Source organism: Poeciliopsis prolifica, unplaced genomic scaffold (assembly GCF_027474105.1).
Source record: "Poeciliopsis prolifica strain line A6 unplaced genomic scaffold, Auburn_PproV2 SCAFFOLD008, whole genome shotgun sequence".
NCBI classification, from domain to species: Eukaryota; Metazoa; Chordata; class Actinopteri; order Cyprinodontiformes; family Poeciliidae; genus Poeciliopsis; species Poeciliopsis prolifica.
The window spans coordinates 12,373,882-12,631,756 of NW_026562383.1; the positions used below are offsets into that span (position 1 = coordinate 12,373,882).

At 38.2% G+C, this 257,875-nt stretch overlaps 4 protein-coding genes and 1 long non-coding RNA gene across 24 annotated transcripts; 4 read left to right on the plus strand and 1 right to left on the minus strand.

Annotated features, from left to right (window-relative positions):
- The first annotated feature begins 354 nt into the window (after positions 1-354).
- On the plus strand, positions 355-33,821 carry arhgap21b (Rho GTPase activating protein 21b). 3 transcript variants are annotated; one of them, XM_055033004.1, is made up of 24 exons: positions 355-576; positions 2,176-2,367; positions 9,440-9,622; positions 9,737-9,758; positions 12,360-12,452; positions 12,704-12,782; positions 12,863-12,917; positions 17,129-18,689; positions 22,196-22,342; positions 22,529-22,631; positions 22,718-22,760; positions 23,020-23,145; positions 23,236-23,535; positions 24,825-24,886; positions 25,008-25,153; positions 25,234-25,373; positions 25,472-25,630; positions 25,715-25,793; positions 25,871-25,944; positions 26,048-26,137; positions 26,224-26,391; positions 26,922-27,027; positions 30,451-30,482; positions 30,940-33,821. In XM_055033004.1, the coding sequence occupies exons 2-24, from the start codon at positions 2,296-2,298 to the stop codon at positions 32,446-32,448; spliced, it is 5,349 nt and encodes a 1,782-aa protein (XP_054888979.1). In that variant the 5' UTR covers positions 355-576; positions 2,176-2,295; the 3' UTR covers positions 32,449-33,821. The 3 variants fall into 3 exon arrangements, with proteins under 3 accessions (XP_054888979.1, XP_054888982.1, XP_054888980.1); XM_055033007.1 differs by lacking the exons at positions 355-576; positions 2,176-2,367; positions 9,440-9,622; ... (2 more) ...; positions 12,704-12,782; positions 12,863-12,917 and adding an exon at positions 15,100-16,000; XM_055033005.1 differs by lacking the exons at positions 355-576; positions 2,176-2,367; positions 9,440-9,622; ... (2 more) ...; positions 12,704-12,782; positions 12,863-12,917 and adding an exon at positions 16,457-16,655.
- A 386-nt stretch (positions 33,822-34,207) lies between these two features.
- LOC129362024 (dipeptidyl aminopeptidase-like protein 6) lies at positions 34,208-130,943 on the minus strand. 5 transcript variants are annotated; one of them, XM_055033326.1, is made up of 27 exons: positions 130,912-130,943; positions 130,654-130,730; positions 70,613-70,727; positions 67,425-67,523; positions 61,383-61,477; positions 54,879-54,953; positions 54,728-54,780; positions 54,295-54,376; positions 48,767-48,887; positions 43,503-43,657; positions 42,458-42,555; positions 42,236-42,362; positions 40,936-40,974; positions 40,687-40,794; positions 40,518-40,609; positions 40,394-40,441; positions 40,194-40,306; positions 39,800-39,847; positions 39,086-39,184; positions 38,940-39,009; positions 37,201-37,395; positions 37,049-37,103; positions 36,829-36,931; positions 36,393-36,448; positions 36,212-36,284; positions 36,020-36,093; positions 34,208-35,333 (listed from the first exon to the last, which is right to left on the minus strand). In XM_055033326.1, exons 2-27 carry the CDS (start codon positions 130,708-130,710, stop codon positions 35,187-35,189), a joined length of 2,397 nt encoding a protein of 798 aa, XP_054889301.1. In that variant the 5' UTR covers positions 130,711-130,730; positions 130,912-130,943; the 3' UTR covers positions 34,208-35,186. The 5 variants fall into 5 exon arrangements, with proteins under 5 accessions (XP_054889301.1, XP_054889302.1, XP_054889299.1 ...); XM_055033327.1 differs by lacking the exons at positions 130,654-130,730; positions 130,912-130,943 and adding an exon at positions 121,614-121,685; XM_055033324.1 differs by lacking the exons at positions 130,654-130,730; positions 130,912-130,943 and adding an exon at positions 114,642-115,610.
- Positions 57,543-59,691, plus strand: LOC129362026 (uncharacterized). Of its 2 annotated transcripts, XR_008606185.1 has the most exons (4): positions 57,543-57,716; positions 58,682-58,765; positions 59,342-59,432; positions 59,596-59,691. It is a non-coding gene; the product is annotated as an uncharacterized LOC129362026 (long non-coding RNA). The 2 variants fall into 2 exon arrangements; XR_008606186.1 differs by lacking the exon at positions 58,682-58,765.
- Positions 130,944-150,585: 19,642 nt separating the features above from the next.
- Positions 150,586-225,023, plus strand: kmt2cb (lysine (K)-specific methyltransferase 2Cb). Of its 9 annotated transcripts, none has more exons than XM_055033177.1 (61): positions 150,586-151,315; positions 161,896-162,090; positions 168,022-168,110; positions 170,609-170,756; positions 171,230-171,433; positions 174,389-174,498; positions 174,604-174,713; positions 175,280-175,442; positions 175,526-175,697; positions 176,729-176,843; positions 178,151-178,326; positions 178,404-178,756; positions 183,678-183,758; positions 183,913-184,634; positions 185,949-186,068; positions 189,451-189,567; positions 189,776-189,880; positions 190,145-190,249; positions 190,749-190,930; positions 191,203-191,367; positions 191,457-191,563; positions 191,690-191,761; positions 191,839-192,051; positions 193,424-193,543; positions 193,809-193,934; positions 194,025-194,155; positions 196,648-196,840; positions 198,513-198,605; positions 198,850-198,897; positions 199,646-199,786; positions 200,393-200,425; positions 200,650-200,796; positions 200,877-201,018; positions 201,111-201,346; positions 201,480-201,553; positions 203,350-203,547; positions 203,782-205,785; positions 207,319-207,632; positions 207,718-209,282; positions 209,366-209,477; positions 209,942-210,008; positions 210,088-210,148; positions 210,341-210,573; positions 211,978-213,603; positions 214,082-214,270; positions 214,799-214,963; positions 215,059-215,188; positions 215,652-215,799; positions 215,883-216,067; positions 216,259-216,395; positions 216,654-216,927; positions 218,059-218,198; positions 218,697-218,810; positions 218,894-220,013; positions 220,091-220,227; positions 220,324-220,466; positions 221,783-221,957; positions 222,535-222,651; positions 222,740-222,813; positions 224,214-224,322; positions 224,396-225,023. In XM_055033177.1, exons 2-61 carry the CDS (start codon positions 161,897-161,899, stop codon positions 224,486-224,488), a joined length of 14,937 nt encoding a protein of 4,978 aa, XP_054889152.1. In that variant the 5' UTR covers positions 150,586-151,315; position 161,896; the 3' UTR covers positions 224,489-225,023. The 9 variants fall into 9 exon arrangements, with proteins under 9 accessions (XP_054889152.1, XP_054889157.1, XP_054889155.1 ...); XM_055033182.1 differs by having other exon boundaries at positions 215,661-215,799; XM_055033180.1 differs by having other exon boundaries at positions 215,062-215,188.
- Positions 225,024-225,150: 127 nt separating this feature from the next.
- Positions 225,151-256,836, plus strand: LOC129361938 (5'-AMP-activated protein kinase subunit gamma-2-like). 5 transcript variants are annotated; one of them, XM_055033188.1, is made up of 17 exons: positions 225,151-226,299; positions 227,921-228,007; positions 229,611-229,676; positions 233,203-233,452; positions 245,262-245,491; positions 247,860-247,911; positions 249,551-249,657; positions 250,359-250,440; positions 252,078-252,136; positions 252,222-252,267; positions 252,365-252,419; positions 252,517-252,643; positions 252,938-253,103; positions 253,210-253,247; positions 253,321-253,467; positions 253,546-253,639; positions 255,597-256,836. In XM_055033188.1, exons 2-17 carry the CDS (start codon positions 227,924-227,926, stop codon positions 255,626-255,628), a joined length of 1,635 nt encoding a protein of 544 aa, XP_054889163.1. In that variant the 5' UTR covers positions 225,151-226,299; positions 227,921-227,923; the 3' UTR covers positions 255,629-256,836. The 5 variants fall into 5 exon arrangements, 4 of the variants coding, with proteins under 4 accessions (XP_054889163.1, XP_054889162.1, XP_054889164.1 ...); XR_008606178.1 differs by lacking the exon at positions 225,151-226,299 and having other exon boundaries at positions 227,675-228,007; positions 253,546-253,738; XM_055033187.1 differs by lacking the exon at positions 225,151-226,299 and having other exon boundaries at positions 227,676-228,007.
- Positions 256,837-257,875: the final 1,039 nt, after the last annotated feature.

A 257,875-nucleotide genomic window follows, 5' to 3' on the forward strand; every position in this document is an offset into this window, starting at 1 on the left:
GCATCAAAATACTCAACTCGACCTCACACTGAACCACACAGCATGTGATTTCTTCTTCAACCTTGTGTGTAGAAACTACAGCGGTTTGTGGTTACAAAGCATATTCGCAGTAAGTACAGAACTTTTAAACAGCACGCCAATGTTTATTGGCATTCATAGTTTCGTTTTGTTTTTCTTTTTTTATTATCTATTTATTATTATTTTTGAAGGAACGATTAAAAACACAAAGTTTTGAAGAGAAACCACTACATTCCGTAAGCCCCTACCTGATTGGGTCGCTCAAATGAAACGCCGCCTGTGATTGGTGGAGAGTGCCCTATTCACTGAAGGTGGACTCCCAGGGAGTCGGGAAAGCTGGAAAGAAAAAAAAACTCCAGCCACAAAACTACACCATGCGCCTCCACTCATTGGGTTTGGATTAATCACCGGGAAGTCGATAATACTGACGTATGGATTCTTTGGACAGTTTCTGAAAAAATACAAACTCACACAGGATGTGTTTAGCTTTTTTACCCGCTTTTAAGGACAACCGCTGCCTCAATTGGACTCCTGTTATGACGCTTCTCAACTACACAGGTAACTTTGTTAACTCCAACCATGTTAGCATAGATGCTAACCGCTAGCAGCCTGTTGCCGCAGCTGTATTATTTGTTTATTTTCTCAATTCACAGACACGTAGTTGTATACTAAATCTCTAAATGGTTGTGTGGTGTCTCCTCTGTACTTTCCTTGAAGGTAATTTTTGAGTAGTAACAAATCCAAGGCGTCTTTTGTTGAGCGCTGGAGAACAACAGCTCGACACGCTACGTTCGTACTCTATCGATCTCATAGTGACAAAAAAAACGATACGGCTTCTCTAAACACAGAACTCGTTTTGTTATTGAAGACAGCATAACTACCAAAATGAACTTCTACTTTATACACACTTACTATGTAAAGTAGTTTTAAAGTCATCCACAGTTTTTTTTTCCGCCCTGCCTCGCGTCTGGTAGTCCACTTGTTGCTGGCCATTCATTAGCCTGACCTGGTCATCCATGTTTTGTTCTCCCGTAAGGTTTTTATTCAGCTTTTGGGTTAAATATGGCTGTAAATGTTGCCCAGTTCATGCTCAATGGTGTGTGTGGTTGTGTTGGGTTGGATTACTTAGAGCTGAGATCAGTATCGTAATGCATATTTTATAGAAAGGCTTCCGATACTTCCCGTAATGTACGTAAATAATAACAACTGCTATGAATACAGAGATTGAATACGTATTTAATACGTTTTGATGCTAACCAATGTAGAGTTGTTCTGTTTATTTATTTTAATCACAGTTAAAATAACCTGGTTAATATTGGTCTTTACGTTTGAATAGGTTACTGGATCTTTGTTTATTTGTACATATGAAATAATGAAATTGGTTAGTGACAATGTACTAACTAATTTGCAACCTTCTGGGGAAAAAAAAAACAAACAACAGAAAAACATTTTTGGGACATGAAAAATGTCAAAATGTTCAGACTCCACATTCAAGCAAATCTTCCCTACTGTTGTCGCAAAGATACTTTTAAACAAGCGGAAAAACATAAAATGAAATTGTTCTGTTGGTGTGCTAGTTCATTGTTAGACTCGCTGTTTAATCAAGATCTGGTGTAATTACAGGAACAGTTTTTGTAATTTGATTATCTAATCCATATACCATGTCATTGACTATTTACTCATTTTGTCCAGTGGAGCAGTTATTTTCTTTCACTTTCTTACATTCATAGAAAAACTGATCAGACTTTTTCTGGATGATACTAATTGCCTTTTTTTAGGTCCAAATTTTACGTGTTAAATAAAAATCCATCATTTTACTTTCTGAACAACAATCAAAGCTGATAAAATTCTTCAACTTATCAATCAATTGCTGGTGCATCTCTTGTCAAGTTGTTTACTTATTTCTTCATACAATGGCACAGAGAGTTTTTTTTAATTTCCTTTTTCCTAAAAGCTAAACTAACACTTAATAAATTTCAATCTCAAACAGAGATGTTCTGCTTTATGAATACCCAGATTCCCAGTGTCTCTCACTGGGAGCCAGTCCATTCCAGGTCTCAGATAGTGTGGCTTGTCAGGATTGCACATTCGATTTTTAAGTTTAAAGTTTAATAAATTAAACAAAATACTTAACTTTGTAATTTATTTCTTCAACAGATGGACCAGGAGAGCTAGCCGCCATGGAGGTGTAAATCCAAACAGGACATCTTTTCTTGGATTTTTCAGGAGCTTTTCAATGTGGGCGTTTAAGGACAGCAACATTTCCATTGAAGTTGAATGATGGCATCACGTTGGGCTCCCACTTTTGAAGAAGATGAGCAGCAACAAGCAAGGTCTTCATTTTGTGAGGTGAGAGCCAATATATTGTTCCTAACATCAGTATTGATAGTTTGATTTTCCTGGATGCAAGTTTTGCTTCTAATTATTTTTGATTCTGCAAGATGTTTTTGCTGTTTATCTCAAAAACATAACTTTGGGACTAAAGACCTTTTGGAAAACTGAAAAGTTATAATAATAAAAAAGACATTTTGAGACATGACAGCCAAAATTAAAACTACCCCTTAAAGCCCTGATGCAGCGCAATCACTTAAATAATTCAAATATATGATCAATACAATATATTTGTGTGCAATATTTATTTCTCAAAGGACAGATTGGAGTGCAATAATTGTTGCCTAATAGATTCAAAGCATTTTTATGCTAGCATAATACTTAATCACAGTTGGACAGAGTTTCACAGCAGCAGATGTTCATGCCGGACACAAATAACATTATCCAAAATGCTAAAGGTCACAGAGCGTAGGAAGCACAAATGAGAAAGAAGGGAAAGAAGATAATAGACATAAATCATAACTGCCTTCATCATCGCAGTAATTACAAGATTTACCCATATCATGTAGCCCTACAAAGCACTCCTAAAAAACTAGACATGATTACAAGTTTGTATCTGAATTAGTCTGCAGCGTAGATTAACACATTGAAAAGAAGTACTATAATTAGATAAAAAATTTATTTAAGCTTATGATTTATGAAGTTAGGCGGACAAACCGACAGTGGAGCTGCTTGTTTAAGCCTCAGATTTTTAAGATGTAGCCCGTGTAATACCAGACAGGGACACCATCTGCTCCTCTGAAAGTGTCACCTGTTTCAGATTTTCATATTGTCGTGAATATCCAGGTCACTGGTCCAGGAATTAAGTCACAGATTTTTGAGAGACTTGGTTCTTATACCCAATTGCAGACAGAATACTACTGTCCGTGAATTGAAAATGTTAAGTTTCATAATAGCAGACCCCATCACACAAATTCACCAGGCATAAATAAGCATCTTTCAGAATGCTGGGGTTTGCTCTGTAATTGCGTAAAGACAAACCCTTAGTTCAGTCTGAGAAAATCCTCCTTTCAGTCGTTTCTCTAATCAAACTATGGCCTTAACCCGCTCATGCTAATTTTGATCTGGAAAATCCCCTGGAGCTTTCGGTTCAGGGGGAGTTTTGAAAATTAAAATTGTGGATGAAATAATAACTAGAATTTTCCAAGGAGTAGACAAATTTACAAATATGTCTTGGAAATGAAATGTGATAGAAATCAGTCAGAATAAGTTCTGACATGCCCTCCCCCCCCTCTGTAGAAAGCATGTTTTTGCCTGAGCTGTAAACAAGGAGTAAGAGACGTGATGTCTCCAACAAAACAACGCTCGGTTTGGCAGTTCTCAGGAGCTAACTTTGTTAACATGATGAAGGTCTTAAAAAATCACAGCTTCGCTATGGCTCACAGAAAAATATTTGACTGCTTTTTCATACCAGCTGAGTTTGGTCGACTTTCTAAAGTTGAGAGTTTTCATGCTCTCATTTAATTTTGAATAAGATTTGAAAATTATTGTCTTTGATTTGTATCAGAAACATTTGTTAAGGAATTTGTCTTGTTTTCCTCTTTTCTTTTTCTCTGGGAAAAAAAACAACTGACACTAACATATCTGTCTGGCTTATCAGCTGAATAGTGCTTGGTATTTAAACAAAGACCACAGATCTTCAGATTAGGTGCTGATAAAACTGCTACTGTTTGGATATCTCTGTTTTTTTATGCTGCTTTATTATATTTACTGTATCAAGCTGACTTTTAGGATTCAACTGGAACTTTTAATTGTTCATAATCAGCTTTTTGATATTGAGTAATACCTTCTTTTCCTTTTCCAGTAGAACAATAGAAATGCACAGCGACTTAAATTGATTCTTGCAGATTAGGAAGTCCAAATCCATATTTAGAACTGTAGGAGGGATATTGACCTCCCCCTGCCCTCAATCTCGTCCCAGCAATCTTAGCTTCATTAAATCTCATTGTTTGTCTCATTTAGGATGGCTGTCTTTTACAGAAGCCTCTGTGCAGGCAATGCATGACTAACTGATGGCAATCGGAAGGGCAAATTTACCCTCAATTGGATAGAAGAAGTCTGTTACTTCCTGTTGTGTTAAGGTTGTGTGTGCAGTGTCTCTGGAGAAAACAGAAGAGATGCCCTGCGTGATTCAGTTTTTCCTCGTTGTGCCAACTCTTTGAAGTGAAACACTTGCCTGTGATGTTTTTTCCCTCCTGGTATAGATAACTCATGAAATCTTGGAATGGCGAATCATTAGTGACAAACTAAGCAGAAAGAGCTGATGCAGCAAGTCACTAATCAACAGTCACAGTCAATTTGGTTGGTTGCAATTACATTTTTTTTTACCAACCAAGGTTTCAGGTCAAGATATAAGTTGGTCATTTACAATATTTTTGTAAATGTTGTGATGCTATGGAATAGCATAAGATCCAATTTAGAATTACACTTAGTAATTTATTACTTTTGCAAAAACCATTGTAGGCAGATGTTAGTTAAGGTAATCTTTGGACCAAAAGTCGACGTTTTTTTTAGTACCCATGTGTCTAATATAATATTCTAATTTTAATCTAATTACTTATCAACATTATAAAATATATGGAAAGCCAGAGCTCCACCTTACATTGTTTACATTATAGTGTCAGCATTTGTGTTTTGTTTGGTCTACAGTGATAACTTTTGTTTAGTTATCACTATGTTTAGCCTCCATGACAAATTAAAAAAAAAACAAAAATGGAAGAATATCCAGATTTTGCAATAAATGTGTGATTTTCCCAGCTCTGCAAGAGGCCAGGAACAAGTAGCCCAAAGATGAAACATGTAATTTCCAAGCTGGTGTTCCAACAACAAGAACTAACATGTCTTCAGCTTTATCTACCCTCACCAGCACCTTGTTCAAAATCTAATCAAAATTGTTGCCTATTCATACGTGACTCAACTTAGGATGCAACTCCTACCATGGGAATGGTTGATCAACTATTCATGGTAATTCTGAGCATAAAACTCTTGTTTCAGACCTGGGTAGTTTATAGTAGATATGGACAGAGAAGCTAATATGAAACCAAAGCTGTGTGCTGGAACAAACAGATGACACTTTCATGTTGATATGAATCAAATCCGTCTGCAAATGTTACTGAGAGATGCGGGAGCGGGTGGCCTTGAACAGATAAGGCGAGCACGGCGTGCTCCTCAGGTCATTTGACAGAAGTTGGTGTTTTTAGCACAGTGTCTGTGCTTTTTACTGCCCTGTCACACTACTGCTTACATTTTCTGAATAGTTTTAACCTTTATGGGTCGAAACAGATTTTGGCTGCTTTTGGATAGTTTTAATTTTGCCTAGAAAAATGTTTAGCATCTGTGTTTGGTATTCGTTTATTCAAAACATCTCCAACATAGTGATTTTTTTCCCCCCTTAAATTACTTAAAACAAAATACCATTTAGTAACTTTTTTTGTAATGTAGTGGTCTTTAAAACAAACTATCCAGGACTATGTGGAGAGCTCCTCTACTGCTTGTAAAGAGTGAAAATGTTACAAAAATCATTCTTAAAACTGAATTTAATAATTCTGTATAAAATATAATTGTTATATTTTATACAGTATTAAAAAATATATAGTTTATATTATCCCTGCTTTGCCCTCTGTACCATTATCCCCGGCTTTTCACAGCATGGTGCTCGGTTTAACTGGGATGTGGCGTAGAATTTAGCAACTAACAGAGAACTAAGTTTCCTCACAATTTCAGGTTGTGGCATTATCAGGTCTGATGTCATGTGACGTGATGATGTGTAATTGAATAACATCAACAGAACTTTTGTGTGCAAAAGGATTGTAGGGCTTTAAATTAAGGGTAAAATGGAAATTGTGTTTTTGTCAGTGTACCCTGTATTTGGGTACTAAAATGTGTGGCATATAAACAACTGTGTTTGTTCAGTAAATCATCCAATTCTTAGAAGTGGCTTTGATGTGGTTGGTTTCCCTTAATCTCAGCCTTTACAGTCTTTCTTTAAATGGCTGCATGTGGTGAGGAATTAGCTTGGAACATTTCGCATTTGACGAAGATTAACTTCTGTAAAGTTCTTTTAAATGTAAGCATAAAGTACAGTACCGCAAACATTTAACCCATCATTCCTTCATTATTGTTCAGGCAAGCTATGAAAACAGCCCAGTCTATTAACATGTAGCCCTTAAGACTTTACAATATGTATTTAAAACAGGAGCTCTAATATCCTCCGTTTTAACCAAGGGGATGTGTAATGTTTTTAAAAATTGTCAAACTAACAAAGATGTCTGTTTGACCAGCCCACCAGGTTGTTTTAATCTCAGCATTCATGCTCTTAAAAAATGTCATACAGAGACAAAAATGCATGTTATAAATTTTTATGATTAAGTTACCACTGCTAACCATGCGAATCCTGCTAAACATCAATCTAGGAGACTAAAGGAAGTTTAAATGTGTAACTCCTGTTATAATTTTACCTTATTCTGTCCAGTTATTGCTCTGTTATACACGTCCTGGTGGTGTTGCCTCTGCTTTTAATAAAAAGATTTAACTACCAACATGAGAAGCTAGAAAATGTTATTTTAGACACTTGTTGTTCTACTTGTAATTACCAAAGAGAAATTGAAAGTCACAGCTTTACAAGAACTGGAGGTCTGTAATTGTTGCACTCTAATTCAAACATGACAACATGTTTTTAGAGAATCACCTAAAATTGAGAGATCCATGTGAAGTTTTTTACTGAAAGTATAAAGAATGGTTTCACTAGAAGGTGTGTTTATTGTGAAGTGGCATCGACTCTGACATAGAGCAGATCACTTTTCATTTTCAAGAGACATCCAGCTGAGGGACAAATGTTCTCCCAGCTGCCTCACCCAGCACAAATATCATTCTGGTATTCTAGTGATTCATGAATGACTGAGAGGCATTCACTTGTGGACAGGAAAGGAGAGGCGTGTCCTTTTGATGTTTGAGTTCCTTTTATTCCTTTCTGTAGCAAGTCAGCTTTTTCCTTTTTGTCAAATTTTTCTTTGACCTCTTCCCACGCCGTCTCAGCCTGCTCTTTCAGGTTGTCCCAGGGGACCAATCTGTTCTCTAACTATAGCCGTGGTACTTTACTTCGGTTGAACACAAGAGGAAACCACGGGAGAAATGCAGTTCTGGAATTTATTGACCTGGAATGTCACAACAGTATTAACTTTGCAAGTGGCAATGCCAACACCGCAAGGCATGTGTCTGCGAGGAGGCCCACTGCCCCTGTCTGTCCGCATCTAAAGATCAGAGGAGTGGAAATTACCCTTTGCACTCCCTTCTAAATCTGATCCAGTATTGTAGGTCCGGCGTACCCTGGAGACGTGTTGGGCATCGGTGCAGGCATTTCTGACATCCTGCTGATGTATAGCCCTCACCACAAGTACTAGTTTAAGGATGGATTTCAGTGTTTGCTCTGTCTTAAAGACACTCGGGGATCCAACAGGCACAAGCTTAAATCTGAAAGTGCCAGAGTTGCCGAATAGACGAAGCTTGTTTATACACAGTAAAACCTGTTTTGCGAGTTTCATCAAAACACACTAATGGCAGCTGCACCTGCAGGACGTTTTTCCCAGCCCGCTTAGCAGAACAATTGGTTCTTATTCAGAGGCATGCACATTCGAGCTTCTTCATATATACTTTATAGCAAAACTTGTCACTTCTGGTGTAAAGGGTTTGTTCCTTTCAGAAGTTTGCTGCTGAAAAGCAGAAATACTGCAAGATCCGAGTTAGGCTGCGATGAGTTTATTAAAACCTGCTTTGACACGGCACACACCTCCAGGCGCAGACTATATTTGCATTAACTCAGTAAGTGTGAGAACTACTGTTCTCTTTTTATTAAGTTTCTGCACGCCAACTGTTCCTGTTCAATGTGCTTGACTTATTTTTTGCTTCCTGTTAGATCTGGAACAGGTGGGAAACATATTTAGTCTTGCTTGCTTGAAACATGTTTGTGCAGATTTGATATGTTCATAAGCAGGTAAACCTCTAATGAAATCTTTGGTTGTGATCTACTCAGTTATTGCAGCATGTTGCACATTTTTTGGGTTTGACATTTCACTCAAATATCTCAGCCACAGACAGAGATACAATTAATGCAAGCTCAGCAAATTCCTCATCACATTGTGGGGAAAGGTCTGTCCCTCTGGGGGGTTGGGAGAAATAGTTGAGACTGGTTGGGGGTTGAGGAGGGAATCTGCTTATTTTTGGTTTAACATCTAAAATATACCTGAACAAATCCTGTTGTGGGAAAATTTGAGTGAATTTGTTTCTGCTCCTACTCATGAAACAACAAAGATGTGAGGCTATAAATAGACTGTAAACACAGGAGTGTGTGTCCTTAAAACCTGAGGGCTGGGAACTTACTGTAAACATTAGTAAGACAAAGGAGTGGACATCACTTCTTTGTGAGTGAAACTGGCAAGTGAAATACATGTCTGTTCCACTTGATTGTGTTTCAATTATTTTCTTCAATGTTGTGTGATCTTGTATACTCCTTTAATCCTTTTTTCTGCAGTCATTCATAATCAAGAATGAACATTTGATGGAGCAGTTAAAATAAAAACAAAACATATACTGATTAAGAGGAGGAGGGAGGGGGGGAAAAACAAGATGAATAATATAATTGGATTTACCAAAAATTATTCTAAGAAGTTGCCTTATGGCTAATATGGTTCACCAGAGCATAATGTAGCTTGTTTTTTTAAAGGATAGTTCTATTTTGATTAAATAACAACTACAACTTCAGCAAGTCAAATAGAAAAACTGACAGTGACATGTTCTATTGGTGTAAAAGTATTTAAACAGAGTTTGTTTGATTTCACAAAAAAGTGTTTCTAGCAGCTTTAGCTTGCAACAAATTACCAAGAAAAATCATGTTCATCCTGAAACATATATTTACGGTAGTTTTGCTATCAGCTTTTAATCTTTTTAAGAGCTCTTGTTTACAAAATAAAGTTGTCTTAAAAAAATCAGAAAGATTTTATGCTCAATAATTCCTTCATCTTTCTTTTCTGTCCAGAATGACTCTGCAGAGAGGCGAAGTTTGGCTGATTGTCCTGCAGTGCAGTACGCCACAGAGGAGGAGCCGTTTGCTTGGCCGAGGCCCAAAACTGTGCGCTTACGCCGCACATCCCTGGGGTTTGGGTTCACTTTGCGGCATTTCATCGTGTACCCACCAGAGTCGAGCCTGCACTGCTTCCCGGTAAATGCCAAGGTTTTCTTTGATTTATTACTGTGAGTCAACAAAAATCCAGATGAACAAAATTATGTGGCCATAAGCACAAAAGTCATGCTGAGTATCTTTGTGCATTTACAGGAAGAAGATTGTGGGCGCAGAGGTAAGCAGAAAAACTCTTTGAACTTTCTGCCCCGATTTACAACCAAGTCAGTGCGTTGACTTCTAATGACGCCACAACCATCCACTCTGTAGCTGTTTCTGTGCTACAGTGCCCAACTTCACATTGTTTCAGTTTATTTTATTTTGTAACACATACAGAAAAAGTACTGAAAAAAAGAGCGGCTCTGAATTTTTCATGAATTTCTTCTGTTTGACAGTTTTTCATCGTTTTTATCTTAATCTAATCACTGCTGGTGATCTTGCTGTATGTATCTTTTTTAGTCACAAAAAAGATACATTTGGTAATTTGGAAGTAATTTGTCACAAAAATCCAGGGCATATACTGTCTGGAAACTCAAGGAACACTCCTAGCATAACAACTTTTAAGGTGACTCTTTTTTAAAACATAGTTCAAAAGCTAAAACCAGATTGTCTTTTGAGCAGCAATTTAGAGACCAGGTCCCAAAGCTGACAGCCCTTCTGATCAGACACCTTATATAACCTTGTTTTGGGTACAGCAAAATGCAAGAATAGACGTAATCATTTTAAATGTTTAGGTCTATACATTCGCATCAAGATAACCGCCGCAGCCAAGATACCTCAGATGAAAAATGTTTGGAAACAGTTGGACTAAATAGTTGTTTATTTTTTGTTATAGATAAAAGCAGATCAACTTATAATGATTTTTGTTGTATGTTGTTTTATTTTTTGTAGTATTTCTACACAACGTTATACTATGAGAGTCTCATCCCAGTTTATGCTGACAGTCAGCACGGGGTACTCAGTTGAAATCACGTGTTGTAATTCACCATCTGACATGAAATATAAATAAAAAGCATTAGTATTAAGCGAAGTATATCATATACTTGATGATGACGCACCATAGCAAGAATTTGGATTTTTCCCATTCCAAGATACAAGTTGGTATGATTTTAATTTAAATTTGGGATAGAGACAGAGGACATGAGGATGAAAATTCCTGCTTTGAGCCAATTTGTCCTTTGGAAATCTAAACGGTTCACTTGATGTCATGTTTGTTAGGCAGGCTTAACACAGTGACACAGTCATGAGTATTTTGGTTTTAGTTTATATTCCTTTTCCTGGTAGAAGTGTGTTTCAATATTAGTGTCCTGTAACTGTAAAGTCAGCCTTTCGTTTTTGCACAGATAGCAGATTCTAATTAAGGAAGACAGTTTCTTCCTTCTTTCACAATATATATTTTTTTATTTTAACAACGTGGAAATGAGTTAAGTCTTTTTTAGTCTGTTTAACATTTTCCTACTGGTAACTTCCTGATTTAACTTTTAACATAGCAAAACATTGTAGACAAAGTAGACAAGAATGATCAATTTCCATGCTGAAAGTATACTTTCAACTAATTTTCTTTTTTTTTTTTTAAAGGCAGTTATGTCTCAAAAACTAATTACATCTCTACTAATAAGTCCTTTTAAAGTGTCAGAGAAAGTGTTGTTTCTCTGGACAGCTGGACTTTTCGAGGGGGCAATTATACTTCTGTTTGGATTTCTTTGTGAAAAAATCCATAATAATAGTATTTCATTATTTATATTTTTTCAGAATGAAGAAATAACATAAGAAGTTTGTCTTTTTCTGAATTATTTCTCCTTCGTGTGATTTGTAGTGGCAAAGAGTCCACACATTAGTTGAAGATGGCTTCCTAGAATAAATTTAGCTGCCGCTCCAAAGCACACCACCAGAGGGTGTGTGTTTCTTCCAGCTTTAGTTAATAGGAGACTTTTCTGTTTATTATGTAATGGGAATTCCCATGATATGATTCTTTGTGATTAATTTGTTGTGTTCAAAGTGTCCAAAATAAGGTCACAAGTTTGTGTGGTTTGGAGCTTAAATAGGCTGTGGGATCATTTGGTTCATCATTAAGAGTCAACTAATGTGCCTCTTTTAATAAGGTGACTGGTTTATAAGTTTGTTCTCTTTATTTAAGTTATTGACTATCGTATAAATGTTAAATGGCACATACAGTCACGAACAATCTTGTGATCTCATGCTCGAGTTCACGTCTGCTGGACTTAGCGAGGTAGTGTGTGCTGACTCACCACCAGAATGTTAACTACTAGGGAAGTATTTTAGCCACTCTCTGGCTGTGCCCACAGCTATTTCTCAGTTTACAAGGAAAGAGTGGGAGGTGTGCAGCTGAGCACTCTGTCACTCTTCCTCCTTAGTTTCTTTTGCCCCACTCCTCCTTTCTTTCTTTTCTCCTCTTATTTCCGTGGCCATGCAGCTGCTAGGAGACACGGGCAGCATGAGCAAACAGGTTTTTCTGTGTTTGGTCATTCTGAGCCGTGTCCGTAAAACCCCACAGATTGACTATATTAATGACTCATTGTCTGTCTTAGCAGTAGACAAGAATTATCCCGAACAAATACCCAGAGCACCATCTTATTTTAGGTTGTAGTTTTCAACTAAACTGTGTTTGTTTTTGTTTTTATTTCTTGCACATAAGGCATGTTTTTTTTTTACATTTTGTTTTGGGTTTGTTTATATTTTTCTATGATATAATATAAAAATAATTTGTCAACATTTTAAGAAACTGGAATAATTAATTTTTATTTTTCTGTTTCCACAGGGAGGCAGAGAAATAGGTTAGAACCAATGGACACTATTTTTGTGAAACAAGTCAAGGAAGGGGGTCCTGCTCATGAAGCTGGCCTTTGTACAGGTAACACTCAGTCAGCATTAACTATTTTCAGATTGTTTTTAAAAGTTTGTACATTTCCAGTCAAAGGCAGAAAGACCGTAAGTAGAGGCGTATTTATCCAGGTACTGTAGCTGATCTGCCAATCAGTCAGCAGGTGGATAGTTTCTGCTGATTTTTCTGCTCCTTTTTGATTTCCTGTTCATCTATCAAATGCTTTATCTGCTTATCACACTGCTTGCAAACCTTTGAATGAGACCTTGGTTGTTAAATAGGTGATCGAATAGTGAAGGTGAATGGAGCCAGCATAATCGGAAAAGCCTATTCTGAGGTGATAACTTTGATCCAAGACAGGTAAGATGATGAGAGTTTGATTTATTTTTGTTTATTTGGCGTAGTTTTTCTGTTTAAAAAGGCCCCTTTCCTTTTTTCAGTGGTGACGTTCTTGAGCTTTGTGTGATGCCAAAAGATGAGGACATTTTGCAACTGGTGAGATTGATCTTTTCATCATATCCTAAAAGACTATGAAGAAAAAACTGTTTTTTAAACTTGTAATAACTTCTGGTCCATCCTGAAGTTGCTCTAGTTTTAAAGTGTTTATGTTGCGGCAGTAGTCATGAGATCCAGACATCCAGCCTGTCCCATCAGTACTTTCTATCTGGGCCTCCTAATCAGGCCATAAGAGGCTTTCTGTCCTCCAGAACTGCAGCTGACACCACTGCGGAAATGCCCTAAATTCACTCCTGGATGATGCATTACAAAAATACACTTGCTGACATTAATATGAAACAAAATGTACACTCCAGCATTGTAGGTCTTAGGTTTTATGTTAAAGGTTTTATATATTTAATAAATGTCTTCAGAAAAGCACCAGAAATTTGGCAAGCTGCCTGACTTCTAGTATTGTCCAAACTTTCCCCCTTCATTTTACTTTTACCCTAGTTAATAAACTGTAGCATGTTGACAGATTTTTTTATTTTTAAAGAAACCAGGAATCAGTCAGACCAGCATTTGATTTGCTTTAGACAGATCAGAGTTCGTGTCCCTTGTTGATCTGGACCTTCTGTGCAGACGTGAATACACTCTAGCAAACTTTTGTGCGGACCAAACAATTAGACCGAGAGCCCAAACTAAAATCAAAATATTTCTGTTCCTCTAAGATGCCATTTTTAGTTAGTTGCTAAAACCTTTGAAGCATTAATATGCGGGCATAATCTATGTTTAATTGTTTGATTGTTGCAATTGAAATGGTTTTGCTTTCAGCTGGTGATTTTGTTGATTATTAATAAAATGTGTTTCAAATTGTTATTTTAACTCCATCAGAAATTACCAGCTAATTATGGCAGCATGAATATTACAATTTATTCACATTTAATCTGGTGCTTTTAGTAGTTAGGCTAATCTTAATGTTCATGGCAAACACTTAATGTTCATGGCAAACACTTTTCTTCATCAGTTTTAAATGAACCTTAAAAATACAATGCCATGAACACTGCATGTGTCCCGTAAGAGTCACAGAGGGAAACCCTCTTACCTTAGCAGGCTTGAAATTTCATCATTAATATTTTATGCATGCTGCAGGGAGCAGGTAGCTACTATTGATTCTGCTAAATCAAGATATTCTCATCTGTTCCATATCCAGAGTACATCCATTGTGGAATCTTTTTGCACAGAAATAAATTTCTAAGAGCCTTTTATAGTCTAGTGGGTTTTTGATTTGAACTCTACAATAAAAGTGGGAAGATATTTGCTTGACAGGTATATGACCCTGGGGATTTTTAAGGGCGACATTTAGTACTTATTACTAACTGAACACTCATCTGTTTAGCACATGTAATGTGTTAATGATAAATATTTATTTATGTATGAATTATTTTCTATTCCTTATTCTAAAATATTAGATATATATTGGAAATATTGTTACTTTATTTAATTCATTATCCAAATCTTTTAAATTTAAATGATTGAATTTCTGAACACTAATTCCTAAGGGAAGTTGGGGGTTGTTTCTTCAAATAGTCATAATACATTGTAATATTATTTTGTTGTTGATCAATAAAATAAAGAATAAAATAGAAAAACAATAATGATGACATTAATTCAGGGAAAAAGCTATCCAAACCAACAAACCTTGGAGTTCTTTTTGGTCAGCTACGTTTTTCACCTTGTAACTTTGTCTTTCATGTTACTGAATCATGAACTCTGACCTACACTCAGTTAAGCGACTTCTTCAGAGGTTTAGGTTTTGTTGTGATTCTTTCACAATCTCCTGAATGAGTCCATGCATTCTTGGAGTACATTTGGTTGATCATCCGCTCCTTTAAAGATTTACCTCTGTTCCATGTTTTCTCTGTTTGTAAATAGTAATTGATAACATTTCCCTTAATAAATGAAATAATATAAAAACCACCATTTATATTTACTCAGGTTGTATTTGTCAGGTGTTTGAATTTGTTTTATGATATGAAACATCTAAGCGACAAAAAGCAAAAAAAAAAAAAAAGGGACATTTGCAGGGCTGCAAGTATTTTTTCACAGCAGTTTATATGAAAATTTCATTTTTAGTAAGTTCATTTTGTCCTCTGTCATATCTAGTTCACTGCTACTCCACCCTCTTCTCTGAGAGTCCTCCTCCTGACTTCTTTTTCTGTCTGTAGTCATTTATGCAATTCACTCTCCTACGCTGTGTGCTGTGATACCTCTCACCACATTGTTTCTCAGCCAATGAAAAACAGCAACTCAAAAATATCTGTAGTGTACACAAGCAAACGTATGATCTTTCTGCAAAAATCAGAGGATTATCGCAGATGCTAGCGGACAGACACGACACTGTAGGCGGCAGGAAGCACTGAGAGCTTGGAGACAGGCAGCAGTTGCTTAGCAAAGAGAGAGACTAGAACATTTATGGAGCCGAAAAGGGAGGGAATAGTTCACTATAAAGCAGAGGAAATAGTGAGCAGAGAAAACAGAGGGGAAAGCGTGAATGATGAGCTTAAACCAGAGGATGAAATCAGCTGACTGCTCTGTGTTTCAAACAGGTTGACGCTTAGTAGAAAGGAGGGAGGAGGCAGAAGTGGGAGGGGGAGCGGTACCATCACAGCTGAATGTATAATCAGCAGCTGCTGCTTCTGTCATGTGAGCAGTAGCAGGGAGGGAAAAAGAGAGAGAGGGCGACACAGACTGGAGACACCTTGTTCAGTTAGCGTAATATTCTGTTTAAAGATGGATGAAGCCATGGAGACCTAACATCAGTATGGAAACCATGCTTCAGCTTCTGCCACCTCGACCAGGACAGAGTGTCACAGGCAGGTTGTAACGTGGCAACCCTTGATACATCTTTGCTTTCTCATCCTTGTGTGCCGCCGCTGCAACTCCAGTGTATTTTTAGCACGTCAAGCCCAGGCTTTGCTATGGCTGATTCATCTTCTATGCTCTTGGAACCAGTTATTTTTATTTTTTTTTTACAATATGTGCTTTCTCCTCTGCTGTCATCTTTTTCTCCCGTGATTCCTCAATGCTCTCGTGTTCGTTTGCTGTAATGGCAGCCTTTCTCTAAAGAAACAACTAATCTGGTAAGAAAAGGGTACAATTGGTACCTGCCACATGTCGTACCTGCTGTATCATTTTGCATGTGTCATGCATGTCATCAGCGTCCCAGGATTTCTTTTGAGTGGTTGTAAATTACTACCACACAGCTGTCTTGGACTTATGTTTATGATCAAATATGTGGCAATGGCTCATGTTTAGACTGCAGACATGGCCGATGCACTGTGCCTGCAGTACCTGTTAGATTAAAAGCTCGAGTTGACATCCAGATGAAATCTCAGTGAAGCCTCGCCCTCTTCTTCATCTTTTTATGTCGGATGTCATCAGTTTCATAAAGGCTGCTGACCTCTGAACTGGTTACAGTCATACTTAAAAAGGGAGGAACTTAGCTTAGCACTGATTGTCGTGGCTCACACGGTTTTATTGTAAGGTTGTACTGTAACAGGGCCAAAGTCCTTATACCTTTCCTTAGTGCTTGTTGTAAGTATGCTGTGAGTAGCAAAAATAGATTTTGTTAGCCTTTACATTTTAAGTTCCTACTTTGTATTTTTTGCTGGGCTCATTAAAGAAATAGTTTAGACTTTGTACTCATCCATGATACCTAGGGGAGATAATTATAGCACATTCTGTGTGAGATCTCGGCATCCTGCTGCCTGTATGAGATTAGCCTGTCAGTCGGAGGTATGTAACTATGATCTATGCGTCTGTCCATTTTGTGATTGTATTTTGACTTTTTTTTTCCCCCACAAAATATGATGTTGTTCATAGTATTTATAATTGAATGTATTTCTGTGTCTTTGCTAAAAGTGACAGAGAATATTCTGACCAGTAATTTTTAATTTTTAAAAATGATAATAAATGAGCAGCTGTTAGAAATAAATGTTTTTTTTTTCTTTAGTATAAAGTGTGCCATCTACTAGTATTACCAAATCAATTCTAAATAAGGAGCAGATGAAGAGCTTTGACACTGCTCAGCTGTTTGAAACGCCTCCACTCACTCACTGAAGCAGGCACTGCCTACACATGCATCCAGTAACATTTTCAATATCACACTTGACTTGTCTTTAAGCATCTAGCGCCACACTGTTTAATCTTGCACCCACTTTCTGTTTGTACGCCTCTCTTGTAACATCGCTTTCTTGCTCTGTCTTCAGGCCTATTCCCAGGATGCCTACCTGCGTGGCTACAATAGCTACAGTGGAAATGCTAGTCACATCCCTGACCCACCAGTGGTATGCTACCCCAGAGTAGACTGTAAGCCCACGGGCATGGCCCAGGCGACAGACTCATCGGGCCAGGTCTGCCGGGGTCCAGCAGCATCTCTTGATTATGGGTATCGTAAGGAAATCACCGTGCCCCCATCTCCTCCTCGCCAATATTCCAAAAGCCAAACAGCGGTGTGCATGCGCAATGATAGCGTTAGGACTGTGGTGGTTCCTCCCAACTCTGCACACATGGGACGGGTGGTTTCGGCACAGAGGGTTGATTTCATGGACTCTGCCTATGTTAGGGGAAGACCGGGGTCACTGGCCCAGTATCCTTTCCCTCGAAAGGCCGATGTCTATCCCAGCGGTCCAGGAATGGTACCCTTTGCAGGTCAAGCACCTAACTATCCAGGCAACCATCAGAACATCGATTGGCGCACTTACCAGACATACAGGGAGTACATTGACAACAAAGGTATCCATTCCCATGGTAGTCGGACAATTCAGGAGAGGTTGGACAATTTACGAACTGCAGGTCAGCCTTCCTTTGCAGCTGCTTCTCACATTCCCAGAGGAGACTGGGTTCCTAAAGGGATACGGCGCAGGAGTACCTCCCATGAACGGTCATACCACGGACCTCCACCCCATTTTCAGGTTGCTCCACGCAGTGCTTCACAGGACCGGATGAGGAATTCAGAGAAAATAAGCAATCCAAGGAACTGGCCCCCTCGAAGTATGTCCCAAGATGCCCTGGCTCTGAAAGCTCGTTCTCATTCCATAGACTATGTTGAACCTATTGAGCTGGCTCGGCCCAGTGAGAGGAGAGCAGGGTATCCAAGGGCAGACCAAGGTACAAGGCCCAGTCGGCAAGCGATGCCCAGAAACGCTGTGCCCTTCAGGCCTTCGGCTGGATACAGTGGCGGTATGAGAGGAGCACCGAACCCTTCTTTTTTCTCTAAAGGTCCAGATTCCCTTCAGACTCGCTCCTCACCAATGCTGTCTGCCATGCTTTTTGGGAAAAGCACTGAACATTCTTTCACCGACCAAAGAGTTTCGGTCCCAGCACACCATCTAGGCCACATTAGCCAACCAGGCCAGAACAGGATGCGGTCAGAAACTATACAGATCTCTGAGGCAGCCAGAGACACAAAAGTAGTTGGAACCCGGTCTTCATCATGCTCTGCTACAAGAGAGATCCCTCAGAGGCCTGGCATCCTCAAAACAGCCCACCAAGATTCTCAAAGTCAGGTAAACGGTCAACAAAGCCCCTCAGAACCTGCAGTGGTTCTGAGGGAGAAACCTCAAGGTGGAAAGAACCCCAGCCCACTGCGGCACCCCTCCTACATCCTGGCTGTGAATGATGAAGGAGCAGACTCTACGGCAGACGTTGCGGCTTGCTGGCTTCCAAATGATACACGGCGAGAGATACACATGCGCCGCCTTGAGGAGCAACGTCACAACTCCTGCTCCAGCAACCTGGATGAGTCCCTGGACGCCATTCCATTCATTGGTAAGACTGGAGTTAGTTTATTGCCTTACTGACCATGTTGGCGTGGCAACTGGGACTGTAGCTACATGTTATAGAATGACACTGTAAGCGCTCTTATAAAAGTTTCAGTAGACGTACGATGAACAACTTAAATTTAACAGTTTTATTTGATGTGCTTAGGAGATTCAGAGGCAAACTAGTCTCCAGAGGGAGATGTTTTTGATCAGCCTTAGACCTTTCAGAGTAGGTTTGAGATGCTTTTGAATTAACCATGACAGAGTAAAGTGGTGTTTGTAATGCAGTGATGTCCCCCCCGTTAATGTATTGTTTTCCTGGATGTTGTCTCTTGACAGTGAACTCATAGTGGTCGAACAGCAGAGTAATGGATGCTGCGGTGATTAAATTGTTGGCATTTCAGAAACTGCGGTCAGTTGTAGGGATTCAGAGCACACATTCAAATATCGGCAAAATTTTACTGGTGGTTTTTGTTTTACACTGTATAAAAAAAATAAAAATACCTCTGTATTTGCCTGGGTGTGAGCGAAGTATTACTGTAATGTTAAAAAAACATAAATTAACATCTTTACAAAAATGATCTTTCAAAATATCCTACATATTTCTGTTAATTGCTTCCTCCTTCAACCCTTGTCTGATATCCATTATGTATAATGAATATTTGTCTATCTTTCTGTTTGGCCAGAAAGAGCCGTGTTTTAGTTTTATCCTGAATTCAGCAGTAAGTCGGAGTCAGCCTCTCTCTAGACATACCATGTTTCATGCCTTTTAGCTTTCTCAGTGAGAGCTTGTCCATCGTACAGAACAAGCCATCCAGCATCTCATGCACATCATTGCAGGCCACACTTGTCTCTTAAAAACCAAGAAGAACTCTTAGTACATGTCATATTCGGCTAAACTGTTGCCGTCTTAAAGCACATAGTGAGCACCTTCCTTTTCAACAGATATTTTACATAAATATTTCTTGATTTTTGTTCCTCTTAAATTTTTCTGTAATTGCAAATCTGAGAAGTAAAAATACACAGACTGGACTTGTCAGTCTGTGTATTTTTGTCAGCATTACCATCTGAAAATTTCTGGTGAGATTTGAAAAAGGTGGTCGCAACATGCTAACCCAAAAATGTAAATAAACAGGATGCCTCTGTTTGGGGGGAGATTCCTCAGATATCTTGTGCCAGAAACTGATGTCTAGCTATGAATCAGCTTTGTATCAGATTAACGGGGCTCTACTAAATGCTAAAGATGCTTGTCATGAAGTTGTTGAATCCATTTGAGACTGCAGTACTAACCTAGTATTTTGTCTAATTTGGATAAAGGTTGTTAGGTCTTTTCTGCTGTTGGTTTGGTTTGGATCAAGTAGACTTTAGTCAAAAGTCCAGGTGTGGACAAAGCAGACATCATCGATGATTTTTTTATTTATTTATTTATTTATATTTTATTTTTTTGCGTTCATTTATTTCACCAGATGACTTATTTAGAACAAATTCTCATTTACAATAACAACACTGTGGGATTTGTATCTCAGTTGAGGAGAATAGCGTTTTAAATGAGTAAAATTGCATGTCTCCATGACCGGTACTTAAAAATCAGTTCGTTAAATGAAATACTCTTTTTACTAAGAGTAAATTAAATGCTCTTAGTTCAGTGAGATTAGTATCAGATTTTATGTGCATCGTTTTCTTGAGTGAGCTTTGAATTATATTTTATATATTTCTTAAAAAACAAAAAATTTAAATTAAAATCAGTTTTGAGGAAATTTTAATCGTACACCTAAATTTTTTCCAACACCCATTGCATTTTAGGTTTTTCTATCCTCAATATGAAAATTGTTCAAACCCCTGAATAGTGTATGATCTCTTGTGAATAAAAGCTATCGTTGCCTAAAATAAACAAGGACAAAATTAAGAAAAAAAACATGACAAAGGAGGATCTGAATGTTCTCTGAGACCGCCTTAGAAGCACAGATTCTGTTTTAAAGTTAAAGGAACAGCAGCTATAGCTCCTGGACATGGCAGAAAAGGGTAAGCTGTCAATGACTTTCATTACATTCCTGAGGAGGCAGGTGGTCAAAAACCCTCAACAAAGACCTGCGGCAGTCTTAGGGGCAGAAACCACTGAAATTTCAGTCTCTACTAAACTAAATGCCGAAGAGCTCCTTGTCTGTTGCGAAGATTTTCACCACTGCTGACAAAAAAGTATCTGAAAAAAACAACTCCTCTTTGCTCACAAATATATCAATATGGCAAAGACATTTGAGAATTCTGTTCTCAAAATTTTAATGTTTTGGGCTTAAGAATCAACAGTTTGTCTAGAGGACAAATAATACATTGAAAAGAACATTGTGGCAGTGAAGCATGGCAGTGTTTGATTGAACCTTAAAGTCCATAAGTGCTTCATTTCCAAAGCCCTGGAAGATACTGGGCCATCATAATCATCTGAAAATCTGTGGTGGGATTTGAAAGAAGTTGTTACAAAATTTAAAGTTCACGAGAGTTGGGGGTTTGGGGCACCTTGTCAAAAGCTGGTGTCTATCTATGAAAAAGCTTTATTTCAGCTAACAGGGCTCTACTAAATGCTAAAGATGCTAGTCATGAAGGGGGTGCAGAACACAATTCGTAATTCTGGATGCAACTGTATTCTTCCAGTCAGAAACAGTCTCACACACAATTGTTTACAAAGATTTTTTTGCATAAGGAGAGATTGAAAAAATGATAAAATCCCTTTATCCCTAAACATTGACATGGCCCAAAGAACCAAATTTTTTGTTTTTCTGTTCTGTCAGTCTTAAAGTCTCTCTTCTTCTATCTGGTTCATATTTTTTGGGATGATTTCATGAACACCCAACATCTCTGTTAAGTCTTTAACTCTGAATCACACTTAAACTTCCCTGCCTGGTAGTTCATGACGCAGTAAAACTTAGCTTCTGTTCTGCAAAGGCAACTTTCTACTGAATCATGTTGTAAGCACTGCTTCATCGCACATTGCTATTAACTACTCTTGGTTGCTTTCTTAGGAGAAAATACAAGACTGTTACCCCCTAGAGTTTATCAATGATGGATATAAGTTTTAAAAATAGCCTTGGTAGAAGCCTTGTTAGAGAGATGCTGGCATCCTTATTTCTGTGCCCACTTTCAAAGTTGGGTTCAGTCAGGAACTAGGACAGTTGCTTTTAAATTTAGCTCCAAAAGCCCCTTGGCTGCAGAGAACAGCTTTGCACTTTGAGCTGTTTCAGGCCAAAAGAGCCCAACAACAGTTGTCGATAGATATATTTAAAATTAATTAAAAAGTGCATTGTAAAGCTATATGTTCTGCTGTTTTTCTCCTACCTTGAGAAATTCCCTCAGATAATTGCTAAAGTGACAATCGTTTCAGTAAAACCCAGTGAGTCTCAGAGCCAGTGGGAGGCAATGCAGGCATATACAGTATATAGAAATGCATTGTACCTGAGAACAGAACGATTCAAAGTTAATTTGGTTCTCTATGTTCACACTGAATATTTTATTGATCCATAGATGAGCCAGTCAGCCCCAGTGTTGACCGAGAGGCTGCTCCTATCCCTCCCTCTGCTGTGATATCTGTTGCACCATCCATAGCGACAGCACCCTCCAGTCAAGGCTCACCATGTCCAACTATTCATCGACAGCTGTCACATGACCAAGGTAAATGGCATTGGTTTGGCTATTGCCATTATGGTTAATGGTAGTGCATTTCTTCTTTTTTTTCTGTAATATCACATCATTGTTTTGTCTTGATAGATGACATTGATCCTTAATTTAAATAAACTTTTTATGACATTTGGGTTGAAAAATAAACTGGAATTTCATATTTGTACCGTGTATGTTCAGAGTCCATGCGAAGTGCTTTGTTGGACTCAGACTCTGCTAGTAAAACAGAGCGATCAAAGTCTTATGACGAGGGTCTGGATAACTATCAAGAGGAGAGAAGAGGGTAAGTGCATACTGAGATTTTTTTCTTTTGTCTTTGACAATTCATATTAGTCTGACTTTGCCTTTTTCTTTACCACTGTGCAAAAGATCTACAAGCAAGCATATGGCCAGTTTCAGAGGCCTGAGAAAGGTAAGGAACTAAAGAACCATTTGAATCATGTCTCAAAGATATGAACTTTAATGCACTCCATTGTATTTCAAAAAGCCATCATTTTCTAATATTAGATCTTTGTTGTGCTTACTTGGTTAACATTTTTTTTAGGTTTGGATAAGTCTATTTCTATCTGCAAATCTTTGTTGTATGTCATCTCCCCTTTGACTCAGTTTCATGTCATGTTCTGCTGTCATGTAGTAATGCCAGAAAATGTCTTTATTTTTCCCTCTTCCAGACACTGGACGGGCATAAACCCACTGGGGACTCTGGATCTCGTCGAGAGTCTTCTTTAGATGTATTTGCAGATTCTTCCAAAGAAGGGCTTCTTAACTTCAGGCAACTTAGCACAGAAAAGAATAAGGTACTCTGTCATGCCCAAGCACTCCTTCATGAGTCCTGTTCATTACTCAAAATGTGACATTTAAGGATTTCTTTGTCTTTCAATATGCAGCGTGTTGGTGGAGGCATGAGATCCTGGAAACAAATGTATGCTATTTTACAAGGCCACACCCTGACCCTCTACAAAGATAAGAAGGATGCCCTGTCTCACGCCGCATCCCAGTCTGATGAGGACCCGCTCCGAATTAGCATCAAGGCCTGTCTGATTGACATCTCCTATAGTGAAACCAGACGCAAGAATGTGCTGCGGTTAACCACGTCAGACTGCGAGTATCTGTTCCAGGCAGAGGGGAGAGAAGACATGCTCTCATGGATCAAGGTCATCCAGGAAAACAGTAACCCGGATGAGGAGGTGTGTGTGTGTGGTTAGACAGATTCTTGTGTGTGTTTTGCCAAGTCAGATCATTAATTGCCATCTGATGAGTTGACCCTCATGTTGTCATTATTTCCTCTATTGATATTATCTGTGTGGAGTGCAGTAGCTGTTTAATGGAGGACAAAAACAAGCTATCTGATAAGATTTCACAGCACAGTGACACAAGTATGTCTGTAACCGAAACAAAGATCAGTGATGAAATACGATCAAAAGCATTATTTATAAAATGGTCAACAATGACTTGAATAAAAGCTGGTTTCAAACCTGTTTTACCGGAGTGGAGAAAAAAAAAGGACGGGTGTGAAGGGGAAACATGACAATAGCCTCAGTTGATCGCAAAGACTTCTTTCAGCTAGGTACTTGGAGTGGTCTTTGTTCATCATAGGCCAAAAAGGATGTTCGTTCACCCACCCATTCATTCATTCAATCATTGCACAAGGAAAAGACTGTAGTCACATAGAGTTTCAGACTAAGGGCTTCCGACTACCAGACTTTTAAAAATTATTTCAAAGTTTCTAGAAAGATCGAAAAAGTATTTTGAAAGTCTTAAATGTCCAGATATTGACCAGATTTTCTACTTTATCTAATATTAGTTGTGTTAATTTTTAATTACCTTATTAAATTAACTTATCCAAGTTGTTTTTGTAATTCTTGTATGTCGCAAATTTAAATAATGAATATCTTAAAGCTCTCAAAAAGTGGCAAATTTACCAAATACTTGCATAAACCCTCATTGCTCTTTAAATACCTTTAAGTTTTAAATACTGACTTGTAGTGGTAATTTTTTGTTTGGTTTTTTTGTTTTTTTTTACTTGAACCTGGCAAAATCATCTGTGCCCAGTCTTGATTTAAAAAATTAAAATTGGAAATGTTCAACACCCACTAAAGTCCAATTCTGTTCTCGCAACTTGAATGAGTGGTTGATGGGATCTTCCCAAAACATTTTTCTTTTACAGCTTTTGTGCTTCCTTTGACTTTTAAGTTATTTCCAAAGATAACTTTGAAAATACTTCAATTGACAATAGCTTTTACACCAGAAGTCTATCTGGGTTATTGCAGCCTGATATACCTTAGAGATGTTCACGTATCAGAAAAATATCCAAATTTTTGTTTCCTAGTGGATAGCAGAAAATTCACAGATTCTTGGCATGAGACTTATTTTTTTGTGTGTTTCTTCTCTTTTTATGTGAATTTGCATGATTTTTTTTTCTTTTTTGCATCTTATATTATCTGAGTCATTACTTGATTTTCTCTTGTTTTTACAGAATGGTTCTGTTACCAGCCAGGATTTGATCAGTAGAAAGATAAAAGAATACAACATGATGAGGTATACAGGGCACAGCATTGCCCCCTAGTGGTTACCTAGAGCAAGAAAAAACTGTTTAAATAAAATGCCAAACAAAAAGAAAATCTTTGTTTTAATCTTTCTAACTTTGTATGTTGATCAGTGCTCCCAGCAGCAGATCAGAGCCCTCCCCTAAGTCCTCTCGGCAGTCGCTCAGCATCAAGCAAGCATTCCTGGGAGGTAAAGCAGAAGTCCGGAGCCACAGCTCCCATTCGCCCAGAACGGGAGAGGATCGAAGGACGCTGAAAGGTAACGTCACCAGGATCATTTACGGTGGTCCGGTGGTCTGTCATCTCAGGTGGGTCATTTACTTCTGGGGCCATTTACAGATGAATCAAGTCCACCTCGAGACAGGGGAGCTTGGAAAATCGGCATACCTGGGATAATGAAGAAACCGTTTGAAAAGAAGCAGGCCGGCATCACTTTCGGTGTTCGTCTTGAAGATTGTCCACCTGCTCAAACTAACAGGGTGGGTTTTAAATGTTTGTCTGGTGTTACTGTTCAACCATGTGTCTTTTTGCATTGTTGTCGAAGTATGCGAGTTATGTCCCACTGATTGTTGTTCAGTTTGTTCCGCTGCTCGTGGAAGTGTGCTGTCAAGTCGTAGAGGAGCGAGGACTGGAGTACACTGGAATCTACAGAGTTCCTGGAAACAACGCTGCCATCTCCAACATGCAGGAGGAACTCAACACCAAAGGCATGGCTGACATTGACATCCAGGAAGATGTGAGTGACTGACAGCTTGCTTGTCTCATAAGACCTCTGAGACCTGCTGCCATGCAACTCTGTTTATTTTCTCAATCTCTGCAGAAATGGAGGGACATTAACGTGATTAGCAGTTTGTTAAAGTCATTCTTCCGAAAACTTCCAGAACCTCTGTTTACAAATGGTAAGATTTTAAAGTCAAAATATAGTAATAGTTTTGTACTTGTCCCAAATTATGTTTTTTTTCTGTCCTATTTTCAGAAAAGTATGATAAATTTATTGAAGCCAGCAGAACAGAAGACTCCGTAGAGCGTTTAAAGGAGCTCAAGAGGCTGGTTAGTATATTCTTACATAAGGGACATTTAATTAGCAATAACACTAAGTGTTGAGTGATACCGAGACTATTTTTTTTTTATTTTTACTTTTTTTTTTTTACAGGTCTATGAATTGCCCACTCATCACCTTGAAACTCTCAAATTCCTTTGTGCTCACCTAAAAAACGTTTCTGATAACTGTGAACAGAATAAGGTCGGACTTGTCGCCATCAGATCCTGAGTTTACCCTTTTAAGGATTTTGTCAAATTACCTGACTCGTCTTTATCTGGTGTCTTTAGATGGAGCCTCGCAACCTGGCAATCGTATTCGGTCCGACGCTGGTCAGAACGTCAGAGGACAACATGACCGACATGGTCAATCACATGCCAGACCAGTGCAAGATTGTTGAGAACCTTGTCCAGCAGTTTGACTGGTTCTTTATGGAAGATGGCAGTGAAGATCCAGTTGTAAGTGGTACTTTGTTTTCATTATGCCGCAAAGCAGTGTCGCGCGGTGTGGTGCAAAGCTGGTGAGGCACTGACTTGATCATAATCAGATGTAACATGCGGACAACGCTGGAGGGCAAAGAGACAATTCTTTTACATGCCATGCATAGCCGAGCTGCCGCCCCAGAATGATTCCATTAACTCAACGAAACTTGGAAATGTTGGTATTTTGTGCTGTGGAGCAAAGGTTTTTCTCTTTGCTCCAGAGCAAAGCGAAAAAACGTTCAAGTACAACTCAAAACCATGTCTTTTCCCGGCCAGGCTACACCATGGCAAATGAAACAAGATCCTTTGAACCGTTTTCACTTTTTACTACATTACAGCAAGAGTTTCCACACCAACTGTAGTCTTCTAGCCACCAATTTGGATTTTTGGTGATACTGATTCTTTTTGTCTGAAATGTTAGCTCTTACTGGACTGCATACTTTCAAATAAAACGCAGTTGAATATAATTTTCCTCTGTTCTTCTGTTTCCCTTGCTGATGCTGTAGGCTGTCGTTGAGCAGGAGAGCACAGTGCAGTCTCAGCCTGTGCCCAATATAGGCCACCTGCTCACTAACATCAGCCGGGTTCCTGCCTCTTCTGGGGAAGTCTCAGGTAACTCAGAAGCAGCTTTTCCCCTCAGCAGCCATATTCTGTATGCATTGCAATAGCAGATAGAAATGTATCAAATAAGAGATTATAGTTTGAATTCTGAATGTTATAAAACATCTTTTAATTGTTTTAAATACTTTTAGTGAGAACAAAAACATCAGCTTTGTTTTTGTGAGTATTTTTACAGCAAGTTTTTTCAGTCATTTTTCAGTGTATACCATCAAGTAGCTTAACCACTGAACAATTGCTGAGAAACATCTTGCAGCAAAGCTTTTTTTTTTATTGATTTATTTTCTAATTTAAAATCTGTTTTGTTTTGTCACCATTTGTTTCTTGTTTAGTTTTTTTATTCTTATTATTACTTCTGCCCAAATATAAATTTGTCCAAGTTTTATTTCTGTTCATTTCTTTGCTTTACTCTTTTATTTTCTGTGCTTAAGTCATTTTTTTTTCTCCCCGTGCTTTTTCTATGTTGAATGAACGACTCCTTTTCTTTCAGTTCTTTTCTTCCCCTCCTCATCATCTCTTGCATAATCCCGGCATGTTCTTTCCCAAATAAAATCTTGAACGAGACAAAAAAACTAAACATAAACAATGGAAGTTGTAACCCTTTCTGACCTGTGCCCTTCTGTGTATAGTGTGTTCTTTCTCCTCCCTTATCCTTGTCCAGCACTCACGCATTACCCACTCTTGACACAGGCCAAGTGGGCGGCGTCTATCACTCGATGGTGTCCCTGATGGACTCTGTTTTGTCAGTGATGGACAGCTGGGACTGTAGGAAGAAGGACGAGTGTTGTGCCCAGTGTAGCTGCCTAGTCTGCAGTAACCCGCAGCTCTTTTAAATTTGGCCGAAAGGAGGAAAAAAAGATAAAGAAAGAAAGAGAAGTCGATGTTTGTCATTGTTCCTGTGCTGTGCACATCTCATATTTAAACCAGTACCCTAAACTGAGGGGATACAGAGCCACGCTGCTGCACTTTCTCTGAAAGCCCTTCTGCTGTCTCTTGTTGTCTTTTAAGCTGATCGCAAGGACAAGTAGCATGGTACGGACAACCTCAGGTTCTCTTCCGGTTATGTGGCATAATCTGTCATGATGTCTGAGGGCGGGGTCGTGGGGTTGGGCCTGAGCTGGATGTTCCCCAGCACACACAAACAATCCACTCATACAGTCACATGCCAGCCCAGTTCGAACTAACTGATGGATGGAGAGGTGTGCAGGTGTTCAGGTTGCACATGAAGTGACTGTGAGCATGTAGATGGAGGCTAAATTGTTTCTACATGTAGATTCTTTTTTTTTTTTTACTTTTTTTTTTTCAGGTGCTGCCTTTTTTATTTTCTTTGTCTGTGGTATTTTTATTTGAACATTTTTGTCTCTGTTTTACATTTCCCAACTTCACACCATTGACTACAGATACACTTAGCTGTACAGTACCTCCTCCTCTTGTGTTACGTAACTCTTGAGAACCATGTCACTCATTTATTGTGTTCCTAAAACCACAAAGAGGAAAAAAAAAAGCATATTTTTTAAAATATATATAGTTAGGTTGTTGTTTTGAGACTCCTACACAAAGTTTGATAGGAAGAACAAATGATTAATGAACCAGTCAGTTTTTGAGGCTCAGTCCATGTCGTTCATTGCTGTTTGTTCAACCTGCAGCTTATTTAGCTGAACTTTGGAATTTTTTTTTTCTGATTAAAATAAGTCCAGCATCCCACTCCCTTCTTCCTCTCTAAATATATTCTCATTTCCTTTCTTCCTTCTGTTTTTTCTTCTCTAATTCTCAGTAACTCATTTCTTCCTACCTTCCTTCCTCATATCCAGCGTCTTTTCTTGTCTCACCGCCTCTTTGTCCTTCTCCTTCCATCTGTCTCGCCCCCTTTGCTTCCTTTCTTTGGTTGTTCTTCTCTTCTTTCCTTGTCCCCTTCTTCCTCGCTCTATTGAAATAACTACCATAAATACATCCCGAAGTTTTACGTTTTCTATCTTAAAATAGCGATAAAGGACTGAGTGTTCTGAAAACTCGAGTTTGGAAAAAGTCCTGGAAGCAGCAGTTGTAATTTGTCTGTAGTGATTAGCAACAGACTGGAGTTTTGATTTTAAAATCTGCTTGTCGGGGAAAGTCAAACTGGAAATTGTCAGACTTATTGGTGCGTGTCTCGCTGTAAACCACAGAAGTTCATTTCAGAGATTTTTAATTCAGCAATAAAAATGAAAGCACATTGATCAGACAAAGAGAAAAGAAAACAATGCTGCAGGTTTCTAGGTTGAGAGAATTTTATTGAATCTAACCGAAGGTTAATAGATTGCAAGATCATCTGTACTAATGCATCCCGCGGCATGTTGTTTTTACTAATTGTACCTTTTAAAACCTAAAAACAACGTGCCTCATAGAACATGTTGATGACTACATGGACAGAAAGAAGTGGGAGTTTTCAGTTTGCAAACATTTAATTAAAAGTATTTACTAGTCAACCTGCTGATTGCCTGTTGGAACCAATCAAGAAAAACAAATTGATTGATTTTGACTCCTGGCCAATCATTACATATAACTTTACATTTTCTGCATATTAGGAGTTTCTTATTATATTTTGTTTTTTTATCTTGTGGCTTTTTAGTGCAAACATTTTTTTTTACATGCTATTAAGTAAAACGTAGCCCTTTAAAGTGTTTTGTTAAGTTATTAGACTTTATTTGAATCCCTCTTTTGTTGCTTTTTGGAGTCATGAGCAGGAGTTGCTATAGTTTCTGTGCCGCCCAAAGCTTCTGTAAGTACTTGTTTAGACAGGCGTGTTAGTCTGCTTCTCGTCGTTAGCTGCAGCTAAAGTTTTTGCTGCACATTATCGTTTTGCCTTTTATGTTGTTTTTAGTGACAGACTACATGTTTAAGCTCACTGCAGGAGTTCTCTGAGTGAGACAAATCCGTCACATGGAAAGCTTGCCTGCACCAGCTCAGCCGTATCGCTCACAACACACTCACCGATCCGATACACTCAGGGCCACCTGAAATTTCCCAGTTAGAGCAAACTCATTGACTCCCCCTCCTCTGTGACGTCTTGAGTTGGGAAAGAATGCCTTCGGCTGGTCGGTGGCTACGTGTGATGCTCTGTGACTGCCGTGTTTGTCCCCGATGTGCCGTCGTTCCATCGATACATGGGCATGAGCTGCTTTGTGTGTCGTTTACTGCCGGGTTCTCACCTCCTCTCCTTCATCTCAGGCACCTTCTGCTGCTCTGTTCACTTTTTTGCATTTAGTGCTGACTTCTTGATTCTATTCCTGTGTCGTCTTCTTCAATCAGAAATGTGTCATCTGCTTTTGTCCAGCTGCTCTCATTATGTCCACCCTGTCTCTTTTAATCTCTGCTTCAAGTGTCTTGTTTTTGTCATTTAAAACTCCTTCATTTACTGATGAGTGTCTTGTTTTTGTGCAGACACGGCATGTCCTGACTCCAATAAATCCAAGGTAAAGAAACATTTTAATGCCTCAATACCTTTCATTTAAAAAGTCAGACTTGTACATTTCAGGTTTTTGTTGTTGCGTGGTTTGATAATTGGTTTGTCAGAAAAATAAAAATGAAATTTGACCAGGGATTTTTCTTTTTAGCATAAAAGTATATCTCATGTTTTGTATGTCTGCTTAACCTGTTATTGACAGAAAGGTCATTATTAGGCAACATAGCTTTTCAGAGAGATGTATTCAAACGTATGAAAAACATTGAGTGAAAGTAAAAACCGACAGAGAGAAACTGTGGCAAGGAGATTATTATTCAAGAGTTTGGGGTATATTCTCATGCTCCCAAAATGCAGATGAAGTGTTTACTCACACTACTGTCTAAATAATTTTCATTGTTTCTCCCTTGTGTGTGAATTAATACACACTGCGAGAAAACTATAATAATGTTTTTGTTTTCCATCGCCAGGGCTTGTGGATTTCAGGGAATCAGTGTAGCAAAGAAATGCTGCGCTCCTCAATCTTCGCCAACCGGAAACGCAAAAAGAATAAAGAAAAATCTCAGCTCAGCAGTTCAGACGATGACCTGGACTCTGGTTTCAACAAAAAGGAGCTCCCGGGGGAGGGTCAGCGGCCTCTGTGGTCCCAGGTTAGCCAGGCGGAGGACAGCGGCCAGACGGACGAAGACTGCGAAAAAGACAAGCACAGGAACAGCTCAGAGGAAACCATCAGGAAAGAATCTGAGTCGGTTGCCTCCCTCCCTGGAGAGCACGTTCCCTCCGGCCATCAGATGCCTCCATATGCCTCTCCTTCCAGTTCCCCAAACCTCAACTACCATATGGCGGTAACTCATCAGTCGTCTCTGTCAGACCCGCCCTCCAACTACGACGACACCGTGTCGGACCTCGGTACGATGAACAGCACCAGTTCTCAGGCCTCGGTGCCCAGAGTGAGGAGGAACAAAAACGCGGTCCTGGGTGCGGACGCGTGCCCCGGCGGACTAGGAGCCGAGGTCTGCTCCATCACCTCGGATTACTCCACCACGTCCTCCATGACGTTCCTGACCGGAGCTGAGACTTGCACGCTCAGTCCCGAAGTGCAGTCTGTGTCCGAGAGCAGAGGGGGAGAAGACGCCGATGACGAGAGGAGCGAGCTCATCAGCGAGGGCCGGCCCGTGGAGACGGACAGCGAGAGCGACCTGTCGGTGTTCACCGTTGGGAAAGCGGAGAAGAGCGAACTTCCCGAGTCCACCCGGCCACTCCCATCGCACAGACTCATCGAGTGTGACACACTGTCCAGGAAAAAATCCAGCAAGCAGAAAACACAAAGCGAGACTTCCCTGGACGACAAAGACCCCAACAGGTCGTCACAGGCTGTGAGTTCGCCAAAAGGTCGATCCAGTGGGAGTCTGAGCTCGTCATCGCGGAGCGAGCTGGATAAAATGGAGCCGGCGTGGAAGTTGAAGATAACCGACCGACTCAAGGTCCGCCTGCGAATGTCCGTTGACGACATGTTCGGCGTGGGCAGCCAGAGGAGCCGATCTCCCGAGGGCCGCACTAAGAAAAAGAACATCAGGCGCAGACACACGATGGGCGGGCAGAGAGACTTCGCAGAGCTGTCCATTCTGGGGGACTGGTCGCAGCCGGTCAGCTCGCGCTCAGAGCTGTCAGCCGTAGATCGGCTTAAACCAAAGTGCAGCTCTCAAGACTTTTCCATCGGGGATTGGATTGCCCGCGAGCGCCACCGCACCAGCAACCCAGAGGTCAGCCTGGACCTGTCAGAACAGCTTGGGGCGCGATGCGGCTCAAACTCCCAGAACTCCGGTGCCTCGTCCTCCTCTGAGCTGGCGCACGGTCCCGCTGAGGCGTTAAACGGAGAAATCTCACAGAGCAAAAATCTGAGCCTGTCAGCCACCGCTCACCCACATAAACTCACCAGTTCCCAGGTGGTCCATTCGCGCTTCTACCAGTACCTGTGACAGGTGTGTGTGTGCGTGTGTGTGTGTGCGCGAAACGTATTCCTGTCTCTATATTCTCTGTCACGTGACCAATGTTGGTGAATGAGCATGTTTACAGTCGTTGTCTGGAATGCGTCTTTCACCAGGTGTGAGTGCGGTTATAAAAACAGATGAATCGTTTATCTAACCTCTGAACAAGGCATGGAACAAATGTTTATATCTTTTTAATTGTCTCATTTTTTTAATGACAAAATAAGTCAAAAAAGGACCTGTTGCTAATGAAAGATGAGCTAGTGAAGTATGTTGAAGGATGAGTGAACGCTGTAAGGTGTAGTCGAAAGGCTATGAGGAGAATCCGACTTAGAATAATAGGAAGTAGTTTAAAAAAAAAAAGTACAGATTTTTAGTATCGCAGAGGAACTATTTTTGTGTTAAGAAAGTTACAATGTTTAAAGTCAGCGAGGCTGTCGGTAACCAAATGAAGAATGTACAGACATGCTTGCTGTAATACTGACTAAAAGCTTTACATGCTTGTTTTCATTCTAAAGTGTACATATTCTTATTTTTCTGTGTACTTGAAGTTTGTTTTTGGTACAGCCTGTGTGAGAATGACTGCCTACAAGCTCTCTACTGTCAAAGGGGCCTTTCCAAGGGTGTAAAGATGACCAGAGACACTGGACTTATGCAAATAGTTGATACGGTTCAAGTTCATTCCTGCTGTGTGTTTGAAAAAAGCAGTAAACATCCCTTCGATCCATGTGTTAAGCTGTGCTTTTAGACTTGATGGATTTAATGGTTCCTGCGTCTCTCAATGAGCGGCAGTGGAATGAAATGAAAAGTTCTGGGGATAAATCAGTAAAAGAAACGTTAAATTACAAAAAGGAAGTGCCTCACATTGAAATGTTAAGGGTGCCATACTGTCTTTCTTAAAGATGTTGCTGTGAACGACGTTTTCTTTTTTGTTGTTTTTTTTTTTTTTTTTTATCATCGACTCAGTCATTCTGCTGGTAACGAAAAAATGCCGAGCTTCCATTCTTTAGGCATTCCACTCTGGTCTTAAAAAGTTTTGTACATCCTCTCGTTTTTCATCTCTTGGTTTTAACGGAACTTGAATTTTAAATGTTCATAGTGAAAATTAAGAAAGAGTAATTTAAGTGTACAATGATGCCATGTTTTAGCTGCTTTACGTTGCATCTCCATCAGATCACAGGATTCAAGTACAGTATTGTAAAACGAAGATGATGCTGGTACTTCTCTGTGGAGAGAGGTTCACCATGGGGAGACGGAGGAGGGATATTTCATGAGGTTATTTGTATGGATATGATGTTCCTCTGATTGTGAAGAATGTGCAGACTCCTGAAACACTGGAAATAAATTTTATGGTAGAAATTCAAGTGTGCAGTATTTTTTTTCTTTTTTTTTTTTGTCCTTTCTTGGTATAAAAATATACATGGAAACCTAATTAATGCTATCTGAATATTTGATATAAAAATAATGAATTTTTATTTTATTTGGGTTAGCTCACAGGGCCGAAAGTTGTGATGCTGCACAAGTTAAGAGACTTGATATATAAATATGTAATATGGTTATATGTAATCTAACGCCACGACAAACATCAACTTTGCTTTTACGTGAAATTTGGCCATTTTCAAACTAGAAGTTTGTTTTTAATCAGAAATGTAATAGAAATGAAGTTTTTATCTGTCAGGTAAGACGCATTATTTGTTGCTGTATGCTTTAGTCTGTTGGTTTAGATTTAGGAAACAAATTTAAGACAAAATACATTTCAAAATGCTTTATGTACAAGTTGAACATATAACATGGAGACTTTGTCAGTTTTATACACTTTATACAGCAGCTGACTGGAAACCACAGATAATACGAACAGAAATGAAGTGAGGAGGAAAGACTTGGTAGAACATACAGCAGAGAACTTTCTAAATGCTGAAAATTCCGTTTAACGTTGGGGAAACTGCAAACTAATGGTTACATATGTGGGATTGTAATATACCGTTGTCTATTTTATATGGCGCTCTTTCCAATGTATTGTGAGAAAACAAAAACAAAAACAAAAAAAAAACTAAAATCCATAAACGTCTCTTGCTCTGTTTGGACCATGTTTCCTCATTTCATAGCGTCGTGGGCTCCTAACAAGAACATCTTCTCCACAGTAAGGCACAGTGACAAAAACAAGAGCTCTATAGAGAAATGTGGGCACAAAGAAAGTGTTAAAACTTCATTATTTATACAATCTTTGAGTGTAACAGCAATAACGTTGTGCCTTCATCTTCTAAAGCCACTATGGACTGATGCATCCACTTACACACAATAAGACACTAAACAGAGAATCTGAAAAACAACTCTGAATAACCAGGAACACAATAATTTTAGTTAGTTGGCAAGATTATCACAAACTGGCAGCCATCAAAAAGTTACATCTTCTCATGGGAATAATCTGCAAAGCACTTTGTTTTAGCCTGCCTGTTTGGGTTGTCGATCCTCTGCTTGTCCACCAGAGGGAGCACTGGTCCAGCTTTTCGGAGTTTTATTCAGCCTCTGTCTGGCGGGTTTCTTCCGCAGTAGCCAGCGTGAGTTGAGCATGGGGGGGATCGGGACCGACGCCCTGTTTGCACATGCAGGTGCTTCAAATAGAGCTAAAGTCAGATTGGAGGGCAGGGGGCGTAGACTTTAGGTTAGAAAGATTTGTTGCATATTGTGCTGTGATAGGAGGTGGCCACGGCTGCCTAGCCGGCCCAGGTTTAACTGTCTTCCTCGACCTCATCCTGGTCGTCACCCTTGGGCGTCTCTGGCTCCCGGAAACACTCCTCAAAGAAGTTGACAAGGGACTGACTCAGGTGCTGCTGTGTGCCTTCGCTGTGCAGGAAGTGGCCTTCGTCTGGGTAGATCTGTGAAATGGGAACCGATAAACTATTTAAACTTAAGCAGTGATTCAGTCTCCAGTAGAAAAACAAGAATTTATAATCTATACATCAAGAAAAATTGTTGGGAGTCAAATTTGGAGATTTCAAAATCAGTAAATATTTACAAACAAGTAATTTTAATGTATTCCCATTTTGTTCATCTCCGCAAGAAATCCAAGTGTCTCCAGAAATACATTTTTCAATAGGTTCAGAAATAATAATACACAAGTCTGCCACCAAAAACAGTTTTAAGTCAGCAAGGACCAAAAAGGTCCAGATAAAACAATCACAGCTGCATTTTCTTCAGGCTACATTGTTGGTGCCAAGAAAATGTGGCACTCCATCAGGAAATGCTCATAAAAAACTTTAAAACTAATCTTTTAGCTAACTGAGAGATTCACATCACCTTTTTGTCACCAAATATTCAAGATCAAAACTTTTGATTCACCTACAAATTCAATGAAACCAACTTATATCCATCCAGTAGAATAATGTAGCCAAAGAAAACAAACGTCTCATACACACCAAAACAATGAGTATAAAGTGCAGCATAATTACAAGTAGGTGATATTTAACGAGAAAATAATTATCTTTAAATTCCTTTTGGCTGATAGACACTGTTAAATTGTCTCAAAAAAAGTTTGAATACAAACAAATAGTTAGAAGCTCACCTGTAGAGTGTAATTGGCCTTCTCGCTGATTAAATGGTTGATGAATTTTGCTGTGTGCTGGAAGTGAACCTTTTCTGTGTTGGTGGAGAGAACGAGAGCCAAGACACACATGAGGCTGAGCAACACTGAGTCTTATCACTTGTCATGTTGAAATGTTAAATCCTAAACAAATAATAATTATGAATATAATACCATCAGCTGTCGGGTGAATTATTAAGAACTGTTTCTCCAGCAACTGACCCGCTCTGTGAGCTAAATTAGCCATCTAGAGGAGAGAAAAAGAAAAATTGATCTGAAGTTCAATCAGTATTAACCATTCACTTGCATATATAAGAGTGGTAAAATTTGGGTAGTAAGTATTAAAACACTTCACCGTATAAACTCTGGAATCTGTCTTTGGGCCAAGGTATCGCTCTGAAAATGCAGATGCTGCAATGTTGGGTGGGGGGAAAAAAAGTAATTAGATGAAAAACATTTACGCTTTAGAAAAATAATAACACCCTGGAACTTTTTCACATTCTGATACTTTATCAGAATGATATTTATTTATTTTATACAGCATTTATTGGTCCGAGTCCTTGAGGATTTTTCAGGTAAATCAAATGCGTTTTTCACTTTAAATTCATTTCTTTCCCCATATTTATAGAGCCTTGCAAAATGGTAAAATCAAACTCTACTACTACTCTGCTGCTTGTTGGACTATGGAGTACAGATACAATACAGACAGGATGTGAATTTGTTCAGCAAGTATCAAAGCTCTTGTGAGGTTATGTTAACTCTGCTCTTAAAAAAACCCTGGAAAATTATACCATAAAGCTCAAAATCTGTGATAGGTGAGACGGCCGCGCCGCATTTCAGCTGAGTGAACTCTTCAGAGCTCAGAAGCATTGTGGCTAAGTATCCGCCGTAGGCCTGAAAAGAGAAGGACAAACAGAAACACAGATCCACTGAGCAAGCTTTTAGTTGAATGAATGCAGAGGCCAATTGGAGTGAAGATCCCATTTAACATGAATGCCATTCCTCTTTTACCTTTCCATAAACTCCCATTCGATTCTTATCAATGTAAAGTTCTTTGGATATGAACCTGAAATGAAAACAAGGAAAATAAAGATAATAAGGAGAGCTTGAAGATAGCCAGGCCCCTGAGTTACAGCCACTCACACTTGTAGTAAAGGTTTCACCTGAGTGCCTCCAGCTGATCCCGCTCCTCCAGCTTCCCCAGCCTCCTGCGGACCTTGTGGAGCAGGTTGGTGCCCTGGAAACCGCTGCCATGGCCATCAAAGCGGATGACGATGGTGCTGAAACTGCTGACGAGAACCGTGGCCCAGTCCACCCGGAACTGCTCCGTCACCATCTGCCCACCAGGTGTCCCATCACTGTGAGGGAAGAAATGGATTTTACTGGCGGATTGCACGAGTTGCATAGAACATCCATGTCTTTTTATATTATTTTTCTAGGTTTAAATTATTACATTATTTGACTACATTATGAAGTCTAATAAATATTAGCCAAATTAACCAAACCATTTGATCAAGCCAGCATGCAATGTGGAAAATCTTCTTTAGAGCAGACAGCAAAGTATAGGGTGAGATCAAGTAATAATATTGGGAAATTATTGATAAGATTTTTCAGTTTCAGTGGCACATCAGACTGACTGTTAATCTGAGGATTACAAAATATAATCTACGGTGTCAGATGTGAAGGATGCTGATGCCATAGGATCATTTTCCGTTCGTATTGTGTCTTTCTGTGTCGTTGAAATGAATGAGGCTGGAGACTGCAGCTCCAAGAAGGAGCTTTGGGTAAATAAGGACATTACATGAGAGAATCAAAGCAACTCCAGGTATGGTTTTGATGATGACATGAAGCTCAAAAAAGTCAATTTTGCATAAGAATTTTGCCATGAAGATTTTGAGATAGGAGTTATTTTAGGACCTGTTTTGGACTTTGTCTCTCTTGAACTAGCTGTAAAGATAAGCCTCTAGAATCAACTAATTTAGTTTTATGCTAAATGAAAATGCTATAAGAGTAACCTGCTGCAGGTAACATGTTAACTGCTTTTAACAGAACAAAGGAGGCTGGAGAAACCCTAATATCTCCCTTTAATGTTTTGTAAGGGCCCTGAAACTGACAGACAGCATTTGGTTATTTTTGAAACCCATGTTTTCACTTGCCTCTATATAAATTTCAGCTTGTCAGGCTATTTTTCTCTAAATGTATTCTTCCACAAATATTCAATTAAATAATCATAGTAATTCTAATATCCTAGATTGTCTTTATCTGTAATTTTGTATGTATTTTGGAAATCCAGAATTATATCTTCTTCATATTTCCTTTTTTAAGTTCTGCAGAAATTTCATAACATCTATCTTAGATTGTATCTAAGATTGTTTATTATAGTTCTCATCTCTGTAAAGCCCTCAAGCTTTTAAAAATAATTTTCTCTAAGTGACAACTTGAACTTCAGTGAAATTTGAGTCACTCGTAATTTGTTTGAGATGTTCCAATTAAACTGGCATATTTCTATGTCCACTTTCAAGGGAGACTTTCTTCATTAAGAGAAAGAGGATAACCTTGTACAAGAAGCAAAATATTTTACACAGACTAGATTATTTGGCACTGCAACACCTTTTACGTGGATTGATGGAACAGGAAAATGTACAAAGCATTCCTTTTTTGGAGCTCAGATATGTCACAAACTGTCAGAAGCATGAAAAGTGCATTTACAACACAGATCTGTTCTAGCAATAAAATAAAGGACTGTGTTATGTCAAGTGTGTTCTCTAAATATAGTTAAGACTAAATTAATCCTTCAGTAATGGCCCCTCGAATTGCCAACATTAGTTAAGTTTATGTGTCATTTTAAGTTAGTGCTGAGGGGTTCGATCCTCAAGAATCAAGCCGATGAAGTCAGACTCACACTATCAGCAGAAGAGGGTAGTGGGCTGTGTCTGTAAAACCTGCTGGCTTTAGAATCTGCATCGTCAGAGCTACAAAAGAAAGGACACAGTCAGTGGGCGACCCGTGAAATGACCACACACACATATTGTGTTCAGGGTCACATACTGTAATCATCGATGGTGATGGTCTTATTCTCCACTTTCGGCATCTGCATGTTGTTGTACGTGTCGTTTACTCTCTTGTTCGTCTCCACATCAAACACCTCTGCAGATCAAGACAACAATCAGTCAGTGTGGAGCTTATGTGGATTCTGCATGTTCCGCTGAAACAGGATGACTGCTCAACGAATTTTGCCCCAAATGGTTCTTTATCGGATCAGCCAAATGAAACCATGAGGCGAGGCATCCTACAGTACCTCGTAACTTGCAGCCCTAACATTCTTCCTATTTTGTGACATCAACGCTTGTAAAGACATTCTCACAAAGAACTCAGCAATCATGCAAGACTTTGTGAATCTCATTCACATAAAGTTCTAATAAAATCTATTAAGATTTGTGGCTGTAATGTCACAAAATGCAAAAGACTTCAAGTGCTATGAATCTTTTTGCAAGGTACTATTTGTGAGTCTTAACTGGATCTGACATGGGTGAATCAGTTCAAAATGGGCAACAAATCTAGGATCCATTATGACACCATTTTTACACAGAGCTGTCATCAGCCCTTTAGAGGTAATTAGCTACTAATTATTATGCAAACTGTGAAAAATTTCATCTGGAGTCAATTTTTCAGCTGGTTTCTTACAAACAGAAGCACTAATATGTAAATGTTGTCTGGGAATTAAATCAGTTGAGCTATTGTCTCCGAAAATCAAAAACTTACTCTCTTTGTCTCTTGTTCTGTAAACAGCCACACTTGGTATATCTGGACCTGAACAATAAGTGAGACGATTGGTTAACAACGTATATAAATTAATTTATTATAAAAAGCAACATACTTTGACACTTATCATCCTGTCTATCAAGAAACACCCACATAGTAAATGTCATCAGCTATGCTAATGTAAGAGTTGTCGCAGAATTAGATAATTCACTCTTTTCAGTCAGTAAGAATCGGGCTTAACGATATATTTTTCCAACCAGTTTGATTTTAATCGACAGTCTGACACTAATAAAAATAAAATATATTGAGCTTTCCACTGAATACAGATTTAATCCTGTGGATTTTCTCTACCAGAAATACTCCAGGGTGAAGGTTGAATGTAGATGTCTCCCACCTTTGCAGTTGAGCAAGAAGTACTCCATGTTATGGCTGAATGAAACGTCCACATAACCACACTTGAATTCACAGGACAGGCAGCAGCGGTTGAAAGGAGCAATCGTGTCAGAGCTGTGGGTTAACACTGTGTCAATACGCTCCTCCAAAGCTCTCCGCAAACTCCAAAAAGCAGCCAGCCGACTTTTATGAGAATACTACCTGTACAAGTGCCGTCGCTTTGGGTCGTCTTCTGTGCTCAGAAAATATCTGCAAATCATCAAGATGTCAAGTGACTGTGAGTTTGAAGAGCGAGCGCCCTTACATGTGCAGAGGTATCACTTACATTAGGTTCTTTTCATGACTGTAGGCCAAGATGCTTGTGACGTCCCAATTTCCAGATGTTAGAGAATGAAGGATGTCTGTGCTGGTGTTAGGCTAAAAGATAACACACTGAAAATGTTTTCTTGAACCTCACTTATTTTTATAAATGAGCATCATGCCTGCACTTTTACCAAAGAGGTGGACACAGAGATGTGAAAAAATTTCCCTCTCCCTCCCTGAGGGATTGCCCTGGTGAAGAAAAACTTGTGTCCATCTTTAGAAAACAGTGGAGGTTCATTCTGTGTAGACGAGAGAAGTAATATGAGAAAAAAAACGCTTGCTCTGAATTTAATATCAATGTACTTCAGAGAAACAGAGGGAGCATTTTCTAACCAACTACTTTGGCACAAAGCAGGATGGGGGTTTTGTCCTTCGCATACCTGTCGATGCAGCCAGCTGTTACTCTCATCTTCATGTTTCTGGAAAGAACAACAGTGACAGAACATAAAACTACACCACAAAAACCCATCCAACCCTGCTAGGAAAAACTAAGAGTGAAAATAAAATCTCCAGCTATCGTTCCGGGCGAGAGGCGGGTTTCACCCTGGACAGATCTGTCGCAGGGCAACACAGAGACTGACAGGGCAAACATCCATGCACACACACTCACCTAGGGTGAATTTAGAGAGACCAATTAACCTGACAGTCATGTTTTTGAACTCTGGGAGGAAGCCGGAGAACCTGGAGAGAACCCACGGATTCACAGGGAGAACATGCAAACTTAGTGCTGAAAGACCCCGGGCCCAGGACCTCCTTGCTGCAAGGCGACAGTTCTACTAACTGTACAACATTTTTTCATAAATATCTGCTAGAGTAATAGTCTCATCTTTAAAGAACTTCCAGGGCGGTGCTGTGGTGGCACAGGGGTTAAGCACAACTCCTCTTAGTCCTCGAGAGGCTGTCGCAGGTTGAATTCCCACCCTGGCGACCCTTGCCACGTCTTCCCCGGCTCTCATTACCCTCTTTTCTGTCAATTAACTGTCAAATAAAGTCCACTAGAGTCAATCAAACCTTAAAAAAATAAACTTCCAATAGACTTGTATTTCTGGGTTTTAAATAAAAGAAAAACATTTTTCTATGGGATGGTGATTTTACTGAAAAACCCCCCAGTAACTTAATGATAGGAAAAACAAGGGTATATTAATGTTATATCCGTTACTGTCACTCTGTTGTAAAAAATAGTCTACAAACAGAATATTTATAGCAATTGCTAACTTTGTCAAAAGAAGCATCTATGTATAGAAGAAAATATCTCAAGATTTGAACATTTGATATGTAATCTTTACATTATTTGCAGTAAGGATTTAATGTTTAGGTTTCCAAGACATTGTCTTGACTGTTAAATATTTCAAACATTTTCAGACTTTACTTTTCATTTTGTATCAGGGTTTGAGAAAATGATATATTTTGCCACAAAATCTCATCCTGACTTTGGTGTCTTTTTAGAGAGGTCTTTTGTGTTGGTAGTGTTTCATTCATGTCATTCATTTCTAGGCCAAATTACTGAATAAAAACCTCAAGTGGATGACTGTTTCTAAACAAAATAGTGTGTGAGGTTTTTTATTTAAAACGGCACTAAAAGAGAAGAAGACATGGAGAAGAAATAAATTGCCAGGGCAAGCAGTGAAATATGATAACGGAACATAAGTGGCAGCGGAAATGTGTCACAGTTTGTGTCACCTTGATGCAGACTCCAGTGGTGGTCTCACACAACGTGAGGATGGAGTTGTTCTGGGCTCTGTTGAGCCAGTTAACAGCCAACTTGGTGTTGGTGGCCCACTTCACCATGGTGATATAATATTCCCTCCTGGAAAAGAATATGTCACACCTTTGACAGCCTCTGTCCCTTCTAACAAATGACTTCGATGACTGTCACTCGTGTCACAAACACAGAGGCGTTACCCTATCCGAGGGTCGTCGGGTTTCTTCATCACCACTGTGTGCAGAGGACCATGGAGGCTCACCACAGACAGGTGCACTACAGGATTCTCTTCTCCAGCCTGAGAAGAAAACCAGAACCTGAAGGTTAGCCTTGGCTTGTTATCTGAGATCTGAGTTCCGGGCAAGATGCGGGGTAGACCCCAGACAGGGCACCAGCCTGTCACAGTATTAAATAATATATTTATGTTTTAATATTATGGACAAAATGATGACAGAAACAGTTAAGGTTGGAAAATGGTTGGAATAATGAGAAAAATGTGTCAAAATTTATTAACAATAAGGTGAAATGACACCTTTGGAAAGACATTTCTCACATTAGCAGTATACAGTATAAAGTTTTAAGCTCACATGACCTGGAAATTTCCTACTATAAGATTTAACAACAGAGAAAGTCCATCTCTTTTAGCAAAAAAAAAAAAAAAACTTCTTCAAGATATGATTTTTGTTTTGTTTTTAATATTTTTGATTCTAAATCACAAATTTAACAGGGAAAATAAAAATTTTCCATCATGCCGATCATTTACATAAAGAGCTACAATAAATATTGGTAAACTGAAAATAGAGGAGACAGTTTGTTCCTAAGACATTTAATTGTTCCCTCTTGCGAAGTTTTACTCACAGACTGAGGAATTTAGTTTACACATTCAACCTGAGCACTCAACAGAGAGCGTTTCATGAGGTGTCAGACATCAAACATTTTTCCAACAAAAAAAAGATGGGTACGACTTTCACTTCCGGAACCCAGGGGATTCAAAATAACACCTTTTATCACACTGTGAAAGCCCCTTTCAGTTGCATCAGTCTCTAGTCTGAGACAGCATGTTTGTTTGTTGTTTGTGAAAGTCATGCTGCAGGTTTACATCTGTGGACAATCCTCACTACAGCTACAAGTTGCCCCCTTTGACTTCCCTTTCATCTCATGCATTTATTCAAAGCAAATCAATTAAATCCACCCAGAGTTTGCTGATTTGTATAACAGTCGTGATGGTTTGTGCTCCAGTCTGACCTTTGGGTAATGATAGTCCTGGCTGCCAGGATATGGTGTGCCAGTGAAATATGGAACTTCCATTTTTGGCACCAGCGTATCATTGATGGTCATAAAGGCCAAACGGAGTCCGTCTGGAGACCACCAGTGGGCAATGTGAGTCTGCAGGATTTCCTCTGTTAAAACAAGAATAGAGATACGGCAGAAGTTTTGGAAAAGTTGAGAAAAAGCAAACATCTACATGTGATGCTCTTATTTAGAAAAATTCTATTCATCAAAAGTGACAACGAAAAAATTCTTGCAGAATTAATAAGTTCTGATAAATTGACGTAGCTTTATACATAAATTTTAAAGCATATTTCTTACATTTAGACATCAGGAGACGTAACCGTCTCATAAGAATAAATGCTGAAACAAGCAAGAACTGCACAAAACTTAGTGATATTAATTGCATTGATATTGCAGGCCAGCAGTTCAATAAAGCATTTGCATCATGTGAAAAAGTTCTTTTAAAACACCTTCAGCAAAGGGACCATGTTGGTTTAATTTAAATGCCAGTGGAAACAGTACCTATTTGAAAAATATATATGCTACTAGATAAATGTGATAAATCTAATTTTCAACCATTCTTTAAATTACAAATAGACTTTCAACAAAAATGCTAAACAAAATTTTTCCTCTACAAAGCCAATAAGCAAATTACAGTTTTAAAATATTTTCCTATTTTATGATTATTATTATTTTTAGAAAAAAAGCATAAATAACATGAAATTAACTAAATCCCTTTACATAATGCTATATTATTCCCTGATGTGAAGCAGTTTCTCCAGCAGGGGGCAGAAGAACTCTTTTAAAAGCACTTTGACTACAGAACAGACTACTGCACTTAGATGTGGTGCTCCAAACAACAACCTTCTCTCAGTAAAAATGATTGGATCAGCCTTGGTGAGCAATGTGGTCATGTTTGTCAGCTGTCTATAATTATTTCTGACACTGCTCCAAATGTGAGGTCAGAGAGGACTCAGGAAAACATTGAACACTGAGTATGTTTAATAGATTTTTAACTCTAAGGTTGAGTGGAGCTTGTTGGAGTGCGGAAGGAATTTCAAGGCTAGTGGCTGAAATAAGCTCTTTCTACTCCATCTGAACACAAAACAGTGCATGAATAATGTGATTAATGTTAGTCATTATTCTTTGGCGGTCGTTGAATAAAACTGTATGTTTTGAGCCTGTAATATGCTCCCTCAAGGTGTTTGCTGTGTATCTGATGGTGTTGCTCTTCCTCCTTTACATGACAGCCTGAGACAGCAGAGAAGAAAACAGCTTTTCAAACTTTTCTTTTTTTTTTTTTAAATTAGCAGCTGAAGTGTTCAGATCTTTAAAGGATATGAGTGGAGATGCAGACACACTACATCCTAATAACGCCATCTTCTCTTCAATCTCAGAGGCATCACAAACGGCTTTTCAGCTTCCATTCTCTGAATTTAGTGGTCTTCATCTGTCAGTCATGAGTGTAAGTCGTGTTTAGTTGATATGATTTCTGTTCTGACAACTGAGGACTAATTACTAACACTAATCACATCAAAGGTTTACAGATTATAGTTGGCTGAGCACTGTTCCCAAGAGATCACTTGTAAATTCTTTGCTTGAAGGCAGGTGTTTAAACAGAAAAATGGAGCCGACACGACAAAGATGTCAAACATCAAAGAGCAATTCCAAGCATGTAAATTGCATTTTCTCGTTAAATATCAGCAGGATATTCTGTAACTTCAAAACTGCTTTTCACCTTTTTTGGCTGTTCCCAGTACACAGAAAAGTGCCTTTGGGAGAATGGATTAGGAGGAGGGATGTGCAAAGCAAAGCTTTTAAAGATGATCCATCTCAGAGTCCCAGACTGAACTCAACTCTGGATATAAGTTAATGAAGACTGATAGGAATGGCATGTCAACCTCATTCATAGCGGGGCTTTTTGCACATTTGTGAGCATGACCGGTCATTGCAAAGCATTTTCCCAAGTGGGTTTCCTCAAACAAAGTGTTTACAATGAAAGAGAATATATTGGCTGCTGCAGATCTCTGCCTGTTTTTATGATGTGAGTGGTTCTGTTCTATGGGCTTAGATATTTTCTGCCAGGTATTTCTGCAGGGGAGAGCAGCACAAAGAGCAGCTGAAACACCAGTTATTATGTTTTATGATGTTCAAAGCAAAGTGCTAAGCTTGAGAAGCAGAAGAACATTTTCTGTGTTTTGCTCTCAAACAATAACCTAGAATTCAACTGAAACAAACAACAAGACAAGCCATTGTGAGACCATTTCCAACTTAGGCAATGCTGGGTTGGAAAAGCTGAAACTGGTGAAAAAAATCACAGTAACTTAAAATAAAAGAAAAGTGAAAGATGCATTTAGAGGGTGAAATAGGTGGCACATATTGTGTTTTTTAAGGTGTCAAACATTACACTGAACTGCACTTGGTACTGAGACTTGGTATCTGAAAATAGCTCAGGTGACTCAAATTCTTATCTGGAATAAAGGAATTGATCACGACATCCATAACCACTATTTTTATCAAAAGAGAAGTAATGAAACTTGACACTTATTATGCAGTAATTAATAAAAGCATGCCTTTTGGACATATATGTTTGAAGATTATCTCTCAGTTTAGTACTTTTTTTTGGCTACTGTTAGCCGCCGGCAATTTCTTTCACAGTTTTTTGTAATTTTTGGGTCATTTTTATGTTTCTTCATTAGCCACTGTTGTAAATTTGTGTCACATATGTTTTTATAAGTGCCATGAGATTGCTTCTATTCTATGTTATGGTATTTATTAAGACCTTCTTGGTTGTTAATAAGCCTTCCATGTGTGTATTCAAGGTAGCTTCACCCTAAATCTGTCAGAGCTTTTTCAAGGTATTGACTAACATAAGCAAAGGTATACAGAAAAAGTGTAAAAATAAGAGTAAATTAGCTGTTTTCCAGTTAAAAATCCTTGTGATAAAAAGCAGCAGGAACATGAAAAAAACCAAATCCTTCTTTAGCTCAGAATATAGATTATATCTGTCATGTTGTGTTGTCTGAAGAGACATAATTTTATGAAAGACATTTCTTTCATTAGAAACAAATTAGATTTCTTTCTAATGAAAAAAATCTTCCTCCAAACTCATGCACTGTAACAAGTTCATGCACTGTCTTCCTCCAAGTTTATGCACTGTAACAAAGTTCTTTTAAAAATAACTGCAATTTACAATCACATTATCCTTACAGTCATCATCCCAAATTGCTTTGAAATCAACTACAAGTTAATAATTCTGGATTGAGAACTCGGAACAAAAGGCACATGAACTTCATTAGAAATGAATTAAATGGAATTACTATTCTCAGTGCATTTGTAAAGAAAGCGCCATCAAAGGGGTTTGTAATTAGAACGTCTGTCCCACATATGCTGTAATCAGAAAATGTCTCACATTAAATTACAAGTTTGCTGGCTTTTTAACATCTGTTGGATGAGATTGCAGCACTGTGCACATGAATTAATTAAAAGTACTTGAACACAAAGACAAGTGATGGGAGGTAAAGGGAAGGAGGCGCACTGAAATGTAGCCAGCTGTGCAACTTCAGATCAAACCATGCACACATAACACACCGTTCACCTCAGGGAGAGGCTGCTGCTGTGGGTGGAGGCACAAATCCAAAGACTCAATTAAAAATTTGTTTCAAATGTTGTTGGGTAAATACAGCACATGTCAACAAGGATGCAAGGATGCAGATTATGGACAAACAAGTTTCTGTTTCCACTGGAACTGCCCCAGATCATAATCATTCAGCACTCAAGGCAGATGAAGAAAGAGGTGGTTGCTGTGCATGCAGCGAGTCGAATTTGTATGGAAGCAGCTCCAAATGCTACATTTTTCAATTTTCTCAAAGTTTGCCCACTTTGTTGAGCTGAAATGGATGGTAATATTTTGACAGCAGACTAGCTCACACATAAATTATGGAACAGGAACAAGAGCAAAGGTTTCACAAATACTGTGAGAGGAATTTTTAAAAAACTCAATAAGCTGAATAAACTTGTTACACAACTTGGGGTGTTTCTATGCGAAGTTAAATTAATACTCAAATGAAGGAACACATAGCTAATTCTACTACCGCTCTTCTAAAAGGACTGAATGCTATGTAGTGACAGGAGCACTTTTAAAAAATATGCAAAATATAGATTCTTATTATATGTAAAACATCAGAAGAACTTTCTTTTTACTTCAGTATAAGCGTTTGGTGTTTTTTCAAAATATTTATAGTTGTATTCTTTTACATTTCTATTTTATGCCTTTAATTTGTGTTCTCAATAATTAATTAATAGTTCAGTATAGAAATCTTATGATAATTACTTTCTGTAATTATGGAGCCACGTCTATTAATAAAGTTTTGAACTGAAAATTAAATAAATCTCATCAACATACATTTCAGTTTTATTGTTATTTTCTGATAAAATCATAAAGTGTGAATGAATACTTTAGCATGGTACTGCCTTTAATAACTCATAACGTAATTTTAAATACCTACATTTAAGCAAACTGAGAGTGAAAACAGATGCTGCATTTAAAGTATAATGCTAGTGTAACAGGTTAATTACATTACTTTAAGTTAAGCTTTGAATTCCACCAAAATAGTCATTATTTGCTATGTAAAATTGTTGGGGTTTTTATTAGTACTATGTATTTGATGTGAGCAGTGAGTATTTCCTACTGCACTTGAATGCACCTCTGACAGCATAGTTAGTCCTGCTGCATGTAGGAGGAAGGCAAATGATGGTAGGATGTAAAGATGTAAAACATTTTTCCTGGTTAACTCACCTTTCATAAGTTATACCTGTGTTTGAAAGGAAATGTCTTTTCTTTGACCGTGGAATGTCATGGCAAACATGAGCATAACTTCATCTGATTTTTTTTTTTTTCCCGTAAAATCGGACAAATTTTGGTATTGTCAAGCAACACTGAAACTGCCTTTACTCCTAAGACATAATTAACTTCTAGTGAATTTTTTAAAATCATTGTTCTTACTGTATGTGTGTTCAACTGTATGTGTGTGCAAGTAATGATGTCTGTGAACCCACAAATCTGAAAGACACGTATGTTTTCTTGTCATGCCCATTTTGAGAAGTGACATCTTTACAAGTGTTGAGGCAACAATATATATTTTGAAAAATTACAAACTTGTGACTAAGATGTCAAATAACAAATTGCATATTTTTAAATCTCAAAAACCTCCAAATTTTTGACAGTGATACCTTACCTTCATACAGCCAGTCAGTCAGACCATTAAAGATGACTCCATCTTTACCAGTTGAAACCAGTCGGATTGATCGGGTATCCAACGTTGCCCTGTAGTAGATGTTGCTTTCAAAAATGAAGATCTGAAAAAAGAAGAAAAAAATGTTTCTATGTCAAGTAAACTGTCTTAAATTACAGTGATGTAAAAGAGCTGAAAGATTTATGAGCCATTGATTGGCTCAACATCACAATATGAAGTTAATCTTAATATTTATGGAAATGCAGCCTTCCTCTATACTTCCTACGTGCTCTTCACTGCAATAAATTTACCAAAACTTTAAAGAGATTTTATGTAAATGGATTATTTCTACGGACAAAACAGACTGTGAGGCTGATTAAATTAGGACACGCTGTTGGAAGATGGGCACCTTATTCCTCAGTCAATCTGCTTTACTATTTTCTATGGTATTGCCAGCTTATTAATGATATTAATGAAGACACAAATTAAAACAAAACCAGCCTGCGTTAATATGGGATTATAGCCTGAAGGTTAAAAAAAAGAACAAATCTTGGGAAATTAGAGAAACATAGAGAAGTTGCGTGTTGACCAGAATCAGATAATTTTCACTGCTGAGTCTTTATGATACTTCGGAGGAAAAAACACCAAATGTTAATTATTATCAGTATCTTTAAGTACTTTTGAATTTGAAGTCAGAGGAAACACAAAGCTGAAGGAAGCTATTAAACATGATACTGCATTTTCTATGTCAAGACAAATTTGCAGTTCATTAAGACTATTAGAGACAGCCAGGGAAAGCAAAACTATCAATTGATAACAGGAAGGCTAACTGGTGCACAGCAAAGTTTCTCTGTTTCACGTATTTGAGCACTCGTGTTGATAGGTTTTGGAAATCTGAATTAAACATCATGGAGATACACACAGAAGCTGCTGTTTTTTAATGTTAACCATGCTAAATGTTAACTTTAATATGTCAACTCTAGCAAAAGCTTGTTTTCCAATGTTTGCACTGCTGCATTTGATGTTGCTTCTCATGGTTGAAGCAGGAAGGCTTTTACATTGTGGCTCACAGAAAAACTGTGACAGGCCAAAATCTATGTCGAAGCTATAAAAAAAAAGAAAATCAGAGTTGGAAGTCATCAACATTCTCATCAGTGCATCTCTAATCAATACAGAACCTGGCAAAAAGAGAAAAGCTGCTGGGTTGCTTGTGTTGCAAAACAGCTCCAGGTCAAGATTCGTGATCTAAAGCAGTCTCAAAGCTCAAAATATCAACCTACATTCGCTGAACTAAAACCAAATGACTGAACAAGAGCAAGAAGCTTCCTGCAGTTAAGAAGCTATCAAAATCTGAAGTAAATTTGGAAAAACTGTGTTATTGCCTCAGTTTGTATTCACCTTTTCAAAGACTTAAGTTTTATAAGAACAAAAGAGAACAAAAGATGAATTAAAGATTTGAATAGACTCAATTCTTAAACGCACAGAAATTAAAGTAGCAACAGATCAGAGATAGCCGTGGAACTCAAATTTAAGACTGATGTTTATGTACCTGGAATTCAGGTGTGAAATGCTCAATTTTCATGGGACTCTTTTCAATTTTATTTAATAAAAGCCAGGTTGTTGTGCCAGGATGACCTCTTTTTTACTAGCTTTTCTGATTACAGTGTCATGGTAGAATAAAAGCTAGACGTTTAATGAAGAGAACACTGTAGGATCCATCTCCATGTACATTTGATTCTTCACCATGCACCGCTGCACACAAACACACACCTCGCTTTTATATACTGATGTAACACTTGGTGATGAATTGCTCCAATTCTGATAAACTTAATGGGAAATCATTACATTCCCAAACTGTGATGGGAGGAAAAAAGCAAACATGTCTGACATCTCCGGGTCAGATGGAGACAAAAAAACAAGAGCTCATCTCTGTTTTCCTGCACAGCTTCAGAGGCTCATTAAATCAAGAGCAGAGCTGCAGCTACAGCTCTCTGAAAGAAACAATCAGGTGTACCATTACCGTATGTAAATGAATCTACTGTCTTTCCCAGCAGACAGAGTCTCATCACACACTCAAAATGTTAATGTTTTCTCAGAGAAATGCATCTGTAATCTCAGCCATTATCCAATAAGAGCAATTATGATAGAAGAGAATTCTTTAAAGTGGAGCTGAGGAAACACAGTAGTGTGATAAAGTTAAAAACAAATTTAAAGACAGCAGAAAAAGGAATACAGGAGTGAAGAATAATAAAAAAGATTGTAGATGCTTCAATTTATTGCTATTTTTGAATCTTATTAGGGGGGGAGACTTCTTTTTACAGAACTGAAAACATGCAATTTTTCTGATGTTGTTTTCTCTGATTGTTTTTTTTTTTTTTTGTCTAAATGCATCTGAAATAAGACAAAATAGATTTTTTTTTCCAATTGCATAGTAGTACCAGACCAATGTAGAGCTAAACACAATGTAGTGAGTGTAGGAATAAACTCAAAGTGGACCACAGAGGCCTTGTTATAAATAACAAAAGATAATCTGAGTTTGTCTTGTGGCTTTTTTGCAAATATATTCTCAAATGGGCTATGTAAAGCTTTAAAACAGCACAGAGACACAAAACACAGAAGAAAGATTTGGCTCCAGAGAGGCAGTTTGTGGCCTAAAAGGATAGACAATTTCCTGACAATAGCAAAGTAATGAATAATAAACTCTACTAAATATGCAGATAAGTAATCCGCAGGTTTAAGTCGAACAAATGCTCAAAATATAATATAAATGTTTAAATGTATTCTAAAACAAACTATTTTGCGTTAAACATTTTGCTCCTTCTCAGTAAGTAAAACTATAAAATGCAAAGCCTGTGATCTGGTCTACACTCAGATAGACAAAATTAAAGACGTAAATGTGTTTAGGTCTTCATAACAGCAGAGTATTTGATAGAACATGAAAGGACGGCACGCTGGCATATTTGTAGCACTGTTGCCCAGGATTAACGGGGTTTGAATTGTCAAGGACCTTTCTGCTTGAAGTTTGCATGTTCTCCCCATGCATACACAAGTTCTCTCTGGGTACTCTTTTAATTAAAGCTCAAGTGTCTGAAAACATACTACATATTCCACTCTGTCATTAAAACTATTTGAATGCAAAACAGAAAAGCTGTCTGTCAAAAAGTAAAAGATGATTCAGTAGCTTGCCACATTAAGACTAGCTGTTTCAATATGCCTTTTCATATTGTTGCTTATTAATATTGAACGATTTCATCGCAGCATAGCTTTGGCTCATTCATATTTTCAGGCAAATGTTCTATCTGATGGGAAATTGATGCTCGCTGCATGAATGACTTCACAATGCCAAAACTGATGGTGCTGCTGTGTTGGGTGGGACGTTCTGCTCCTGCACTTCCCTGTCTTTATGAGGCTAAAGGTTTAAATCGATGTGCTTCTGAAATGTCAGTATGATCATGCTATAGTATGTCTGTAACTTGGCTGGTCCATTGTCACAAAGACTTTCATTATTTCACCTGTTGTGTCGTAAAATTCCTGTTGCATGACCAAGTTCTTCAGTTGTCAGACTGGCATCCTTTAAATTTGACTCAAGAATATTTTGGTATGAGTTAATTGTTGAATCTAAGATAGTCAGATAAGACTATGGCTGCATAACAAATATTAAGCATTTGTGCAGATTCACTTTTTTTTTTCCCATACATGTACATAATGGCAAAGTATCTCTGATCGAAGTGACATAGTCCAGTGATGCATTTAGATTCAGTTCTGCAAAACTAAAATACAGAGAGGAGTCTTTCTCCTGGCAATCCTTCCAAACACCCACACAAATACACGATTGATAATCTTATGTCCCAGCAAAAACCCTAAAATTCAAACAGGGCGGCTGTTTTTACAAATATAGCAGTTTGAACCGATAGTTGTTGTAATTTTCATAAAAGGAGGAATGGCACATTTGACCAGTAATATGTAGCTGACCATTAAAGACTCTGAAAGCTCTTTTCAGTCATCCAGTGTTTAAATGTTTTCAGAGCCACTTTTTTGCTGCTGTTAAATTTAAAATAACTGAATTTTATTTTTAAGAATATGTAGTACTTTTTCTTCACTGAATTAATTCAGTTAAGGGCAATTCACAATGACACCTTTTCCTGTCTAGTGTATTAAAAAAAAAAATTGAGATCAGAATATAAGCCGCCCACTAATAAGAAGCTTCAGTTCAGCTTCCTACTGTACCAACATTAAATCCAAAGCTGCTCTAAATGGCAGGCAAGCATTTTATATTAGAGCCCCTCAGCTTCAATTTAGTGTGTAATTTATTTGTGGTACATAGCCAAGAGCAGGCAATTTACCATTTCTCTGGCTCCACATTTTGGTTGTACAACATTTTCAAAGTGTTTTTCAAATGTTAATTTAAAAGGAATTTGCTGCTAACGGATCATTCGTGGTTTAGGACTCTTAGACTATGTTAGAGTTATATATAGGGTTATAGAGTGAATTATTCAGAAACATGGAAATCATGTAGATAAACATAGATTCCCCCCCCCCCCAATTCATATAATGTTGATTGAAGTGCTTGAGACATTGTGAGCTTTATATATTTGGCATATGTTGCATTATTGGAGATTAACAAGAAAACCAAAGGAACCTTAAATCAAACTACACCAAAGGGCAACAATTGACTGTGGCCACCACATGTATAACAAAAACAAAATATCAGCAAAAATCATGAACCCTGGGAGTAAATATTCACACATTTTAAATTTATCACACATAAAGCAGATTCTGCTGAGAATAACAACTACCCACCATAGTGACAGTGCAAAGCATAGAGGTGGAAACATACATCAATGAGAATACTTTCTTTCAGCAGGAACAACAAGATTATATAAGAATAGATGGGAAGTTGGATGGAGCCAAGAATGGTACAATCCTGTGAGAAACCTGTTAGAGGCAGTAATAGACTTCAGTATATCAACTTTGAATATACAACCAGAGCTTCAGTGGAATGGTCTGGATATCGACTTAGAACTGAAAGATCATTCCAAATCTTGTAATGTATTTATTTATTTTTTTGGGTACAAAAAAAACAAAAAACAAATTACACTTTATTGCTTCTTCTCTTCACAATCATGCACACTTTAATTGATTCATCAAATATAACCTTTTTAAAACACATTGTAGTTTGTGGTTGAAAAGTGAATATCTAAGCAGCAATCTGCATAAGGTTCTACTGCTAACATTTGGCAGTACACCATAAAGTCCTGAGCCCTCTGTTTGAGTCAGCCACTGGTTGTGCCACATCTGCCTCTGTGGCTCCACCAGCTCATGGGTGGTGTAAAAATAAAACTGCCTGACATTGATGGAGGTCAGAACAGATAAGAGTTTCAACTTTTATCGCTCATAATATTTTCGCTGCACAACCCAAAGGGTTAATTATTTTCACAACATTTGTCAATTCAATTGAGACACATCACAAATATCTACTATTCAATATTCTGACCTCTACATTCCAGCAAGCAGCAGGTGTGGGTGCTTACCAGCTGCTGGCCTTGGGGTCCCCATCCAGCATACTGCAGGACAGCCTCATTCACCTCAGGAGGATTTAAAGGCCAAGACTCCCTGTGAAGAGTACAGTTTATGGAACCTGCACTTACACATACACTTAATCACATCATCAGTGCACATCAATTGTCTTTGTTCCCTTCTTCTAGAGTCCAGACAATCATCCACAACATTGTTTCTAAACACAAGCTCTTCTTAGTCAGACACAGATGAGTCCAGGGTTAAAAACAAGCAATAAACAACACAGCCCACCACACTAAACTGAACTGAAAGCAGTTCCGCTAAGATAGCAATGGGAGCAGGTAAATGTGGCTGACGTCAGTGAACTGACGACAGAAGGTCAGATTGAGGGCAGAGATCTGTGAGGGAAAGAAAGAGGAGAGAAAGCACAACAGAGGAAACTCTTACTGTGTCACGAGACTGTAAATGATGTACTTGGCCAAATACGAGTATTGGTAGATCTGTTGAAACAAACCCAATCAGTTCAAAGGGCAAAACCTCACAATCCGAATATCATAAGATGCATCAATAATATTCATTATCATGGATGTTTATTTACCGGTTTTACATCAAAGGCAAACAACACATGCTTCAAGTCTGGAGACAGCTGATATCTGGCAGCTTTTGACCTCTCCTGAAAAAGATTTAAAAAAATAAAATAAAACATCAGTAATACAACTAATGTAGTGAGGCTTGATTAATCTTATTTTCAGAACTGTTGTCATAATAAAACTATGGATTTTTCTTGTGTGTAATTTTCACCGATTTGAAGAACTTTGTTGATATGTCTTTTATTACAAATTTCAGAAAACAAATTATCCTTTTTTTTTTTTTCCGGAACTGTCAGAGCCAGCTTGTCTGCATGAGTGCACTTCATAGATTTCACAGACAGTTCTTGAACTGAGGCTGACTGGAGCTCATTTAAAACATGAGGACTACGTGCCCAGATATTTGATGGCCGAACTTCAATAAATTGAACGTCTGGGACAGGGAGGGAAACCTGAATGTTTAGAGAACATACATTGCAAAACTATTCCTACCCCTGAAATAATTCAGCCTTTTCCTCTTTACAGTCACAAACTGTAATGTGTTTTATTGAGATTTTATAACAGACCTATTCAGAAAAGTCAAACAAATCTGAGTTACATATGAGTATCTACTTTATGCAATCTATATTCTGCAATCATAGCAACAAGACTTTGAGGCCATATTTCTACTGTCTGAAAGTCTTCTCCAAAATAACTCAGACTCAGTCACAATTGATTGATACAAAGTGTTCAATTGCTCTGATTGTATATTTTGGGTAGTTGTGAACTTCCACCATAGTCTTATACCCTTTCCAGCCATGAGCAATTTTTCTTTTAGCTTCATTTTTTGTTTTTTCATCCTTCGCCAGCTTCCTTGTCCATGCTGGAGGAAAACGTAGTGCTGCCAACATAATTTTGTCTAAATGGCGAATATAATGCATCATACAGCATGTCAGTGTGGGAAAAAAGTTGAGTTCATGTCTTATTTGCTCAGAGCCCCTTCTTCCAAATTTTAAAATGTACTTAAAGCAAAAATAAAACAAATAGAATTTGTTGGCTTAGATTTCTTCTTTAAACTCTAATATAAATTTGTACAATGCACAAGATCCTCTTACTAATCTGTGAACCTATCCACCAACTCCACAGCAACCATGGGCCGTAATGACTTCCTGCTCATCCTGTGGAGATAAGTTTAGATGGACAAACTTGTATTGGTAGGTTTGAAGTTAGGTCATGCCTTTTATTTTCCCATGATGGGCAGAACGAGATGTTCAGCAGGGAGCACTGCTCTATAACCTAACTCTACTTTAAACTTCTTCACAACTTCCTCCATGAGCTGCCTCCTCTGTCTCTCAGTCTTCATGATGCTGTTTGATTACTAATGTTCTTAGTAAAAGTTGGGCATTCACAAGATAGCTGGTGTTTTACTGAAATCAAATGAATGACAAGTGGTCTCTGCAAACCCTCAGATCCTATTGATAAAAAATGTTGTAAACAATGGAAAATCACATGAATGCCCATTACATTTTATTGATCTATTACAAAAAGTCCCTAATGAAATGTATTAAATTTTGTGGTTGTAAAAAGAAAAAAAAAACAAGTCAAAAGGTGCACTTTGCAGAGTGGAGTAGTATGAGCTCAAGGAGGAATCAGCACTAAGATGTAACTTGACAGAGATGAAGAATATGCACTCCTATCTTCTTGTGTAATTTAGCACTTAATGCGTCATCTCTCTCAATATATATATACATACAGTTTATATATATTGTTATCTTTCACTGTAAAAAAGGAACCTCAGGGGTTATCACATTAACAAAAGAATATCATGTACTGTTAACTAAATAATTGCATGTTTGAGCCAAAAACATGATACAATCATGTTGCATAAACAAGATATTCCACAACTTCAACGTTTATAAAATTGAATCATGTTGAGCGAACATGATTCATTATAGTCAGACCGATCCTATGCTGAAGACCACGAGTGAGATCACGCGATATCACGCAAGTTCACGCAATATTACGGGAAATCACGGGATATCACGCGAGAATACGCAAGACAATCGGTTTTCTCTCGCAAATGGAATAAATGTATTCAAGGTGAGATAACGTGATTCAATTACGTCAGCTAGATCTTCCGCCAAAAAAAAAAAGAACGTCGGGGCGTATTACATTAACAAAAAAATATCATGTACCTTTCACACAATAATGTTGGGTTTGAAGCGAAAACGTGATAAAATCATGTTGGATAAACAAGATATTCCACGACTTCACATTTATAAATTGAATCATGTTGAGCTAACATGATTCATTATAGTTAGACTGATATTGTGCTGACGACAACGAGTGATCACGGGATATCACGCGAGAACACGCGAGACAATCGGTTTTTTCTCTCAACTGAACTAACGTGATTGAATGACGTTATCTCAACTTGAATACATCTAATTCCTCAAGCTCCCAGGCCTCTACCAGAGGCCTGGGAGCTTGAGGGTCCTGCGCAGTATCTTGGCTGTGCCAAGATATATATATATATATATATATATATATATATATATATATATATATATAATATATATATATATATATATATATATATATATATTTTTTTTTTTTTTTTTTTTTTTTTAAAAATTTTTTTTATTTTATTTTATTCAATATCAATATTTGTCAAAGTTAATCTAATAAAAAAAAAACACAGTGACGTCAGTTCCAAAGCGCTATTGTGTCAGACTCATCTCCCGCTGAAGAGGATCCAGCGACATCAAGAGATTACGGAAAATCACGCGAGATAACTGGCTCGCACCTTGTTGGGTTTTTTCAAGGGCAGAGGGGAGATTCCTGGCGTGCATCTACTTAATTTGAAGAAGGTAAGAGTCAAACTATTTTCATCTAAATCCATATAAAAATATGTAACTTAAAATTTCTCTACCATTTGCACCATTTTCTACTTGTTCCATACTTGTGTCACATTATTTCATGTTCTGTAGATTAAGTCGGTTAGGTTAAGGCAGATAGCTTTTTGTTTACATTTATCGCCGCACCATGTTAGGTACATTCTGTGCGAAAAAGTCTGCAGAGCCATATGTAGTGTAAGGGTCACAAAGCTGCTGCCAGAGACACAAATGGACCCCGGAAATGTCACAGTTTTGCTCCTCCTGAGCTCCCTGGAGGTTTAGTGGATTTTTAACACACTGATCTAACATCAGTCTATTTCTAACTATTTTAATTCTATTTCAGTAATGTTACTATGGAGGTAAATGTAGGTACACACACACACACTTTGGTACCTTTCTATCATCATCGAGATTCTTAATTAATTATGGTAATAAAAAGTCCTACATTTCAGTCGATGAAACCTGCAGAAAGCATTGCTTTCTGAGCTTTGTTAAATGTTCCTAAAATACCTGTTAGTTATGGATTTCTTGTATATTTTGTCAGGCTAAAACTCTCAATGGATTATCCATTATTACAGACTTGAGCTTTCTATTTTTTTTCTTTAAAATACATATTCCTCTGCTGTAAAGATGTGGGGTTTTTTGGACTCTTCTTTGTTGTCCCCAAATAATTGTAGCTCAGAAACAATATTGAAGTTCATTGGTTTAATTTTGAAATGTTGATGTTTTTTGTGTTGATTGTTTGTGCTCATTTTGACCTTTGTTACTATTGCTTTCTACCATGTTCAATTCACCATTGTTCTGCACATATGTGCTTGCTTACAAGTGTCCAGTGGTTATATTCATGAGGCATTCAAGGGACTTGTACTAAAAGATACAACTCAGTTCAGTATGAATTGCATATTTTAATGGCTGAAAATATATCTGATCTCTTTCAGAACATCACCTGTCTGTAATCCACCTGCTTAAGTTCTGGTCAAGGGGCTCATCGGCTATCAAATTATAGATTTCAGTGGCTAATAGTAAGTTTTGCCAGATCTAAAGTGACTGAATGTAGTGTTAGAGAGCTTATAGAGCTAGAGTTCAGCTAAACATTTATTTGGCCAGTCTGTTTTTTTTTGTCTTTATTTGCGTGGGGATGTGGAAATGTAAGGAGTGTAGTCTCTCTCTGTCTCGTAGATATGACCTGTTAAAACATTTTAGACTTAAACACCGGCATATGCGACGTTATCCATGCCCACACATAGACTGTCCATGTACTTGTAAGACATGGAATGCTTTGCATATTCATTAAAGTAGAAGGATATAGACTGTGTTGACCATTCTGTACTTTTCACATATTTCTTTGGTGATATATTCATGTCTTTATTTAAACCTCTAACAGCTTCAGTTAGATGTTTAAATGAGATGTTAAACTCCATTTTAGTCATGGCATAATGAAGGGATACTAACAATTTTAAATATCTTTCAAATAGACTGCAAGCCACTGATCACTTTTGTTGTGACTTCCTTTGAATGTAGCTATGTTTTCAAGTGTGTGAACCTATACTGCTGGAGTTTTGAGATTGTTCTCATTGTTTTTTGATCTGCATATTTAGGAAGACACTGCTGAGGTCAGACGAGAGTGCATCCTCAAATGTCTGTGTGTACCTAAATGAAGATCCAGAGAAGCTGGTGAGGGAGTACATGGTATGTTAAATTCTCTTTGTGTTTACAATAGAACTCCTAAGAGTTGTTAAAATACTTTCACCAACTAAGGTCCATGAGTGACTCAATCAATGTCAGTCTTAATTTATTTATTTAATTACATGTGAATTGTCTCTCCCCCAATACCCTTCCATAACTCCCTTAGGACGTTGATGAATGCGCAGAAATGGCCAAAGCCGAGGCTGTCCTCGGAATCGTCATTTGAGCAGAGGGTGCAGAGGCTGCCGATGCACATCTGGATGTTGGATTGTCCTGGAGGAGGTGGAAGTTATGAACAGCTTGGGCAGTGTATCTTCTGCAATAGTGATGCTGCTGGGACTAATCTATGCACTAAACTTGAGCTACCCTCAAGTTTAGTGCGTTCAGCACTCAACTTGCTCAGTAACTCAAGCATACCTTTGAAGTAATACAGAAAATATAATGAAATTGGATGGAAAGAACTTATCAAAGAAAGCACAAGTTCTCAATATGAAACTCGCTGCTAAGTTGAGCAAAGTTTTCACATGGAAAATGAGTGTTTAAAGTCTGCAGTAGAAAAGATTTATATTGTTACAGTTCTCTAAGTTGAGCAACTATACTGACATTTTATGTTGTAAAGAATTGGCTGGGAAATGAAACTGTAACCTTTTTGTAGTTGTTTTTTTATTTCAATGTCCAACTCAGCTGTGTTTTGTGCTGTGTAAAAAAACGATGTATAACATTCTGAAAATACAATTGTGTTGTACCTTTTCTAATTGTTGAGTGTTCTTCCTACACTTTCACCTAGTGCTATCTTAAAATGCTTGATTAACGCTTGAAAATATGTCTTTGAACTAACATCATGAAATAATGGAAAGGATTTCCACACGATTAACTAGCTGTCTTTTAGCATGAAGCATATTTGTTGAGCTAACTTGCTTTTAGTGAGTTGGACCTACTGAATCAGGTAGTGTGAAGGTACCACTGTAAAATAAGGTGGTTTCAACTAGATTTACATTCATCTTAATGAAGTTACATCAATGATTTGGTCCTAAACATTGCAGATTAGTTGGGCGGGCTGTATTGCACTACACTGGGTCATGCTATAGTAACTGAGTTAAAGGAACCTTTAAAACATATGTTGAGCCAACACATTTCATTTGAATTTGAATAACCTTAATGAATGGAGTTGAGCCAACTCATTTGATTTACAATCATCCATTGCATTACCATAATTCTGGTTAAGCCAACATATTGGTTTAAATTAGAACAACCTTAATGAATTATGTTTTGCCAACTCATTTTATTTATATAAGAATAACCACAATATATTACGTTGAGCCAACATGTTTGATTTAGAATCACCCATTGAATCACCATTGTAACAAGTGGAGCCAACACATTTGCTTTACATTGGAATAATCTTAATAAATTAGGTTGACCTAACACATTTGCTTTAAATAGGAGTAACACAAGTACATGGTGCTGAAATAAAGCAAGTAATCAGGTGGAAATCCTTTCCATAATTTTTTTATGTTCATCCAATGACTTATTTTTTTCAGTGTTCCTCTCTAGTTGATAGCTCGGTCATTATAAAACATCAAGTCGCTGTTTTCACTGTGTCGTATGACTGATATCATACAAACTGACCCGGTTATATTTGTTACTGTTTAACACCCCAGAGTTGAAAACATAATTTCTGGTCACTAATATGCGGCAACATGTCTTTTTTTATCATGTGAATACCATGTTAACAATTTGAAGCCTTGGTAAAAAAAAAACCATAGCCTCTGTCAATATCTAATTTAAATGGTCTAACTTTAAATTCACAAAAGCTATACTGCAGCTACTCCATAACTTACACCTAAAAGCCCTGGACTTTCTTTCTTTCTCATACATTTTTTTATATCTATTTTTTCTAAAGAAGACAAGTTCTTGCAACATATTCCACCAGTATCAGTCAGGTATACTCACAAATAGTTGACTTGGCACAACAATATCCTCTTTCTGCGTTTCAACATTAAGCCGGAGAACATTTCCATCCCTTGATCGATACAGCAGGTCTTTGTCTGCCAATTTAGAAATCAGACATTACAGTTTGAGACTTACATCACATGACTCCACTAGTAATTTCTATAGCAGTTTATTTAACTTTGTTAAATAAAAGTTCTGAATGAACCAAGAAAAACTACAATGAACAAGTCTTTGCTGTTTACTAAGATTAATAGTTAAAGGCAATCCTTTACTTTCCAAAGTTGTTGGGTTACATAGATAATCACAGTATTTTATTAAGGCTGAAGTCTTAAAAGAAATAATTACATATCATTCTTTATTATCACAAGGACACACTCAAGGACTCATTTGTAATTTAATTGTCTCTTTATCGATAGAATAAATCGTTTTGATTGCTGAACAATAAACAAAGATAATTAAAGTAATAAAAATCCAATAAATATAACCAGAGAGAGAGAATACATGACTCAGTCAACACCGTATGAGTAAAGCAGAGGTAAAGTGACCCTTTTCAGTCCCATCAACAATGGCTGCCAAACTATATGGGAATAAACAGAACATTTAGAAATGCAGACACGGTGCAACACAATCCTCAATCCGTTTTGGGTGAGGCATTGAACTCGGTTGCAAAATGGCTTACAGCAAGTTTTTATGAAGCCTAGTGTAATTGTTGTTCTTTTTCTGTAATTCAGGTTATTTCTGAAAACTGCTACAGTTCATATTGTTAGTGTTACTGGCAAATAGGATAGAAGATTTTCTTTTTTTTCCCCCAATTGATGAATGCTCCAATCACTGACATCTCCAATCAGTATCTTTTTAAGATAACTTTGGGTCAGTCACTATGTTGGCTCACTGAAGCTGGACACTTAACATGCTCTGGAGCTAGTTAGGTTTTCTGAGTAATTACTGCCTCACAGCCAGGCAGTGCAGTTAAAACACACTGTTTACACTCCATTTTTTCTCCCATAACATCTTAATTTCACTGGGAAATCTCTGGGATATGTCTCAGCTGAGTTGATCCTTTTATACCTAAAACAGAGACTCATTATTCTGAAGTGTTTTCCTGTTAGACATTAAAGATTACAAACTAGCATTAATTGCATCTCTTAATTAAAATGCCTGCTTGTGAAAAGATATTCTCATTATTTATCAAGTCTGTGTGTGAGTGGCTCATACTCTACAAACTGTGTTTATGCTCAAATTAGTGGTAGCTTATATACTTTATTTAAAGGCTTTAAAATATCCTTGCTAGAGCATGCTCTCTATAATATTCTATGCAATGTTCTATATAATGGATGGCAGAAAATGAAGGTAGATATTTACAATATCTAAGAATGCTTGACTGAAAAGAATTTATCTTTCTAGATAAACCACAGATAGAACAGTATTTCAAGTACTTGGATTGTAGCAGAAATTAAAACTGAAACAAAATATTAGTTTTATTCATGTCTTAATAATTTAGCTGTATAATTGATAAGCATTTTCATTTGCACAGCTGCCACTTTTTTTCTATGACCAGGTTTCTTCCTGCAGAAAGAAAACAGAACAGTGCGATCTTAACATTGAATCATGACGTACACATTGAATGATAATGTCGAGTATGAACTGTGCTGGGTAAGGCATTAATTTTCCAACACAAACTCTGCTGAAAAAAAAAAAGTCAGAGCCAACCATGCTCCAAATCTCTAATGCCTTTGATGTTTTTAAAACAGCAACCACAAAGCTATGTCTGCAGGAATCCTGTGTCTTGAATTATTCCAACAAGCTATATTACCTTGCACAAAAAGCAAAAACAAATAGTAATTAGTAGTGAAATGTTTGCAGTTTTCATATTTTTTGTACTTTATCTGGAAGAATTATTTTTATTTTATTTTTTTTTTACCATATTTTAATAAAATAGATGGGAGCTGAAACCACTGCAGGCCCCATTCTTTTTTATACATTCCATCATATCTCAAAAACATGAATGCCAGAAAGACAGACGGCAGCACCTCTTTGTTTTAGAGATCAATGTGAAGGTTGAATCATTGTGTTTGGAGCCAGGAGTATGTGAGAAACTCAGAGGTGAGTAAGAGACTTCAGAGGCGGAAAGTGATCAAAGAGCAACAGGGATCAATTACACACGGCTGTGAATGAAGTCCACAAAATATTGATGAGAGCCGCCCGAGTGAGAGGCTGTCCCCTTGGATTTCTTATCAGAAGGTCATTAGCAACAAATGAATGCTGATTGCATTAACTTAAATGACAAGTGCAATGTCGCACAATTGATTGCAGGAGTTTCGTCAGGTGCTGAAGGCGCTTTCATCACCGTTGCAAATGAAGGGCGCAGACACGTGAGAATGTAAGCAATTATATGTTAATAAGGAGGTAATGTAAGTAATCACAGGATAATCTGCTCGGCAGAAAACGGGGACAGATGGTTCTGTTCATTACATCCCATCTCTCATCTGCAATCAGATGTACACATGCAAGTAGATTTTAAGCAACTTGCTTAAAATCAAGTTAAAGCTTAAGTTAAGCTATAAGGGCTTCAACAAAGTAATGACAACAAATAACATATTTGAAATGTTTGCATTTGGTTTATGAAAATAAAGCAAAAATAAACATTCATGAGACTTCAATGAAAGAAGCACATTGGAAATGCACAATAGAGCAATGGGATTAATTTAATACAAAACAAGAACATGTGTTGATCTTTTCTTTGTTTTTGCATTACAGATTTGTGTAAATTAACAAACAATTTGTGAGTTGCTCCTTGACAATAGCTTTTTATCCACTAGATGTGTTGTATTGTTTTGTGCACTGCTAGTGCAAAAAAAAATGTCTGTTTTCAAAAATCAATTAGACAAAGTAATTCTTTATACTCATGTTAAGTATCGTGTTTTTGTGTTTTTCTGATAGTGTTAATTCATTGGCGTGTTCAAGATATTTAAAGAATGCCCCATGTGGGTGTCAGTTCAATTCAGTTACAAAACATAATTAATCTCACAGGGAAATGAGAACTCTCATCTCTGTTTCTTCAAAGAATCCTTCGAACCTGATTGATGTGTTTCAGCGTCTGTGTTTCAGATATGGTGTTGTTTTAAACCTGAACACATGCAGAGCATTTAAATCAGAATCAAAATCAGCTTTATTTTTCCAAGCATGTGGACACATACAAGCAACTTGACTTCGAGTTTGATTTTTCTCTCAATGAAGATATAAAAAATTTGTAAAAAAGGAAAAATCCAAAATAAAATGTTGTAATTAAAGGATGTAGAAGCTAAGCACATAATTATATGCTACACCACAAAACTGAATAATTTAAATTTCAAAACTCCAAAGTGACTTGATATTTTAGTCAGTCTTATTTAGGCATTATTGAACAACAACACAGCTATTTTCAAATGTTGTTGTACACTGATTTCATTAATTTACAAACTAAATCTCTAGTAGGTTCTGAACGACATACTTTTTGAAATACTGGAAAATGTTGATGAAAATTACATAACTGTCATAAAGTGTAAACATTCCCTCTTCACAGTTACACAAAGTAAAAACCTACCTTAATATACAACATATGTCAACAAGAAGCAGTCTGATGTGCACTTAATTCAGCAAATACAAATGTGCAGCAGCTGCAACATTCCCTGCCAAACACACACACACACACACACATGCACACGCACACACACACGCACACACTATTGTGGAGCAAAATCTGCTAAAGACTCTGCAAGACAACCAGACCAACTATACCATTTGCCTTAGTTTTCATGGCATGAACAAAACAAAAGCAAAAGAAATCTAACAAAACAAAAGCAAAATATAACAAAAGACTTTTCATTTGTTTTCTGTCAGAGCGTTGTGCCTTACTGCATTAGTTAAAGTATACATGTATTCTGTTTAGGTTATCATCTTTACTTGTTATAATCCTCAAACTTGAACAGAACTCAGTGTTAAATGGAAAACATAAACCAATCACAAATGAGTTAAAGCTATTTCCTTTGGAGTTGCAAACAACTCCACAGGAACTTGACCTGGTAACATAGGAAAGCCATTCACCAATAGAAGCTTTGCTAAATGATTATTGTGCCTTTTCAAAGGTTTGATTACAAATGTTTTTAAGTTCAAACATCTAGTTAAAAGCTGGAAACGTTACACTCAGCTTTGATTAATTTCAGGTAATTTCAGGTAAAACTGATGCAGTCTGGACTAAAAATTACTGCAAAAGTCTGGAGAAGCTTGAGGAATTTTTATATGCCAAACTGAACTGTTCAATAAAAATAAAACAAAGAAGGAAATTATCACCATGGAACATACAGATAAATTAACTTGACTTCTAAGCGGATATTATTGTTTAGTGAATCTACTTTATGGCTTGATTTCCTGCAGTGGTTTTAACCACAATGCTATAGCTGGTCTCATTAAATGCTGTTGCTCCCACTCTTCCCCATACGCAAACACACTTGCTGCTAAAGGCTTGTTTTCAGCCTGCTGTGTGTGTTGATTCTACAATCTTGGCGTTGTCTGCCCTAAACTAGTAGAGGATTAGAGTTGTTTATGTGACATTTATTTAAATCGGAGAAATGTTAAGGGGTTTCATTGTGTTTCGAGGTATCTAAATAAAAAGACAAAGACGTTTGTACCGTCAAATAAAGACAGAACCAGGGCTCAATAATGATTACTCTTTTACTTTGTGAACCTTTAGGTGTTCTTTTAGTGAGAGCATAAAACAATGTTCTTTTCCTTATTTGACTGCAATCCATTTCTTCTATGAACTCCACCCAAGGAGGAAGGACCAAAATATCAAAATGAAATAGAAATCATTGAAGAAAACTCAGTCGATTGTTTCACCATCTTGAAAATTAACTGCTATTCTTTACAAGTAACAAAAAATCACGTACTTGTTTTTTTCCCAGTGTGTCTGAAGATGATTGCAGTCTTTTGTCTTTAGAGAATTGGCTGTGATGGAAAAGTGGCAGAAAGTCTTTAGAGTGCAAGAGAAAGGCTAAATCCCATTCACTACTTTTGGGACGTGGGCTGAATTTAATGGACCTTAAACATAGATATGAGTTTACCAGAAAAATATAACTGAAGGAGTATTGAAAGCATTGTGTCAGTATTTTATCCTGCTAAACTGAAATAAGTTTCTGGTTTTTAAATGAAATTAAGCAAGGATAATCTTAATCTTTTTATTAAAACAACATTGTTTGTTGCTGACTGTAGAAAATGTAAGAAAGAAGAAGCGCCATGTTGTGGTTTAAAATAATAAGGAGCAATCTTCCTGGTGAAACCAGGGGGCGCTAAATTTTCTGATCCAACATGGAGGAGCCGCATAGACATTTTTAATTGCTGCTGTTACTTCAGAAAAACAACAAGAAAACTAAAGTGCTAAGCATCTTTTGCACTTTATGATGATCAATTTTAAAATCTTTAAACTTGCAGTTGAAATTAGACTGCATTATGTCAGAATTTATTTGCTGTCTGAAAGCCTATAGTCACAGATATGTTACTGAGAAACAGTATTAGAGACAATAAATCTTCAATTATGCTTGTTCTTAAATTAATGAGACTGAACACAAAGAAAGTTCAGTTTTTCGTTTTCATTCACAAAGCTAAACTGTTGCGCCTTTTTAAATGAATTAGTTCTCATCTGTGGTTCACATCCTATAGATACAATTTGAAAAAAAAAACATTTAATTGTCAACACACTTAACCTGAACTACTTTAAATTTATCTAGATGCAAATGAGTTTATCTGATCTCTGATCTCTTCTTAAATGATTAAAATAACCTGTCTGAGTCTTAAATTTGTGCTAACGACAATCTCACTACTTGTGCGCTCTTATCAGTGCTGGTTTCACATCACGTCAGAAAGCTGCACCTCTGGAAAAAATATGTCAGATTTTAATACCAACGGTACATTGTGAGTCAAAAAGGAAAATGTCAAACTGTCTGAGTATGTGTTGTGATTTGACAAAGAAGTCAGTTTTTAAATGTCAAAGCTGAACTGTAAACGCACCACTGAGCCATTTAGCATCTGGGTCATGGATTCGAAGGTCCGCACCGAAGATGTCTTCAACTGTTACTTTCTTCTTATGAGCGAGGCTGTCATCTTCACCTGTCAAAGCATCAGAGTTAGATAAATAAGCATGGATCTATTAAATTCTTTACAAAATCTTCTGCCGCAAAAATCAAATATACAGATTGGCTTAATTAAGACACATAACCATTGTTTTGTTTTTTGTTTTTTCTCCTTATATGTGGTTTATCAAAGTAAAAACAACCAAGATTTTGGCTACAATTTATAAAAGCTCCAGGAATTTATAGGTCAACTTCTAAATGCTTTCCTTCAGCAACCATATCTACAATTTGTAAAGAAAACAAAACATAAGAAGAGCAAGCTGCTATGAGATTTTCATCATTTTAGCATTATCGGCTATTTTGAAAACATCACGTTAGTTCTAACATCTGTTCCATGCCTTAAAATTAGAAAGTAAAGCAAAATGCAAAGAGAAAAAGAAATCCCTGACGTTGTCCAATTGGTCTCTGAGTAGTTTTTATCTAGCAGAAGGTTGGCAGCGCCTTGTTAACCCAAAGGTCAAAACAAGACCTGAAGCTGGCAGATGACGGGGGAGCCAGGCCAGGAGTAAGGAAACAAGTCCAATATGTAAAGTCTTTCAGAGTTTTCCGTTGCATCTTTGTTTAGAAACAACAGCTATCACAAAGACTGACAGCCTGGTATTATATTGCAAATGGATAATTAAAATTTTTTGACAGGCTTCAAGTTGTTTGCGAGCAATAAATATGTGAAGCCACGTCAAACATTGTAAAGTGTTTATCAGCATAAAAGAAATCAGACAAATTCAAGCCAGGGGAGCATGAGAAGGATGATTTGCAGAGGAAAATTGGATCTGACATCAGGCTGGAGCTGTTACTGCATTATCATCCCAATTAATACAGGCATGAATGGCATTGCACATTAAAAGACCTTTTATCCAGTGAAATGATGAGCCTGTCTCTGTGCATAAACAAGCACAGAATCACCATCCAGAGATATGGTGTTGTCTGTAAAAACGCGCCCCGCTGGAAGAGGGTCATCAAATTAAAATAGCTGCCTGAGCTACAGAAGCCTGCAGAATGTTGCTGCTGTGACAAATCATATGAAGTTAGTTTGCAGGCTGCAGGGCTGGGTGTAAAGTCAGCCATGGGTGCAGGAAAACATGTGTATTCATGCTCCTGAACAGGTGTCTCATCTTGTCCCCATTGTTAAATGGCAATTATGAGTGTTTCACAAATGTAACAGATTTTCATTAATCTAGAGTAGCAAAATAGTGGACATGTATTAAAAAATAAACCTCCCTCCCTTTTTTACAGGTAAATGGTGTTTTTTTAATATATATATGATGATTCATTTTCTTACCACAGTTCCAAAAAACACTCTGCTTTCTGGCTGATTTCACAATTTTTAACCTTCAGTAACTATATTAGATAATTCTCTTACACTTTAATCAAATAATTTCATTTGGTACACTTTAAATGTTTAATCCCACAATGCTATTTTTTTTGTGTGTGTAATTCACATTACATTTAAAGAAACTATTAATTCATAAGGTCTAAAGCATAACTACCATTTGAATTATAATTACAGTGCAGCTACATTTATTGGCTCAACTAGATGTGCTTGAAGCCCTAAAATAAATATTTTACTCCGTTGTTGCTTTGACTTCTAACATGCTTAATACAATCAGGATTTTATTAAAGAGTAACATTGTGGTAATTCAACTCCCTCATTAGTCACTTGAATTTATTCAGATTTTATGGCTGCAGAATTATCAAAGATGTGCAATTAGCATATGCTGCTGCCGTTTTTTTGACCTTTCAGTATGTGACAGTTCTTCAATGTACCTGTATGTTTTTGACAGTAAAATAACAGTTTAAAGGGGACTCATGTCAAATCCTGTCACTCCTTACTTGAGTGAACGCACTTACAAACACAAAATTTCAGTAAGTAAAATATGGAACAGTTTCAATAAGCAAATACACCATGGAATATGATGGATTCCAGGCAACGATGTAATCAATATGCTAATTTGCGATTTATGTTATGACCTATATACATATACCCTTAAGCTCCATTGCAGACAAAACATAATGAATCAACAATTAGTTCAATTTGGAGCCATGAACATTGCCCAAACTGTTATTAATTAATCTTGACTTGGCCGTGCTGAATCTAGAATCTTGTTCTAGGAGTGATTTGTTCTCCAGAGAAACAGAAAGTCATAGTCAGCATTAGCTCAAAGAAAATTGGATGATTTAATTATTTTTATATCATATATAAAATACAAAATTCACAAAAGAAATATATTAATTAAAACTAAAAGTTTGATATTTCTAAAAAAAAAAAGAAAATTCAGAAAGAAAATACGAAACGCAATTAATGTTAAAGGTTTGCAGACATTAATGCAGAAAATGAGGCCAACACTGCATATTCTGAAAAAAAATTTAAAGCTTGGTGCAACATTTTTTAAGTATCTTAGGTGTTTAACATTTTTTAGCAGTTTTAATAAATTTTTTTTTCACAAAATCTCCAGACTACACATATTTTGTCACTTAATGCAAATCAGTACATTTGAACCTGTATCATTATGCCGATTAGAAAAATTCAATTAGAACACACGCAGTATAGAAACTAATTGTATAAATGTCAGCAATAGATTTATGGCAATATCCTGAGTTAAAAATTTGACCCAGTTCATTGGTAGTGGTGGGAAGAATTGGAGCAGATATAATGACATATTTTAATGCAAATCACACCAGCTGACACAAGCACGTCTCAGGAGGCAAAAGTTTATAGTCTGCTTCCTTTATTTTCCTTTTATTCATGTTTTCTCACATGCAGTTCTGTGAAAAGATGAAACTCTGATGCCCGGTGTGATAAAATAGTGCAGTTAAAAGATGTCGAATAATCATGTCTGGTTGAAGAGTGAGAATATTTTTCTGCAGTTTGTGCAAACCCACAAGATTGGTTGTCATTTAAAAAGCAGGAAAGTGCCTCCAAAAAGCTTGAAATGCAAGTAAATGACATGTAAAAATACACTATTTATATGCATCACTAGGAGGCCATGTTGTCTTGCATTATGAAACAGAGTACTATTTTTAAGAAAGTGTTGACTGAATGTTAGAATTTTTTTGTGTGATACATACTTGGGGTTAATAAGATAACAGAGGTGACAATCAGGGAGCATATGATCAGGATGACCAGGAGGGCGATCGCTATCCCCTTCCAGTTCCTCTGAGGCGGCGCGCTACCCACAAGGTCCTAAAATGACAAAAATAGGAAATGTTACAAACTCATACCAAGTTAATCGACATTTTAAATCTCACAAAATTCTTTGTTCTCCTTATCTCTGAAGCTGGTCAGCTGAGTTTAATGAATCAGTCAAAATAAGTCCTTGGCTGAGCCAAAATAAAACACCTATCTTGTAAAAAAACTTTAAAAAAAAGAAACAGAACATGTGATTCAGGTTAGTTTCACCCTCCCTGTTGAAGCAGTTTAGAAAAATATTGCAAGGTTCAGTAGTCACACAGATATGAGCACATAAGACCACCTGATAGTGTGGTAAAATACTACTTTGTCTACTTAAATTAGTGCTTTTCAACTTTTGCATATGACTATTTTTTTTTTAAATCAACCTTACCAATCTTTGCACCCTTCCCTTCCTACTGTAGGCAATAAGTATTAATCATTCTTTTTTTTTTTTTTTTGCATTATTCACTATTTTAACTTGTCTATTTTGAATAATAGACAAATATAAATGTCTATTAATTTGCAGACCATTCTAATTTTTTTAGAATGGTCTGCAAGACACCATTATAATGTTTTCCATCCATTTTTTGTAGTGCATCTCTTTCTTCAAAAACTTTTCTGGTACACTCTCTTTGGAATCACAACCTGAGTCTGAATCCACAGTGAAGAATTTCCACAAACCCAAACCCATACCATCACAGTCGCATCATAACGAGACCATAAACCAAACAATAGTATCAATGCTTTCCTCTGTGGCTAGAGAAATATGTCCAATGTGGATATAAAAATATTATGAGCATGATTTTATTTTTGATAAATACAAAGACTAGACAGGTCATTGGACAATAAAGTCATTCAAAATAGCCATGAGTTGCTTCACATAAAGTAAAATGTAGCCCTTTCACAAACACAACATTTTCACGAGACACGAGATCAATCCCACCTAATGTCTCAGGATGACCTTGGATGCACTTGATGTTTTAAAATTCGTCTCATCACACGTAAGACACAAGCATATTGTGCCGCCGCAGCTGGAAAGCAAAGATTGGCCGCAGAACAGCCCATTCTCTGACAGACACATGCTTACAATTCAACCACTTTTTGTGCACTACAACTCTGCAATCATTGAGCCGCTCCCTGCTGCTCGCGTACGAGGAGTCCCTGCAGCTTTGCCTGATAGCTGGAGTGGAGCGACGGCTTCAGAGCAGGCGCAACGGGCAGAATAATGAGCCGCTCCCCTCGCGCAGCCCAGCAGATGGTAGATAGCTAATCAGCACTGTTTGAGGCGCATCTACTGGAAAAATCCACAGGACACAGAAAACATTTTAAGAGCAGACATGTGGGAGGCGGTGGACTAGTAGCCAAAGATGACTGGCCCAAACCCAAAAGCATATGTCTTCAACTTTTTTGGTTATGGGGGCAATCTGAGTGCTGATATTGTGCGATTCCACTGGCACAAACACACACCACCAACCACTTGTAAACATATTGTGTCCATTTGAAACAGATGGTCTACTAAGTAGCAATGGATGAGAGCTAAACGCCAATTTACTCAATGTTCAGGCTCGTGGCTTTGTTGAATGATTACTCTGCTATTTGTGGTACCAGTCTGCAGATAAATCATAAAAGCCTGAAGAATACATTTCTGATAAATGATAAATAGACCAGTTCTGTTTTATCCAACAAGTCCTGCTTTTGTTCTTACAGCGTTGATACCATAGAAAATGTGATTGAATAACTGTTCTTTTAAGAATGTAACAAATAAACAAAGTATGCCAAATTACCGTAAATTGAATGTGTTTTTTCTTAAATGCATGCGCTTAAACTCATCCTCCTACAATTGAAGCCCTAAATAAAAATCTGATGCTTCATTCACCTTTCAAGGTCATCTAATTTAAAATACAAAAACAAAGCATGACTGCCCCAGTAGGGAATCTAAATGTCACAAGGTATAATTAGATTTACACCTATCATTATGTGAGGGGGGGAGAGGAAATCAATCAAGCAGCAAAAAGAAGATGAAGAATTTCTTAATGCAAGTCAAAGCCAAAGACCTGAAGAGTAAATACGTGGAATGGGTTATGGAAAGACATGGAACATCTCTGTGGAAAAATAGAGATCAAAACAGAATGGATATTCGAAATTATCTTTGTGAGATGTTTGACTGGCCTTAAATGAATAAAGATATCATAGTAAAAACCAAAAGTTACTTTAACCAAAGTCTTCAAGATCAAAATAAAATTCTCAAAAATTGCAGTGATATGGTGATGGCAGTGTCATCCTATGGAAATGATATAAATTGACAGTAAGCATACAACTAAGGCATCGTTAAAGTGATTTAGAGTGACATTTAAGTTTCTCTGAGTGGCCTAGTCAAAGCTAAGATATCGTCTAATAAGTTTATATGGATGCAGTGAACAGCACATTCAAATGTCCTGAATCCACTCATTGTTTTGTCACATTTGCACAGATTAACAAGACATTTAAGTTACTGTTAACTTTAACAAAAAAGGGTTATCTGAGTTTTTTCTCTCTTGCCCTTCTCCTTTATGTTAACATATGTTTGCAGTTAAAGGGATAAATGTCATTTGTATTTTTTTGCATCAGTGCTTTCATTCATTATCCTCAATAACCTATAATAATTGACATAATTTTAGAAGAAAGATATTTTCTAACTTCTCCAACAACCTAAAAGTACAGCTATTCACATCGACATTTAACAATTTGTAGCAGTCTTACGTTTTAATGAGGCTGTGTTCTTCCTAAAAGCAGGTCTGGTTTTAGTAGGGATTTTAGTAGGGATCCAGGTCGGGCTGATGCTTGTGGCGGAGAGGCTGCCAGTGGGAAATAAAAAGGTGACTACTAATCAACACTGATAGGAGCTCCCGTGTCTAACTCAGCAACCTGGGTGTGCTGGGTACCAGATTTGAGATTCTAATGAACAGTTCAGACAATAACTACTCCATATTTTTGCCTAAACCTCATTTCATCAGGTTAATCCTGACTAGGTGTTTTCACTGCTTCAGCTACATATTCATTCAGTAGACCAGTGGTCTGATCAGGAGCAACATGTTACCTCCAAAGTGGATCCAGTAAATTTTTCCCAAAATGCCACAGTTTAGGGAGAAGGGTGACCGGAAAATGGATGGATGGATGGATGCCACAGTTTAGTGCTGTTATTTTAAAAATAAAAGGTAATAAAAAAGGTTATTTGCTGCAGGATTCTTATGCATTTTCATTCAATATTTCCATACAAATTTTGTAACGGAATAACAAGAAGAAGATGAGGAATTGTGTTGTTTAGTCATTAGGATTTAAATGTCTTGTAGTTCCAATGTTGAATATTCTTTAAAAATTAGTATCTACAGAAACTAATTTCTTTAGAATGGTCTAAGAATATAGATTGTACCTACATTCTTAGACTATGCTATTAGTTAACAATAGCCTCAAAACACCTTTTATGGCAGTAACTTCTGGGACAACTTATCGTCCAGCAAAATGTGTTATTGTACCAGGCCTAATCATAATTCTCCCATCCAAAGGTAAGCTTATCCACATGTTCTTAGTATTCAAACTTCAGTTCTTTGAGAGACTTGACCTAAAGTTCCTACAGAGTTTTGCTGGACCTTGTTTTGGGTGATGCTGCTGCAGATGAGCTACTTGAATTTGATAACATTAATTGTTCAGGATATATATCTTTTTGGAAGATGATATTTTGAAGGTATATAGTATGGAGACATGAGGCAAGATTTGACATGTATAAGTAAACTATTGAGTTTATAGTTAGGCCAAATAATAAGACAAAAATTAGAATGTTAAGATAAGGCAAATCAAAAAATATCCAAATAGGCAAGAGGTCACCCTACTCTCCATAAACAGGCCATTAAAAATGAGTGCATCATACCTGAGATAAATATTGAATCATAAATTGTTTATTCTGCTTATGAGCAAGTTTGGAATGATTGTCCCTATATCCACTCAATAGTTTAATAAATACCCTTTTAGAATAAATGTAAAGTTTAACTAGAGGGCTTCTGTCCAGAGATTTTAAATTAGAGGTCACGATCTGTGTGTACAAACAGCAACTTTCCACATTAATCTTCCTGCTTTATATATACTGAGGAGACTGAGGAGCTCCAGCCACCCATATCGGTCCAGCTGTTCATAACCATGTTACCAATTAGGCCTGGTCTCCGGCTGCCTGTCGTGGCGAGAGTGCTTATGGGGAAGCTCAGCGAACCGTCCACAAGTTAACGAGGGGTCCATGTACACGTGAAAATGAGACAGCTCGACTGTTCGGCAGAGACCGTTCGCTGCAAGCATCTCTGAAGCCTCCAAAATGCAACGTTGCCAGTTACTTTCAATTAAATGCTAAAAAAGATCATGCTTTTTCTTTGCTTTTGTACCTCTTGTCTCTGCAGTTTGCCTAACAGCAAAGCAAGTCAATACTGGAACCAGTGAGTACACATAGAAAACCAACACTTGCATCAATAAGCTGATCCTTTGCTGCAGAGGAAAAATGTGTTCAGGATAAGGTGGACATCCTAGATTTAAATGATCCTTTTTCCCATACTGTATCATACTTTAATGGGTAAGACATACCGATGCTGACCTCTCCCTGAGCTAGAAATAACATTTTCCAATGCTTTGGCAGGTTTGCAGATAATGGTGCTGTTCCTGCTTCTGCTGCCTTGTGATCTAAAAGTGACAGAGTTGAAGCGCACGCTCAGAGAGGTATCCAGTTCACTACGCCTATGTATTATAAAGATCCATAGATATATGTTAATCTACTTGCTACTCTGTTTCCAAAGACGTTCAGACATATGATGGGAATGTAAATGTGGATGCGGAAATGGTAAGTACCTTACTGTCAAAACATGTGAGGTAAAATCACTTTGCATGAAAAACTTTCAGTTATGCTCTGGACATTGTTATTTTGTTTTTAATGTATCTAACGTTGACATAACCAGGTGAATGCCAGATAGTAAGTGTTGTTTTTTTTGAATCCCTGAGAGAAAGATTCAAAAACAGAAGAAAAATACATCTTTAAACAAATTCCAGGTAAATGTAGCTGGTGATTACACCTCAAAATTAATAAAGCATGCACATTTTCAATATATATAATAAAAACACTTGCTAGTCATTTCACTCCTCCATCATGTTGTACTTTTGCACTGCTGGTTGTGTCTCAAACAACTTTTTGGACATAAAGATGAGCTGCTTTTAAAGGAAGCTGAAGTTAATAAGTAATTATTATGTGTTTATGTCTATTAGCATAGATAAAGTTAGTTTTGATTTTAATAGGGGTTCCTAATCTGTCCTGAACATAATTGTTATTAAAGGCACAATAATGAAATAAGCTGCAATATAACGTGTTAAATATCCAATTGAAAAAAAAAAAAATTAATTGAACATTTTAGTATTTATTTACATCCATGCATAGCCAAACACATGCATCATTGTAAAGTGAATGGATTTCTTTTAATAAATTGTGAAAGGAAAGTAGACGAGGAAGAAATGGCAATGCGTGGGCACAAAATTGGAGTATTAATATGGAACAGGGTGAACTAAAGCCCATTAAGAAAGTTACTGAGTTTAAGATACAAAGAGAATGACAAAGACGTGCCGAAGTATGCACTTACACCACAGAACAAAAAACCCAACTTGCTATATAAATAGAGCCTACATTTGAAAAAAAAAATGTACAGAATTTCAGCAAGAAATCCTTTCCTATCTTGGAATGATTGCAGGAAGAAAGTTGTGAATCTCTTGCTTTCTTTTTCAGAAAATATTTGCTTGCAAATTAAGAGGGTGGTTTTATTTTTGATGGTGCAAAAGACAGACTAGTTTTTGATACATATATTTATAATCCCCATGTGTGCCGCTGGCATTTACAATGTTACAAAGTGGAATAATAAAGTAGCTAAACGGATGTGTTTGATAAGTGAAGAGGTGACCCAGTTTTCTGACAGTGACCACTTTCTGCACTTTTGATCAACTGTCCTGGTGAAATCTCCCTCAGAGTGTGGATATGAATCTGATATGTCATCAATGTTCTCTGAAAACACCATCGCTGTCAGAAAACACAGAAAAAAGCTGCACAACATGCTCTCACTTACAGCTATGATCTAAAAAAAAATATGTAGACAAATGTGTCTCTTTATGATTCACCCAATTTCTGTCTTTCTACTTCAAATTCTGAAAAAGGAGTTTGTAAGAGTCAGACTAGAAAGTAGCGGAGCGTGTTTTAAAACTGCACTTTACTCTCAAACAGTCTGCTGTTATTAAGTACATACACTCTGATTGCTTTGCCTGTGCAGAGGGGTTTATCTCTGTGTGAAATACAGAGCGTTTTACCCACCTACTCAGGCACTGAAACAAAGCTCCAAACTCAGGCTGAAGTCACTTACATAAAAATGTATAAAAAAAGATTAGCATTGTTTCCAGAATAATCCCACACAGGCACACAGAATCCATCTTTGCGTTCTCAGATGTGTTTAAGCAGCTTTCACTGCCTTGAAAGATTACTTGCCGTCTTACAAAGTTCTTCCGTTTTTACTTTTTTAACAATTGTAGTTTTCAAATGAAAGTAAAAAAAGCTGGCGCTATGTGAAAAAGTAATATTAAACCAAACACTTAGGGGTGACGCTGTTGGTGCAACATCTGTGTTGCACCAACTTCAATTTCTTCAATTTCCTCATCATGAGTTGCTTTTTTGAGTCTTGTTACTTATGCCGCTTTGTCATCCATCCTAAATTGATTTCTTGGCTGAACAGGTCAGGTGGTAATCTTGGCTGTGGCTCATGAAAGTGAGGCAAAGTGATTGGGTTAATCTTTTCATTCTTGATTTAAAAAGAGGACATGTATAGTTTCACAAAGGGCAATCTTGGTTTGCATAGCATTGAAAACAGCTTTTGTATCATGTTTGGCTTGTACGAAAATTAGTTTGATGACCTGACATATTTAAGTTTAAAATCCGTGGGAAATGTTTTCAATTATTTTCATTTTGGCCATCGTCTTCTAGGAGCATGCATCGCTGCTTTTCAACTACAGGAGGCACATCAATATATGAGAACAGCAATTTTCACCTCCTCTCTGCAAACGCTTCTAAATAAATCCAGGCCATTTCAGCATTGACAGCTACAAAGGACAGACAAATCCCACGAGGAGAGTCAACAACATTTCTCTCCGTCTATTTGTTGATATTTTCATTCTGTTTTGGGGGGAAAAAAAGCTCAAACTATGGAACATCTTTTAAGGTCAAGCTTCCTTTACCCCCCACCTCTCACTGTCTAATCCTCTCTCCCTCTTACCTCCCCTTTGTCTACCCATCTCTTTGTCTCTCTGCTGAAGTGTGAAATGGATCTTTCCTGATCTCTGAGCACCTGGTTTCCAAGGGAACCGAGAGAGTTGTTTGAGTCAAATTTGCAGCAAAGATGGAGTCCGCTGGTGAACAGTTCAGCAAGAACTAATATTGCTGTTAAGTGTGGAAGGAAGCATGGGGTCTGAAGAGATAAAGTCTTGACAAAGACTCCAGAAAGACAATAGAGAAGAGGCACACTGGAAACAAAGGCAAAACGCTGCTGTCTAAAGATACAGGACACTTGACACATGATATATAACTCTGCTGTAATGTAGTCACTGTCTAGGAGCAGCAAACCCGCGAGCAAAGCAGGAGTCTGCAGACTTGGGGCTAAACTTTTTCTCTGGAACGGCATCAATAAATTATGTGCATTCATGAGTGAGATTAAGAATTCATGCAGCCTGCCTTTTGCTTCGTGAATAGCCGGGCTATCAGCCTGTCTGTAGATTTAGCTGTCCGGTCTTTGAACACTTTTTTTTTTAAAAGTCGGACTCAGAGGGACAAACTCAATAGAAGCTAAATAAAGGCACATAAAATGCGTCTCAGGTGGTGAAGATCAGCTTTCAGAAGGACAGTCAGAAAAATCTGTAATGAAGCAAGTGAGAGAGAGAAAGAGAGAGAGAGAGAAAAAATTCTATATAAAGACGAAAAACTGTTTGATAAATACAAGCAATTTAGAAGTTTACTGATTCTATATGCATTAGGGGAAAGGGAATTTATGTGTTTATTAAGAAATCGTTCTTCATATGTTTCTCTTTTGCCTTCTCAGATCTCTTACAAAATTTTGGAAGCTTTTTACCAAGACAAAATTAAACTGCATTTATTCCTACTGGCCACCTATAAAATTTTCAATTAACTTTAAAATATTACTGCCCTTAAAATAATACATTAAAGCTATTGACCTGGTTTGTAGCCTCTCAGCTATGAGTGCCATGTTATTATAATAATGTTCCAAGTCATAGTTTGTGACAAAGGCAAAAAGGCCTTCTGTTTGTAGCTTTTATGTCACTCTCCTCTATTGCTTTCAGGAACATAATGTCACCTTTAAAATCCTTCATGTAATCTGTTCACTTTGTGAAAGCTTTTGGCAAAACTGAGAATGTTCATCATCTACTCCCTGCTCATTGGAAGCAATTTCTTAACATTATTAGGACAAGTACCATACAGTTAATACTCATTATTATCAAAGACAACTGGAAATTTAAAGATGGATGGTTGAACTTAGCTGAACATAACACTGGAAAAACTAGCCAGAGCAGCAGAACTGGGCAAAAGCAGAGTTCATAATTTGAGATTATGTAAATTCTGGATTAGTAACTGCTCCTGGACTTGGTTTGATATTTGGCATTTGTGAATTTAAATGTGATGTTCATTCCATCACATTTAGATGACAAAAATCTGTAGTGATCTTTGCAAGAAAATTCTTTGGCCTGACCTTTGTTAAGCTTCCCAAACCCAGACTCTGCTATTTTTAGACATTCACTGGCCTTTATTATGGCACTGACCTACTGAGGTCACCTGGACGTCAGCGCTCATATATTTTTTTTGATCTCCCGGTAATGGAATGGTGTTTGCACTGTTGTATAAAATACTGAAATCTCAGAGTCAAAATATGACTTTGTTAAAAGTCCAAGTCACTGACTGAAATGTTACTTGAGTTAAAGTCTTAAAGTATCTGAAATGTTTTGTACTTAAGCATGAAAATTACTGTAAAAATGGATGTACTTAAGTAATGTAATGAAAAGTATAAGTAAAAAGTAAAACAAGGCAAATGCAGTTTGAATGACATTTTTTATATTTTGGTAAACTTGTTAAATACACTTAAAATAGCAGGCAAAATTAAACCCGCTAATAGACATACCTGCAGGCATAATTTAGTTAAGAAAATTAGGTGCTTTACTTAAACCACAAGATTAACTTAACCTGCTTTACAACTGAACCAGTTTCTTAGTATACTCTCCAAGTCAGAAAAATACAAAGTTTCTGTAAGTCTTAAGTTTTCCCTTTAAGTAAGGTCAGTGCTGAAAATGAGAAAAATAAATAGTCAGTACAGAAAATGCAGCAAACATGAAGAAAAAAAGCTGTTACGATTACTCTACCACACAAACTATAGTTGCACACAACTGGTTATTATGCAAAATAAAAAAAGAATTGGGAGGGAAATGCAGCTTATTTGACGTCTGAAGAGGGAGAGCTTTTTTGTTAACTTGGTGTTTAATGGGAGAAGCAAAACAGGTGGTGATGTCGAGTCGGCTACCGACTTTGTTGCAGTCAATCAGTAGGTGGGGTCAAAACACTTGCGTTTCTCTCTTTCGCTTTTTTGTAACTGTGACGGAGTTCTCTTATGACTTGCGCAACCCACAAAAAAAAAAAAGACTTCCCAAGGCCGGAGATCACTTCAGTGAATTTTATCATCCATTCAGTGAACAAAGATGCCACAGGCAAAGTATATACAAAAGACATCCATGGCAGGTTTTAAAGCCAGAGGCTCCACCCGCAGAATGTCAAATCAAGAAAACAAAACAAAAACTAAGCAATTACTCCTAACTCAAATAAATTCTTGAAGTATGCAAAATAATTAACAAGAGAAAAAAATAAATAAACTTGTAATCCAAAAAATACAATAATCAATTTAACCGCCAACACTCAGTACGTTCTGATGACGTCACAACATCACACGACTCTCTCCAGGTGCGGTACAATCCAGAAACAAGCCAATTGAAAATAACGCCTGGAAAATGTTTGAAAATGACAGATAAGGATTAATATTAACTGAAGCGGGAACACCGCGTGTGACCCGTGATGAACCGCGCCAGTCCAAGCTGCAACAAAACGTAAGTTAGCGATTGTGTGTGTTTGTGTGTGTTAACGCGACTCTTTAATTAGGTCGTTAGTAACGAGTAACTAAACCACACATTGAAAAAGTATGCAATTAAGTTCGGAAATATAGTGAAGTAAAAGTGAAAGTTATCAAAAATTTTCAAGGAAAGTATGAAGTACTCCAAAATATACTTAAGTAGTGAAGTATTTTTACTTCTTTACTATACAACACTGGGTGTTTGCTAGTGACACAAATGCAGTGCAGTAAGTAAGGAGATGCATTGCAAGTGCACGGGGTAAATCTTTCACAACATGTCGAAAATATTTTTAAATCATTTAGACCTCTGGCTTTTATGCCATTATCTGAGCCCATATGGAAATAAATGATTTAATAAGCGATGAGATGTGTTTCTCCTCTGTGGTCCAGACACTTAAATCCTTCCAGTCAACTATGCTACTCCCTAAATTGACAATCCTGAATCAAATTAAACCCAGCCAGTGCGTCTCAGTTAAAAATACCGTAAGCGCCGCAATCTTATTATGGATGGCCTCAAAGGAGCAAAGTTGTGCCTATGAAACTTTACCAAGTGTGTGGGAAGGAAAACTCAAGGGATCACCGAAGTTGGTACTGATAATAAGACAAGCAGACACACACTGTAGGAAGCTTTGACGAAAAGATGTCTTTATGAAGACACACTAACAGTGAGGTTGGAAAATGATTCAAAATGATTCTCCATCTGAGTTCAAGAGGAAAAAGTCCAAAGTTATTGAAAAAGAAATGTTAGTTATATGTACAAAGTAATTGAACAACAACATCTCTTTCCACTTTTCTGTTTTTCATGAGAACTAAATGTTTTCTAAAGTGTGTCGTTCATTTGTGCGGCAGTTCTCGGCTCCACTGGTTAGCAGCAGGTGGTGGTGACAGTAGAGTTTTCGAAGCTTGAATCCATGCAGTGAAATGACAGTGAAGCCAAGTGAAGTGAAACACTGGCATCAAATAATAACCCCCAAGGGACAGGAGGGACTATATTCTTATGCACATCTAAAAGATGACAAATAGCTGTTTTAAATATTGTTCTTTTCCTCTGAGATGTTACACAATCAACTTCTCAGTGATTTCCATTTTACAAGTGAAACCACAGCTAAGGGTGACTTCACTGGCTTTACATGGTGTGAAAGTACACCGATTCACTGGCTCATCTTTGCTGAAGTTAATTATTGAAAAGAATCCTCAAAGCAGATGGGCAAGAAAATCCATCCCAGTCTATGTGGAATAAATAAGCAGGAAAATGTTTGGAAACGAATTTAACAGGTTTTGTTTTGTTTTGTTTTCCTCTCTTGTTGTGGAGTTCTTGCTGTATCCCTAGAGATACACTGTCACAATACAAACTTCACCTCTGTACCACCACTTAAATAGTCATATAAATATTTTACCCAAACCTAGAATGTTTAAATTATTGTTTTCTCTGTCCTGTGAAGGACCTCAAGTAACGACAATGATCGAGCGAGGTTCTCCTTACTGCCAGCTTGTGACAACAGCTGGTAGTTTGTTCACAAAGCCTTGGCACAAATCCCACATTGAAATGTGCAATGCACAGAATCACAGAAAAGTGAAAGTACAAGTGCACCAACAAGAGTAATACATCCAAAACAGAGTATTCCACAATATGGTTCACATCATCTAAAATTGAGAACCAACAAAGCCAAAGCCTTTATGCACAGGACTTGAAACAGCAAAATGAGGTTTACGATGCCATGGACTGCCAACCATTCATCCAACAAAGAAGCAGTCGCATATTCAAATGTATTTTACTTTATTGCCTAGAAAGTAGCAGACAGAAGCCTGTGATAGCATCTCATGGCTCCAGCTTCACTTTATAAATCTTTTTTTTCCCCAACAGATCTCTTTTTCCTTTATACTTGAGAAACATCTCTTTCTTCACATGTGTGATATTGCAGTCAATGAATTGTTTCAAGCACAATAAGCCAGAATGGGCACATGCCAAAGATCTCCAATCCACCTTTATCATTTGGCAAAATTACAATTCTGTAATTTTTCTCGACAAAATATTCTAAACCTCAGATGTAAGTTAAAACTTCACTTGCCCAGTTTTGTCTAAGCAGAGCAGGCACACTCTTCCAAGCATCGTCTCCTTTATCTGCCACCAAAAGAAAGTTAAATGTGAAGTTTGAAATAGAATTAGAAAAACTGAATAAATCGCATGGAATAATGAAGAAATACAAATACTGTAGTATTCTTCCCATAGCCTGGAAACATCAGTGGGATAAAAGTGGACATGAAAACATAAGAGACAATGCAGACACAATGAAAAAGTTAATAATGAAACATTTAAAATGAGTCTTTCTTCAAGATTTAGATCCATTACATGAAGGCAACAGATAAAATACTGATTCAGCCAAAGGAACAAATAAACATATTCAATAAGAAACTTGAACCTGGTCAAGGTTTTGATTCAAACAAGAAAATTTCATTTAAATTTTCAGTTTGCACCAAATTGCCTCGCTCTTAAGATAAAATGGAAGACATGCAGTCATTTTAAGAGGAAATAAACCACAGCGAGCCCAATATTGCTGACATTCAAATCTGCAAATAAATGACAATTTCAGATGGCCACTCACATTTTGCTCCTGTTTTGTTGCTTTTAATTAGTCTATGAATGAGACAAAGAAAGAATGAAGGGGGGGAAGTGTTTTCTCAGAGCATATGAATTACCGCCTGCGTCTGGACAAAACTGCCGCCGTATCTTTTAATCATCAGAAGAACCGCAGTGCACAACAACACGACTGAAGCTGAATCACTGAAGAGTAGATCAGTTCAAAATACATTTCTCGCTATTCCTCCACCTTTCTAGTTTTTTTTTTTATTTCCACAGCTGAATGTATTCCTGAAAAATATGTGGCTGAAAATTAAATCCGCTCTGAGTTACAGGAAAGATAAGAGCTCTATTATGCTCTCAGAATAATTGTGCACAGATATAGCTTGATGAAAGTTTGAAGAAGACAAAAATTGAACTAAAAAGTGGATTTAATGATGGCATATTTGTGTTGAAGTGAGGTGAATTGTTCTATTACCAAAGCTCAGCCAACAGGTTTGTTTTGATGCTACCTTGAACAAAACAATCAGTGTGCTTTGTACAGCATTCTGTACAGTAATTAAGGAGATGCGTTTTCATACAACAAACTCAACATGAGCGCAACAGCATACTGCTTAGGACAGCTGTAGCAACAAAAAAGTAAAATCCTTCACTTCATGTGTTCTTTAGATTAAAACTGAATGGACTGATCTGTCGTTTAATCCCCACTGACAGCAGGCGGATTCTGAGAGGAGGAACTTTGACTCACAAATGTACCACTGCCTTCCTTTCTCTGCATTGATAGCTTCACCTTTCTCTATCTCTCCATCCTTGCATAATTGAAGAGCATATGTACAGGAAGGTATCTGAAACTGATATTGCCAAAGAGCACATCTGTTTTTCAGGCAAAAGTACAAACTGTCCATCCTGGAAGAAAACAAGAGAGGACTAAGGTCAGTCAGATATAAAATTAATATATGGTTCCTTTTTGGCAGAGGTGAAATGATTGCTGCCTGTGCCAAACAACAACTGAGGATCATGTGTTGCCGCCCTGATGCGCAGACGAGCCTGTGTGCATCTCACTTTCTGCTTCCATTTTCTTTCAAGGTTCAAAAGGAGCTCCTGCTCCCTTATTTTTGATCAAAATTTGGTTCGGGATCAGTCACGCTGCTGTTGACTCTGCAGTTCTGCTTTCATAAATGTGCAAGTGGGATGCAAAAATAAACATTTTAGGCTTGAATTATTTAGAAATAATAGCAAAAACATCATCCAATACATTAGACAACAACAAAATATCACACAATGTCACACAATGAAACACTGGAGAGGCAGATAAGGCTTCTCAATTGATGCCCATTCAGTTGCTGTAATGAAAAGCTCTCACTTCAGCCTTTGTAAATGCATTTTAGAGGCAGATACTCCAGAATTATCAGCTGTTACACAATTAAACCAATAGTCAAGAGCTTCCCTCCACATTTGAGCAAACATGGATTTATTAGAACACCTTTCAACCTAAATTGTGATACGAGTGTTAGAAGCATGATTACGTAAACCCAGAAGTGGTCTGGGTGTCTACACGCAGCTTTGTCCTTTTTTTTGTTCCTCTGTTCCCTCACACAAAGTGCAATTAGGTATGGAGCCGTATGGAATTTTCCTGGTCAGATAACCTTGAGAAGAAACATCATGGCTGCCATGTTTTTTCCACAAAAAAATTAAAAGAAATACACAACATCTAACTGCTTTCACTTATATCAAAAAAGTGAAAGAAAGAGCTCAACAAAATCCACAGCTTGATCAAAACATCTTTAATAATGTTTTCTGTAATATTTATTTTGAGTTTTTTTTTTTTTTTACTTTGATGCAAGCACTTACAAAGTGTAGACCAAACTATTGCAAAATTTTGCTAACATTTTATTTTATTTTTTATGTTGCGCTTTATATAGTAACACTGGAAGTATAAAGTTGATATTAGCAGTTTTTTCGCCTGGATACCTGCTAGAGTAGCTAACCTTAACACATGCTGCTGGGGCCTTATTGGTGAATGTTACCAAGAAGCACCTCCAAAAAAGATTCTCCCCACAAGCTTTTTTTTTTATTTTTCGTGGATAAATATTTTAAATAAAAACTCTAACTCTGTCAATAATATGATAGAGTTAAGTCTAGAAGTAAAGCTATCACATATGATATCAGTTTAAGTTATTTCAAACAAATTAGTTGTGACTACTTTATAAAAATGATGCTATTAGACAATGCTTTTTTTTTTCTTTGTAATTTCAGCACCACAACTGTCAGGAAACATCTCTAATATTAAGTTAAGCCTCTCATGTCAACAGGAAATAGGAGTTTTTGTTCAGGCAGCTGACCAGCACTGCGCAGCAACAGATGGGAGAGCCAATCCTGCCAGACTCCAGGGTTCATAAATCAGGAGAAAGCATCCCTGCAGTTCCTCTGGCATAAAAAAAATACTTTAATCCATTAGAAAGGAAAGACTTAGATGAAAACGCATTTTAAGTTTTAATCTACGTCTGCGCAAATTAATCTATGAATAGGTTGCGTATTTGATACCACTAACAGTCAAAACAAAACAGCACAAAAATATAACAAGTTTCTCCTGCAATTGAGTTTTGGACATTTTTATTTTCACGTGTCGTTCATATAAGCAAACGTCAAACAACAGACTGTTTTATAGGGACCACTGTGGCTGGCGGAGCGGGGAAACATATTGACGCGGAAGTTTAACAGTCTTCCATCCACCCAAACTGCAGCAGGTCTGAACGTCATAAAAGTGGAAACGTGTGAGGGGAAAGTGATGAAACGGGAACAAACCCTCACCATCTGAATATGTGCAACTTATTTGGACTGCGATGTGTCGTTAATGAGCGATAACGAGCGATGAACGCGTAATTAGGCGAACAAACAGCGCGAGCGACTTCGCCTCGGGACTCACCTGCTCGTGCTGCTGCTGCTGCTGCTGCTGAGCCACTTTTCCCGACCCGTTCGCGTCTTTCGTGGAAGTCATGGCGGTGAATAAAAGACGTTTAGGGACAGGGGGAACGAGGGGAATACGTCTGCTGCCTGCAGGAGCAGAATAATGAAGCGATAGAGACTGAGAGAGAGAGAGAGAGCGGAGACTGACAGACCGACACGAGAAGAGGCAGGAGGAGGGAGAGACAGCCGCTCGAAGTGCTGAAGGAGAGATCCAGTGATTTGGTAAAATAATGAAGAGACCGTGGGCGCAGAGTTCAGCAGCAGATATGGCTGAAAGGCTGCGAGGCGCTGAGATGTGGGAGGTTCATTGTGTACCTACCTTTTTCAGAGTGTCATCGCCGAAACTGCAAACTGTTTTCAGCCGGTTTGTTGATGGAAACGTGTGGCATTGAATCAGATGCAATTATTTTAAAAAAATAATAAAATCGTAAATTTGAGCGTAAATCAGGTTCAGTGGAGGCGTGTAAAATCCCTTCAGAGGCAAAATAATAAAATAAAATAAAAGCTGCTGAAAATTGAAAAATTGGTTCTATTTTCTACAGGTTTTTAAATTTTACATTGCGTGCACAATTATTAGGCAAGTGAGTATTTTGACCCAGTCATTTCCAGCTGGGTAAACGTGATTGCTTGATGAATTTAAGCATGGCAGGTGTTGTGTAGCTGCTTTCTGAGGTAGAATGCCAGGTAGAAAATTTGTGTTCAACACGTTGCATCAAGATGTGAATAACTGTGAGGCACGAAATGAACCAGAATGAGGTTTTGAAACTGACTGACTCTGAAAATTCATCAATTATCAACAGTCTCTCAGAGGGATGCAGCACTCAGAACCCCCTAAAGTTGTGCTGTAAATAATCAACAGGGTCTCAAGAAACCTGTTGAGAGAAGACCCTGCAAATTAACTGCCAATGATTTCAGAGAAATCAAGCATGAAATCACCAGGAGCCTGCCGCCTTCTAGTTCTGTTATATCGCAGAACTGCAACCTACCTGGAGTTTCTAGAAGTACAAGATGTTCAGAGCTCAGAGACGTTACCAAGTTGTTTGTTTATAATTCTTACTGAAACAGAAAATAAAATGACAAATTCTGTTTTTTTATTTAGTCGTATAATTTCTCAGACTGCGTAGATCAAACAAAGTAAAACTCAGGTGTATATTGTATGGTAGATTACTACTGAGTGCAACAAGTTTTAATCTGCAGATGGGATGTTTCATTGGCATTATTTCATTTTTGGCAAGTCCTTCCTTATGGGACTGAAACATATTTCATGTTCCAAATTAACACTATGTACTAATCTATATCTATTCATTAAAAGTGAGTGAAACACTGTGTATAAACATTTTTATGTCATTAGCCTTTTGTTGTGTATGGACAGTGCTTACTCTATAGCAGAACCACATATATTTATGAGTCATTTTTACTAGTTCTTCACTCCTAAGTCAAGTCTCAAGTGCTTGATGGGTTTAAATCAAGACTGAAGTTGTGAAGATTTTGCCTCCAGTCCGAGTCAAGATATTTATTTTATTTTGCTCTGTCTAATGGCTGAAATGAAGAATGTTCCATTAGATACTAGATGTATGTCCTGTTAAGACGCAGAATTTCTCTTAGTTATAAATAAAAGTAATTAATCCTGTCAGAGCTGCAGTTGGTGGCATTTTAGCTGTGAAGGCTTCCTGTGCAAAGCATTAAATTAGCTTTGGTTAACTCCTGAGAACACACGCACAGAAAACAGAAAACCCATTTGGAATTCAACTTACCAAAAATGTCCCTTTTTTAAAATATGTTTATCTACCCCATGATAAAATGACACCCTGTGTGGTGAGCCACATTACTCACATCAAATTGAACCACTACCTTGAGTATGGAGAGCCCAAGGTTTTGTCCTTCTACTTGGGCTTTTATTAAATTATACCAGTGTTCATTTGCAACTGCTCATCTCTGAGCCAGAGCAACTGATAATACGGAGACTTGTCAGCTTGTATCAGATCATTATAGGCACTCATTACTGGCAAGACCATTACGCAGGAAATGGAAACGGGAATCAATGCAAGAAAAAGAAAATGCCTTTGTGTATTTGATGTGGTTTGTTTCATGTGGGATTTGTAGAGTTGCTGAAGTCAGAACGCATTTGTGATTAGAAAAATTTTCTCCATGCCATATAGTTGATGAAGTTGGGGAGATAAAGATTTGCATATATTGTGCCCATACCTGCAAAAACTCATTTCCAACCACAGCTTTCTGACAGGTTTGCTGTATTGTCTGCCAGTAAAACAAAGCATTGCCGCTGGCCTGGCTCTGGAGAAGCACAGTTACCGTCCTCCCACATCCAGCAGAAATAGTTCCAGTTCTAAAACACTGTTTGTGCTGTAAGAATGTGTCACATCTATGCATGCACGATCCACATCCCTGTTAGCACAGCTTGTCTGCTTATTTGAGCTATGCACACAACAACTCACACACACGCACACACACACGAAGTGTTCTCCTGCTAGTGAAAGTATTTCCTCAGAAGTCATGCACAGCCTCTGCAGCGCTCCTAGCCTTTTGAACCAGTCATCTGTTAGAGGAAAAGGAACAAACAATCTCAGATACGGAAAAAAAGAGAGTCCATGATGTGAAACAGTGGCACAGGAAAATGCTGGGTATCAATCTGACGGGAATATTTTCTCTACATGTGCAAAGCAGTGCATTTTGTAGAAGATTATCACCTTTGCAGAGAATAAGCTTGGCTCCTCTCCCTATTATCCTAAACAATGTCAACTTCCACAGGCAAATAGACCTCAGACCTAGTGTATATCTGCAGAATTATAATGAACTAAAAGTAAAAACAGCCACCAGAACCTCTATGTACTGTGGGGGGAATTTAGTTAGAAACTCCTCATGAACTGCAACTCTTTGTTCTGCCATCCAAAGTATCTACTCAGCTGAACATCCCACTGATTAACACACTCCGGTCCCTTGGGTTGTTCTAGAAAGCGTTTCTAGCACAAACCCAGATCCAGCCGGAGGCATAAGTAGACTAAGTGGTTGCTTGTGGTCCCTGAGCTAAGCGGGGGGCCACTGAGAGTCCTTAAATGTTCACTGTATTTGCCATTTTTATTTTTTGGGGGCTACAAACACTATAGACCAACACAAACTAGCACACAGTGGTGAAGTAAAAGAAAAATTATGTAGATCTTGCAAATATTAATAATAATAATCTATAAAAGTGAACATTTTAAGAATGAGCCATGTTTTAAATTTACTAAATTCAGTCAAACACTAAAAATAAAAGTATTATTAATTAATGACAAAAAGTATAATATTTGGCAAACAAATATTATACCATTGTTCATTTGCAACTGACCAGTGGTCACAAGTAGTGCTTTAAGGAATGTAATTTGGGTCCCACTTGTTAAAGCTTAAGATGCTGTTTTAAATGCAAACTGCTTAAACAGTTAAGCAGTGGTGGTTGGTATGAGATGTGCTGATTTATTTAAATAACCACTTTCCTGTCTAAATGTGACTCATTGCTTTGAACAGAAACCACAAATACCAGGTCAGTCAAAATAAGCAACAAAAAAAAAGAACCCCCAAAAAACTAATTATTTCTTTAGAAAAAAACAAACAAAATTATTTTAAATACAGTTAAATAATTTAAATAATTATGTGAAAATGTCTTATATGACAGATTAAAACTGATGTACAATAAGAAAATTAAGAGCTAAGATGAACTGCTATGTTATAAGCTTTTTAACCGTAGAGACCATGAGTGAACTAACTTGGAGGTGGCTCCCAAATCAAACTATGTTGAGGGGCCCACTCAGCCTTGAGCTGGCCTTGAACTCACTTTGCTTTCTCCTTGTTTTCACACCTCATTGAGTTACAGAAAGCTAAATTTTTCATAGCACAGATGCATAAAAGACGAAACACAATGGAAAAGCACGCCAGCATCACAAAGCTTCATGGCCTAAGTTTACCCTGCGGCTATGTATAGACATAGTTTCAAAATGCAACAGATTAACCATGTTTTGGCAGCAACACTTTTAAACTTGACTGCACAAAACCCAACACTGGTTGCACAGTTCATCTCAAGGCCTGCAGGGAAGTCCATGAACAGCTCCCTGCCAAGACTAAGTTCAGCACCACTGCTGTGAACAGCTCCACTGCCTCCTGAGCTTGAAAGCCTGTTTAATCCTTTATGTGTGACGGTCACTTCTCTCCCTTTATCATCGGTTTAAGCTCAAAGCAACATGTTCCCAAAAGTTATTTAGTGAGAGATTAAATCTCGCCTCACAATCTGCAGATCTCAAAGAGGTGAAAACTCTAAACAAAAAGCAGCAATGGAGATAAACCTGGCATTAAGAAAAGGAAGGCAAGCAACCAAAGAGCGGAAAAAAGGAGGCAGGCTCCAGAAAACAAAAAGAAGGAGGGGAAAAATGAGGGATTGTCACGACATGCTGGATCGGAGTGAATTTTAACTTGAAAATGTTCATTATTGATTTAATCTGTTTTGAGGAAAAACTGACCAGCTCAAAATCTACAGGGAAATATGAGCATCACTTCTGTATCACCTTTTTACAACGACTTAGCACTCATTCAGTACTGTCATATATTTTTTGAGTATGTCTGCCATTATGAAGCCTTTTCAGGCAGACCTTGTTAAATAAATATATTCTATTGAAGCTTAAAAACTGCTCTGAGCTTTGAATGTATTTTTATTAAAGTTTTTTTTTTCTTTATGTAACTGCCAACAGACCTGACAGTCTTCTACTGCATGCTAGCTCCCCCCAGTGATCACTACTTATCTGACATCTTTATGCTGCTCCAGATTAAAATAAAACAAGAACATGAGGTACAAAAGAGTGCATTTTGTGCATAGTTCCTTTTAATTTATCACAGAAACTTGAATATGTCAGCTGTAAGAAGGTTTCTGAAAGGGGAATGAAACCCTCTGAGTCCCTGTTTAGGTTTACCTGCAGCCAAAGTCACTAGTCTGAATAAGGAGAGGAAAAATTGAGGCAGCACGTCTAAACAAAAGCTGGCACAAATTTCCTGGAAAAGTGATGCTTATCAGCTGCCCTCTGAAAAACTATTATCCTTCCATATTTGCATAATATCACAGAGGAGTTTTGTTTTCATTATAAAGACAGGGCAATGCTGCTACTGTGATGAAGGACATCAATACATGGGCAATCTAATGCAACATAAACCAATGCTGCAGTGAATATTAGATTTGCTGATCTTTCAGGGTAGTTAAAGTCAGTGGAATATCGAAAGAATTTTCAACTTTGGGATTAAAAAATCATTCCAGCATGTATGACATTTATAAAGTCAGTGTAAAAACTTGACTAGTTTATAAATTGATCATTTGACCAGAAGACTTGTGTTTATTGCAGACTTTGTCATAAAAATCACGGTGAGCACTTTACACTGTGCTCCTATCTAATGGCATTGAAATAAATGAAAGGGAATAAAAAATAGAAGAAGCTAGCTGTATTATGATTATGAAAGGCTGTTGTCAAAGAAAAGTATTTTCGTACTGTTGAAACTTATGTCAACATGTATAAAACTGCAAGTCTGTTTCTGAAAATGCAGATACTTTAAAAATGTTGTTAAAAGAGAAGGCATTGGTTTAACTTTTTAAACCAATGTGCCAGTCTCCTGTGTAAAAGCTTTTGAATGTTTTTTTCTTATTATTATTCTTTGAATTTCAAAATGTGGTTGTGCTATCTCTTCTTTTTAACACTAACAATTTAGAGCTGAATCAACTACTGCTGTATTTACATGTAAAATTTTCTCCTTCCTTTATGTTTTCGTGACATGATAAGCAAAGTGAATTTTGTTTCCTGTGCTTTTCAATTAGTACAAAATTCTTACGTTTTGAAGACGCTAAAAATGTTTTAATGACATTCAATCTTTTAGATAAGAAAATAAACTGACTAGATAAATAGATCAAATTACGGATTTTAAACATGTAAGCATTTAAATGCACCAAGAGAATAACAGACATGTTAAGATTTTGGAAAATAATTTCTTCTCAAATTTGTGAAAAAGAACTTAAAGAAAATCCAGATTTGACCTAAGAGATGTCCATTGAAAGAGTTCACTTATCTCATATAATCCAGGAGTGCTTAAATATTAGAGGAGACAAGTACTCAAAGATCAGGCCCCACTGTGGCTTATATACTGATGCTGCACTTCAGCAATTTAACTGCAGCAGTCCTATAATAATGCAAAGCCAAGCATGCAAGATCAATATTAAAACTATGCAAGAGTCAGTGTCAAGATGAACAAATGGGAGTGGGTGTGATCCAGCACTTCCTAACTGCATTGAGACAGTCTGAGTTGAAGCTGTGCAGGTTTACACACAAGACTGGAGCAAACTAATGACTGGTCCAGCACATAAGTGTTTACCACGAGATATATTTCAAAGAATCCCCCCACAGCAGAAATTAATTGCATTAAAGTGATGGCCATCATTATTTTCTATAAAGAGTGACTTTTGTGCTGCACTCATGGACGTTGAAGATCTTGGTTCTATCACAGCTTGTTAGACTTTGTTTGGACTTCAGTGAAACCGGGAAAGGACAGGGTGACCCTTTACCGGCAGGAAAATTGACTTTAAAACGCGCAAAGAAAGGAAATAAAAGTAAATCAGTGTGAGTGACGTTTTAACTGCTCATAATGTATTCTGATTTTAGAGGCCCATCAATCCGTGACGGCTGTTGATTTAGGAACAATCTGTTCCCCCTCTGCCACTCTGCCGGCTGTTAGTGCAGCCAAATCAGCCATCAGTCATGTCGCCTTCGCCCTCTGGCCCGCCGTGACTCCTTCAGCTGTCCAACTGGACTGGCAGAACACCTGTCTCACTCTGAGTAAAGTGCAGCTGCCATGTAACTCTCTCTCTCTCTTTTTGTCTCTCTCTCTTGTCACTGCAAATCACAGCTGAAGCATTGAAACGTAGAGTGGACCCGGCCTCATACTTCATCGCAGATCGTTACTGTACCCTCAGGTCATCAATCTGACTGAAAACAAAACAAAAACTAAAATAACAAATACACACACTTCTGTGCATCGCAAAGTGATTCAATGCAGAGAAGTTCCCAGACTGAAAGCAGAGCTACTTTCTCACTGTCTGGACATTACAGATGGGTAATTAACAAGAGCTGGAGTCTTTAATCAGGCTGATTATTGGTCTTTTACCAAGAGAGGACATTCCAGGGGAAACAATTAATCTAGCATTGTCTTGTCTAAAATTGTTTGGACACACATCCATGCACACGGGCTTACAATAGAAAATAAATTAACTTTGCGTAACTCTGCCCTCTTAAAGTCCCTTCTTAATCCCCACTGATACTTCTGAGAAGGAAAGCCTGCTCAGTTTCAATGGAGCACTTAGGAAAAGGTATAACATTTACAGACAAACTACTTTTAAAGATAAAACCTTAAACATATAATACTTTTTTTTATTTACACAAGACTATTTTACATTATGCTTTTCTATCTTTAAGCACATAAAGCTCTTTTTTTTAACTTAATTCAGGGCTTGTATTTTAGAAGGCTTGCCAACATGTTCCTTGCAGAGGCAGACTCATTTCCCAATAATGTGTTGTTATTCCTATATTATGGAGTAAGGAAGCAGGTAATCTCAAGCTCCTCTGCAAACGGAGGAGGGTGGCATCTTGCCAAGTTGACCATGAGCAGAAAACAAGGAGAAATGAGAAAATAAATCATTTGGATTTTATTGAATTGTGCTTACTCACTAATACTGGTGTTGCCTCCAGGGGGAGCACCAGTACTGGCTACGCATAGTGTTGGTAGAAAATGGATTGTTAGCTGGATTAAAGCTGCTCACACCAAAATGGACATTTGCCTACCATCTTGTAACACCAGACATGGACATAAAATTGAAGATGAATGACTCTGGTGAGAGTAAAGCCAAGATTTGCTTGATGTTTGAAAGAAACGGCTCTCCAAACTATCACTGCATTAGAACTGGCATCTAACTTCTGTTTATGCAACAACTAGAACTGCTTAATCACAATCAGCATTTAGTATTAATGTCTTTATATCAAAACTGCTTGGATATATAGGCTTAAGGTGTGACGCATCAATAAATGTTGTCAGAAAATAACTTGAAACTGTAATACAGTCGAGATCCTTCTTAATGCAAATTCAACCACACACATATTAAAATATTTAATCCAGGTTGTAATTCAGTTTCAAAGCCCAGTTTAGCAATAAAGGCACCAACAAAACGAAATCTATGTATGAGAGAAAATCTCTATCTACTTAGCTATCTATTTTCTAAAAGAGAAAACAGAAATCAATTCACATGATTGATTATGATTAATCATATTTTCATAATAACATCCAAATCGTGCACCAACTAAAATAAGCCCAAAAAGTCTCAAGAAGGATGTCTATAATTAGCAACAGCATGTGCTGAATTAGATTTTCCAAACTGATCATCCTTACTGGTGAACTGAACAAGTACAGAAGCACAGAACACATGATTCAGGCAGAATGAATGCTGCTTGACAGCTGCACCAACTCTTGTGCCAGAGACCTGTGGAGTGGAGAGTCCAGTATGATGCATCACGTCGATGTGTGCAAAGCAAATTGAGGATGACATGAAATCCTGATGTACTGATTGAATCAGAAGAAGGCCTCTGCCCTGCCCACAAGCTAAACAAATAAACTGAACCTAATGTGCAATAAGAGACCATGGCAACAAACAACTTATATGTATATATATGTAATTATAAAATTCTAATAACCAAGAGAGAAAAATGGCACCTTAAAGCTAGGGCTCCCAAACAAATTTGGATTTTTATTTAGGTTTTTTTTTTATTTGTTCTGCTTTTAATTTCAAAATGTCATGTATTACAACATAAACATTTTCTTCACATAAAAAAAACATCTCTATTTGTACGACTGATGTATGAAACGCAAAAAACGATAAGCAGGAAAGTAATCAAAAATCTTGTATTACACTAAAATTTAAGATATGAACATCACATTCACATGACATAGCATCAGCTTTAATCAAATTCTACAGAAACATTTGGGTCTCTAGAAAAGTTTTATTTAAATAGACAGAGGCATTAATAGCTTTAGATTGAACAGGTTGCAGACCCTCGCTTAGGGAATGAAGACTAGGTGTGTACAATTGTAACTGAAAAGAACACAGCGACACTATACTATACATTTTAAGAAAAACATGCCCCAAAGCTTGAATGAACTGACCATCAAACAGTGGTTTTTCGCTGATGCTCCACTTCACAAGTTTTTCCTGCAGTTGTTTTTTTTTTAGTCATTTCTTGTTTGTGAGTCCTTAAAGCTTTAACTTCAAAGCATTTCTTCCTTCTTTACTTTCAAAGACTCCAGTGTTGCGTTCACAGTATGCTTTTCAGGTCACATTAGGTCATACTGACTCCATCCTATCTATCAACTCTGAATGCATCTGAAAACATTTTATTTTCTCACAGTTGTGAGATTTTGCTGCTCAGCAATAACCTGCAACGCACCTACACTGAGAGAACCTCTGACCACACAGTGTGGATTCACAGAAGGCGCTTCTACACACAAATGTTAACTACAAGCCTTATGGTCTCAATTTATGCACTGACAATGACAGAATAGCCCATGAATGCATATCAAATCAGATTTTGACAAATTTGAACCTTATCAAACTGTGACATCTTGATATTGGATGTAATTAACCTGACATCACAGCTAATAGTTTAGTCCATAAAAACATGTGTGTGTGTCTGTGTGTGTGTCAAGATAAATCAGTACTGAACTTAAGGTTTCTGTGAATAGTGGTTTGCTTTGTAGCCTCTTTTTCTTATTTACTTATGACTGTCTCAGACTGAGAACAGTAGCTTTCACAGCAGTACAATGTAGTATGCTGCTAATTGTCTCTTCAAATAAATTTCGATATCTTTCATATACAATAATAAAAAAATTACCCTGTAAATTTTACACAACAATCCCAAAGCCCCCCACAGGCCCAAAGCTGAGTCAATGCAACATTTGTCTCTGAGGTAAAACTTGATTTAATCAACAAAACACACCACAAAGCAGAACAATATACAGATAAATGAATGCCAAAGGTGCAAGTGACTCCTACAAGGACAAACTGTGTCATTGAGAAAAACAGTTATAAGAGAAACTTTCTAAAGTAGTCTGTCAATATCCACATAGGAGAGATTATTCAACTTTTGCACACATTCCCTGCAGTCCATTTATAGCATGTCAAGACCCTTATTCCTTTCTGGTTTTAGATAAGGTTGAACTTTTAATCTTACCTCAAAGCAGCTTATGTCTTTATTATAAATTCAGAATCTCAGTTGCCTCCAAATGAAACCCAAAGACACACCCTGGGGTTGCCAGGATAATGCATCCTGCAGTAAAAAAGTCTTGGAAGATACCATCCTAAAGCTCTCAGAGCTCACCGGATAAAAGCTGCACAGGAAACTGGAAGAGTGAGGGTATGTTGTGCAGCAAAAAGCACAGATATCTTCATGTGGAGGTTAAAGAAAGAAGCTGTCAGTTATTTGAACTTGTTTCTGTAGCGCCTTGCAAAAGTATCTACCTTTCAAAGTTATTTAGACATGATGTCGCATTGGAACCACAGCATAAAGTTTTTATGTTTTCATTGTTTCGTACAGAAATATAAATGGTGTGACATGTAATTGAATACAGTATAACCCCATTTATGTTTATATCCATTTTCTTTATTGATAAACAGCACTGATGAACAAACAGCACCATAAACAATGGGGAATACAACAGCTGGCTTGGGATGTTGAATTGAAAACTTAAGTTAAGTCAAAAAACAATGTACCAAGCTTTGATTTAACAGAACCTACACAGGTTTAACTGACAGGCTAATTTTGCTAACTTTGGAGGAGCTGCAGACAGCTCATCTGAGGCAATGTAACAACAAGACAACAATAAGGTGTGCACTCCACAAAACAACCTCTTTGGAAAACTATCTAGAAGAAAACCATTGGAAGTCTCATTTATAGTTTGCCATGTGGAAGGGGACACCGCAACTTGAAAAGTGCTCTGGTATTGTTGAGTCACAAGCTCAGATTTTTACTGAGGCAAGCTCAGCATGCAGCACTTTTGATGTTGGAGTATCATGACGCAGTAACTATTCCCAGACTGACGCGTCTTTGTGACTTTGTCATCTGTTCTTTAAACTTTTAAGATACGGCTATAAAGGGGTTTGAGCTCTTTCAGCATTCTTAATGTTGTCAAACAAGTCTTATTTAAGTTATTAAAAGTGTGTCTCTAAATCATCAATTCATGAGCAATTAAGGAAAGCAATTATATTTTCACACAAGGCTAGATTCATTTGACTAGCTCTTTTACCGTAACAAATTTAATCATCGTTTTGAGTTCACGTTACTTGTTTAACAAAGTTTTTCAGTGTCACAAAAAAAGTCAAATTAAAATGAGACGGTAAAAGGGCAACTGCCTTTTCAACAACACTATAATAGTCACTTCAATTGCAATGAGTTAGGGTACAAAAAATAAGAAAACATAAACAAACATTCTGTCAGGAAAGTTTTCTGTTCAACTGACAGAGACATAAACAAAATATGTAACATGTTACAAATAGTCAATTAAAACTATTTGTTTAGTGAATAGTCTATATGAAATCTTGAAATAACAGATTTATTTTATTTCAAAATAAAGGAAGTCTTTAAAGGGCTCACTGGGTTTCGTTTCAACTCAGTGTGTTTAACTAAATATCTCCATATCTGTCCTGACTTCATTCTTTAAAAAGTACCTTTGATGTTGGCAGTTATTATCTCACAATCCCATGTGATCTCCCTGAGAGAAAACACAATCAGAAGACAGTAAACGATCATAAGGGGCACAACTTAAAGACATTCGATGGTGAAAGTGAAATAATTCAAAAGAAAAGTGCGAAAATACAGTCACCATAAATTTGTTCATTCAGGATGCCACACAGGCAGCTGATGCATATTAAAAAGAGACAAGCAGAGTGAGTCAGAATGAGTTTACAGAGCATCATTTGCAGATCCAGTCCTCGTAAGCTGGGCTTACAAGCCTCATAAACCTTCTATGTGGGCATCAATAGCTTACAAGAGGGTCGTAAGATGGAAGCAGGAAAAGAAAGTTTCAAGTTGTGGGTACATTTTTGCAGCTGTTTAAGGATTTAGTTGGAAACCAGGCAGAATGGTAAAAAGCAATAAAGTGAAATTAGAAGCAGTTTAAAACTGGGAGCTACAAAAGACTAAAAAGCAAAGGTCATAACTGCAGAAACTCAGTTTGCTAGAAGGAAAATAAAAGTTTAATTATTATATCAGAATTCTTCTATTCCTTTAAAGAGCTATCAATAGAGATACACTGGTTTAATAGCAATTGGAAGCTTATGCATAAATAAAGCTTGATTCATTTATTGTGGTCTCCATAGATATCCTGTCTAACAAAGAGATCCAATCTAATTTAGGCTTAATTATTCCCTCCGTTTCTTTATTAGTTCTAGAAAGACACATAGATATTTTTAAAATTTTAATTCATAGCGTATGTTCATCACATGTTTTTCATTTTGTTGTGAGTTGTGGTTTGTTGTTAGTGAGGATGACGCGGTAGACCCAGGTTATGGCGAAAATTATGGAAGAGAACAAAAATCCAGGCAGCACAATTGAGAAAAAGGCAAGCAGCTCTGACACTGGTAGCAACTGGGAAACTCATACAACTGGACAGCAATAACATGAGACACAACTACGACCCAACAGGGAAACACAGACACACGTGGGATTAAATACAGAGGAGTTGTCAGGATAATGAGGGACAGCAGGAGACATTTAGGGGCAAAACGCAACACAGAGTCTCAATTGACTAGGAACATACAAAAGAAAAAAAAATCCATACACATTTCTCTTCCAGCCACACATTTAATGACAATTAAAAGTTTGGGCCTGCAGGGAAGGATAAATTTGTCATGTTCAAAGATTTTTAAGTTTTATTGTGCAATTTGGAAGAAATAAGACTCTAATGAACCAGAACATCAACTGGTTGTAATAAGAGACTCTTGAAGATATGTAAATTATTGTTCAAGTTTTGAAAAATGAGAAAGTAAAAACAGCCATCAGCTTCAAACAATAATGTGGTTTAACAAATAGAGCAGCTACTTTTATTTTATTTTATTTTTTTTTACATAGGGTAAAAAAATAAAATGCCAATAATTAAAATATGCTCATGTAAGTAACTTCTCAAAGCCACCAAACATTTTAGCTTAAAAATCGTCAACCAGTAGGAATCCTAATTTAAAGAACTGCTATGTAAAACAATGAAATAAAAGGTTCGTGAGAAATAAAAATCTTATAATTTTCCCACAGTTGATTTTCTTTAAAGAAAACGGATTCAAAATAAGCTGATGAGCAGCACTGATGAACAGTGGAAAAGTTGCAGCTACTGCTGCATCAGCCAATCCTCCATGTAATATACATTGCATTAAATATTTATCTAATACTTACAGCACAGAATTTAATATATGTACCACTTAGAGCTGATGGATCTCAAAGCAAGTCTCAAGATATATTGTTGTTTAAATATATATACAATACTCCACAATGTTTAAAATAAAATCAACATATGGAAAGCAAGTTTTCTCTGCAAATATTTGAAAATGTCTCTTATTTGGAGAGATTCATACAGCATGAATCTTTGTCAACTAGCATAAATTTTATGAGATGCCCAGAATCAATGTTTAAAAATACAGACAAGATCTCAAGTTTGGTAAAATGTCCAACACAATCTTGCGGACGATATTTAATGTGAATAATTTTTTGAAAAGCTGAGTAAATTTGGGGAACTTGGAAGCGCTACTTGAAATTAACATCAAATAATACTGATGCAGCCTGAACGCTACCAGTTCTATGGGGATTTATGTGTTTCTTTCCTCAACTCAAGTTCATGTCAAAGCAGATGTGTATCTCTGGCCCGGGCTGCCTGATGGAATCAACATCAGCTCATGATGGTTTATTGAAATCAGACACAGACACAGTTGTCACCCTTGAGCTCTCTGAGGATCCTGCCAGGATTTGGTAAAATATCCGTCCCTGCAGATTTCCAAAGTGTCTCTACCAACACCTGATACCAGGAATACTGCACCTATAATCGGATAGCAAGGGCAAGCTCAAAATCAGAAGTACTCAGAAATACTGGACTTGTTTAAAACAGAAATTTCTATAATAGTCTCAGTTTTAAAAAATGATTTGAGATGTTTATTCCATAGTAATACACTATATTACATATTTTATAGTTATGCTTAATGTGAATTCTCAGATTTTTCTTATAAATTTTTATTTTCATGTATATTCAAAACAGAATGCTTTTTTGCTAAATTAACATTTTTCTGTCACTTTTTATTCTCATTGTATGAACATAAAAAGGCTGTTTTAGTACTTTTTGGCATATACATATTTTTTGTCATAAAAGTCCTTGTTTTCTTTCCTTGTGTGACATCATGGGGAAATCAAAAAAAATCAGCCAAAGTACCTTGAAACAAGTTATGATTTTAAATATTAAACAAATAAAATCAAACTACTTTTGTACAGTTGGGAAGAACACAGGAGCAAAATATCTGCAGATTGTGGCAAAATCCTACCACAAGCTGTACTTTTTATGTTTCTGTAAAGCGGAATATTTAGAAAAATAAGAACAAAACGTGAAGATTGTGTGCCATCTAACATCTGCAATATAAATGACATAAATGGCTTTTAGATATGTAGGTGTCTTCAGACATTTGGGTCACCAAGGTGTCTTCACCTAATTCAAGGTGAAGACACTTTAGATAAGAAAGAGGATTTAAATAACTTTGGTAGCTTCCAGGAAAAATTGCAAAGTGGTTCAAGGTGAAAGAAAGGCAACAGTGGCTCAAATAACCACGATTTAAAGGTAATGTACACGTATATAATTTCAGAATATGTCAAACCTTGAAAAACATAGCTTACAGGAACTGAAAACAATATCAAGTGCCACTATTGTCAGCTAAAAACTATTGTTCCCACAGGTTTACCATGATGGAAACAGACGATTACAAAAGTTTTCCCTGTGTCAGGGCGTCCAGATTTCAATTGACACATTCAGATGGTAGGGACAGAATTTGGTGTAAAGGACATGAAAACATGGATCCTTCAGTCATTCAAAAGCATAGACTGGTGGAGGTAGTGCAATTGTATACTTTAGGGCAACATTAGCTGAGCGTGCTTTAAATGCCCAGCTGGAGTTGGGCATTTCATTTCTTTAAAGACACTGAATATTTATCTTCTGATGCTTACTTCCAGCAGGATGATGCAACATACTACATTTTCAAAAGAATCTTGAACATGATACTGAGTTCACTGCAGTTCCAGTGTCTCCACAGTTAGCAGATCCAAATCCAACACAGTCCTTTCGGGTTATGGTGGAATAAGAGATTGGTTTCATGCATACGCAGACAGCAAATATAATCTCAATATGAACCAAAATGTCTGAGAGAGGCTTCCTACAGCTTGACAAATTGATGTCACAAATTAAGACTGTCCTGAAGACAAAACAAAGTCCGAACCTGTGATAACGAGGTAGGTACACTTCGTTAATACTGGATTGTTAAAACTTGTCCTACAATACATAATCAGAAAAACCTAAACTTAACATTTGACAAGTTTAACAAACAGCCTATAATTTGGTGCCCACCAGTGACAATGATTACAATGGGAGCTGTCATCAAAGTGCTCATTATATCATCAGAGTTCTTTTAAAGCTGAATATTTAAATAAACAGCCGTGCCACATTCTCAAGACCTCCTACAACATTTTTTTTGTTAAGTTTCAACTAAACATGTCCCTCAATGCAAAATTGCAAAGATATATAATTAAAAAGAGGCTCAAATGACAAACACGTACCTGAAAGGAATCGACACTTACCTTCCAGAGTTTCTCCACCCGTGACAACTTGTGTGTCTTCATTTTGCCAGAGAGGCAACGAAGTGTGATGTGGAAGCAGCAAGATACGGTTAAAAAGTAACAAAAGAGACACTCCTCAGGAGACCACAAAAGAGTAACCCCAGCATCAGCATCCACACTCCGCGCAATTAGACAAAGTGTGTTTGCGTGTTCATGCGTGTCTTGTCCTTGCGGCCTGTTTCTAACTGCAACATTGCCCCGGTTCTCCCCAGAAAAGAGCATAAAACCCGACACCTCTGCAGTCACAGCGGAGGAGGTCGGATCACTGAGGGAATATCAGACGTATCGGGGCTGCTGCCGCTCGTACGCGTTCCTGCAACACAACGCTGAAAGGAGAGTGAGGAGTGCTGCCAGAGCGCTCAGGCCCTCCACAACAATCAGCACTGAACCACTTACCTGGGCCATTAGCTGCATCTTGCCTTCAGCACAGATCAGCATTACACACCACACACAGAGCTTCTGCCAATTTATGGAGCATTTCAAACAGTCACAAGTCTCTCCTCAATTTTCCCTGCCAGCAATGTTTTCCACCACAATACCACAATATAGCAGCCTTATAGCAGCTCGTCTTATGGGGCTGGAATGCATGCAGGGCTTTCAACGTGCTGATGGAGGCAGTCTGTGTGTCCCTGAGGAGCTGATACCTGTAAGGTGTCACAGAACTGTACACACGATCTTCACCCACAATGCTTTGCAAGAATGATAAATACACTGTGTGATGTGACAACTCCATGTTAAGCTTCTTTGGCTTATAAATTATTAAAAATCAAAGTCGGCAGAACATTTCTCCTAAGAGAAAAAAAAAATCACTGAGAAACTTTTAATAAAATATTGTTGCTGTCGGGCAAAAAAAAAAGAAAAGAAAAGCTTTATGTGGAGATTATACCATCCGGACCCTCTGGCAAGGGAACAGAGGTCTTAGTAAGTCTTGGACATCTTATATGACTTTGTATAACTTACAACTGACAATGTCACAGCTGCAGAACACCGTCACAAACAAATGGGCGAATTTAGAAAATATACTCCAACATTGCAAAAGTGAACCTGGTGAGCAGAGAAACATCAATCCAGGCAGTTCGTCTCTCCAGTTTTTAGGTGGCTATACCATTTGACATCCTGTCAGCTCTCAGAATACTGAATCACTCAACAGTGCTCCCCACCAAACAGTCATTATTTCCCACATCTCTGCTCAGCTCCATGCGTGCCATACGCTGAACACTTCGGCTGCCAGCTCAGAGAGAGGTGACCCACCCCTGAATGAGCTCTGAGTCTCATTCAGGCTCTTGGGCCTGGATTCAAGGAATCCATGAGAGAAATATCGACTGGAGATGATTATTTTCCTGCTGCAAAAGTGATGAAATACAAATGGTGTCTTCAAAGAAAGTAGTTCAAGCTGACATGTACTCATATCGAAAGCCCACAGGTGAAAGCAGATACATGCAACGCGCTACTGCTAAAGTAGATAGCGAGAACAGCTTGGAGATAAAGTAGAATACCACAGCCAGAAACCCACCTTCATGGCAAGAGGGACAAATGGTTCCGTTCCTGTCACTCCTCTGAAGAGCAGGACGCACACATGGGTCCAACAAGGACGCAGCGTGAAAACCTATCTCATGTGTTATTCATCACAAGACTAAAACAAGAGCCTCGAGGCAGGGGAGGGCCCTCTGTGCCATCATTTAAACCAACAGCCAGACCTGAAGCACAGTACCAAAATGAAAGGATCCAAAAAGTAGATAATAGAGAAATTCCAGGGTGCTGAGTTCATATTACAGATCCAGGAAAACTTTGGCTGTAGATAGATAATTAGACAGACAGATCTGACAACTGATGTCTTTTAACATATTTCCTCTTTTGTTTAACAATACAAAACCAACAGCAGTTTCAGCCCAGTCTCAATCGGTGGACATAAACTGTTTCTACTTTAAGTACCAGTTAAAACCCTTGTCATGAACTGGGATTAACCAAACTCCCATTTCACATTCTAACTAGATTAAGGCCACAGTTTTCTCATCAGCACACAACTTTATTATGTAGTATGTAGCTGATTGAGTGTTATTATCCTTCTCATCAAGAACTACAAATATTTTCTAAAACACTTGAATTCAAATTTCTGCCAGGTTTTAAAGTCTTGCAAAGATGAAGCCAAGCAAACCTTCAAAAATACATCCCTGACCATCTTTAATGTCGTTGAATGCCGATGAATGTGTCTACATCTCAGTTCGATCATATGCTTGTGCGCATATGATTCTCCTTGGGAGGGAATATTATGCCAGGGGCAATAAGCGAATCTGTCTCTGTGACACAACGCATTACTGCTGCCTGGTCTCAGCCCAGAAGAGGGAAAAGAAAGTACGAAAAGACTCAAGAGATGGTGTAGCTACAGCCGCTGATGTAATTCCAGCCAACAGAAATGTTAACAAAAAATGTACTGTTATGCAAAAAAAAAAAAAAATTCTTCCACTTTTATTCAAAAAACAAAGATTAGTAAGCATGATGGGCTGTGGCACCTCCTGCTTTCTGGTTTCTTGTCACACTCATTGCAACCGATATGGTGGCTTGCCCTCTCACCTGCTTGAATTAAATGTCACAGTTGAGCACAGTATTGGTGACTCGGGCAGATACAGAAAAGATTGTTTTCTGTATCCTCAGGTCAAAGCATGTTTAATGCGTCTTCATGATTGTATAATTGTTTTCAATCCCTATGAGATGTGACACTATCACTTTTCTCCTGACGCAATATTGGCTCCTTTAATTACATGACTTTATTTACAGAAGCTATCTGGGACAGCGACACTCTTTATGTGTTGGAGTAAGAGAGGTGACATAAAGATAACAGGGAGGAATATTCCCACTGCTGGTGCTGTACAATGTGTACTGTCCTCCATCGACTGTAACACAACAGTCTCTAGTGGCAAAGTGGAAACAATGCATGTAGCTCTGGAAAAATTGCTTCCTGTATCTAAAACATCCTCGGAGACAACATGTACATGGAATAAATCTGTTACTGTGGTTGATGTGCAAAACTCCTGAAACACTCGAAACTCACTAGATGTTACAATTTATGTGGCTTTATCGCAAAAATGAAAGCAACCTGAGGTTATAACATAAAAACCTGACATGGACACAATAGGTGAAGACGATGACACGAAGCAAGTTGGGTTATATTTAGCTAAATAAAAGTGTTTAAAAGCAGCAGAAATCTTTATGGTCCTCTAAGAAGTGAACTACAAAAGAAAGAACAGCAGAGCTGACTGGTGTCATCAAGATGACGCAAATGAGTTTGGACTAAAAAAGACTTTTTTTTTTTCTTTTCAACCAGCTCAAACTAGTTGAAGCATAAATGAAACATAATAACAGCCATTTGGAGTAATGCGAATGAAATTGATCTAAAACTCTCCCATGGAGGCTTAATGACACCTCGCAATGTTATTTCACCTGATTTTAAGAGCAGGAAATGTACCACAGGAGAATAAAACTCACCATCATTAGTGGATAAAGAGACTTTCACTGCATTGAAACACTGAATGATTGTACCTCTCTGCCTGCGTAATCTTACAGTAAATCATAAAGAAATAGAGAGACATTAAACGGAGAGACAGACAGCCTGTTGAGATGCTGCTGACAGGTCTGCTGAGGGGCTGGTGGGGAGCAGGAAGAGAGAGGGATGATCGATGGCGCGTCACCAGAGCACAGAGGTGCTGGGCAGGGGGATGGACAACCTGTTGAGATGCTTTCTGGAACCGAAAAGCAAAGATCGATAGTGAATAAGTCTGTCAGCGGGGTCTAAAACACATGAAAAGAAGAGAGAACATATATCAGCAAATACTTATTTAGGAATTAATTACAAAAAAACCCCACATGTGATCATCTCTGGGGATTTTATTTGCCGTGACACGAGCAGGGAAAAACTGTGTCATCTCCAGATGGCAATCTGAGCCACCAACAAACTGCAGCGTGTGTTTGAACGGTCTGGTATTTGATAAATTGCAAGGACCATTTCCCTAACACATACTACGCTGTGGGGACCGATTGTACAGTTTGGGGATCAAAGAGGAGAAGTGCTGTTTTAGGGTTAGGAATTAGGTTTAGGACTAAGGTGTGATATGTGTTGGATATAGCAGTAGGCATGCACTGGTGACGGCTAGGTAAGGATAAGCTTCAGGCTATAGAAATTAAGAAAGAATGAACAGAAGTCGATGCAAAGTCCTTGTGAAGATAGAAAGACATACTGAGTGTGTGTTTGCGAGTCCACAGGGCTCACAGCCTCGCCCTCCCCACCTTTGCAACCATGGCAACATTGAGCAGGAAGTCCTGCTGCGGATGCTTTGTTGTCCTGCGGGGAGCAGCTGCACTGGGTGACAGCATGTCTGCCTGCAGTGGCCTTTACCGAATACTGGCTGAAATGTTCAGCAAACGCTAATGTTTTGATTTCCCATTTGGATTCGTACTTGTCACTCTTTCCAGAGCACAATACTCTGTCTTTGATAAGATTTCTGATGGTGATCCTTTATTTTTCACTGCCTATTATCAATCAACATGATAACTTCACTCTGTCTTGTTCACATCAGCTTATCTTATCAATTCTTCTGTGAGGTCCTATCAAGAAAAGTACCTTTTGAGTAATTTTTTTTTTTGTATTTTGGAAGGATTGTATTTAAGCAACATAGAAGAGCAACTGATGCACTGTTTTCAAAATAAATTGACATGACATATATGAGTTCAAGCATTTATATCTTTATTTTTTTGCAACCTCAAGTAGGTTTTCTTCTGTCCAGTTCCCATCTGCTTTAACCAACGTCTGTGTTCATTATGTGTTCAGTATGTGTGGTGTTTATAAAACAGAATATAAAAATATGCAGCACTTCAATTATGTTTTGTACATAAAAATCTCAAAACATTCTTCCTTTTTCTTTCATTTCACTGAGATGTGCCACCTTGTGTCGATAGTCGTAAAATACACTTTGCATTGCGGATGTATAACAGCAAATTCTAAATGGTTCCAGGGGTGTGAATGCTTTAGCCACGCGACATATTTTACTTTTGTAGGTGTAAACCTAAGTCTATTATTTATCAATCAGACTGTCTAATGCTGAAAACTATAATCATCTTGTTTAATGGCTATGTTTAGGTTTCTTTGTGGGTTTTTTTTCTTCTTTTATGATAAGCTGCCCAATATGAAATGTTTTGTTTTTGTTGACAGCAGGAACTTTTTTTAAAAAACATCCCTCTGGCTTGTTGTGCCTTCATCAAACTTCACTTGAGCAGAACACTTATTTTTAGACGGCGTTGGCTTTGCCCTTCCACATCTGTCACTCAACAGCACTGTTCTTCAGCGTTTGTCTGACGGCGGATTAACTCACACGATTATTGGAAAATGTGAGAAGTTGTTTTTATCTGCTTAGATTAGAGATTTTATCTGATGGATAGCAATAAGAGCAAGCACAGTTTCTAGTGTTCTCATACATAATACTTCCAATATTCTTACATTGTGAGTAATAGACTTGAAGAAATGTTCGTGCACAAATGTTTTTGGACTAAGGGAGGAAGTCAGAGTACCTGGAGAAAACCCATGTGTAGCTCCATGCAGAAATGTTTCAGCCAAAATTAAAACTTAGAACATGCAAGGGAGGCAACAGCTCTCACAAGTGTTATTACTCTATGTTTTCTTCTTTGTATTGACTTGTTAAATAATCCAGTGCCATTTTAAATTAATTGTAGAATAAATATGTTTCAGATTTTATTGTGTATACATTATTAAACCAGGAAGGGCTGTGGAGATTTAAAATATAGTTCATAATATAATCCTGCCAGGTTGACAGCAACTCAAAGCAGCACTAAAATAAACACTGCTGAGCTTCATAGTTTAGCGCACAGGAACACACAGATTTGACCTGTCACATAAGACACCTGCTGTCCTCCAGATTGCTCAAAAATGTCCTTGTGAACTTTTCAGAGTTAGCCAGAGGAATCTCTTATCCCTCCCAGGTAGTGTCTCCGAGTTTCCACAATGTGAATGCATATATGCTCAAAAGAGTCTTTTCTGAATGTCTGTCAGTATGTGTTAAAGTTTTCTTTTATGAACTATATTAAATTGCTGGTTTAGAAATAACAATTTGAAATAATGTATACCTACATGTAATTAGTTTTAAATTAAAGAGGCACAATTCATTAAATCTTTAAATTGTGATTGCGATTAATTTTTTGCATCATCACTGCAAAGCTTTTCTTGAATGTATTATTTAGCAGATTTGACACCACAAGGGTCCCTAATTCATCATCTGCACAGTTAAAATATGTCTGAATATTTAAATTGACTTTAACTGCCCTTGATAATCAAACCAGGAGTATTTTTTTGGTTTGTGATGCTGGAGCTCATGGAGAATGCTGGGAACACAATGTCATAGTGAGGAAAGAAAATGAGCATTCTTCAAAATCAATTCCACAATTTTCAGCAACAGTATTAAAATATGTTACTGAAATCAAGCAGCCTTGCTTTATATAATAAATAATTTGTGAAACTCTAAGTTTTGGACCAGTATATTTTTGTGAACTTAATTATTATTTACCTGGCATGAACAATTAGTGTAAAATCACAAAGATGCTGTTCAGATGAAAAAAAACAGAAGTTTTACTAAATTATTGATAATATCCGCTAACATTATTTTTAACATCTTCACAGAACCTAAACCAAATCTTTATTGAAATTACTTGTGAGTAGCTCTTTGATTAATAATGAATACGTTCTTGATTTTGGACTTTTCAATAATTTTCCTATGTCAATCAAATTTTAAATATGGTGTAAATAACTAAATAAATATAAATCTTCAGAAATATATGGTCATTTGTTTGCTTCTTTAATTTGCTATCGAGATTGCTGGATGGCAAAATTTGCCTTGTAATCTTTCTTTTTGAAAGGTAACGAGGCTGACTTATTTATGATAATTAGTATTTTGTAGCATAGCAACACTATATATGTAGAATTAGTATTACTTTAGAGAATAACTTTTCAATTGAAACTGTATTCATTCAATCATGCACAACATAATCCACCATCACTCCCAGTTTCGCATCCATCTCACATAGTTAAAATGCACAACCATCCCTGCCCTGCTGAGAGAGTTTTGGCATCTCCGGACAGCTGATCATTCTGGATTACTGCAGCCTTCAGTGAGCAGTCATCACCTGAAGAAAACTTTTAACCTCAACGCAGAGATAATAAGGACAGCCGAATGCTTTCCGCTGCCTTCGTTTCTTTTATCTGGCTGCTCTTGTTGAGCTCTGTCTGCCTGACTTATCTCGGTTGCACATCTGAAAGGAAGCACAGACCTGAGCCGAGACTGGAACTGGGCCAAAGTCTCTCGCTCAAATCTGGAATATCTCTGAGCAGAAGGCGTGTGAGGATAGGCAGAGTGTGCGTCTGAGATAGAGCGTGTGTGTGTGTTAGCCCTGGGCGATCTCATGCAATGTGATTAAATTTCACTTTTAAGCCTAACAGTCTTTACAGTTGTGGCTTGCTTCTTCTACTCATAATTTCCAACTCGCAGTGCCTTATTTTACAAATATTATGTTATTTCCTTTCTATGATCCAAACATGCAACTTACTGGGATTGACTAGAAAATGGCAGACACTTCCAAAGAGTAAGAAATGCATTACTACTGATAACATTTTAAAAACACATTGGGGCTACATAGAACTAAAAGAAAACACTAGTTTCTGTATCCAAATTTGTGAACTGTCTGTCTATCCATCCATCTATCCACCTGTGATTGGATCACGGGGGTGACATCAGGCATTCCTCTGTTCACCAACCCTGTCTAGCTCATTACAGGAGGAAGGAGATCCTTGGCTCGATTGGATATAAACCCCGTCAGTGAGCTGTGGATCTGCCCTGGATGCTCCCCGTGGTGATATATGCCTCTAAAGAGAGGAGAACAGGAGGCATCCTGATTAGATGCCTGATTCACCTCACCTGATACCTTTCGACAGAGAACCAATACCTCAACTCCCCTCTCCCGCTTCTCACCCTATGAATGAGTCCTTGGATAAAGCTCTTTTCAGCCACTCGTATCCAGGAAGAAATCGGATCAACCTTTCACAGATTACAGAGACGGGCAACGCCGAGCATCTGGTAGTTGAGCCTTGTCATAGCATGGGCTTCATACCTGCTGGATATGACACTGAGGTCTGGTACCATGAGGTCAGGTGGTGGTCCATTAACAGCTTTTTATTCCTATCACAGGTCAATCTCTCCTTATCTTAATTTAGACCAGAAAACTGTGTTGAAAATTGAGAGTTTTAACCCTGTAATCATCCTGTCTGAACACGGCCTGATTAAGTCTAACAATTATTCAGCCACATTCAAGATCAGTAAACATTTTCATGTGAACTTTTCAACCACATTCTATGTTGCTTAAACATAAGGCAGGGTCTTTTCAATGGACACTTCTGCAGAAATAGATCATAAATAGTTTGCATTAATCAGCCCAATTTAACTATGAAGGCTCTAAGTTCTCTACTATTTGTTTTTTAATGAAGCATGCAGACTTATTCAGCGCTTGCTGTCATGTATATGCCTGCTTTTTAAACAACTATATGGAGATGCACTAAGGATCACACTTCAAACTGAATCCCACCCCCATGATTCCTGTATAACATGGACACATCAAACAGGTATCACTGTAGCAACAATAACAGGCAAGGTAAGAAGGGGAAATTAAAGTGCTTCTCCAGAATAATTTTGTTGTTTAAGACAACAGCCTTGGGGTAGAAAACAAGTCATTTATTTGCAGCATGCCACCCTGACAATAAGGTGGCCCTGAGGGAAATGAGCTTTCACTAATGACTACTAATAGTTACACATGGATACACAGCTGTCATTATTAAGTCACAAGCAGCGAGAGGTCTGTTGGAGCTGTCTTTGGAGAAAAAAAGGACTGTTTTATGGACAAAATACAAACACTGGAGAAAATTGGGGCTGAAAAAAGCAGAGTGATTATTATTCAGTAATGTTCATGCAATCTGTCAAAGACTTTTAGCACGCGATCAAACGGGGGATATATGATTTATGAGCCTACTTGTTTCTATTCAGTTCACACAACAAACTGGCAGGAGAAATGTATCGCTTGCCCCCTTGTCTTTCTTTTTGCTTATCTGATTACTGTTTATATCTCTCTTAAAGTGATTCTAACTATTCTATCAGTGGGACTTAATTAAAGAATGGTGAAATGGAGATTAAACAGGTGAGAAAGAAAAGTTTTTTGTGAAAAAGTATTTGGAATGCTACACATTTCTTCTCTTTTTCCATTTTAATCTTCCTTGAGATGCATCATATAATCTGACAAAACCAACCTGACTAAACAAAAAGCCGTTTTCAAAAAAAGTATTTCATTTACTAGGGGGGAAAGGTAGTCAAGCTAATCTAGCACTATGCGAGAAAGTAAACAATCCCTACGGCAAATAACTGATGCTATCAGCCGAAATTGATAACTGTGTTGACATCACTGTGGAAGAATTTTGCTCCAGACTTGGCCGAATTGTTTTATTTCAGCTACAAATGGGGGTGTTCAAGTATAAAAGGTCTATCTCAGATCATCCAACAGTGTGTTCATTGGATTTAAGTCGATACTTTGACTAAGCCAGTTTAAATCTTAATTTGAAACAGTTGTTTGTATTTAATCAGTTTATCTTAAACTGAATGTCTACAACATCTAAACAAAAATGAAACACGATACATCTCTATTCCAAGATAGAGGGTACAAATACGTTTTAAACATAGCAGAAACGGACCTCAAGGGTTCCAAATATCAGCTCCAATTGTTTATATTATCCAATGTTAATTCAGCCATACAGGAAAGGTTAATGTAGGCAGGATCCTGTCAGAGCCCCTCAGGCTTTGATCTGTGGGCAAAATATCTCAGTGTTTAACCTTTAGGCTTGGCAGTTAATTATGTTTGTGTTTGCAGAAAAGGAAGTGAGGAGGAAAATAAACTGTTTGTAAAGTCTAACCTATCTGCGACTCTGGATTTAACACCAAACCCTCATGGATGCATACAAATAATCAAAACAGTTGATCAATTTCACAACAAAGTCTCTTGGAAGCCCAGAAAAAAAGAAAAAAAAACTGCATTCATAAAATATCACAGTTGTTTGCAAAAAAGTAAGTTCTGTTATTTGTGTCCTTCACTTCATTTGAAGTAACAGCTTTATTTCAAATGTAGCTTGAAAAGGGCTAAATTCAGACCAAAGAAAAGTGAAATGACAACTATTTGATTTGTTGTTTCTGCTTTTCCATCCACAGTAGGAATGACAACACCAGCAGTGTCTTAAATCTTTAACCAAGACCTGTTTTGGAAATGGAGCTCCATGAAATGGACTCCCCATCTCCAAAGGCACAAGGCAATTTCATGCTCCACCACAACTCCAGGGAACTTCAGCAGTGAATGTCACCTCAAGGTTAACAGCCTAAACTTAAGGAATATCTTGGAAGTCCAGCGGGGAAATAACAGCTGTAAAATCCAATCTTAAGGTTGTTAAAGGGGGAAAAAAAGAGTTTTAATGAGCCAGCTTTGAAGGACTGGAGAAAGGATCTTCCTTCTTTTTTTTTTTTCTGCCTGCTCTTTGTCGAGCTAAGCTGTTCTTCTTGTTATTGATACTGACGGCTAGAGAGTGTGAGTCCTCAGTCTGCTGCCAGCCTACTCACTGGACTAACAGTGATGAATAAATCAAAGGAGCATCAAAGATACATATTTGTTCAAGGCAGGAAACTTTTTTTTCTCTGCAAACAAGCAGAGCAAACCAAAAACATTCTGCAGTTTTGGTTTGTTGGTTGATACCAGGGTTGGTTAATTAGTAAATACCTCTGCTCTATGCTTCACCAACTTCAGAGAACGTGATAAAAAAGGTAACTAAAATGCTGTTTTTATATGGTGCTTGACAGAAACTGTCTTAAGACAAAAACAAGCTTTATACAGATCTTTCTAAATGTATTCATACCCCTGATACAAACAGTCAACCCAAAGAAAAGCCTAGAGCCACTAGTTGCCTTCAGACTTCACCCAATGAGTAAATTAAACTGTAGCTGTGTGACATTTAATCTCAGTAAAAACACAACTGATGTTTCTCAGGCAGATTAGTTAGCAAACAGCATCACGAAGAGCAAGGAACACACCAGACATGTCGGGTCAAATAAAAAACTGAAACTCAAACAAAGACAGCTATCAGCTGCATGTTCCACCAGTCATTTTTCAGCCTGTCTGACTGATCTTTAGCTATTTTTTGTAACGACAAATATGTAAAAGTTCAAAGGGTTACTGCAGGCATCTTAAAAACCATCTTAGAATCTATTGCTGTCGTTTTTGCACTCTGTTTTAATAGCTTTTTCAAATTTCTGCATTTTTAATGGTGCTATGTTTATTTCAGTTGTTTCTTTAGTATTGGTTTTCACCTTTATTTTGATTGTTATGTTCTTTCTTTAGTCTTTATAATTTGAAAACTGGATTACAGATCTGGATTTGAGTTTTTTTTTATTATTATTATTTTTTATTTAGTTGTATATGTTTAGCCTTGTCGTTTGTTTTAATGATCCACACTATGTTTGAAAGGTCTTCATAAGATCACTTTAGTTATTATTAAAATAAAAACATGCCGAAGCCAAACACTGCTCTGCAGAAGAGCACAAGGCCCTTTTATGTTGGTGCACTTCCTTGTTCGAAGTGCAAGTTATCTCAGAAAGCACACGCCAGAATATCAAATGTATTTTGCCTGAGCCCGGTGGATTAGTGTTAAAAATAATCCAGATGCCCCATATTTTCTAAACAAATCACGGAGTGACGTAACAAAAAAAAGAGATTTCTGCCACTGTGAAGTACTGTGCAGCTTCAGGACCACGGTCAGCACCACACAGAGGTCAGGACCATCACAAACCCCTGGGAAATGCACATTTATATGCACATGTTAAGAATTGCAACAACTAGAAAGTGAAGTAACTTAGATAAGAAATTATCAACATACAACTGAAACACACAAAGTAATTGCTCAAGCAAACCACAAGGCAAGGACCTTTAGACTTATCGGGCAAAAACATGTTGAAGTTTCAACGACTGTCTGAAGGGAAAACACCTGAAAAGCACTTTTGGGATCATTACAATCTGTCAGCATGTTGCAAATAAACAACAAGTGTCTTACATCCTCATCTTCCCGTGAGCACTTTTTCCTGTGCTGGACGTGAGCTCGGCCCTCGGCTCCCTGGTGAGGTGACTTGCTTCCGTTCTCCTCGTCTGCGACCTGTCCTCCGAGAAGGCGGCTGGCCTCAGGTGGGTGCGGAAACGAATTGGTCGTGTTGATCTTCCCGGTGAATCTCTGATACAGCGAAGCCATATCGGCGCTGCGTTTTTCTTTTTGATCGGGTTAAAAACAGTTTACAGCATGGCAGCGTTGCGGATGAGTCGTGCGTCCTTCGTTTTGTGTTAGTTTTTCGAGCGCTTAGGAGACACAAAAACAAAAAAGACAAAAGGGAAGGCAGTTTTACCTCTGATAAGATGAGGATGTTTGGCTTATTGTTAGGCGCCCGCAGATGGTATTGGCAGAGGACAAACAAAGTGATGAGCCGATAATAAACTGAATCCTTTTGCGGACGTGCTTTCCCCTTTGTCCAGGCGCACGGCGGACGGTCTCTCGAAGGTGTCAATAGTTGCCCTCCTTTGTATTCAGAGCACGTTGTCTCCTGTCTTCAGTTTCCTGATTCCTCCTCACAGCCAGATAGCAGGCGGAAGCGCTGAGTTTCCATCAGATATTCGATCCTCAGCAGACCCGGGAGGGATTGTCCAGAGGAAAAAAAAACAAAAAAACAAAAGAGCCGCAGATAATCATTCGTCTCTTTTGGCTCTAATTTTCCATCGCTGCTCTTATGCACGGGGAGGGAGAAGAAAGAGGAAAAGAAAGAAGAAAAAAAGTGTGAAGGACGCAGAGAGAGCCTGGCGGTATTCTTCCCAGACGCGCTCTGCATGAGAAGTGACCTGCACGCGAGAGAGGAGCCGCTTCTGCTGCCGGGGGTCCGCGCGCCGCCGAACGCGCAATCACTCACCAAGAGCGCGCGAGCTTCATCTGAATGCGCTTTCATTTAAATGCTCTGTTTAACAAATGTCATTTGTTAAGGCTTTTACGTACGTGGGGGCTCGACCACCCCCGCCCCTCTTCCCCCTCGACTCCAAAATGATTGCGCGTCGTCCCCACAGGACGGAGCTTGAGTGCCTCTCTGTGGCGCTACGGGGTGATCACACACCTGCCAGGGACTCTGCTTCGGGTATAAAGACAAAATATACTGTTGTTTCCCACCCACTTTACTTATTGTGTAATATAAATGCTGGTTACAAAAGTATGCACATTTCTTGGACTATTTTGTTTTGCGCAACAACCACAAACGTTAAAATAATAATAATAATCATCATCATCATCATCTTAGGACTTTAGTTGATAGACCAACACATATTACCGCTGAGTTCAGGAACAAAAAGGCAAGATGACGCCTGGTTACAAACACTGTCCAGTAGAACAACCCAAAGGCAATCTGATCAAAGTTAATGGCAGCTGGATGGAGCTAATTGTACAAAAAATAAAAAATAAATCTAAGAGGCTGTGAAATATATCAATTTTGTGATTGTTACATGACAAATGTTATTTAGTTAAAAAAGTATGAAAACTTCTGCAAAGCACTGTAGAAAAATCAAGACCTGTGAGAATAAAGAAGAGATCAAACATCCTCCCAAAATTAACAGAAGTGATATTTTTGCCTCCTGTGTCTGTCAGCTAACATAAAATTGTAGTTGCATTATACAGTATACTTGTTCACATATTTTAATTGCTCCACTTGAGCACACATCTCTGTCATCAGTTATCATTTCAGTCAGTTCACACCTGCATGTTGTTCAGCTCGGAACACCGCAAATGATTTCATGCTTGAAAACGCTCAGTTCTATCTAGCTTTCTCTAACCGCTTTTACACGGGAAGGAAATGGGGGCTTTTTTGGGTCAAAATGTTCAAATTTCTGTCATCCCTGTCATGAATGATCCAGGCAGACATCCAGGCAGCCTCTCACTGTGTGATGGCTCACAACCTATCACTCCACTTGAGCTGAGCTGTATTTCTGTGAAATAGGTCATCTTTACAGGGGCACAACTTCAAAAGCTGCACTTAAAGAGCAGCTCAAAAGACTTTTTGTTGAATGCCACTGCTGCGGGTCTGCCATTAGGTGAAATCAAGTTTACTTTGCAACCGTTCGCAGAAGGGGTTATTGAGATGGGGCAAGTGCGGTGGTGAAGATGAAAATATTCTGTTTTGAAGTGTGAACAAAGCGGGAGTTTCCATTAATTTTCTTTTATAAATGGTGAGTCGTCTCATGCTCTGTGCTCTGTGAGGCTCACTGGTTCTGAGATTGAATAATGAATGTAGCCTAAAAAGGAAATGGGTATAGAATACAGAATGTATGTTTGAAAAATGATAAATCCTTCTATCATCTTTCCTGTTGCTTAAACCAATTTCCCCTTGGTGCATCAAAGAGTATACATTTCTCTGTATGCTTGTGTTGTTTTGAAGACTGAACATCTTTCGACTTCCTGCTGTCTCCCCTAACCACACTCCTGTTCCCTGTCATTATTTGTTCCTCTGGTTCATAAATGCCTTTCTCAGGCCCGTGCACCCCTGGGAAATAGGTCCGAGCCATTTGACATCCACCTCGGCCTCTCTGATAGATGTCCTCCAATCTCCTTCACCTTGTTGGGGAGCTATTGTGAACTGCCTGACTGTGTTAACGCTCCCCTCAGGATCGAGCCAGGGAGCCAGAGCTCAGCTTGACTTCCCTATCGCCTTGTAACAGATGGAACAGCCGGCTGAAGCTATGTACTCTCACAAACACCGCTGCAGTCAAGTTCTGCATTACGGGTGGTGGAATATTTGGAGAGGCTTGTAATAAAAGCTATAAAGATGACGACGGCAGTGGCTTGTGTAATGCCTCTGCGGGTAGCCGACGGCGGTTGTTGAAGCTGGAACAAACTACGACCTGTGCAACAGCGTAATTAAATTTCCTGCACACACCAGATGCATCTTAATCTGAGTGATAAGGTGCGGATCTAAAAGCTTTATGACACGGCAAGTGAGGGCTTTATGAGGCTTTTCAATACAATGAATTCCCCGGGGCGAGTTAATTTTCTGTTGCAGTGAAATATCCACACAAGTGTTATTGAGAAATCTACTCCACGACTGCAAAGAAAAAAAGAAAAAAGTGAAGTTTTCTTCTAATTCAGTGATGATGGTGTGTGATCATGTTACTGTTCACAAACAAACTTAGATCTGAACTTTAACTTAGAAAGTACTGCTTTCTTTCACCTCCAAATTCCCTTGCCGGACTTTTAAATCCAGTGAAGAAAGCCTTTCTTTTCTGTAGTTGGAGTCCCAGATTCTCCAAAATATGAAAAATACTTTGCTCTTTCTTATTGTACATTCTATTGATATGAAAGCTGAGAAAAATCCACAATTTGTCATAAGAAAATGTTGCTTTCTCCGTTATGTCTGTGTTTGTCTGTTTATGTGTAAAGCCGTCTAAGATTTCTGTTTTCCTCCATCGACGTTGGACGTGAGTTAAGAGCTGAGTTACAGATTATTTCCATTCCAAACCCTGGCAGCTCTGGTGTTGGACGCTGACAAGTCCAGGAGTTTCTAAAACTTTAAGTTCCTCCTCCGATTTTTCTCTCTTCTCTTTGGCTAAATAAGTAAGCTGTAACTTATTGTGACTCCTGAAAGACCAAAAACTCTTGATAAATTATAAACCCCTTTACTAAGAAAAACAAAGCTTTTACAGTAACATTTGTGTATATCAGTTTTGATGTTTTTATCACTGTTAGATTAGATTAATTACTCACTCCCACTTCTCTTTTATCCTTGAAATGGTATTTAGTTGATGTCTTCACTTTAGAGATGATTCTGCAAATGTGGAATTAATTTTCAAATTATGAGGGCAATTTTTGATGTTGAGACTGATTGCTTTATGAACTTTTAGGTAATTTCATGTACTTTAACTATGCTCCAAAGAATGATAGATAATATGTAGGCTTCTGCATAAACAGTTTTTGCAGAGAAGCCAAAGTTAGGTTATAAAACTTTTAAAAACATTATTAGCAATGTTCAATATCCAATAACATAAAACACGAGATAACGTAATACACTTACAAGAAGCACAGTGATGAATTTTGCATAAACTGAAATGACCCTGCTTTGGCCTGTTTTGATTTGCATGCAGCTCAACACAACAAAATGACACAAATTAATTAGAGGGGTGGAGAAAACAGATCAATCAGGTTGTGTCTGCAGGGAGTATAGTAATATTTAATTTCCTCTGAACATCCCTCAGATGAACAAGAAAATTACCAAACTCTCTCACTACACGTCGCTGACATATTGGCTTTCCCGCCCACCATAATCACATTTCTGCACAATCTTCCATTTGGTACAAGGTGGACTCTAATAATTTTCCTTAATGCTGAACTGAGCCAACCGTGGCAAAAACTTATTTTTTTTCTATCATCCTTCTGCATATGTGTCGGATTACAGTCTCTTCTGCACTCCAGCCTGGACACATGGACTCTTATCTTTAGACTGTCCCCAGTTTGCCCTCAAACTTGATGGAAGTGAACATAAATTGCGAAGTTAGTCAGTTGCGTTCAAATGTCAGAGTTTCACAAGGGTACAAAGAATTAAATTTTAATGACTGTGTAACAACGGAGTACAACTTTCAGCTGTTGGAAGCAAGAAAGGATTTCTTTAACTTGCTTATTTAAAAAATGCCAACAAAACTACATTATGTGCAAAAATGTAAACAGCTCCCGATCTCAACCCAGACAGCACTCTTCTTCACAAACTCAAATTATTTTCTTGACAAAAACACCTCTCGAATGGAAATGTGTCAACAAGATGTGCAGCTGCTTTTCGGGAACTCAAAAAAATTATGGAGAGATCACTTTTACCTTTCATATAGATTCTGCAGTGGTTGGAGAAGTGGATGTGATTTGTGAAACAAACAGGTGAAAAGGAAGGAGTTCTTCTCCCCCACCGTAGACAGTCTGCTTTCAACACTTTTAACCTAAAGATCATGATACAGGAGACTAAGCTACACAGTTTGCAGCGTGACTTTGCCAGACAGCTCTAGCAATGAGTCAGCATCAAGACCATCGAGGCAACAGCAGCTGTTGGTTGTGAGCACCGGTTTTTGTATGTTTTTTGGAGTATGAAACATCTGTTAACATAAGTAGCTTTTCCAAATAAATTAATCTTTACAAATGTTCCCCTTGCTTTTCCCCCCCCCCCCAATAAATAGCTGCAGCAGTGACACTTTTCTCAGTGTCTGAGCTTAATAAACAAAGATTGCATGTATATATTTTAACATCCCCTTCCATCCATGTCTGTAGTTTAGCTTCAAGAGATTAAAAAACACTTGTTGCTGTGGCTAAGTGAACTGCAGACCGACTTATTGAATCTGAGGGATTATAGTTTTATTGCTACATCACTGTAATGTGGGTTAACCCAAAATATATTAAGAAAAACATTTTTTATATGTATTAATACCACATTTCAGTGTTCTATTTATAAGATCACTTTTAAGCAAATGTTTCTTTTACACTTGGTTCCCTTGCACTCTGGTTTTTTTCTTAAAGGAAAGGGAATACAAGTATCGTGAGTTACAAACCTGAAGATCACCGAAAAGGAAAAGTTGTAAAAAGCATGACTTATGCCCATTTATTCAAAACAACTCCATGTGACAGTTTTGAAAGGCAAATATAAAGCAGTAATTATGAAGTTCTAATGTATGAGCAAATAAAAAGCACATCCTAAATGAACGTTTGCATGACAACATGCTTACTCAAGCAATACAAACCCACAAACATGGAGATTTATCCTTTTTTAGTGGATTTCATCAAAGTTTTTCTGAAGTTAAAGAAAATAAGATTTTCCAGCAGATGATATTTATAACTCTCAATAAATCCTTAATTTTCTAAGCCCTGTGTGCATTTATTTTCATTTTTGTATTTTACATCAGCATGTTGCGAGTTGGAATCTTATCTTCCACGCAGGATAAGTGCAACATATTCCAAATGAATAGGAGCTCTGCACTGAGCCCAAATTGAAATGGCAGAAGATAAGTCACAGAGGAAATGGAGTTTAATGCTGGCCGATGTTGTACGAATAGACTTTGACTGGCTTTTTTTCTTTTTTAAGGGAAGTTGCAGACGACAGCTGTGGATGGTGGTGGATGATGAGGAAGAAAAACTACGGAAGAGGGAGAGAGCGATCAGAAAAAATAAAATAAAATTGTCATATGTGAGGAAAGGAAGTATGCATAACCAAGTGATGGGCGTGAAAGTGTTTGTGACGGATGAAATGAAAAATCTTGTGTTGCTAGAGTGAGGCACAATCTAAACTATTCTGCATCTCCTGATTTTTCAGTTGCGAACAGCTCTTTTGCTTTTCCCTTGTGCCTTGAAAAATATGTTCTCTGAAATAAACAAATCCCATCAATATCGCACTGCTGCTCTGTCTGAGATGGATTTTTTTTTTTTTAGCTTTAAAGCTTTTATAGCAACATCAAAAACACTTCCAGGAAATTCTTTTTAGTCATTCCAAACTTCCTCTGTGCATCAATCACACTCTGTTTGTCTGCCAAAATGAGACCAATGCTTAGTTTAAATTCTCAAAACAAAGAATGAATGTGTGATTTAAGGCTTCCTGTAATGCCTTAAGAATTGTATTACAAAAACCCTTTCATTCAATGCATGCGCGCAACTATGCGCAACTTTTGCCCAACATGTCCATCTCTCGCTCAAATCATTAAGTAGCGCTAACACAAAGAATAACAATGAGGCGGTAGGTGTTCTCCACAGCATATGTAACCAAGCCTTCATTAGAAGTCAGCACTGGAAAGCAAATTTAAACAACAAGGGTTTGTCAATCAGGATCCTCAAAGGGGGACACCGGGACCCACCGCTCTCCTTCTGCCTGTCCACTTGTTATCAAAAACAGCCAGCAGCCTTTTTTCATCAGCAGCAGGAGACTCACCCATAAATACAGACATTCCCCCACAGCGTGCCGTGCATGCTAAAAGGGCCCCTTACCCTTCTGGAAGAAGTGCTGGTGTCTATCTTCAGCTGGGTGGCGATGAGGACGGACATGTTGAGAAGTGTCAACAGCAGTCCCCTCTTCCTGCTCTCCCACCTTTTGTGCAGTGAAGTTTGGGGGGCTGCTGGAGGTGTCTGAGACACCACCCCTCCTCTCTCCCTCTATTCCTTCCAACTCCAGCCCTCCCCTGCAGCTTACAAGGAAGGGGTGACCTGGGGGTCCAGAAGCCCAACCACAACACTTTCCGTCCTCTGCGCCGGCTGGGTGAATCAATCACACACACGCTGGCATTGCCTTCACAGGAGGGGAGGGGGGCGTTGACGGGTTTAGGATAAGAAAGAGGGAAGAGGAGGAGGGTCCATCTCATCTGCTCAGGCTGCTCCAAACACTACTTATCTCTCTGCTCCTTACTCCCCTCACCCCGACACTACTCCTCTTTTTTCAGCTTTACTCTCACACATAATCGTAAACTCTCTTAGCAAGAGTTTTCACAGAACAAAATGGAGTTCAATGTGAGAAAGCCTTTCTTTCTCCCTCCCTTTCCTCTACAAACACACACACACACGCGCACACCCACACGCACACACTCAGTAATGGGGCTCTAACCATCAGAACCAATACTGCATACTCTGCATTTTTCCCTCTGTGTATGCGCGTCCTGGTTGTTGTGTTTTCCAAATGCTGGTGTATGCACATCAAAAAACAGATCAATTCAGCCGGTTTTGCAGCTGGGTTTTGATTAGGCACAAGTAATATTTATGCCGCCTGTCCTCCACATCATAAAACACGCCTCCTTCCTTCTCCCAGTCACACACAGCCACTCATCAAGTCATGCTAACAGGACAGGAACCTGGCAAAGGAAACACATCTGATTTATATATGTTTCATTTATGTCTTGTTTATCGAAATTTCCAGGGATGAAGTTGACTAAGCGGCTCATTCATCTAAAATTATGCCTTAGGAGATTAAGTCACAAATGTTTCTTAATGAAAACTCAAAAGTTATTCTGCCTCTTTAGAAAGTGGAAATGCTGGAGGCTGCTTGGATAAGTACTGATAACTCATTAATTCAAGAGCATACTCGTATATTAATATTTTTAAAACTTTTAATTACCTTAAGGCTCATAGCTTGAACACAGTTCGGAGAAAGTCACACGCCTTTCACGGAGATGCATAGAATGTAGAAAAATGTAAGAGAGCATAAAGGAAAAGTAAGTTGAGAATCATAACTTCATATGCAATGCCGTACTTGGATATTAGCACATAACGCATTGGGTGTCCATGATGAAAGTAGTAGTAGCAAATTCTCCTGCTCAAACTTAGGTTAAGAAAATTAAGATTAATGTGGCAATTTATCCAGTGCAAAGGAGAAAGTTGGGAAAACACTTGCCTACTAAGCTAGTGAGAGCAGTAGCTTAGAGAATCAAACAAACCAACACTTTATGCATGTATTTAAAGGCCTTTATGTTGTTCCCCATAGTGAAAAGGACAATTTGAGGCAAAATCTGTAATTTGACATGACTTCTGGTGTGGTTTAATACAGCATTGTTATTTTGACACTCAAAGGTATGCGTGCTCCTCCCTATAAAATATGTGACCAACCATAATGTATGTTAGCAAGCCATGCAGAAATTCAGTTTTCTCTGCATAATCGTCCTGATTTTGTACACTGCAGCAAAGTAAGTTGACAAACAAAAGTAAGTCAAATCTATTGACATCACATTTTTTCTCAACTAAAGGCAACAAAGTGCTTCTCTGAAGCAATATAGTGACATTCATAAACCAAAGAAAAACCCCACAAAAGCTAAAGACTAAAACGTGAACAGTCACACACATTAATGTGGGTAACAAATATTCACATTAAAATGTATTTTCTCATAAGAAAACCGTGTCCTGTGCACAACTCTAGTACATCAGACACTACATGGATGTGGCCATAGAATATTTATTTTCTTGTTAAAAGCGTGGAGTTAGAATAACTTATCTGGTTTGAAAACAATGATTAACTTGTTTATGTTACATTGTTTCAAAATCTGGCTTTATGAGTTTGAAATGTGACGTTTTGCCCTTCAAAATATGGATTTAAAAATGGGCGAATCACAAAGCTTCCCACACTCTCCTTCATTCTCAGCAGAAATGGACTCAGAAACCAAATCTCTCCTCAGACTGATGGTGTAATTTAACAATTTGCTTGCATGTTTAATAAACCTAGAACAAGTCCTTGCATATTGCAACCTGGATTTAAACACTCCTAGCTGAGAAGTTGTATCATTTTATGGCCATGAGCAAAAATGTTCACTCTTTCAGCATGACCTTCACATTCACTCAGTAAAAAAGTGAATTACAATGAAGTTTGAGGCACCAAACTTTTTTTTTATTTCACGGACAGCGGCATGTTTTATACCCTTAACTGGCTTGGGGTTTCACAGCACCTCATAAATACTTTTATATAAAAAGTCAGCGAAATCTCTTTTCCACCGTGGCTCATGGGCCCACTTATAGCAGGAATCTCCCTCCCGCAGCTGCAGCAGTTTATCTCTAATGGCTGATGGGTTCATATTTTACGTGCTTGATTCCAACACCTACAACAATCACTCAACAGCAGCTACGGCTGATAAATAACCCTGCATATTTACAGATAGGCCGTATAATCACAGAACATAAGACAATAAAAAAATAGAACGAGCAACAGCTGCGCTTTTCTTTTTCTCTGTAAAAGAAAAAAAAAAGTCTGTCATGTAAAGACAAGATAAAGATGAGCTGAAGTTCTTATTTGCATGCACACCACAAGACATTAGGTTCTCATCACAAAGAGTAATTGCCCAGTTGCCTGTACGGGGAATAATAAAGTCTTCGAGTTCATACAGGACATGGTGGTTATACTTAGAGCCACCGCTGGTAACAAGCTGATTTTATGCCGCCGCGTTCCCTCCCGAGGCCTTTTAAACAAGCTCTGCTTTGGTCATCCTCTTTATTCATTTTTGCCACATTAACGGCCCTGACACACACTTCCATGATTATGAATATCGCCGGCTCACAGTAAGTCACTTTAATTGCAATTAGTGTAAAAGGTCAGCGCGGTTATTGCTCCAAATCATGGAGGTGACGGGCCATTTTATCATGCTGACAGAACATTAACAATTCACAGCCTGGGTTCCCTCATGTTTGTTTGTTTTTGCCCCTCACGTCATCACCGGCAGTCCTTCTCCTTAGCCTGATTCTCACAGTGTGAGCTGCTGTCAAAGCATTTTAGAAGTTACTGTCACTTAAAAATTCTTATATGCGTGGGGAAGAAATCTGTCTCTATACCCACTTAGAGATTCAAAATATTCTTGCTTTCCATTTTTATTAACACACCTCGCCGAAAAGGTAGCACTTAAAAGAGTCAAACTCTCACCGTCTTGGAACGCTTTTTAGAGTCTGGATGCTTTTTCACTCCTTTTAGGACAGTTCTTGTTTTTTCTCTACAAAGCATTTGCTGCACACTGATATCTTTGGCATAACTGATGCATTTAACTGAAGGAAAGCATCATAAATGATCCATATACATTTGAACTTTTTTGCATTTTAATATTTTAAAATCAAACAACAGTTTCTTTTATTGATGATTTACCAACACAAAGCAGAGCATAAAATAGAGGAAACTGTCAGTTTCAAATACAAATTTTGTGGAAAATGTATAAAATACTCTGTGGAAAGCCTTGATAACTTATAGAGCTTCATCTAACCAAACTAATTTCCTTCCAGTACTTCACAGCTTTTTTCATTGTTCCGCAGCAAACTGTAAACAGCCTTTAACAGCCTTTTTCTTCAGCAGGTCTTATGCTGTGATTGTGCAAAGAGACCGTTGTGGTTAAGAGTATTACCAGCTGTTTCAATGGGAAGGTAGCAAGCTATTTCAAGGTCTTTCAGAAGCTACTTCAACTTTTTTAATGATTATTTTTAGTCCTCTGTTAGTAAAGATACGTGGGGTGTCTGATTTCTGGTGAAAGTATGTTCTTTCAAAATGCATTCCCTGGAACAGTCAGAGGTCTAGAAACGCAGCTGTTATCATTGACATTGGCATTTTTTGAGGTTGACAGACTTTTTTGTGAAGGTCTCTTTAATTTTTCAACAATCACGCCAATCTGCAGCTTGTTGGTAATGAGAAACCCTTTTGAGGTGCATCATTTAATATTAAACCAGCTGATACTGATTTGCATAAAGCAAGTTACTTTCTATTCCATTTTCTTTAAACGTTGCTTATTACTTTCTTCATTTGTTCAATACTTATCAACTGTGCACATTTTTGAACAGATAACTTCATTTGAGGATTAATTTCATTTGATGTCCTTGGATTTGTGGATAACTTGAATTGTTTCCAATATTTGATGTGAATTGTATATCGACAGATTCATTGGGAATATGTAAAATGAGAAAAGTGTTTAACTGATCAATACTTATTTTATCTGCTGTTGGTTCCGTGCATTTAATTAGTTTAAGGAGTCCACATGTGCATCATTTGATCTCAGTTAGTAATTTACAACATTAGCGATGAAACAGCATCACAAAGACTGAGGAATACACCAGACAGATTATAATAAAGTTATGGAAATTCTTCATTTTTAGGCTCTAAAGCAACAATCACAGCTGTGAACACCTCATGATTTATTGTTCAAACCTTGATCTGAAAATGGAATTAAAACAGCGCATGTTCAAACCAAAGACATGACAGTCAGCCTAAACAGAAAAGATGTGCAAGGAAAGTATTAAAGGCCATCCAGCCTTTATTTTCTTAATCATCTGAGCTGAAGCCTACAAGAAAAAGTGTGACACAAAGTTAACGTTGCACATTACCCTAAACGTAATCTCTATGGCAAACATTGTGGTGTTTTCATCAAGCTGTGTGAGTATTGCTTCTTTAAAAGGGACAGGCAAGCTTGTCAGAATGATTGTTAAAGTGAATGAAACAGAACATTCCTGGAAGAAAGCCTTTTAGAGGCTGCAAAAGAATTAAGACTCAGGCGGAGGTTCATCTTTCAGCCCGACCGAAGACCTTAGAGACAGCCAGACACAATAGAATGGTTAGATCAAAGCATAATTAAATCCATGTGATAATACGTGTGCAAATCTTAAAGACTTAAAGCTTGTTTTATTTCACAAATATGTAAAATGTTGTCTTGATCAACCACATTTCACAGAAGCAAAGTAAAATATGTTAAACTTTGTGGTTATAATAGCAGCTTTTTGTCAGTGAAATACCTGAACCTCCCAGTTTAGTCCTTCAAAGACACTTAAACACCAATAATCTTTAAGATGACTTTAAAAAAGCAAGCTATTCAGAAATGTAAATGTCGTTCCCCTGTGTATGCTGTTGTCAATTTTGAGTGCACAATTTGTGCCGAGTTTACATTTTAGCTTCAGAACACTCCAATATGTCCTCAGCCCTGGTCCAGTCTTGACCTTCAGGCAAACTGGTGTGCCCTTCCCTTGCTAATCGAATCAAAAGCTCCATGCAGCCAAAACTCCACCCAAAGATGCTGCTCTATTTAGTATGCTCTCCAGCTCCAGCTCAGGGCAGGGCAGTGGTGCAAAGATATGAATAGAAAACACATCGACATTTGTCAGAATAGGAATGAGTCGAAGTGTGCATGCTTATCAGCCTCTGCTGTGTTTGGATCATCCAGATGCAATTGCCCCCCTCTCCCCCAAATCCCACAACCCCTTTCAAAATGAGCAACTATCTGGTCATCTGTCACAAGTGACAGGGACAGAAGAAGACCTTCACCCCCGGGATCAATGCAGGAGCATGATGGGGTCTGGGATTGAAAGCCTTAGGTGCCAGAGGGTAACCAGGAGATGCAGAACCTGGAAGGTTTTTGTAAACAAGGCTCTCATCTGTGCCAGAGCTTCCCCAAGGAGCCAAAACGCAGCATTGCAGTTAGTAGTGACAAATGACTGCTGTTGAGTGGTGTTGTCCCTTTCTGCCATGCATCCCTGATTGTTTCTCTGTCTACAAATTTCATTTCATTGAACAATGTGCTATTTTTCGCGGCTGCATTATCACTTTCATTGCAGTCATTGGGCAGAATAGGCAGATGGTATCGAAGTAAGCGCTGTGTTTACGTGCACTTGAGGAAAGAGGAGTCATTCTGTAATGGATACTATACTGCTGAAAAGCAATACAAAAATTCAAATTGCATTGGTTCAATGCAGAAGAACTGAAGACTCACCTGATGAATGTTGAAAGCTTTGGAAAGGCTGTTCGTTGGTATGAACACTGCTGCATACAAAACCTGTCAGTGTAGCTCCAACCCAGAGAAGCTCAGAGCTCTTGAGTCCTTGAGCCACTCTTGACTTGATACAAGCTGACTGAAAACTAAAAACTAAACTTCTGGTCAAGGTTTCTTTTTTTGTCCCCCTAATGCAAAAATGACCAACGCCAGAGTTGGGTGGAGTTTTGCTACAAAGTATGAGCAAAACCATAGATGTTCTCATAAAGATGTGAGCTGCAAGGCATTTGTGCCTGACTACAAGACAGTAAAACAGAACCAGCTTCGCCTCCAGACTCATGCCTCTTAATAAATGTAACCAGTGAAAATCCCCGTGGAATCCCGCTGCCATTTAAAATGTCAAGTTGTCCTCCATCCAGCAAGACTGGCAGCTCAGAAATAACACTGCAAAATATTTAGTTTAGAAGATCCAAAACAAAGCCAATCATTTCAGCAAGATCTCATCCAAAAACAGCTAACAATGACCTTAAAAACCTTAAACTGAAGGTTTATAAGTTTTAATAGCAAACACATCTTGTGAGCAATAATTCCTCGACCTGTAATAGAAAAAAATTCATATGAAAGTGAGTTTGTAAAAGACCACATAAATCATCAATGGTGGAAGTAAAAATAAATGAGTTCAAACTGAAAATATTCACATCCATAGGCAGCGATGTTGCTGTGTCTCAGCCAGGCCACTTCGACATGTATACACTAAATGATTAAGAGTGAGACTGAATATAAGTTTGATCAAATCAATTATCTACAGTTTTTATTTAAGACTTTCTTGATCTAGTGGCCTTTATTGAAAAGTATGTAGAAAGGAAACAGGAAGGAGAAAGGAGGAAGACATGCAGCGAATGGCAGCTGCTTATGGGTCACCTCTAAGCCAGCAAGAACCCTGACTGACGATACACCGGTTAATATCTGCTGTTTTCTGGAATAACTTGCCAGTGGATTCTTTTGCATTAAATATTAAGAAGATGCTTTTTTCCACACACTGTTTGTTCAGTTTTTATGTCTTTTGGAAGATCCCACTGGCTTTTTATCAAATCCACGCTGTGTTTTAAATGTGTTCATGCATTTATCTTTATTGGACTTCTTAAGTTCCAAAATGAAAAACTTTTCAGTTGAAGCTTGATATTCATCCTTTGATAATTAATTATAGATAATAAATTACTTGTATAGCAAATAACTTGAAACAGATTAAGTAATGAAATCTGATTTTGTTCCGAGCAGCAGCATTACTGTCAGTTTAATTTTATCATGTAAGAAACAAGAGGAAATAAAAGCGGAAAAAAGCCAAAGGAAATGAATGTGGGTGTATTTTATATAAGCTAATAATAATAGTCTTTGTAAAAAAAAAAAAAAAGGAGCTATCTTTTTCTCCTTATCTTTCTCTACAAAGAAACCCAACTAAATGATGTGTAACAAATTTAAGAAATATATTCAAACACTTATTCCAAAAGCTGTTCTGTCCTGAGAGATGGCTGAGCTGTCCAGAAATCCCAGTCACACTTAATGACATTTTTTTTTCTATGCAAATTGACAGGAGATTATGGAAGAATATTCAGAGGTATCTTTGAAGGCTAAAATTGGTCTCAGAAACTCCAGAAGTCAGGGCTTTAGTGGCATTAAGCTGTGAGTGGTGTGACCAGATAGAGGTGCGAGGGCGGAGTTTCTTCTGAAAGTGGTAAAATATGTTTGAATCAATCTGGTTTGTGCAGCGAGCAGGAAAGCCTGATAACGGCGTGGTCTCTCCAGCAGAGGGCAGCCTAACTCTAACTTGAGCTGTTCTTCAAAGAGTCCTTTAACATCTACACTTTGTAAAGACAGTTTGGCACTAAGAGACTCTTAAAGCCACAAAAGAACCTCAAACACACAACTTAAAGGAAAAATACGTGTCATAATGAACTAACTGGAAAAACAATCATTTGCCTGCTCTGTTCTATTGGTAAATTAATTAAAATAGTAAATATATATTGATATAACTTTAAAAAGAATCAACTTAAAACAACCCTTGCAACATTGTTATTGTCTCCATAACATCTGATGCATTTTCCTTGCAGTGACAACCAGACAAAATTGTCATGAAGATTCCTCAGAGTATCATTACAAAGAAACCTGATTTCATGTGTCAGCATATTTTGCCCCTTTTGAAATGACAATCGATGTGACTTCTGTGTAATATGAGTTACCTTCCATTTTGTCAGTTGGAAATGACATTATAGGAGAGCTTTGCTGAACCATTCCTGGAAACACGAGAGGGAGGGGGAAAGATTGTTTCTCCCATTTGTTCATTTGTTATGTTTTATGCTGGGTCAAAAGAAAAGGAAGAGATATAAAAAGAAGCACACTGCTCCGTTGAGGTGTAGAGCTGCACAATTTTGAAAATCCCCATCATTCACAAACATTGTCATCAATTAAAAGTAAAGCTGCGATTTGAGATTTTGGTTGCATATCTTTGAAAACGTTGCACAGGACAACGATTGTTCCACACGTCCAGTCACAGAGCTTTTTTCCTGCTGAATCAGAACCAAAAAGTTTCAGCAAAGAAAAACAATCTTTTTTACTCCTTCATTCCTCTCAGAAAATCTCATACAGTCTTTTCAGAACAAAACTGTGTCAACGCTGCATTTCTGCAGTTTGATGATCAGACTCTGATCATCCTCTTTCACTGGAGATGAGATGCTGCACTTTTTTCTTCTTTTTTTTTTTTTGTCATATAGTGGATCTTAGATCAATGCATGCAAATTCATTTCCAGCTAAATTGATATGCATCTTACCGCGTCTCCTTTGGGGGATCCCCTGCGGTAGTTTCCCGCGCCTGCTGATGAGTTCATGGTCCTATCCGAAGCCCCGTCTGCAGGAGAAAAACAATCAGCACAAGTCGCCTGAATGATCACCTCGGACTCCGATCTCTCTTTCGCATTCTGTTCTTATCAGTGGCTCGCGTAAAAAAAATAAAAGAAAAAAAAAACACGCCTGCGGTCACAAAGCCAGTGAAACACGGTGGCTTTTCGTCTGTGAAAAGGAAAACAAACCTGCACACTGAGGCACACGGGAAAGAAGGATAGCAACATCCGCCTACCAGTGACAGGAGTCCAACTATGAGCGATGTACCACCCACCTGTAGCAACGTTTTTTTTTTTTTTTGGTTCCCAAAGTGCTGTCCAATGACGAATCAAAGTGTGCGCAAACTCATTCCAGGTAGCTGTGCGCGTTTTGTGCCTGCGCAAAGGGAGAGCGTCACGCAACAGTTCCCACTGGCAAGTAAAGATTTCCGAGAAGGAAAAAAAAAATTACAAATAATCAATAAAAGCTCCTGAAGCCTGAATTTCAGGTGGGGATGAATTTTCTCACCAACCTTATCTGAGAATCTAATGTAGCTGCTGTGCGTTTGAAACATGGTGGCAGCTGCAGTCATAAACTCTTCTGTTAGTTGGTATGTAATCACATTTTTCACAAGGCTTGATGCTTTTCCGACATTCTATTTCTGATAGAAATCAGTTACATGTAGCATAAGTAGCCAACAATGTTCACTTTCTAGACTGGGTGAATTTGTCTCCACTCCACTCAACCCCTGATAAGCATGATGCCTGAACTACTCTCTTTTTGGCTCATTGGGCAAGTATTTTGGTTGTGGTTGTTGTTTGTGTTTTTTTTTTTTTATAGCTGACAGGACTATTTTATAATAATGAGCCTGAGCTCCTCTACATAAATTGGTCAAGAATATGTCAGAAAATTTTGTCAGATTTTTCTGGGGAGTTTTATACAACTTCTAGGTGATCTAACCTACATACCTACACAGATATATGTGGTGAAAGCAAATACTCATGTTAGTAACTTAAATGTCTCTGTAACCGTTTAGAGCTGGATAAAAAGTACCCGTCTCTGTGTGCAGAGCGTTAACCCTCTGCCTTTATTTTACAGTGACTCCCACGTTTAGCAGGTAATTAGCAGCTTTTCGTCGTGGCTAGTGATTAAAGACAAAACCGTGTCACCTTTACCCCCCACCGTGGTTAATGAGATAGAGGATGCAGAAGAGGTACTTGCTGAGAGTAAAGTCAGTGAATTCAGCTAAGCTGAAGGAAGAAAAGTGACGTTTTCTCCAAATACTAATTATCCTGGGATGAAGATTTTAAAGATGAAAGACATAACAGACAGATTGTTACATGAAATAAAGCACATCTCTTTACCTGTCCTAGAAAAATGTGACAGATATTAAGACCTGATTTTTTTTTCACACACAGATGTTCACAACAATATGCAAACTTTTGCAACTTTTCTATCATACACTGAGCGATCTGTGCTGTAATTGAAGAATATCTCAGTAGAATTCATGAAACACATGATCCATCCGGTTAAATTATATTATTGCTACAACATAAAGTGCACTGATACATCTTAACACCTCAAGATTGGATTAAAAAGCAGGAACCACTTCAGGAACTTGTGAGCATACATAAATGCTCACAAGTATTTATGTGAGCATTATGTGAGCATTATAAAATATAAAAACTTATATTTTCATTTGCATTTAAATATATGCTTTTTCTGTTAAACTTTTATGATAGGAAAAAAAATCATAAATGTTATGGCTGAATGTATCAAAATGTGTGTGACATATGAGATGGTGAACTTGGTAACATGAAAGCATTACAGATCAGCACCATGGACAGCAGCCAGGCATCACTGTGGCGGTGTTAATGGAAGAACTGGGAAGGGTTTTCTGAAGCCACAGGAGACCAATTACAGTTGTTATAGAGTAGTGGAAATGCTCAAGTGGAGTAGAGGTTTCAGACCAGGAATTGAATCACACAGAACACAAATAAATTGGGAGTTCAGATGGAAGAGGCAGAAGCAGGTATATCTGCATAACAAATGTCATGTCTTTTACTCTTGCTCTTGTTTATGACTTTGTTTTTGCAGTTTGATCAACATGTCAATGAATACACATTTTTGGATTACTCGTGGGAAACTTATTCTAAGCTATGTCTACTGACACATGTGCGTAATTTGCTTTTCTGACAAGTGCAACTGAAAGTAGATGATACCCACCGAGTTCTGATTAAAATCATCACTGAACTCTTCTGCTGCATATATTAGATCATAGCTCAGTGTCTGCAAAAGACCTTAAATTACCTGAGACTAAGTACAGTACTTGCTTTTATGAAGTGCACATGAAAGCAGATTTTTTTCATTTGCCAGCTCAAATGAGATTTGAAGAAATGTTTTAAATTGCTGCAGTTTTAACATTAATAAATCAAAAATCCAGGTGCTACCAATATTATTTTTGCAATCAGAATGCCTTTCTCCTAAATGCGAGTTATTTATTCCAGCTTCAATTTTAAAGTGCCAACAGGAAATAAACCACTAAACCCTTGCTGAAAATCCAATTTCTTTCCCTGTGGGTCTTCCCGTTTTCTCATTAAAATACCAGCAACACTGACCACAGGAACCATTGGGCCAGCAGAGAAGGTTTTGCTTCAAAATGTTTGACTTAATGAACTTGATGCCTTATTGTTAACATCTAGAGAACAAAAAATACAAATGTGAAAAACCAGGCCCTGTCTTGTCAAAGACTTTAACAACTGGACAAATCCATAGCATTGGTTAAAAAAAAAAAAAAAACATCTCAACATAATGGCTAATAAAGGGAACGACCCAGCATCATGCCAGTGTCCTTAACTTTCATTTTCACTCCCACATTTTTACCTGGAAGTACTTAGCGTTCCTGGCTGTTGACGCACGGGTCATGTAATGTCTGTAATGCTTGGAGAAAAGCACTTTAACAAGTGAGTCACTTTCCAAGGATCCATTTTGAGAAGAGCTTCTGGACAGTTAATACACATTATCTTTAAAGGTCGAGTGAAAACTGTCTTATTTTCACCCATCAATTAATTCCTTTTCTCAATTCGAAAGTCAAAGCTCAGTTTTTTCATAGTAACTGCAAAAAAATTATAAAAATGGATAAAAGTGCTGCACAAGAAGACAACAATGTTTGGTTTCTGGAAATTAAGATAAATAGATTGATTTCAATCCAACTTAATCATCAACCACCATATATTAATTCACAGTCTCCACCTTCAAGTGCGCCATGTTTCAAGGGTATAAAGATCATCTCACTAAGAAAAACATGAAGAATATGAAGGTCAGACTACAATTTCTGAGTTCAATAACAATACTGTCAAATGAAGTTCTTGGCATGTTGTGTGTGAATTCAGTTTTCTCCAGGATGGAGTACTGCAGGGGTCAGTGGTAGCTACTGAGCTGACCAGGGCATAACAAAAAAAAAAAAACCTCAGCATATCTGAATGTCTTCTTTCTTGTCTCTGAGTTAAGCCACAAGTACCATCAATCTATAAAAGACATATTCTGTCACCTGCTGGCGTGCCATAGCAGCCATAAAGTTTGATGTCAGTACCTCATGTCAGCCCGGGTCCTCAATCTTTTAACTACAAAATAGTATTTATCAACAATAGTCTTTAACTACAATAGTCTTTATCAAAAACTATTGTAAATTGTACAAAGCAACATGTGAAACAGAAATAGCATTGGCATCTTCAGGGTTCTCAGGTGAATTCAATTACTTGTTAATAGATTAATTTCATAATTAGACATTTAATTAAATTTTTCAATTACTTTTATTTCCGTTAAATTGCATAGCTGGGGATAATTCATTCATATTCATTCAGTCCACAGAGGGAACAAACATGACAACTGATTTCCAGGTCCTGGCTAATATATGGATTCTATAGATTTTTTTCTCCTACAAACTCTAAATCAAGACTTTCTTTAAATATGTGAAACCAAATACAACACGTAAACCAACACACCAGAAATGATCCCACATTGACCCACGGCCTGCATCAGTTTTCAGGGCCAAGTCTCCGATCTTCCTGCAATTTAATCCAAGCCTGTGGTCAAGAGTAACGTGTAGACTTCCTGCCCTATCGTCTTTCAGCTGCACATCTCCACAGAGCTCCTGTTTATCACTGACAACCAATTGGTAATTACAGAGCATCTTTACAAGACTATATGTCCTGGATTTCTAAGGAAATAATGTGGCTCTTTATGTGGAAGCCTTTCAAGATACTGCAGTGCATTAGTGTAATAAGAACTGAAATATCCTTTCTGCAGGTAGTGAAACCTCTTCTGCTAAGCCATTTATTGCAGAATGGATCTGGACATGGGTGTCGGCAGAGTTTACTTATCAGGCACAGACCAGAGAAGGAAACATTTCTCTTTTATTATGTGGAAGCGCTTATGTGCCACTGTTGAATAAAGATGCTTATTTGCATTTGCTTTTGTTGCCAATCAGCTAAATGTCTTTATAAAGTTTTGTCTAAACTTTCACAGATGCAATAACCCCACAGAAATGATGACAACTTCCCTCCACAGTCAGGAATTCTCAGTGACTGTGATTGGGGTATAAATTGTGTCATTGTGTGGTTGTGTTGCTTTACATTGCCACAAGGAACAGATAGGTCTGGATTAATCTTTAAAATGAGCCAACAATTCAATATTGTACATGCTGTCATGCTCTGTTATAGAATTTATCCACTCATGGATGAGAGGAGATGAATAGGACCCAAAATAAGCCTGGAAGAGATCTGATTTGTGTGGGCTCAAATGATTATGCTTAGCACTTAAAAACAGACCAAATAACATGAAGAAAGTACACACATCGAGAGTGGCTGTCATGAAAGCTTCATATTTAATGGCTATATCTCTCAGTTTTCTCATCTGAGTTGCAATCCTGTCAGCTTCACTAAAGTGCTGTGAAAAGTATTTTCTCCCTCAGAGATTTCTTCAGTTTTTGCTTTTTTTGTGACACTAAAATTCTCCTGATCACCAAACTACAATTAATATCACACAGAGATAACATAAGTAAATACAAACTTTATTATAGGAAGTAAATCTGTTCAAACTTGCAAGTCTATGTAAAAGCAATTTTGTTACAACTGAGTAAAATTGGATTCAAAAATGTTCATTCTGGGGACTAATTTTGACACATTATTTGCTCAATTTCTCACGGATGCCAGTTTTGCCCAGGCCATTTCTTATTGTTGAATCATATTGTAGAGCACTGACCTTTACTGGGACAAGTGAGGCCTACAGTGCTGTAGATGTTGTTCTGAGTATTATTATACCTTCTTGAATAAGTTGAATTCTCGGGGTAATATTGGTATGGCGGTAAGACCTGATGCCCATTACAGGCATCAGGAGGCTAAGATGTCATCTCTCCTCCAATCAGGTCACCTCACAAAGCTAAGTCACACTCTGACATAGTTCCATCTCATTATTTTGTGGACACCCATTTCATGCATCACCTTGGCAGTGCATTGACTTCACTTTAAGGAGTGGAATTATAAAGGGTAAAGTGAACAAAATAGCTCATGTTGACAGGAATGCTCTACACATACAAAGGTCTACATCTTCCAACTCAGGACAATTATTCACTATCAACACCTTTTGTTTCTGGGTGCTTTGTTGTTTTGATGAAATGAGAGTGAGCCATTCATCATTATGAATGTGAGGAGAGACTGTGGATTCTTTGCTGCTTTACTTTTGTAAATCTAACTACACTCTGAAAAGCCAGTTATTTAGCTTTGAAGTTGAGGTGATTTGTGGCTTATGATTAATGATATTTGGGAATAATTGGTATTGTGTTTATGAATATTTCATTGCAGAGCAAACATCCATACTGAGTTTGCTGTAAGTCGCATGGAAAGGGCAAACATGAGAAATTGTCAAATGTTTACGAGGATACATAAAATTGTCTCATTTTTATTTCTTGTTTTATTCATTGCAATTAGCTGATGTAGCATATTCCCCTTATGAATCTACAGTATTTGGCCATGCTTTACAGTGGACCAGAAGTACATATACTTTAATCAAAATACATTACCTAATGCATCCATGCAGGTTTGGTTGTTTCTTTTAATATCAGCCAATTTTATTGGAGGACAAAACAATGAGAAAGGCTTCTCTCCCAAGAAATTTAGCCTTGGCGAAAATTCAAGCTTCGAGACTCTTCCCAGCTAATCCACATCTTACAATCACCACGCCTCCGCCGCAGCCAACCAGGATCTGACCGCCGCGCCGAGCCGCTCCAGTCAATCATCGTTCAAGGAATCCTTCAAAAAGGTCAAGCACCTCGGGTCTACCTGCTCATCAGCCATATTTCGACCCGCCTCCTCCCCATCTCCACCTTCATCCAGATGACTCCCTCTGCACTCCTCCATCTTCAGGCTCCACTCCACCACCGGTATTTGGACTTGCGGGCAGAAGACTACCCTTTGCCCGAGCAAATCTCCCCCTCAGGATGAACCTCAGCACACACGTCTTCTGCCGGGTCCAAGCGCCAAAGATCTTTGCACCAATAAATGTTCTAACTGCTATTTTTTCTCTGTGTGAGTCTCCAGATTGAAATTAACATTTGTTTAATTGCATTGCTTTCATCTATATGAGAAAACTACTTGATGCTTGCTCAATCTAAACCAAACACTGACAAAATACTGTTGTGTATTTATCTGACTTCCAGGGAACTTTGGTGCATTTTGAAATGAAAAATCAAACAAAGGGAGTCTCAAGACATTAGGTTGCGTGCTACCAGTGCAGCAAAATAAAAAGCAAACAATTTAACATTGGTAAAAACAGAGAAGATGCTATGGGGCAGCAAACATGTCATTATGTCTTCTTTTTAATATGAACAGATTACATCCCATATACTCCCCCCAAAATGAAAATCCACGCATTTCCTGACCTGTTTATTTGAGGCTCAGAAGAGACCTAAAGCATTGCTTTTTGTTAAACCTCAATTCATAATTTATCAAATTCAGCGATTCACCAAACAGAAGTTTTCTTCTTCCTCCCAGAGATCTTGAAAACTCAAACCCCGATGGTTCCTCATCATTTTTTGACTGGATGATTATAGCTGTATACAATATATACATATATGTATAAAAGTAGGTGTGCGTGCGTGCACGTGTGCAAGGCGTGTGCGTCAGTCGGCACATCAGGTCAATAAATATAGAATTCCATAAAAGATTGTTACTTCACTTTTTGTTACCCTCAAGTAGAAAAAAAAAGAGAAAAACTAGAAAAACTTTCCTTCGATGTGTGTTGCCTCAGTCTCATCACCTGCCTTATCAAACTTTGAAGTGATCCCTTGCAAGCCAGCAAAAAGAATTCTGGCAATCCCATAATGGACTCTGGGTTTGCATGACTTATTCAGCAGCCTCACATTCAGCTTCACACTAGAATTCGAAATAGTTTTCACCCACTTATTTATTCCTTGTTTTGTTCCCTGGGTTGTTCAAAATCATATTTATCATTATGAGAATTTAAAAAAAATTAGAACTTCACATATAATGTTGAGCTAAATTATCGATTCAAAGCTTGTTTTTATTTATTTTGAAGATGAGCACGACTGATTTGCACAGATAAGTTTTTGTTGTTGTTGTTGTTGTTGTTGTTTTACCTTTTAGCAATATATAAAAATGTAAATGTACTTTTTCTATCTAAAAGAATGGTTTTGGACACCCAGCATTAAGTTAGATAGTCTTATGCCCTTTTGGAATAACTTAATCTGGGACTCATTCTAGGTTTAATAGACAGTTTAAATAATAAAACTGAACTAAATATACCAAAAGAGATTTGGTTACCACTTCTTTTAGAGATATGTTAAAATGTTACCCATATGATAAAAACACATTAAGGATTTTCAAACTTTATTCCTATTTCATTATATCATTTTATGTCCCTTAAAAATAATATTTTAGAGCGTTTATCAGACTGTAAAAGACAAATGTAGGCAGAAATGGACAACAGTGAAAATTACCACCCAATATCCCAACGCCTGTGAAGCTTTCATCTTGTTGGAGAAAGGATGATGTAATTTTTGTACTTGAAGAGCTGTCTGCAACCAGAAACTGAGCCTGAAAGGGCAACCGATTGGGTCTGAGCAAAACAACTTCATAATTTATAAAATATTTTTGTTTTTAGGCCTTTTTGACATGTCCATTCTGGTGAGTGTTTAAGTTCGCTTTGTTGGTGTTGTGTCATAATTTTTTGCTATGATTTTGTCCGGCTGTACTCATGTTAAGTTTATGTTGAGTTCATCTAAGAGGGTAAACCTTGTTTAGGTCGGGCTTCTATTTTTCATGTAGCATAGTCCGAGTTTTGACAGTGGACATTTGGGTTATTCCACGATTGTGAAGTAAACTATTTAAGTTTTCTACTGTTATAATTTACAGTATTAATACTGATGTGTGTTCTGATATGTCCTCTTAAAGGCAAACCGTCGTATGAAATGGATTAGCTCAATCCAGACTGGGTTCCAGTGCTGAATGTGGGTCACTGGGAGGTAAATGTTACAACATCAGACTGACATGCGCGTCAATTGAAGAGGCAATACAGCAAGACCAGGGTGGATCAACAAGTGGGATAGCAAGTTACAGAGGCTGTCTTTTCATTATTTACCACAGTAGCGGAGACTATAGAAGAGGAGCAAGTTGGGAAGGTTGAGGACCTCAGCAAGGCTGCACACTCTGAAGAGGAACATGAACCATTTGTGTTGAAATATATGTACAGTTGGAAGTGGCTGTTTTTTCTCATTCAATAATTTAATGTGGTGAGCATTAATGAAACATTTGATTCAAGCACTTCAGGTTGCATTTAAATAGGTGATGAAATGAGTCATATTTTAAGTCATAATATCTAAAATGTTTCAGATAATAAACATAAATATGTAATGACAAATTATATTTTTAAATAAGCATTTTATGTAATTATAGTAAAGAATTATATAATCACACATTTTGCAGTAAACTTTTAATGTGAACAAGCAAACCAGATGAAAGAGCCCATCTTTAAACATTTAACGTGTAATTAAACATTTCAGAGTAAACGATAAAAGTGACAAGTAAATGTTATGAAATAGATCTCACTTGGAGTAAATATTTGTTGTATTTTACATATTTCAGGTGACAAGTGAACATGCAATGAAATAGATCCTGTCGTAGAATTTCATACAATTGAACATTACAGGTAACAAATGCGATGATTGTCTGACGTAATACATTTTATGAAAATGTTTTTAAAATATTTTTAAAATATAAAATTAGTACATAAACTGTGGTGGCATTTTTAGGTTCCCCATAGGAACATACATGTAAAAAAGTTCTTTACTGTTTGCAAGGTAATATAGTGACTGGAAACCTGTTCCGGGTATCTCCTGCCTCCAACCGCTGACCAGTAGAAATAGACACCAGAATGAGGAATCATACCTAATTGGTCATCCATGAAAGTCATCACATTTATTAGTTCTGCATGAATCAGAGTTGCACATTTATTAGTAGAATATCTCATCCGTCTCTCACACAGTGCATGCTTCATAAGCAGATGAGCAAATTATTACAGAAATTGTTCTTTCATCCTTAACTTCCCACTCTGCTAAGTGCCTGGTGGCAGCATTTCACTTTTCTCTTTCCAACAATTAAATCCATTAACTGCTTGTCCTGTTCAAGCAATATGCATAATAATAAACACGGAGTCATGCAGAAAAACTTCGGCAAGTTTTATTATAAAAAAAAAAAAAAAAAAAAAACTAAGATAACAGTTATTAATCTGCAATATTGTGTCTGACATATTGCCCTGTTCAGAGTGGTAATGAGAGAATTATAAATGTCTGGAAATCACTTCTAAAAACAAGCCGACGCTTTAACTCATTGCTTTGTAAGCACACAACACACCAGTGTGAAAGGTGAAATATGAGCAAACTATTCTTCCTGTCTGGTATTCAGTATCACACTTGCAGTGCACTGTGTGAATATTCAGCGATTCTGCAGTCTCATTTTCATGGACAACATGCTGTATAACACAAATAAATCCACCTTCTCTTCTTGTGATATGTGATTATTCATTAAAAAAAAAAAAAACTTTTCCTTCTGCTGTCACACAAAGCAAAACAGGGAATGTGCACGACAGCTTCCATTAATTGGTTCTAATTAGCAGTCAGAAAAAAAGTAAAAAAGTAAAAAAAGTAAAGAAAAAACCCTCAGCATTTGGATGCATACATCCAAATGCAGAGGGTTCCATGTTCATTATGGAAACAGAGTGTGTATCAGCTTCATCAGCATCAGGTTTAATGCATGAGAAAGCTGATACTTTTAAAAGATAAATCTAGCCTTTTTGCAAAAGTTGCCTTTCTCACATTTTAGCAATTTAACATCAGAGGCTAAATGTAGTTTATGACGCCTGTATATGGCAGGACTACTTTGTATCTTCCCTTTAGCTCTAATCAGCTTCCATACTTCTGTTGAAGAAAACATCCCCATTGCACGGTGCTGCCACCGTCATGCAGGAATCTGAGTGATGTGTGCCATTTGCTCCAAAAAGTTCCATAATGTTCTTGTTTGACCAATGAATGATTTTCCTTTCACTTTGCTAATCTGTCTTCTGCTATCTTAGAAATCACTTTGGCAAAACTTTAGAATTGCCAGTAGCTTTGGAAGCAACAACATTAATGTAGATTCAGGAGATTTTAATTTCACATTGAGATTTGCAAATGACTAACCACATGGGGATTTTTTTTTTTTTTAAGATTTATGCATTCATCCCCTTGGTTGATATAGAGCTTCTGAAATCTACAGACTTATATAATACCAGAAAGCCCGTCTCAATTTTCTTTCCCACATTCATTTCATTTTCCTATGTAAATCAGGTAAAACTGCATTGGTTTCGGCTCTGTCACGGCCCAGTTCCCTTCTCTACTGGGATTACACTAAAAGCATGCTTTCCAGAAATTCATCTTCGTTATAGTATAGCATCAGATTTGAGAAATTACAGGCATTATTTGATTGATTCATACATCTGATAAATGTATTTGCAAAAACGTAACATTTAATGGGCAATGTCACAAATGAAACTTTCCGGAAAGTCAAGACATTCCTACTTGGCATTTCTCTCAAAGACTCTTATTTTATTTTTTTCCACAAATGTATCTTAACAAAAAAAAAAAAAAAGATGCCATTGCTGAACTCTCAGATGGGAGCCCTGGAAAGAAAGAGGAAGATTGATTTCCTCTTTCTGTCAAAATGAAAAAAAGTCTACTTTGAAAGATGAAAGGAAATAGGCTAAAAAAAAGTCTGAAATACTTTATTTTCCTCAAGAAAACAATGGTGGGTCATTGTGAGGGTATTGTGCAGTCAAAAATGGGCAAAAAGCTCACCTTGGATTGCAAGAACACCACCAGTGGTATTACACCAATGTCTGTGTGTCTCTGAGGATTTCAAGTGCCGCAAAGGATCCCTGAAATTAGAGAACTTTCAGAGAGGGTGTTAGTCTGAAGTATGAGACAGCGCAGAATGGGATTTAACCTTGACTTTAATAGGGCCTCTTGGGGATGCATGTGTGGGAGCTCATTGCTTTTCTTACTGTTCTTTTTACATAAAAACTTGGAGCACGGCACAGTGGCTCTACACTGCGACAGAAGTAAAGGCTTTACAGGTCAGCAGCATGTTTAATAGACAGAATGCTCCATTTAAAAGCTGAGTAGATGTTTCTTCCCATCACATCCAATAACACTGCACTATTTTAGTCAAAACTATTTTTATCCTTAAGTATAATTATGTTCTCTGTAGCTCTTTGGGGGTTTTTCTATCACCCCTTTACCCCATTTCTTTCTGTATAATGTCTTGAACCCACAGTGGACACAGGTCATAGGGTGGTTTAATATAAAAAATAATATTTTTTTTCATGTTGTCTTAAGAACATAGAAAGTGTAAAAAAAATATTTGGTCATAGTAACCCTAAATCAGTTTTTCTTCTAGACTACTGCTTCGTATGTCATGGTGTTTCATCAATGTCCTGTGAAAACAGAGTAGATTCGAATAGTTTCCAGTTTAGTTCTGCTTGTTTGGGAAGCACCAGTTTATGACAAATTTATTTCAAAGACACTTTTACAAGATAGAAAGGTCCAATGTATATCCAGCTATGCAGAAAAACATAATGAAACCTGTCCAGTTCATGCAAGTGCAATACATCCGAATGCAGTTTTAATTCAATACAGTGCAGTTCAAATTATGTGATAAATATATAGACCTGGCAGTGTTTGTGGCCTTGTTGTCTATATGGTGCCTTGCAAGTATTGACATCACAAAATAACTACAATCACTACTATATGTTGGTCTACCACATAAAATCTGAATAAAACAATTTGGAATGATTGTAAGATCTTATCAAAAGTTTGAAAATCCTTGTTGCAAGACACAGCACCAAACCATTTGGTGTTTGCTTGTGATTCCAAGACTTTTAATGCTCACAAGCAGATGATGGGTGAGCCACAGTGAACTCTGTCTGTGTTCTTAACTGCATCACCGCATAAACAATAAGCTGCAGCCAGCAGAGAGCCAGCAACTTAGATGTATTTTTGCAGTCCAAAAGATGAGCCAATTCTTCACAGGAATCTTTGATGATGAAAGTGCTGAGGGAAAATTAAGCCAGAGAGACTCAGAGAAAAGAGGAAATTAGTCTTTCTAGCCTCTCTTGTTTAAAATATACTGCTTTTTTTTTTTTTTGCAAAATGTTAGTACTAAAGTATGAATCAAAAAATAGTTCCCTTTGCTTCCTCGCTTTCTTTTTTAAACTTTTTTCCCCCATGATTTGCTTTTTCTTTTTGTGTTGTCCCATGAGATCATTGCATAACACCAAGCCTCAGATGTCATGAAACGTTTCAGAAAATTATACCTTTAAAATCAGCTAAACAGCCTTCTGGACAATCCACACCTTGAATGTAGTAAACAGCCGTTTTGTTCCTCCAGAAGGAAAGTCTTGACTAAAACCTGGTCATCCTGCGCTGAACCTTTCACTGTTCCACCATTTGCACAAATTTTCTTAGAAAATTTCTACACCCCCTTTTCATTCTCTGTCCCCTATTCTCTCCTAACTCTTTGGATATGTTCCCCTATGATTATAAATAGATTCTAATTAGCTCTTCCAGCCATGGGCAACAGAATTGTTCATCACTGCTCTCAGAAGACTTCTTACTTTAAAGCTTGTGTATAAGCCAGAAGAGTATCAGAACCCCTCAGCTTCAATTTCTTTTTATTTTTTATTTTTTTTGTAGAGCAGTGATTAATTTTCATGTGCTTCATCAGTACAGAAAAAAATCTTCCTTGTGCTTTGAGAGAAGTGTAAGGTCAACCAGACCAAGTGAGGAATAGTCACAAAATCAGAAGTTTTTATTTTAAGCATTAAATTAAGCATTTTTTTTTCATTTCCTCTCTATGTTTGAATAATTTTAAGTCCACATTCAGCACTTGCTTGTACAAAAAAATAAATAAATAAATAAAAATAAAAATCAATAACCTGATCCACAAAATTTAATATTTTTGATGATGTTCCCAAAATAAACCCCTCTGGATAAGAAACCTATTAGGCTTAACCCTTTTTTCCAGGAATATTGTAATATGATCACGCCCACATCTCCACATTACACCAGAGGACAGTGGCCTGTGATGTCTTCATAATTTCATGCTGAGATCTGGTAGGTTTTTGTTTGTTTGTTTGGGAGAAATTCAGCTGTAAATACTTGAAAGAAGGAGCAATTCTCAAGATGAGGAAAAGCATAACAGTAGGCTAAGACTTCATCTCTGAAGCCCTACTTCTTTCCTCATCTTGTCATTGGTGACTTCTGTGAGCAGTTTGCACCAGTATCTCATTTTCTCAGTTCATTACACATCAAAATTAGCCTCAAAGTCTCAGTCAGGATTGGGTCCTTCAGCCTCCTACGTAAATAACACAGACAGTCAGACTAAATGTGCTGCTCCGCAAATTCAAACCAAAAATGCTCTGCTATCTAGCTAATGACTCATCTTCCTGATAATATGCCTTTTTATAATTGCAAAACATCTCGCATCCCCTGAAATTATTTGCTTTTCTTACATTGCAGCCTTAAATTTTAATGTGTTTCCGTGGGCTTTGTGAGACAGTGCAGATCATAACAGTGACGTCAAAGGAAAATGATACACTTTTCCACAGTCTGGAAGGTGAGATATGTTTTCAGCATTGTTTAATGTGACACCACGAAATAAAATCAGGTACAACCATTTGTGTTTATACACATATGCCAAGTCTTGCACATGTCACAGAGCACAATCTGATCTGTAATCCAAAACAAGAAAGAGAATCACACCCAGGCGGGAGAACCCGTTATCAAAAGCATCGTCCCTGCTCTCTACAAATCTGGCCTCCATGAAGGAAATCCATAAGCAAGTTTAGATTAAGGTTTAAAAGTAAGTCATGTAGGCAGGAGTACAACCTGTGGAAGAACAAGTTGTCGCAAAAAGTCAACACTGTGCCGCATATATTAGCACTTCGCTTTACACACACACAGTTTCAAACTTGAAACATGGTGGTGATAATTTCTGTCTCTGGAAAATTTTCCAAAAGGAATTACAAGTGTAATTTCTGCAAAAGGTGGTTCTCCGGGACACCTCGTTTTTGGAGAATTTTTTAAAATTACGTATTATCAGCAGACTATATGCTCTGCTTTTTGCTGCTCTATATAATTACATCCAAATTATATGCATGAAAACTTGTGATTGTAAAGTGGAATTGACTGAAAACAGTTTTAAGGAATGCAAAACCGTCTAAATGGAAGGTTTTCATCACATGCTGCTGAAAAGTAGTAATTCAGCTGTTATTCCAATAACTGAGTTAATAAACGATTGTGACTATATATTTGGGATTCAAAAAAGTGCGGGCTTAGTTGAAAGTATGTTTAACACCAGCTAAAAGGTGTTACATATGAGACTGGCACCAAGCCTCAAATGTACATATATTTACAGATTTATTGTATATGACCATAAAGACAGAATTGAACAATACATTTTCCTCTACTCACGAAGAGATCAACCATCATCTGGTTTCATGTTTCTTGACTCCTTTATTATATTATCATCTGTTCAGCATGCAGCTGGCCTTTTATTCTGCAACTGCCTTTTACCCTACCTTGAGTATGTTAGTATTGCATCTCTAAAACACACCCATTAGAGAGGAACATGAACATGAACAACAGTCTGTGGTTTACGAATCTAATATTAGCAGAATTGTCTTTCTTGTTTAAGGGCAGATACTCTTTGAAGATGCTACTCTTTTTGTTTTTTTACATTTTTGTGCAGCCCACTTAAAGATTTTCATTCTCTCATCATGGACATAAATGTTGTATTAATTATATGCTTTTACTGATGCCTTTAAACCATCCTTTCTTGTTGAGTGGAATTATGATACTGCATATAGCTTTATTTTGGATTGTCTCTAGTCAAACTAATGCATGCAGGCTAAATGTATTTTCATGGGGGTACAGAACAAAAAAGAATGAAAAGACAAAAACACGACAATATCTCTTCCTTTAATATATTAAGTAAGCAAGTACTGCAGGTTTCAGGCCTAAAAGTGCATTTTTTTAAAATCCTTTTTTAAGATACAACTGTAAAGGTACAAAATAAAATTGGTCCAATTAGTTATGATTTCTGTGTCACCACATATCATCATAAGAAACTGATTTGCCATAATCTCTTCAGCACAGAGGGCTACAACAGGGGCCAGGACCAACACTACAGGGGATTAGGTCCCTGCTGTCCCCCATCTAGAACTGTCCATGAACACCCACCAATAAATTAGTAAGTGCATTTTAAAACTTTACACCCACATGATGACTTGCAAGGCCACAAAAATGTGGGCTATTATCCTCACAAAGTATTTCTTTTAATCGCTCAGTCACTGTATTCTTTTGAAAATGTCCTTACTGTAGAGTCCAAAGGCCATCAATTAGTCTCAACAGCTTGAAAAGAACTCATTGAGTGTCGACCTACTGTACCTGGGTGTAATGATTGTGATTGTGCTTTAGCATGCTAAACTGAAGTGACTTGTTTTTGAAAGCAAAATTTGCTTTCCTGTTGTATCTCAAACATGAACAGTTGCTTAAATTTACTAAAAGAGTACAAATTCTTTTGGACAACTTAATTTCAACCAGCAATTGAAATCATTGAAGTTCAGCTCAGTAAAGGCGGATTATCTTTAACGTCACTGGTCTTTACAAGCTTCTAATTAAGACTGCACAATTTAAGACACATGCCTCTCAAATAGAAAAGAAAAAGGATTGTTGCTCTGGCTTAATTTTTCATGTTACATAGCAAAGAGTAATGTAGTGTTGTGATATTGCTTGTTTCCACAGTGGTACAAAGTAGAGTCATACTGCCCTCTGTCTGCTGTGAACCCAAACTGCACTCTAAATACATACAAAAAAGTGTTCAGTGTGTTTGTTTAGAAATATTGCTTTGAAGCAATATTTATATGCAACCACATTTGATATTTTACATCATATATCCCATTTGGATTTAAAGGAGAATTTCACTGCATTTATAGGTCTGTCCTCCTTCACACTTTGAATCAGAATTGTAGTTTCCCAATCTTCTTTTTTAGTATAAACAAGCTCAGTATCAAACTTAGCCATTTTATAAATTTTCAAAAGACCCTACTCAGTTGCACATTCCTTTGGAACAAAGTTTGCTATTTTTAATAACTGCACCTAATTTTATGGTGCATTTTCCACATACGGCTACTCGTTTTTTCTTGCTGTTATGTGTCTTATATTATTATATTTGTGTGGATTGCCCACCAATTTGCTGTTTTTGCACCAGAAATTCTGGAACAAAATTAATTATCTACAATATTTCAGATTGCACCAAGACATGTGTAAAACATTCTGAGTTGCATGAGTTCTTTTTTCTCCTCCTCTCTCCTTGTCAGATGCAACCGGTAACTTTGTCTCATAAGAACAGTTCTTCTTTGTATAGGTAAAAGGGAGGACCAAGGCCAGCTGCCGGCAAGGGATGAGATAACAAATAGTTAGTGCACTCCCACAATGGGAACGGGATGAGATGCTCAACTTATCTGTGTATGTGTAGCATTATTTCTATTTTATTCAGTGCAGATTGAATAATTAGCTCAGTAGTTGTTAGTGGTGTAAACACACACTACCACACAGATCATAACTCAGAAAGTGACACCAGTATGTACAGAGTCAAGAAACACTGGTGACCAGCAACATGCCATCTGATGTGACTAATAGAGTCTGATACACACTCATACACACCTACAGACACTCGCACACCCACCCACACACACACAATATACCTGTATCTGTTTTGATACAGGTATGCTCAATGCGAGGGGTTGCTGCGAAGTCAATGGCCCAACAAGCAATTTTCCTCTGACTATGGAGTGCCATGAGACATTTTTTTTTTTAAGAATCGTTGTTAAATAGTTCACTGAACTGAAATCTTCGTTTTGTTAGAATAATTAATTGCTTCTGCATATTATTACTTTATAGCAAATTAGGCTTGCTTCTCTCTCTAAACAATTCTAACATCCATCCATCTTCTTACACCTTTGTCCCCATGGGGTAAGGAGAAGTGCTGGCGCCTCTCTCCAGCAGATATTTTGCATTTAGAGGCGGGGCACAACCTGGACAGGTCATCAGTTCATCACAGGGCAACACAGAGACAGACAGGACAAACAACCATGCATGCACACCAATTAGAAACCAATGAGAAACCAATGAGAAACCAATTAACCTTACAGTCATGTTTTTGAACTGTGGGAGGAAGCTGGAGAGAACCCATGCATTCACAGGGAGAACATGAAAACTCCATGCAGAAAGACTCCAAGATGGGAATCGAGTCCAGGACCTTCTTGCTGCAAGGCAACAGTAACACCAACTGTTCTTGGTAATTGTATTTTATCTATAGTTGAAGAAGGTAGTTAAATAATGTTATTCATTTATTTATAACTACATGATTATGAGTAAAACAATGCATTACAGTATAATGATAGTTGTATAATGCACATGCTCAAGAGAATGTCTTCTGAAGCTACTTCTTGGGCCTTGAAATTTCAATAAAGTTATTCCATTGTTTCTTCTATGCACCCTTACTTTCATGACGTGCTTGACTCCCCTAGTAAAAGAAGGTATGTGTGCTTGCTAGCTGTTCTGTAACCAAGTAGATTATCAAACTATGTGAATGGAAAGAAACTCTCCCTATAAAATGGTAAGCTGTGTTCTGCTCGAGGCTCTTTCTCCTGACTGCGATCAGTGAACAGAGACTTCGAACGCTGCAAAACCTTCCAATAAATACTGATTAAGAATATATTCTTTCTTTGGTTCTTTGGGTTTTGAGACAGTTTTTCCTCACTCTTTGTCAAAGAAAGATTTCCACAACATTACCAATGCAAAGTAGTGTACAATTTCGAAGAAAAAAAAACTAACTGCTTCTTTATTTACTGAAAGGTTTGTTGTGCATTTGTAAAATGTAGGTCTGAACTTTGACTTGGTCATTGTAACACAATAGTATGCTTTGATCAACTACACAATTGAAGCTTTGGCTATGCGTTTAAGGTTCTGGTCCTATTCAAAGGTGAACCTCCAGCACAGTCTCAGGTATTTCACTGCCTGTAAAATTCTGCAAATGTGTTTCTTTCGGAATTGCCTTGTGTTGTCTCCATACATCCTCTCTAACTCTAACCACCTTCCTTGTCCATTCTGAAAAAAACATATCTTCACAGCCTGATGTTCAGGGTTATGTTCTGTGGTAATTTTCTGCCACTCATATCGTGAGTCTACTTGTAATGCATCAGTTTACACTTTTTTTTTCCTTTTTTTTTAACCAAGGCAAAAATTTTGAAAAGTTGAGTGGAATGATTTTATGAGGCAATGCGCCTGAAGATGTTATTCAACTACCTCGTGTTACCCAGTAGGGGGAGCTCTTAGTTTGGCAAAAAGATGCCTAAGCTAAATGCTAAAACAAATTGTGTATTTTTGTATTTATAATATTCTTTTCTTCTGGCGTAACTCAAAAAAAGAGGTATGTGAGGTTGTGAGGGGCCCATAAAAGAGTAAAATGAACGTAAATAAACAACACCCTCCTCTCTAGCTCACATTATGTGCAGCTGAAAGCCAACCCCTGGGGACTTTTACGAAAGTTAACCCCTGCATGTACAGAGTATACAGCCTATATATGTCTGCCTGGTTGCAAGCTACCTTTACTTGCAATGCAATGTCTGCTGTGTGTGCGTGTATGTGTAAGTGTAAGTGTGTGAATGGGGGTTGGGTGTGTAGAGGGGACAGAGAGGAAGAAAAGGCACAAGGGAGCAAGCTGAACCCCAATTTGTTCGTGATTTAAACGTCCATGTTTGTCGCGAAAAAAAAAACAACCCCTCCGTGTTTTATTGTAATTACAAATGCCGACAGTTGGATTCACTTCTGGCAGCTGCTGCTGGAATATTTTTGCATGAGCTGGAGCGTTAACTATTTTCAGTCCAGTTCAGATAAGAGTGAAATCCACATTCCGTCTTTTCGTGTTTTCCCATGCCATTATTTTATTTACTAAATGTCCATATCACTCCGCAGGGTCAGAGAGTATTTTGAAGAAATTGTGAAACGGTCTGCTTCCTATTATTTGTTGTCTCGTCTTATCGATAGATGAATACATTTGCTAAATACTTGAAATGCGTATTTTCTAACCATTTAAATCGATCTAAAAATAATCGTCCGGTCTAGTTCTGCTTGGAGGAGGTGGGTCTATTTTGTTGGGAGCCTAGGGGGGCTGTGCTTCGGTGCCACTTATCATTAGATATGGCCACCGTTATAGAGTACACAGAAGCGTCATCTTCAACTTGGTTTTGTCATGTTTATTGCTGATATTTCTACTCGGTCCGTGTGGCAGACTGAGTGTCATTTTTAGGGAAGCCAATGTTTGTTTTTGCACATTTTTGGAGCCTGTTGTTACTGCGTGGCAGGCTGGTTACGAGAGTCTTCTAACTGGCCGTTTGGTCCCGCAGCTTGTCGCAGCTGAAGAAAATAGAACCAGTTGCCAAGCCAGCGGTCCGTACCCAACATTTGCTTCAGCCGCAGCCATACTTTCCCCGAGGATTCGCATTTGAAGTTTACGGGAAGCTGGCTCGTAGGGCAGCCTGAATTTCGGATTTGAGGGCGTTTTGTGTGTTGGTGGAGAAATTGCTGCTGGCCGTAGACTTGGGTGGCTAACAGCAACTAGCTGTATTATAACCCGAACTCGACAGCTGTCATTGGAGAAAGGAAAGTGATCCCCCGCAAATGAGCGAGCCAGTGAAGTGCTTTTCCTTTGGATTTACATCAGCCGCTTTTCCATCAAATGGGCAAAGTTGGGAATACCATTGCAACGCTGGGATATAATGATATGTGCTGTGCATTTTTGAGAACTGCAGTGTTGTTTCATTGGAGAGAGGCTAGCTAGCTCCATTAGCTCGCTAGCTTGCTGGCAAATAAAAGTACGACGTTTCATCCCCCCAGTATTTTGGGACATGAAGAGGATAATTCTCTGTCCATAGGACTGGAAGGTAAGATGTAATCTGAACTTTCTTTCCTGTCGCTGTTAGCTTGATTTCTGTAATGAATTTAACCTTTTTGAAGTGAGTCTGAGCCAACATCATCATCATCCTCCAGTCTGATGGAGGGGAGGGGGGATTTGTCGCCGCCTCGGCTTTTCATGACTCAGACTATTGAACGGAACGTTAAATGGAAAGGTTCATCGGTGCTATATAAACCGAAAATGGGTGATTATTCCGTTTCACACCGTGTTCTGTATGAACAACCATACACAACGATCCCAAGTTGTCTAAGAGAAGTAGAAATCAGATTCAGCGTCGTTGTGTAATGTAGCATTTTCACTTTTAGAGGGGCATTGTAGTTCTTTGGAACAGTTCCGTTCCATTGAATAGACCGAGCCTTTGTGTGCTGGGCACAATTCCGGATCGTCGCCTTCTTTTCGATTGGTCGTTGATTATATGAAAAAAGTTGCATGTTATGCTTCCCGTCCTATTCAGAGATCAAGAAAAAGCGCGTTCGTGTGAAACGTTTTGTTGTGGGTTGTAGTTCGGATGAGTTGGTGAACTATCTGCATCCACTGGTAACCTGTTTGCTCCTTTAGCCTCTTTTCAGAGTTGTCTTCCTGAAACTAAATCCAGTCAGCTGTGTATGGGCGGCCAGGACATGGTGGATCAATTTATGCTTTTGCAATTTTTGTCGAATTTGGTCGATGTCAGTGTCTCTTTAGTCTGTACGATCGAGGAAAGGCGACAGAGTTCCTACACAACAGGCTAGCTCTAGCTGTAGTTAGCTCCTGTGCAGCTGCTTTGTGCCCAAGATGTGGGTTAACAAAAGCTAACGTTAGCATGTTTTAATTTGCACCCCCTGCTGCCCATAACCGCTTAAAAAAAAATCTATGCACTGCATGTCCCACCAGTGCATGTCGGAATGTTCACATCTAGGGTTGTCTTTTTGTCTTGACTTATAGTCGAAAATATATGTAATCCTACCATTTTTGAGAACTGTCTCCATACAGTGCATCGCTGGGTAGTAACCACCTGTTTCTTAAAACATGTTCATGCCAATAATTTCGTAATATGTATATTATACCGTAGCGAACATCAAGTAAAAAACATTTTGTAGACTTTGAACACTGGTGTAGGCGAGTAGTGGGGGCAAATCCAGCTGTGAAAGATGGTTTGGCTGTGTAATAATTGCTCTTTCAACACTTCTCATCATTATGACGTGATGCCAATAAAATGTTGTTTTCTCCAATGTTTAGTTCTGCGTGATTTTGTCCCATTCATCAGTCTATAATCTCATTTCATATCCACATATAGCCATTTCATCCCTTTTCTACAATGTCTTAATTATTGAATGCCTATGAGTGCATATCAGCAAATAAGAACATACTTGAAAAGTTAATTTGTTCTAGTAATTCTATTAAAAAAACAAGCTGGTCTGTTCCACACAGACTATTCTAACCATTTATTTATATTAGGATTGAATGTGAAGGCTTAAATCTAATAAAAGTTCAAAATATAACTACTCAGAATACTGCAATATTAAAATCAATTTAAAGAAATGTCTTTAATACAAAAATGTTATGTCATAGCCTACGTGCAGAAGACTGCTGACCCAACAGTTGTCAAACTCGCATTTGACACCACCTCTATGGTTAGTAAACCACAAAAGGTAAATGGTAAATAAGTTGTTGAGAGTTTTATATTTTGTTGTACACTAGCTTATTGGAAAGTTAATTTGAAGAAAAAAGTGTGGTAGAAAACAGTGCACAACCTTGACAGAAGTTTTTGTTTTGGAGAGGTTCAGCTAGCACACGGCAACATTTTCAGGACATGTCATACATTCCAACCAAGAAATTGTTGCATTCAGCTACAGAAAGAGTCTTTTCTGAACAACGGAGAAAAAGGCCTGAGGTGTTGCCAACCGGATCAACGTCATCCTTTTCAGATGAAAATAGAGTAATTTTTTTATTTCAGTTGAAATTTATCCCAGAATCTGAAGGAAGTGAGGCTCAGAATCTATTTTGCCTGAAGTCCAGGGTATAGTTTTTAAACTCGGTGATGACTTGGTGATCCTTGTCATCTGCTGGTGTTGCAGAAGTGCTAGATAACATTAAAGGAAGCTGGGCTTTCTTAAAACTTCAGCAGAGCTGTAGATTGACACTATTTTCCGTATTACAATTTCCAGAGAAATTAAATTTTTGTTAGCTGTAAAGCACAAAAATATCTGAAATGTATTCATTTTACTGGTCATAAAAATATTCAAATCCCATGTGTAATGTAACTTGCCTATGTTCAGTACTCTTCCTGAGCACCTTTTATGATATGCAATTTCTATTTAAGTTCTGATTTCTATTGGGCAAGTCGGCACTTATGAAATATGACAGATTATAATCCCATATTGAACTAAAATAGCTTCAAGTGGCCTCTAGTTACTAGAGAACATTTATTGCAGTCAGATAATTATTTTTCCATTATGTAGATTGTAGAAAATCGCTTGAGATCCTTTGTTGTCGAAGTGGGTACAAAAAGGACCCCAGTTTGTATTGCCTGTACAAATTGGTGTACAAGCGATATGGAGCGTTCCATTTTAGACTGCTACATTTAATACCCCCACAAAAAAGTTGGGGATAAAACAGCCAAAATGCATCTGCATGAAATAGCTAAGGGGCAAATAACCGGTACGCTGAAATCTCTTCCCCCATTCATGTACAAATGAGATTGTAATTAAATGACTGCTTTTGGTAAGTGTACCAGTTTTATAATACATTATTTCAACATAAATCTATTACATAAAATGAGTTTTCAAGTGCTTATTTTGCTGAATAGTAGCAGAGTTTCAGAGCTATAAATGGTTGGGTTATTAATGGGGTTAGCTCTTCTGGTAGCCAGCAAACCAACCATCTTGTATGAAAATGGCATTTCCACAACTTCACTGTTTCTTTCATAGCTGTGCAGCAATAGGTGGGGCTAGGGTAGCACTGTGTTACTCCATTCTTCACATAGTGAAAATTCCGATCACCCTAGTACTTTGTTAAAAAAAGAAAAAAGACTAAATCATTGGAACGATATCTTCAAAATATTTAAGGCATTTAAATCGTACTTCTTTTATAACCTTTGTGTATTTTGTAATTGTAACCCATCGATTTATGACACTTTTTGCCACAGCACCTTCAGATGTCTTGAAGTTAAAAAAAACAAAGGAAGTCTTGTCAGAATATATTTTAAAACAGTAATAAAAATTCAGCTTTAGATTTTTTTTTTGAAATAGTACAAAATCTTGGGTCAGCTAGCAAAGATCGAATTTGTTGTGGTTTCACCATTGTGAGAAAAATATTGCGAAAGCAGCCCTTCATTGTTCGTGTTTTGGAAACGGACCCCATTTTTCACAAAATGATTCAGTGAACAGTAACAGTCAAATTTGTGCACATTTCTCCTGTCTGACTTGTGTGTATTGGTTGCTTATTCTTTATATTTATGCATTTACAATACAAAAATACTTGAATCTGGAGATATTACATTTTTGTAGTTCATGTAGCATTTTCTTCAGTAAGTACCTTCCATCTCCAGAAGTAACATCAGAGAATGCATCACAGCTGATGTGCTAAATAGTAAAACATTTAAAGAAAATATTTCTTTGACTGGACCTAAAACTTCTTCTTTTTTTTTCTTTTTTTTTTATATGTAATTGCTCTTTAGTAAAAACAATCTTGTTTGGTATGTGTGGATCCTTTTCAGATGTTATTTTGTAAAAAGAATAAGATTTTTTGAGAAATGTCGTCTGTCAGAAGTTTGAAGTACATTGTTGTATCAAAAGGACCATGATATGCAAAGACCAGTATTATTAATTTTTTTTTACCTGTCCTTTTGTTATTCTTTTGGTTATCCCTGGAAATAGTTCCAAGTACTTCGATTAAATCATGGTCACAGTAAACAAAAAAGTCAAGATATTCAATCAGCTCTGTCCTTGGGCATGTAACCGCTAATAAAGCATTTTGTAACTAGTTGCACTATGTTCTTTGGTATTCTGAAAAATGAATAAATGGTTTCAAAAAAGATATTTGAGAAAATTTACAGTACAGTACTGCGCAATAAAGAACCTGTTGCTCTGTAGTGATTCTGTTTGCACCCAGAAGGTTGGTCTTGTAATCAAGTTTTTTTGAAACCACCTTCATTTCAGTGTATGCAACTTTTTTTTTTTTTTTATTTTAATGCACTGACTATCTTTGGCAAGATATTGAATGGGTTGTCCAATCGTTTTTAGCAAACTAGTAGGGAAGCTGTACTTCAACAAAGTCACATCTGCTGCAGTTCAGCCCCTCACCTGCATCTCACACGTCCCGTCAAAGCTGACTTCAACAAGTTGACTTTTTCATTGTATTTTTTTTAGTTAGCATTCCAACTTTACACTGTGTCACAGCAATACAGTGTACAAATTAGTTGGATTTAAAACATTTCAGATTCCAAATTTTTATTTATATTCAATTGTATAAGTAAAATGTATGTATTTACTACACAGTGATAGGATAGTCCTATAAAGAGATTCTGCCTCAAAACTGCATCTCTATTTTCATGTGCCATCATCACCTTGAGGTGCCGTCATTATTTTGATATGGACCAGTCTCTCCTGTAACAGACTTACCTTTACCTTACCACACCCAACATTATACTACTTATGAAAAATAAATAATGCTAAATAAATAGCACTTATACTTTCACTCCTCAGTTTCAGTGGCAAAATTAAAAATGTCTGGTGTGGGGATCTACTGCTGTGAGACTCCACCAGGCTGACTACATGAATTCCAGACGATTCCATTTCAGAGTCATTTCTGAATGTCTTATTATATTTGGGATATAAAGTATCACTGCCTTAGCAACAGTGTTATTGCTTTAGAAAAGTTTATTTCCTAAACTTTTCTAAAGCTTGGATTTATTGTCAAAAGTAACATTAGTTTACTAATATTGGTATTATTCGTTTGTACTGCAGCACAGATTGATAAGATAACATTGTCTGTTTTGTAAAATGAGTTCAATGTACGCAAAACCTACATTTGTAGTTTAATTCTATCAATCTATAGCACCAAATCCTAACTTACAGTACTTTTAAAACCGATCCTGATCATATTCAGTTATGGAATTAGTTTTAGTTTAAATTTAATGTTAACTAATTTAATTAATTCTAACACGGTCCATGTAGTCGCATTCTGATCCACTTATCTACAGTGCAAATGTTTAAGTTTTATGTTTTTTTTGTTTTTTTTTTGTCTCAGCTGCCATTTATTTTAGAGTGGTTAGACCAGAAAGTAGGTAATGATAGGTGGGGGAGACATGTGGCAAAGGTCATCAGGCCAGGACTCGAGTCTGTGTCGTCTGCATCGAGGATAAGGCCTCCTTATTTGGGTTGTACTTTACTCCTGTACCTCCATAGCACCCCAATAGTGCAGTTAGATCCTAATTGGTGCAAAGTTGGCTTTGGTCAGTATGTCCTTTCGCTGCCTGAACTTTCTTTTATTAGCTTCTGCTCTGGCGACTTTTGTTGACCTCTCTAAGACAAGTGGTCAACCAACATTCTTTTGTCTCTTAAACGTTTTACACATGATGCCAGGATGCATTATACACTTGGCCTAATGTGAAAGGTGATTTCTGAAAATTGATATTCTTCAAAGTGTAATGTCCTTTCTTAAGTAAGCTATTGTGCGCATCACTGTAAAGTTACAATTTAGATTATAGTAACAAACAAAGGCAAACATAACGTTAAAATATATGAGAGAATAATACTGTATTAAAAAAACAACTTGTACAGATCATTGAAATATAAGCATATATATATATATATATATATTGGGATGAATATCATTTGAAAACACTAGATAATATGTATTACTTTTGAAGGATTGGATTGATTTAAAAAAAAAAATTCTAATTGCAATAGTGTTGGTGTTGTATGTATGTAATGTATCCATCTTCTAATACAATTGGGTTGAAAAGATATTAATCAAGACAATGTACATAAAATGAAGATTATGATTAAGAAATCGTGTTCTGGTTAAGGTCAGGTACAATCCTAAGTCAGCACTAGTCACATTTGGGACTTAATAGTGAACTGGCTGAACAACTGGGGTCTAAACCTATCAACAGCCTCTTGTGAAACACAGGTTAATGTCCGCCAATGTGGCATTGTGTATTCCTGAAATGCAAATTTTCATTATAAATGTTCTTTAAATAGCTAAAATAAGTATTAAACATTTGTAGCTGCCCATTTTTTTCATGCTGAACAAAACTTTGTTGCATTACCAACCTTTTTTTTTTTTTTTTTAAAAAAAAGTCAACTGAAGACTGCATGCAGATGAACATGCACTTATTATTTGAGCATGATTAAAATTAAGTAGATTTAATAAATTACTTGTGTTTGGTTGGTTGATGTTTTTTAAAGGTCACACGTGCCTGGCCGTCATGGCTTCCTATGGGATGTTTAAAGACGGATGCAAATGGATCTGTCTTCCACTTACGCAGGTTTGCCTCCAAAATAAATTCGCTACAGAATAACTAATTGCATATGATGGACCTGTATCTGAATGTGTCACTATACAAACAGCTCCGGTAATCATCACAAAAATCAAGTGAATTATTTTGAATAGTACATATTTCTGTAATGTACATTTCCTCAAAGTGTTTGAAATGCCTTTTTTTAAATCATTTGAAAACAACCACTATTTATTCATTTTCAAGGAAAAGATAAAAATAAAAAGAATAACATGGGTAATGAAATATTTGTTAAACTGTTGAGTCCCATGCTTTCATTCTTCAAGTCTTGAGCTGTAGTAAAATGTTTTCAGCCTAATAATAAAAAAAAATCAGCTCACAGTATGATTTTAACTCATATGAATTCTTTATTTAAAGGTTGCAAAGCATCAAAAATAATTCTATTGTACAGTAAAAGTTAGTAAAAATGTATTCTGCATTACATAAGTATGATGGCATTGTGAAAACAGCCATCAAGAATTCAAAAAGCAGAGAAAATAATAGTGACATAAAGAGACGCGGAAAAACTCATATGTGTCCTGTAGAAAATCTATTTTTCCAGATTGGGAATTTTAGAGAAATTAAAAAGAAAACACTAAAGGATTTGCAAGAAGTGCTGGCCGTGTGGTTGATTGTGGTTGACAGCGCTTAGATCCACCGGTGGCTCTGATTGGTTGATTCCAGTTAGCACTGGGAAAAGGCAGAGAAGCTACATTTTTCACAGATTTTCTATCTCATACCATACTACCACAAGGTCACATGGTGACAGTTTCCAAAATATGTAAAAGTTGCATACTCCAGCTTTAAGAGCATAAAGAAAGGCTGTTTCTACTGTGTACATTGTCAGTTGAAGCACCAGAAACTCCTAAAAACACATTAATAACAAGAAGAAGGCCTGAGAATTAACCATCATGTTCAGTCTACTGCCTCCTTGTCTACCACCTGCTTAATGTACTACTGTTTTATTAACATTACATAAATACAAATATGGTGAAATAGCAGGAATTGCATGTATATCAAAGTACGTGCTGAAATACAGCAGGTTTTTTTTTTCTGTTCAAGCGCTGGCGTTAAACAAGAAGAAATGTGTATTTGCACATTTAGATTTTATAACTTTGTTTCTACTTTGTGCAAATGGATCTATCTTACACATATGCAGGTTTGCCTCCAAAATACATTTTTACAGAAATTTGTTCAGTACATGGACTGTATTAGATGGCAGTTGTTCCCTCAGGATATGACCCAGCCACATTAGTTGACACTTGATGCTTAGTAACAGAGTTTGCTCATCTTCCTGGGATGTAATGAAAACTTCTCTATACTGTTTTATCACATTTGCTTTTACACCCTTGAATCCAACAATCTCCAACCATTGTGGTCCTCTTATGTGCGATCAATGAGGTGGGGAGCTTTTTCCTTTCTATCAAGATGGCAACAGAGCACCCGGATGTAGGAGTGACGTATTGTGGGAACTGAATATTCCAAATGGTGTTGCACAAAAACACTGTATATCACTAGAAGTGCACCAGACCCACAGTAAAAGATTGTGGTAGCATATCATCTTTTGAGATCACCTTTGTTGAGGTAGATCTTGATTATCTATATAAAGCAGAAGTTGAACTTTGATTTTATTTTTCAGCATTTTGCGGGCCAAACATAAACCGAAATCATCAGTGAAATTACTTCATGAGAGAACATTTGAAGGTTTTAATTGCCTCGTTAAAATTCAGAAGTAAATCTGACCGGAGACCTGTGAGGTCACCTAAAGAGCTGTAAATAACTGCATAGATCACAGAAACTAATTGCTTCATAAATGTTCAAAATGTTGTCTAATCTGCATATGGATGTTTAAATTAGTGTAATTTTGTCTGCATTTGGGAAGGGGTACCCCACACATACACTTTAATGGTAAAGTATTATCAAGTATGTACACTCATTCACTTGTTAGATTTTACTATAAAAAGAAAAATCCTATGATTTAGCAGCTTTTGTAATCAACTTTATGATCTTCACTTTCACATTCCTGTTGAAGTTTCCACTGTCAGGCCCATTTGTCTCGACAGTGTTGCCTCACTTCATTGAGTTTGTTCATTCACGGCCTCTTGGACGTCCAGTCACAGCATTCCTGTCTAGTTTAGTCCTGGACTTTGACTGGACCACTGCAACACCTTGGTTAGTTTCTTTTTTCACTCCTATTGTTATGGATTTGAGGCCATTTTTAGAGTCAGAATCTTGTTGCATGACCCTTTTTAAGCAAGGTTCTGTTGTTGAACAGATAGTTGTCACTGAGGTGCAGAACACATGCAGGAACTGGTTCTTTTGTTTTAGGAATAAATGCATTTCCACTGACTGGGAAAAGTCCCTTCATATTCTTCATGTGTCTTAAAACTACTACCTTTTTATTCATGAACCTGCAGAATGTTTTCGCTCTTGGATATTAAACTATAACTGGCTAGACCAGATTTCTCAAAAAACAACAAATTATTGTACATCAAACTGGAAGGTATTATTAATTTATCCGGGTGAAACAAATGCATCTCTGTGATTAGATTATATTAACAAGACCTCATATATTGAGGAATCAATGCTGAAATATAAACAATATAGTAAAAAGTCTAATTGGTGCATCTTGTTCTCTGTGGTGAAGCTTTTATATTTTGGTCTTTTTACCACTGCTGTCTAGCTTCATGTGTATCGGTTTTCAGACGTTTTAATCTAGATAAATATTTATTAAGTCAAAAAACACGACATACAGAATGTGAAGAGTGGTTTTGGGCAACAACAAAAAAAAAATCATTGGGACTCCACTCCCCACCATCCAAAACATTGCACACAGACGCTGCTTAGCCAGAGCTCACCAGATCCACTCCGATTCCACCCACCTCTCCGTGGTTTATTCATCTAGTTGGCATCTGGCAGGAGTTTCCGCAGCATCCGCTGTAGAACAGCCAGACTCAGAAAGAGGTGCCTCCCATTGGCCATCATATTGCTCAACACCAATAATTCCCCCACTAAAATGGTCTGACAAAGCTATGCTATACATATTTAGCAATGCATTATTTACATGTATTTATAGGCACACCTGTGATTTTTCTGGGGGGGTTTTCTGCTACATTTCATTGCCAATTTCACTGTCTTTCTGCAACAATAAAATAAGTCTGTCTCTGACATCTGTTTAAAAATTTTATCTAGTTTTTTTTTTTTTCAAAATATCAGAAAGGTAAAACAGAACTACTTTTAGGTTCTCCATTCACCCTTCTTGTTATCCACCTTTAGTTTTACACTCACTCACAGTCTGAAGGAACCACAAACATGTCTCAACATGCATCATGCTGTTTTTTGCTGAATACCTTCATATACCTGTGCTTACTGTGACTTTTATTTTCACTGAAACTGAAAAAGGTTTCATTCCTCCAAGTGTAAGAACATCCACCCCAAATATTGATGTTGCTGTGAGCCTGAATTACTTCTGTAATTTTCACTTGTCAGGCCAGGGATCTGTTGGAGCTGATGGAGCCTAAAATAGTCAGATTCTAGTTGCCAGCTGGTGCATCTCAAGTAAAATTGTGTTGCAGTGGTGATGAAAACTACCTAATTATGTTGACTTTTACACAATGTCTTTTAAAGCCAATCACTCTACCATTATGCTTAAGTGCATGAACTTTAAGGTCTTAACTGCATGTTTGAGATTAGTGTAAAATCATGAACCAAATCTAATGTTTTATGACAGTTATTAAAAAATATTCAGTTTTTTGCATCCTCAAAGTAACATTGAAATTTGTGGTGGTGGAAAATTATACAGAGGTAATGTTTTCTGGTTCATTGGCTTTTGGGGTATTGTGTGGCATGTATTTCCTACACTGTAGCAAAAACATTGCTTTGATTTAGTATATTGAGGCTTGTATCGTGTGAATATATTTATTTTATCCACCCCTTGCTGTTTTCTTACTATTTGAAATCCTAGTGATTTTCAAGTAGTATACTTAGACCTAAGAAGAATTAGATCCATACTATGTTGGCTTCCATTTTCCAATTTTCAAAACTAACTTTACTTCTTATTGTTTCAGAATGTCATCAGAGGATAGAACTGTGGAGACCTCTGACCAGGGACCCTCGCCGTCATCCAGCAGCGTAGGGGCCACGTCCACAGGAAGTCCTGCCAATGCAGACAAGCGACCACGTGGCAGGCCGCGCAAGGATGCTGCTGCGGCCACCATCCTACCACAACCACCACCCCTATCAACTGCTAAAAGCAAGAAAAAGTAGGTGTCTATTGTACTACCAGTGTTCAAAGAAGTAACTTTATGTTTAGATCCTCTTAAATGGCTTTCTCATCAAAATGATGGAGCCGCTGTGTCAAATCGAAAAGCAGTTTAGCAGTACTGTCAATTTTTCTTTCTATTTGGTGGTTAATTTTGGTTGCATGCCTGAAAGTCTCCGAATTAGTGTGGATAAAGTATTGTTGGAATAGATTGTAGTGCAGATTGACCGAGGTTAAATATATCTATGTAGTTGCTCAAATTTTTCCCTTTCATATTTCCTAGTGGAAATAATATGACATTTTCTTCTGGTTAATCTTTTCCATTAAGTCTTGATGAACCAATTGGGACAGACAGACCTGACCTGATTGTCAGATCAGTAAAGATATATTGTATTGCGCTTATGGGTTGGATAAGTTTGTAATGGGATAAATAGGTAACTTTGGAAGAAGCTTTCAAAACTTCATACCAATCTTTGGCAGGGCAACACATTTTGACACACTCTGGATATGCTTGTGATATACATTTTGAAAGCAAATATACTTTACTGCAGAAAATGTGAAGCTTTTTCTGTAATTTCATGATTTGCATGGTATCAAGAATGTGTAAATATGTGTTGTTAGGACTACATGTGAAGAGTTGTAGCTCCTTTATTTCCAGTAATTCCAGTTTAAATGCTTTTCATGGGGTGCTGGTAGGGTGTTACGTCTCTGTCTATCATAGCACACACTATGGACTAGGACTGCTCTGTAAAATGATGCCGTCTAGCTTCTTAACTCCTAAGTCTGTCCTCTCAATCAATCTTAATACCCTGTTCCCAATGGATTGCTTAATCTGTAAGCATGCAGATGATGTGTCAATGCCCCAGTGGAAAGACAACTTTAAACAGAGTTAAGTTGCTTGATCTTGATCATCTGAAAGTAAATAGTCATTCAGCAAATAAACTTCTAATCATCACTGTTGCTATCTTAGTTGGAGGTACATTCAGCTCAATGTTCACGTCTGTCCAACCTTCCATTGTCTAACCCTGTGGTCATAACTGTGGAGCATTAGATTCAGCTCTTATTTCAAAACCATTTATCTACAGCTAGGAAACTCACTTCACATTTTAAAATGTACAATATGTAACACAAAGGATTTTGGATATTGTTCTCATAAACCTGGTTGTTGGAAATTACTCGATTTGCCCACGCTTCATCTGCTGACCGGCCCATTTCAGAGCAGCATGATCCTGGTCTGGTTTTCCAGGCAGCACTGTGCTTGCTGGGACTACTTACCACAGCATTATTTTCACCTTTTTTTTTCTCTCCCTGTGGTGGGACTGTGAGGAGGGTGGTGGGGGGGATTTGTGCACGATATAGGATTGAGCCCTAGTCCTGAATGTTTTTCAGTGAAATAACTGGCAGTCTGAACACTGAAATCTTATGCTTCCAGTGTAGTTATATATAATTACTGAATCTTGTGTGGGAGGCTATGTAAACATATAACCACAGTTTACTACGTTGTGGCATACTGTAGTTTTTTTTAAATTGGTATTGAGTTAATTTGCAATTAAAATCCATGCAGATTACATCCCATAAAACTAAGGAGGATTTGTGAGCGATGTGCAAAATGAAAAAAAAAAACAAAACACAGAGGCTATATCAAAAAGATGGCAGTTTAATCCAGAAATATTTGGATATCAATACACAATGATAGCATCAAATGTTAAGACCTAGAAGATCATGATGATTCACTTTTCTTTTGTGAACCTCTGACAAGTTGTTACTACAGCAGGGTCCAGTCATTGTTCGCTTTTACCATGACTATCTTGTGATTTTGAGTTAATTTATTTATTTATTTTTAATATGCCTTTATTGAGCAAAGCCAGTAGTGGTGTGATTTCTTGTCATGAAGCTGAATGTATTTTGAATGTTTTGGTGGGGTGGGGTCATTGTCTTATAAGGAATGCCATTCTTTTGTCAACCTCATGTAGAGTCCCTCCACCATTGTAAGCAGGCCTTAAAGAGTCGTAATAGTTGCACTTAAAAAATTTTTGTTCATAAAGGAACATTTATCTAGTTTTCTTTAAAGATGGAGCTGAAATAATTATTTTTAGGAACTGATATGGCATGGTCAGTTTGTGAAATACAAAGCTATAGAGACTTGTCCTCAGAAATTACAACTTGAATTAAAATGTTTCTACTCAACAGCCAATAAGATATGAAACAAGTTTTATAAAAGGTTCTGAGGCTTCTTGCTTTACCTTTTGTTTCTGCCACCTTAGAAACATAAAGTTGCAATTATCAAGAAGGTGGATATGTTTGCATATGGTTGGCAATAAAACAAATATACACATATATTCTCCTTTGTTGCATGTATAACTCATTTTAGCCTGCATTATTTTACTATCACAAAGGTTGACTTTGAGCACTCTTTAAATTATACATGCCCTGATGTGCAAATTAAGATTGATATTGATACCCAATATTATTCATGCTGGTGTGTCCAATAACCAATATTTATATTTATTGTAGTATTACCACTGGCACACAGTGGTGTAAAAAAGTATTTGCCCCCTTCTTGAATTTCTAAATGCATGCATGTTTGTCACAGGCAAAACTTTGGATAACCTTGCCATATATATTCTGTGACTAAAGTTTGATTAACTTTTTAAAGGGGAAGTATTATATAAAATTGACCTTTTTGAGCTTTATGTCATAACGCTATTCCCTCATCAGAAACATGGAGTGTAGAATCTTTCATCCATGTTTGAGAAATCCTTTCATCTGTCATGTCAGCCAGTGAGCGTGAGGAAGACCGAGCACCACATTTGAGGATAAAGCTCCGATCTGCAGTTTCCAATCCAAACTTTTTGCCCTCTCTCTCAACTCTCCCACTCAGCTCCTTCAGACTATCCAGCAGCAATTGGCAAACACCTGGTGGAATTGTGCAGCTGCTGAGCTCACTAAGGAGCTTTTTCTCAGTTAAACTCTGGTTTAAAAAGTTATTAAAGGGTTAACATAGGAGCGCTGTTGTGATGACTTCCTGAAGGGCCTGTATCTCTTTATTTATTTATTGTTGTTGTTTTTTTTTAAGAGAGAGGCCCAATTTGAAGGTGTTAATTTATGAAGTCAGTTTTCTTAATTTTCTAACTGAAAGTACAATAAGAAATTGATTGTGCTATGAAATGGTACTCCGGGCTTGGAAATAAATAGTATTCCCGCTCTAATATCTTTCACTGCCATATAAATGTGCCCTATAAATATTTATTTTTCAGTTTAAATTCAAAAATACTTTATTGATCCTTAAAGGAAATTAAACACTGCAACTCATTTAATTAAAGAGTTATTATAGATGTTGATGGCTGTGGACAGGAAAGATATCCTATATGTGTTACAATGAATTTTAAGATCCCTATAAAAACATTAAAATACTAACATCCTGTTTACCATAGTTGCCTATTAGTGGTTCTACAGTATATGTTTGAAATAATTTTAACCAAATTAAAACTACAATGAAACTGGAAAGAAACTTTAACATACAAAAAAGTTTTAATGAAATAAAGTTGACTGGTGCGTGTATGTTGGGGAAAGCTCTGTGCTTTAAAGGTCACATATGGCTAAACGAGCCTCTCAACAGGGGCTAAATGGTTTGACTTGTTTGTGTGTAATTTTTTTTTCAGAATAATGGAAGTTTCAACCTCACCAAGATATTCATTTTCAGTTGTATGAGTCTTTTTTTTGGTAATTATATTTTCAGACAAAGTTTCCTTGAGGCTCCTTCTGTCATTCTTGTGATTAAGGTTTGCTTCCCATGGAAGTCATTTAGAGGGAGGGGTTGATTTGGCATATAGCCATTTGTGATTTTTCCCTCCAGTGGCACTGAAGATTACCCCACCACCCCCAATTTTTTCTCTCTCTTAATTCTGCGTATCTTCCTGAGCACATAAGACACATTGCTCTCACTTGGACTGTTTTTGGCTCTCCCCATATATCATGCGAACAGTGGATGATTTTTGGCGTTGCATTTATGATCATTGTCATCTCGGTATTCTCACCTTTACCATAAATGGTGTTTCCAGAATTAGCTTGGCGGATTCTTTGGTAGTAGTTGCTGAGAGTATTTGTACTGTTTATTAAGAAGTGTGTTAGTGTGTTAAAGTCTAATATGCAAAATATAGTGTTGTATTGTTGACTAGTATACACCTACCTATTCTTTTTTTTCACTTTCAATTATACTACAGCCAGAGTAACCTGTTATGTTGCTTTCCTTGATCCACACAAAGTAGTGTACAGTTAGTAAATTAGTTTTTGAAAATTTTCATAAATAAATCTCTTTAAATGTGCTGTGTATTTTATTCATCTTCCTTTCCCTTGTCTACCTCTAAATTAATCTCAGGTCAAATAATTGCCTTCAGAAGTGACTTGGTTCTTAAATATTACATGTGTAAGCTAAGGGTGCATTCACACCAGCCCTGTTTAGTCCGCTTTAGTTGAACTCTAGTTTGTTTGCCTAAAAAATTTGGTTCATTTGGGTTCGGTTGAAGTGAAGTCCGGCGCGGTTCGAGTTCATATGTGAAGAGACCGTTCCCAAAGCAGGAAGGTAACTATTGCACAGGGTATTCTGGTCAAATCAAAGCAAAATTGGTTTGTCTAGTCTTTTATAAAAGTATACAAACTGATGGCACTTCAATTTTGTTTACATTTTGTGAGGAAGGAAGTTGTGCTTATTTTCTTCTTCAGAGGTTTTTGTGCCATTTCCTTGACACTGCTACCGCAGGCGAGGAAGACAAACAGGTTTTGCAAAGGGTTGCATTAGTTCGAAGCAGTAGAATGTGAAAGCAAAGAGCATTCCAAAAAATTTATCAAATGTTGAAATTTTGGTCCCTAGTCGAACCTACCGTACTTTTTGGTGTGAAACATCCTCAACCATAGTGCATCTGTTCTGCTAAGCCCCAAAGGACTACTAGAGAATGTTATTGTGTCAACATCATCATGAAGACCATGGAACAATAGACATCTCAGGAATATGAAGTTGTGGGAACGTTTAAAACCTTGAACGTCTTACAGATGATTCCTCAATTTATCGTCTCAAAGTGCAAAGTGTATGGATTTTACTTTAAACCTGCCAAAATGTGGGCATGTCTATCAAAAAACTTAATGGGGCCTATTGAAAGGAGAAGCCACTTATGACTGAAATTATTGAACATGTTATTGAACATAAGTTCTATTGATATTGTTCAAGTGTCAATCACCATCAGTTATCAGAATTGTTAACTTTTACCTTAAATTAATTAGTCAAGTTTGTTGTGAAGTTTGTTGACTGAACTGGAACTGTTCTAAAATAGCAACTTGAGCAAAAGCTTTTGCAAAATGTATTTGATAATTTTTTTTATCAGAATTCAAAAGGTTTTTCTATAGAAATATTTTTTTGAAACACTTGTGGCTTGCTTTATATCTGTTCATATTTAAGTAGGCCATGAGTGTGTATTTTAATCACAGTCATGCCCGCTACTCGTGCATTTTAAACACACACATTACTCTCTTTTTGCCTACCCAGCTTTGTCGTATTTGTGGTTGTATCTGGGTGCAGTGCATTATAAATTAATAGAATAATTCAGTTTATAACTAGCTGTAGATTATACATAGACATCTTTTGATTCTCACAAGTTTACACTGTGCTGCTGGAAATAATTTATGTGTATACTTTCAGTGGTGGTTTGTGGTGTTTTCCATTGTGTTCATGTTGATGAAAACTATTGCATCCCCTGTTACTACTCAGCCTCTGCCTTGCCCTGGGCTCTATTACCTCCATTAAACCACCTTGAAAACTGTGGATCTATTTAACTAATTCATAACCACACAACCAGCTTCACTTCATTAGCCAACCTTTGTTTTTTTTTCTTTTCCCTTTTGATTTCCTCTGTTTGTTTGTGTCTCTTCCTTGCTGTAGGGGTCGCACCAGGGGAAGGGTTGTTTTGGATGAGGAGGACAGCATGGATGGTACAGAGATAACGGAGACCACAGACCCTCAGGATGCAGGTAAGACTTTGTAGTCCCCCTTCTTGATCTATTATGCACACATTGGTTTTAGTAAGCTTCAATATCCAAGCAGCCCTTTGCCAAGAGTGCACAAAAAGTGTGTCAGTAACGGTAGCAGAGTCCCCCCACCAGTTCTCTGGTGTGGGGACTGGTGAGAACTATGAGTGAGAGCTTTTTCTTAGCACCCCATGCTTCGTCTTTAGGGCTATAATTGAAAGGGTTTAAATGGAACTGCAATGGTGCTTTGGGTGTGCATTTTTTCTTCTCTCTCCACTTCCATCATTCCTCTTGCTCTGAGATTGGCATTGAGGTGCAGTGGGAAAGAGCCCAAGGCTAATGCCCTCTAAAAGCTTTTTAAAATCCCATCAGTCTCCTCAGACCCATTTATGTGCTTTTTTATGTGTACATCACATCACATGACCAGGCCTTCCATTCTCATACATCTTCGTGCTTCGCTGCTGCTGTGCCTGAGATATTGGGAAATTCAGAATCTATGAACTGGCTTGTCTTTTGTTTTCCCTCAAACAACAGTCATTTTTTAAAACAGTTGGTTTATTTTTTCTTTTCTGACTGTGGGCTTTAAAAAAACCAAGAACTACAGTGATGTAATAAATAAGAATATATTTGAAAAAAAACATTTATTAGAAAGTGAAATGTATTATGGATGTTTTTTAAATTCCGTGATGTATGTCTAACATTCATTTCTGCAATATTTTAATGTAGTTTATGAATACCTAAATTCAGTTTCTCCAAAATGAACCCCTTCCACACGAAGCCACAGATGAATATTGCTCTGGATGCTGGCTGTTCAGAGTGCTTGATACCAGCATAGGCAGGGTTTTCATTAAATAACAATTTTCAGTGATTGCTTTTAAGCTAAACCAATTAAACTAGATTCCCTCCCTCCCAGATTTCACTAAATCCATGTTGAAATGCTGTGATAGGTGCTGATGTTCTTAGCAGGAAGAGGGGTCCCTATCTCGAATTCTCCTCAAGGTCCCATACAACGTTGGACCGGCCCTGCATAATGAGCTAGACCTGCTGCACTTTGCATCTCCCTGCTGTATATAGAGGGACAAACAGGGATATTGAATTTATGAAACTAAGCTTTTCCATTTTCTGACTGTTGAGTTTTTAATAAGCACTATAGAGACTATTTGTTTTGGCTGCTACAGCTTTAAGGAGCACGTTTTTTTTTTATTACAGCAAGGCCTGGTGTATTTTCTTTCCTTTTTTTCTTTTTTCTTTTTTTTTTTTTTAATAAAATCAAGCAACACTTAGCCTGGCAGTTATAGCTTGGCAGCCCACCAGGCTTATAATACACACAGGGAAACCCTGGTAGTAATAGAAAGTTGAGTGGAAGGAAAAAAACTGGTCCATAAGCAACAGTGATGACTACATGCTTAAGGGGATTATGAAGGAGAAGCTATTTAAATGTTTGTGGGAGATTCACAAGAGAGTGAATTTGGCTGGAGTCACAGATTCAAGAATCTCACATTCCATATGTTAAGATACTCCTGATCCACACACAGAACCAGAAATGTCTTAACCAGGTTAAAAAGACAAAGGATTGGATCAGTGATTTGGGATGCCATGTTATCTGTTGGTGTTGGCCAAAGCCAAACTCAGCCATCTACTAGGAAATTTAGAAAAAAAATATTCTTCCCTCTGCAGACAAGCTCTATGGAGCTGCTCATTTAATTTCTTGGCAGGGCCTGGTGTATACCCATGCTGCCAAAAGACACTGTGCTTGATTGTCCAGATTAAAGTCAAAAGGAGGAAACCAGCCCCAATAATGCAGATGAGCTAAAGGCTGCTATCAAAGTACCCTGGGCCTCCTAAACACTTCAGGTGTGTCAAAGGCTGATCGCCTCTATGTCACCGCATTGATTCTGGATTTCAAGCAGAAGGTGCCCTGGCCAAGTATTGAGTGCATACGCTGTACAACAGATGAACATAGTTTTACTTTCAAATGAATTATGGAAATAACCTTTTGTTAATATTGTTCTTTATTGAACTGTGCCTGTATGTAAAAGATATTTGAATATTTATGTCAAAAACTGTTATCTAGTTTCCTGCACAACTCTTTAACTGTCTTGATTGTTAAGCTATTTGGATGTAAAGATATTTAAATTGTCAGTGTGAAATTTCACATGATGTCACTGAATGTTTGCTGCACTGACCTAGTGAAATGCTACTTCTAAGTAATAATACAGATTTTCAAGTTTTTTTAATTGAGCCGTTATATAATGGTAAGAAACACGTCAGTCTTGACATGACTTCTGAATAAGCATTACTACTTGAGAAATGTTTGTTTTCTGTGCCTTACTTGTGGGTTAGCTGTAATCAATGCTTGAGGTTTTGACCTCAAATCTGACTTCAGTCCAATTAACCTGCAATACTATTGGTATGTCTTAATATGTATATTTGTAAACCATGATAAGTTATTAGTAGATATTTGCATAACTAATGTCTTGGTTTTGTTGTTATTTTCACAGAAACACAAATCCAGCCAGTGGAAACTGTGGAAGTGGAGACCACTGAGGCGCCAGAGGAGGAGAAACGCCCTTCCCCTCTGGCCCAGAGCCCCCCAGCAGAGAGTTCAACAGGACCATCTGTCCCGGCAAGTGGAGAAATCAAAAGCAGGTCAGTAACACAAAACTTTGCCTGACTCACAGTTAATATTGGTTATATGTATGCGAATAAAAAAAAAGTGTAGTTTGTCCAGTGAAGAATATTGGTTTTTGCCTTGCTTGTGTACACAAGTCATTGGGTGGTGGATGCAGTCCGCTCTTCCCAGGTGTCACTTTGCTAAAGGCTGAAATCAATCTCGTAGCGTGTCTGTACCATTAATGTTAGTGACTGAGGTCAAATCAGCAGCATCTCCTGGGATCTTATTACAACACAGCTTTGTCATTTGAACGATCGCTGTCTTCTTCAGAAATCTGAAACATTTTTATGTTTAGATGTATGTACGATTATGTTTTTTGGTTCAAAGTGGAAAAAGAGAGCCATTTAAATGCCTTTTTGCCAGAAGTGAGAAAGTTTAAATTCATGCTGAAATGCATTGTTTTGTATTTATTCACAGTAATTAAACATGAACATTTTCTTGATTTTAGGGAGCGTCTCTGTGCCTTCTGTTACTGTGGTGGTCGTAGCCTTCTGGGTCAGGGGGAACTACAAGTATTCAGCACCACATCTCTGCATGAAACACCCGTCAGCCATAACGGTGAGGAAAGCTCGACAAGCGACGGCAGTGATGGCGACGTAACTGCTCAGCCAAAAACGGCTGTTGACGACACCTCAGGAGAGAAGGAAACCAAGTAAGCCCATCTTCGAAATGTTTTTGTTTAAAAGATTAATCAGAAAGGTAGAAAAACAAACCAAGATGTAATTAGTTTGTAAATGTTGCTTCCAACATATTCTAAAACTTATTCTTTTGTGGGAAAGTTGTTTGTCAGAAAGCAGCTGAATTTCTGACTGTATAATAAAATAAAGCTGAAGAGTTATTTTTTGTTTTTAAATGAATCACATCTTGATCCCATTTAAAGTATATTTTACCTTTTAGAATTGACACATTTTTAAATTATAATATCTTGAAATCATTTCCTGCCACTTTGTCAACATTGACACTTTGTTGTCTCACTTTTGGGTTTGCATCATTATAATATTTTTTTTTCCCCAGTGGAATTGAGATGGGGTGACTGGGGGCCATTTGCAAAAAAAACCCAAAAAAACTGATTATCCAACCAATCTTAAGGGTTTATGTTATTTTTCTGTTGAATATCAGCCACTTTTAAATATCTATTTAAGTCACACTGGTACACAATTGTTTTTAGATTTAATCCCTTCTGGGTCTGAAGGTTTTATTTTGTGACCAATGCATATTTATTGATTTTATTAATATCCAAAATCATCATAGTTCTAGAACAAGAAAATTAATGGAATTAACCACAAATCTCCTTAACCTTTGTTCCCCTTCTTATTCATAATTATAGTGTTCTTCTGTTTTGTCCTTCTTATCTGTAAAGACATTTTCTGGTGATACGTCAATTATAGTTTGCCTGACTACTGATTTTTGTAAATCATTAATCTGCCGCTACTGATTTTTGTTGACTTAAGTTTGTGATTTTGAGCTATAAATTAAAAAAAAAAAAAACTTTGTTTGAATTTAAAATATTGTAACATTAAAATGTATGTAGGTACATAAAAATAGATTATTTTTTTTGCCAGAGCAACTGTCTTCCTCTGCATCACTGAAAATATGAAACTATAGTAAAGCCTTAGTGATAATTGGACAAAAGTATCTGTCATTAAAACCCCCAGTCCCTTAGTTTTAGCATAATTACTCAACTTTCCTGAAGACTTCCACGACAGATTGGCAGAATTTAACTTGTCTAAGGATAAAATTGAATATCCTTGCTATAATATGTTTGGCATTCCTGTTATCTGCTGACGGTTTTCCACGTTCAAAAAGTAGCAGTCTGAAGAAACCGCTAACACACCATCCGTGCCTAAAAGGAAAATTCAGCTTACTTTACCACTTCAGTTTTGCTTTCAGTTTCACTGTGGGAATCTCTTCACCGTAACCGGCGATTCTTAAAGTGAAACACCACACTCTGTTATCAAAGAAGCAGGAATTACCCTATGGAATCCTGTGGTCTTCTTCCGTCTGTAATTTCTTCTTCACTGAATATTGTTGTTGGAGAGAGATTGGATCCTCATTTTCCAAATGGCCGGTTACTGCCGTCTTTGACTTTCTTTAACAAAAGTCCAGTATATTTGGTGACTTTAGTGAACTGAATTCTGGTTTTCTCAGTTCCTAATATTGTCATGAGAATAGAGTGGTTTGGTCTGGCAGTCTGCCAGCAAGGAGGTACGTTTTATGTTTTTATTTTTTGTTTTTTTTTAATTAGCATGATGGACAGACATGTGCAGTTGTATGACGAAAGGTGACTATGTTATGTAATTAGGCTATAAACAATAAGATGTCTTATCATGAGTGCAATCTTATTAAAAACAATCTTTTTAATTATTTATTTTTTTGTCTATTGATTGAAATGAAGGTCCCTTTGAAACGCTAATGCTTTTTCATTTATTTTCTGTGTTGTACAACTTAAAGAAACATCCTTTTTAATCAGTGTATGTCTCAGGACAACCAGACTCTTCATTCATTACAATAGGTGGCCTTTTACTTTCACTCATCTCAGTTTTATTGTCTCCTTATTTCAGCTTTTTGAAAGTCTATGTATAACAGGGGTGGCCAAACTTTTTGAGACCAAGATCTACTTTTTCTCTCACCAGCCGGCTGAGATCTACCTCATGACATGAAGACATAGAAATTGTAAATTAAACTCTATTGACTTATTTTATATGCGTACATACATCAGTTATATCAGAAATGATAAAGTGATAGAAAACCTAATCTAGTTTCTTCCTCAGTGAGATTCTGATACTGGGAGCAGGTTACTGGTTTCTCAGTCAGAAGCTGGTTGCAAACCTGAGGCCAGCAGGTGTCAGTCAGTTATGATAGATCTGAAATTAGGTTTGATGACATCAATATGCGAAACTGCAGACTGATTGGAGGAACCAAAGAGCTCTGTAGAGGTAAATCTTCTGAAGCTGGGATATAATTAATTTAATTTCACATAATAATCGCGGTAGAAGCCATTTGTTTGTTAAAACTTAATCAAATATATTTGTCCTATTTGATGTTTGTTGTGACGTTTACTGCAAACGAACAAGGCAATTAGTCTAAGTGTGTCGTTTATTGATCGTTTAGAAACTACAGCGGCTGTGATTCGCCACAGCAAAAGTAAACAAATGTAAAATAACTCAAACAGGTGATCAACTCCAAACCGTTCGCACCTTTTACTCTCTCTCTCCCTTTGTCGTTAAGCACACCTGTTGCCACGGCGACTGTCTGCGCCCCACAAGCCGAGGAAAGATTACGTTAAAAACATAACATTCAGTCCGTTACGATAACAGGTTTCCAGGGCTGATATTTAGTTATCGATTATTAATAAGCCTCTGATGAACACAGCGGTGGTTGATAAGCGAATTTAAATTTTGATAAGCCCGTCAGAAGAGGAAGTGCTGGTTTCAGTGTCCTGGCGGCGTTCAATTTGTCACCTACTGCCGAGATCGACTCAAAACCTTCCCGCGATTGACCGGTAGATCGCGATCGACGTATTGACCACCCCTGATGTATAATTATCTCGCTTTGAATTTTTTAAAACTTCCTTTCTGTATTAAATTTCACCTCCTCCTCCCCCCAGTGGGTCTGAAACCTGCCACGAAGAAACAGACTCTGCCAGTCGATTTTGGGATGAGCTTTCTCACGTCGGCCTTCCACAAGGTCTTAAAGTCCAGTCTCTGTTTGAGTCAGGTAGGATTGGTGATAACTTCTTTTTTTCTTTGCTCTCTTAATGAAACTTTGTATTTGAACCCCATTTGATTTTATTGTTGTATTTTATTACTTGAAATTTTTTAGGGCAATGTTGGGCACATCAGAGTTGTGCCTTGTGGTCTGACGGTGTTTGTGAGGGCGAGGGACAATCTCTACTTAACGTGGACAGAGCCATTGACTCAGGGAGCACAAAGGTAAGTGGAGGGAGAACATCTGTAGACTAATGGGTGTTAACACATTCTTAATGTGCCAGGGCAGCAGGGAGGGATTGCTTCATTGAGGCACAGAAAAGCGGCTGGATCAGGCTGACTGGTAAAGGTCAGAGAGGCAGTGTGGATCTCTCAGCTGTGAAATGGAAAAGGTCATGCCACTCAGCAGCAGCACACAGCTCTTGTAGCCGGTTGGCTGTGTCTGGTAGCAGTGTTGCTGCTCAAAGTTCTCTGATTGTTTGCAGCCCATCGGTCCAGGAGCTGAATAGCAATTCTGCCACTTGATCTCTACTGTGGCTATTAGTTCACACTCATGGAGTTTGCGGACAATAGAAAGTGTCTCAGATTTTATTGTTTTGCTCTTAAGGCTAAAATCCAGATTCATACTTTTTTCCCAGAAATGTTGAAGGATCTAAACCATCCTCCCTGTTTTTTAAAGTCAGTATTAGTCACAATCTTTAATGAAACTGTTATTGTTATTAAGCTTTTGCAGACAAAGACTGTTTTTATAAAAAGCGATGTTATTCATTTATTTATTTTTGTCTCAACAGCACTGTGCATACTGTAAGCGCCTTGGAGCCTCCATTAAGTGCTGTGCAGAAGGATGTGCTCAACTCTACCATTACCCCTGCGCAGGGGCAGCTGGGACATTTCAAGATATTAGAAGTCTTTCACTCCACTGCCCAGAACATATTGAATTGGCAATTCACAAATGTAAGTTAAGAAATTGCACAGTTAGGTAAAGAATGTCCTGTACTAGATATTTACTGATGTGCCTGTTGTGTTTGGTTTGATAGTTGTAGACGATGTAAATTGCGTGCTGTGCGATAGCCCAGGGGACCTACTAGACCAACTCTTCTGCACCAGTTGTGGTCTGCATTACCACGGGATGTGCCTGGACATAGCAGTGACCCCTCTAAAAAGGGCAGGTTGGCAGTGTCCAGAGTGCAAAGTCTGCCAGACATGCAAGTGAGTCACTTTAACCTCCCACCTAAATGAAGCCTTACAAAGAATCTGTCTCTTTCACTGGTGGTCCTTCTTAGTTTCTGCACTGCTCCCAGGCATGATGCACGTTGTTTTGTTTGCCTTTGTGGCTTGTGAAGAACTAAATGGGAGTTTAACCCTGAAGCTTAATTCATGTAACCTTTGACCTTTATATAAACTGCCCATTGAGGCTTAAGTCTTACATTTGTATGGAAACCGCAGATGTTTTTTAATTGTTTAGCAGATTTTATCATATCTTGTGCAATAAATTGTCAATTGCACAAAATTCAACATTTTCTGAAATTTTGTATTAACATTAAACTTTTAAAGAGCCAGCCATCCATTAATGCTTTGTACTGCAAATTTTGAATAGAAAAACCCTCTATTGTGCCGTAGTAGGGAAATTAAGGCGTACCAACAGAAAAGTGATGGGTAAATTGAAACATTCAGATTCACACAAAGAACCCAATAACAAAAATTCAGAAGTAAGAGGTTCCATAGCAAGGGCACATTTAAAGCATAAGAAAAAAAATACTGCAAAGTTACATGTAAATATATTGTAAGAAACCTGAAACCAAATTGGATAATTTAAAAATGAAATGCACAAACTGGGTTTTTATATTTGTCCATAAAAAATGGAAAACTAAACACTTTTTGATTCAGTTGGTTGAAAATTTGCATTGGCAAGATTGTAAACAACTTTTTGAGCTTGTTGGGATGAGGTGCCACATGGAAGGTTCTGCAAATGTCTAAAGCAGTATTTATGTATTTATGTCTTACAAAACTAGTGTTGGCATCTGTCTGTTGTTGTAACTGTTTGTGTTTCTACCTAAAAGTCAGAAGAAAGTGGCACACACTCACAATGTACATCCAGATCATGTGTACCTGATTTTAGTGAAGTTTTGAAATATGACTCAGTAAAAGAAAATATTTTGAATCTGACAAAAAGTTCTGTTTAGAACATCTCAGATCTTTCACAGTTTCACTTCACTCTTCATTTTCTGTATTGCCTGTAGGAACCCAGGAGAGGACACTAAAATGCTGGTGTGTGACATGTGCGACAAAGGCTACCACACCTTTTGCTTGCAACCGGCTATCGACTCTTTGCCAACCAATGGGTGGAGGTGCAAGGTAGGAGTCATCTTAAACTTCTCAATCTCCTGACTGATAAAAAAAAGTTTTTTTTAAATTTTAACATAACTGTAACAAAAGCAGTGAAACTTGATACACAATGTTAGAGTGGGAAATTATTGTGGTTGATTTACATTGTTGTTTTTACATAATGGCCCTCCATTTTCCTCTTTTATTTTTTTCGTGCAGTCATGTTGTGTTCAGTGTGTGTAGATGGGAAGAAAATAAATACACCAAGGCTCTGTTTCTGGGCAGAGTGACTTAGGCCCAAAGGAATATGCACATTGTGTGTGAAAGAAATGACTCGGAGCAGCTGATCCCTTAAAGGTTTCAGTTCAGCCTCAGCGCCAAAAGATCGTACAAAATGTACTTGCGTGTACATGCACAAGTGTTGTGTTGGAGTAGGTCACAGAGAAGGAAGCAGCAGGTGAAGAGTTCCCCCACATTTTGGCTTCTGTGCTTGACTCAGCACAGAACCATGCAGCCAACACAAATCGTTGATGCTCACATCTCCTCAGTATGAGCGCCTGTCTTCATATGTGTGTCAGTTTTGCTCTGAGTTGTGCGGTCTTTCTGACATACAGATCGGAAAAAAAACAGTCATCTTTCCAGTTTATTGCTGGAAAGATGCTGCGTCCCCTAATGTCGTATTTGTTGAATTGAGTTGCAGAATCTTTTCTTTAGAAAGAAAGAAAAAACATTGTGGAGCTGTGTGGGTAGTTGATCTTATAAACTGTAAACCCAGTTGTGTGATCGTACATGTCATGAGTAAGCTTTTAGTTTATGTTTTTCAGAAAGTATTTTCTAACCAAATTTTCTGAGAAATTTCTTCTTGACATCATTGGCATAACTTGCATACCAAATTTAACATAGAGGCTTAAAATCTGTGCAATACATTTGTTTAGGACATCTCAAATGTATATTGTCTACATATTCACACTTTCATGTTTAGATTCCTCATTCTCATAGACAATAGCAAAAAATGGTATGCCTCATCCCCAAGCTTTTTCCTGAAAAGGTTTTATTCTAAGCAATTATTGCAGGTTTAAAACAGCAGCTTGTTGCTGTTCCCTATTTTCAGTCTTTCTGTCAACTAGTCTCTATTTTTTGATGTAGTGCTTTTAAGTGAAATAAATGTTTTAGATTCAGCATGAAGTCAAAACAAATGGAAATGAAACTATTGATATAATTAAGGTAGCATTAAATTAAATAGTCCTTGCATATATTTATTAATGAAATGACCTCTCTATTTTTTGTACTATGCTTATTCTAAATGGCTCTAGCATATTATGCCATTTTCTCCACAGAACTGCAGGGTTTGCATCCAGTGTGGAACACGAACTAGTGGACAATGGCACCACACCAGTCTGTTATGTGAGAACTGTGTCCAAAACCAGGACCCTGCTCTGTGCTGTCCAATGTGCTCCTGCATCCTGGACCCTGAGCATCACAAAGACTTACTACTCTGCCAGACTTGTAAAAGGTAAGGAAAAAAAAGCCTTTTGCTTACTATTTGTGTTACAGAAAAATTTGTTGAACAACCCTTTGCACTCCTGTCAGACGGCTACACCTGGAATGTGAGCGTCAGAACTCAGGCCGTGGAGAAATCCACCCCAAGGAGGACTATGTTTGCTCCAACTGCAGGTCTCCTGCTGCAGAGCGGGCGCTGGAGGCTGAGGACATGGACATTGGCCCAGAGCTCAGTCCTCAACCAGCCCCCATGCACATAGACTCTGAGACTGGACTACCGCCGGCTCAAAAGCACAAAGACCTTGAACCTGGCGTTCAGCTGTCCCCTGAAATGCACAATGATCCCAAACCGGAATTACTTGCTGTTCCATTGCACTCTGATCCAGAGCCTGCTCAAACCACCGTCCAGGAGGAGAAGTCGCCCATGCCAGACCAAAAGCCAGGTGGGTCTTTGTTCAAAAGATTATACATACTTTAGCCTCTGATCCTCTCTATCTTTTTCTCCCTTTCTCTTTGTTGATCAAATAATCTTGCATTCGTATAAGATAAGCCCAAAAAATTTTTGCGTTTTTGAATATGTTGAACAATGGCTCCATCATACACCAAGCTTCAGCTTGTGTAATTGAAAATGAAACCCAGGGTTTGTGGTTGAGAATTCATTCAAAGAACAGCTGGCCACAGAGAAACCGTTCAGAGAAATTGCTTGCCATACCAGCCTGTACTTTAATAACAGTCTTAATGAAGTTGTGTGAAATTTACTACTCATGAAGGTGAAGGAATTGAAAGGAGAGTTGTGTATACTGCAGCAGCACAGAAAGAAACACTTCCTTATTATCAAGGAAACATCTGAGTGTTGGCCCACTACCATATGGTGTCCCACTAATAGATTAAAACAGTGTTGTTTTTCATGATTCTCTGATTTTAAATTACTTTAAAAGGACCTATTACGTACAATTGAATTTTTTATTCATTTATGGTCTCTACCTCTTCTAGAAACAATCCAAGTGCTAGCCATTTCTGGCAATAAAGTAATGTTTTTGGTGTCTAGGAACAGACACCAAAAACTGACATGAGTCTTCCCAATACTCATGTCGGTCAGTGGGCTCTTTTCTGTTTCCTATGAACACAGGCAGAGTTAGTCAGCTAGTTTTACCGCTGCATACGCTGTACAATGGCTGCTGAAAAAGCAAATGTTTTGTTGTTGACTTGTTAAGTCCTTGACAGTTGTGCGGGAGCCCCCTCTCATTCTGGATCTGACTCAGGGGCTAAGATGTACAGCTGTGCAATTGTACATCTGTCTGCGGCTATTTTCATGTGTCTAAAGTGTGAGTGTAAACAGAGTTTACGCCTCCACTACTGCTGTGTGGCTAACAGTAACTTATTTATATAAGAGACAGGAGCCCCTTAAATAGCTCATTATAAACAGAGGTCAGACTGAGTGAAATCTCATTTTGTGAGATTGATTTTGTGAAAAAACGTAATGTTTTGTATAGCCTGTATGTCTATCCTAACTTGTTAGAATAGTACAATGTATAGGTATGTTGGGATGGATTGCCTTTGAGCAAGAATGAACAATTTGTATTCTGTATTAATTCAAGAAAGATGTTTAGGTAATAAATGTCAAAATTGTATATTTCAGTTAAACCACTAAGTAGTTTTTCATTGAGGTGAAGTCTCCCTGTACTAATGACATAATAATGACATTTGATAAACCGAGCTTCTAATTTTTGGAAACTGACCAGACAGTCAAGATTTAAACTTTTTTTATTGTCTTGCAATTGGATGTGCAATTTTAGAAACCCACATGCCCATAATCTTATTTGCACCAAGAGTCATTTCAGAGTTGCACTCATTCCAAAACTAAGACCAACACGTATGGTTTGACAGTACATTGCACTGCGATCTGGCCTAAGTGAGGTCAGCCAGGATTAAAGTGCAAAATTCCTCCCCAGATATGTACAGCAAGATAGATTAGGAATGCCAGTGGTAGCCCACTATCCTGCCCACTCTTGTTGAGGCAGCCCACTCAACTGACTGTAGAGAATGGATGAGAGTATTATGATTATATCACGGATCCCCTGTCTGCTAACCTGCCTTGAAGCAATGCTGGCTCATTCATTACTACTCACACAGTCTGTCTGCTTGTTTTGCACACTCGGCACAGATGCTCACTCTTTTTCTACTTCTGGTCATTTACAATCCCCTTATTAGATTTGGCTCGAAAAGCACAGCTTTCCCCACTTTTCCTTTTTTGAGATATGTTACGCCTGTTTGGGCCATCTTAATTAAGGAGGGTTTATTTTGCAAGTGTTTATCATACTTGTGAGTATGATAAACTCAACTATCTCAATCCTCAAGCTTCTTGGTTTGCTGTAAATTTGGCCCATTCCTCCTCACAGAAATGGTGCCACTGAGTTGGGTTTGCATGCTACCTTGTTTACACACACACCTTTTAAACTCTTCCCCAAAATTTTCTATGGGATTGAATTCAGGGCTCCAAATCTTTAACTTTGTTGTTTCTAAGCCATTTTCTAATGAATTTAGTGGGGTTTGGGGTCATTGTCTGTTTAGAAGAAGCATTTATGCAAAGCTTTAACTTCCTAACTGATGCCTTGAAATGTTGTTGTAATGTTTCCACACACTTATGAAAAACACACATACAACATGATGCTACAGCTCCTGTCCTTCACAATCAGAATGTCATTCTCAGAATTTCAAGCTTCACCATTTTTCTTTTGTTTGGCCAAATACTTCACAAGACTTGTTTCCAAAAGTTTATGTTTTTGTGCCTCAGTAAATTCATAAACATAATCAAGTTTTTTATGTTCAGTATGCCATAATAGCTTGCTTCTTTCTGTGTGATCTTCCATATAGGTTCAGGATTAATAATGACTGTTGTCAGCTACAGCCAACATCTTTTGTTTTTGTGTTCTGGGGATTCAAAGAGTCTCTGGGACTCGGAACATGGCTTCTCAAACTTTAAGATGGCGGATCATTGTGTTTATTCTTGAATAATTGCTGGGACAGATAATCATGGCAACTTCAAGTATCTGGATATTTGTATCCAAGGATGAACTGGAGTTGTGGAGGCACACAATTCTCTACCTAATCCCGGCTGGTTGCTGTTAACTTTTCCGTGATGTCACACAAGAAAGTGGTGTATTTGAGGTGTTGCTTTAAAACACATTAAAGTGTGCCTCCAAATAACTTGAGGTTTTGAATTAGTCTTAGAATAAAGTCATAAATTCATAATGTCAGCGAGGCTTTCTCAAATTGTCTAAAAGCATGGCCGTGTTACTGTATGTAATCTCCTGACAATTAGCAAATATGAAAAGTTGCATGACAACATCTAAAACATAACAGCCTACAACAAAACATTCTTTTGCTATTACTGTACTGAAATCCGTGATGTTGTGATGACTGTCGTCATTTGCTGTATTGCATACTTGTACTTCAGGCCACACGTTCTTGTAATAGTCTGCAAATTTTATTTTATATTAATCTGCTAAATAACACACTAGACTCATCAGACTGTAGCGATGACATCTCAGAGTATAAATGGTACATTTTGATGTGTTATTTTATCTTTACTGTTTTGCCAATATTTCTATACTTTATGCTCTCTAGAAACAGATATCTGGTGTTCTTACTGACGGATAAGAGAAAAGGGTATAACCGTTTAAATAACTATGTTCTCTTTATCTGTGCAGTAAGATTTAAGTAACTGAATCACTGCTTTAGACTAATTTAAATATTGTTTGTATCAGATGTAATCAACTGGCAGTGTAATTTTGACTGCTATAGAGATACTACTGGTATTTCTCACAATGTAAAAATCTGATTCTCGCTCTTGCAAACCTCAGTTGTATCGCCATAGATGGAATTTAACATGACATTAAACAAGATAACAGCTGCAATTATAACTCATTTGGCATACACCCAAATGGGTACTTTAATAAAATTCTTTATTTGAGCTGTTTGACTGCCAGTTTTAGCACCGCTCCAGGTTAATCGATGTTTAATAGATGCTATTAAATCTGCCCTACATGTGCAAGTTAGTCCTGACTTTAGGAGTTTTTTTTTTTTTTTTTTTTTTTTGCAGAGTTTTAGTTATGTAATAATCTAAACTGTTCAGTTTGCTAATTCAGTGACTAAAAATCATTGGAAAGAGTTCATTACAATGAATGTGTGTTCAGCTTGGTCAATAGCTGATGGCAAGAGATGGTTCTGGGCCCATCTTCCTAATTTACTTTCCGGCATGAGCACCGGATGAGCACCTGCAAGCTGCACAGTCATGAGCCCAGAGCACACAGACCCTGGGATGTTGGTTGTCATGGTTACTCCCTTCCCTGGCATTGATGCGTAGCAGGTGCATGCGTGTGTCAGGATCAGTGTGACATGGGAACTTGTGGATTGAAATAGTGGGTGCCTCCTTAAGACTAGGCTGTCTGTACTGTCAGATGCTGTCTGGCAGAATATTGGCTCGATGTGTGGATCCCTGATAGCCAGGGATGACTGGTTCTATTCATACAGCACAAGTTAAATGAATTGATCGCTTTTAAACAAAACAGACATGAAATATATATATAAAAAAACAACCTAGAGTAAGGGCATAGTAGTCACCAGTTTGTTAAAAAGCAAAACAATGACTTCAAGTGCATCCTGACCAGTTGTCCCCTATTAGCAAAATGTCTACTGGGGGACAACATTGCTTCAGTTTGAGGTAATTTCTATCTTTTTGGGTTTTTTTTTAAAACTTTTCTATTGGTTATTGTGGGTGTTATCCATCTCTTTGTCAATAACAATGAGACCTACACTGATCAGAGATCTTGTGCTAGATTTCTGATTGCTGTTTTTGTAAAGCTCTGATGCACTAAAATAAATCTTAATCGATTTTGATTTCTCTTGAAGAACTACAGAGAATAATAGTGTTATTTTCTACAGTAAGGATAAATTAAGAATTCCGTGATTAATTACTTGCGTTGAGATCACAGTCATTTTACACTGTCTAAGAGCTGTCAGTGTTGCGCAGGATTTCACTAATATTTCAGGACAAAGATGAAAAAAATAGTAAGAATTATTGTTTTATAAGTTTTTTTTTAGTTATCTTTAACACAGCTTCTACATGAAAGAGTCCTGTTACCAGAACAATTTGGTACCATGATACCATGTGGTGCATTCACTCATTGGAAAATAATTTGATTTTTAGTGTTTGGCCTGCGGATCATTCATCAGGGTTTGTTAAGGCAGTGAAAACTTAAAACAATTTCTTTCGTTAGCTTCCTTGTTGGTGATTTTCTACAATTATCCTGTCGCTGAAGTATTTTTGTAAACTAATAAGTGTGTTCCTGTTTCTCTCTTTAGAAGCCCAAGGAGGAGCAGATGCTATTGAGATGCACGGTACTGAACCTTCTGTCAACAAAATTACAGCAGAATTCAACCCAGGTTTGTACATTTTGATTTAATTTATTGCAAGCATAACTGATTTTACAACTGAAGGTGTTGTTGGTTTCCATGTCCCTCAATTTTCTTTCATTTGTAAATACTATGTTGAATACATTTATGTTCTTAACACCATCTTCTGATTACTCTTCTGCAGAAACAAAACCAGCAGCTAGACCCCAGGTCACGTCCACAGAAAGTTCTGCGTCTTTGTCATCTCTGAGCCAGGAACCCTTTCTTGTCCAGCAGCCCATAGAGGCGCTACAGATGCAGGATATCACATTGCTAATCAAGCCAGCAAATACAGAGGCCTGCCCTGAGCAGGGCACGGTCAACCCCAGCACAAAGGATCTTAAGGCCATCATCTCAACCACCAAAGAACCAAGTACTACATCAGTAACTTTCATGGAACAGCCAATGGAAGTCACACTACACCAAACTTCAAGTATGGATGTAATGAAGGCTTCTTTCTTGGAAACTGCTCCTAAACAACCTAACAAAGAGAAGAATGAGGGTGTATTTCACATGAACTTGGCAGAGACTGTTAAGCCTTCAACTTCTAATAGATCAGAGGAGATGAACTCTCCACTGGACAACAAGCCCAATGTGTTATTTCCCGGTTTGTCGTTAGAGGAGAAACCCGTCAAAACAGCTGTGGAGAGACTGGCCGAAATGGTCTCCTCTCCCTCACACTCTTCTCCTCTAGCCAGAGGGATGCCTCTCAGAGACCCGCCACAGACCCAGATCCTACCCACGCTGAGTGACCACAGCAGTATAATACCAACAACAAACCTCATACCGTTCACGCCGAAGATTGGCATGGGAAAACCAGCCATCACAAAGAGGAAGTTTTCTCCTGGGAGGCCTCGGGTCAAACAGGTATGACGCCAAACTGCTAATTGTTGAGATTACTACTAATCACTCTACCTGATTCCCTGTTGCAATTCAGATAAAAATTCAAAGCAATTTTAAAAAGGTATCTGCACCTTGTTCACTACCTCTTTGAGTGTTACCTGTGGATCGTGCACTTTGAAACGATCAGAGTTTTTCTGTCACTTGTTTCTGTGTGATTGAAGTAGCTTCAGGCTTGGGATAAGAACTTGTTTGTTTGTTTCTATAACATTATTTTACCTCTTACAGTGCCCTACTATTCTTCTTCTCCCTTTGTGCGTTTGTGCGTTCAAAACTATGCGAGATGGGCAGTTTTTGTGTGTGTGTAAATCCCCAAAGGAGATGGCGACTCTTAGTGGATTGAAGATATTTTGCTAACATTCCCTACTGGTATCCACCTCAAACATCATCATCTGTCTTTCTTTTCATCTCATGATCATGTCACAAACATGCATTGTGTCATTGATGTTCATCCTGACTTAAGATGAACATCTATTAAGTCAGAAACAGCAGTAGTAATTACTTTTATTATTTACATAATATATTATGAGTTGCTGAGGGAGATTAAACACCAAATACTCAGATTTTTCTGATATCGGAGTCCTAAATCTGCCTCATACAGAACGTAGAACTTTCTCAAAAAATATTTGGAAGTGAATTGTGCTATTGGCTGCTTATATGTTATAAATAATGTGAGTGCAAGAGAGCTGGTTCATTTGAATAAAGTTTTTTTTTCTAAAGGTAGCATATCTTAACTCTTAAATAAGCATTACAGGGCTCAAATTAATTTACTACACCCAGTATGGGAAAATCTTTTCTAAAAAGCATAAATCAGTTTCTTTAGTCAAGCATGGCTAATGCACTGATGTTTTGCTGTGCGAATGCAGCTGCTTGTTTGTCAGCATGCCAAACATGTGATTGCCATAAAGAGATGTAACAGGTCCTTTTCACACTCTTTTCTACTTGATAATGCCACACTAATGCTAGTAAATTCTTCTATGCAAACTGCAACTAACACATTTGCTTGTTCAAGTTTCGCTCTTTAAACGAGGCGCATGGAAAATGAGGATTAGCTTTAACTCATCATGTCACTTAATAACTTGTAGATGTTCTGGCTTTTAAGATTGACTTAATCTAAAGTTACTACATGAGAATCTCACCACATTTCTTTAACATCCTTCTTTGTATGTTTTGGTTTCTTTGCCGGCTTTGTTTTTAAGTTGCTGCATTTTGTCGCCCTCCTCCCTCCCTCCTCTCTCTCTCACTCTCTCTCACCTTTTTACCCATCCCTTCTTACCTTAGGGTGCATGGAGCCCCCATAGCAGTGTGTGCTCACCCTTTTCCTGGTCACCAGACCAGACAGAGGGTTGGGACCCAAGGACCAGGCAGTCTTATGGCAGCCCCGGTTGGAGCATCAGAGTGGTAAATACAGTGGCTCACCAGAGATGGCAGGGCAGCAGCTGCCCTCTCTGACCATTTTTATTGTGATGCTCGCTCTCTGAGTATTCCTGAGCTTCACTGGTCTGTAATGCAGCCAACAATAAATAATGAGGTACACTTTGGAGTAAGAAGAGGCATAAGAAATGTTGTTTACTAAAAATGTGGGGAAGAAGATTTAGAATAATTGTCATATTGGAGTTGAATTCAGTGAACAAGAGTATTAGGTTTTTCACAAAGTATTATATAAACACTTCAGCACTGAATTCAGACTGCCTTTGTACAGTGTTGTGTTTTCTGTAGTTATTTTTTAAACAAGTGTAAAGAGTAATGTAGTCATTACGTATCTCTACTCAGCATTGAGCAGAAAAAAATAACCGTTCTGTCACACTACTGACAAAAACAGAAAAGTCATTGTTACGGTTATAATGATCACCATAACATTATTTGTCATGTTGATACATAGGCAGGAGCAAAAATAACTTCCGCATATCAATTCAAAATTATTTTATATTTCAAGTGCTGATTCACAGAATTTTTTTTTTCTGTGAACTGTTGTAGACTTTATAGTTTAGCACAAATATAGCAAGTATGTATTAGTTTCTGTTTGGGCTATCTACTTAAGTAACCAGTCTGCTGCTGGCTGCTTAGCAAGCATGCTCTGCTCATAAGTTGCCAAGTGTGGTTTAATCATTTATATATTATCTATAACAGTTTTTTTTTCCAAAGAGCCATGTTGACATTTTTCTTGAAGTTGCTAACTCTGTTGGAGTCTTCATTCAGCACAGCTGCCTGGCAATGTGCAGTAACAGGTGGGACAGGGCAGTGCTGTGTTGCTAGTGTTTCATACAACTTGAGAAAACCTTTGGGACTTGTTTTAATTAAAATGTTTAACTATAGGAGTGGGGCAACATTTTGGTGGATTTTAGACAGTCTCCTTTTTAACCTTTTTCAAAAGCCTTTGTGAGAAGGTTAAATGAAGTTAGGTTGTCAAAAAGAACATTTGAACCATATGGCCAAAATGGTTTTTAGGAAAGGTTTTTAGGAGATTCAAGCAGATGGAAGTTGACAGTCATGTCAAACTTTTGAACCTGTGTGGGAAAACTGCCAAAGGCATTGTGAAACCTGTTCAGGAAGAACCTGCCTTCACTTTCTTAATTGCTCTGTATTATGAAGTCACTTTGTAACATACAAAGTGACTTCACACAACCGAGATTTAACAACAACAAAAAAGATTATCAGCATTACATACGCATTAATTCATGGTGTATTGTGTAGTGACTTTTGCTAAATGTTAGAAAAATGTTGTGTTAACAATGATTTAAATTTTTATTCATTTGTAGATTCTGCATATTGTTGAAGGATATATATTGAGCTTCCTTGTACCTTAAATTTGGTACGCATTAAAACACATTATTGCTTTTTACTGCCGTAATGTGTTCAATGTACAGTTTAGTGGTGGAAATCTATGTACAGTTTGCTTTCTGGTAATTTTGGGAAGAATATGCAGAGAGTTTGCTTTTGAGGTTTGTCTACCTGTTAAGTTATGCAGGCTTGACTTGTTGCAACAGCCTCCCCTTCTGTGATCATGTCAGGGAAAAGGGATGTTGAGTCGTCAGTGGGAGCCCTAGATGCAATAAGAGTGTTGGTCTATTTTACCACTGAATACGAATGACTGTTAATGTCAAACAATTCATTCAGATTGTTGTTTGCAAGAATTGTGCTTGTTGTTTGTAAGAGTTTAAAACCACAAACTGGAAAAAGAAATCACCTTTCAATGGTGGCCTTCTCAGTTTTTTTTTTTTTTTTGTCAGACCTAACTCCTACAGAAAACCAGCAGTTCAATCTGAGGACTGAGATGACAATAGAAGAACATTGATTTTTATGTCGGACAAAATATTTCTGCTTTTTTGGCTCATTATCCTGCTGAAAGACCATTTTCAGTTTCTGGCAGAGGACCCCAGATTTTATTTGAAATTGCGCTTTAGAGGCCATTATGTCATTATATATGGTGTGTATGAGATTATGTCAATATCATGAAACGACAGTATTGATGCTAAAATTAAATGTAAAAATTAATTTACTGATAAACATGTTCTGATTTATTTAGACAAAACGGATACATGGTTATAATAATGGATGTAGCATTTATTTTAGATTGCATGTGTGAACGTTCACTGTGATTAAAACGTGCATTAGAAGTTTCATGCACTTATATGAGATTTGCCTTTTTTCCTAAGAGAAAGTACAGAGTGTTAGAAGAATAGCGCAAATTATAGGATTAACTCTTGCTAAATTTAGTAGAACATCTGGAAACAAATGTACATATTATTATGTGCTCTGCTATGTTACCTTATAGAATAACACTACCAGGTATTTTTTTCTGGTTAATTGGCCAGAATAGGCTTATTAGCCTAACTTAACTGAGTTTGCTTAGCTTCCTTCTTCCTCCCTTCTTTCCATTCTTCCACCTTTTATTTTCCCCCTTTTTTTTCTTTTTTTAACTTTCATATATGATGACCAGCTACTGTAGAAAGACCTCCACAGACTCATAAATTTTAGTAGTTTATTGTAATAAATGGCCATGAAGGGCTGAGGACAGAAACATTTCTTTTTCCTCCACAATATTGTTTACATGCAACATACTATGTAGGAACAATGGCTTTGATATATTGTGAAGATCCAGTCAATATTTTGCAGTTCTAATTTGAGGAACAGTTGCTGCCTTCGTTTTTATTGAATGCAGAAGCACAGAATGGTGTCAAGTTAAAATTGGGTTGGCTTTCTTGGAACCATACAAAATGTAATATCAGTGTTTAATATTGATTTAAATGTGTCACCCATCATAAATAAATTTTGTATTTATCCCCTCACCATGACATTCACATCACTCGTGAACCATTACTGTCTCAGACAATCTGTGAAATGTGTTAATTTTAGCATTTAGTGCAAATATATGTTGAAGAAGTGTCCAGTCGCTCCTTTCTCCCATTTATAGGGAATTTATAATGCTGTCCCTATTTTGACAAACCTCAGTTGTTACAATGCATAGTCTCTTAAATGAACTATTAAGCTATTGACCTAAGAAATTATATATTTTTACCAAATCATCTGCAAAAGAAGCAACTCGGTTAATAGTTGCACCTTTAGCTCAACGAATCGGGCATTCAGCAACCAAAGAGGTGTTTCAGAAAAAAAGCAAACTTTGCAATCAGACCGAGCTTGGGCCTGTCGTTTTGAGTTTGTATGACGATGAATTATGATTGCATGGTTCGACTGAATTGGCCATTTTATTATTTTTATTTTAATTTTTTTTTGTTTTGTTTTGTTTTTTTTGTTTTTTTTTTTTTTTTTTGTTCATCTGCAGGGCCGAGGATCAGGCTTTCCTGGTAGGAGGAGGCCAAGAGGAGCAGGGCTGTCGGGCAGAGCTGGACGGGGCAGAGCCAGAGGGAAAAACGGAGTGAGTCCCAGCATCAACCCTGGGGTATGATCTTTACGAGATTAAGTGCTTAGTTTAGCAAACAATAGCTATTTTATAAGCAGTGATGAAGTTCATGTCAAAGGTTGAGCATTTTCAGTTCTATAGCAAAGAAAAATTACATAGTTTCATTTGACGATAAAATATTTTTAAAGCCTGTGCTCTCCCATTTATATGTTAATTTTTTGTCGATTTTTTTTCTTATTATTTGCAGATCACTGCAATAGAAACACAATACCCACTCAAAGAAGAGGAGGAAAATGCGATGCACAACACTGTCGTAATTTTCTCCAGCAATGACAGTTTCACGCTAAAACAGGTTTGTATGTGTGCCCATGTGTTTTGTGCTCATTCTGATCTTAATTTGAAATTCCTGACCATGAATTTGAGTGTTCACGCCAAATGGCCTCATAATAAAATGTTTGCTTAAAAGTTTGTCTGCCGGAGTTGTTGTTTTTTTTTTTTCCCTAACAGCAAAAAATAGAAATAATCAAGCCTTGTTTTACTTTAACCTCTGAATTTTACTGGCACAGCTCGCCCATTGCACTAAAATCAGTTTATTCACATCTGTCTTCCCTTTAAGGACATGTGCGTGGTTTGTGGGAGTTTTGGTCTCGGTGCAGAGGGACGTCTGTTGGCCTGTGTACAGTGTGGCCAGTGCTACCATCCCTTCTGTGTCGGTATAAAGGTATAGTTCTTTGCCCTTTTTTATCTACTTCCTTGTTACTCTCTCCTTCTTGTCGTTTTGCCTTACCTTTCTTTTTGCCTCGTTTCCCTTCTGTGTACTTCCTCACTCCCCCATGTCTTGACTACTTTCCTTCAATGTCTTTCCTTCCTTGTTTTTGTCCTTCCATACTTGAGTTCTATCTCTGATTGATTTGGACTTCCATCCCTTTCTTCCCCTCATGTTTCTATCTTTCTCTCATTGTGACTTTCCTTTTAAATTTGTTTTTCATTTCTTTTGCTCATGTAAAAACTTTTCTTTCTTTCTCTTCTTAATCTTACTTTTCTTCATTTTGTTCTCTATCCCTTCTTCCTCACAGTCACACTATACAACTGCTCACTGTCAAACTAGTTGTCAAAAATTATTTGAGAATTTCTATTTTCTACAGGATAAAGATCTTAAAAGACAGCTCGCTAGGCAGAAACTACATTTCCCATGTCTGTTTCTGCTTTACTGTTTACAGATCACCAAGGTGGTGCTCAGTAAAGGCTGGCGATGTCTTGAGTGTACGGTGTGCGAGGCTTGTGGGCAAGCCACAGATCCTGGCCGCTTGTTGCTGTGTGACGACTGCGACATCAGCTATCACACATACTGTCTGGACCCTCCTCTGCAGAATGTTCCTAAGGACAGCTGGAAGTGCAAGTGGTGAGTAACTCTTTGATCATTGTGCTCGAATGGGCTTCAAGCAGTAAATCTTTTAAATTAGAATTGAACTGGTGCCTCGCAGAGTCACATTCCGGTTTACTTAACTTCACTCTTTCCCAACTTTTTTCTTTAAGGCTAAATAACTGAGTAATTAAACAAAATAATTGTTTCATTGAACATATGTGGCCTCATGTTGTTTTTTTGTTGATATCTCTATCCTTTTGGAAATAATTTGGACTAAAGAACCATTGTTTTTCTCCCATCTCCTGCAGGTGTGTGTCCTGCACTCAGTGTGGTGCAACCACTCCAGGACTGAGGTGTGACTGGCAAAATAATTACACACAGTGTGCTCCCTGTGCCAGTCTTACATCATGCCCGGTCTGCCTGATGGACTACAGTGAGGGCACCATCATTGTTCAGTGCCGCCAGTGTGACAGGTCTGTGTTGTTCCTGCAGAACTGTCATGGAAGGACTGCAGAACCCTTACTAACTCTCTGGAAACTATCTGAACTTCTCTTCTCTGCAGATGGTTTCATGCTTCTTGTCAAAATCTTCATTCAGAAGACGATGTAGAAAAGGCGGCAGAGAGCAGCTTCGACTGCACGATGTGCCGAACATTTAAGACCACAAAAGGTGGGAGCGTAGTGATTCAGCACAATGTTTTCTTTTTGTGAAATGTGTTGTGTTTTTATTGCCACGTATTTAATAATTGTTTTGTTAAATTACTGAACTGCTTTGGTGCTTTTGGTTCTACTGCAGTTATAACAAAGACAAGAGAGATCACTGAGCCACTACTTGCGACACAAACATTTTCCAAAGCTAAAGATTTTGGTAAGTTTAAAGCAATCCAAAGGAGATGGATATTTATTTTTGAAGTATATAACCTGTTTTGCTTTTTTTCTGTTCAGATCTGTCTCGGACCTACACCCAGGATGGTGTTTGTTTGACAGAGTCAGGGCTTTGTCAGCTCCAGAGCTTGTCTGCTGCTGCATCACGACGACGGAAACCTAAACCAAAGCTAAAGCTGAAGATTATTAACCAGAACAGCGTGGCAGTACTTCAGGCCCCCGTGGACCCTCTTTCAGAACTGTCTCGAGACGAAGACATGGAGGACCACAGAGGTATCTATGATCTCATCCAACCTGCATGTAATCCTATTCTATCAACCCATTTTAGGAAACTAAATATCCTTGAAAATGTATATATTTTTGTGATTCAATAAAGAATTTAATTTTAAGATTAGATAGGTTTCTTCCATTGAGAGGCATACATTTCAAGTATTTATTTCTGTTTATTCAAATAAAGAAGACCCATGACTCAGTGTCTAGCAAAAATAGAACATTATAGAAAACAGATTTTTAATACAGAAATATTGGCCTGATGGCCAGTGTGTCTATGTATTGCATCAGTGTGTTGTGACATGGAAACACACTGATGCACTGCCATGCTGTTATGGAGGCCCAGATACCTTTAATAGCAACTTTCAGTTTATTCTGCTTATTGGTTCTGGTGACTCATAACTTTCTCGTGACGGGAGTCCTCAGTTTCTCTCTAAGACTCAAGTCTTATGAGTTTCTGGCCAATCAAACATAATGATACTGTGGTCATTGAAGCAAGTATTTGTTACAGACAACAGAGGCAGGTGCTGAGTCCTTCTGAAAAATAAAATCGGTTTCCACAAAGTTGTGGGAAACACAAAGTGCTCCATGGTGAATAGCTACACTGTCTTTGGATTAGGCAAAGCACAGTGGTGCTGAAATCATCACTGCCTGTTGAAACATCATATATTTATACATCGATAGAAACTTGGATTTCATAGCTCTCTAATTTCACTTTGTTTTCAAATGAAGGTAAAATTTACTTTCACTCGGGAGGAGGACATTGGAGCTCTGTCCATGTTTTCTCTGCTACATGAGTGGCTTAACAAAAGGAACTTGACCATTGTGCTCTATCTGTTGTTAAGGTTCTGATTTCACCCACAGTTGAAAAACCTTATGAATTTCTCAGAAACTTTTAGTTTTGCTTCCCAGTCCTCATGTTGCAAAATCAGTTGCTTGTGCAACTGTTTGCCCCAGTTTTTCCTTCCACTTAACTTTCCATTAATATGTTCCTACAGAACACTGAACAACCAGCTTTTTTAGTAATAACGTTTCGGTGTTGGTAACTATCTGCTTGACAAATGTTCAGCTAGCAATAATCATTGTGTGAAATAATCACTTTAAAAAAAGCAGCTGATATGTTAGCATGTGCTCAATATAACTAATTTAAATTTCACGTTTTTACTATAGTAGTCTTTCGTCTATTTTCATCAGTGTACATTTGATAGAAAGATATTCAGTCTTGGTACTCATGCAATTGAAATTTAATCAGATGAATTTCTTGCTATAGAGTGGGGTTTAGATGAAACTGACCCTGTTACTGTTTTGAGGGGCCTAACTGGGGTGTTCTCAGCTGCTGGGCTGTCACTAATCATCTCTTCTCTACGTCTTACAGAGGCGGAGCTCCTTGATTGCGAGACAAAGTCTGACTCAAGCCTGGAGCGAGAGCCAGCGGAAGATGACTCCAAAGGGGCCGACGGCGTCAAGAAGAGGAAGAGGAAACCGTACCGACCGGGTAGGGCACCTGATCCAAGGAGACAGCTCTCCTGAAGCATAAAATGGTGCAGTACATGCCCAGCGTTGTAGCTGCAGAGATGTGCTGCCATCTCACGGCCTCAGATGCACAGAGGGCTCTGTCTGGTGTTTTCAAGCCTGCATTATTTTGCCACTTAACAGAGATAGAGAAAGGCTAGGCTTTAAACTGTTCAGCCTCAGTTTTGAAATGGTAAATTGCACTTAAATGTAAGTTTGCAAGTAAATCTGTTTTTGCTTGTTATCAGGCATTGGGGGGTTCATGGTCCGTCAAAGAAGCCGACCAGGCCAAGGTCCAAGCAAAGCAAAGCGATCCCTCTGCAGAAAAGATTCGTCTGGCTCTGTGTCAGAAAACCCCATCAGTAAAGATGAAGGTTAGTGCACCAAAACTATGCATATAATTTAAATGTGTTTCAATGAACAAATTTAATTCAGAAATTTCTGAAATAATGTTTTGTTTTCAGGTTGGACAGAAGCCCAGCCAGATACTCCTTTGGATGAGACGCCCTCTGGACAAGAGGTCCCAGAAAAGATAAAGAAACGCTACAGGAAGAAGAAGACCAAGCTGGAAGAAGCTTTTCCAGCCTATCTGCAGGTCTGTAATCTGGAGTATGTACAGTAATGGTTTATTTAAAAAAAAAATGGTTATAACTATGAGTCGTCTGTGTATTATATATGTATATATTAATCTTTCAAATATATAAAATATTTATGTTCTCCAGTTGCACAAGGTGGACGGTAGAGCCACATGTTCTCATTCTATGTCATTGTGCACTGCTGGTCAGCTGACTTCTCAGGCATTTCCCTGCTCACAGTAAATATACGTTTGACTGTTACAATATTTACGATTCATAGCATGTAGAAGGCTGGCTTGGAATGTCAAGATGCAGCAACCAGCACTGTTTCTAATCTGCAGGCATGTCTGTTAAACAGCAAACTGTAGAACGTCTGACTAATTAAGAAGCTGTTAGTTTATATTCCTGACCAATATTCATTTTGACTGCACAGTTTTAAATTAGATTCACCCTGTTTTTGACAAAAATCGAATTTGAGTTGATCATTTTAGTTTTTGAAATGCTTAATTTGAGCATTGCAAGTCATTGTAGTTGTTAGTCTAATTCTTTTAAATGAACTCTTTCCATAATCTGTTACAAGTATGTGTCATAGTTGTGGAATATCGTACAGTGCAAAAAAAGGTTTACTTTGGTCCCATTAGCTACTTTCTTAACTTATGTTGCCTGTCATGGATTTCATGTCCTGTCTTTTGTATCTATTCTGTCCAGGTTTTTGTCCAACAGTAGCAGATTAATGTTGAACAACGTATCACATTCTGCACAAAGGCCTTTTGAACCTGCTAAATTTAGCCGGTGTTCATGTACAAAGTTCCTACACAGTCTCAAAAAGTCTAGACAAGTTTGAATATTCACTGGCCCACTTTTCAGATATTATGGAAAATAAGTTAATTGAGTGTGGAATGATGTTGGAATTTCTATGCAGTATTTCTGTATCAGAACTACAGAGAAATATAGATTATTATTATTTATATTAGTATTATTATATCTGTAATAATCCATGCATAATTATCGTGGCAGAGAAAATGTTGCTTTTGTGTTCCTCACTAAAATAAAGTATTTCATTCGTTTATTTTTTTGGGGGGATACATTAAAACAGTAGTTTTTCTTAACTCAGGATTCTCATTGTGTGAATATCTCTCTCTCTTGTTTATGCCTCCTTGTAGCCAGAGTTGGATTTCATATCATTAATCTGTTTTTTAATGGAAATGATTTTCAGTTGTAGTTCAATATGCATGTAATTTGGAATGTGTTGCTAAAACAAGCAACACATTACATATTATGAGTTTTACTATGTGAATAATATTAAATCTGTATTTCAATGTTAGTTAATATAACGTCTGTTTTCTTTTTCAAATGTACAGTTTTAAGGAAAAAAAAGTCAGTCTTTTTTGAGCTATGTCTTTCTGAAAATCGTTCTTTCACCCCTTGGAAAGGCAGGATTGAAAGAACGCCAGTATGCAAGTTGCAACCAGTATGCAGTATGCACCCCAACCCCCTCTGTGGGCTTTTTGGAAAAGATGGAACATCATAAAGTATCTCTGAGTATAGAGTATGCTTGTCAACTATCATAACTTTTTTAATGGTTCCTTTCTTTCTTGTGAATTGACATACAAAGGCATAACTGTAGATGGCTGCTTTTCCCCAGCCAGCATCTTAGTGTCACTTTGTGTTGCCCAAAACCTCGAGAGGTGATGTGCATTAAGCCAGTGGTGGCTGTCACTGCCACTCTTTATCCCACCACATTAAGGAGAAAACCTAAAAGTCTTACACAGTGAAGCAGATTCCATTAATTATTGAGATAACACGTCGAGCTTTACCGTCTCAGTGCAGCAGTGAGCACTGTTCCATGTTGTTGAGGATATCTGGGATGTAGCTGATTAGTGGAGGTCGATCCTGAGGGGTCAGAACCATGTGACTGAGAGTTTGGAGGAGGGCTCTCCAAAGTGCAGCCTGGGGGTAGATATGTCATGTGCAGCCTTTGACCACAATTCAAAAATGATCCAAGTTTAGCCCACTAGCACAAATGGTTGAGGCAGATATACGTATAGGTTTTAGGGTGAATCTTTTCCCTTTAACTCTGAAATTCTGTAAACACTTGGAGTATTTGATTCATAAAATACTTTATTTGAATCTTCAGTGACAAGTTGAATAATGATGTTTTATGATTTTGCTTCCTTTTCAAAAATGTCATTTTTGTGATCCAAACATATTTTCTACTTGACCTGCTTGCCAAAAAGCATCCTGTGTCTAGTTTCAATTCAGTTGTCAAGGGCCGTCGTTGTGTATTCCAGTACAGCAGAACAATGTTTGTTACTTTCTCCCTATACTGACCAGGAAAAAAAAATGGTGCTGATCTTTTTAGTTTTACCTTAGTTTTGATTCTATTGTGCCACATTTGTTAATTTTTTTTTCTGTTTTGTACTGTCAGTCTCATCTTTTTAAATAATTGCCTCTTACAGTGTTTACTGTCGCCGGCATGGCATTGACTGGTCCTGTTTGTTGTCTTTCTCAGGAGGCTTTCTTTGGTAAGGACCTACTGGACAAAAGCAAGCAGAGTAGACAGCAGGGGGTCGAATCAGGCTTGCTGGAGGACGGGCAGAGCTATGTAGAGAGGAAGCAGCCCACTGCAGGCTTCTTGGATTCAACATCAGACCCGCTGCTAAGTGCATCAGCAGCATCCATTCCCTCCAGGCCGGCAGCACCACGTATGTATAAACAATAATTCTGTTCCAAGCAATTAGTGCTGATGTAATTCACGCAGTTAATGCAATGTTGAACGTTAAATATTGAATATATCAAGAAAAACAGTTTGTTTTTGAATACAAATTTCTCTCCTCTGTTTCTAAATACACGGCATTCTAAAATTACTTGTAACGCTTGAACATAAATAATTTTTTTGCATCACAACCACACACTTCAATGTACTTTATCGGGATTTTATTTGCTCAACTAACTAATGCATGATTTGAAGTGGAAATTAAATGATACATGATTAAATATTTTCTTACAAAGAGATTGTGAAATCACCTTTCACTGCAGTTACAATTTCAAGTTTTTACCAGCTTTACACATGTGAAGAAGGAAATGTTTCTGTTCTGTTCTTTCCGAGAAAACTCAAGGTCACTCACGTTCAAGGCTTGTGTCAAATTCACATCAGATTTACTTCTGGACTTTGACTGAGCTGCTGTCATCCTTACCTCTGTCTGGATGTTTGCCTGTGCTGTACTGGTGGAACATAAAGCTCAGTTTTTAAGCGTTTTGAAGCTGTTGATATGTTGTCTTCCAGGATTTGCCTCCCATTAAATGGGTCCAATTTCTCCCCCTTTACAAAACCATCCCCGCTCCAATATTCTGCCACCTTCAATATAGGATAATGTGTTTAGAATAACATGCAGGGTTAATTTCCTCCACATATAACATTTTGCTGGCAAAGTTTTTTTTTTCATTATTGGTAATAATTTACCGAATTTGTTGAACTGAATTTTGTTTTTATGATATCAAAGAATAGGGAGCTGAATACAAATGCACTCATAACTTTTCCAATTTTTATTTACTTTTTCTTTTTATTTAAAACATTTATTAACATCTATTTTTCAAAGTAATGCATTACCTTGTTTTGCTCCACCAGATAAAATCCCAATAAAATACATTTGAGTTTGTTGTTCTAATGTGACTTTCTTTTTTTATTTTAATGGGCGAAACTTTTTACATATACAAAACATCAAGCCAGAAACCAAAATGGCTATTTGTCTCTCCCATAACAAAGCTTTTTTTCAGTTTTGTTTTTTTGCTTTGCTTCTTTTTTTGTTTTGTTTTTCTGAGATTCAATTATTACTTAAGAATAGAGGATGTTCGTCTTTTTAGACTGTTACTTATAGGTTTCTCTGCATGCAAAAATGAAGAGCAATCTTTGAGCAGACAATAGTTGAAACAACCTTAATTATATGGTAGCATTTAAATAGTACCTTTTTTCTAGGAACAGAAATTAAGAATATTGTGTTTCTACTGTTTTTCAATCATTTTAACCTTGATTGAAAAACAAGGTAAAACCTTTTGACTCCTTTTGTCAAGACTTGTGACTCGCTGTTTCAGTAAACCTGTTTGTAAAAATACAAACAGGTTTTACATACCTGTTTTGTATTTTTATATCACATTAAACTCCCATGCAAGTCAAATATTGTTTTGACCTCTTTTGGGAAAAAATGGCTTTTGAAAATTTTAGTTCATCCAAGGTTTAATCAACAACAAGTTCTACATGTGATATCCTAACAAGCAGCTCCAGATCCCTCATGTCAGTTCATCAACATTTATTATTTTTGACACTTTGGTTTTCCTTTTTTTTTTTTTTTCCTTTTATTTCTTTTCCTTCATCTGCAGAGACGACAGAGGAACCATTAGTTGATCTAGCTGATGTTCTGAACACTGGTGCAGACATCTTGGGAGTGCTCGGAAAGCCAAGCGGTGACTCTGGTGCGTCAAATATCTCACAGGCAGTGACAGTGACAGAATATATTAATAGTCACCTGTGATGGGTTTATGTAATCCTCTATTACTCCTTATACAGAAATATTCCCAGGGAACATGTTTATTTTACTTTCTTCACCTTTGTTATTTTCTTTATTGCTTCATTTTAATTGTTCGTTTTGGTTTTTATCTTTTGTTTGGTTTATTCTGTCTTCACCATTTTATTTTACTTGGTTTTGGGTTCTTGTAGGTCTTGATTTTTGCCCGTTCAAGGTTGACAGCTCACCTCCTCCTTTTGGTAAGGGTGCTTTGGCCTCCAGTTCTCTGCTTTAGTGCATTTCTCCAGCAGTGTGTTTCTCTGTTTTGGGTGTGCATGTTTTATAGTGACTTCATACCTAGCTTTTCTGTTTTTTCCTTCTCTCTCAGCCATTTCAGATTGCAATAACACTCATGAGCTGCTTAGTATCTGTCTAACACACCTTTAGTTTTTTTGCCCAAATGTATTTGGTGTGCCAGTCTATGTGATTGTGAGCCTTCAAATATTCTCTCAAGAATTCATATCTGGCTCAAAGAAGATTTCTTTAAAATGGACAAAAAAACTGACAAAGGTATTCTAGCATTCAAAAAAGAGCAGTGTAGAGAGTGAAGGGCCTTGAGAAATTTTCTTAGTTTCTGAATGCAGTAAAAGGCCCCTATCTTCATGCCTTTGGCTTCCTGACAAAAAGCTGTGCAGTACATCTTGTGGGATGTTTATGGAATGAAAATTGTGGCAGTCTCTAATTTCAAGCACTCCTGGGAGTTACAGTGCATACATTTATTATGCACTGTAATTAAGTTTTATTAAATAATTTTCAAAAGCAATCTTTTCATCACATAAAAAGTGTTAGATGTTTTGTAAAAACCGAGCTCGACTTTTAAATTGTTTTTAATTGCCTTTCTAGTTAAACAAGTTCTCATGCATTGAGTCATTTAAGAGCAACACCTGTGGTGACTTTTTTGCCCTTTGTGTTACATCTGTCTTTGTTTGTCTGTCTGTGTTTCCACAGCTGGACTGGACATTGGGCCACTTGCAGATGGCTCCCCAGTAGCGCCCCAATCTCAGACTGGCCGAAGGACACCTCGAACCATCCCAGAAGAACCCCTGGACGGCATTCTTAGCCCGGAGCTAGACAAGATGGTCACTGATGGTCAGTGGGAAAACACACAATTTATGATTACACAGAAACATTCCACATCAAACTGAGTCTAATCAGGATTTTTCTGTCAGATAAATTTCTGAGACTAAAAAATATCATAAGTCAATTAGCACTGGCAGCTTTTAGTCCTTAAGATGCTTTCTAACCTCATGGCTTGAAAGGGTCTTTGAAATGTAGATCTGTGAATTGTGAATTTGACATTTAAAAATAACATTAGCATCACTATAACCTCACTATAACGTCATTCCAGATGTCTTTGTTCATCACCTTATTTCCCTCTATGAAGGTTTATTCTGTTGGGTTTACTATGTACTGCTTAATGTGTAAATTACGTAATCTGAACATAATTTAGTTAGTTAGCACTCACCATGTTAGCACTAATATGGTTAGTGCTAACCATATTAGTGCTGATCTGGTTAGCACTAATATGCTAACCATATTAGTGGTTAGCATAGTTTCTATTTCAAAAACAGCTGTTTTTGTGTGTTCATTTTAGACGGGGTAGACATGTACTTTAACTCTGAAATTTCATAAACACTTGCAGTATTTGATTCATAAAGTTGAATAATTATGTTTTATGATTTTGCTTCCTTTCAGAATCAATTCTCAGCAAATTTTACAAAATTCCAGGTTGGTACTTTAACATTTTTGCCACCTATATGTGCAGTTCAGTGTGTAGCAAAGAAAGAGAACCAAAAATAAATCAATGTTATAATATTACTATATTTATAGTAAGGTATTTTTCAGATACAAAGTAGCTAATGAGTTTGAAGAATAGACTAGAAATTTTACTTGATGATCAGATTAGATATATTAATAGTATGCGCAACATTGTGTTTGCCACTATGTTCCAGAACTGGAGGGCAAGGATGTGGAAGATCTGTTCACTGCAGTCCTTAGCCCGAGTACGAGCCAACCACTTCCACCACAGGTGCCTCACCCTCAGGTTCCAGGACCCCTCCCTGCTACACCTGGCACTGGTATGCATCATCATAATGCAGGTACACTGTCCAGTCATCTTGTATTTATTTGAATGTAAGCATCACATCAAGGTTTTTAAAACAATAAATGCTTCATATAGGTAACCCGATGTTTCCAAGGATGCCAATGATCAATGGTATGAGGGGACCAAACCCACGCTTCCCTGCAAATCCTGCAACAGGACCTTGCATCCCAGAAAATTTCTCCCCTCTGAACCGTATGCCTTTCACTGACAATCCAAGGTAACACATAGCTTGCTATTAATAAAGCTCTTATTTTGTCGTCTTTGACATTGAATGATGTTTCTTGAGCTGCTGTTCTCATATTGTTGCAGGGATTGTAAATTTAATCAGATGGCCAGAGAGGCAGTTGGTTCTTGGCCAACTTCTACCCATGGCCCTGGCCCTCCGCCTCCCGGGTCTTTGCCTGATGGGGAAACTGAAGCCATGTCAAACGCCCAAAGGAGCACACTCAAGTGGGAGAAGGAGGAAACGCTAGGGGAGCTTGCCACTGTTGCGCCTGTCCTATATACAAATATCAATTTCCCCAACCTTAAAGAAGAATATCCAGGTTAGTAGTTGGTTCAGAAGCTTTAATTTATCTTTCCAGATTTATATACTTATTTTTTTCAGTGTCTTTTATTTGAGCATGTTTTGCTAATGCATTATTTAATTTGCATTTAATTTCTTTGTACTTCCAACAGATTGGTCTACAAGAGTAAAGCAAATTGCTAAACTTTGGAGGAAAGCTAGCTCACAAGACAGGGCCCCATATGTGGTAAGATCCCTCTCCTGTCTCTGGCCTCCCGGTTTTTGACAGTGCAGTGAATGATCCTGTCAAACCTTTTAGACTCTTTAGAAGAGAATAATAAAACCGCTTATCTTCAGCATTAGTAAATTGCGATATTTTTGAATTAAGACTGTGCTTTATCTAGTGCATTTATCTTCACGATTTGAGACTTTTGAGGTTTGAATAGAAAAACTGCTGTGAATGTCTCTTAGCGACCCTATGTTTCTACTGGCCTTGAAGGCGTTTCATATTCACCTTTATAGCTGAGAATTTAAAGTAGATTTCTGTAATTTTGCAAATTGTCTAAGGCTGTTCAGCTCCAGTATTCAAGAGCCAGAATCCTGCATGTTTGAGATGTAATCTATTTACATAGCACATTGACATAGCATATTTAAGTGGCTGAATTTACTAGAGTCTGTGGTCAATCATTTGAATGAAGTGTATTGAACCAAGGACACATCCAAAACACGCAGAATACTGGCTTCTGATGCCTGAAGTGAAAAACCTTCTGCTGTAGTTTCAAGCAGAGAAAGGGCGAGTATGCTTCCTTTTTTATGAGCTATTTGTCCTGTCATCTATGCAGCTAAACAATGAAAAGCAAAATGACATGTTGACAGTCATTGTCTCCCACTATCTTACTGAATTTTAACTGAATTCATAAAAATTTTGATTTTTGCTTGTTCTGGTATTTAACTTTTTGTATTATCTACTAATGTTAGTTCAATCTATAATTGTGAGAACAGGGATCAGATGTATTGTGCAGTCCTTACTTAGAAGTCAATGTCCTGATAAAAACTCCACATGAATCTTTATTTTTAGTCTAAATGGACATTGGTGCATACACTGGGATGTTGATGTAGCCACCCAAACAGAGAAACTGCACCACTTACCATTAAAATAAGTTGCTTTTTCCAATAAAAGTAGGTCTTCAGTTTCACATATTAAATTCCCACTTAAAGCGGTTTAATTTCAAATATTATACAGTATGAACATGTATAGGGCAGGATCCAGCCCTATAGACTGTTAAAGCCCCAATGTGGTTTACAATAAAAGGATATAGTATGTATATATTACGCCTGCCAGAAGGGTGTTGCTTTAGGCAGGTATCTTGGTCAATGGAGGATCATAATCCTATTGATTTTATTTAATATTGGAATATGAATGCTAATCTGTAATGTGATGTTTTATATTAATACTAAGAAATATATAGACTGCTGAATCTGAGGTATAAAACATATTTGTGATTATCTTAAGTAAAGAACATCTGCGCAACCCAGAAAAACTGATACGCAATAATCAAGTTGTTTTATAGTGGGAATGCTTGATACAAAAGTGAGCTGCAAATTTTCAGAGGTGTGAGTAGTCCAGGAGTGATACAGGAAGCGGCATTTGTAACCTTTGTTTGAAGCATTGTTTATTTTGTTTGGACAGCAAACAAATTAAAGTGTTCAATAGGACTACCTCCTGTTTTATTTAGCATTTATTAATCTGAAAAGCAATGTCAATCTAGTGTCTTTGCTCGTCTATGGTTGTTGACAAAACCAATGAAAGAAAAGCAAAGCCATAGTTTAGAGGAAAACCTTATAAACTTAACTTCGCCTGTTGGCATTAAAAAAAAAAACAAACATCCATTTTCTTTTTAGGTAAAGAACATTTCACTAAGGACCTAATATATCTAAAATTATTATATAATAGCATAGAAACTGGTTTTTAAAACACTTTTATAGTTATGAAATACTTATGTGACGCCTGTATTTGTCAATGTGATTGATTTTGCTGTTTAGCAAAAGGCAAGAGATAACCGAGCAGCCCTGCGCATCAACAAAGTCCAGATGTCGAATGAGACGGTGAAGAGGCATCATCCGCAGCAACATCCCCCTGAGGTGTTTGATCCCAACATACCACTAGACACAGATCTCCTCTTTAAAGACCCTTTGAAACCAAAAGAGTCAGAGCATGAACAAGAGTGGAAGTTTAGACAGGTAAGAGTGTATGCAATGAAGTCAGAGAATGCAGCGCCAGGTCCACTTTATATAAAGACAGCTAAGAAGTGGTCGTTTATTAACGCTTCCTAAACATCTGCACTATCCTTCGCATTAACCGTGATGACATTGGTGGTTAGTAGGTCCAGTTCATTCTTGGCATGAGAATAAATTCTGCATCTTTGTTGAAATCTAATCTCTCCTTATCTCTCTCTCTGTCTTCTGTCTTGACAGCAAATGAGGCAGAAAAGCAAGCAACAGGCCAAGATTGAAGCCACACAGAAATTGGAGCAAGTAAAAAATGAACAACTCCAGCAACAGCAGCAGCAACAACAGCAAAATCAACAACAGACAACCAGTCAATCAGAGGGAGATGGTACCAACAGTGGTAACCAGAGTCCAGCCTCTCAGCCCAGTAATGGCAGCTCCTCCCCGATGCAGCAGTTAAACTCAAAAGAAACTTTTGCACGGCCACAACAACAAGCAACCCCAACATCTTGTCCGTCAGAGGATGTTTTTGTGCGACCACCCCCTCCCCCTCCATCTGGTCCATCGTCCCAGCCTCAATCTCCACAAGTTTTCTCACCAGGATCCTCTGGCTCTGGACCATCTTCTCCATGGGACCCATATGCCAAAATGGTAGGGACCCCAAGACCACCGCCTCTTGGACCAAATTCATGTCGCAGAATGTCTGCGGAGTCAGGTAAATCGCCCACCTCTTTGACAGAAACGCAAGACAGAGGCAGACCCTCTCCAGCACATGAATCATTTGGTTCTCCCACATCAGTGTGCAATGACCCTTATGCCAAACCTCCTGATACACCCAGACCTACGGGGGAAATGGATCCCTTTCTGAAACCCATAGGACCACCCCGGGGTAGTCAAGCGGCTCAAGGAAGATCCCCAATGGGTTCTCCTGGCAGAGACCCATACTCAAGGCCCATGATAAGAAATGATGCCTATCAGCGCATGGCCCAGAATAGGATGATTTTGTCTGATCCTTACTCTAGGCCTCTAATAGCACCAATACCTGGAAGTAATGAATCTGGAGCTGTTCCTCTCTTTAAAACACCAATGCCCCCTCCTCAGGCTCAGGATGCCTTCAACCGGCCAGGTCAACATCCCACTGACAGATTCTCCCAAAATCAACCAAACGACCCCTATGCACATCCTCCGCATACCCCAAGACCATCAGCAAATGACAGTTTCACCAGTCCACCTAGAATGGGTCAGCATCACCCTCAGGGGCACCCATTTTCTCAGTCAGGACCAGTTCCTCAAATGTCCAGAAATCCTTATGCACATGCACCATCCACACCCAGGCCAGATCGTTTTACTTATGACCCCTTTACCCAGCCCCCTGGTCCCAACAAGCCAGGTCCAGACCCTTTTTCGCAGCCTGCAGGAAACCAACGATCCATGAATGAACACAGCATTCAACCTCGACCATTTTTTGAAACATATGCTCGACCACCAGGCACCCCACGTCCTCATGACAACTACGTTCAGTCATCAAACTCATCTAGTCCGTCCTCCGACCCTTACTCACAGGGTCCTGCTACTCCTCGTCCCAGTGGGATGAACCAGTTTGCTCATAAGCCCCACATTGGACAACGAATGTCCCCTTCCCACTCAATGGATCCTTTTGGTCATCCACCAGGTACTCCACGGCCCTCTGTGGGAGAAAGATTCTCTAAGTCACCAGGTAGCCAAAGGGGGCCAGTAGAAGCATTTGCTAGTACACCTGGGCCATCTAGGACAGGAAGTAATGACATGTTTTCACAGCCAGGGGCACACAGAACGATGGTTAATGATCCTTATGCCCAACCTCCAGGGACCCCAAGGCCTGGTTCTGATGTGCATAACAGACCTATGGTAAGGCCAGGACCAGGAGTAGGCCAAGATCCCTTCTCACCTCCTCAAACCAGGCTTCAAGAGCAGTTTCCTCATCCAGACTCTCTCACACCAAAACACCCTGGAGTTTCTGAAGATGGATTTGGCCAATCGCCTTCCACAAGACCCAGTCAAACTCCTGGGCATGACTCATTTGAACAAGTGTCCATGGCGCCTTGTCCACAGTCAACAGAGAAAATGGAAATAAAAGATCAGACAACTGTGGGGAACAGTGGAGCGGGCCCTCAAGATCCTACCCAAATGCCAAGCAACCCACAAATGCCTGCTTCATCTTCTGAATCACAAGGTGTGGCTCTCGCTGAGACGGAGGAGAGACTAAAACAGGTACCTCAGAACTGAAACCCTCCAGAAAAAATACTTTTTTCTTCTGTCACATATGGAAAACCAGCTCCTACTGTTGTCGAGTTATCTAATTGATGATCAGGACTGATGAGATGACTCAACAGCAGCGAGTACTGGTTGTCTCTTTGATTTGCTCTTTGACCCTGCAGCTACATGGTCAATTTCATAATGAATAGGTATTTATGGAGATTATTGTAGATTTGTCATGGATTATAATGTATTTAGTGAAGATGTGTTAAACCTTTCAAATCTTTCATTGCTGTTGCATAATCTCACATTGAAAATTGAGGAAAAAAATTTTGATTTGTATTTATTATTTATGTATTTATTTACGATTAATAGTCTTTAATAAAGTCAGACAACTATCACAATTTTTGGTACATATTATCTTAATGCTTTGTGAAACCTCTTTTTGGTAATGAGACAGCAGATATTCTTCTACTGTAACCTTTCACAAGTTGGGGCTTGCAAAGCCTGGGTTAGTCTTGGAAGAATGTTGATTTTCTGTTTTCTGACCATTTTGAAAGACCCAGTCATACATTTTCAGTTTTGTTGGCTTAGAACACCATCATTTTTTGCCATCCATTTTGTTTTCCTGTACATTTGGAAGAGGAAAGGGGCCACAAAGGCACTGCCTTCCAACATGCTTTTCTACTAAGGGACAAGATGCTTTTGTACTGAGGACCAGGAAGGGATTTTCTACTCTCTGCTTTGTTTCACACCAAACCCAGCTGGAGTGCATGTGTAGAAAAACTCATTCAAGATAAATCCCTGTTGAGTTTAGTAAACTCCACATTTTTATACTTGATAGTCAAACAGCAAATGCCTTCTTCTGGTATCACTCGCAAAGACTTGGTTGCATTTAATTGACCTCTAAATATTGATATGGAGACTTGGCGACCCCCAAGTTGCCACTTTTAGCTGGAGTACCCTATGATCTTGCCCAATGTGTTCAATGATGAGAGAAATATGCGTCTTCATCCAGTTTTGTTGTTACTAGCAAAAATGAATAAGCCTCTCACATGTTTTCTAGCAACCGAAGTGGAACTCCTCAACTTTATTATTAGAAGAAGAGCATGTTTGGTTAGCTACCCAAATTGTGAAAAGGTCTCTTTAAAGGCTGAATTAAAAAATATATATTTTTACTGCTATTTTAAGGCAGTTTTTAGTGGCATAAACAATTTTCTGAGAACATACCTTTTCTGCAGTGAATAAATTAGAAGTTCTCACATTAAAAGTTGGATTTTGCATTGTTATACTTTTACGAATTTTTGCCAACAAATCATGTCTATCTTTGAAAAAACAATCCGTTGTCAAAATGTTTTTTCTTTTCTTAATGTAAGTTTTGTTCTTTATGACTTTTTACTTGACCTTAACAAACAGAAAATGTGAAAAAATATCCCCAAAGAAAATGACAATGCTGTAAATGCCAAGAGTAAAATATATATGCATTGAAAAAAATTCTTTCAACATTTCATATCCTAATAATGCTTTTTATTTTTCTCTGTTCTGTAGCGACAACGAATTAGAGAGCTAATCCTCAAGCAACAACAACAGAGGACTGCCAACAGACAGGAGAGGGGCCCTCAGGATCCTGCTGGCAACTTAACTCCGGGGACCCCACGACCTTGGCCCCACGAGGGCCCTGGTCAACAAGGGGAAATGTTCAACAGGCCTCCTCCACCCTATCCTGGACAAGGACCCATGAGAGGACCAATACGATTTCCTGGAAATTTTCCAGGGGATCAGCGAGTCTGCTTCCCTAATGACGGGCAAATCCAGCGGGCACCACATCCTGGAGATCCTAATTTAAGACATCAGGGACCAAGGTTTGAGTTTTGTGTGCTTAGTTTTTTTCAAAATCCAAATTGTAGTACAAAGCTTACATTTTAAATTATCTTTCAACCTTTTTAGGTTTGGATTTCCACCTGCAGCTTTAGGTCCTCATGGCCCTCAAGAGTTCTTCCTCAGAGGGGAACACCCAATGCAGGAAGTTCCTCCACAGATAAGAATGCCCATGCCCACCGAGATGACAAAAGGCATGGGAGGAAGCCCAATGGGTATGCCTCACCACTGCCCACCACGCAGCGTGCCTATGCAGCAACACAACATAATGGGTCAGCATTTCATCGAGCTGCGACACAGAGCTGTAGAAAACAGGCCGCGCATGCAGTTTCCACCTGGCGCCATGCAAGGAGGCATGGACCCTAATCTCCAGGGTGCAAGGCTGCCGAGCTTTCCCAGACCACATGACTCCAGGTTCCCTTTGAATCAGGGGCCTAAAATGGTGGACTCTCTTCCCGGTCAGTCTGCTCACTTGCACTTGTCTGCCAGTTTGGACAATCTTCATCAGCAAACCCAGATGCCAGGAATAAATGCCATCAAACAAGCTCCTCTAATGAGATCAATGAGCCAACCTGCTTCAAATGAGACCCAGAATATGACATCATCCATCATCCTCTCTGCACCCCCTGCTGGACAGTCTGAGGCTGTCTCAGTGACTAACAGTGAAGCCGTGGAGGAAAAACTAGATGCAGAAGACTCGGCAGTCAAAGATCTTGAGGATGTGGAGGTCAAAGATCTGGTTGATGCTGACTTAGAAAATCTCAATTTGGATCCAGAGGATGGTAAAGACCTGGATCTGGAGACAAATGACCTACACCTTGATGACTTTCTGACATCTGGCAAATTTGACATAATTGCCTACACAGACCCCGACTTGGATGATATCAAGAAAGACATGTTCAATGAAGAACTGGATCTCAGTGATCCCATGGATGATAATGCTGAAACTACGGACATTCCTAAAAGTGCAATTCCTGAAACTGAGCCTTCATCTAGCTCAGCATCTGCTCCGTCAAAGTCAGAGTCCAGAGGTGAGCAATCCACCTCTGAACTTAAGACAGAAGTACCTGGGAGTCACAGCTCTGACTCCTTGGAACCAGATCAAGAAATTAAAACAGAGGTCAAAGACTGTCAAGGGCCACCTGAAGTAGTAGAGCAGCAACGACCTGAAAACCCTTCATCACAGCAGGGAGCGCTCTCTGACTCCACCCCAGTCCTTTCTAGTTTACTCATTAAACAGCAGCCTGAAGAGCAGTCATTAAATCCAATCATCGACTCCGTCAGTCAGGGAGGTAACCTCATGGCTCAACAGAACCCGGCCGGTGATAATCGGCATACCTCTGCGCTTACAGTGAGTCAAACAATAGCAGACACAGCCACTGCAGGACAGCTATCTGCTTCTGGCTTTGGAGCCGACCAACAAGTTGGAGTAGACCAGACTGGTCTAAGTCAAGCCCAGCAGACTGTGTTAAACCAGAATTTGCACAGCCAGCAACACCGTCCTCTCCTGCTGGAGGAGCAGCCCCTCCTGTTGCAAGACCTCCTTGACCAGGAAAGGCAAGAACAACAACAGCAGCGTCAGATGCAAGCCATGATCCGACAACGTTCCAGTGACGCCTTCTTCCCTAACATTGGTAGGGTCTCCGCCAACCCTTGAAGGATTTTGTGTTAGAGACGGTGTGCTTTGATTACATCTGACCGTACATTTATTTGGCAGATTTTGATGCAATCACTGACCCCATTATGAAAGCCAAGATGGTTGCCTTAAAAGGTATCAATAAAGTCATGGTTCAGAACAACATGGGGATGGCTCCAATGGTGATGAACAGGTAAAGGCCACTGATTTTGCACAGTAGTAATATTCATACTGAAATCAAAATAATTACAGGTGTGACTCAATAAATTAGAAAATCTTTAAAGGGTTAAGTCAGTTTAAACATTTTAGCTTGTGTTTTATTACACAGAGTGAGATATTTAAATGCCATACAGAATTTTCAAAAAAGTTACTTTCAATTGAAAAGAGGACAATTAACCAAGGATGTAAAAAGATCTCTTGGATCTAAAAACCTATCCATATTTCTGGTTTTGCTGAGTTTCACTTTTTGAATTCAGCTATCAAATAAATATTTGTCAATGATGCTCCAATATGAGATGCACATGTACTTCATACTAGTAAATAAGTTACTCTCACAAGGAGATATTCAATGATTAGCATTACCTGCTTAATAATACTTCATTCTCCAGCATTAAATGAGAACATTAACAAGCATTTTATGATACCCTTTGTTGACAGATTCCCTCCCGGTCATGCACCACCTTGTCCTGAAAGCACACCCATCCCTCCACAAGTCATTGGACCGGTAATGAACAATTTTCTAAAGAAAATACCACAAGTTTGTGTTGTCAGTATAATAACATCCTTGTCAATGTTTGTATCAGGATGGCAAATTGACTCAAGTACAAAGACCAAATCCTCCAAACTTTGGACCAGGATTTGTCAGTAAGTTTTCCAAAGACATTTTATTTTATTTATGTTTTTTTTTTTTTTTTTTTTTTTTTTTTTTTTTTTTTTTTTTTTTTTTTTTTTGTGAAGCATCATTTTTCTGAAGATATGTTGTGACTGTAAATGTTAAGATATTTGTTTTTTCTGCTGTCAAGTTTGCTAAGAAAACATCCATCTTCCTTCCATCAGACAACCCTCAGAGGGCTCAGTACGAGGAGTGGCTTCAGGAGACTCAGCAACTACTTCAAATGCAGCAAAAGTTTCTAGAAGAGAAGATCGGAGCTCACAGAAAGTCAAAGAAAGCCCTGTCTGCCAAGCAGAGAACTGCTAAGAAGGCAGGCAGAGAGTTCCCTGAGGAGGATGCTGAGCAGCTCAAACATGTCACAGAGCAGCAGGGTGTAGTGCAGAAGCAACTGGAGCAGGTAAATGCAAGACTTGATGAGCTCCACCACTGAGATCTGTGTGACCTTTATGTGCAGGTAGCCATCAGCATAAATATGTTTATCTGTAAGCAAACCATTTAATTGTCAAAGAAGGGATATCATTTATCTAGTTTAGCTGCAGTCTCTTCTGTCAAACCTGTAAAGTATCCATACAGAATAATTCAAACAGAAACGCATACAGTATTTGTCTCTCCTGGAAATGTTAGCGAGTCCAGAATTCCATATAGCGTAATAAAAAACTTGTCTCCAACAGTAAGAACTGAAAACATCTATAACATGTATATTTAACACCCAGGATTTCTACACTGTCTTCAGATGGTCAAAGTATAGAATTTGATTTAATTATTTCCAGGTCTGGAAAAAGTGTTTTTCAGACTTTGTCCCACTGAAGATGAGGGATCTAAACTGGTTGCAGCAATTAAAGTTGCCACATCTCCCTCTAACACAGCAGCTCACGAATTTCAGTTCTGACCAATCTCTGATACATTTTCTTTTTAAAGTATATTCACTTACCTATGCATTAATCTTTCAGTTCATCCACCAATTTCAGTCCATTTAACTTTCCATCCATTCAGTCAACCTTCCTGTTAACCCAACCTTCTATCAAGCAACTTACCCTTCAGTTTGTTTGTCTGCTCATCCATCCATCCATCCATCCATCCATCCATCCATCCATCCATCCATCCATCCATCCATCCATCCATCCATCCATCCATCCATCCATCCATCCATCCATCCATCCATCCATCCATCCATCCATCCATCCATCCATCCATCCATCCATCCATCCATCCATCCATCCATCCATCCATCCATCCATCCATCCATCCATCCATCCATCCATCCATCCATCATTTCAGCAGATTTATCACTGATTCATCCATGTCTCAGGCTAGTCATCTGTTCATTCATCCATTCTGTCCAACTGTGAATACATCTATTATTTCTTTCTATCTTTTAAATCACTGTCCATTCTTTCCTTTATACTTCTCTCCAACAGCTATTTATGTGTTCATTCTTCTTTCTATTCATCCACATGTCCATCTGCCACAATCAATCATTTGTTTTTTCATCTTTATCTATTTATTCATCTTGCCTTTTTTACAGTTTTGGCTTTATGTAGGTTTAATCTCTTTATGCAATATCTTAATCCTTCAAAAATGTTGCAGTCTGGCAAACTTTACTTAAGTATATATTTCATAATTTATATCTTATTTATACTTATACTGGAGTGTTTATAATGAATGCTTTTTAAATTAAACATGAACTAGACATTGACAGAAATATCAAAATATTTGAGATTTTTTAGAAGTCTGATGAAGCACAACGTAAGGAACCCTGAATTCTCATCATGCTGATGAAACCGTTTTTATCTTTTATCAGATTCGCAAGCAGCAAAAAGAGCACGCTGAGCTTATCGAGGAGTACAGAGTGAAACAACAGCAGAACAACATGACCCCCATCATGCCCGCTATTCACTCAGCAACGGGCAATCACGGCATGGTTCCTGGCGGTCCACCGATGGTCCAGCCTCCCATGAACCCCATGATGCAGATGCCTCTTCACCCTGGTCAACCAAACGCAGCATCACGCATGCCGAACCCTCCGACGGGCTGGCATTCTGGGGCCGCAATGCCTCTGGGTGGACCGGGGATGCCTCCCATGATGCCCCCTCAGGTAGCTGCTCCAGTTTCAGCTCAGCCCCTTCAAATACCGATGGGTAGCATCTCTCAGCACTCACAGATGCCCGTTGAGCCCCAAGGCACACCTGCCCCGCAAGGCGCGGTTAAACCGATGCAGGCGGGTGGTGTGAAGTTTGACGACAACAACCCCTTCAGCGAAGGTTTCCAGGAGCGCGAGAGGCGGGAGAGGCTCAGGGAACAGCAGGAGAGGCAGCGTGTGCAGCTCATGCAGGAAGTGGAGCGTCAGAGAGCTCTGAAGCATCGCATGGAAATGGAGCAGCAAGGGATGATGACCCCAGACGGCAGCGGTGCACCTCTCGCTCAGATGCCGTTTTTCAATTCTGAGCTGCCGCAAGACTTCATGCAACCTCAGAGACCCCCGCTGCAGCAACCACAACTTGGACCGATGTTTTCCCAGCAGCAGGCCATGCAGCGCAGCTTGGGCTCCCCGCCTGGAACGTTCATTCAGGGTGACCGGAGACCAATGATGGGCAATGGGATGATGCCCCCAGACTCGGGGTCAGTTTTAGGGCCAGACGGTGTCGCCATACCAGGACCTAACTTCCCCCACGCTCAGTCCAGGCCCCGCCAGTTCAGTGGCCCAGGAATGATGCCTCAGATGCCCGGAGAGGGTTCTCCGTTTGATTCTGCCACACCGCTTCCATCCAACTTTCCAGGCTCAGGTCAATCTCTTATCCAACTGTACTCCAATATCATTCCAGATGAAAAAGGGAAAAAGAAAAGAAACCGCAAAAAGAAGAAAGATGATGATGCGGATTCAGTCAAGACACCTTCAACTCCACACTCGGACCTCACAGCCCCTCTAACGCCATGCGTCTCTGACACCTCCTCGACCCCTACCAGAAACACCCACGTCTTTGGCGATCAGGACCTGTCCAGGTCTCCACTACTGGGGTCTTCCACGCCCAGCCATTCAGAGCTGGAGAGGCAGCTTTCTGGTGGACAGTCTGGTCATCCCACTCCAGCATCAGACGTGTCGAGGACGCAGGCTCAGGAGCATGAGAGGATCCTCAGTAACATAAAGCTGGAGCAGACCGATGCCGCTGAATGTGATGGGTCCTTCAACTCAGAGATGAACTCTGTGAAGGAAGAAAGGAACAAAGGGAACATGTCTCCATTCCCCACTGGACAGAGTCCAAACAAGGGAGAGGCTGGCAATGAGCTGCTCAAACATCTACTGAAGAACAAGAACACGCCTCCACCTGGCCTGTCACAGCAGAGGTCAGAGGACAGCCTGCGCTCAGAGGAGGAGGAGGCCACCGACTGCAAAACCCTGCTGAGGCAAAGCTCCATGGACAGCAACGGGGTCAGTGTTTGTTTATCCTATAGTTATAGAGAACAGATCAACACAGTGAGCAATAGGCCGGCAAAGGTTTTACCAATGTTTCACATAAACCCAAACTACTAACTTATATTTTAGAGTTTTATGCGACATGGAACTTAAGCAAAAACCAGAGGTCAGATCTGGTATTTTGTCTCTTTGTGTGATTTAAATAAAATTGAAATGTACTTTTTGTTTCATTGTCCTTTATGTATCATTCTTAGAAACTGAGGTTTCTTTTACATGGATGATAAAGATAAACTACACTATTTTAGTATTACAGTTTCACTTTTCTCAATATGTTTCAAAAGCTTGACGTCTTCGGAAGAGGACATTTTATGTTTAACAGATGTTGATGTTGGTCTTTTTCTGCAACTTTCTTATAAGAACCTTTTACGGTATACAGCACAAAAGAAATAAATTGCACTTTTTTAATGCAACTATTTTTATTTTCCAAATTCAGGCCTATTCTGATGGAACCTCTGACTTTCCTGGCTCTCTGCTTCCTGAACAAGACAAAAAGAAAGGGAGGAATAAGAGACCACCAAAGGGAGGAGAGAAGCCTGCTCGCTACAAGAAGAGAAAGAAGGAAGGAGATGACAGGCAGCTGATCCATTCAGGTCCTGACACCGTTATGACACAAATCAAACAAGTAAGACTGCTTTGCTGTTTTCTTCCTTCTAGTTACTTTTTTGTCAAAAAGTTCTGAATTTGTATTTTTAAAGAATTGGAAAATAATTGAAACGTTTATTGATTTTATTAAAACTTCCATAGATTAATTGCAGACAAAGTGGCATGTCTAATTTAAAATATGCCTCTCTAGTCATTTTGATGAATGTGTCTTAGGTCTGTGAAAATCCACAAACTAGTTTTCAGGCATATTTTTGTTATGTTGGATTGTATCTTAAAGAATGCTAACTCCAGCTGTCACTGACTTCCACCTCAAGGACTGTAAACAACAAAATGTGAACAAAAAAAGGTGATTGCTAAAGCAGCTTTGTGTTCACATTGCTGTATCTGAGAGTATTGATAGAAAGTTGACTTGCAGGGAAAACGATATCTAAATGAGTTTGCTGTGTTTTCAGTAAAACCTTGTTTTTTTTAATAACTAAATACACAGTTCCCACGTCCATTGTTATCCTTAATCTCGCAATTGTTTTGTTTCTTTGTCTTCACACAGCAGCTTTCCCTCCTGCCCCTCATGGAACCATTGATTGGAGTGAACTTTGCCCATTTTGCTCCCTACGGCAGCGGCCAGCTCAATGGAGAAAACCTTTTGTCTGGTACTTTTGGAAGCGCCTCGCTGGATGGAGTCTCAGATTATTACTCCCAATTGGCCTACAAGGTGAGGTTTTGTAACAGTAGAAAAAAGAAAAACCTAAAATACAAGACCGTATTAACATAGCGTGTGCTGACTTTGCATTGGTTGTGAATCCGCAGCAGAATAATTTGAGCAATCCGCCAACACCACCGGCGTCTCTCCCTCCAACCCCACCACCTGTGAATCGACAGAAAATGATCAACGGTTTCGCTACAACTGAAGAGCTGGCCAGCAAAGCTGCTGCCATGGGTAAACATTTAGCAGCATGTCGATACCTTTCTGAAGACAACTACATAACAGTTCACCATTTGCACCAGTTGTAAATATACACATTGGACAACAAAAATATTCATACCACTCAAACATATTCACATTTTATCAAATTGCAAATACAATTGTCAGTGCATTGACATGCTGAGGTGGTAGATAATTTGGACGTGTAAGGAAAAATAAATGTCTTTTACTAAATGGTTTACAAATATAAAATGAAAAAGGTTTTATATTCATACTTTGTGGAATCTTTCACTACACTTACATCAGCATATCCTTGAGGGTAATCATCAGTCTTGCACATCTAGAGAAAAATCATCTCTGCACCTTTGTGGAAGAAAGATGCTTTTTGTTTTTTCTTTTTCTCCAATTACTTTACTGTTAACTAATAATGCTTTCAGTATTGCTATAATGTGGAAGTTATACTTCCATTAATTTCCAGTTTCCAAAGGTCTGGTGCCCAAGCCACTCCACGTCCCATTTAGAGCTGAGGAAGATCTTTTAGCCCGGGCCATCGCTCAAGGACCCAAAACTGTTGATGTTCCAGCTTCTCTTCCCACGCCTCCTCATAACAACCAAGAGGAGCTCAGGTATTGAATCAACAGTAATTTAGAAGTGGATCGTTCGCTTCGGCTGTACGGTTTTTGACTGTTACTTTCTTTTGCGATACCAGTAATAGAGGACAGGAGCCGTGCAAGGACAGGGATTCACCTGACAGCTTCGTTCCCTCCTCATCTCCTGAGAGTGTGGTTGGCATGGAGATAAGTCGCTACCCAGACCTGTCTCTGGTGAAGGAAGAGCCACCATCCCCATGCTTGTCTCCCGTGCTCCCCATGCTGCCTGCCCCTGACGGGAAAGGTGAACACCCACAACATCCTACATAATTCAATCAAACATAATTAATTACCTCATAGTTAATTAGAATTTATGAAGTGTTTTTAACTCAGAACTCAAGCTTCTAAGCCATTTTGTGCAGTTGTTTTATTTTTATTTTTTTAATGTGATCTGAGTTTCATTCATTTTTTTTGTTGTTGTTTTTTACTCTTCAGGGTCAGAGATCAAACTGCAGGACATCAAGACTGAACCTTCTTCGATGTTCTTTGGCTCTCCCTTTGGCCCCATGTCTAATGATTCCAAACAAGGACTGGTTTCTGTTGCTATCACACTGAGACCAGCTGCAGCTGAGGTAAGCTGACTGTATGGCTGCTTCAGCTAAAATATTAGCATCAGATCTAGTCTTAATCTGCTTAGAAGACAATCACAAACTCATCGGTTAGAATTGAAGTTACAGGAGTTTAGAAACTATAGATAGTGATAAAATTATAATTTCAGGGTTAGTGTGACGTTTCAAAACAAATATTTATATTTGTTAAAATATTTGATGATTCTTACAAGATAAAATGATTTAAATTTGATTGTATGTATGTATACCTCTCTGTCTTAGAACATCACAGGTGTGGTAGCGGCCATTTCAGACCTCCTGTGTGTGAAGATCCCCAGCAGCTATGAGGTCAGCAGCACCCCGGACAGACATCCTCTATCTATGGCCCCTCGCATGGGTCCCCATGGCATGGAGCCGCGGCCTCACATGTTCTTCCACGGGCCGGGGGACCACACCGTGCTCCACGGCCGGTCCGGACAGTTGATGCGTCCCACCGGGCCACAGGGAATGATGCAGCAGCAGCCACATCCTTTCCATTTCCATCCCAACAGCCCAGGTGAGAGAGTGAAACCAAATTAAACAAGAGTGTTGCTGAGAGGGCTGTAATTGAAATGTCATTTCTAATTTAGCTGTACGTAATGAGACTGTGGAAGAATGCTGCAGTCGCTTCTCTGTGTGTAGTTTTTTTTTTCTTCTTCTTTTAAACCCAAAGGTGATTAAATTTTGTTTATTTCTAAGCGGGACTTGTAGAACTTGTAGTCAAACAAGTTCAATATGATTTGAGTGAATTGCAGCTGTGACAGTTTGCACTGTTTTCTTTCTTGTTCTGAAAGTTTAATCTTTTTTTTTTCTTTTTTTTTTGACATGTTGATCCAATAAGTCTTTCCTACATAAAGCAAACAGTGCCAAGGAGAAGTTTACTTGCGTGAAACATTAGATTAAATTTCGTCAGTTTGATGTACTTGAACCATTTTAAATGGAAAGATCATGGCAAACAGATTTTAAGCAATAATTATGGTGAACTTCTGTAAATCCGCAAACTGAATTGTATAAAGTCTCTGACCATCTTTTAGAGAAACCTGACACATTTTGTTGTAAGCAGCTAACTCCTGGTATAATTTGGTCTGGATAATTGACCACTTTTCTCATTAGAAATAGTAGAGCTCACTGAAAATGGCTTCTTGAAACAGACCTCTTTTTAAAGCATAGTCAGCACATTTTAAAAGGTTTGAAAAGTAAGCCATTTCAGAAGCTTAAAATTAGCACAGCAAAACTTCTTCTGTTACATGTTTATGATCATTATTCTGTTGGAGAACCCAGCTGTTTTGTCCAATTCATTAGTTCTACTTGTAAGAAAATAAACCTTAGGCATGATGCCACTACCCTGCTTAGAAGGTTCATCTTGACTCCTTTAAATGTTAAAATGTCATAGTGACAGAATAGATCCAGCTGTTCTTGCAGCTCCAGCTGACTGTGAGTCAGAAAGTTATTGGTTTGACTCCATCTTTTTCTCTACTAAATGTTGACGATCACTTGGGGAAGTTGGCTACCATTCTGCATACTGATGTATGAATATAGAAGAGAATAGAACAGAACAGTATATATACATACTAACCCATACCTTCTCTGCTGTTGATTAATATTGATGCCAGAATGCATTTTTAAGAATCAATATGTGTTGCCTCAGGCGCTGCTGTAGCTCGAGGAGCTGACCATAAGACTCCTGCCAGTGCTGGATGTAAACCCCACTGGTGCTGCCACTGCAAAGTGGTAGTTCTGGGAAATGGAGTTCAGAAAGCCATCAAAGATCTCCCTGCTCGCATGAAGGTACCAAACAAACTCATCCTACACAAGATATGCATAATCTATCAAAATTGAACCTTCAAACTTGTTCAGTGCTGTGGTATGTAAATAACTTTAAATGTTTTTTTTCCCCCTCCCTTTTCTGGTGATAAATTCGATACGTATATCATGCTTACTTTTGAAACTCAGCAGTGCTCTCTGGGTTAATAATATATCCTTCTGGCAATCAAACATTTGATTGAGATTTCAGCTCTTGGATAGAAAAAACCCCTCAAAAGGCTGCTTTCACATTGATTTTTTTTTTTAAAGCTGAATGTCGATGGTCTGAGGGCATGTTTATTGACCATGCAAGCTTCATTGAGTCTAAAATATTATCTGCTTTCATACTGAAGGCCAACATTTCTGCAGTAATACTGAACATATTATTTTATATTATTAGTCCTGCCTGCTGAAGTTAAATCAGTCTCAGATCTGTTGGCTGGGTAAAGAATTCAATTTCTTCATCTTTTTGCTTTATATTAGGAGTATGAAGGCCGTTTGAGACCGGATGAAAATTTGGTCTTCTGTAGTCAAAGCTGTTTCCTGCTCTACTGTTCCTCCCCGACCCCTCAGTCCAGACCCACCACAGAGGCAAAGGTTTGCATCGTTTTGAAACATGCAGTTTAAACCCACATGGTCCAAGTAACAACTGTTTGCTGTATTTTCTCTGACATTTTCAGGAGTCTATGTCCCTTCTTCCTGCCTCTGACCAAAGCGAGAGTTTTTGCAAAACTCAGCATCAGTACAACAACAACATGTCTTCACTGGACGTTCATTGCCTCGCCCAGCTTCAGCCCAAAATGTCTCCTCCATCCACTCCACCCATCCCCTTCCCTACAGCTGGAGAAACACCCAAGTCTGAGACCAAAGCTGATGCCCTTAAGGTGACAGTGAAGCTTAAGGCCCGGCCACGGTCCCATGATGGCTGGCACCAGGGAAAGAGACAGAAAGGTCTCCGCTGGAGAAAGTGGAGTGTTCAGGTGGTTTTACCGCCGCGAATGAATTCACAGCTTCCAGAGGAAGATAAGATTGACGAGCTTCTGAAGAAACTAGGAGCATCCCTGCGCCCTCCGTCTTTGCTCAAAGATAAGAGGCGGTGCTGTTTCTGTCACCAGTTTGGAGACGGGATCACTGATGGGCCGGCAAGGCTGCTAAATCTAGACCTTGACGTATGGGTTCACCTAAACTGTGCTCTATGGTCAACTGAAGTGTACGAGACCCAAGCTGGCGCCCTCATCAACGTGGAGCTCGCGCTGCGCCGTGGTCAGACGATACGCTGCGCCTACTGCCAGCAGACCGGCGCCACCAGCGGCTGCCACCGTCTGCGCTGTACCAACGTCTATCATTTCACCTGTGCTCTGCAAGCCCAGTGCACCTTCTTCAAAGACAAGACCATGCTCTGTCATGCCCATAGGCCCCGGGGAACAGCAGGGCAAGCCTTGGAGCATGAGCTCCGCTGCTTTGCTGTGTTCCGACGCGTCTATGTTCAAAGAGACGAAGTGCGACAGATCGCCACTGCCGTGCAGCAGCCAGAGTTGGGTTACACATTTCGAGTAGGGAGCTTGGTGTTGCATGCAATAGGACAACTCACCCCGTTACAGATGTCCGCCTTCCATTCACCGACCACCATCTTTCCCGTTGGCTATGAGGCTTGTCGCATTTACTGGAGCATGCGCCATGGCAACCGCCGTTGTCGCTATGTCTGTTCAGTTGAAGACAATGACGGGTTTCCAGAATTTACAATCAGAGTCGTTGAACAAGGCTACCAAGACTTGATCCTGACGGACACCTCTCCTAAAGGTAAGGAAAGTATCATTTTCTAGACTTTTTTTCTGAGTTTAGTTTGTTCCTAAGCAGTTTGTGTTCATTTCGATTAGGAGTTTGGGATAAGGTGCTTGGTCCAGTTTCTGACAAAAGAGCAGAGTCTGGCACTCTGAGGCTCTTCCCTGTGTATCTGAAAGGAGAGGATCTGTTTGGACTCACAGTCCCTGCAGTCACCAGAATTACTGAATCGGTTTGTAGCTAAATTTGTGTTCCTGTTGCTTTAAGAGTTAAAAATATTGGCAAACATCTGAACTATATCCTTCATCCTTGTGCTGCTTTGCTCTAGCTCCCAGGAGTGGAGGCATGTTTCAGATACTCTTTCCGTTACGGGCGCCACCCTCTTGTGGAATTGCCTCTCATGTTCAATCCAGCGGGGTGTGCACGCGCAGAACCAAAAACAAGTTCCTCCCACACTTCGCTGGTGATAAGGTAACTACGTAAATTAGCTTCTATGCCTGTTAAAATTGAAGAAATGAAATAGAACTTTGAGTTATATCTTTGAAGTATGTGTGTCTCTTTTAATGCATTTCCATACAGAACAGTGGATACACAGTGAGACCAAGGGTGTGGAATTCACCCCTTTGCTTTTGCATTACTTTACCATATTTATTCCATATCCCATATTTAGGGATCAACTGGCATTCTTAAATAACATTTCAAATCTTTCTTAGTGCCCCCAAATAGTCAGATAAAATCAGTAATAAAGTAGGTCAAGCTGTCAGTTTCAAACATCCAACATGCCAAGGTCAGAGGATTCTGAGTAGATAAAATACCGGGCCAAATGCCTTGTAAGCATTTTTTTTTCCCAGTGCCATGCAGTCATTCCACATCATTGAAACAAAAGGACGATACACAACATTGTAATAAAGTAAGGAAATTGTATTTCCAGCAAATGTTCAGGGTGATTCTGGTAAGTTGTGTGAATCACACCCATCTGTTGAAAAAAACAAGTGTTATAGAAGCTAAAGTGTTGGAGAAAGGGAGGGTACTAAAGGTAGTAATTTAAGGTTCCTACTTATTTTAGTTATAAAAACGTTCAAAATTAGCAAATGTTCATTAACTTTAGCTACCGTACTATTAGTAGGCTGACATTTTAGTAAATTTTCATAGAAGAAAATATTTATTGTGATCACAATAAATGTTGCTGGCTAACTTTAAAATGATCAGAAGCTGTTTCTTTCTGCCATGCCACCATCATTAAATATATTATTAAAACATGATTAAATCAAATGAATGAGTACTGTTTAGTGGTACAGTCACTCTACTTAATGTAACTATGAAGTAGGCTATTTCTGTCAGCCTGAAATAGCCTACGTGACAATGGGTAAAGTTTAATTTTATAGCAGTGATTGTGCAAATGCACCTCTGCCTGCAGTGACTGACTTACTGGAGCACGCGCTCCAATGTAATACTTGTTGTTTTTATAACTATTGTGATAAATGCCACAAAATGTCAAGATAAAAATTTCTGTCCGTTTTGCTGATTCCCATTAACTGCTGTTGTATTGCATATGTTGGCAACAGATGAATTGCCAACATTGCCCTTTTAGCCTGTCGCCAGCTGAGTATTTTAAAAGTAAATTGGCTGAAATAGAAAGTGTGCAGTACTTGGATGCCACAGAAACATATGAGAACACCAACAGAATCACAATAGTATGAATGCTTTACAAGGTGAACTCAATGAAGCAAAATTGTAGCATTGGCGTTAATATGTCTCCTTTTTCTCACTTTGCCTCAAAATGCCAGACCTCAACCACAGGTTGTGTCCAGCAGCAGTGCCAGGTCTAATCAAAATGTGGCGCAAGGAGAAGGTGGTGTTCCTCACAGCAAGACTCCAGTTGTGCACCCCAGGTCCTCCCAGTACCGCTGGATGAAGAGCGAGTGGAGAAGTAATGTGTATTTGGCTTGCTCCCGCATCCAGGTGACTGAAATACAATTCATTGAAGTTTCTGGTTTTAAAGGCTTTTGCCAGGTCTTTAAATTTACGGATTTCCTGCGCCGTCTTGAATTGCTTTTACGATTTTACAGATCTGGATAAGTGACTAAAAATAGTCAATAGAGAATGTTAACTTTTATATCTAGAGACTTTGTTATTCTGGTATCCAAACTGTAAAATTTCTAAAGAATAAGGACACTTAAATTGATTTGTAATTTTTAATTTACAAAATAAAAATCAAAGAAATCAATGCTTTGACCAAATTTTATTGTAGGCCCCTTCTTTGTGTATTTAGGCAATTACATTATCCTCTACTAGCTTATAAGTGTATCTTTAACAAGGCTGGCCAGAGAGCAATTATTTGAATACTTGGTTAAAAAAACAATCAAAAGTGACACTTAACATTTTTGAATCCATGTGGCATTGTTGGGTTGACATAGTTACATGCGTCTTACTTTAAATAGGAAATATCTTAAAGATAAGTTTTAAGTATTGTTTTTTTGTATCGTAATAAACACTTAACGACATAATGTGACACAATGCTAACATGATATCAACACAGGGCCTGGGGCTGTTTGCTGCTAGAGACATCGAAAAGCAAACCATGGTGATTGAGTACAATGGAACTGTCCTCCGAAATGAAGTCGCCATCAGGAAGGCAAAGGTTTACAGATCTCAGGTATAAAAAAAAACTCTACATAATTAATTTTGCATTTTGTCTGAACCTTTAATTGAAAATAACAGTTAATTTTCTTATTCTCGTACAGAACCGAGCAGTGTTCATGTTCCGCATCGACAGCGAGCATGTTGTGGATGCCACTCAAAGTGGAGGGCTTGCAAGGTCTGAAACTTATCAAACTATATTGATGTAGCTGTAAGCCAAAAACCTGTTAGTTCTTTACCTGTTTTTGATTAATATTAGATTTTTGATGAGTCACTTTACATTTGTTTGTGTGTGTGTGTCTGAATTACAATTTCAAAATTAGAGACAGTTAAAGATGATGTTGCTAATGTTTTGCCCTAAATGTGGCTGTAGCTGTACAGTAGGCACGCTCCAACAGCAGGAACCATTTCCAGTGAACTAAGTAGTTTACTAGGCTGTTATTTTGACCTGCTTGTTTCAGCTGCTGGAACCAGAGCCAAATCCGGTTGCCCTGGTAGTAATTAGAAAACATCCCTGATTGGGAGGCAGTTTGCAAACACAACATGAAACCCATTCAGTCATACTTAATATTAGTATTTTACAAAGGTCTTCATTAAAATAGAGTAAGAAAAATTGCTACATTTTTTGGAAATATTATTTGCATGAAGCGTGGACTTCTATTTTAGGTTTGCTAAGGTGACAGACAGCGTAAACATGCTCATTTAAGCCTGTGTGTAATTTATGCTTCTTTTTTTTTGATGTGCAACATAGCCTTAAATTTATAAGAAATCTATAAATATTAAAATGTCATCTGGCTTTAGAGTGATCTGAATTCTGTTTCAAAGTGTGACCACTGAGAAATAACCACTTCATTGTGTGTAGAGAAGAAGTTACCATCTCAGCTGCGATTCTCTCTCTTGTGCTCTAAAAGCAGCTGGAAAAGCTCAGGTTTAAGCAGTGAGTTTTAGGAACTTACATGCACCATATTTATCAAACCCTTCATGACATTATTATAGACAGTTTATAGGTCAGTCTCTGTTTGCTTCCTCTGTAAAGCAAAGCTTGAATTAATTGCCACTACAAATTGTGCTGATTTATGTCATGAGTGTAACATTAAACTTTATCTGAGGTTAGAACATCTTTAAATACATCTCTGTTGGCTAATATGTGCTGCGTACTGCTGCAAGCAGTGATCTCTTTTTACTTGTAACAAACTAATGTTCTTACAGCCACGTACTGAAAACAGGTGGTTTCAATTGCACTCCGTATAAAAACTCTCCATTAAGGTTCAAATAAAAAAGTCAGTATTTTCCAGGTCTTGCATACAGACAAGAATGGAAAAAAACATTTGTATTTGCAGATCTTAGAGTCTAAGACTTAGACTCTACTCCACTGCCCGCTTCCTGTTCTAATTTCATATGTAAAGCCTAGCCACTGTAAAATGATCTTCCATTTGTAAAGTTTTAATTTTGATATTAGCAAATACTGGTAAATGACTGGGAGCTTGAAAGTTTGGAGAAGTGTGGAGTTCTTATGTGAAGATGCTTTATAAACCATGTGTAAAAACTGATTTTTATTTTTGCATTATTGTTCTTTAGATACATCAACCATTCTTGTGCCCCTAACTGTGTCGCTGAGGTGGTTACATTCGAGAGAGGCTACAAAATCATCATCAGCTGTAATCGCAGAGTTGAAAAAGGAGAAGAGGTGAGTATCAAAAAGTTGTTGCTCGAATACATTGTTGGAGCTCAGCAACAAATTTCCCTACCTTGTTTTTCAGCTGTGTTTTGACTATCAGTTCGACGCCATCGAAGGCCAGCACAAGATTGCTTGCCATTGCCGAGCTCCTGAGTGCAGGAAGTGGATTAACTGAGCTAAACATCAAAACCATTCCTTGCTTGAGCGAGTGAGTGTCATGATCTCTGCACAGAGGAAAAAGAAAAGCTCCACACTGCAGTCGATGTAACAAAATAGAAGAATAAATAAAAAAAATCAACAGAAGGGTTGAAGGCTAGTTCAGGAGGATTTTTGGAGGGGGGAAAAAAACTTGTCTGGAGGAGAAATCCAACACGGTAGCAGGATGTGACTTGTGCCATATGTAAAAGAGGCTTTTGTCGTTCACAAGGCCTCCATCTGTCTGTATGTATCTGCTCGTATATTTGTGGTGTACATGGGGGTGCAGAATCCACCAGCGAATGAGAAAGCACTGTGCAGGGTGCGGCCTTACTGCTAACTAAGGGCAGGCCCTTTTTGTTATATAATAATGTATGCCGTTAGACTAAATGTAGACATCACTGATTGAGGAATGTACAGCAATGAAAACCGTGAAGGGAATATTAACTTGCACTAAAAAAAAAACAAAAAACGAAAAGAAACAAAAACACACACAGAAAAACTTTTAAATACTTGATTCCATGAGTCAGTTGTATCATAGGTCTCTGTCATGTGATTTGTGTGGAATTTGAGAGGTTTTGTATTTATTACTGAGTGAGTGAATTTTATTCTCAAAATGATGAGATTGAGTTAAAGAAGGCTATTGTTTTTGAAGATTGAAGATGACATGCTGTTACTTTTGTACAAATGTATATAAACAAAACTATAGGAATAACCGACCAAATACTACCTTAACCTTCTTGATGTTTGGGTGTTTTTAAAATCGTTTCTTTTTTCTGTTTGTTTTTATTTGTCATTGAAATTTATTTAAGATGGACGTTATTTCAGTTTGAGAGTATATATTATGATTATTCTGTACAGAATTTGTAAAATAACCACAATAATTCACAAAGTATTTTTGTTGTATTAAAAGTAAGGTATTGTAGCGTAGTGTTTTTTGTGACTTACACATACTTTGACCACTCGAAAGAAATATTTTTGTTGACTAACGAGTTATCAGTTACAGAATCGAGAGAGAAAAAAAAAAGGATCATTGTGATCAGTTTGCTGTTAATCAAGTCTGATTTTAAAGAACTGTGAATTAGGAGTTACAACCCCCCAAAAAACCAACTACTTTTTAACTTTTTATCTTAAACAAGAGCAGCAAAGTGTTTTTACTTTACTTTTACGGGGGTGGGGGGGTGCAAACATCTAATCATGTAACGTAGATGAACCAGTGCGCGACAGAGAGAATTGTATGTGGAACCAACGGTCGTTCCACCTTTTCTTGGACAGAAACGGAGTTCTGCTTAATCAAAAATATTTCTTATACTGACACTTCACAAGTCACATGCTTAGAAACAGACGAGTTTTTGCGTGCACAATTTCAAGTCGACTGTAAAATTTTGCAGACAGTCTTAGAACTTGTAATGTATATGGCATGTATTTTTTTAACTTTCTGAAAACTCAATTGTATATATTTTCTCAATGAATGGTTGTAACAAAATTGTTTCTTGGATATTTTTCTTCTCTTGTATGATATTACATTATCCTGCCAGTGTGTTTGTGCTACATTTTCTTGGTCGTGTAAAGTAGTCAAGATTTTTTTTTTTTCTTCTTCTTTTTGTTGTTTATTTTTGAAAATGCCTTTTGAAGTGTACAGAGTACGAGGTTTGGATTTTGTGGAATTGAATTTAGAAACATTTACAAAAATAAACTATTTTACATGTTACAAGTTGTGTATGTGTTTTTGGAGGGCTCACTTTTAGGACCCGTCTATTGCTCATAAGTCACTGGTTCTCCGGATGAATTGTAAGTGAATCAAAAATCATTTTCATACAACATTAGAATTTAAATAATTTGAAATTATTCTCTTAAATCTCGAAATCAAGGCTTGAATAATTGAGATTAATAACGCAAGAATTTTCATAAGGTTTCAATGCTAAATTCTCGTCTACATATGTTCAACCCAGAGAAGAAACTTTGTCTTAGTTGCAATAGGTTTGCTTGACATTGAACACCTTAAAACCAGAATTGTTGATGTTAGAAAGTCCAGGATATTGTCTGAAATGTTTAAAGACTACGACACAGGAACACTGACCCTGAATTTTCCAAGAATTGGACATCAAACTATTGACTTGACTCCAAAAGACCTGCATCAGACTCTGAGGTTTCACATTCTTATATGAAACCTCAGAGGCTGAGTAAGCCTACATATTAAACACTGAAGAGCTCCATACTTGAACTCCAGAAATGCACCATTACTGACCAAAAGCACAAGAAAATTCAGCTTCTGTTTGCTCACATCCATATAAATAAGCCAGAGAGATTGTGGGGATTCCTTTTTGCAGCGCAGTGAATCAATACTGAAGCTTTTTCGTCAATAAATCAGAGGTTGTCTGTAGGAGGAAGAATAAAGAACATGCTGAAAAGATCACACTGCCTACAGGGAAGTATGTTGCTGATCTTCTGTGACTGGAAACCTGCAGCATGAGAGGCAATTCAATCAAGTCTAAAATGCATGTCCTTTGCTGAAATATCAACTCCATATAGAACTTTTGTGTTTGTAATTTTAAAATGACAAAAAGACAGAAAAAACAAGATCTTGACCTGAAAATCAACCAACCAAGGTTAAAAAAAGCAACAACATACAGTTAAGCAATAAGAAGGAAAACATAAAATGAAATTAACTGCATCTTTGTTAATTGTGCTCTCTGCAGTGAATGTGTCCTATCAACTTGTTTTAACTCTAGCCTTGTTTAAATGTTTCCTGCATGGCCGCACGATCTAATGAATATCTGAATCATACTGACATCTGTTGGTGGGGAATTACATTAGACTCGGGCGGTGTTATGTCAAAACTAGTGTCCGTCAAAACCGATTTTCCTGGCAGTCTGCCCTAGGTTTTGCCTCCATAAGTAAATATATATATAAATTTTAAAATAAAAGCGCTTCACAGTGACCCTGCTACTTCTTCACAGTCTGACTCTAAATTTGCCTACAATTTTAAAGACATGGTCCGTTTTTCATTCACCGACAGGTGAATGAGCGTCTGAGCCTAAAATGTTACTAAAACCCGCTTCCTGCCTCAGCTGTGATTAAAAAGGCCGGGACCAGACTGCTTGTGTTCTTTTGGAATCGGGCCCGGAAACACAGCAGGGGAGCGCATTTCCTCCGGGTGACAGATTTCACCAGAACACCTGTAAACAATGTGGCGTATGAGGTGCGCCCTGCCTCTTTTTCTCGCAGCCGAGCCTACTTCCGGGTGCACGAGCCTCGCTTGGTGTAGTAGAGAGCAGAGGGGGCAGCTGAAATCAAAGCGGGCACGGCTGACTGAGGCTCGGTTGTCGAAAACCAGTCGGTTACTCAGTTTTGGACGTTTATCACACATTTTTTGTTGTTGTTGTTGTTTTGCTTTTTTAAAAACGAGAAGAAAATGGGAAGCACGTTGATGGAGTCCAGCAAGGCGAGCTCAAAGAAAATGCCAAAAAAGAAGAAAGGTCTCCGGATTAACATGCCAGTAAGTCGGCGGAGTATTAGCCAGTTTGTTTTTATTGCTATTTTTCAAAAAAAATATGGTTTCAATGAAGTTTTTTTAAAATGAACTTTTAGGTGTTGTGCTTTTTTTTTTTTCCCCAGCTGCTTTCCGCCTCCTCTGAGCAACGTCTACCAAGTTCATCGGTTGACTTGCTTTCACTGAACATGTTTCTAATGTGTGTGCAAAACGTCGCCTCAGTGTGTGCAGAAACATTGCTGCATTTCATTAAAGCGTTTCTAACTTGCAGGTTGAACTGCAACTGCAAGCATTTATTTGTGACGTCACTGCAGGCAACTCCCACTGTGGAGCTTCAATTGTTTACATGTGCGAATAATAATAAAATGCAGGTTGTTTTTTTTAAAATGTTTTTGCTCTTTCCCAAGCATGCATGGAATTTTCCGGAGCGCGATGAGGAAACCTATCCGAGCTTGTTTTAGAGTTTTGAATGCGGTCGTCGGAATACAAAAAATACAATATATTAATTTGAAATACTAACTTTTTTTTTGTATTTCAAAACGGATTATTAGAAATGAAGTTTTAATTTGAGATCAATTTTAATTAGATTTTTTTTTCATGTGTCACATAATTTTTTTAAAAAAAAATATACCACATCAAAATCAAAAGGAGAGGAGAAAAAAATGGCTAGTTTTTAGCACAGCGACAGTTAACATTTGAGCCCTATGTAAAAAAAACAAAAAACAAAACAAAACAACGCTCTTCTCTGCCATACATGGGCAGTGACGTTCCGGGGTGAAGAATTATACTTTTAAGTTGTGTACAGGTTGTCTGGAAATGCTCCTCTCCTTGTTGGTGATTTGGTGTTATTATTTGAAATATAAAAACAAATGCATAAAAAATTTAATTCTTCATCGCTATTGAATACAAACCCTCCAGTCCCCTCAAAAATGAAATAATCCCTTGTTATTTTTTATGTCATTTTCTGATGATAAAAAAACATAGTTCCCAAAACAAGAACACTAAAGGTTACTTTAATTGAAGGTTTATTTTTTTATACATCTTCTTCTCTAGTTTAGAGCATATACACTATGACCAATGATACCTGCAGACTTTGTTTATATTCATTTTATCAGCCGAGGTTGGTACACAGATATTACTTATCGGTTTTTACAGTTGCTATCTCAGACTGTGAGGATAAGCAGAAGTCATCGTAGTTAATTTTTTTTCTTTTTTTTTTTTAAACTATTTGCACTTGTCTGGTGCTGAAGCGGAAAACATTCCAGCGTGTTGTAATGTTATGAATGTGACACTCAGATGCAACATATTGGAATTATGCAGTGCTGTGTGAACTTTTCCACCCTCAAGTTGGACAAAGTATAAAAGAAAACAACTTGTAATTGCCTGCCAGTTAAAACTTTGTAACAAAGCTGCTTCTTTGCCTCAGCTAAGGAGAGTAAAACCTAATCCTTTGCATTTTTGCAGACACTCCACCCTCAGGTCTTGATCTATTCTGTAGAAAAACAGGCTGTGTTACCAATGAGCACATCATGTTACATGCTTAGACATGCACTTTATTTACTCTGCTGTATTTTCAGGAAGCTGACACACAAATCTCTGCTTTGTGCAGGACTTTGGTGATTTTACTGCCCCTAAAGTGGAGACCAGTGCCTCAACCAAAAGTGACCTTCAGAAGGTACATTTAATCCTGTTTCTGACACACTTTGTAAATTACTTTCCAACTGTTTGTTTGCTCAAGCTTGCACTTTTCTTGCCCTCCCCCGCCTATGATTTATGGCGTCTGTTTTGATGTGTTTGTTTGGTTTTGAACAAATTAACATGGATTTGGAAGAGCAGGATATTACACTAGGTCGTCTTCTTTTTCTGCCAACTCACTTTGGCTTACAGTAACATCACGCCCACAGTATCCAGGCGCAGCTCGAGCGCATGCAGCACATTGATTTTTTTTTTTTTTTTTTTGGTAAACAAAAAGCAGCCCCATCCATGCTGTCTGCTTCTATTTATTATGAGAATGACCATTTGCTGTACCTGAAGATGCAAGTACAGTGAATATTTGTGCAGCAGAGATAGAACTCTGTGCTGGCTTGTATTTGATGAGTGCTGAATATTTTCAAGGCAAAACCCTGATGGCTGGTTTGCTTGCTTTAACAAGTTCTTGCGCAAGATGAGATTGAGATTTGTTGGCAAATAGGAAAGATGGGTGTGTGCTTTCTCATTCCTCCAGTTTGCCAAAAGATTGGGCCAGGCTGAAATGTGCCCATGAAGCAAACAAACATAACAAAACTGCCCTTCCTTCAATTTACTTTGTCAAAAATATTCTTAAACTATCATGTTTATTTCCTGCAATAATACCAGTTTCATTAAAAGTTTTTTTTTCCCCCACATACCGCATCAAAATGTTAATGTTGCATTATATTGTTTGCAGTAAAGACATTCCTCCCCACTTGAGTATTTTAATGTGCCAGTGTATCAGGGCCAACACATGGTTAAAGAGTTGTTGTTGGTTCATTTAGTGCAGGCAGGAGGCAGTGGTAGGAGGAGGAGGAGGCGCTCTCTGTCTCCTGGTCGACTGGCTTCCACTTCTCATGTGTTGTTTTGGTCTCTATGCGGCAAATAGTGAAGGGTTTCTCCATCTGGTTATGTGTTATTGACCTTGTGAAGGAAAACTTAAAAAAAAGAGCTAGACTGAAATATAATGTTGATACAGTTTAACTCTATTGTTGAATTAGAGTGCTGTTTTTTTTTTTTAAGTATCGACAATTCAGCCATTTTTTTTAGTTCAATAGCTTGATTACCCAAATAGACATTCGCCCAATAAAATTTAGGCACGCAGAAGTAGTGAATGTGGTTTGAAGTTCCACCAGAGCATGAGAATGAGGAAGAAAGGTGATTAAGTGATTGTGAATGTGTCACAGTTGTTGGTGCCAGAAGGGCTCGTCTGAATTTTTCAGAAACTGCTGATTTACTGGGATAAAAATCTCTGAAGTTTACTGGAAGTCGGCCTTAAAAAAATACAATACAATTTTGTTGGAGAAAATGCCTTTTTGGTTTCAAAGGCTGGCGAAAAATAAGTCGAGATACAAATTAAACAGTTGCTGAAATCGCCACTCAATACATTTTAGGTACACAGAATACCATCTCTGACTGCACAACTAGTTGAACCTCCCACAAGGGTGTCAAGCTCCGCTCCTGACGGGCCTTTGTCCTGCCACTTTTAGATGTGTCCCTAGTCCAACACCCCTGACTCAGATGGATGAGTTATCACCTCAGTGTGCAGTCAAGCTGTCCAAAGTTCTACTAAAGACCTAATCATTTGATTCAGGTGTGTTTGACCAAAGATGCACCTAACAGTTGCAGAACATCAGCTGGAGTGTGTCAATGCTGTCGGCCTAGAGCAGGAAACCGAGGCTATGAGTCGTACTAGCTTAGGAAAATTGAACAGTTTAATGATATTAATAGTAACATTATTATTTCTTGCGCCGCAGAGGAAAATGCCAAAAAGAGATTAACACAATCAAAAGAAATCTCTGTGCAACAAAGACAAAGCCAAGAAAAACTCCCAACAATACACTCACATCACAGTGCATTGCATTCTATGTTATAATAGTTGTCATATTTTAAGAAACGCCTTTGTGTACGTGCACACTGCTTTTCACGTCTACATGGAGACAATAGACACAGATTTAAAATGAAGAAATTCGAAAAGGCCACATATAAACAAGATGGAGTCTTCACTGAGAGAAGATGGCCATCTTTTAGTGCTCCTTTGATAAAGTGAAGGACATCACTTTGATTAGTTCTAAGTCTGATCAGATGAATGCAATGTGATTATCGGTGCCTGATAAACGTAAGTGTGCCATCACCTTCATCTTGTTGGCCTTTTGTCCTGACTTCAGTTTTTCCATGGTTATTTCCAAGTCATATCTACAGGAGGCAGCTTAAAGAAGGGTTTTACTTGGATGTTATGTCTGTCTGGTTGCTCAAAGTCAAGCAGAGCCTGTTTACAGATTAGAGAGTAGATCTTAGCTTATTCTGTCTGCCCTCAGCTGCAGGAGAGATAATATTAGCTTGAAAGAAAATATGTTTATGTGTATAAAGTGAAATGACAAAAGTCAGCCTTGCAGGTGCTGTAAATCTTTCATTAGTCTATCTTATTTTACCAACAAGTGTGCAGTATTCGTTCAGAGTTATTACTACAAGTATATCACAGCTTCAGTGTTTTGCAAATACCAACATACCCCTAAGTCTCTATTTTATTTTTTTTTTACCCTCTGGTCACCAGACAGCACTACAATAAAGATAGACATAATTATGTTTTTTGTGCTGAATGGAAAGTCTCAAGTACACTGCAAACCAGCGTTACCAAACATAGTTTCTCAAAATAGACAGAAACTGAACTCATTTTTACCGAATAAAGTTAAACTATAAACAAAACTCTGTTAAGATGGGGTTTATTAGATATTCAGATAGTTCGATATGAGCTCAAGTAAACAGATCTGGGTTCTGATGAACCAAAACCTTTAGGCTCTTCTAAAGCACAATTTCTCTTTTTTCATGAACACTTCATCACATTTAAAATATATATATATATATAAGTTTTATTTTCTTAAGTTTCTGCACAAACATCACTTTATTTTATTGACAAAAACATAAATGAAAACAGGAATAAAAACCACATGCAACCAAAATCATCAATAAAATAGACTAAACAAAATTGTCCTTCAAAAAATGATAATCAAATTTTCAAGCTTGTTTCTATTTATTTTGCAATTAATTACTTACCTTTTACAACAGGCTGACAGACCAGTGTTACTTTGTGCATGTGTGTATATGTCAGTAGTAATATTTGCATCCAGTGTCTACAGTGCTTAAGACTACCTCTTTCACAATCTGTGAATCTGGGCTTTATTACAGGTTTCACATGGGACTCAGATTTGTACACAGCTTTTTATGAGGCACCATTAGCTGTTAGAGTGTAGCTGTCTAAACAAAGCCTGTATAAAAAGGAGAAGTTACTCAAAATGTGCCATCAGCAGACCTTGTTTCACAATAAATCTTTTCCTGACTCTTGCTTTCTTCACTTTCGTCCTTTACTTTGCTGTTTCTGTACCGAGCAGCTCTGCAGCCTCTCACTCATAATGAACCACACATTCACTTAAGTGCTGGAGAATAAAGCTGTCTCTTCTTTTATTGTCTCTCAGGGGGATCGTCTTATCCGTTCAGCCAGCCCCACAAAAGGGGTTTCGGCAAAAAACCCGTCCAGCAACCCCTCAACGCCCCACTCCGCTCCGGTGGCATCAAAGGCCGCTTCAACGTCACCCAAAACCATTTTCCCCTATCCCTCCCATCAGAACGCCTCGCCCAAGTCCCCCCATCGCCTCAGCTTCAGTGGAATCTTCCGGTCCAATTCCACATCGACGAGCATCAAAATTTTCTCAAGAACCAGAAGAGGTAAGTGGATAAGTCACAATCGTAATGAAGGGTCCGTTTGTCCATTAAATGATGCATTTTTTTCTCTATAACTCTGAAAGCAAAACACTGATTTCATAAAGGAGAAAGAGCAGTGAAAAGGAAGTTCAACTCAAGTGGGGAAATGTATGTCACATTATTTGGGTTTTCTGCACTGGTTTTCTAAAGCCACATCCAGGGCCCTGTGCTGCTTGCGATTGAGGTTATACAGAACATGCCTGCCTTTGTCTACTCTACACTGCTTGACATTGTGACAGACTTGAAAGAGGAAACGTCCACCTCGAAGAAGAAGAATAAAAACTTCTTTTCACTGTGGTGCTCTGCAGCTAAGCCATCTCATGACGGATTACCTGTGGAGATATTTTCCGTGTTATTGTCATCAACAGTTTTTCTCTAGGAAAAAGGAATTGGTTGTCTTTGCTGTTTGAAGGCCAGTTTGTTTTATGAAGTTTGGCATCTGAACCATTGGAGGCCTGCCAAAGTGCATTCACCAGCTACAACTGCAGCTCATTAGGGCATAATCAAAAAGCAGGGAGAAATGAGACCAAGTAGGTAGAACAAGGCCCTGCTTTATGAAGCACAGCCCTAACTGGCAGACTTTAAGCTTTCGTGTCTCCATGCATTTGCGGGTTTATCGTTACATAACAGTTAACAGCCTTGTCTTCATGGAAACAGCCCTGCTGGAAGCTTCATCAAAAAGCTACACGAATGAGTCATGCGTTTTTTTGGCGCGCGCATGAACCCATTCTTCTGTGTTTCCTCGCAGAGGGTCAGTTTGGCAGAGGCTGGTGGAACATCTCAGCTCGGGCCAAACCTTATCATGCACAGCTTCCTCTGGAGAACGGCATCGATCGTAAAGCAAACCAAAAGAAAAATAAATAAGTAAACACAACAAGAACACACTGCAGCTGATTCACTCTTCCAAAGGGACCAGCTTGGGTTTATTGGTGTGATTTGCTTTGAGACGCAGCTTAATCTCTGAATGATCAGTGGAAAGCGAGATTTAAACTGAATGTTAAAGACCGATTGAGTGCTCATTTCAAAATGTCTCTCTTCATTGCTTTGAAGAACTATTCACACCCCTGAAATTCTTCCACGTTTTGTTAGTTTACAGCCACAAACTTCAGTGCATTTCACTGCAGTTTTGTGTGATGGATCAACAGGAAGTAGTGTGTAACCATGATGTGCATGATTGCAATATTTTTCTGATTTAAAAATCTGAGAAATGTGGTGTGTATTTGTACTCTGGCTCCCTGAGTGAATTGCAGACGTTTAGCGCAGTTGGAGGTACAAACAAGTCTTTTGCCATTTGTCTCTACAGACTATGCTAGAAATTGAAATTTGAGTCTCTTATCTCTGTGAAATGTCTAATCAGCTTAACTGTCTTCCCCCATCATGATGCTGCCATCACCCAGTTTCACCAAAGAGATTATTTCATGAGGATTTTTCTTGTTAGATGTTTTGAACCACACAGCATTTTTGCTTGTTGGCTGAAGAGTTTAGTCATGGTTTTATGCGACCTGATTGTCTTCTTTCACCTTAGCTTTGTCCCCGGCTTAAGTTTTTAACTTTTGTGCTTCCAAACTGGTCATCTCATGGCTTTTCTACAATAATAGCCTTTTTTCTTTCTACTGTTTTGTAAATGGCAGATTTATAAAGTAAGTAGTAGTTGTTGTAGCAACAGATTCTCCTGTCTGAGTTGTACATTTCTCCTGGACCTCATGTTACCGTCGGCCCTCCGCCTCCTTCCATGACCAAACCTCTCCTTGCCTGACTGGTTAGTTCAGGTGTCATTTTTTGGGAGGTTTTACACTCTACCAAACATTTTCCATTTCCAGATGATGGATAGAACGGTGAGGTTCAAAGTTTGGGGTTTTAAACTTCTCCACAGCCTTCTTCCTAAGCTGATTGCTGTCTTCCCTGTTCTGGGCCCTTCACAGAACAGCTGGATTTATTCTAAGATAAAACAAAAAAGTGGGATGCTAGTTTCTATTTAGATGGTTTCTGTTTACATTTGGTTTAACTTTTGATTTATTTAGAGGTACCAGGGTAAAGTGAGGCAGTATATAACACCCTGGCACACTTAAAACATGTTTCCTTTCCCTCCTGCCTCATAATTATTCACTACTTTGTTTCAGCCTACCCTACAACATCCCAATAATGGATTGTCACTTGTGTTTGTAACAAGGCAAAATGCTCAAGAAATTCTTTTCCAAGTCATTGAAAATCAAGTGGAAGTTTCTGTTGATGCTTAGCTGTCACCACAAGGGGGTGCTGATAGCAAAGTCACATTCATAAGTTCTCTCTCCAGATTGCTATGGTACCTCCTTAACACCACAGAAGATTTTTTTTTCCAATCTCCAGAGTTTGCATCTTTTTCACATGCCACTGAACAGACAACAGTCTTGTCTTTGATATGTTTGTATCATATTCATATCATATCATATTCTGGTCATATTCATATATGACCAGAATGTTGCCCCCATTCTGGTCTGTTTCCTAATATGTTTTCCCTGTTGCCTGGACATTGTCAGCCTCTTGCTGCTGTTACTCTTCCATCGCCTTATCTGGAAGTGACCAGACTCTCAGGAGTTCCCTTCACAGCCATGTACAGTTTCCCCCCCACACCTTCTCTCTCCCTTTTGGTTGCCAATGTGCTTTTTGTTGTCAGTAAATAAAGCAGCTGGGTATCTTTGACCTTCTTCACTCTTGCACGTCAGTCCTTACAAGGTATTATTATGTTTCTTTTAGCTGAGGAGAAATCTCTCCCACAATGAAACATTACTTTTCTTGTGGATTTAATATCTGGATAGTTTTCATATTTACTAGGAGTGTATTAAAAACCTAAGAACATAATCACTGATTTGATTTGAGCTCCAAAGTCATATTGAAGCTCAACATGACTTTGCATAACAAGGGGTATAACATGTTATACCCCTTGCATAACATGTTAATTGAAATCTATACTTGCCCAGTTTGAACTATTATGAGCAGTTGGGGGGCATCAGTCGAGGGTAGGAGAGGGCACTAATATTGAACTGCAGCTTTCTGATCAGCTGACAGAGCATGGGATGTCCTGCTGCCGTCATCTGACAGGGGGGCTGGTCTCAGCACTCTTAAAGGTCAGGTTACAGACACCGAACCGCACAACTGTCCCCGAGCTGTGCAACCGCATTGTGTTAACCTGCAAGATCAGATGAATGCGTTTACCCCTAGAAGCAGCCTGACGAAGTGACCTCACGTGATGACTGAGCGAAGCAGATGTTCCTGTGCTGAATTTACTCTGTGAGGAAGAGGGAGGGCGGGGAGACGGCCCGCTTCAGCCAATCGGCAGGGATTCTTGTGTGGACTCGCCTCCTTTTACAGCAGTGGAGCGACTTGCTATATTAGAGAGATGCCACCCACAGCTGCACCTGACAATTTACAGCACCAGCACCTCTGACAGAGAAGGAGAGGCACCCTGATCCGAGCATCACTCTGGCTCTCTGGAATTTGCAGCTTTCACATTCTTGTCTTTTATTTTGAATTCATGACCTGCGTACTGCCTCCTGCTGGCTCAGCACTTACTGTTTCTTCCTCCTTCTGATATGCTGTTGACGCCATCTTACATGTTGAAGAGTTTCTCTAATTAATTCCATCAATCATCATTTTTACTAATCTGGATTTATTCTCAACGATCAACCAAACAGAACAAAAACAAAGTAAATGGAGTGACTTTCACTTGGGGAAGTCTTGAGGGTATGCTCCCATCGTGATGCGGATGGTCATGACCACACTTAGTTTTGAGCCAACCATCCACTGCTTTCCATGAAGCGGTTTGGCAGCCTAAGGAAGAGCAAGAAACGAAAAGAGCAGGATGGGCTAGAAGGGAGGCATCCGTCCGAGGCATCGTGTCTGGCCGGTAACGTTCCACTCACCTCACTTGTCTCACTTATGAAAGGTTTTCCAGCTTTGGAAGACACTTTTTTTCATGTTTTAGTGAGACTCTCGTGTCATGAGAATACATTTTGCATGAAGTATTCTTAACATTGAACATCAGGGTTGCTGTTCATGTGTTAAAGTTTTGTAAGCTGTCATTCAGCTTAAACTAAGTCTGCCGTCATGCTGCTGTATTTGGCCTCAGTAGAACTGCTGCAATGTAAGTCAGCAGTGAGCTACAATATCTTAATGTGGTTTAAGGACTCACTGGTGCAAACGAATTCCGTTTTGTTATGTTATGCTTTATCTGTGCGCTGAACTATTGATGTTTCTGTTTTATTTTGTGTTTTTTAATCAAGATTATCGGGACTAAGAACTGTATTAGCTGAAAGGACCAGAGTAGAGAGCTACACACTACAAAATAACCAGCAACATCAATATCTCTATGGAAACTATTTTGAGTATTATCTGCAAATCTACTTTTATGCACAACAGGAACAGATGCACACAGATTATACTCAATGTTGCAACATTTGAAAGTAAATTTTTTTTATCTTTGAGTAATGCAAATGATTGCTTGTTTGATTCACACTTAGCTAAAAAAAAATAAAAAAATAAGCTTGCCTCAGTCTAACCCTTTTATTAGCTTTTGTTTGTTTGTTCTGACACAGGTATAACATGTTTTTTTGTATGCTGATCAATCTTAATAATAATGCTGAAATAACTTTCACACATAGTAACAGCCAACCTCTTCTTCTTACCACTCTAACCTGCTTCAGTTTCTCTCTCTTATCGCCATTTAGAAAAGACAACAGGGCTGCAGGTTGTATATGTAACGGATGCTGTTCATGGTCACCATTATAGCAGCACATAGAGTTGAGGCACCACTGGCGCAGCTAATCTTTAACTTCACACGTGCCGCCATGCATCTGCATCAGCAAACACAGTACTGGGACACGAGTTTATGGAGCTATGGGTATGTGCACGGTCCAGGCAGTCAGCGGTTTTTTTGCTGCAGAGTTTATATTAAATGTTCCTTTTGTAGTTTTTTAGATTGAATATTACGTAGAGCCAGCATTGTATGACTTTGATAGAACAATGCAAACTGAAATCAATTAATCCGTTTTCTAGCACCGGAGTAATTTATAGCTACTCTACTTCATGTCCCTTCAATGTCACTTTTTTTTTTTTCTGTCCTGTTATCCGGTGGGGAGTTCAGAATAGCTGCTCCATGTGGAGCATGTCGCTAAAATAGAGTATAAGCTGTCATATTGAGATGAAGTAAATGTTTTTGGGTAAAGCAGCCTGCATTGTTTTCTTGCACATTTGTATATTTAATGTTAATTTGAACGATACTTGGAAAATAGAAGTGGTATAAATAATAATAGAAAACTGACTTAAGGACCTATTGCTTGCAAACCACAAATTCCAGCTTTTGTTTTGGCAAAAGATACTGTGACTGTATTTTCAGGTTCAAATCGCTAAAATTGCACACAGGCATATCACATCATGTGCACATGAGTGTATGATGAGATTAAAAGAATCCTAGACTTGTACCTAAAAGATTTTTTGAAAATGGTGAAATTAGGAATGATCAACTCTGTTGATATTAACTCGCTTGGTTGTACAACCAGAAAGAGACTAGGCAAGTTAAACTCCGGTGGAAGTTCTGCAGGGAGAGAACTTTGGCTCTCTGAGTAAAACACAAGACCCAGAATGCCGTTTGCCAGAGAGAACATTGACTAAGTCCAGGACTTCTGGAATGAAATTCTATGGACAGATGAGTTTGAAACTTAATTACTTGGACACCAAAACAGAGATATTTGGCAGATTTCGAATCCAGTTTTCCAGAAAAAACTCCTATCTATCGTAAATCATTAAGGTGGAAGTGTCATGATTCAGAGATGCTTTACTGCAGCAGGATCTGGTCAGCTCACCATCATAAATTCCACCTTGAGGTCTTAAGGTGTATCAGAGGGTTTGTGAGGAAAAAGTGACCATCTCTGCAGCATGACAATGACTTGACACAAGTACTAGTTAATCCACCAAGCTCTGGCTGAGAATTAAGAGATGGAAAGCCCTGGATTGGCAAAATCAAAGCCAAGATATCCACAGATATTCTGGGATTACTTGAAATGGGCTGTACAGCCGCTCAAACATCTCACAGCAGAAAGCGAGGAGCAGGGAAAATGTTCCAAAGTGTCTCATTTTGGTTTTGTACAGCCAAGCCACCATCATGGAGGATGTTATAACAGGATGTCTTAACATCTTTAAGAGATTAAACAAAAATAGTAGACATTGATACGAAAACAAAAAAAAACAATCTAAATAGTTAATGAGGTGTCCTAATTTATTTTTCATATAACTACATGTGGGAAATATCACCTCCCATAGATTGTTTCCTACATCAACTGGTCTCAAATAACTCATAGCTTTGGAATGAAGTTTTTCTTTGACGTTAATTCATTTGAAGAGTTTTTTTTCTTTGACATTTCCAGGGATTTTGAACTGCAATTACGAAGGAAAGGGATGAGATGTCTTAGAATCCTTTCAGATTAATATTTATTTCAAGAATAAACAGAACAGTCCAGTGGTCTTTTGGCAAGTGGTTCTCACCATCCTCTTTTTCCAGTGCTGCTGACAGAGGAAACTCTGCACAGCTGTTTGATCTGCCCTGATGGTCGTTGTAGGGAAACAGAGTTGGTTTATCTCTCTAGGCGTTTGATGATTTTCCACCTTGAATTGCTCCAAGGCAGAATTAGGCAAAGGAAAACAAAGGTCTTCAAGAGAAGATGAACAAAGCAAAATAGACTTTGCTGGAACTTTTTTTGACAAATATATTCAGTGAGGCTTGATACATTTGTTTTGTGGAGGCTGTTTTCTGGTGTCTCACTACCAATGCCATTAATTGGCAGTATCATAGAAGTCACCTCATCTGGATGTCATCAGACAATGATCACTGTGGAGTTTTATGAATGCGTTTTCATAGAATTATTACTCAGTCAAGGACAAAATCCAGCCTATTTTTGCAAATCCTGTGTACTTTTCAGAGAAGAAACATTTCCAAGTCACAAGATAACAGTATCTTTCTGGCAGAAAGCAGAGGTCTAATTCAAGGTGGTAGGGATGCACAGGATTTCTAAGAATGCTCTCATTTCGAAAGCTTACTGTTCTCTAAATTAACAGATGATTCACTTCAGAAAATCATGAAATGCCTCTAATTAAATATTTATCACAGTGGCTACAATGTCTTGCACACTCTGTGATTTAACAAACACAGGAATGTTATCTGTGGATAAAACATTTTTTCACCTCAATCCAATGTCACGATCAACGTTCTCTTTATAAAACCCGGTCAGACCAATAAATCTGCAAAAATTGACATTTTTATCACCCTACAAATTTAATAAAGTGATATCATAAATTTTGACACTTTAAATATTCAGCATTGAACTTAACAAGGATTCTTTATGGATTACTTAATTAAAATAAAACAAAATGTTTATCCATTGTGATCTGTTGTTCTTTTGCTATTATCAGAGAATCTGACACAGCTGCAGCTGCAGATTACTTTAACATAATAGAACAATGGAACAGCTGTGTGAGAAGTCAGAAAAGTCTCCCTTATTTGCTTTATTTTGGCTCAGCCAGGAGGAGAGGGGCACCAAATCCTCATTGCTTAAAGTCCAGTGAGAAGTTTGCACAGTCTATGATGGTTTGGGACGCCATGCCATCTGCTGGTGTTGGTCCACTGTGTTTTCTGAAGTCTGCAGTCAATGTAGCTGTCTACTAGGAAATTCTAGAGAACTTCACGGTTTCATCTGATGACAAGTCAGAAGTAGTTGCTAATTTTATTTTTCAGCAAGCGTTGACACCTGTCTACACTGTCGAAGGTACCAGAAGCTGGTTCAATGCCCGGTGTGTTCCTGTTCTTGATTGGCCAGCAAAACTCTTCTAATCTGAGACCCATATAAGATGTATAGGTGGTCATCATTAGGAAGATGAGTGACAGAGTCAGTAAAGTAGATGACCTGAAGCCCCCTATCAAAGCACTCTGGGCTTTCCCTGCACCTTTGCCGTGACACAGGCTGATTTCCACTGTGCCATGGTTATGCATATACTAATTTTTGCAAGATGAGAACCAATCAAGCATTGAGTGATTAGAAATATATGTACATTTCAGAAGCCTGACATTTGTGCTTGAACCATCCATTACCGATTGGTCTAATGTGATGTTCTGGTTTTCTGAGATTCTGAATTTTGGGTGTTCTTTACCTGTGAGCCATAATCATTGAAATTGCAACAAATAAAACCTTTAAATTGTGTACTCTGTGTAATGAATATCTATAAAGAAGACAAGAAATATTGTCTTCTTGACTCAACACTACTTCAGTCCTTTGATCCAGAGCCTCAACACTGCAGAATCAGAACCCACATTCCTCCTGTTGCTGAACAGCATCCTTTGGGATTTCTTCTTCTGCTTGTGAAAATTAATTGTGGCCTATCAGAAAGCGCCTTGGTACTTCTTAGTAATACTGTTTTGGTTTTTTAAGTGATTATTAATCTCGTTATGATACTGTTTTTATATTTATGTTTATTTTAATATGGGGAAGTGATTTAGTGTAGCTGACATATCATGATAAATTATTAGTAAATGAGCCACATGAGGCCCTGCTATCTTTGCCCCATCCTTCTTGGATGGCTGAGGTTCATAGTGCAGCATTGCAGCAGGAGTTTGCTCACTGGGTGACAAATAAATGACTGAAGCTTTAGTTGCCCCAGTAATGGACTGAATTCAGATGGTAAGTTTCATATTGCTCCAAGAGTCGAGACTGTTCAAGGGCTGAGAGGATCCACTTTTATAGGTGTTACACTAACACATCGTTGCTTTAAAACATGTTAATGCAGCGTGGGTACAGACCATGGCAAAACTGCAACCAAGTTGGATTTTGTGATTTAAATTGGAGCTACTAAAAACTTCAAGGCAATAACATTCAGTGATTGCTTTAAAGTTACTACTTGTGCTGTTTATTGTCAAAAAAGCTCAGGAATATTATTTTGTAAGGACATGATTTGAGAATTTTTTTCTATTTGATTTGCTTCAATTGGAAAATAATTGTCAGAACAGTAAATTGCTACCACAATGATTATCTCGTTTTATGACTATTTCTAGTGCTACTAAGCATCCAAATGGTTTTTTCCCCTCACTGAAATGATTAACTTTCCGTAAGTTTGAGAAGCTGAAATAATGTGCTCATCTGTATTAGGCATACCTTACTGTTAGTTTTAATTAACAGCAAACATTAAAGCATAACGACTTGGTTTGATTTCAATTTTTTTTTTTCAACCTTAAAAATCATTGTTGGGTCTTCTTTTGTTTTTCTATACAGTTAGTTGTGTCTGAATTGATCTCGTCTTTGATAACTTGACAGTTAAATTAGATGTTTGTTTGCTTTGGATCAAGATGAAGTCTTTGCAGCAATGCATCCATGTCCCATTTCCCTGCTGGTGCCTAACTGTCCTCTATTACTCAGACAGATGAGAGGGCTTGCAGGCCTGCTGTTATCTGCTCCTGTGGAATGTGCCTGAGCAGCGTGGCTAAAAAAAGACGGCTGCACAGCGGAAGCTGGGCACACCAAAGAGCCCTGCTGAGCGCCAACTAAATGTCAAGAGATAGTGTTAAAGGGGAAAATAATCAGGGCCTGCTTTGACTGAAATGTTTCACGACTTAATATTATTATGTTTAAGTTTGTGTCTGAATAGTATTTTAAGCTGCTCTCTTTTGCAATATAGAAATTTGAGATGCTGCCTGAACTCATTAAAATCCAAGTTTATAAAGCGTTTATATCTTTCATAATTTTTTTTTTTTTTTTTAAACTCCCCTTTGTCACCTTTTCTCATTATAAAAGTCTCCTTCAAAATTCAGGGCTAAGAGATTGTAATGTGAACCATGTAGCCCAGATCGTAGCTTATTGTCAGGTCTCAGAAATATGTCACGGGGGAGCACCCGTAGCAACGTGAGGGTCGCATGTCGCCCCACACAAGCTTACCAGGCCTGACGTGAAAGAGCATGCAGGCTGTCATGTGATAAACGTCCCCAATCTGACAAACCCACTGCGTCACAGACAGCTGACCGTTACATGGGAATTTAAACCCGCTCTCTCAACGACATCTCCCCCTGTCGTGATTTATGCTCAGTTAATCCATTATGGATCGCTTTTTTTTTTTCCTTTTTTTTTTTTTTTTTTTTTACAGGACTCACTTGCATTTGTTTATGACCTGTCCTTTGAACTCCCTAAAGCAGTATTTTAGTGAAAACAATCAGGAGGATGCAGGTTTCAACAGCTGCTAGTACACAGTAGTATTGATGCCTTCAAGGAAAACATTCAATCAATCAATCAATCAATCAAATTTTATTTGTATAGCACATTTCAGCTACAAGGCATTTCAAAGTGCTTTACATCATAAACACATTGCTGTGTAATCAGTTAGCGAACGCACATTATAAACACTTTATTTCTGCTAAAATAAAATGTTAGCGGAAACAATTATAGTTGTGGCACAATGTTATTTTCCAAACCGAAAATAATTTTAGTATTGATAAAATTAGTAGTGTTTTAAAATAGAAAGTTAATATTGACCCAGATCTGTCATCCAAAGCTGTGTTAAAACTGTATTTAAAAAAACATAAATATTTCTATTTAACAATGTCTGAGTTTTGCTCAATTAGATTGAGGTATGTGAAATCAGTTGTGAATACATGGTGATTCAGGAGAAAAGGGTATATAAAGAAGATCTTGGAAACACTTGGGAGGAAAAAAGGGTTTTATTAAAAACTAAATCAAATAATATTTTAACATTTCTTTTGACCAGATAGGTTGACCAAAGCAGAGATAACAATTGTTCAGACATAAAATGTATGTCAAATGTATTGGTTCTGTTAAAAAACAAAACTTAATCAGACCAGTTGTAAAATATTAGAGACAGAAAATACACCAATAGCGCCAACTTGTGGTCAAATAGAGATTTATGACTTGCTTTTGCAGAAGATTATGCTTTATTTGTAAAAAAAAATAATAAAATACTCATTTTAACCCAAGTCCATTCTGAGCCTGCAAGTGTTTATGTCGTTTCCTTCTGATTAGTTTTGGCTCAGAGATAATGAAAACAAATGATAGAACTGTTACGAGACATGATTTGTTTTTTTCAAGGTAGAATTTTTTTTTGTCATGCCCATGTTGTGATCTACACAGTACTGTGAAAAACTGCTGCCTGAACAAATGTCCAGCTAATATTGACACCTTCCTCATGGACGGTAAGCCACAAAAGTCATAGCTTAAGAAAATGGCCATTCACAAGAGTGCTATTCCTATGCATTAGGTCTTTCTTATTTCTTCTAGGCATAGGGGAGCACCGATTGCTGTTTTCTGGCTGCTATGTTTCTGTCACTAAACATAGCAAGAAAATCGCTGAGTTAGCAATACCAGGGTGACTATTGTTAACTGCAAAAGTGTAGAAATAACCTGGTAGGCCGTTCTATCAGTCAAACCTCTCTCAGAGCAGAAGAGGAGAGTAGTTTATTTTAGACCTCTGCTGAGGTAGATAAGATTGGTGGATAATGTCAGCTTCACATGCAAGTGAAGCAGGTGGAGCCCAAAATTGAGGTAAATCAGCTAGTCGATAAATCGGTGCAGTCCTACTTTGGTAAAATATTTAGATAATTGACGGCCTTCCTGGTCAAAATGGCAGCACATCTGAAATGCATGTCTACATTGTCAGCCAGCTTTGTTTAAAGGAAAAAAAAATGGGTACTAATGTAAAGAAAGAAAAGATAAGATGACTTATCTGTCGTGAACCTTATCTCTTTCTGCAGCTTCTGGGCTCTCCACACCTCCCACCACTCCAACCCAGGCATTGAGCCAACCTGTGTTCAGCCAGGAGGCCCAGCAGCAAAGCGGCCCCAGCCCAGAACGCCTGGAGCCCAGTACCCGAGCCCGCTCCCTGTCCACGCCCCCGGACACAGGACAGCGCCTCAGCCTTCCCTACACCAAGCCCCCGATCCCATCAACTAGTCCTGTGCCACCCATCTCTACCTCACAACATGTGAGTCATGCTAATGACTAATGACTTTGTGAAGTAAAATTATTACTTCACAAAGTCTGTCGTTTATCTATTTTATGAAGCAGAATTATTTTGTAATTATCTGTGACACCCGAAGGCCAAAACTAAAATCAGATGGCAAGGACTCTTTTGTCGGTTTTGGAGAAAGCAGCGTGAGATAAATGCAGTAATTATCCTGCATGGGTCATGGGATGTTTACTCTAACCGTTTTCCCTTTTGGATACACAACAGCAGACTTAAATGCTTCCTGTCTATGACTCATGCGCTTCTTTCCTCAGACTCATAAAAGTTTACTTGGACAGTGGTGGTGGTGAAATCTGCCAGTGCAAATCTCAAGCTCTGTTACTTGAGAGCAGTTCAAGCGAGAGACATCTGTTGACAAACAGGACACCTTGTGACAATTTGTCATGGCACGACAAACAGTCATGAGATGTTATGCTTACAGTTTTTCCCTAGCTATGAAGGGGACACAGTATACCTGTGACAGAAGGCCTTTGCTCAGATGAGCAAACCTAATGCTGTACATCACCCGGAACACATCAACCCTATGCTGACGTATGGTGGTGGCAGCTTCCTGCTGTGGGCATACCTTTCTTTAGCAGAGTCTAGGAAGGAAGTCATATTTGATTGAAAGATGGATATAGTTAAACTCAGAATAATACAGCAATGAAACCATTTAGTCTGAGACATGCAGTCAATGGCAATGTGTTAGACTGGCTGAAAGTACAATCTAATGGAGAGACACTCTGCATTAAAACTATTTCACAAAGAATTGGTAGAAACACACCCCAAAAGTTTTTGCGGTTGTAATTCTTGCAATTGGGGATTCTGTGCAGGGTTGCTGAATACAGATGCAGCCCAGACTTTATTTTTATTTTTGCATTTATTGGAATACTTTGGGTTTTTCTATGTCATAAAACTGCATGGCGTGTTGTCAAAACTACATGTCGCAGTGTGACTACATGTGAAAACGTTCAATGCTTTAAAATAGTTACAATGTGCTCTCTTATCTTCTCAGGCTGAGTTAGCTTTAAGGTATAATCAGATTCCGGCAGTCTGACACAGTATTTCATATCTACCTCCTTTGGCTAAAGAGGAATTACTGATGACTCTTGTGGCTTTAGAATAAAGACTTATCTTAAAAGCTGTCGCAACCCAGCCGCCTGCTGTGATGGTGGATTCGCAAGGTGAATCAGTATTTAACTATTAATGCCTGAACTTGTGGTTCCTCTCTGCCACCTCAAAAAAAAAAAAAGATCACAATGTTATGTTATAATTCACCTTTCGCCATTTTCCATTGTAAGTGCAATTCTCTGAATGGGTGTGTGCCTCCTGGAGGCTTGCTGTAGTACAAAGCAGGCCACATGCCTGGAGTGGTGCAGCGGGATCTGATTTATGAGAGTGCAGTGCAGGGGGAGATTTTGGCTGGAGAAGCGCTGTGTCATCATTACAGAGCACCGCTGGGGAGACTGTGGAGCATCCCAAAGCAGGTGTGGAAGCTTGCACCCCCCAGCCCCCGCCCCTCCTGCTGCAGAGGGTTGTTGTGAAAGTGCTTGGCAGCACATCGGGCGGAAAAACAAGCAGACTTTGCTAATCTCGCAGCATGACGCAGCATATATCCAGCTGAGACCTGAAAGAGATCTAATTAACCCACTTTGTGTTACAAGATGTCATCGCTACGCTATCGGGAAGATGCTTCGTAGATCTGGGTCGTTTTTGTTTCAAGTAATGAACGCTTGATGAGGCATCCCCAGCTTCTTGCTGCTAGGCAACGGGAAGGATTTCCTAATATGGTGAGGCAGCCAGGTTGTCCTGCGTGGAGGGGCGTGTCGTCAGAGCGCGGAGCTTCCTGCTTTTCCCACCCGCCTCGTCCTTCGCTCTTTTCCATTTGGTGAGCTCCCTTTGACTTTTTTTTACGCGTCGGACGACGTCTAAAGACGGTTTGTTGTGCCGGGTTTGAATTTACGCACACGTCTCTGTGAACTGCAGCGGCCCCGCTGCACCAAGCAGACCAGGACCGATCCACTGCGTGTTGCTCAAGAGGGGGGGGTGTTTGCTCAGAATATTACGCGCCGCTGAAGTTGTATATCTTTGTCAGGTTGTCTACTTGTATTTAGCGCACTTGGCAGTATCTTTGAGGCAATAGACGCCGCTCAGCGGCCCTGCTCTTGCTGGGGCCCCCCCCCCTCTCCTCAGTCGGTCTGATCTGCTGTCAGCTGCAGGGAGGGAGAGTCGGCGTCAGCCTGATGCTCACCACCAATTGACTGCAAAGTTTGTTTGTCTTTTTGGCTGTGCGCTGACCAGCTGCGGCGCTCCTCTCTCCCAACTTCTTGCCTGTTTTCTCCCACAGGTCTACGGCTTATTCGAAGGTATGCTGGAGAAACTTGAACTAGATGATGATGGTGAGTGTTCCGCCGAGCCTGCGCTGCGCTTCGCCACTGTCACGCTGTAAATCTTTGCTTTAACGCGATGCGAAAGTGTTGGGATCCAGCAGGTATTGCAGTTGATTCCAGTTTTGTGTTTTGGTCCAGGTTAAAAGGGAAAGGATCTTACCGCAAATAATACTGTAAATCGTCTGTTCAGAATGCAATATGTTTTTACACTGTATGCTGAAGTTTTAAAGATACTAACCAGAGTTGTTTTATGTACAAATTTAAATTTCCAATATAAAAAAATTTTTTTAAAAATGGGGTTAAATTATAAGATTTTACAAAACCCAGATGGAAATAACACCAAGTTCGTCCTGTGTGCCAATGACATCACAAGAGGCAGCATTAAGATCAGCTGGATGAATGACTGGACTTATTTCCACATAGGTTCTGAAACATTTGAGTTACAAGGTGTTAACCCTTGCAAGTATGAGTCATGCATGCATTGCCCCTGACAGGACAGGGGCAATGCATGCAGTTTGAACAATTATTTTGCATACACAAACTTTAGACACATTCAATACTATTGAAAAGTTTTTTGTTTTGTTTGTTTTTCAGGCTCTTTATCACTAAGTGAAACATTTTTATGAAGATGAATTAAACACCAAATGTTTGAAAGTCTTTATTTCTGTAAAGGCATCTAATTATGGCTTTCTGTCCACATTTGATGAAAACATGATCTTTTGAATTAGGTTATTACATCAGAACAATAAAAGAAAAACATTTTAATACAGAAATCTATCCTTAGTGAAAACTAAAAAAGTTTAGTACCTGGTGAAAGATTTCCCAAGAGTGCTTTTAAAACAACAAAACAAATCTCATCAGAGCGCATATTCTAATTTATTGAATATAATTGTGCTTAAGGAGAGATTAAGCACAGTCAGCCTTATTCAACCCTGACCTAACGAAGTCAGGCTTGGGTCAGGTTGGTTATTTTCAGCAGAAGTATCAGTGGATGCAGCAGTTCTGCATCAAGCCTGGCCATTTCTGTCTCCCCTATTCTTTCCTGGCAATGTCAGATTTTCCCAGCATCCATGCAGGATTCTCACATCATACGGGTAAAGCCTTTAGCAGCAGCCATGCAGAATACAGGTAACCTCTTTAGAATGAAGCGTTAGGTATAAAAACAAGAAAAATGCAAATGTTCATAATAAAAATGATACTAATCAGATGATATATGCCTTATGATGTCACAATAGGCGCAGCTTATTTTTCAAGGGATATATTGTACCTGATGGATCTTAACTTTGACAAAATGTCTTGGTGAAGACATGCAAAAATCTTCATTAATCTTCATTTTAGTGGCTTTATGTGAGGTCATCAAATATTGAAAAACAATTTTAATGTTGCTCGCTCTCACTGTTAAGACATAGAGACCCCCCACAAGGACTTTTTCTTCCCAAGATTTTCTACTGTTTGTTTGTTGTTGGCATTTAAAGTAGTGGGTAATTATCAGTAGGCTGGAGCAGGGAAGTGGCTGTAAGTGGTCCGTTTGCTCGTAATGGCTGTTTAGGTTGTTTTGTGTGTGTGTGTGCGTGCATGCATTGTTTCCAAGCTGTCATTACGCATTCCTCAGGAGATTTTACCTTCTTACAAACTATTTTTCTTTCAGCTGCTGAACCCGAGAGTGATATTTACATGCGATTTATGAAATCCCACAAGTGCTATGACATCGTCCCCACAAGCTCCAAGCTGGTCGTGTTTGACACAGCGCTTCAAGTTAGTATACTTTTCTCCCACCATGTACTCTAAACCCCATATATACCAGCTTTGTTTCCATTGTTTAGAAGTTTTCATCTTGGGAATAAAAACAGACTTTCAGGTTTAGTTAATGTACAACAACATTACCTTAGAGCAATTTCTGTTAAATGTTTCGCTGTATTGCCATGAAGCTGTTAAACAGTAATCCAAAGAGAGTAGCACCTCGTTAACTTGTCAATGTTTAACGCTGAGAGTAGAGATTGCCTATCTGAAGGTGTTGGAAGATCAACTCAAAGACATAAAAAATGCAATTCTTGTGTCCACAAGACCCAGAACTAGGTTTCAGCCCCAAGTTTTTGACTAAGTTTGCCAAAAACTGTTGATGTTAAGAGTGGAAGAGCCATTGTCTGTTGTTTTTAGTGAGCAAGTTATTTTTCAAATAGGGCCAGGCTGGTTTGAGAAAGAAGAACTTTGATCCCTCACAAACTAAGATAATTCTGAAAAACCTGTTTTTAAATGACATTTAGTCACATGACCAAATCTTCTAGCTGGAAGGAGATTAAAGAAATTGCTTTACATCAATTGGGCTCAACTTGAAAACAGGTTCTTTTCATACCTGAAACTAATAAAATGACAGAGATGAAGTGACCAGCATGTGACATATGTTTGGTTGGCAGTGTGGTTATATTGGTTAATTAATCTTTATCATTTCATGGCAGGTTAAGAAGGCATTTTTTGCCTTGGTGGCTAACGGTGTGCGAGCTGCTCCTCTATGGGACACAGAGAAGCAAAGCTTTGTGGGTAAGTACAATGAAATGTGTCAATATTAGTTGTAAACTAATATTTTAGTAATCTGGTAAATTGTTGATTATTCTTGCAATTAATCGAGCAACCGGATTAAAAAAAAGATAAAGTAAAACATTGGTAAATCTTACATAACAGCAGTAGTTCTATTGCATATCAACATCAGTCCAATTTTTCACAGTCGATCTTCCCTAATAATATCTTTTCCGTAGTTTAGAAAATTAACCTGTTGTTACTCTGTAACAATAGCATACTTTCTAAGTTAACCTGAAGAAAAGTTATACAAAAATCTGAAATTATATTCAATTCAATAATAAAAATGCAGGCTCATAAATAGGCTTATAAAAAATGCCTGTCCTCCAGCTTTTTGTTTATGTATTCATCTTCAGTCAGTTTAATAGATGAACTCTCGCCTTGCCCAGCTATTTATAGTTTTTGTGTTTATGTTAGTGACGGGATTTGACATCTTTGTTCGTCACACACAGAAACATTTACCAGCACGATGCGCTCGGCCACCCATTTGTTGGGACCTGGATGATATGGAATGAATTTTCCAGCTCGTCCGCCCGCATTGTTAAATCTATCCGCTCACCTGTATAAATACACCGGCAGCGCTCTTTTCCACCTTTCGCTCTGAACCGCCACCAGGCAGCAGCTCCGGGAAGAGAAAAGACTGTTATACACCATTTCTTTAAAATGGAAATGGCGTTTGCCCCTGAAAAACATCAAAACCCGGATATATTATCATCAATAATATATCAATAAAATCAATAAAATCCTCCCAGGTCGAACTTGGAAACTGGATGTTATGCTGCTAACGCTTAGCTTTCGTCAACAACTTAGGCGGGTGTGAGAGCGCTGCGCAACACAAGTAATAACCTGGCCAGAACACGGTGCGCTAAATTAAAAAAATATAATTTAACAAAGCTTTGAGGCAGATAAATTTGCTCGAGGAATTTTAATAATCGAGGTACTCGAATCCCTCGAGAAATAGTTTCAGCCCTACTGTCAACAGACTCGCATTAAACTGTGTTTTAATGATTTAGGGTATTGAATTAAATTAGAAAAAAACATGTCTACTTTTTCTTTATGCCTTGTCAAAGGTGTGTTTAGCTTTTTTAGTTTGTTGGATGAAGATAGTAGAGTGCAGTCCTTAAATGTAAAGGGAAGATGGTTTTATGCCATTGGGCCTATATTTTATTTAAGCCTCATTGTGATCTCTTAATTATTTCCTTTTACTGAGATGGAAAATGTCATTGCAGTTCTGGTTTTCCATAAATAAACAACGAGGCTGCGCTGTGTGTTAGCAGTCATGGCTGGCAGAGCATGTCTCCTTATTGAGTAGAGAACATTAAAGCCATCCCAAGCTATTAAAGCCCAAAGATGACTCATTTATATCGAGTGTAGAAACGTCAAAGCATCTTTGTCTGTTCTCGGGAGTCAAGAGAGGAGCCAGTTGTGAATTGAGTTTGAGCTCTGCTGCCTCTGATGAATAATGAATGTCAAGTCAATGTGAGAATAAAGCAAAAAGGGGAACCAGTGCTGTGCTAACCAACCACGCCCTCTTTCCAGCTGCATGATGCCTGCAGGCATTCCTCTGAGGTGTTTATTGACTTGATCTGTTTTCACTGCAGGAATGCTGACAATCACAGATTTCATCATCATACTGCACAGATACTATAAGTCACCAATGGTGGGTTTAATCAGCATATATTTGAATATTACTTTTTGGTTACTTGTTTTCTAAGTCTGAAGTTGTTTTTTGTTTTTGTTTTTAGGTGCAAATTTATGAGTTAGAGGAACACAAGCTTGAAACATGGAGAGGCAAGTACCTCTAATTGTTGACGCATGCTTACAGTAGTAATCTTCTGATCTTTGTGGGGTTTAATAATCCAGTATTTGCCTCATTCTTTCCTCTCAGAGGTTTATCTTCAAGCAACGTTTAAACCTCTTGTGAACATATCACCGGATGCAAGGTTTTCTAAAATTCCGTTAAACTTCACACATTGTTCTTATTCTGAACCTCTTGATTGTTGCTCTCATGACACGTTTCTTTGTTTTCTGCTTTTGCAGTCTGTTTGATGCAGTGTACACCCTCATCAAAAATAAAATTCACCGCCTGCCTGTCATCGACCCTGTTACAGGGAATGCACTTTATATACTCACACACAAGAGGATCCTAAAGTTCCTCCAACTGTTTGTGAGTTCAGAAATTTTCTCAGTCATTGTGTTCTGTTTAGATACATTTACAAGATTATAATCTGTAAAGCCTAATTAGGTGAAATGTAAACATTCAAGTTTTTCCTCATTTTCATATGCTTGGTTCCCCCTTGTGGTCAATGTGGGAATTGATCAAAAGTCTTTAGATTCATCCTGGCATATCAGAATATTAAGTTATTGCTTCTTATTTATTCATTAAATTGATACCTCTCTATCTCTCTCTCTCTTTAAGTATATAACATAAGACATGTATCAATGCCTTTCACATTCCCAGGTGTGTGAAATGCCAAAGCCAGCGTTCATGAAGCAGACTCTAGGTGAGCTCGGCATCGGGACGTTCCATGAAATCGCTTTCATCCACCCAGATACGCCTATCATTAAAGCCCTCAACATCTTCGTGGAGAGACGGGTGTCTGCTCTGCCTGTGGTGGATGACTCAGGTAAAATCACAATGAACCATTACCAAAAAAATCCCTTTCTGTTATTAATAATTCAAGGTTTTACCTTAATTTGGGGTTTTTGTTTTGTTTTTGTTTTGTCTTGCAGGCAAAGTTGTGGATATTTATTCCAAGTTTGATGTGATTGTAAGTTTACACATTCTGTTTTTGAAGAAACACATAGTTCTCCATGCTGACCCGCTTCTGTTCTTGCGTGCAGAACTTGGCCGCAGAGAAAACTTACAATAACTTGGACATCACAGTGACGCAGGCCCTCAAACATCGCTCGCAGTACTTCGAAGGAGTTGTTAAGTGCCACAAAATGGAAACAATGGAGACCATTGTGGACAGAATAGTCAAAGCAGAAGTGAGACACAAAGACCTGTTTGTGCATTTAGCCACGCAGGACCACCCTGAGGACTGATTTCTCTCGTGTTTGTCCCAGGTTCATCGGCTGGTGGTGGTTGATGAGCGCTCCAGCATTGAGGGCATCGTTTCCCTTTCAGATATCCTCCAGGCACTGGTGCTTAGCCCAGCAGGTATAGATGCTCAGCATTGGTAGCTCTAATCCCCCCCTATCTCTCATTGTCCCAGACCCTGAGCTTCCCCTACCCACCAATCCTCTAACCCTGCCCCAGGTAGGAATAGCACCGGTTTGCCTCGTGGCTGCTCATAGCCCGCAGAAGGCATGGTGTTTGTCCACTTTCTGCTTGTTCTGCTGGATTATACTTTCTGCACCAGTGCTTGTTTACACAGAAATCAACTCTCTGCACTTTACTAAAACATACAGTAGGAAAGAGCTCTGCTAGTTTTTCACCTGGTGAATAACTATTCCTCGTGTTTAAAATTCAGCTCCTGGAGGTTTTGGCTCATACTGTCCATGGCTGTGTTTTGTTTATCGCAGACGGCTCTTTGATGCGAAGCATGTTTGGTATTGATGTGCTTGGGTAGAAAATAACAAGCTAGCTGAGTTTTAACCAGCTCTACAGGGCATCTCTGGGTCTGGGCCTTAAACCCCCAACAGATGAGAGTTGGTGGGATGCACTTCGAAGAAAACGTACTCACCGGCACTCATTAATTCATAAATTCGACACAGTATCCATCGACTGTTCTTACAACCGACTGCAGTGTTTGGGCCTCCACTAAGAGTGAAAGATTTGGTGTACAGTGTTATTGCTTACCTATTAATTGTTTTTATATATTTCATCTTTTATGGTTGTTTTTGAAATTTTACTCCTTTATAAACATTGTTTTCTTTTCTTGGGTTTTGTGGGAACATATTGAGTCTTTCATTGTTGTTTGGATTTTAGTTTCCATACACAAGGACCAGCAAAATTTGGAAAATCTCTAGTCATGTTTCCCTTTCTGGCATATTTTTTAGGAACCATGGTAGTTTCCATTTTAAAGCCCACCTCCCAAATATGACTAGGTTGGCTGAAAACAGCCCCAGGGTGGTAATGTTTATTTCCCTGAAGCTTTAGGGTAGAGTTGTTTTGAAGGAGGGTTGTAACATTTCTGATTGGTTGCATTTTTCAACATATTTTGAATGAGATGTGTGCTTTTGGTTGTCTCAGCAGCCAGACGGAGCAGAGACCAAGGAATATATTATTATCACCTTGTTAGAATATTTTAGCAAATTTATCTCCCAAAACACATAAAGAAAAGTATAATCCTTTAGGAATGTGCAGAATGAATATAAATATAATGTGATGCGGTTTCACAGAGTAACAGATGTGAAAGAATCAGAAGTCTCGGCTGTAGATGTCCAGGTTTTTATCCTGATTTGAGCTTCAATTCCTCTTAAATTCCTTTCAAATCCATCAGAATGTTTATGAAATGCATAAACCAGTCAGAGCTTGGAATGACTTCACCCACGTTATAGGAGTTTATCGTTTTATTGCTGAAAATCTCAGGTTTTATTGTCATGTAGCGACACACAAACTGCAAAGCAGACATTGGCTGCAAAGCAGTAACACTTGTAGTTGAAGCCCAATTTACATGAACGAAGGGGGTCGGAGGGTTAAGGTAATAAAGCTCCAGCTGATAAAATTCAGGGTCGCTTCACTCAATCATGTCTTCTCTCCACAAAGGTCTAGTTTTGCAGAACCCGGCCATGTTTATCTGTGCAGAAACATACTGCCCAGACAAAGCAAAGAGACCAAACAAGTACTTTCCCCAAAAACACAACAAGGAACAAAAAGCTTATTCCAGTTTTAAATTTTCAAAATGTCTTCAGCCTCCAGATGATGATCTGAGAGAAGTCAGACCACCAAGTGTAAAATCTAATCCATAGCACCTCTGTCAGCCACCGTTGTAACAATATTACTCTATTGGTTTTAATGTCTTGCCTTATTGGTGTGTCTAACATTTGAACGATTAATAGTTTTGACATCCTGCTGCACGATTCCTACACAACTCTTAACTTGTGAAAACGAGTTTTAACTTGGGGTCCCTGAGACAGTGATCAATGACTTTACTCTGCTGTTATCTTTGCAGATGCCTGTAAGGAGGAGAATCTTACTGAATGAGTTTGTGGTGCATCAGCTTTTTTGTAATGGAAGTGAATGAACTTATAGTTAATGGTTGATTGTGTGAAGCCGGTGTGGAAGTCCTGGAGACCGTCACCATCAGCGGGACTGGAGCGGCTCTGAAAGGCCTGATGCAGCTGAGTGAAGTGGATTTTTTTTTTTTGTTTTTTTGTTTTTTGTTTTGTTTTTGTTTGTTTTTTTGCACTGAGGAATGAGTTTTCCTTTTTTCTTCCAGTTTGTTTAAACACTGATCAGATGCATTAAAGATATATTATAAAATATATGCAAACACATGCAGATGAATACCGGATGGGGAAGTGGAGGATGTTTTCTGATGGGCTTTAACTAGTTACAGTCATGCAGCTCTCATCAGATATAAAGTCCCATTTCATACTTTAGTATGAAATCTTTCAGTTGTAAAGCTATACTTCTACCCACAGAGATTGGACGACTGCTGTCATGAGGAGAATAATGGCCAGCGCCAACATAACATCGCTCAATGCCCAACTATTCGTGCCTTTTCGCGTCCCTGGCACCCCACTTCACTGTGGTCCTTTTGAGTTTACGGTTTCAAATGAAAGCTGTAGTTTTCGCATGTTGCTGCAATAAAGAAAAACACAGTTGACATTTTCAACCCCACGCTCCAGAGGTTGTCTTTAATTTAGTTGGGTTATTAAAAAAACTTGTTCGAATGAAAGGATTTCTGGAAGATCAGACAAGAAGAGGAAGCATAACATCTTTGGAGCATTGGTTTGGTTTCTCCCTGTCAGCATGACTTCAGAGGGCTTTTTTTTTGTAATGGAAAAAAAAAAAGATTGAAAATTTATTTTTAGGGGTTTTAAAGACATTTTTACAGTGTATCCCCAGTTGCTTGGAGGCTTCACACAAAGCTGCTTGGAGCTGCTTGTGTTTCATCTGGATTTGAACAGGACTCATCTCCATCTTCTGTAAAAGAGATTTGTTCTCAGAAACCATGTCACAGAAAGCTTTATTTTTATGAATGTGTTAAGTCTAAAGAGAGTTCAGTTTTAATGTTATTTTTGTAAATATATTGTGGCAATATGTCTAAATCAGAGAAACTTTGTATTGAATCAACATGTACTGTAAATGTGCAAAGCATGACAAACTACACTTCAGCAGAATGAATGTTCTTTGTTTTACTTTTTCTATTTTTCTGGCTGCAGAAAAATAAACAGACACTGAATGTACTCTAAAGCTGAGTCATTTTCCTGCATTACTGATTTCTGTATTTAGTTACTGGAAGCAGAAATTTGAAATCCTTGGTAGTATCGTGAGGTCTTGGGACATCAGTCTACATATTTTGACCATGCTTAACCTTATAGTGTTGTGGTGGTGGACTGGTGTCGGTCCCCTGCATTCAGACTGTAAGTGTTATAGAGGTTCTATATAAAGAAAAATAAAATTAACATCAAATGTGTACAAATTTTCATCCCTAAAAAGTACAGTCTTTCTCTTTGAAATGAAATTGAAAAATATTCAAATAGTACTCTATAGTTTTGAATGCACTTTATTTTTATGCATACATTTTAACCAAGCCTGACTTCAAATTATTTTGTGTATATGTTTACATGCAGTCATCTGCACCAATAAGTAGCCAAATTAATAACTTAAGCTTTTTTGTGTTGAGAAACATTCAACCAGCCTCCAAAAACTAATGAAGACACACATGTCACGCTGTGTGTTAGAGTTTTCTCTTTTCACAGCTTGAACACGGTTTGGGTGTTGATGCCAGGGAGCTGGAGCTGGCAGATACCAGACACAGACTTTCCCCCCTCAGTCTTCTCTCTCCTGCCGATTATCATGCGAGATCAGGATCCTCGTCTCTCTCAAAGAGCCGACGCTTCGCCAGCTTCAGACAGCAGAGAATTCTTTACCAAAACGAGCCGCTGAGCTCTCGGCCCTCCTTGTGGCAGGCAGCCCTCCAGATTAAACCAATGCCGTTGGACTGGGGCTGTTAGACAATATTTATTTCAATTCAACGAGTTAAATTTTACCTTTTTTTTTTCCTACAAATATGTTAATGGAATTCTGACGGTTGCATGAAATATAAGGTTTTGAGGTGTTGTGGTTAAGAGAGTCTGTCAGGCGTTCTGGAACATGAATACACCTAAAATAAGCAGGGCAGTGATCACTGGACGGGAATTAATAAACTGTTTTAGACATATAATACTAACTACTAGACACATTAATTAGACATATCTTTGAACTACTTCTGTTTATTTCGGC

Coding starts and splice junctions, on each gene's coding strand:
- arhgap21b (XM_055033004.1), top strand. CDS start 2,296: ATGATGGCATCACGTTGGGCTCCCACTTTTGAAGAAGATGAGCAGCAA. Junction 26,138..26,223: donor ATAACTGTGAACAGAATAAG/GTCGGACTTGTC, acceptor TGGTGTCTTTAG/ATGGAGCCTCGCAACCTGGC. Junction 30,483..30,939: donor CTGACTCCAATAAATCCAAG/GTAAAGAAACAT, acceptor TTCCATCGCCAG/GGCTTGTGGATTTCAGGGAA.
- LOC129362024 (XM_055033324.1), bottom strand. CDS start 114,833: ATGGCTTCGCTGTATCAGAGATTCACCGGGAAGATCAACACGACCAAT. Junction 42,363..42,457: donor CCCGACGACCCTCGGATAGG/GTAACGCCTCTG, acceptor ATTCTTTTCCAG/GAGGGAATATTATATCACCA. Junction 37,104..37,200: donor GATCAGCTGGAGGCACTCAG/GTGAAACCTTTA, acceptor TTTTCATTTCAG/GTTCATATCCAAAGAACTTT.
- kmt2cb (XM_055033177.1), top strand. CDS start 161,897: ATGTCATCAGAGGATAGAACTGTGGAGACCTCTGACCAGGGACCCTCG. Junction 174,499..174,603: donor CCAGTCTCTGTTTGAGTCAG/GTAGGATTGGTG, acceptor GAAATTTTTTAG/GGCAATGTTGGGCACATCAG. Junction 215,189..215,651: donor CAGCAAAGCTGCTGCCATGG/GTAAACATTTAG, acceptor ATTAATTTCCAG/TTTCCAAAGGTCTGGTGCCC.
- LOC129361938 (XM_055033188.1), top strand. CDS start 227,924: ATGGGAAGCACGTTGATGGAGTCCAGCAAGGCGAGCTCAAAGAAAATG. Junction 252,420..252,516: donor AACATATCACCGGATGCAAG/GTTTTCTAAAAT, acceptor CTGCTTTTGCAG/TCTGTTTGATGCAGTGTACA. Junction 253,248..253,320: donor ATTCCAAGTTTGATGTGATT/GTAAGTTTACAC, acceptor TCTTGCGTGCAG/AACTTGGCCGCAGAGAAAAC.